The sequence below is a fragment of the Plecotus auritus genome (genome assembly GCF_963455305.1).
Source record: "Plecotus auritus genome assembly, chromosome: 12".
Classification (NCBI taxonomy): domain Eukaryota; kingdom Metazoa; phylum Chordata; class Mammalia; order Chiroptera; family Vespertilionidae; genus Plecotus; species Plecotus auritus.
In genome coordinates this window covers 19,938,699-20,226,413 of record NC_137778.1, presented here as the reverse complement: position 1 = coordinate 20,226,413, position 287,715 = coordinate 19,938,699, and the positions used below count along the sequence as shown (strand labels likewise).

At 45.8% G+C, this 287,715-nt stretch overlaps 8 protein-coding genes and 1 pseudogene across 19 annotated transcripts; 3 read left to right on the top strand and 6 right to left on the bottom strand.

The window, feature by feature from the left end:
- Positions 1-68,224: 68,224 nt before the first annotated feature.
- GLUL (glutamate-ammonia ligase) lies at positions 68,225-78,071 on the bottom strand. Of its 3 annotated transcripts, none has more exons than XM_080647951.1 (7): positions 77,810-78,071; positions 74,890-75,068; positions 73,145-73,306; positions 71,427-71,573; positions 70,918-71,045; positions 70,514-70,713; positions 68,225-69,952 (listed from the first exon to the last, which is right to left on the bottom strand). In XM_080647951.1, exons 2-7 carry the CDS (start codon positions 75,053-75,055, stop codon positions 69,634-69,636), a joined length of 1,122 nt encoding a protein of 373 aa, XP_080504077.1. In that variant the 5' UTR covers positions 75,056-75,068; positions 77,810-78,071; the 3' UTR covers positions 68,225-69,633. The 3 variants fall into 3 exon arrangements, with proteins under 3 accessions (XP_080504077.1, XP_080504076.1, XP_080504078.1); XM_080647950.1 differs by having other exon boundaries at positions 76,687-77,933; XM_080647952.1 differs by lacking the exon at positions 77,810-78,071 and adding an exon at positions 75,822-76,026.
- A 7,298-nt stretch (positions 78,072-85,369) lies between these two features.
- Positions 85,370-86,275, bottom strand: LOC308237177 (transmembrane epididymal protein 1-like; the record flags this gene model as incomplete). The annotated part of the gene is made up of 1 exon (XM_080647743.1): positions 85,370-86,275. The coding sequence occupies one exon, from the start codon at positions 86,273-86,275 to the stop codon at positions 85,370-85,372; it is 906 nt and encodes a 301-aa protein (XP_080503869.1).
- A 10,212-nt stretch (positions 86,276-96,487) lies between these two features.
- Positions 96,488-97,393, bottom strand: LOC308237625 (transmembrane epididymal protein 1-like; the record flags this gene model as incomplete). Its single annotated transcript, XM_080648437.1, has 1 exon — positions 96,488-97,393. The coding sequence occupies one exon, from the start codon at positions 97,391-97,393 to the stop codon at positions 96,488-96,490; it is 906 nt and encodes a 301-aa protein (XP_080504563.1).
- A 23,480-nt stretch (positions 97,394-120,873) lies between these two features.
- Positions 120,874-121,647, top strand: LOC308237576 (transmembrane epididymal protein 1-like; the record flags this gene model as incomplete). The annotated part of the gene is made up of 1 exon (XM_080648331.1): positions 120,874-121,647. One exon carries the CDS (start codon positions 120,874-120,876, stop codon positions 121,645-121,647), a length of 774 nt encoding a protein of 257 aa, XP_080504457.1.
- Positions 121,648-127,717: 6,070 nt separating this feature from the next.
- LOC308237255 (transgelin-2-like) lies at positions 127,718-132,200 on the top strand (annotated as a pseudogene). Its single transcript has 2 exons — positions 127,718-128,298; positions 132,179-132,200. The product of its transcript is annotated as a transgelin-2-like (transcript).
- Positions 132,201-135,381: 3,181 nt separating this feature from the next.
- On the top strand, positions 135,382-196,965 carry RGSL1 (regulator of G protein signaling like 1). Its single transcript, XM_080647947.1, has 20 exons — positions 135,382-135,480; positions 136,439-136,600; positions 138,198-139,165; positions 141,413-141,475; positions 141,868-142,090; positions 143,340-143,453; positions 146,619-146,739; positions 150,757-150,950; positions 152,339-152,456; positions 152,883-152,997; positions 154,583-154,723; positions 154,900-155,026; positions 158,547-158,718; positions 163,809-163,947; positions 164,159-164,283; positions 166,946-167,055; positions 168,722-168,814; positions 169,835-169,904; positions 170,782-170,946; positions 196,703-196,965. Exons 1-19 carry the CDS (start codon positions 135,384-135,386, stop codon positions 170,819-170,821), a joined length of 3,192 nt encoding a protein of 1,063 aa, XP_080504073.1. The 5' UTR covers positions 135,382-135,383; the 3' UTR covers positions 170,822-170,946; positions 196,703-196,965.
- On the bottom strand, positions 179,319-191,813 carry RNASEL (ribonuclease L). Its single transcript, XM_080647948.1, has 7 exons — positions 191,747-191,813; positions 187,549-189,178; positions 185,824-185,909; positions 184,425-184,630; positions 183,754-183,913; positions 181,130-181,266; positions 179,319-180,035 (listed from the first exon to the last, which is right to left on the bottom strand). Exons 2-7 carry the CDS (start codon positions 189,020-189,022, stop codon positions 179,855-179,857), a joined length of 2,244 nt encoding a protein of 747 aa, XP_080504074.1. The 5' UTR covers positions 189,023-189,178; positions 191,747-191,813; the 3' UTR covers positions 179,319-179,854.
- RGS16 (regulator of G protein signaling 16) lies at positions 195,393-200,583 on the bottom strand. Its single transcript, XM_080647949.1, has 5 exons — positions 200,415-200,583; positions 199,536-199,646; positions 198,803-198,864; positions 198,351-198,517; positions 195,393-197,007 (listed from the first exon to the last, which is right to left on the bottom strand). Exons 1-5 carry the CDS (start codon positions 200,456-200,458, stop codon positions 196,786-196,788), a joined length of 606 nt encoding a protein of 201 aa, XP_080504075.1. The 5' UTR covers positions 200,459-200,583; the 3' UTR covers positions 195,393-196,785.
- Positions 200,584-234,280: 33,697 nt separating this feature from the next.
- On the bottom strand, positions 234,281-268,449 carry RGS8 (regulator of G protein signaling 8). Of its 9 annotated transcripts, none has more exons than XM_080647660.1 (7): positions 256,817-256,964; positions 256,521-256,594; positions 254,443-254,571; positions 251,944-252,045; positions 251,055-251,119; positions 241,197-241,363; positions 234,281-239,986 (listed from the first exon to the last, which is right to left on the bottom strand). In XM_080647660.1, exons 3-7 carry the CDS (start codon positions 254,466-254,468, stop codon positions 239,804-239,806), a joined length of 543 nt encoding a protein of 180 aa, XP_080503786.1. In that variant the 5' UTR covers positions 254,469-254,571; positions 256,521-256,594; positions 256,817-256,964; the 3' UTR covers positions 234,281-239,803. The 9 variants fall into 9 exon arrangements, with proteins under 9 accessions (XP_080503786.1, XP_080503787.1, XP_080503788.1 ...); XM_080647661.1 differs by lacking the exon at positions 256,817-256,964 and adding an exon at positions 268,271-268,449 and having other exon boundaries at positions 234,851-239,986; XM_080647662.1 differs by lacking the exon at positions 256,817-256,964 and adding an exon at positions 257,711-257,744 and having other exon boundaries at positions 234,851-239,986.
- Positions 268,450-287,715: the final 19,266 nt, after the last annotated feature.

Sequence of the window (287,715 nt, the reverse complement as noted above, 5' to 3'; positions counted from 1 at the left end):
GAGCTGAAAAGCATATAAATAAGGGAGACTTCCACCATATTGGGCCCCAGAATTTGAAAAGCAATAGTTCCTCTGGGCCCGCTAACGCTAGTGAAATGAACCAGACTCCAAATAAATTTGATTAAGGCGTCTTCTGCTTTACAATATAACAATTTAGGTGTAGAGGGAAACTTTCTACTCATATTTGAAGAATGAGGAGACAGTCCTAGATAAAAACACAAACCAGATTCTATGCAGGCTACTGGGAGTAGCAAAGAGAGACCATAGAGGAGAGGGCATACGTAATAGAGTTCAGCAGTAATACCAGAGTTTAAGTAACAAAATAAACTAGAAACTTCCATGTAAGAATGCAAATACAATCTTGAGGATTTCTAGAGACTTGGTGGACAGTGTCTAACAACTGCACCATGAATATAGAAGGTGTGCTTCTGCAGATTTGCTGGACCTACAGGGCACGGCAAGTCTTAAATGCCCAAGAACTCAAGGCTGTAAGTCCAAAGGGGACCATTTAAGGGTTATCTGAAGATAAGAAAAGCCAGTAGTAGCAACATGGCTGGACCGAACCTGATGCTATCCTAACACAGCACAGAAAATATGGATGTAAGAGAAATTGTTTTCCGTTATCTGGAAATCTATTGCATGTCTCGTTTTTTCTAAAAACAGAACTTCTCTAAAATGTTTGCACATAAAATTGAGGAAGCTTTAAAGCAACTGCTTAAATTTAGACTTAAATTTGATCAACAAGTAAGGAGTCATCGGGATCATAGTGATGAGAAAATTTTAGGGAAAAAATATCTACGATATCCAAAACTTCCAACAGCCAAACAAGTAAATGCTGAGTTGTGTACTCTGAACTTCTGGAGGGCAAATTAAAATTCTTAGAGAAAAGACCACTGGTCCCATGATCAGAAGCTGATTCAATAATATTGACTGAGCACATACTATATGCTAGGCACTGCTCTATGGCTAGGGATACAGCATTGAATAAAGCAAAGTTCCTGTCCTTGTGGACTTGCAGTTTAGTCAGGGGAGAGAGGAACAAAAACCAAATATACATAAAAATATATAATATAATGTCAAATAGTGATAAGTGTCATTAAAAAATAGACCAAGCTCTTTGGAGAAATAGCTGATTCTAGAGCGAGGGCAGGAAATATACATAAACTTGAAACATTTTTTGGTGTCAGAAAGTAAGGAAGTGCTTAAAAACAAAAAAACAAAACAAAACAAAAATCCCACACTCAGGGGAGTATGTCTAAGTGACCCAGGAGCAAATCGACAGAGCTCCCAATGGCCAAAACTGGAATAATTTGAGCAATTAAATAAAGTAGTAGTAAATTATTACCCAAGGTGAAAAATAAATATCTGTGTGTCCGTGTGATGTAAATAAATAAATGAAAATACAAGTCTCCCCTGCAAAAGAATTCCCAATAATTTATGTAGCTAATTCGCCCTGAAGGAGGTGGAACCTAACTCCCACCCCTTAAGCATGGGCTGTGCAAAGTGACTTCCTTCCAGGGCACCAGGTAGAAGGCCGCAGTGTGCACTCTCAAGCTGGCCTGCCCAAGGTCTCATCCTGGCTCTTCCACATACTAGCTGCACGCCCTGACCGGGAATAACACTGAACTGGTGATCTTTCGGTGCATGGGACGACTGATGCTCAGCCAAATGAGCCACACCGGCCAGGGCTGAACTCAGATTTTTTAAAGTAAAAAAAAAAAAAGATAAAATGGCAGAGAACTATACCCACACACTGTACCAATGTTAATTTTCTGATTTTGATATTGTATTATAGCTAAGTAAGATGTCCTCTGGGGGGACCTGGAGGAAGGGTATTTGAGACCATTCTGTACTATCTTTGCCACTTCCCAAAAATCTATCATTGTTTCACAATAAAAAGCTTAAGAAAAATGCTTTTGTTTAGGAGAAGAAAATAGCAGGTATTTTAAAGGTTTTAATTGACTGCAATACTGTGATGTGATTGGCAAACTAATCTGGCTAGGATTAATGGGAGACTCATAGACACAAAGAAGAGATTGACAGTTGCCAGAGGCAGAGTGTTGGGGAACTGGGTGAAAAGACGAAGGGGTTAAGAAGTACAAATTGGTAGTTACAAAATAGTCACATGGATGTAAGTACAGCATAGGGGATATGGTCAGTAATATTGTAATAACTGTATGGTGCCAGGTGGGTACTAGAAATACACAGGGGATCATTTTATAAAGTATATTATTGTCTAATCACTATGCTGTATACCTGAAAGTAATACAAAATAATATGGAATGTAAACTGTAATTTAAAAAAAAAATTAATTCCAAAGAAGGACTCCAGAAGTACCACTTTATTTTGTTTACATCAATCTGCATCTGAAATGGCAATTCAACTTCCAGACTGAAACACACTGACAGCTAGACAAAACACCCAGAATTGGACAGCCCTATCATATGAGATATAGTTGAAGTAAAGATATTTAACCATGTAAATTGCAGACTTCCAAGAGACATAGCTGCTGTCTTCTAAAACTTGATAGGCTGTCATTTGGTAATCAAATTCAGGTGTCTTTACATCCCTTTAGCTACAATAAACTTACACTTTTTCACAAAACAAAGTGTTTTTGAAGAACACAAAGAAACCATTTTAGCTGCATTACAATTTCTCATCTTTTAAAACAACTGAAGCGGAATAAACTTAGAATATCAAAATGTTCTTCCAAATGAATCTTAATTGCTATTTCACTTGTTTGAAACTGTGTCACTTAGTTTAAGGAGCCTCCACTTTATTGCCAGCACGTTCAACCATCTCTTCCTGCAACTATCTCAAGAGCTATTAAGGTATAAGACCTGTGACTCATACTTAGGGACCAAATGTCACAGCCTTTCAGATGGGACCAAGAAGTTTTATACTAAAGATCTGCCTTGATTGTCAAGGAAGGGGGTACACCTTTCCTATTTTTCTTTATCTGTGGATGAAACATAGGATGGATTTCATGCTTCAAGGTAATGTTGCTATCAAATTAATTTACATTATACACTGCAGTGAAGGTTAGACAAAAATTTGAAAAGAAAGAAATTATTTGACACTTCGCTATTATAAAAGGCTACGAAAAGTCTGATGATAAAACCCAATGGAAAGAATCTTGCAGACACTCATTTCCATATCCTGATCATGACAGAGGCCTTAATCAAGCAGTCTTCCTATTGTGAGCCTATTCTGTTGGCTGATGAATTTTTTATTTATGACCCAGCAGAGAGCATGAGATGAGTGTGCTGCTTTGGCCAAAAAAGCAAACAAAATGCTGAACATCATGAACCAGAAACAAAACAGTGAACATTCTTCTTCCTTCAAACACAACAAACTCTCGCTCCACCTGAAAGGGACAGTGTGTGGTTCTGGATGCTAGCTGACTGAAAAGACACACCGAGGGACGATACCTCGAGAAAAGAATGAAGCCAGGAAGGGATTTTGCACACTTAGGATGTGCCAGGTTTTATACTAAAGGGGACTGTGTTAAGGGGGCTTTATGTGCATTATTTCAAATGGGTAACACTCACAGCCACCTTATGAAGCAAGGTGATACTACTGTTATTCCCATTTTAAAGTTGGGGAAACTGAGGCTTACAGAGATTAAGAGAGCAGCAAATTCAACTAGAAAGTGACAGAGGTGAAATTTAAACCCACATCTGTTTTGATTCCAAAGACCATACACTTAACTACCATGTTCTATTTAATGATTACTGGACATGAAGCATCAGTACAGTGTCCATTCTCCCCGTCTTCATCTAGAGAATCACAGGTTCAGAAAATTGAGGAGCTTGCCCTAAGCTGGCTTGTAGCATAACTGAGGCTAGAACCAAATTCGCCTGACTCCTAGGCCAGGTCTTCCGGCTGTGCCATGAATAAAGGGTAAAAGCTGAGAGGGGATATCTAAAAATAGATAGAATGGCATAGAACTATACCCACAAATTCTAGAAAATCACAAAGGAAATGGAGAAAGATAACTTAGAATCTTCCAAAACCCAATAGTGTAAACATACTAGAACCTAAAACCATTCTGGAAGCTTGAGAGATGCATTTAGAACAGGGGTGGGCAAACTTTTTGACTCGAGGGCCACAATGGGTTCTTAAACTGGACCAGAGGGCCGGAACAAAAGCATGGATGGAGTGTTTGTGTGAACTAATATAAATTCAAAGTAAAGGAGCGGAGGGGAGAGCAAGAGAACCGGATAGAACAGCCGGATCCAGCCCGCGGGCCGTAGTTTGCCCACGGCTGATTTAGAACAAGAGAAAGGAGTATAATTGTGCACACATGGCAATGAACTCACAGAACTCAATGCCCCTAACAATCAGTAGAGGCTGAGAATGAGGATCCAAACAAGACATTAGATTGTATTTATTTATTTAAAGTAGAGACCCAATGCATGAAGATTCATGCAAGAATGGGCCTTCCTTCCCCTGGCTGCTGGCACTGCCTTTGCTCTGGCCGGAGCCACCTTTCCGCCTTCCCACGCTGCCCAGAAGCCCGGAGCTGCTGGGGCAGTGCGGAATGCCTGCGTCATCACCATGGCGATGATGCAAGCTTTCTGCCCCGCCCCCCGGCCGCTTGGCACCTGTGTATGCAAATTAACCTTCCATTTTTGTTGGGTTAATTTGCATACTCACTCCTGATTGGCTGGTGGGTGTCGCAAAGGTACGGTCAATTTGGATCTTTCTCTTTTATTAGTGTAGATTCTATGTGCTAAATACTGTTTTAGGTGTTTGTTTTGGATTGAATTATGCCTCCCCCTCCAAACACCCCCATTTTACATGTTGAAGCCCTAACCCCCATACTCTCAGAATATGACTGCATTTGGAGATAGGGCCTTTCATTTGATTAAGTTCAAATGAAATCGTTAGGGTGAGCCCTAGTCCAGTGTGACAGTGTCCTTATAAAAAGAGATTAGAACAAAGAAAAAGACACCAGGGGCATGCGTGCACAGAGGAAAGACTATGTGAGGGCAAAGCACGAGGTGGCCATCTACAAGCCAAGGAGAGAGGCCTGCAGAGAAGCCAACTCTGCTGACACCTTGATGTTGGACATCTGCCCTGCAGAACTGGGAAAAATTTATTAAACAACAGAAATTTAAGCCATGCAGTCTGTGGTACTTTGTTATGGCAGCCCTAGAAAACCGAGGCATTGCTTTAATAATACACATTCATCAATTCCTATAGCAACCTTTTGATGTAGGAACTATTATTATCCCCATACTACAAATGAATAACCTGGGGCTTAGAGGGGTTCAATAACCTCATCCGTGTCACTCACTAGTAAGTGCAGAGCTGGGATAATGTCATGAGTGACAGAACTCGAATGGACTACCAAAGGAGCCTGGGACCTACCTCCAACTTTAGCAGGCAGACTTCAAGAAAAACAAACAGCTCACACATCGTGTTGCTTTTGCTTCTGGACCAGGTAGATGAAGGCCACAAGCTGGTGTGAGCATTTGTGTGGGCTTCAAAAACGTTGAGGAAGGCACCTGTGAATAACACACAGGGTAAAATAAAGGTCAGAGCATTGAATTGGGCACCAAAACCCCTGGGCTCAAGTCCAACGCCAGAGCTCTTCTAATCCCCAGGTATTCTTGAGCAAGTTAAATTCTAAATCCGTTTTCTAATCTGTGAAAAGGGAATACTATCTGCCTACGACCTGTTGCTTTAGTTACAATAGCATTTCATAGCATTCACTGTGCTGTGTTAAAGCTGTCTTTAATGCTTAGCACCGTTTCCTTGCGTGTGATTGGCTCTCAAATAATGCACAAGAAATGACCATGGAGGTTCTCAGCATACTGTGCAAATATAAGGCGCTCTGGTTAACACGGGAAATGACCACTCTTGTTGCACTTCTTTTTCAGCCCTGGGTGGAAGGCTGATGAGTCAAGAAGCAAAGCCATGGGCCCAGGTGGCCCCAAGGAAGGTTGCAGAGGAGAGGGCTATGGTCTGCTCCCGATGATAGGGGTTAGGCCCTGACCTGACAGCCTGCATCCTTCACCTTCTCCTCTTCTGTCTGAGTGACAGTTGTTCCCATGTCCCCTTATCTGTAATCTACTGCTTTTGCCCAGGAATCCTTAATATTAGCCAGTCTGTAAAATGAAGAGGGTGGGGCTCTGTAAACTGGAATGGAAGCCTTTGTTTGTGTCCTTCACTAGGGGCATCCCCAAATCCTGTTCCAGAGAGCCATAATGGGTCCCCAGGAGTCTACCTTGCCTTCCTCGTCCCAGGGGAGGAAAGATGTTACACCCAAAATAAACACTCAACAAGCACTTTCTCATTGATTCAGAGGGTGTGGAATGAGCTTCTAGCACTCTAGCCATCTTGCCACAAACAGTAGCAGAGCTCATGCACCCATCTACTTATTTATTTACTCATCAATTATTCATTCATCAAATATTTATTGAGAGCCTTCTATGTGCAAATCACTGTTCCAGTTGACTACAAAACAGACAAAGATCCCTGCCTCATGCAGCTTGCATCATTGTTGGGAGAAGGCAAGGAGCTCAACAGATATGACTTGTTAGGTGGGATGTGTTGCAGAGAAAAATACACTAAGAAAGGAAATTACAAAATGCTCAGATACCGGCCTAAAGATGAAAGAGTAAAGAGAAGCAAAAACCAGAGAGAAAAGCAGTTCAGGAAGAAGCCGGGGAATATGCCTGGCACATCCTAGTAACAGAGGCCAGCAAAGCTGGAGCAGAGTTAACAGTGTGAGAGGTCAGGGTCCAAAGGAGGCCTTATAGAAAGGCCCTAAAATTAGATACCACTTACGTATGGTCATTACACTAGATGAAAGCATGGAGAGTGACTATAGGTAGAAGAGAGACGAGGCCCGATGACAAGTCCAGGAGCACGCCAACCTGAGACCTCAGAGAAGAGAGGTAAAGGAAGGAGTGGGCGGGAAACCAGGAGGATGTGGGTCCTGCTTTCCCCTCACTGCTCTCTCCAACTCTCGTTTTCTTTTTTGCTCCAGCTCACTTTACCTCTCTCGGCATCACTTTTGGGTAAATAAAGGAGTTTTCTATCAAAGTGCATGAGCCAAAATAGATATTGACCAGGTAAACACTATCCTTTTAATTGGGTGATTCTTCTACAAAGGCACACAGATCGCTGCTCAGTGCATTCGTTGCAATATGTGGATCAGCTGGAATATCTAGTTACCCAGCTCTGTGGATTCCCAGCCTGGCCAGCAGTGTGGAAGGCATTTTCATTATTGTTGCTGTTGTTATTGTTCAGGGACACTTCGGCCCTTGCTGCACCCTCCCTCCTTCCTTCTCCCACTCCCCACCCCCCCGATCCAGAGGGCAATGAAAGCTCACATCATTTCACTTTGGTCCAGCTGCCAGGCTGGGGAACAGATGTTGTATTGTTAACACAAAGAAGAAAACAAACAGCCCCCTCCTCTGGGTTCCTCCACCTCCCCATCCACCCCCCCACTTCAGTCCCCTGGTAAGAATGGGCAATGTCGGGGAGGGGAGAGGATGGGGCTCCAGTGAGTAATGCCACCCTCCCTAGCCAAGGCTGAGCCCTGACCGGAGGCGCACAGAGCGTTCTCCCCGCCCTGTTTACAGCAGACACGGGTTCTGTCAGCTGAGAGGCTGGCTCATGGCTGGTGACACGAAGATGCTCACACTGAGTGGAACATTGAGAGAAAGAAGACAATGACCCTCTTGTGCATGTGGCCAGAAATGAATCTACCTGCGTTTGATGGGCAAAAGCCATCACCCAGACACAACCCAGAGACAGGAGGGCAAGACTTCTCAGCTGAGGTCTAGCTCTGCGTGCTTGATTATGCCTCTTTCGGAAACTTTTAAGAGCTGGGGACGGTGGTTAATTTCGTTTCTGGAGATCACCGGTTTAGAGTCCTCTGCCTTTTCTCTCACTTCTCCTGCTGGCCCTTTCCTTGGGTGGGGGCCTGTAGGAGTGGAAGGGGGTGGAACAAGCCAGAGAAGGGTACAGTACAGTGATGGCGAGTGCATGGAGATGAGGCCAAGTGAGGGCAAGCAGGGCCTGGTCAGCCCTTCCCTTGAATTTACTACGTTGTAATGGAAAGATCTTAGGAAGGAGAGAGACATACAGGAAACAAGTACACAGCTCTGTGCGGCTGCTGTAGCCATCCAGGTAGCAGACAGCAAAACCCCTAAGGTGGCATTAGGGTCGGCTCAATTGTTGTCAATGAGGCAACATCAGCAGGGCTCAGGAACCAATTAGGCCTCTCGAGAGGCAGCTAAGGAAGACCAGGGCCACAGTAAGAACTTAGTGGTTCTAATCCCTGAAAAAGGTTACGCCCGCCCACCCTTCCGTATACATCCTTCAAAATAAAGGTACTATCTAGCCATAAAACAAGTATAAGGAATTCCCGAAAGTTTCTGTTATTCTAGGATGGCTACTTCGATATATTTTTAAGCACTGAATGCTTTCAAAATGGTTTTTGGGCTCCCTAACTTTTTTTCTTTTGGTGTTTCCAGCAGGTGCCCTTTTGTGCTTATTGGACAGTCCTACAATGGGAAAGAGCCGTGAAATTCATGTGCGGGCCACTAGGTGATAGCACGCCTCTCACAAAGAACAGGGATGCAGGAAGAGGAGCAGCAGGAGGCGGGTGGAAGGTGATGAGCTCAGCCTTGGACTGTGAGTTTGAAGCATCAATGGAGACAGACACTGCCAGAAGGCAGCTGATGAGATGAGTCTGGAGCGGAGATGGCAGACCTAGGCATCATCAGCACTCATGGGACAAGGGGCAGGGGAGGGGCAGGGGAGAGCATAAGGTCATCCAGGGTGAATCTGTGGAGGGGGAGGGGTGAGGGCCCGGGGTGAAACCTGCAGAGAATTGGCATATGAGGGATTGGTCAGGAAAAGAAACCTGTTGAGGAGGGTCCAGAAAAACAGGAAAATTCAGGCAAGAGCAGAGCCCCAAAGACTAAGGAACAAAGGAGGACATAATAAACAATGTGAAATGCTCTAGACCAGTGGTTGGCAAACTCATTAGTCAACAGAGCCAAATATCAACAGTACAACGATTGAAATTTCTTTTGAGAGCCAAATTTTTTAAACTTAAACTTCTTCTAACGCCAATTCTTCAAAATAGACTTGCCCAGGCCGTGGTATTTTGTGGAAGAGCCACACTCAAGGGGCCAAAGAGCTGCATGTGGCTCGCAAGCCGCAGTTTGCCGACCACGGCTCTAGACTACTTCAAGCCAGGTAAGAGGCTGTGCAGGGCTGGTTAGCACCACTGCATGCAACATCAGAGAGGCCACTGGTGGCCTTACTATTGTGAGTGATTTCTGGGGAGTAGTATATGTGGAAGGGTGAGTGACCAAACAGAGGCAATGTGTTTACACTGCAGGTAGTAGCTCTAGCAAGGAAGGCTGAGGGAGCGTTTCATGTCAAGATGATAGAGAACACATTAATATCTCACTTGCACCTGCCAGGCAAATGCCTAACACCCATCAGACTTGGAAGCAAGGAGGCGGCTTCAATACACAAATGAGTTTGAGGGGAAATTTTTTCTTTGCACCACCTACCGACGACAGAGTCAGCTGAGGTAATAATTTTGTTCGGCTTGAATGTGGTGTTCTAGAAAGTCGGACAAGCATTTATCAGGTACCTACTATGCATACTGGTTAGTGCATGAGCTGCTGGAGTTCAGAAACAACAAGCTGAAGGAGCTCCTCACCTCATGGAAAGAGAAAACTGATGTCAGAGGCTGCCCACCTACAGTGTGACACACCCATTGTTTTTGGCCCTACACAGTGCTTTTGTAAAATTGAACCATCACTTTTTAAAAATCACATAAAAAGCCTGGCTTCTCTCGAAAATTTAGGAGACGTGTGACCCTTACCCTGCATTCCCACCAGAAAGTAATTGACTAGAGCGAAGGTGAGGCTGCCCATTAATGAGAGCGTCCATTCTCCAGTCCACTCCAGTCCCCAGAATTCTCTATTAGCTGACGCACAGGGAAGACTTCATTTGTAATTTATAAATGCCTAGCCTTTGGGAGGCACTCATGTTTGTGACTAAACCCCCAGAACAATCTAAGTCATGAATTACTCCGTGCTAGGGAAATCAGTAGAATTACACTGTTAAGCAAAGGTTCTTAGACTTGGTCTTGACAAGGAGGTAGAATAAGAATAGGTGATGGATGGACAAATGAATGGAAAGATCAAAGAATGAAAAGCATAACCCCTTGAGGGATGTCCGACTGCCCGTTTAAGCCTGATCCTGGTGGGATCGGGCCTAAACAGGCAGTCAGACATCCCTCTCACAATCCAGGACTGCTGGCTCCCAACTGCTCACCTGCCTGCCTGCCTGATTGCCCCTAACTGCTTCTGCCTGCCAGCCTGATCACCCCCTAACCACTCCCCTGCCAGCCTGATTGATGCCTAATTGTTCCCCTAACTGCTCCCTTGCTGGCCCAATTGCCCCAACTGCCCTCCCCTGTCGGCCTGGTCACCCCTAACTGCCCCCCCCTTGCAGGCCTGGTCGCCCCCAACTGCCCTCCCCTGCTGGCCCGGTCACCCCTAACTGTCCTCCCTTCCCTGCCTGGGTGCCCCTAACTGCCCTCCCCTGCTGGCCTGATTGCCCCCAACTGCCCTCCCTATCAGGCCTGGTCCCTCCCAACTACCTTCCCCTGCTGGCCTGATTGCCCACAGCTGCCCTCCCCTGCCAGACATCTTGTGGCGGCCATCTTGTGTCCACATGGGGGCAGCCATCTTGTGTGTTGGAGTGATGGTCAATTTGCATATTACCTCTTTATTATATAGGATATGGACATACATATCACCAGAAAGAGCTGAAAGACTGATGCAATTGCCCCTGGGGAGCAGGATGTGGGAGAGGTGGGGAGGTGGGGAGGTGGGCAGGAGGCTATGGATTGCTGTGTTGACAAGTGTTTTTAGCACACTTGACTTGTTTCACGAGAGCCTATGTCACTTTGACTAAAATTTAAATTAATTTACTATCAGAAATAAATAGTAGCCCTCAAATAATCTAAGAATAACTATGCCTACCAAGGTGAATACTTGGAAAAATAGCAACTCACGTGGATGTATCATTTGTGCATCTGACATTTTTTTAAGTAGTTACCAACCTGGAGTTCTAGCTCACTTCTGCACAGTCACCTGTGCACACAAACACTTGCCCATGTGCTCAGGCAACAGCTGTTTCTGCCAGTACATGTTTCAGGATAAAGGACAATAACCGAGTTAGACAAAAATAGGTGTCTGTGTGAGATAGGGATATTTTTACCCTCATCTTTAAGCCTACTATGTAAACATCTACTATTACAAAGTCTAAATTTTGGACAATGTTGAAACTAACAACTAGTTCTCATGCTCATTTAGAGAGGTCTAGACAAAGCTATAGAAAAACAGAATGAAATTTGCCAAGTTGCTGAGATTTACAGTATATCCTCCCAGCAAAAACTATCAGCTAGTTAGTCTGAATAAAATGTCCTACCCGGGTGCACTGGAATGCTTCATCCTGAAAGGTAAGTGGTAGAAAGGACCTCAAAAATCATCCAATCAAATTATCTCACGAGACCCAGAGAGGCAAGGAGACTTGTCCAAAGCTACCCAACTCACCTCATCAGAACCAGATCTAGAATTCTGAATGGGACTCTATACTGGTGATCTCAGAGTTGAATCTGTAGCCTTCAGGTCAACACAGATATAGATGTTATAGTGAGGTCTGAACACAGGGGTAAGTCTGAAACTTGTGATTCCTTCCACCACTCCAGGCTGCCTCACAAAGCAACAATAAAAGGGGAGCTGTGAAACCCAACAAGTCAGAGTCTTACTCTGCCTGAGCTGCCCACCCTAAGGGTTTAGAGAAGGGGTGGGCAAACTTTTTGACTCGAGGGCCACAATGGGTTCTTAAACTGTACTGGAGGGCCGGAACAAAAGCATGGATGGAGTGTTTGTGTGAACTAATATAAATTCAAAGTAAAGGAGCGGAGGGGAGAGCAAGAGAACCGGATAGAACAGCCGGATCCGGCCCGCGGGCCGTAGTTTGCCCACGGCTGGTTTAGAGTCAGTCCATGCATTCAACAGTGACTTACTGAGGAGTCACTGTGTCCTGAGGGACTTCCAAGTAGAGGTGTCTAGTGGACAGGTGGGTACTGGGGTCTGGGAAGAGAGATTTCAGTCATCGACATATAGGTGGTGTTTGCTGTCATACTGAGGAGTGAGATGGCCCACAGAGAATGAGGACACTGAGAAGATACCCAGGGCAAAGTCCTAAGGAAAGCCAGCCTTAGGACAAGAAAAAAGAGAAGACAAGGGGCTCCTGGAGCCTATGTCTGTCTCTGATAACTATCTTGAACTGAGGTGTGAGAATCCCATTGCTTATTTCCTCTCAAGTGCTACACATGTGTTACAGCATGTGTGGCCAATGCTTGAAGTGACAGGAGGAAGAGTGAGAATTCAAGGGTGAGCAAAGAAATTTGAAGTTCATCCTGGAGAAGCTGGTGGGGCTGTTTCTGGACTTCCTGCAGAAAAGTAGGCTGCTGCCCACTCTGCCCCCACCCTAGCACTGCTGCCACTAGCACAGGTGCTGGCGGAACCTGGGGAGAACAGGTGTTTCCTGGAAGGGTCAGTAGAAGGTCACCCACCCCTCTGCTAAGTGAACTTAGTCCAGATCAGAGCCTGTGCTGCTCAGAGCCATGTGGTATAAAGGTTGGGAAAACATGTACTTTCTCTGTGCTGAGGGCAAAGACCAAGGAGACTGGGATATGACCAGAAAGATTATCAGATGCTAAAAACAAAAGAAAAGAGGCAATGGCAGCTACTTCTTGCCCAGTTAAGTGAATTTCTCAAAGAAATGTCATTTTGGCAGGGAGAGGGAAGAAATTCAAAGTAGGAAAGTGTTGAGCTGGCCTAGAAGGAGTGCTGGCTATAAGCTTTTGATTGGCCCAATATCCAGAAAGTTTTATAAGCAAGGAGCTCCTGGACTCTTCCCCTCCACACAGGCCTAATTACACTAGGCCCTCCTTAGAGGCCCTTCCTGGCTGGGATGAGAAAGAGCTAGAAAACATGCAGTGAAGAAAGAGCCCAGGCTTTGGAGCTAGGCAGATGGTTTAACTCTGACTTTAATAATTATTATTGAGTGACCTTTTGAGAGTATTTAAAGTCAACGAGTCTCAGTTTCTTCATCTATAAAATGGGAATGATACATACCTCAAAGGACTGAACAAGATAGTATTTATAAAAAGGTACCAATAGGTATTTATAAAAAGGTACCAATAGGTAACAAGCAAGTGCTCCCTCACCTTCTACTTCCTCCTGCTCATCTTACCCTTGAGAGCCACCCTAGAGTGAGTAAAATAACACTTTGTCTTGGCTTTCTCCAGCTCCTTGCAAATTAGATACATTGTCCAAAATTACCATGTCCTCATAATTTCCTCTGAACCATCAATAGGTGGGATTCTATCATTATGTCACCAGGCTATTGCACCCTAGACATTGCATGTTCATGGTCTTCTGTTATTCCTAAATCCCCAAGATGGTTCAAGTGCCTCAGTCAAAGACAACCTGTTCCATCCCCTCTTTGCCCTGTCCCCTCATCACCCTCCTCCGACCACCCCCAAATACACACATACACTGTATGATTAAGCAGCTGCTACTGATCAGCATTGATGAGATCTCCTTCTTTCACTTTTGTGACTCATTTCCCTCTTTCACTTTTGTAACTCATCGGACCATGGGTATGGTCTTATCTGATCTCTCTGGTACTTTTTCCCCTGAAGTTCATGCCCTCAAGCACCTCAGGCAACCTGGATAAATTTAGCTCTTCTCAGAAACCTTTGTTGACTTTGTTCCCTGACTGTTAAAGGTTTGGCTGCTCCCCAGAAAGAGTTTTGGGCTGGTTCCCCTCGCTTGGAGGTCTCATCTGGTTCTGGTGACTGCTGTGCCACTTGCATAATTGGTCATTTGAGTCACCACATGCCATGGTATTTACTTTGAGAATCAACCGGTTTGTACTCTTGAAAGCTGAAATCCTTCGTTCTACCTTCTGACCCTTTGGAACTCCTTCCCTATTTTTTCCTTCTGCTAACAGCCTGTGGTTTCCCATAGTGATCGTGGTCACTTCCCCTTAGGACTAAGAAGAAAATACATGACAGTGACTGATAAGGCTTCTTAACGCTCTTCTCCAGGAATAGAGCCTCAGATTCCACTACCAGGATCCAGCACAGTGAAGCACACTTAGAAGATCTCATTTCATATTTGCTCACTTGAATTGTCCTAACTAAATAAACATGAGAGGCTAGAGTCAGACCCCCTTGCTCAGTACCTAAATGAAAGAGAAATGCACACTAAGTTTATTATGTGCTTAGACATGGCTCGTTTTCAAGGATCCCAAATAAGGCTCATGGATCATGCTGAGCCTGTTATCATTTTAATGATTATTTAGTGTTCCTTCATATAGACTACAGATAAATCAACCAATCAGCAAGCATTTACCAACCACCAACTTTGTGCAGCTAGCTATGGACATTTCAGAAGTGATGACAAAGGGAAGATAAGTAACCTAGAAACAAGAGCATTTTAGGTAACGTGGGCAAAACATGAAAAAAAATCCAACAAGGCCTCTGCCCTCCTGAAGTTCACAGACTCTGTGGGCATACAAAACTGACCCAATAACATGAGATAAGAACCAGGGCCAAATTGTGAGGAAGACAAGGGAACATTCTGTACAGGCTATATGGAGGAGGACCTTGTGTTGACCTTGAAGGATGGGAAAGAGTGAATTGATACAGAGGAAAGGGAAGGACTTAGGGGAAAAGGAGAGCGTGAACATAGGACACATAGACCAGAGGAGAGAACTAGCACAGTTGTATATATACATGTGTGACTGGGGGGGCGGCGGGGGGTGGGGGGATCTGTAAACAGCTAATCTTACTCCAATGAAAGAATGCGTAAGTGGAGGAGGGAACAAGCTGAGGACAGTCAGCATCTGCTAGGCCTTGAAGGTGAGGCTCAATCAACCACCCAGCTACAGACATCCCCTGCCCCCCAATAGCACAAGCAGGGTCCTGTTGGGAAGGGGAGACTTTGTCTTTGTTCCTTAACTACTAGAACATAACTACTAGATATGTTCTTATTCCAGTCCCATATTTACCTCCACCCCAATTTAGCTTCCCTTGCTTCATGGAAGATCAGTTTTAAAAGTGTCTGTAATCTACTCCAGGTCTATGAGACTGTTTATGCATATGCCCCGCTGTGAGGGTCTCTAGCAGTGTCTGCAGCACAAACACTTGTGTGAGGACTCTACCTCGTGGTGGTAGTCAGGGCCACCAAAGGCTATAGTTCAAGAGGCAGTGAGATGAATGAACATCTATGCTGTGAGTAGATAAGAAGCCCACACACTCCTGATTGGTCATTGTCCTGGCATGTGAGTGGGACCAATGGCCCCGGGCTCACTGTTACCATCCTGGCTGATCTACAGAGAAGAAAGTCAGGTCTATTTTAAGAATCTGTTTGATTGGTCACATAGAGCAATTGCTACTCAAAACAGGTATTTACCAAGAAAATAAAACTCCCTGAAAAACAAAAGGTTACTATCCCCAGTAACTCTTTAAACCAAAGCAAACATACAGGCAGGCCATGTTTGCTCTGCACAGTTCTTGCTTTTTGCCCTTGGTCACCTGATTCCCAGAGTTCCTGGGTAATTTCTTTCTCAGGATGAAGCTGACAAAGAGCAGCTGGAACTATCAAAGGACAAGGATCTCTAGAGGCAAGGGGGTTAAGGGCACACAGCAGTTCTCTTGTTAGATAATGAGACTGGTTGTTTTTTGTTTTTGTATTTGACTTTCTCCCCTCCCCATAGGGAAGTCAAGGAGCTTCACCAGGCAAAACCCAAAAGATTCTGGAAGGTTTAAGACCCTTTAACAGAAAAGTGTCCTCTCCACTTATATGTGAGGATTTTGTATTCAGGGATGGGACCACATCAAATGGGGTCTATAGAGAAATTGCTCAAACTAGAGGTCCAAACCATTAAGGCAACTACAACAGCTTTAAAAATCAACATCAGAGAGACTTCAAATGTGCTGATTATGGTGCCTGTGCACTGGTGGGACTTACAGTGACAACAGTGTGACTCCAGCTTCTCCATGGATCTCCCCAAGCCTTCTTTACCTCTCACCTTCTAAGACATACTACCACATTGAGCCATATCAAGTTAGGAAACCTTTATGTAACCTGAAATTTACACTCTTGCTTAGGGCACCGTGTGATACATATATCCAAGAGAGAAAATAATACAAGACAATATATAAATACTAAAGAATAAGTGGCATTTTTGAAAAAATGCAGGGTGTGGATGGGGACACATCAGTGTGGCCTAGAGCACAAAGTGGAAGACATTGCCTATAATGGAAATGGAAGTTCCTACCCTGCTTTCCAGTGATTGCCATAATGTGGCTTCAACCGGCCTCTTACAGCCCTACCTCCCAGGAATCTTCCTCTGTAATCAAACCAATCTGAACCCTTACGCTCACTTTGTTTCATGGCTGGTTTGTTTTGGGGGTGAGGGGTTGGGGAGGTTGTTCGTTTGTTTGTTTATACCGCTTAGCACAGTTCTTCCTTTCCTTTCTGCTTGTCCAAACGCTAACCAAGTTCAAGGTCTGGTTCACATTTCTCCTGATCCTTGACACTTTTCCAACCCCTCCCCCAGCCCTCAGTGACCTCCCTTTGCTCTGTGTCCACCAGCATTTCACATGCAGCACTCACTATCTGGATGTTCATGCATTCATCAGTTGAGGGCAGCCTTTCAATGGCTCTGGGCTTGTTATCTCAGACTATGACCTAACCTGCAAATTACCTACTTTCCCTTCAAAGTCCAAGACCCCCATCTCCTTCTCCTTCATCCAGAATGATATATTAGCCTCAACAGTCCTATTTGTCCTTGGGTCCCCTATTTTTATGGAGCCTCCATATGTAGATATGTAATCAATTTGGTTATTTTCTCCTGTTAATCTGTCTCATGTTAATTTGATAAGACTAACCAGAATAATTTAAAAGGGTAGAAGGAAAATTATTTTTCTTCCCTTACTATGACTCCCTTGTTTTCTAAATGCCTGAGCCTGATAGTTAGCCTTTTGGGTAATCATCCCTGCTTCTGTCCCTTCACCTTTACCCTCAGTTTTTCTCTCACTTCTTTCCTACTCCCAGTGGTCTCAGTTCCTGCATACTCCACCTGCTGAACCTCAAAGCTGACAACCTTGGTCCCCAATGCCTTTTTCTAAGAACTCTCCTTTTGAGGTGTTCTCACAGCTGCTGTTGGCTGTACTTCCCACCTACACACTCCACTCTTCTGTCTTGTGCTAGCCCCAAAGAACCCAAAATAATGTCAAGAACTGTGCCTTTAAAAAAAAAAAAAAAAGAACTGTGCCTTTGAGGTACTAGACACATAGACTCTGACCATGGCCTTTGGGGTTGTGCTGGCCACCATCCCTACAGAAAGGGAGTATCAGTTCTAGAATACATACCAGATTAAGGGCAATCCAGCAAACCAGAAAAATCAACTGTGATGTGGGAGAATCCCAGGAACATAGATAAAACTCCCTTGTCTGATCCAACTTTATTTTGGCAGAGTTCATGTTGAGTCATTTTTCTTGCGTGAGCATCAAAACATACACCCACATAGTTCTGAGCCCTGATCCCAGCTGTCAGGTAACTGGTTCATACTCCATTCCCGAGTAAGTTCTCTGATCAAGGGGACTTTAAGTGGGGGAATAAGCAGCTATAAACAACACCCCTGTAGCCACCTTTTACTCCCAGCATTCCACCCCAACCCAAACCCACAAATACCACCTGGAGAGCCCATCCCTCACAGAGAGGGGTGTTTGATTCACCTGCCTTCCTGATAAACTTTCAGACAGAAGTCAGGGGTGGGGCTGGGGGGAGAGGGAGATAGTGTTGAGTAGGGTTGTTAATGTCATCATTTCCAATTCAAAACTAATTCCTGGATAAATACACTGTCTTAGTCTTGGAAGGCAAATATCTATTCATTAAATGTCCATAATTGATTTGGAAGACTTTTTTTAATGGACCAATACCAAAAAAAAAAAAAAAAAAATGCCAGGAGATGAGTGGATAAAAAAGTTGTAGTACATTTATACCATGGAATATTATGCATCAGTAAAAAAGAAGGATCTCCAACCCTTTGAGACAGCATGCAGGGACCTGGAAAGTATTAGGCTAAGCAAAATAAGCCAGTTAGAGAAAGACAAGTATCACAAGATCTCACTCATATGTGGAGTCTAATAAACAAAGTAAAACTGATGAGCAAAATAGATCCAAAAACATAGAAGCATAGAACAGAGTGCAGAATCTCAGAGGGAAGGTGGGAAAGGGTGGGTGGGTAGGAAGAGCTCAATCAAAGAACTTATATGCATATATGCATAATCCATGGACACAGACAATAGGGTGGTGAAGGCCTAGGGCAGGGGATAGGGGTGAGCTAGAAGGGTCGATGGTGGGGGATGGGGGGTTTGGGCATGTATAATACTTCCAACAATAAAGATTTAATTTAAAAAAAAAAACACAAAGATTAGCTTTGCCTGTTTTTGAACTTGATAACAATTGAATCGTGTGGTATATATAAAAAAAGAATGTGAATAGGGGAAAATAAAAGCAGGCTATCAATTGGTAGATACCATGTATTATAGGCAGAAATAGAGACAAAGGTAAGCATTGAACAGGGAGCAAAAACAAATACATCAAAATGCCAACTTTTTTCACCATGAGCAAATGTGACTCTAGTAACGGTAAATAAATGTTTTGTTTTTCAAGCCTTGCCCTAACTCTGTCTCATCAAGAAGCCCGGATGAAAGCCGAGTGACCTGAGTGTAAAGACCTGCAGATCTTCCTACCCTGTGGTCTGGCCCTCCTTTCTGTTGTCCAGCACTGTGTCCGACGAAGGCCATTACCTTTATCTGAGGGCAAGGGTGAGTTGAAAGCCACACAGCAGAGGTAGCTCAGGCCTAGAGGTCTGTAGGAATCAAACTCAAAGGTCGTTTTAGAGGCCACCAATGACTCCACAGCTGCACCCCCAACCCACCCCCAAAACTTGCTCCAAAAAGATTCATTAGCAAAATGGGAAAGGGAGGAGGTCAGGAGTAGGAGAGGAATGAGGCAAAGGAGCCAAAAGGGGGATTTCTAATAAAGAACTGAAAGTACCCTGTTCAGGAGCTGGCAGATTGCCCAGGACCTCTGAGGGTGGGAAGAGAAGGGCTGGGAGAAAACCAGGGAGAAGAGGCAAGGTTCACGTCAGCTCAGGACACCCCCACCTCCTCCCTTTGGCTCCAGCCTAGTCTATTCATTGCCAGATCTTTTAAATTCCCTTTTGTGTTCTGTTATCTCTCTTAACCAACCTCTAGCTCCTACACATCTCCCCACCCCCAACTTGATTCTATCATCCTTGAACAATCTGAACTTGTTTCTCTAGGGCCTATAGCTCCTGCTGCAGGTGGTGACAGTCCCACCCCAGTTCTTACAGAGGGAACTAGATTGAGAGGTCAGGGAGGAAGTAGAGGGTGGCTGGGGGTGGAGGAGGAATGCTTGGAGGAGACTTCACTTGGGGGAGACACTCAGAAGTGTAAAGAGGGCTTCTGAGAATGCCCAGCCCCAAGTTACTCTCAGTCCCATTATACTATTACTGTGGTCTGACTGCTGGGCTGCCCTTAATGTTGAATTCAAAGCAGGAGGAAGTAGAGGGGAGGAAAGAGCAGGCACATAAGTGTATGTGTGTGTGTGGGTGGGGGGGGGGGTGATTCCTACAGGGAGAATTACCCACCTCCACATTCACCTGGCAGGGCCCTGTGGAAGTGGCAATAGGATCTGTCCTTTACATACTAATATATTGCTTGACAGTAGTTTAACATGCCCACCTAAGAAGTATGTGTGCATGTGTTTTGTTGGATTGAATTGTGACCAGTGTCCCCAGGATTAATCAGATAAACCCAGCTAATGAGTTCCCTAAGAGTTTTCACTCTTCCCTAACTTGAAGTTTTACTCCTCTTCTATCTCTAGGAAAAAGGAAGAAAAGAAGGAAGGAAAGAAGGAAGGAAGGAAGGAAGGAAGGAAGGAAGGAAGGAAGGAAGGAAGGAAGGAGGGAGGGAGGGAGGGAGGGAGGGAGGGAGGGAGGGAGGGAGGGAGGGAGGAAGGAAGGAAGGAAGGAAGGAAGGAAGGAAGGAAGGAAGGAAGGAAGGAAGGAAGACACCATTAGGGCTTTCCCAATCCCCATAGTTATCCTCTGCTCCACCCCACTTTGGCCCTCCAAATTCTCCATTTCCTCCCACCATACAAGTAGAAAGGCGTGGTTTTCAGGTGGGCTGGTGAATGAGGAGACTTTCCTGTCAGTTCTTTGGCTCACATGACACAGGGGAGTCACAACTACGACTGACTGAGACCAGGTTCCAGCAACCTTCTGCCTTGTTTACTGACTTATTGCTTGTGTCAAGATGGTTCTGGGAAAATTGCTGTCACCTCTGAGGCCCAAGGCTGCTGAAACTGACACCATCCTGGATTACTCCTCTTTCCCTAATCCCAGCCTCCCATCCTTGGCTCCCTACTAGGAACTGGATGGCTCAGGGGACTTCTGTTGATGTTATCTCCTAATTTGAACAAGGAAATGAAGAGCAGTTGGCAACTGTAGAAGCCATTTATTTTCAGTAAATTTCAAAGGGAAAGTGGAAGCAAATAAACAACCATTCAGTAAAAAAGCATTTAATGCACACTACGAAGTTATGGTGATCCAAATTAGTCCTGACCAATAGAAATATAATGTGAGCCATGTATGTAATCTAAAAGTTCTAGTACCCACATTAAAAAAGTTATTTTAAAAATGTGATATTAATTTTTATGACACATTTTATTTAACCAAATACATCCAAAACATTATCATTTTAACACATAAGCAGTATGAATTTATGAATATCGTATATGTATACTAAGTCTTCAAAATCTGGTGTGTATTTTATACTTAAAGCACATGGCAATTCAGACAAGCTTCATTTCAGGTTCTCAACAGCCATATATGGATCTAGTGGCTACCATACTGGACAGCACAGATCTAGATAGAAATAAATGCCTCGTCATCATACTATCAGGAGAGTTAGAAAATAAATAAGTAAAGAGATGAATAAAGAAGATGATTCTATATTATGATAAATGCTAGAAGTGAAATACAGTGATAAGACAGCAACTGAAGGGTAGGGATGGGAAGTGTTACTACTTTAGATGAGAAAATCATGTGGGGCCTCTCACAGGAGAGAGCATTGGAGTGTGTACCTACAACATGAAAATGGACCAGTTGGGTGAAGAAGTAGGATAGAGACTTCCAGGCAGTCAGAAGAGCAGAGGCCCTGAGGCATCCAAATGCTTGGCTGAGAATGTTCTCCTGTGTGATTGGAGAACAGTGCCCATGGAGGGGAGTGAAATGAGAAGACACTGAAGAAATGAACAGGAACCACAGCACTTGGGACTTGTAGGCCTTTGAAAAGCGCTCCATGTAATTCTAGAAACAAGGGGATCTGGTGAAGGCATCTTATATAATAAAGAGTTAATATGCAAATTAACCCTCACACCTTCACAAGATGGCTGCCTACGACCAGGCTGGCAGGAGGGTTGGTGAGGGACAACCAGACGACTGAACAGCAGCTGCATGGGGCAACCAGACCAGCAGGGGGGTTAGTGAGGGACAACCAAACAACTGAACAGCAGGCTACATGGAGCAACCAGGCCGGTGGGGGGACCATGAGGGGTGACCAAGCTGGCAGGGGAGGCAGTTGAGGGTGACAAGGCCAGCAGGGGGGGCAATTGGGGATGACCAGGCTGGCAGAGAGGGGCAGTTAGGGGTGACCAGGCCAGCGGGGAGTGGGGGGGTGCAGTTGGGGGTGACCAGGCTGGAAGGGGGAGGCAGTTAGGGGTGACCAATCCAGCAGAGGGGGGCAGTTGGGGGCGACCAGGCCAGCAGGGGGGCAGTAAGGGGTGACCAGGCAGGCAGGCAGGTGAGCGATTAGGAGCCAGTGGTCCAGGATTATGAGAGGGATGTCCAACTGCTGGTTTAGGCTGGGATCAGGCCTAAACCAGCAGTTGGACATCCCCCGAGGGATCCCGGATTGGAGAGGGTGCAGGCTGGGCTAAGAGGACCCCCCCCCCCGCACAAATTTCATGCACCAGGCCTCTAGTTTAAGCATAAATGAGATGTAATCTAATTTACAATTATAAAGGATTGCTCTATCTTTTGCATGGAGAAAGAATTAGAAAGCAGGAAGAGAAGATGCACAAAAACTTAGTGGGAGGCGGTAATCGAGTTGAGTAGGTGAGGGATGGCAGAGGCTTGTCTAGGGTGATGATAGTGAAGGTAAACAGATGTGACTTCAGAAGATGCTTTGAAGGTGGCCCTGACAAACTTTATAATAGGGGTACGAAGAAGAGAAAAATCAAGAATGTCACTCACAATTTTGACTTGAGCACATGGCTTCCTTCCCTGTTCTCTCCACCTAGTCCCAAGTTCAATAAAGCATATCCCAAGTACCTCTAGTCTCCCTGAAACTGAAACTTTAACCAGAAAACAGTTTTCCTGGGCATTGGACAGGAATTTGTTTCAAGCCAGCGGATGGGTCCCTCCTCTCTGTTCACCTGTGCTTATGCAACTCCTGAAATCCGTAAGGAATTCACCAGCTCCCAAATCAGGACTCCATTCTGTAGACTGTGTCTATGCTTTGGGGTCAAAGAAATGTTGAAAAGATAACTTTGATCCAATCACTCACAGCACTGAACAGGCCAGCCAGCCTAAACTGGCATGTGCATTTGTCTTACTGATTAAAGAAAGGGTAGACATGTATTCTGGGAGTGTCAAACAACAATGCATTCAAAATTAAAAGTCACAAAAGCAAGTCTATGTGCCCTACACTAAAAAAAAACAACTATAATAACAAAAGATACTGGTCTGATTTAAGACATAAGTAAGATCCTAAGGAATGAATTTTCTAACAGCACTTCCTTATTTACTCTAGGCAAATGTGGAGCCTTATCACACTTGATACAAAGACTAGGTTGTATATGAAAGTTGACATAAGCATTTAAATCAAGTCATGACTTGAAAACTAAGGGAGGGTTTGGTTGTGTGTATAGGGAGGGAGCATCAAGAGAGTGAGGGGTATGACAGTGACCTCAGATAACAGGCAGAACATACAAAAAGAGGGTGAACTGGTGACAGCAAATGCCTGACCCCGACCCTTTCTTCCTGGGCCAAGGGTGATAAAAGGCATGCTACATAGCAACTACACCAGAATAGAATTAATAACATTTCTGCTGTTCAGAAATAAGTATCCCCAACAGATGACATTTCCCAGGAGAATTGAACCTGGAGCCTAACAGGCCTGAGCTTACATCCTAGAATTGGCCGAGTTACAGTAACTGTGAAGGAAGGATCCCCTATACAGTTTGGCTGTCAGTCTCTCATGCGAGACAGCCCCCTCCTGAGGGACCAACACTGCATGGGCTTAAGAGATGTGAGGACACAGTGCCTAATGTAGTTCGGTCTGTGCATGAAACCTTGTTGGCAGTGGGCATAGATACTAGGCCTGCCTCTCCAGAAACAGTAGCAGAGGAAAAAAGCCTGACTTTCTCTCTAGTTGAGGCTCATTTCCTTTTCTGACACTTTCCCATGCCCTTGCTGGGGGACTGAAGAGGGCAAGATTTTCTAAAGGAGACTCCAAACACTAACTCATTTCCATGGCTAGAATACCATGACCTGAAGCGCATCCCTAAAGAGTAAGGGGTTGTCACCTCCCCACCAGATCCAACAGGTGAATGGAAAAGATGGAGGGGAAGATGGAGGTAGGAAGAAAGGTGTGGAAAAGAGAAGCCATCAGCTGAGTTCAAACCAATTGAGACTCCTTTTGAACAACCAACAGAACTTCAGATACTGACCTGGCACCTTAATCACACATCATCATTGACCTTTCATTAGTCACCCTCCATGTGATAGCTGTGTCTTCCCCAAGTCTTTTTTTAATTTATTTAATTTACTTGTGTTTGTGTTGTCACTTCGAAGTGTTACAACCATGCACTCGTGTTTAATTACCAGTCTGGTTTTCTCTAAGTCGGAACTGGCCTTTCAGCTGATGGTGTGACACTTTCTCTAGAATAAGTAAGGACTGAAAATTCTAATCAACTGATCCCACAGCCTCCTGATAACATTGTGTGCACATGCATGTGTAATCTGAGCAAGGCCAGTGGATCTAATCTAGTGCCTGGAGGGCAGGGACCCAGAAATCAGGTGTCCTAGACTCAAATTTCAGCTTTGCCATTGAGTTGTAAGACTTTCAGCAGGTCACCCCTTCTATGGACTGCCCACGCCCATAGGTAAATTTAGAACAACGCCAACTCACAAGTAGTAACAATTCTGTTGTACAATGTCTCATTGTTCTGTGAGTCTGTTAAGGATTAGAGATGGAGGGAGGATGTAAATCGCTTGCATTTTTAAACAATAGATGTGCACATATGAAAAGTCCACTCGGCAAGAACAAAAACCTGATCTGAGATAAAAATTCTGAACAATATCGTCATTATGAGAATCCACAGATTTTAAAAATTCACCAGAGCTTTTTGGTGGTTTGTCTTTATGGGATTTTCAGATCATACAGTCTACACAAGCAGCAGCTGGAATCAGCGGGAAGATTCTACAAGGGGGAAGGTACATTGTTGATCCTGGACAAACAGGCTTGCCTTTTATCTCTAGAGCTCAAACTACCTGCCTGCCTGAGAGGTGGGGAGAAAGGGTTAATCTAATCAGCCTGGCTGTGAAAAACAACCCTATCCAAGTGGGTGGGGGTCAGAGGACTTAGGGACTTAACTACAGACCTTCCAATTACAACTGAGAGTTAAACTAAGTCTGTTTCTAAAAGGGTTTGACTTCCTCAGGAGAGGCAAGTTCAAATATAAAGTCCACAAAGAAATGCAAAGTCTAGTCAGATCAGTAGTTTTTAACCTGTTTTCTCTTCTTTTAGGCTATCATAGGTGTGATTTCATGTGTTGTTATTTATCATTTGCCTCTTCACTTTGGAAGTGAGGGTAGGGATCATGTCTGTTTTGTTTCTATTATATTCTCTGGGCCTAGTAGAAGATTTTAAAAATATTTGCTGTGACTATTTGAATGAATAAGGAATGAATTATTTAGTCATTATTTTAGGTCCTGGATGCTCTTTTAAAAATTAGGTAAAAAGGTCTGTCTCCATTTAAAAATTAAAAAGAAGATATCCAAAGGATATTCATGCTTCACCTGTGACACTTGATATCATCCCTCAAAAGCACATAACATCTCTGCTGTCATTGCAGTCTCCAGAGGAGCAGTTCTGAAGATTGGGACTAGGGTCTTCTGATCCTGGACTAAGGTGTCTGAATTTAGCCCTTGGAAATGCCTGAAGGATTCTTCTTTGGACACATGCCCAGTAAAAGAAGACCCTCTAAACTTGTGACTCAGAAAACTTGAGTTGAAACCCAGCTCTTGCCTCTTCCTAGCTGTGGTGTCATAGACAGATGCCGGCCCTCTCTGGGCCTTTGTGAATCGAGAGGTCTGACCTAGTCCAAATGTTCCATGATACAATGGGTAACTTAACCAGGCCAGCAAAGCAACTGGCAGAACTTTAAATGCAACAGGATGTTGCTGTGTAGTTTATGTGTGTAGTCTGTCTCATAGCGGTGCTCACTTATTGAGAGAAGAGAGTACAATTTATGCTGAAGCAAGAGATATTCTAAGCAAGACATCAGGAAGAACTCTGAGTTATGAAAGGATTAAAAGACACAAATCAGGAATATGGGTGGTAGTGGTATCTCCCTCTGAAGGTGTATCAGATATTCAGCTCTCAGATGATTTATTCACAGTATTACCTCGAAAGGAGTCATCAAGTCAGATTGCCTCCAAAATCCACTCACTATTTTCATTCTAGGAAAAACCCTAGGCTGAACTTTGCCACAAATAAGGTCTTAAGTGCAAAATTCCTGACAATTTATTCTAATGCTTTGGAACAGAATATTGGTCCTCTGGAGGTGCTTTTTTTTTTTTCTGGTCAGCTCTTTAAAAGAAAGAAGCCTGAAAAAGCACCTACCAGGCAGTTCTTCCCATTTGCTACCTCTTGTTTAATCCTAGAGAAGTCTGCAAGGCATGTTTTTTCATATCTATTTGATAGATAAGAAAACTAAGACATATTAGTTTCATGTATATGACACAGTGGTTAGACCAGGGGTGGGCAAACTTTTTGACTCGAGGGCCACAATGGGTTCTTAAACTGGACCGGAGGGCCGGAACAAAAGCATGGATGGAGTGTTTGTGTGAACTAATATAAATTCAAAGTAAACATCATTACATAAAAGGGTACGGTCTTTTTTTTGTTTGTTTCAATAGTTTGATTCATTTCAAACATTTTAACAAGAAGAATGTAAACACTAATTATTATAATTTGAAACTTCAAAAAATGGAGGAATCATAGCACAATAACATACCTTATATTGAAGATGGCAAAGGCAAAATAAAATTGCCTAACAAAGGAAAGGTACAAAAGCCTTTCAAATTAAACTTAAATATAATAAAATAATTTAAAACTAAAAAAAAATAGAAAAGAACAAAATGTGTAAACAGTAAATTAAACATTTTCTTTAGTGCAACTTCCAAATTATGCCCGGGACATAGATGTAGATGGCAATGTAGACTGGGTTGAAAGGTTTTTGGTCTTTAAAACATCAACTTCAGTGGGAACAGTGTTGTTGGTCTCCTTTTTAGCTAATGCTCTGATACTGTGCTCTCCGGGGGCGTGTCTCCCTACATCACCCCGATAACGTGTCTACGCATTCCCAGGGTGATGTCGGGGGACGCGTCCGCGGGCATTACAAGGAGCCTCTGGAAGATTGAGAGGTTGTTCCTTCTACTGAATGGGCGGATATAAATCCGCCCACTCAGAGGAAGGAGCTGCGGCCGTGTTTCCCGACGTTGCCATGTTAACACTGCTGCTGGTGAAGGAGCGGAGGGGAGAGCAAGAGAACCCTCCGCTCTTTCGGCTCCACGGGCCGGATAGAACAGCCGAATGGGCCGGATCCGGCCCGCGGGCCGTAGTTTGCCCACGGCTGGGTTAGACATTTATATAACTTACAAAGTGATCATCCCAATAAATCTAAAATAAACTGTGATTTAAAAATAAAAAATATTTTAATAAATAATCTTATCTAATAAAAGAGTAATATGCAAATTAACCATCACTCTGCTAAACCCACAAGCCATGCCCACAAGCCATGCCCATAAGCCAATCAGGAGCGAATATGCAAATAAACCCAACCAAGATGGCTACGGCCACAGAAAGCAGGAGGGAGGCTTGGGTTTCCCTGGCAATGGAGGAAGCCAAGCTTTCCACCTGTCCTTGCTGGCCTAGGCCTCCACTCACGGCTACAAAGTTTCAATGATAGAAGATACATAAACCCAAACAGAAATGGCAGCAGCCACAGCGCTGGAAAGAGCAGGAGGCTAGGGTTGCCCCTGGCGATGGAGGAAGCCAAGCTTTCCGCACACCCTGGTCAGCCCAGGCCTTACTTAAGGCTTCTTTCCATTATAGAAGATACATAAATCCCAATAGAAATGGCTGCCACCACAGAGCAAGCAGAAGGCTTGGCTCCGCTCCAGGCTACAAAGTTTCAATTGTAAAGATAAATAAACCCCAGATACCAGGGCCTCTGCTTGGGTTGCCAGGGGATGTGGCCAGCCTGCAAACCACCACAGGCCCCTCGCCCAGGCCACCCCACACCCCAAGGGAACCCCCACCCTGATCCAGGACACCCTTCAGGGCAAACCAGCTGGTCCCCACCCATGCACCAGGCCTCTATCCTATCTAATAAAAGAGTAATATGCAGATTGACCATCATTCCAACACACAAGATGGCTTCCCCCACGTGGTCAAAGATCCTGCCCCCATGTGGACACAAGATGGCCGCCACAAGATGGCCAGCAGAGAAGGGCAGTTGGGAGGGACCAGGCCTGCAGGGGAGGGCAGTTAGGGGTGACCAAGCTGGCAGAGGAGGGAAGTTGGGGGCGACCAGGCCTGCAGGGAAAGGCAGTTGGGAGGGACCCAGGCCTGCAGGGGAGAGCAGTTGTGGGGGACTAGGCCTGCAGGGGAGGGCAGTTAGGGGTGACCAGGCCTGCAGAGGAGAGCAGTTGGGGGGGACCCAGGCTTTCAGGGGAGAGCAGTTGGGGGGGGACAAGGCCTACAGGGGAGGGTAGTTAGGGGTGACTAGGCCTGCAGGGGAGGGCAGTTAGGGGTGACCAGGCCTGCAGGGGAGGGCAGTTAGGGGCAAACAGGCTGGCAGGGGAGCAGTTAGGCATCAATCAAGCTGGCAGGGGAGTGGTTAGGGGGTGATCAGGCTGGCAGGCAGAAGTAGTTAGGGGCAATCAGGAAGGCAGGCAGGCGAGCATTTGGGAGCCAGCAGTCCTGGATTGTGAGAGGGATGTCTGACTGCCCGTTTAGGCCCAATCCCACCAGGATCGGGCTTAAACAGGCAGTCAGACATCCCTCGAGGGGTCCCAGATTGGAGAGGGTGCAGGCTGGGCTGAGGGACACCCCCCTCTCCCATGCACGAATTTTGTGCACCAGGCCTCTAGCAATAATAATAAAGACAACTGAGACAGAGAAACAAAGTAACTTGCTGCCACATAACTAGGAAATGTTGTAGAATTTAAATATAGGTCTGTCTGACTTGGAAGTATTTTTCACAACACCTGGCTGGGGAGAAACAAAGTGGTGGTTGGGCAACTGAAGGGTTTCCAGGTGGTGTTGTATGTAAAGCGATTGACTCATTCTGCTCACTGAGGGCTAAGGTGCACTCCATATCTGGAAGATCTCTGCTTAATCTTTTCCCTGAGTTACTATCTCTGAGTATAGTAACTTAGAACAGTAGACTTTTAGACTCCAGCACTCCTTAAAACTTAAACATTTGAAAAAAACAAAGAGCCCTAGCCGGTTTGGCTCAGTGGATAGAGCGTCGGCCTGCAGACTGAAGGGTCCCAGGTCCAATTCCGGTCAAGGGCATGTACCTTGGTTGTGGGCACATCCCCAGTAGGGGGTGTGCAGGAGGCATCTGATCAATGTTTCTCTCTCATCGATGTTTCTAACTCTCTATCCCTTTCCCTTCCTCTCTGTAAAAAAATCAATAAAACATATTAAAAAGAAAAAAGAAAAAACAAAGAGATGATGAATTTGGGAAGAGATGCTCAACCTCATTACATATCAGGGAAATGCAAATTGAAATCATGGTGAGAGAGCACTTCACACCACTACAAAGGCCAAAGTTAAAAAGTCTCACAATACCCCATGTGAAACGAGGATATTGAACAAAGGGAACATGTGTACACCAATGAAAAATAATATTTGTACTTTCATTTTGGAAAACAATAGGCCTTATCTTGCATGCTGAACATGCCTATAATCTCTGACTCAGCAACTGATAACTAGAATACGGTACATATATTCTCTTGCATGTATCAATCATTTAATAAAAATATTTTAAAATAAATTCGAATATACTATAATCTACGGTCTATGTATCACAGACACTGAGGGGAGTCCCCAGATGAGAGGGGCCAGCCATAGAACAGAGCAACACTAAATGGCCTACAGAGGGACTAAACTCACCAACTTGCTCTCATTCGTTATGAATATGGATGCCAGATAAAATGCGATATCCAGTAAATCTGAATTTCAAATAAAGCAAAGAATGGATTTTTAGTGTTAAGATTGTTCCATGAAATATGTGGGGTATACTTTTATTATAAGAATTTAAACTTAAAATTATTTATCTGTCTGAAATTCAAAAATACTTGGTACTCTCTATTTTTATTTGCTAAATATGGCAATCCTAATAATGAACTTATTATTTGTAAGTTAAATGTGTTTTGATCCTTAAATTAAAACCAATTATTTAGCACATAAAAGAGAATAATTTCATATAGTAGGACTTTCTTGCCAATAGGTAATAGTACTGTTAAGAGTTTGACATGTGAAATCAGGCAAACTTGTTCTGAGCCCTAGCTCTGCCACCTGCTAATTGTGGACTGCAGTAAGTTATTCACTCTTTTTATGTGTTGGTCTCTTGATCTGTAAAATGAAGTGCCCACCTCACTTGGGCTGTCGCATTAAATGAGGTAACATGCACTGTAGGTACTCAGCACTGTGCCAGACACAGTATCGTGTGCCACCAATAATATGACTCACTCTTCCCCATACAATTGGTTCCTTTAAAACTAAACACTAGAATAGATTGATAGCATCTGGGCGGCCGGGACACCATCCTGATTTCAGGATATTTAGAAAAAAGTCAGAGGCGGGACTCCCTCCTTCCTAATTCACTCGTTGTCTGAGAGCAAACAAAGCAGTAGAAAGGACTGCATGACCTCCACAGTCCTCCCAACCCTAGCATCTGGTGGCCTTTATGTCCCTTCCAATCTCAGGGTCCTGATGATTGCTAGTGCTTGTGGCTGTAACTGAGAAATGTGCCCAGTTACATGTGCCCTATCCAGTGTGAGTCCGTGCAGTCATGGGAATTCACTTTGAGACTGTAAGCCACATATTCTTGCCCCAACTGTGGAAATACACTTTCCCGTGCTTTTTAACTCTTATTCATAGCTCAGGGTATCACTCTGGATCCAGAGAAAACAACATACCTGATCAGATGAGAACCTGGCCAAGGTTTGAGAGACCCCAACAGCAGCTCTCTGTCACTAGCAGAACTCTGTCTCTGTGTTCCTTTCCCTTTTCTTGCTTTTATCCTCTCCACCCTCTATCTCTATACTCTACATTAAAAATTATTTTTCCTGCTGTAGTCACACGTATAATCAACAGTCAGTTCTTGTCTGTTACATTTTTAATTTTAAGAATGTGGTTAACAAATAATTGATACTTGATAACATTGCCAATCATAAAGCAAGTCCATATAGAATATCCCTCTGTCACAAGGATAAGGAAAGAATTATCTAGAACAGACATTGCCATGCTCTGCATCAGTGGCTCCATCGCATCAAGTGACACTGCACTGTGAACAGGGAAATACCCTTTGAAGGAGGAATGAGCTGACTAGATTGATTCAGCTACAAGCCCTGATTTACATCCTTTGTAGGAGACAACCTTTCACAGCATGGCCCAGGCCCAGAATGTGAACTCGGCCATCATCTCATGAAAGATGCAGTTACCCAGGTGATGTCAGCGTCCTGGTGGGTTTTCCTGAGCCTGAAGTATTGCACACCTTGCTCAGTTTCCCTCTTCAAGGCCTCAGACATTATAATTTTGGCAAACTAATTTTGACTGAGAGCCCAGAAGGCATCAAGTATGTTTTCAATACCTTTAGTTTTAGGACAAGCAGCCTTTCTTTGCAGGCTGGCCATCTCATCCTTATCTCAACCCACCCAGTCAGGCCGCAAATATAACCAAGCCAGAGGATGCCAGCTTAAAGGTTCCAAAAAGTATCATGTCATGCTATGCTTCAGAGAGAGCTCCAGCGGGACTTGTGAAATTACATGAACACTGCTCCCACTTCTAGCCTGGAGTAGAAAGAGGCAGGGCTGTGATTAAGAGTCCTGTGCAAGAGCTTAGCCTTGGGGCCGCCATCTTCAAGTGGGTGGGTCAGAACAATCCCTGAGGTCCCTCCTTATTCAATGACTTGTACTGAGTCATAGAAAAGGAAGCTCTCCCCTTACCCCCAGACATATTCTGATGGCTTTCTATTGTTACCTCTCTCAGATGAGTAATATTTTGTTAGCCTTTCCTTTTTCATTGAGAGAAAGGAAAGAAGGAAGGAAAGAAGGGAGGGAGGGAGGGAGGGAGGGAGGGAGGGAGGGAGGGAGGAGAGAGCAAAGCTTTTGGAAACAATAAAAAAAAGCCATGCTTTTTGAAGTTGGTTGGTTGCTGGTGACGCCTCTGCAAGCAGCGATTATATATACCTGGCATTCCATGCCAGGGCCATGACTCTCTGAAGTCACCTGGTTACCAGATCCAACTTTATTTAAAGTGAAATGTGGGACCCAGACAACTTGCTAGGAGGCATCAGAAGTCTCCAATGGGTCAGAATTCAAGACACCAGTTTCCCTGCTGCTGCTCCTCTTGGCCTCTGCTTCCTTATTTTTTTTTTAAAAAAAACCATCATTGCCCTAACCGGTTTGGCTCAGTGGATAGAGCATCGGCCTGCGGACTGAAAGGTCCCAGGTTCGATTCCGGTCAAGGGCATGTACCTTGGTTGCGGGCACATCCCCAGTAGGAGGTGTACAGGAGGCAGCTGATCGATGTTTGTAACTCTCTATCCCTCTCCCTTCCTCTCTGTAAAAAAATCAATAAAATACATATTTTTTAAAAAAAAAACCATCATTTCTGGAGTTTTGCTAGAATGATATCGTCCATTAGCCCCAAATGGGTGCTTTGTTAAACACAGGAATATTTTAGGGTTCCTCCTCTTCCACCAATAGTCAGAAATGGAAAGCAGGTTTTGCTGAGGGGCTTGGGGAAGGGCTTCCCACTTGTTGCCATCACCACAGTTACACAAATTGTCCCCAAATTACAGTGACTATAGCGGTGTTAATCATTACTGGAAAATGAAGACCAAATCACTTAGCCATGGGATCCAGGCCACCAGGGGTGCAACATTCAAATCCACTGAGTTCAAAAGGATTTCCAGAGGAAAATTCCACTGGACGTTCCCTAGGCCAGCACTTTCCTGGCTGCCTATCACCTACTCCCAGTGCTTCCTCCTCCTTTTCCTCCTCCTTTCCACCCACCCTAACTGCCCCATTAAAGAGCAGCTCCCGAACCCCACCCAGGCTGCAACTAAGGTCATACCTCTGGGCAGCTTCAAAGGCAAGAGAACTGGAAAGGTCTGGATACCTCCTCTCCTGCCTATCTCAGATGGAGGCCCGAGGCTAGTATGTGTGTGAATCAGATTGTTCTTATATGCCCGTATGAAGTTTCCATCCTGGAAAAAAAATTCCTCCCTTTGAAGAGAGAAAGCATGCAAAGGCAGTGCTTTTCTAAATACGTGCCACAGCCTTTTATAAGCAGAAATGCTCTTTACCAAAGACGGAGCTTAATCTTAAACTGATTTCTTGACTACAAGATCTCTCAGATGTGCACTGTGAGTCTCGGCAAAGGGATGTGGCTTCTTTCAGCATCCTCTCATTTCATCTGACTGTGGAACTCCTTTGTTGGGATGCGACTCTACAGAACAAATATTCTTCAGAACACACTTTGGGAAAAACTATCTTTGGATAAAGATAATAATTTTTTTTTCTTTTCCCCACTTTTTAACCTCTGGTTTAGATCTTTGGGGATTGTTGAAGCCAGAATTGATGTAAAACACAGGTCACCTACTGCAGCTCATGAATATGATGGATGTTCGATTTGGGGCCTAAGAACCATTATTTAGCTCTGCTTATTCTGGCAGCTGAGGAAGGAAAGATCTGTTTGTCCACCGTGGCTTCCTCATTGGAAAAGCAGCCTTTTATCTTAGAAGCCCAGGATCTCTGACTAAAAACAAAACAAAACTGACCATTGTCCTAGAGTCCTTACCTTTTCCACAGTATCTTTAAGGTCAATCATCTTCACTTCTGCTCTTTCTCAACTTGATCCTCCTATCAGACTCCTCCTCCCTGTGAGTGGTCAACAATGTCCTTCAATGGGATACAAATCTTGTGCAGTGTCCCTTAAATTATGGTCCCTGGCCTAGCAATACTAACAGCACTTGAGACGTTATTACAAATGCCTCTGCCTAGACATTCAAAATCAGGAATTCTGGTAGTGAAGATTGAACCATCTTGATTTGAAAAGTCTCCCAGCTGAATCCCTTACATAGTGAAGGTTAAGAACTCCTATCTTGAGGAATCCTCTTTTACATGTTCATTCATTCATTCTACAAATATTTGCTGATGGATAAGGCTAAAGTAGGGTCAAAACAGAAAAGGTCCTTAACCAGAGGAACTTAACATTAATGGGGGAGTCAGCAATAATCAAGTAAACAAAATAATTAAAGACTGTTTTAAGTAAGATGAAGGAAATAAGTAGGTGGTGAGCAAAATAAATGAGGGGGTACGACTTGGGTCCACAAAGACATTTCTAAATTGGTGACATCTGAGCCGAGACCTGAAGAATGAAAAGGAGTCATCCTTTTAAGGAGGCAGAAGAAGACTATTCAGACAACATGGACTGTCAAAGCCTTTGAGGAAAGAAAGAGCCTGGGGTATCAGAGGACTAGAAAGAGGGCCCAGAGGTAGAAATCTATTAGGTTACTGGCACGGTGGGCAGCACACAGATTGCAGTTAGACTTTATTCTGATACCAATGGGAGCTCATGAAGCAACACTTGCAGGCTGGTTTCTGTTTAAAATAGACAAAATAACTAAAACATAATATTTAATTTCAGATTGGTTTCTTTTGGAAGAAACTATCTTCCTTAGGTTTTGTGTGGTTTTTTTAAAATTTATTTTAGGGGGAGAGGAGAGGAGAGGAGAGGAGAGGAGAGGAGAGGAGAGGAGAGGAGAGGAGAGGAGAGGAGAGGAGAGGAGAGCAGAGGATGAAGGAGAGGGGGAGGGGGAGGGGAGGGGAAGGGGAGGGGAAGAAAGGAGGGAGAAGGGGAGAGGGGAAGAGGGGGAGAAAAGGAGAGAAAGGGAGAAGGGGAGAGGGAGAGAGGAAGAAAGATGGAGAGGGAGAGAGGGAGAAAGGGAGAGAGGGAAAGAAGGAGAGAGGGAGAGGAGAGAAGCATCCATGTGAGAAAAATATCAACCTGTTGCCTCCCACATGCACCTGGACCTGGACCAGGAATCAAATCCACGACCCTTTGGTACACAGAACTGAGCCACACTGGCCAGGGCCACTCCCTTGGTTCTTATTTGGTGAGCTGGTGGTAAACACACCTGTCTTAATACTTACTAAAGTCAAACATGCAATTTGATCATGAGGAAGATAAATCAGTAGGGGGAAAGACTAATATGATTTGTTTCAAAGCCACATGAGGAAGTTCAAATGACCACTCCCCCACTTCCCACAACCCTTCACCTCTGCCTCTCACACATACACATTTCAGCACAAGGCACCTGGCCTGCCTTGGAATTTCTACTAACTTTTCTTGCAGGTAAAGAGTCCTGGACTCTTCCTTCATTCCTCTGGTTGTCAGTTACAAACCCTTCTCCCTGCCATGTAACTTAGGTGTACATCTATACTGTTCTCTGGGTGTAAGCATATAAGAAGAGTTCCTAGGCCTTGTAGAGACCCAAACCCTAAAGTCTTAGATGCTGTGTGACCAGAACTAGGCTACTTACACTCCCAGAACTTTTAAAAAATGCCCTGCAATGCATGGACTCATTCATTCATTCAACCAATCTTTATGAAATGCCTTTTATCTTCCACAAAACTAATAAGGCATGTCCTACCACAGAGGAGCTACATTACCGTGAGGAGACATGCAGTGACGTGTTGGAACTCACTCGTAAAGACAAAAGTTGTATAAACGCTGGTCGCTGCATTTTCAGGAATTTTGAGAGTTGTTAAACAGCCATTAATTTAAAAATTATATACACTTACAATGAAGTAAATTATATTACAAATAAAAAGAATACTCATTGCTTCCTAATTAATTAACACTTCATTTTATTTACATTTTACTATCTATGTTGTTATGATTACTTATGTGTATGGTACAAAAACTGTACAATGCTATACAATGTGCATCTTTTTCTGACTCCTCATGTTCCAGGGTAGGAGAATTTACATAATGGAAATTGGCAAACACTACAAATCAGTGCTTGACTTATTATTTTATTAACTGTCAGACTTAAGAGAAAGAAAAAAAAATGTTAATAATGCAGATTAAAAACTCAAAGTATGTCATGTATGAAGCTACTACATTGTAGATGACATAAAAATTTGAGGAAATATTCTTCCACTACTCAAAAGCTATTATCCATTGCAGCAAAATTATTGGTAAGCAAATGAAGTTGCAATATGTCTTTGTTTTACTTTTTCTTATTCATTAATGTAAGACTGGCTGTGAATTCAAGATTTTGCTGAAAAGGAAAGTATTCCATGAGAATCGATTTGGCTACATAGAATTCACATAAGGAGATTGCATATTTTATTTTTTAGAAATTATGTGATATACTTCTTTATAACAGTAAAATTGATAATAAACTCACATACATGTAGATAGACAGATCTCTATTCTTTCTTTCCATTGAGAGCCAGTTGGTAACCATTTACCAGCACACAACTGGCTTATACACATTGCCAATATTTGCAATATGGTGTGACAAGTGCTGTGATAGTATGTATGCAAAGGAAAGACATGTCAGAAACTGGGGGGGTAATTTCATGTGAAGTCAAAGAGGAAGTGACTTAAGTGTTATCTTGAGGAAAGAATTAGAACCTCTTAATTAAGTTACAGGAAAATAATTCCAGGAAAAAAATCCACAAAGATTATAAAACAAAGTTTTGTTCAAATTTTACACCCTGCTCTTTTTGTTGTTATTGACCTTTAAACAAATAAGGGGAATCATCCTATCTAATAAAAGCATAATATGCAAATTAACCATCACTCCGCTACACCCACAAGCCACGCCCACAAGCCACACCCACATCCAATCAGGAGTGAGTATGCAAATTAACCCAACCAAGATGGCTGCAGCCGGAGAGAGGAGGAGGGAGGCTTGGGTTTCCCCAGCGATGGAGGAAGCCAAGCTTTCTGCACACCCTGGCCGTTCTAGGCCTGCACTCCAGGCTACAAAGTTTCAATTATAGAAGATAAATAAATCCCAACAAAAATGGCGGCAGCCACAAAGCTGGAGAGAGTAGGAGGCTAGGGTTGCCCCTGGTGATGGAGGAAGCCAAGCTTCTGAAGCCCTGGCCTGCCTTGGCCTCTGCTTAAGGCTACAAAGTTTCAATTGTAGAAGATAAATAAATCCCAGATACCAGGACCTCCCCTTGCGTTGCCGGGGGACGTGGCCAGCCTGCAAACCACCACAGGCCCCTCGCCCAGGCCGCCCCATGCCCCAAGGGAACCCCCTCCCTGATCCGGGACACCCTTCAGGGCAAACCAGCTGGCCCCCACCCGTGCACCAGGCCTCTATCCTATCTAATAAAAGAGTAATATGCGGATTGACCATCACTCCAACACACAAGATGGCTGCCCACATGTGGTCAAAGATGGCTGCCCCCATGTGGACTCAAGGTGGTCAAAGATGGCTGCCCCCATGTGGACTCAAGATGGCCACCACAAGATGGCCAGCAGAGGAGGGCAGTTGGGAGGAACAAGGCCTGCAAGGGAGGGCAGTTGTGGGCGATCAGGCCAGCAGGGGAGGGCAGTTGGGAGGGACCAGGCCTGCAAGGGAGGGCAGTTGGGGGCAAGCAAGCCTGCAGGGGAGGGCAGTTAGGGGTGACCAGGTCTGCAGGGGAGGGCAGTTAGGGGTGACCAGGCCTGCAGGGGAGGGCAGTTAGGGGTGACCAGGCCTGCAGGGGAGGGCAGTTAGGGGTGACCAGGTCTGCAGGGGAGGGCAGTTAGGGGTGACCAGGTCTGCAGGGGAGGGCAGTTAGGGGTGACCAGGCCTGCAGGGGAGGGCAGTTAGGGGCAAACAGGCTGGCAGGGGAGCAGTTAGGCATCAATCAGGCTGGCAGGGGAGTGGTTAGGACAGGGGTGGGCAAACTTTTTGACTTGAGGGCCACAATGGATTCTTAAACTTGACCGGAGGGCCAGAACAAAAGCATGGATGGAGTGTTTGTGTGAACTAATATAAATTCAAAGTAAAGGAGCGGAGGGGAGAGCAAGAGAACCCTCCGCTCTTTCGGCTCCACGGGCCGGATAGAACAGCCGAATGGGCCGGATCTGGCCCGCGGGCCGTAGTTTGCCCACGGCTGGGTTAGGGGGTGATCAGGCTGGCAGGCAGAAGCGGTTAGGGGCAATCAGGAAGGCAGGCAGGCGAGCAGTTGGGAGCCAGCAGTCCTGGATTGTGAGAGGGATGTCCAACTGCCTGTTTAGGCCCGATCCCACCAGGATCAGGCTTAAACGGGCAGTCGGACATCCCTCAAGGGGTCCCAAATTGGAATTTCGTGCACCGGGCCTCTAGTAATGTCTATATTCTTCTATGAGTTGGTTTTGTAATCAATATTATATCATTGAATTTCATCTACGGTGACGCACAACTATAGTTTATTCATTTCCACTGCTATGTAGTTTGCCATTATATCTACTTAATGGTTTATCTATTTTTCTACCATTGAGCTACATTTGGGTTGCTTATTTCAGGTTTTTGCCACATAAAACAATGCCACCATGAGCATTTTCATATATGTCTCTTGTTGTACATATACAAGAATTAACACCCTAGAAGTGAAATTGCTGAGTCACCAAGTATGCAGGCGCATTTGCAACTTTGTTTGAGGATGCCCACTCTTTTTCCAAAGTAGTTGAACCACTAGCAAGCAGTCTACTAGAGATTTTATCATACTATGTCCTTGTCAACACTTACTATTGTCAGACTTTTAAAATTTTTGCCCATCTTGTGGGTAAAAAATGATTTCCCATTATCAATTTAATTTGCTGTTTCTTCTTTTAAAATGAGGTTTGTTATTTAGTAAGTTTTCCTAATAGCCCAGCTGTTCTGGCCCTGGTGATTAAGGTGAAGAAAGGGAAATAAAGCACCCCAGCCTTTCTCATTACAATAGAAACTGCGTGATTCGCTTTATTATGCTGAGTTGATGTTTTTGCCATGTCTCTGGGTATCAAAATACCTCGAAGTCCTAACCTGACTCTGTTTTCTAATCATACACTACTGATCCTATGGGAGTCAGTTTGAATTAAATATTTGGGGAAACAGGGAACTTTTTCAGATAAGGTAGGACTGCTTCAATGGGGTTTCAAGAGAGACAGAGAAGGTGATGGCGTTATTCCATTCAGCATTTTCAGTATGTATCAGACCCAGGGATTAATTAAGAACATGCCCCCTACTTTTCTGGAATTTTCATTCTAGAGGCACAAACTAGTCATTAACAATTTGCCCCAATTCCCCTTCCCCATCTCTAATTGGCTCTTCATTCATTCAATCAGCATTACTGAGCATATGTGCTGGGCCCTGGCACTGTGTGAAGTGTCAGGGCTATCATGGAGGAGTGGTGCCTCCAGGAACCCTGTCCGGAAGCCTGGTTTCAAAACTCCATGAGGAATTACCCCTTTAAGAGAGGAATTAACCAAATGACACTTTGGTAAAACCAATTTTAACAGCCATGTCCCCCAAACTGCAATCAGAAGCACTCTTCAATGCCTGTTAAAAATGCAGATTCCTATTCCCCAAGTCAATGACCTGCTGATTCAGCAGGTCCAAGATTCTGCACTTCCACAAGATCTTAGAGAATTCCCATTCCCTGACGAAGTTTGTCCCCCTAAAGTCACACTGAAGAATGTTAGAGCCAAAGGGGCATAATTGATACAAAACTGCAGATCAGGCCCCGTGCCAGGCAGGTTCTTGGCTCTAAGGAAGCATGCCCCGAGGGAATGTGTTGCAGTGAGCCTCGCTGTGCCCACTGTGCTGAGGTTTGCTCAGTTGGTCAGTTGATGAACTTGGCTACTAGGATTCCCTGAGGGAGATGGCCTGCATGACCAACCCCATGCCTCCAGACATCTGTCCAGAGAGAGAACACACCTGCTGAAACATTCCAGCCCCTAGAGGGCCCCCTCTTGGTGATAAATGACATTAATTTACAAACACAGCATGCTTGGAGCCCCAAAGGGATCTAGCTGGAGAGCAAAATAACAAGCAAAATGGACTGTAGCCAACATGGGCCCAAACATGGCTAGGCTGGGAAAAGTGGCCTCCACAGGCCTAAGACAAGCAGAAGAGGATGTTACTTCCTGCGTTCCTGAGGGAGGATCCCAACGCTTTAGCAGGTGCTCTATAAATGTGAGATGGGTGTTGAAAGAAGGGTAACAAAGAACTGAAGTATTTGGAGATGGGAGGCTGTGGGAGAAGGGCCTCTCTGTATAAATTGGGTCGTTATGTCCTAAAGAATGGAACTCTTAGTCCACTCACCTTTCCGCCACACCCTCCCATCAGAAGCCCCTGTGTTGGCCTCCTGTGTGACTTCAGTTATCCCAACACTGCTTTCCAGACACTAACCAGTTGTGCCAACTCCAGGCTCTGATCAAGGAATGTGCGGTGAAGCAACAGAGAATGAAGGCGCTTTAACTGATATTGAATTTGATATCTGTGTTGCACTAAGTCCTTTTAGAAGCATTTTTACTTTCCTTAGCCCATAATTCTGCCTGGAAAGCTCTTCCCTGGTTGACAGGACTGGCTCTTTGGCAGCTTGTAGGTAGAGGCTTTTAAATAAATATCACCTCCTCCAAGTTATTCTCTATTTCATCATTTTGTTTATCTTCCTCAGAACACTGATCACAATCAATAACTGTCTTATTTTCCTGTTTCTGTGTTGTCTCTTCACTCTGGAATGCAGTTTCCATTAGGGCAGGATCACAACCATTTTGTTTAGCACCATATCCCAACACAGGGAAGAGCAGCACAATTTTTACTAATGAATAACAATTCTAAGGAAAGTGTCACTAGGGTACAGAGAGAAGAAGTGACCTGCCTAACCCTGAACACCTGGTTAGTGGCAAAACCTGTATTAGAATCTGAGGTCTCTGGCTCCTAGTCCAAGAACGAGCAGGATGCCAGCACCTGTCCCTGTCCTGGAAAGGAAAGAACACTCAATGACCTGCCTGCAAGGGAGGGAAATGAGAGAGAGCGTGACACAGACCAAAATCAGGCAAAGTCTATCCTCTCTATAGCCAGTGTTTCCAATTAATTTCTCGCTCCGTGCTTGGAATCTGGGGCAGAGGAGAAAGAGAGAGTGTCTGGGTCTAGGTTGAGCCACACCCAAGGACACATCTTCCTGCCCCAGCATCACTTTCTGCCTGAGCCTTGCTAGAACCCAGAGGTAAGACTCAGGTCAGTGGGACTGTCTTAGTCAGCATGGGCTGCTATAACAAATACCATAGACTTTGTGGCTTAAACAACAGAAATTTATTTTCTCACAGTTTTGGAGGCTTGAAGTCTGTGATCAGAGTGCCAGCCCTGTGGGGATCTATGAGGACCCTCTTCCTGGCTTACCTTCTTGCTGTATGCTAACATGGCAAAGGCAGGGGGGATGGGGGGGGGGTGGGAGGGGGACCTCTGGTATCTTCCTCTTCTTATAAGGACACTAATCCCATCATAGAGACTCTACCTTCATGACTTCATCTAAACCTCCCAAAGTCCTATCTCCTAACACCATCACATTGTGGGGTTAGGGCTTCACCATATTATTTCGGGGGGGGGGGGGGGGGCGCGGGGAGGAACACACAAATATTCAGTTCGTAACAGGGGCCCAAAGTCGCAGCCTCAGGGCAAAGGAGAACCAAATGTGAACCTTCTGTGATCCTCGGTCAAAGGTGAGAAGAGGAGGGAACAGGAAGCGAGCAGAGCGATGTAGAATTCCACCCATGGGTTAGGTCACAGCAGTCCTCGGATGGTTCTCATGGGCTTCCTGGCCTCGGCAGACACCATGGGGAATGAAGACTGCTCAGCTGGACCCCATTAGCAGGCCTTGTTTTCCATTCCAGTTCGCCTCTGACCTGGCACTAACTAGCATGCTCCCCCAGGCTGGGAAAGAGCCGGGCACCACCTCATGCTGAGTCATCCAGCTCAGGGACCAGGAAACTTACATAACGAGACCGATTCTATGTGTTTGTACAGTGGGCTCAAGCTCCAGGGACAGGAAAGAAAGAGGCGACGCTGAGGCCAGGAGACTGGCTGATTTTGGTCATGTGTCTGCTCTCCCTCACTACCCTCCCCTGTAGTCCTAGGAGCCCTGGGTCTACCTGTGCACGGAGGTTGCTGTGGCCCCAGGACACTATGAGAGGGCACACAATGTGGCAGGATTCCTAGGGGTTACCGATCCAGATTAAAGAGAACAACAACATGGAACCTGAGCTTTCACTCAGTGTGACATAATTCCCCTGCAGTCTGTTCTCCAGGGCCTGGGGGATGTTAAGCTTGTCCAAAAAGAACACAGGTGGCAACTGAGGAACTTAATAAAAACGAGAACTCCTGAACTATCTGAGCTATGTCTTCAGGCTATTATTAGCCACAAGAGATTTAGGACTATGTCTGTTGGGTAGAGAAGTAGCCTGTGGGCTAGAAAAATGCGAGTGGGCAGCTGTTTGAACTTCACTGCAAAGCTCCTTTCAGTCTCAACCCCTTACAGAGGAAAAGTAGGAGACTGGCAATGGTAGGAGACATTTCTGAGAAGTAGTGGAAAGGGAATATTTTCCTTTATAAGAGTATTTTTCCATCCCAGCCCTTCAATTGCTTCTGAAATAACAGCCTTCCAGTACCCCCGCCCCCCCCCCCTACACACACATATAGTAAAATGTGTCAAAGGCAAGTTGTCTACAAATGAAACGAATCATCTTTTCCCACCAAAAACTAAGTATCTGTTGCTTTAGTGGGACTTTTTCCCATGTGCCCACAATTTCTTGGCGTTTGGGTACAGATGGAGTGGCATCAGCTATGTGGAGCGTGAGAGAAGGGTTGCCTTCAGAGTGAGAAAGAATTGAGTTGAATCCTAGATCCCCTTGGATTATCTACCTGCCTCTCTGAAGCTCAGTTTCCTCTTCTGTAAGACACAGTGGTAACAGTACTTAGCCTCACAGGTCTCTGTGAAACCTTTTACAGGACATTGAGAGCTTTAATATACTAAATCCCTGGGCAAATATTTGGTAGTATTTTTTATTAGGTTTTTGTTTGTTTGGCTTGGTTTTTAATCCTCACCCAAGGAAATGCTTAGAGAGAGGAAGGGAGAGAGAGATACAGAGAGAGAAACATCCATCGGTTACCTCCTGTATGCTCCCTGGCTGAGGATCAAACCTGCAACCCAGGTATGTGCCCTGACTGGGAATCAAACTGACAGCATTTCAGTGCACAGGACAATGCTCAACCAACTGAGCCACTCCCGGCGGGCTTCTGTTAGTATTTTTTTTTTTTAATATATTTTATTGATTTTTTACAGAGAGGAAGGAAGAGGGATAGAGAGTTAGAAACATCGATGGGAGAGAAACATCGATCAGCTGCCTCCTGCACACCCCCTACTGGGGATGTGCCCGCAACCAAGGTACATGCCCTTGACCGGAATCGAACCCGGGACCTTTCAGTCCACAGGCTGACGCTCTATCCACTGAGCCAAACCGGTTTTGGCTAGTATTTTTTATGGTTAGAAAATTATGAGAGAAAGTAGCAGAAAATGAGAAGGACATATTTTACCATCTAGGGATAATAAAAGGGATAGCAAAAGGACAGTGTTGGTGTTTTAGAAACAATTTTTGTTCTCACTCATACACACACAAAGAATCTGATTTAAAAAAAAAAAAAAAAAAACTATAGCCAAAATCTACAGAAAAAAAACAACACATATTTAGAAAAAAAAAATTGTTATGGACCCTCATCCTAAGATATTTTTCCATTGATTTTTTTTTTTTTTTTTTTGAGAGAGAGAGAGAGTGGAAGGGACGGAGAGAGGCAGAGAAACATCAATGTGAGAGAGACACATCCGATTGATTGCCTTCCACACGCACCCCAACCAGAGCTGGGGATCCAGCCTGCAATTGAGGTACATGCCCTTGACCAGAATTGAACCCTGGACTCTTCAATCCATGGGCCGATACTCTATCCACTGAGCCAAACCGGCTATGGCTGTTGATCAAAATTTTATACAATTTCAGGTTTATGGACACTCTGAGGGCTAATATAAATCTCAAAATAAAAGCCCTATAACATAAAAGGATTAGTGCTCATAAGTCCCACACCTGCCTCTTGGGAACCTACAGGGGGCAAGAAGACACCATCACTAAAAATCTTCAACCACAAAAATGCTGTCTCCTCCAGAGGACAAATACCCTAATACCCTTTTCTCCTGAGTAATTTTTTGTCTCAGAAGTGAAAGATGACTTCTGGGAACTGAACATTGGTTGTTTGCAGGGTGTAGGGCTGGAGCTGGAATGTGAGTGTTCACTCCTCCACTGCTGGACACATCTCCTTGCCCATTGCCTGGAGGGTCTGTCAGGGTGGGTGCTGAGGAGCTCAGCTTTATGCACTACCTGGCTAAGAGAACTGAGGTTGGGGGCTAAAGAGGGAGTGGAAGAAAACACAGGCAATTTTCCCATCACCACATGCTTCTGCTATCCCTCTCTGTGGGTGATGCAGAGATTACAAGGAGCAGTGTATTCTCCTCAAACACCCAATAACTTTGAACCCTGGGTGCAGACTGGCCCTGAGAGACCGTGACCCAGTTTCCCCAGATCATAGATCATGAGGCTGTGAGCCTCTACTGTGAAAAATCCTTCCGAACCAGGACTCAGTGCCCCTTCCTCCATCACTCTGTGCTACTTTCTCTACGCTCAATGGCTCCACAAGGAAATAACAGCTCAGTGTACTAAGGCTGAGAGAAAGAGAAGGGTCTGGGTAAGTGTCTTATGGGAGCAAAGACTTCTGATGCTTGCAGAGCATTCATCAGGAACTTATCATTCAAGCAAGACTCAAGAGAGGCTTTTGTTTGCAAATAATTGAGCTTCCTTCATTGGCAAAGTGGTCCCATTGCTTCTGCTAAGTGCCAAATGTTTCCATCACAATTTACTTCTCTAAGTCGTGGCTTAAAAAGCATTTGTGAAAATGTGTATGTTGATCATGTCTAAACAGTTCCTTAAACCATTACCAACACTATCTGATTCAATTTCATCTATCAAAAAGGCTAGCAGGAAACAGGGGCTTAAGAAGATGGAACAGGACAGGCACAAACTGGGAGTAAACTGGGACATGGAATGCTATCCAGAAGTTATGACCTGGGTGGGGGTCTGGAGAGGCTTGGGGTTTGAACTGATGCCATACAGGTACTGTGGTTTTGAGGATTTGTTTCTGTCCACTTTATTTTGGGGCTGTGAGGATACTTCGTCACCTAGTTTTGAGTTAAATGTCATCCAAGGGTTTTTAGTTTTCATTCTAGTTCCTCTGTCTGTTGTTATGCGGGGATTTAGAAATATTTGAAAAGCATGCTGCTGCTGTTCCAGAGTGACTTGAAATGTATCAGATCATGCCACTTCTCAAAAATCCTGAGTCCTAGCGGGTTTGGCTCAGTGGATAGAGTGTCAGCCTGTGGACTGAAGGGTCCTGGATTCAATTCTGGTCAAGGGCACATACCTTGGTTGCAGGCTCCATCCCAGCCCCCAGGGCCATGTGCAGGAGGCAACCAACTGATGCGTCTCTCTCACATTGATGTTTCTCTCTCTGTATCTCTCCCCCGCCCTTCCACTCTCTCTAGAAATCAATGGAAAAATATCCTTGGGTGAGGATTAACCAAAAATAAAAAAAATAAAAATTTTTAAATCCTGAAATGACTTCCTATTTCACTCCAAGTAAAAGCCAAGTTCTCTACAATGGCTTATGAGGCTATGTAGGATCAGTGCCTTCCCCATACTCACCACTTCTGCCCCTTCTGCCATACTGCTTTGCTCCCTCTGCTCTAGCTACACTGACTTCTTACTGCTCCTGGAACATGCCAGACATCTTCCCACCTTTGCACTTTGCTGTAGCAGTTTCCTCTACCTTGATCACTCTTCCCTCAGCTATAAGCTAAGTTAAACTTGTTAACCTCTTTCTTCAAGTCTTTGAAATCTTCTTCTCAATGATATCTAGCCTGACCATGTTGTCCAATACTGCAACCTCCCACCAGCATCCTGATCCCCTTTACTCTGTCTGAGGTTTCTTTTTTTCCATAGCATTTAACATCTTCTGGCATTCAACATTTTACTTATTCATTGTGCTTATAATTTATTATCTATCTTCCCCTTGCTAGAATATAAAATCCATGAAAGCAAAAATGTTAACTCTGTTTTGTTCTCTTATGTACTGTCCATAGCCTACTGTGTAAGTGAGTACTGAGTACAGCCAGGCAGAGTTTGTCCCTAAGCCTCATGGATTCTCAGAAGACAAGCAACATCACAAACATTCTTTCTAGGACTTCGGAGTTCAGCCTAAGCCAGAAATAGCACCCCAGCCATGTGCCTTCTAGCATTTCAGGACATTTGTTCTTCCTCCCACTAGAAGAGCAGAGGAGGCTAGCTTGCTAAAAACAGAGAGACACTCTAGGTCTTGAGAAGGGACTCAAAGCTGGGGAGGAAGAGGCAAGTGTGTGATAATCTCCCTGCCCCTGGGCACCAGCCAAGGCCCACCAGCATCCTGGGTCTGTTCCAAAAGCCTATAACCTGAGTAAGTTGAGTCCTTGCCCCTTTGTATGAAATCCATGACTATTATTTACCTGGTGTTCTCAGCTTAGTCTCAGGGAACAAACGTCACATTACCTATCTTCTAGCTGTTTCAGCATAATTAGAAGTCAGGACTGACCAAGCAAGCATTGGGCTCAACAGTCTTACCTTCTAAGCAAACTAGTGGGTTTCAGGCAAGCAGGGCCCCCCTCGCTCCTTTCTCAAGACAAGGAAGCTTAAGGTGGCCCATTTTAGCAGGGAAACCCTGCACCAGCCTCTCCTAAACGCAAACTACTCTTGAAAATGTTCTGAGCTTGGATACCTAAAGGATCACTGTTGAATTAGGAGATTGCAAACCTATTGCCAAGGCCAAGAAAATAGGTAAAAGGTCAAAATTGAGGCCTTTTCCAGCTCTAAGTTTATCTCTTTCCTTCAGATCTTTATTATTCTAGTGGTAACTACAAACACAAACCAAGATTAGATCCCATATTGTCTCCACATCGTCACAAGGTAGGACTGGGTCAGGGCCTCTCCCCAGGGCAGTACAAGAAGCATGTTTGATAGCCCTTTCTTCCTTTCTTTTTTTCCTTCCCATTCCCAGCTGGTGGATGGATATTCCTTAACCCATAAAAATGAGTGGGTTTCATTTTCATCAACTAAAAGCAGGCTAAGAATCTTCAAATGACAGGAACCTGAAACTCAGATCATTTCCCAGGATTTCCAGCATTCCCTTGAACTTGGACCAAATATCCAGTGGTCCCCACCACCCCAACCAACCATCAGGGCCCCCAACCCAGCTGAGAAATGGACTACTATGCACCATGGATAATACATATGATATTTATTCCATGTAAACCCCTTGAGAAACACCACTGTGCCCGTTATATACATGAGAAAACTGATTTCAGTGATGTTGAGTGGCTTATCCAAGGTCATGCAGCTTTGAAAAGGCCCCATCCATTTTTACTGCCTTATAAGATTTTCCAGCCAGCCTGTGCAGATGTGGTCTTTGTGCTTGAGGGTGTCAGAAACATTTGCCTCTGGGGTTTCTGAAATGTTTTGGAAAAAGGACTTCCAAAATAGTGAAACCATGCATCTTTGTTTTCCCAGAAGAGTTCTGATATTCTGATATCCCATTTGAACAAATTACATATTTACCTTATCCAAGATAGACCAGGAGCAGAGGAGTGGAACACCCCCCCACACACACACACACACACACGCACACACACAAAACTACAAAAAGAATTGCTCAAGAGATCACTGAGCAGTAAGCGTGAAAAAGGCTTAGGGTTTTGACATTCTCAGGGCCTGCCCCACCCTAACTTCTACTGACTTTGCCTCAGATGCTCCCTTCCAAACTGTTCCTTGCACAATGCCAGAACCATGACCTCCAGGACAGGAGAGAAAGAGAATGAAACATGCCACAAGGTTCTTACTACCCAAGATGATCTTTCCAGTGGACCCCCATGTTACTAAGAACAAACATTCTCCGGGCAGGAGACCCATGTCCTTCCAACTCTAATAGATAATGGATTCCCTCCTGTGGGGAAGGAATCTGAGAGACTACCAACGTTTTAAATGTCCTGCTAGGGAAGAAAATAGGAATGTCTTTAACCAAAGCTTTTACTCCACATTAGAGCTTCCCCAGAAACTGTCCTCTATCATGTAGTGAAATGACACAATGGAAAAAGCAGGTATTTAGAAATCAGAGATCTGAGTTTGTATTCTAGCTTGCCATTTATTAGCTGAGTTACCTTGGGTAAGTTTCTCAAACTCACTGAGCTTCAGCTTTCTGACTCATCTGAAAAATGGGTATAAGAATGCCTACTTTGAGCCATAATTGTAAAATATCAGATGACATTTCGTGTGAAATGTCTGGCACATGACAAGAATTTATTAAGAGTGACAATGAGTCCTGGCTGGTATGGCTCAGTTGGTTGGAGCATCATCATGTATACCGAAAGGTTGCAGGTTTGATCCCGGGTTGGGACAAGTATAGAAGGCAACCAATTTCTCTCCCTCTCTCTCCCTCCCTCCCTCTCCCTCTTTCTCTCTCCTTCTCTCTCTCTCTCTCTCTCTCTCTCTCTCTCTCTCTCTCTCTCTCTCTCTCAAATCAATAAGCATATCCTTGGGTGAGGATTAAAAAAAAGTGATGGTGGTGGTGAAGTCATCTTTACATTCACTGAATGTAACACAGTCATGTTTTTCTCTGGACATAGAAATAATATTCCAAAGGTATAAACTCTAAAAGGAATAAGCAATAAATATTTCTCAAGCAGTCAGAAGGTTTGAGAGGAAAGGGTTCAATTATGTAACCAATTCAAACTAAACTGAGATTTATTTGGCACCCCATATGAGCCAAGTAAGATAAAAAATACTAGGGATTATAGGGATATATATATAAATAGGTTTATGCCTTTAAGATGCTCACCGCCAAATGGAGGGGACAGATTAAAGGGGGACATATATCCTCACTTCACCATGCCAGGCAGAGTTGTAAAAAACACTATTGGGTCAGAGGATGAGAAAAACTAGTTTTGCTTAGCAAGTATATACAGGAACCTCTTGGGGGAATAGGCAAGTGAACCAACCAATCCTTGATAGCTAGGCAGGATTTCTAGGCACCTGACAGCATGTTTAGTTAATATTCCAGACTGGGAAAATTCAGTTCCATTCTTCCTTCTCCAGAAAAGATTACTTATTTCTCAGAAAAGAGGATAAAGGAAACTCCTTCAGATCCTCTTCCACTTGCTCATCAGTGGCTAATCGAATACACATTCTGAGAGCCACAGAGACAAACACACACCCTTGGATGCAGAAATTAATCAATATTTGGATAAAAATTCAAGTCACATAAAAAATGTTTCCACTTCATAGAGTTCATTTTGAGACATTTAATGGAAAACAAGGCATTGTATCACAAAATAAATACACACAATATGACTTATCAGAGGTAAAAAGATAAATAGTACTTGAGATATATCACTGCGAAGAAATATCAACCAAGGTCACTAGCTGGAAAGAGGAATTAGCAAAATTCATTAGTTTTCTGCTTCTATTACCATTCTCAAACCTGCTTAGTTAATTAGAATTTCTTAAACAAACAAGCAATTGGCTTTGGAATGGAAAATGAAACAGAAGCATAATCCTATATAATAAAGGGTAATATGCAAATTGACCCTAACAGCAGAATGACCACTGGACCAGTCACTATGAGGCGCACTGACCACCTCTTGGTCTCTTTCCCTGGCCAGCACGCTCCAATCGCCTGATGGCCACCCGTGGCAGGGGTGGGGCTGGCGAGTGGGCGGGAACAGCTGACCTCTCGGTCCCTTCCCTTAGCTGTCAGGCACCAATCCCTCGATAGCCAACAGGGAACCGGGGGTGGGTGGCAGCGGGGGGTGGGGCCAGCTGCAGGTAGCTAGGGAAGATGGCCCTGATCGTAGGCCAGGCCTAGGGACCGTACCCACAAACGAATTTCATGTGCCAAGCCTCTAGTTCAGTATAATTGTTCTTCTTGTTTGGATATTAGCTAGTAGACCATGAGATGTTTCTATGTTTTCTACTTTCCATCTTATCTCTTTTCCCTCCTTTCACTAAAGACAGAAGCAATAATTCTCAAGGTGGGCAGATTTCCCAGGGGACATTTGGCAATGCCTGGAGACATTGCTGATTATCAGAATGAAAGTGCAAGTGGGGAGGGCATCTAGTGAGTAGAGACCAGGGATGATGCTACACATCCTATAATGCACAGTACAGCCCCTAAAGCAAAAAGGTATCCAGCCCAATATGGATATATATAGCTGATACTAAGTGAGAAACACTGTCAATATAGATGAGACTGAGAAACACTGGATGGAATTCTGGGTAAGTTGAGAAAGATCTTGCAAAGAAAACAGAAAAGACAGGATTCAAGAAATCGACTGCTTTCTTAATCATAAAAATGTGAGAAGAACATTATTAATAAAGGCAGGTACTTAAAGTCAAAGCTCCTATAGCAACGTGAGAAGAGCTGCCCTCTCCATGTTTACTGCTCAGGTCTTGCGGTGATTATATTTTATGAACTCCAAATTGAAACTATGGTCTGATAAAGGATTTCCTTTTTTAATTAGTGAATTTATTTTTATAAAGTTTTTAAATAGTAAAGAAAGTATACCACTTATGTGTATAAGCATGTATGTTTATATCTATACCTATATTTATATCTATCTACCTATCTATCTATATCTATATCTATATCTATATCTATATATCTATCTATATCTATATCTATATCTATATATAGAGAGATATATGGCAATTCCTTTTTATTAACATAACTAGAGCCCCGGTGCACGAAATTCATGCACGGGGGGGGGGGGGGAGGTGTCCCTCAGCCCAGCCTGCACTCTCTCCAATCTGGGACCCCTCGAGGGATGTCCGACTGCCTGTTTAGGTCCAATCCCAGTGGGATCGGGCCTAAACGGGCAGTCGGACTTCTCTCTCACAATCCAGGACTGCTGGCTCCCAACTGCTCGCCTGCTTGCCTTACTGATTGCCCCTAACCGCTTCTGCCTGTCAGCTTGATCACCCCCTAACCACTCCCCTTCCAGCCTGATTGATACCTAACTGCTCCCCTGCCAGCCTGTTTGCCCCTAACTGCCTTCCCCTGCAGGCCTGGTCACCCCTAACTGCCCTCCCCTGCAGGCCTGGTACCCCCCAACTGCTCTCCCCGGCAGGCCTAGGTCCCTCCCAACTGCCCTTCCCTACAGACCCAGTCACCCCCAAGTTATCTCCTCTGCCGGCCGGGTCACACCTAACTGCCCTCCCCAGCAGGCTTGATTGCCCCCAACTGCCCTCCCTTGCAGGCCTGGTTCCTCCCAACTGCCCTCCCCTGCTGGCCATCTTGTGGTGGCCATCTTGTGTCCACATGGGGGCAGGATCTTTGACCACATGGGGGCAGCCATCTTGTGTGTTGGAGTGATGGTCAATCTGCATATTACTCTTTTATTAGGTAGGATTAGGCTATGTAAACAACTTAAATATCCATAAATGGAGGAATGTTATGAGTTATGGTATATATTTTTATATCAGAGTTCCTATATGTCCATTAAAAATAATAAATATTTCTCAACCACACAAAAAATGTGTATGGAAACAAGCTGGCAGGGATTTGCTTTAAAGTACTTTTCCATAATAGAGTCAAAAGTAATCACTGGGAAGCACTCTGTTCTCATATGCAAATATCTTCAAGATATAATGTGAATTAAAAGAAGTGAGGAACAGTTGGGGGGGGGAGGGACATAGTGGAAAACCACAAGAATTTTTACATATGCAAGTACTTGAATAAAGAAATCATTGAGTGATACTCAAGAAATTCATTTAAGTGGTTCCTTGGGGGCATTAATAGAGTTATCAGGAGCTAAAAGGATGAGGGATAAGGGTGAGAGCAAGACTTCTCAGTGTGTACTTTTGAAGTTTTAAGCCATGTGAATGTTTTAGATATTCAAAATCTTAACACAAAATGAAAATTCATCAAATAGAAAACTAATCTGTCCTAAAAAATTTAGAACATATTGTTGCCATACTTACATTCCAACCTTGAAAAGAACTCATACTACATTCACAAAGATTATCTCATTTATCTGCACAAACACCCTGAAAAATTTTTAATGGGCACAGTGGGGGAGGAAGCAGGAATTTTGAGTCTGATGCAGGCTGGGCACATCATGTGAACAGGAATTAGGTTTGCTCTCCCTGGCTCTTAGGGTTAGAAAAGGATCAAAGTGTTAACAGTAGAGAGAGAACCTAATTAGACTCAACAAAAAGAATTTTCTAACTCAGAAAACAGTCTATGGAGGCCTCAGGATATAGCAAATTCCCTGTGTGGAGTGTGCAACTTAACATTTTTCTAGCTTAGACTAGACTAGGCCAAAAGGTAGATCTGAATTAAAGATTAAAAACAAAAAACAAAAATCCCCCACCACCACATTCTTAGATACAGCTACCTCTGAGGGAGAGTAGAGGGTTACTTGGCAATATTTTTAAAGATTTAAAATGCTCACGTTCTAAAACCCAGAAACCGTACTCTATGGTAACTATGCGCACAAAAGAGCTATCTGTATAAGAATAACCCCTGCATCACTGTTTTGCAATAGCCTAAATTGAAAATGATTTATGTGTTGATGCATAGAGGATTATCTAAATAAATATAGTATTATAAATCCATATTAGGAAATACCAGAAAGCAATTTGGAAAAAAAAAATAAAGGACAACTTGGGAAAGCTACATTTAATCAAAGAATAGATTGCCAAGATATGTCATTGAATTGGGGGGAGGGGGGAAGAAAGTTGAAAGATGATCCATACAATATAATACAACTGTAATTTTTTACAAACAAGTGTAATTTAAAAAAAAACACAAACTTCATTATTTTCAATGAGTTCATATATGAAGTGTATAGAAAAAGGCTTGAAGGAAAAACAAAAGTGATGGGAAAAGGGATGATGAAGGAATGAGGTTGTCAAAGGGGTCTTTAGCCTTCTCTGTAATGTTTTAAATTTTTGTAAGGCCAAGTGAATTTATGGATCACTTGCTTAGTTAAAATGGTTGCTTTTATACTTAAAGCAGTGGAGAAGGCAGCATCTTTGCTCAGCGGGCTCACAATCTTTTAAATGATGTATTAGAATATATTTTAGTATGATCTGTATAACAATCAAATAGTAACAGCGAACACTTATTGAGTTCTTATTATGTACCATGGGCCATATGTTCATTAAATCATTTAATCATGACCACAGCCCTAGAAGAAGAAACAATTACTATCACTATTTTATAGGTGTGAAAACAGGCCCTGAGTGACTGGACCAAATACAGAAAGCTAGTGAATTTGGAACAGAGATTTGAACACATGTTTTTGACTCTGGAGTCTAGACTTAACTACTCTGCTGTACTGTCCAAGTAAAGACAGAGCATAGATGATCTACAGTGGTAGAGTTGGGATTTGGAAATGTGAACTTGGTAGGGGGTGCTATGGGAGGAGTCCCAATTATGGCAGACAGGGCTACTTAGCTACAATATATCTATGTCGCCTTTTTTTTCCCACGAAGAGAACCCTGACTTGCCCTAGCTCGGTGGTCGGCAAACTGCGACTCTCCAGCCACATGCAGCTCACGAGCCGCAGTTTGCTGCTCTGTTGACTAATGAGTTTGCCGACCACTGGGCTAGACTAAATGTTACCGTGTAGCTGGAAGCTGTGAGGATTAGGCAATTGTGGCATATTGTGTGCAAAGAGGTAAAGGGTAGTATATGACAGTGGTCGGCAAACTCATTAGTCAACAGAGCGGCAAACGGCGGCTCGCGAGCCGCCGTTTGCCGACCACTGCCCTAGCTGGTTTGGCTCAGTGGATTGGCCTACAGACTGAAGGGTCCTCCGGGGTTCAATACTGGTCAAGGGCACGTACCTTGGTTGCATGAGGGAGGCAACCAATCAGGGTGTCTCTCTCACATCAATGTTTCTCTCTGTTGCTCCCTCTACCTTCCACTCCCTGTAAAAATCAATGGGAAAAATATCCTCGGGTGAGGATAAAAAATAAAAAAATAAAATAAAAAAGGGAGAGAACCCTGACTTGATGTTAGGTGTTAAAGTCCCTCAGTTAAAATTCTCACAGCTTCCTTTGCATATAGAGACAGCCAGGTGACATGGTGCTGGCCAATGAGATGCTAGCAGAGGATGTTTGCAGGAAAGCTTGTTAAAGGAGACACCGAAGCTGGATAAGTGTCACTTTGGCCTTTTGCCCTTCACCATCCATCCCTTTTTCTTGCCTAGAGCACAGATATAATGCTGGGAGATGCCATCTTTAGACCACAAGAAGAGCCACTTACTAAAGATGATGCACGAGTTTTTAAGGTGTTTGGTACACCCTGACACTGCTGTGTAGTCCTGGTGGCTACCTCTGATTTCTTATGTGAGAAAAATAAACCTCTTTGGGGTTAAGCCCACAGTCACGTCCGTCTGTGCTGACAAAGGCAGTTTAACGAGCACAGAGGGGTCTTGAGAGGCTCATCCGTGGGAAAGAATAGAGATGCCTGAAAGGTCTTAGCCTATCCTGGCTTTGAAAATATAAAAGAATTGCTGCTCTACTCCAAGTTCCCCTGGGACCACCAGGCCAAGGGCATGTATCAGCCTACCCCTGGCCATCAGACAGAGCCCTCAAAGACATAGAGAAACGCGGAAGGGAGCCAGGAAATCCACGGGGCTTAAAATCTCCCTTAAGCAAAAACACAGGGCAGGGTTGAGTATCTGTAATTTGATTCCAGTGCTGGGGGCTATAGATCCCATTCCACTTATAGCAGCAGCAAGTGCAAGTGCAGCAGGGGGAGGAATGGGGCTCTGGCATGGCAGCTGTGTTTTGAACCTGCCTGGGCAGCTCCCTAAACATTTGTTTCAAAAACACACAAGAGAAGGGGATATATGGGCGGGGGGGGGGGGGGGGGGCGTGGAAAGAGGAGTTTAGGAGAAGGGGAAAGAATGGTACACACTCTCGAAATGGACTGCTGATGTCTCAACTCTCTGCAGGTAATATTTCCCAAGCCAATCTTGGACTTGTCAGATGGGCCAAATCTCTCCTAACAAGACTCCCCGAGCCTGATCACTCCTTAGGCCTGGGGTTGGCCAAAGGTCAGCTAGACTGGAGTTAGAGGCTGTTTCAAAGTCAAAAGGGGACTGAAGAAGATACAAGAGTGGCAGCCACTGACACTAAAGGGGAGGATGGAGCATTTTGAGAAGGACTTAACTGGGTGGCACTCCTCAGAGAGGCCAGGGAGAACTGGGATGTGGCCAGGTGGCCCGGCAATGTAGGTAGCTGGGGTGGGCCATCCATTCCTAAAGTCTGGCAGTGAAAGGAAGGAACAAATAAGGTGGTAACTTAATATTGTGGAGTTGAGGAAAGGCGGAAGGTAGGTCTGTCTACTCTAGGCAAAAGAAGTAGAAAGTAGCTGTAGGACAGAAGGGGCAAACTTGGTGGGAATTTTTAGATTGTGGCAGGTTGCAGTCACGTCCTTCTGCCAGCCCATTTCCCAGGGTGCCTGCTGTCCCTGTTTTGCTGTTAGGATCTTTCAGAGAATTTGAACTTCAACTAGACAATCTTAAAAATCAAAACATATGTAATGTCCAAAGGCATAAAATTAGAATAGTAGAAACTGAGTGACAAGTGATCCTTTAAATGACACTACACAGAGCCAGCTCTTGACAGAAACTTGAGAGTATTTTCCAATAATTAAGTAGAGGTCAGAAATCTAGAACTTGGAAATGAGAAAGAAATGTGGGTTACCTATTCCAAACCTTGTACTTTATAAATGAGAAAGCTGAAGGTCAGAGATGGGAAGTGAGTTGCCCAAGTCACACAGCCCGTTTGGGGATCATAAAAGCAAATGCAGAGCGCATAGACCAGGAACTTCACATTCGCATGCATTAATTCATTTAATTTTTACATCAACCCTACAAGGTAGATAATCTAACAGGCAAAGCCACTGACTTGGGGCCACAGAGAAACAGTAAAAGGGCAGAGCTTGGATCTGAATCCACATAATCTGGCTCCAGAGAGTCTGTGCTTCTAACCACTACTCTTCATTCCCTTGATCCACTCAGAAGCTTTTTCTCAACTCTCCCAAGCTACCTCCCCTGCCTGCCACCACCCTTCAATGTCAACAGAATGTCCTCACCTCACTCCTGATGGAGGCAGGCAAGAAGGATGGTTCCTTGCTGTGAAAAAAAAAAAAAAAAAATAGCAGAAGAATAAAGGGATGAGATGCCCGCCCTGAAGGATAGGAAGGGGCACAGGTGGTAGCTAAAGAGGGTCGGGGCCTATAGCCTTTGCTGTGTTCCAGGAGGGTCTGGCCTTGTCTTCCTGTCTGGTAGTTTGGAGCAGGAAGTTATAATGAATGTGGGATACATGGAGACTTGGTGAGGTGGGGGTGATAAGCCCCAGGAAATGGTATGAAAAATTTTGTTCATAAGCATTGCTTCACATCCCACTTCCTCCAATGTTAAAGCTGATCTAGAATGAACCAGACTCTTGGTGTTGCCCTCTCCCACACCTCCTGGGATCTCAGGAAAGATAGCCAGGATAGAGGCAAGAGTTGGGGGGCTGCAGTTAGGAGACCAGGGTTCAAATGCTGGCTCTGCCTCTTAACTTGCTGTGTGCACTTAAGCAAAATAATAATTGCCTTCCTCTTCTTATCACCAGGAAGTAGGAGACATAGATGGCATATTATAAACATGATGGAATGCAAAAACACAAAACACAACATCCAAACAAAAACTGAAAGAACAGCAACACAGTATGGGTTGTTTACTCTTGTGATCATGTAGCTCACGGGAGCAGCAGCTGGTTGCTGCTACCCAGCATTATAACACAGGACGGTACTGATTATCATTAGCCCAGGAAAAGATCACAATTCAAAAAAGTACAGGTTCTAATGAACACACATCTCTTCAACATCATAAAGTTGAAAAATAAAAAAATTGTAAGTCAGTGACGTACAGGCACATTACCTCTTGAAGCCTTAGTATCGACATCTGTTAAGGGACAGTAACCTACCTCTCATGTAGGAATCGTGAGAATCAAATGAAAACTAGCTGTGATTGAGTGCACGCAGCTGGAGCTTGGCATGTAGCTGGCAGGCCCTCAGACTGCTGATCACATCTGAATTTGGGGAGACAAGCAGCCCTCCCCTCAGGGAATACCTGAGCAATGGCAAGACTCCGAGATAGAGGGTCTTAGTGGCAGCAGCTGGTTGAAAGAGAGGCCTGAGCTATTTGAGTTGAAGCTATATTTCCATAGCAAGCACACCATTGTTTTTTGGTTTTTACTTTGAAATTTGTTTTTACTTAAAAATTCTATTTTGTCATAACATAAACCTCCTTGTTGAGAAATTAATTTTAAATGTTTTCATTATAAAATGCATTCTCATTATTAAGCATTTATAAATGTTAGGAAAATCAACCATAATTCCACCATTTAATTTTAACATTTAATATCTTTCACCGCTTCCAGTGCATGTTTTTCTTTGTTTTGACTCTTATCAGATGTTGATAAAAACTAATTAGTTTTTGTTTGCTCATGGGAAAAATTGTAAATATAAGTCATATAAATAGATATAAATATATAGAAAGAAAGATACTTTTATTTTAGAGAATTGACTCACGTGATTGTGGAAGCTGGGTGAGCCCAGAATCTGATGGGGTAGGCCAGCAGCTGGAGATTCAGGAAGAACTGCAATTTGAGCCTTGCTCAAGGGAAGTCAATCTGTTTCATTAAGGCCTTCAACAGACTGGATGAAGCCAACCTCCATTATTAAGGGTAAATTGCTTTATTCCAAGTCCACCAATGTAAATGTAATCTCATCCAAAAACATCTTCACAGGAACATCCAGAATAATGTTTGATCAAGTATCTGGGCACCATGGCCCAGCCTAGTTGATACATAAAATTAACACTTTGTAGAAACCTTTTAGAAATGAAAACTATGAGGATCAAAGGAACTCTGTATTATGTAAGTTGTTTCTTACACATTAGCAGCATTTGTGGAAACTATTTCAGGTGTTCATCCTTGAGCAAGTTCACCTTAACTCCAGGAGTTTTCTAGTAGGCTGTAGCCGTGTGTGTGGAGTGGGTTTACCCTCTGGAGTTAGCAAGCACAGTGCTTTTCTTTGGATTATATGATGGGGTTGGGGGCAAGTAGAGTTGATGGCGATTGTGGTGAGGGGTTAAATCACATGACTTCCTTTGGTGGGGTCACTTGGCTTGAAGGAAACAGAAGGGACAATGACATTCTGACTGTGTCTCCTAAGGAGATAATGAAATGTTCTCATGTGTTTCTCTAGACCACGGCCTCTGGAAAGCACGCCAGCCCAATCCTGATGCTCTGACAAAGTTCCATCACCCCAGGAGGGGGCTTGAGGTAGCCAAGGCAATGAAAGAAATTAAAACTCCGGCATCTGTGGAGAAAAACTTCAGGCCAAAGAGAGGACGGAAGTTGGAGCCATGAGCTCTGCTATTTCTATCTCCTCTGGACTTACAGCCAGGCTGGCAGGCATCTCTATCAAGAAAAATTTGCAGAGCATAAGAGCCAGTAGGTCACATGGATCTGACGAAGGCACAGCCCCACCCCTGCCCCACCTCCCAACACATGTCATCAGCAACCTTAGTCACCCCCCATCCCCTAAGATAGAGGTGGCCTTAGCAGGAAAGGTCAGTTGATTTAAATAGCTGTGGCATGCACAGCAACTTTCCTGGCCTGAGAAAGAAAACCCAAGCCATGAAGGATGACGTGCAGATATTGCTACCTGTGGTCGGGCGACAGAAAGGGAGACAAACAAGCATTTGTTAGACATCTTCTGTGCTCCCTGCTCATGTGCTTTGGCACGACCACATAGTGGCCTTACTTAGTCCTGAGGGCTGTACATCATTATAATCATGTTATAGGTGATGAAAAATCTCAGCAAGGTTAAGTGACTTGCCCAAAGGTAATGGGATTAGACATTTCTCCTGCACTGACTCAGTGCTGTCATAGATGTAGTGCCATGGTGCTAAAAAGTGTAGATGTCTGTTTTTTAGAAATATCATAAATGCATGATTAAAAAAAACAACCACTAAACTGTAGAGAAAACGTCACAAACAATGTCTCCTAGTCTTGTCTTGAGCAAGTCACGACCAGTACTTATAAACCTTTCCAAGAACAGTCTATGAATACAACCAGATAAGAATGTGTCTCTGAGTGTGTGTTCTTACACACACACACACACACACACACACACAGTAAAATACAATATGCTCTTTTGCACCTTGCTTTTTTAACTTAACAACTCCAATTTCTCTATCAGTACACATAGATCTCCTTCATTATTGTTAGGAGCTGCATAATTCATATGAATAAGCCATATTTATTTAACCCATTGGTTCCAATAGTTTGCTAATATAAACAATGAGGCAATAATCTTTCCTGTACATGTTTTTATGCACATATGCAAGCATATCCATTCCTAGAAGAAGACTTGCTGGGTCAAAGGGATATGTGCTTGACCATGATTTGCAAATTGCCGTCCCAAAAGGATTCCCAATTTTCACTTCCTCAAACATTATCTGAGAGACTGCCAGTGATTTCAACCTGCCAGAAAGGTTCGGAACATCTTTCTATGCTATAAATGACTGAACCAGTGCCCAGATTCAGGACTTCTGTTTTTAAGTCTAGTGTTTATTTTCCCTTTTATGCCAGTTACCTTCCATATAGACATAGTCTAAAGGAGGTGGGACAAAGTCAAATTTTAAATGAAATTTGAAAGGATAATGTCACCATCTTTATAGGTTAGCTCCTAGGAGTAAATAAAGCAATACAAACTTATGAACAAATCACTAAACAACCTGAGTGCCAAAGGCCAGCCCCATTTCTGAGTCTCATTAAGTCCAATGCTTGCATGGAGCTACTTTAAAATGTTACCGTGTCTCCACCGGATCTCCTGAATGCCCTCCCTGGGCCTCACTGGGCTTGTCTGGCTGGCAATATTTCCCTGTGTAGATTCAGGAAGCTTTGCCTGCCTTCCCTAAAGTCTGTTCTCCAAGAGTGAGGGGCTTTGCATCCACTCAACTGATATGCAAGATTAAAGTGCTTAGAGCACTTCCTTGATTCATGCCATAAAAATGGGAGGGGAGACCTAGCTGGTTTGCCTCAGTGGATAGAGTGTCGGCCTGCAGACTGAAGGGTCCCAGGTTCGATTCTAGTCAAGGGCACATGCCTGGGTTGCAGGCACGATCCCCAGTAGGGGACGTGCAGGAGGCAGCCGATCAATGATTCTCTCTCATCACTGATGTTTCTCTCTCTCCCTCTCCCTTCCTCTCTGAAATCAATAAAAAATATATACATACATTTTAAGTTTTAGAAGAGATGGAACACAATCTGATTTAGGTTTTTAAAGGACTACTTTCCTTGCTCCTGGGAATACATTATTTAGAGCTTAGAGTGGAAGGAGAAAGACCATTTGCAAGGCTAAAGCAGAAGTGAGAGATGATAGTGACTTGAAGTAGGAATGTGATGGTGGCGCCAGGAACACAGAACTCTTTGGTTGGTTTGGAATATTAGAGGACCATCTCTTCCATGGTTGTAATGTTTGAGGAGAAAGTGTGTGTGTGTGGGGGGGGGGGGCGGGGGTCAAAGGTAGTTCTAGCTTAGTCTAATGGCTCCCCACCAATGAAAAGCAAATAACATACAAGTAAGTCCTTTGCCTTTTGAAAAGCAAAACTTAGAATGTGCAAGGAATACATTAGCAGCTGAGAGGCTTGCTCTTCAGGGCCAGTTCTAGAAAGCATTTTTCTGAGGGACATCATACTTTGCTTCCACATTCCTTTCGTTATTTGCACCTCTTTCCCCCTGCCTTGTATCTTGAAGATGCCCTGGGTTGCCTTCTAGCTCCTACGACTCAGAAGTGGGAAGCCCGGGGAAGCTGAGAACCATAATGGAAAACTCAAGCTGTTTGTTTTCCTGCTTAATCCATCTGGTTATTTTAGCCCCTATGGCAGCTCCTTCAGAATGTGATCCACCCATGCCCTTCCATTTAAGTCTTTTCAGGTCAGAAAGGGAAGCTATCTGGATATGACATACTCCCTTCAAGATCTTCCTCTCTTTTCTCCCCGGCCCACCCCGGAAGAAAGTCCCTTCCCAATCAGTTCTAGTTAAAAATACCAACGGGAAGATTCCACTTTGTAAAGAGAGAAAACCAAGGCGCCAAGAAGCTGCACTGAGTGAGGTAGAAAGAAATCACTTCCCTGAACAGGGAAGGAAAAAAGAGGCTTTTCTGGGGTAAAAAATAGCTTGCCTGAGGTAAAAAAAAGAAAAACAAAACAAAAAAAACCCAGCTTCCCTGAGCGAGGAACAAAGAAACGGCTTTTCTGAGGTAAAGACGGCTTCCCGGAGGTAGAAATCTGAGGTGGGAGGCAAAAGTGCAGGCAGCAAGAACCCGGGTTCTAGAATAAAGCTGAGGCCACGCCACAAAAAAATAAAAATAAAAAGAAAAGAAAAGAAAAGAAAAGAATGGGCTCTGTTACTCCTGTAACTAGTACAGAAAAGGGAGACCCTGCCAGGTGAAACAGTTCGTGAACCAGGCTTACCCTAAACACCAAAAGCGAACTCCACTGAGACAAACGGGAGGCCGCCTGTTACTGAGGAAGTTCCCTCCCACCCAAGTTTCCAATTGGTCCAATTTTATGCAAATATAGTTTCAAAATTCGTCCAGTTCTGATTGGTCAGAATCATGCCATTTTGGTTGGTTGTTATGGAGTAGTTCTTATTGGTCGGTTTCGATGCAAATGAGGCTATAACTGTGCAGTTCTGATTGGATGGGGCAGGTCTCCGTCCATTGGTCAAAAGACAAAACTAGGGCTTCCCTGCAGTGGTTGACTCAGACTAGCAGGGAAGGGGAGTTGGGGGGTTGGGGGCTTGGGGGGTTGGGGGGAGACTTCAGTCTGAAACTCTTCCCTGTATGCAGAGTACATGAGGAGTCCTTGTCAGCAAATGGGCCCTCGGTTGACCATGAAGAGTTCATCTCAGCAGATAAATTTCTACCTGGGGTTCACATCAAATGATTCTTTCTTCTCTGGATCCATACTTTTTATACCAGGAGGCACTCAGGAAGAGTCAGTGTCCAACCAAGAGCTCATTTCCAGCTGCCAGCGTCAAAAAGTAAAAGTCCTCTGTTGCTAGAGCACGTTGCTAGGGAACAAAGAACCCAGTGTTGCTTTGATATAAGTGTGAGGTGAGTTGTGTCAGGATGTCATTATCCCACATCGCTGTTATGTAAGAATGAGGTAAGTCATGTCATGATGTCATCATTCTACATCTGCTGTCATTGATAAGCAGTCAGCAGCCAATTGGTGGGTCCACTAGGGTCTTATCTATAAGAACACAGGGAGAAGCAACTATGGCAAGGGGACATTAAGGCTATAAATACTGAGAGTTTGTGAGGAATATTTGAGACTTTATGTTTGGGCCAGGTGACCCTTCCCTAACCTAAAAACTCCTCCAAATACCTTTGGGACATTCTTTCACGTCTTGGTGAGACATTTCTTCTGGATGGTGGTGATATGCCTCATTTGAAACCCCTAGAAAGCGATCAGCCTGCCTACCAGCACTGGCGTCTCTGTTCCCTAGCAACGTGCCCTAGCAACAGAGTACTTTTACTTTTGTGCTGGCAGCTGGAAATCAGCTCTTGGTTGGGCAGTGGCTCTCCTGAGTGCCTCCAAGTATATAAAGGTACACATCATATTAAATTTGGACTCTATTTCTTCACCTCCCCTTGCCTTGAACTATAGTGTGATTAATCTGTCATTTGTTTGGAATATGTTCTTTCTTTATTTTGCTTATTAAGAAATATTATCCTGTATGCTAGTGGCTTGTGAAAGTCCTACAGAGAACCTGTGCTAGATAAATTACTGGCAAATACAAACTCAGTTATTGAGCATAACTTTTGCTGCCTCCCCCAAACAAAATAAAAACAAAACACCTGTCTTTGACCTCTGCTCCTGATGTCTATCCAACTTCTTGGACGCGGGCTATAGTGGGCTATCATCTTCTGAAATTCAAAAGAAAAAGAAAAAAAGGCTTCCCACTGGGGCTTCCTCACTCACCAGCTCATGTAGTCAGCACAGAGGCTGGGTGAGTGGAGACAATGTCTTGCTTGTTTGTTTTCCACAAGGAACACTGAGTACTGCACCACACCAGGCTGCTGCAGTCTCCAACAGGGACAGCAATGGGCCCTGGGGTGATGCCTGCAGGCAGCTGGCACTCGGCGAGCTCCTCCACAGACTGTGAACTAAAGGCTGCTCCCTTGCCAGTTAAAAGGAGGGCTAAAGAACTTTTCAGGTTGCATGTCCTGTCACGGGAGACCAAGAACATGTGAGCAGGTAGTAAATGGTCTCCCTCTGTCTCCACTCTCCCCTCTATTTTTTTTTTTCTCTCCCTTCTCCTTCTCTTTTTTTGCTCTCTTTCCTAGTCTCTCTCCATTTCTTTGATTGTTCTTCCCCTCCCACTCTGTTATGACCTCTAAGTTGGCTCAGCATCGCTGTTCAAGATCTTAGTTATATAATATGGCTTATAAAAGCAAAATAACTCTGCTGCCTGCCATGCCAGGCTGGGCAAAACCAGAGTGAAAAGAAAACACCTGGTGCTTGGCACCTCTCAGCTTCTTGGACTCTTTGCAAGGCGGATCAGCAGGAGAGGGCTTACATGTTCCAAGTGCACCAAGTGTATCTAAGTCTCTCTTGAGACCAAGTCACTCGGTTCTGGAGCTTTCCAATCTCTTCAAAGGCAAAGGGGGGAAAAACATGTCAGAGACAAGGGGGGGAGTGGGTGTTGGTAAAGAGAGACTCAATGGTTACATAATGTGAGGACTAGAGCAAGAATCTTCCATTCCTTCCACCCTCTGTCACTACCTCTGAAATTCTTAGCACTCTCCTAAAAACTTTGCAATATCCCCATTCCTTTAGTAGTCCCTGGAAATGTTTATTGGCCTTTCAATAGTTGTGTAGACAAAAGGGCAGGGACATACAACTATGTTCATACTTCTAGAAGTGACTTATTTTAACATTGGCCCCAAGGTGATGTCCCTGGGTCCAGATCCTGATTATTAAGGCAGAAATGTTAATGTGACCCCCTTAGGTTTCCTCCTGGGATTGCTGTGGCAAGAATATAGAAATCTTTGGGAGGCTAATTGCCCATCAATCACACCTGGAAACAGGTAATTGGCCAGGATGGGCATGGCCACTGCAAGCGCTCAAAATCTAAATATGTGAACTTCCCAAAGTTCAGCCCTTCTTCTTTCTCTTGGCTCCAGGGCCCTGGACCCTCCTGAGACTCCTGCTGCAGGGGCCGGTGCTCCCCTGTGCACATGTGGCGCACCACCATGTTGGATTTCACACATGGATTAATGGGCTTGAATCTGGCCTGAATGCTAAACCACACCTGTCCGCAACATGGAACAGAAACCATGGATGCTGGCCTTGTTGCTGACTCTATTGAACACCCAATGCCCCTCTTTCAGCACTGGCTTAGGGGAAATGGGACATTACAACCATGCCAATAAAATCTTCTACCACCTCTCATCCTCCCGTGGGGGCTTCTGAAAATGCTTATTTCAGCAGTGCCCCAAGAACCCCACAAACAATGGAGGATTCCCACATGTGCACCCCTCCAGCAGCAACAGAAGGAGTAGAGACATGAAGAGGAAGAGAAGAATTTCCATTCACTTGACCTCTTCATTCATATGCTTTCACGAAAACACCAACAATAGTGCTTAGCTGGCCCCCGTTTTATTTATTAAATTTGGAGTATCTTGAATGCCTTTTCCACTTATGTCTACAGAGCAGTACAATGGTCACAAGGGAGCAGTTATTCTGAATTTTTATTGAAGTCAGTAGGTCTGCTGACTAGGCCATATGGCGGAGGAGCTGAGCAAGCTGAGGCAAGTTACAATCTCAAGACAATGCCAATAACTCCATCTGAGACCTATGAGAATGAGGACAACTTGCTGAGGTCCCAGCCACTTATAAAAGCAATTAATCAAATGATAACAGGAAGTGCATGGACACTTCCTCTGTAACATGGGCCTAGGATATCATCCACCCCCTTATATCAGAGGGGCTCTGAGAAATGAATTATCGACAAATAGTTGACAGTGCCCAAGAACCTCCTGTATAAAGTGCCCAAGAACCTCCTGTATAAAGTGCCCAAGAACCCCCTCTATAAAGTCCTGGAAAGGGCAGAATTAGAAAGGGTTAGCAGCAGAGCCATGCTTTAACAGTAATCATAACTTCTATGCTCCGCCTTCTTGTTCCCAGGAACAGCTTCTCAACCCAAAGAATTCATTTTTGTGTACAGCTTCTGGAAGAGATATTCCTAAGTTCCTTTCTCCTTTATAAGATACTATATCTTTGGCAAAACACTCATGTAGGATACCTGTATTATGTACCTATTGTGTGTATATACGCATATACCTAAATATAGTATGTTTATATTGTACATATGTGTGTTAGCATTTATCTGAATATTATAAAATCAAAAAATATATTGTTATTGATTTCAGAGAGGAAGGGAGAGAGAAATGATGAGAGAGAATCATTGATCACGCCCCACACTGGGGATTGGAGCCTGCAACCAGGACATGCCCCCTGACTGGGAATCGAACTGTGACCTGGTTCATAGGTTGATGCTCAACCACTGAGCCATGCCAGCTGGGCTCAAATTTGACATTTTTAATATATTTTATTGATTTTTTTTTATAGAGAGGAAGGGAGAGGGATAGAGAGTTAGAAACATCGATGAGAGAGAAACATGGATCAGCTGCCTCCTGCACACCCGCTCCTGGGGATGTGCCCACAACCAAGGTACATGCCCTTGACCGGAATCGAACCTGGGACCCTTCAGTCTGCAGGCCGATGCTCTACCCCACTGAGCCAAACCGGTCAGGGCTCTAATATGACATTTTAAAAAATGAGTGTTGGTGATTGAACTAAAAGCTATAAAATGGCAGGGCCCTGATCAGCTCAAACTGTTTACAGTAGCAATTTACCTGAAGCCTCTGGAATTACATGATGAATTGCCACTTTATATTAGTTATAACTCATAAAGCAACACGAGGCTCGTGTTAACCAAGTCAGCAGAGTCATTAAAAGCTCAGTAAAACAGAACTTTGCTTAGTGCCATGACTGGGCTTAAAACACAGCCAAAACACTAAGATCTGATGAGGGTTTGACACCACCTGATAGAGTTAGTTGCAGGCGTAGAGCTCACAAATCTGATACTGAATAAATTACTAAGCGACTACTGCAGGCAATGTGACAGGTCTGGGGATACAGTCCTGAGAAAGAACAGCAGGATTCCTGCCTTCATGAAGTTGTCAGAAAGTTCTATTGAGTGATGAGCTTTCTTTGGGATAGCAAGTTACTTTGCAGACTTTGCACCTTATTATTATAAGGGCCGAGCAGTAGCAGGAATTATCTAAGAGCAGCCTTTGATGAGATTGGTGAAGCCCCAGAACCAAATGCTTGCTTAGGAACCAAATGTTTGCTTAGAAACTTCCAAGGAACTCCTTGGAATCTTCTTTTAGCTCCCTGTCATTCCTGTTAGCTTGTGCAGCCATCCTTTAGCTCTTCTCCTGACTGGCAGGATGAAATGAAAGAGTTCCTTTTGTGAGAGTTCCTTTTGTGAATATTGGCCTCTGTCTCTTTAAGGCTGAAGGCTTGGCTGTCATTGTTTAATCTCACTGATAAAGTTATCATGTAACCCAGTGTCTGTTAAATGAGCTATAAAAAACACCTTTGAAATACAAGAGAATTGCATTGTGACCTGCAGGTCAAATCTAATTCTAGGCAGGAGGGTAGAGAAGGAAATACCCTCGTTGTTTCCACCTAAATTGTGATCATATTACTCTAGAATTCTTTGTCATGTAATCTTCGTCAGGGAATTGGTTTCAATGAGCAAAAAATCAAAGTGCTCAAGTCATTGCCTCAATCTAGTGCTTGCGCTGTGCAGCGTTATACCCCAAGAACTGCATGGCTGACCCAGCGAAGAGAAGCCGAGAAGACAAAGAGCTTCAGTTGAAATAAGAACCACCACATAATTTATCAGTGAAACCAGGAAAACACTGATAGGGGGCACTCTTAATAATCATGCTGAAACAGTAGGTGCAAACTGGGACTATACCGAGCAAACGCATAGGTAAGATCATCCATTCTACTTTGAAAATCAAATTGTGCCCGGAGCCAACCATCCTAGAAAAATCTAAAAAAAAAATACCAAAGACTAGAGCAAAACAGGCACCTGCCCCCAAAAAACTGTCATTTATTCGCTGTAACAGGCCCCAGTTAACTCCAACTGACTTGAGCACACTACCTTTAAAAACAGTAACATGAACAAAGTGTGGTGATTACTACTGGCCACAATACCGGACACCTTAGTTGTTAAAGTGTTGGATGAATAAGTGGTTTTGCTAGAAATTATGTGTGCAACACTGTGGAGCAGGAGGGAGCTCCTACCCAGCCTGATGTAGAAATGAACTAAGGCAGGAATGAGCCAGGTAAAGGGACCAAGAGCAAGGACACAGAGGTGTAACATGAGCTTTTGGGGAATCATAGGCAGCTCGCTGGTCTAAAGCAAGGGAAGGCCCATCAGGGTGTATATGGGCTGGCTGGCCCTGAGCACACCCAGCCTCAGAAGGCTTTAACCAGGGTAGCAACGCGGTCAATATTTGCCATTTAGATGAATCACTGGCAGCTGGGCAGAGGATGAAATCGAGACCAGTTAATAACACAAATACTTCAGGCTGCTATAAAATTAAGGCAGAGGAGTGGTTCAAAACAATGTTACAGCATGGTAGGTCAGAGCCCAGCTCTGAGGCCAGGGGGTTGGGGTGGAGGGTTGCACCCAATTTAAGTCTCTAGATCTGAGATAGGCCTTAATCCAGAGATGCTAAATACCCAAAGAACAAGGAAGAGTTGCTCAGCAATATGACTCGATTTTTAATTCCAAGAACAGGTAAACTTGAACTTATTTGGCTTCTTAAATACTTATGTCCCCCTTTCCCCCTTTTTGGTAGGGGAGGGAATGAAATGGCACAAAGGGATTTAAAAGAAGCAAGTCAGAAGATATAAATGTTAGGTTGATTTAGAGCTGCTCTGGGCAGTTAACAGTTTGTTTACAGCGAGGAGTTATCTAACCCTGAACATACTGTACATGGTAATGAGAAGTCATGGCAAAAAAACACAGCCAGCTTGCTGCCCCAGCCAACACAAAAACAGCCAGGAACAGTAGGGATGAAGGTGGGGTTTGTTTTTTATTATAAAAGAAAAAATAACTCCTCAGAATCTTAACGAACGAAAAGGAATATTTCACACTCAGAACAGACACCAGGATACAAAATTACAAGTGTTTAACCCCAGTCCCGTCCCCCTCCCCTCTAGGAGGGGACAGGAAGGAGGCAGTGGAAGCAAACAAGCAATTCTGTAAGAGACTCCAAATCCCTACAAATATGATTAAAATCTAAACTGGTTTTGCTTTAAAAAAAATTTTTTTTTAATATATCAAAAGGCCTGCTTTAGTGACATGCTAGTCCCCCAGAAAATAACCCAATACCCCCTTGTCAGTAACATACATGCTCAAGTTGACCAGCCAACTCATATTTCTAAACCCCTGTGCATACGTGTGTCTTTACAAACCAAAGCCACGGGGCTCGGGTGTCTGTTGCTATTTGCTCCTGTTAGCCAACCCGTGTCCAAAAGGGCAGGCAGGGCACAGAGAAACCCTTAAATGGTAGTGAGGGTTTAACGGCCCCTAACAGCCAACTTCTCAAGCACTGCCACCCTCAACCCCCCTCAAAAGGAGAGCCTTATTTCTAACAAGACTTCTCGCCTCAAATTTGGCTCCCGGTGACCAGAATGGTTTTTCTCCTTTAGAAAAAGCACACATCTCTGCACACCCATATATATAATTTTTTTGTTTTTGCATTTAAATATAAAAATACTACTCTGATTTGTGTTACAAACGGAGGACCAAGCAATGAGAACATTTTCTTTGAAGGTAGGGCTACCCATCTCATCTCTTTATTCTGAGCTTGCCTTCCAGTGAGGGTCCTCAGCCCCAGGCCAGGGAAGCAGGTCACTGCGAAGGGAGGGGTCACAGCTGGCAGGTAGGAGGGCTTCCTGCCTGCTGCCCCCCACCTTTCCTAATTCTCACTTTCATTAGAAAGCTGCTTATAACCTTTTATGGAACTTCCCAACCAAAGGGAGTATCTAACCTAATCACAGAGCAAGCCCAGCACTCCTACCCCCTTCAGCTACCTCAAAGAAGAAAAAGGTCCTTCCCCCTCCCTTCACAAATACTATGCTCACTGTCCAGATAGCTACGCCTGTTGGACAAACACCTGATTAAGTGAAGCAGTGGTTATGTTTCCCCGCCCCCCCTCCCCACTAACACACTAGAAAGCTTCAGTGATAGGGGAAAAAAAGGGTGTGTGTGTGTGTGTGTGTCTGTGTGTAAGAGACTAAGAACTTGACCCCTCTAACCTGGCCAAAGAAAGCAAGAGATATTAACTGGGCACGAGGAATAAAAAAAGACCTTGATATTCTGCCCTTTGAGTTACATTTGTTATGACAATTGAGGGGTGAGAGTGGGAGCGGGATGAAGAAGTAATTAGAAGGAGCTGGATGGCTGCAAGTCTAGTCCACTTAGTTTTTGTACTGGAAGGGCTCATCGCCAGTTTCGTTGAGAAGACACGTGCGGATGAGGGCTTCTGTCACTGCGAAGGGGTCACAGTTGGCCGAGGGGCGCCGGTCTTCAAAGTACCCCTTCTTCTCCTGGCCCACAGCCCGGGGAATGCGGATGCTGGCGCTACGGTTGGCCACGCCGGCGGAGAAGTCGTTGATGTTGGAGGTTTCGTTGAATCCAGTGAGGCGCCGGGCATTGTCCCGGCCCCCCTTGGGATCATACGCTCGGATGTGATACTGGTGCCGCCTGCTCAGCCTCTCGATGGACTCCTCAATGTACCTAGAGGAAACAGAAAAGATGAGGGTCCGTCCACCTGTCCCCAGGAAATCTGTCCTTCAGGGGCAGGAGCAGGTATGGACTCAAGAATGGAGTGACTTATCTATCAAAGACTTTTCCCAGTTTCCAATTCACCTCAACATCGCTCTAGCAGCGAACATACCCGGCTTGTTCCTGGCCTGTCCCAGTGCTCAGAATAGCGTCAGACATCCAAATACATGACACTTGTTGAATGAAAAGATCCCAGACTTTCTCTCACCCATAAGCATTAAGTTCATTCACATGCTTGTAACTGTTACTAATTTAGTTCATATTAAAGGTTTTCAAATGCCATTTATCTATGTCAACTTTCCCTATTGCCACCCTTGAATTCTATTCCTGGAGTAATTTTGACACTTTTCAAATAGGAACAGAACCACAGAATTAGAAGACAGTTTTTGAAGCCACGTGGCAAAAGCTAAGGTCCGAACTAAGAAGTCGGGCTTACTCATCCCCAATACATCACGCCCCTGGCAAGTCTTCTTGCAAAGAAATAAGATGGCCACAGCAGGAGAAGGCACTCACTTCAGACCGTTCTCCTCTCGCATGGCCTTGGTGCTGAAGTTGGTGTGGCAGCCTGCACCATTCCAGTTTCCAGGAATGGGCTTGGGATCAAAGGTTGCTATCACTCCAAAGTCTTCACACACTCGGTGCAAGATGAAACGGGCCACCCAGAGGTGATCTCCCATGTCGATTCCTTCGCAGGGTCCTATTTGGAATTCCCACTAGAAAACAAGAAGGTTGGCCTTGAATATAAAGCCAACTGCTCACCCCCACTCAGCAGCTCTGAAACCCGCTCTCTTCTCATCACCTCTAGTCCATCTACCTTTTAGGTTTCAGGTTAAGGAGGGGAGCATCAGCAGCCCTCGCTTACCAAAAAGCCCCTACCTGCCTAGTGATGGGGAAAGCGGCAGACTAGAGCCATTTACCTGGGCGGGCATGACCTCGGCATTTGTCCCTGCGATCTTGATGCCAGCGTACAAGCAGGCCCGGTAGTGAGCCTCCACAATATCCCTGCCGTAGGCTCTGTCTGCCCCCACGCCGCAGTAGTATGGACCTGTGGAGGCACCAAGACAAAATGTCAAGAGAGGAAATCCAGAACACCCCTTTCCACCTAAGATGCATAGCCCAAGGTCAGCAATCAGAAAGCTCTAACACTGGCTCTCCGGAATCACTGTCCCTGCCTTCACCTGGCAGTGGGGCAGCAGAACAGGGGGCTCCTCAGTGGAGCCAAAGGTTTCCCCCCAGTATCAATGGTTAAACATCTATGTTTGGGTCTGGGTAATGTGAGGGCAAAGTATTATTCCAGCCAGTCTCAGGGACACTCCCATAGCTTTCTGATCCATAAGGAGTCACTGCCATCTCTGGGGAAAGGGACTTTCCTCACCAATTAAGCAGCCGGGGAGGAACAAGTTCACCTCTCGCCCAGGAGACTTACCTTGGGGTCCAGGGAAGCCATTGGAAGGCCAACCAAAAGGGTGCCCATCTGTGCCCATGAGAGTATATTCCTGCTCCATTCCAAACCAGGGATGCTGATTGCTCACCATGTCCATTATCCGTTTGCAGGTATATCTTAAATTGGTCTCTAGAGAAAAAAAGAGTCAACAATCCTTTAGAGACATCTGGGCAAATATACTAAATCTCGGTGCTGATGGGGAAAAAAGAAGTTCTTCCGAATCCACGCAGCCAAAGTGTTGAGTAAAAGCTACACTGAACCTGTTTACCTTTCTGGGTCCCATTGGTGTAACAGAGGAAAATGGGAGATGCTGTAATTAAACACTTGTAGGGAGGTTCCCCAAAAATTGGTTCTAATCAAGTCACATGACAGTGGCTCCAGGAAAGCACAAGTGTTCACCTTATCAGCATGCTGGCCACCTCCTTAGGACCCCATGCCAGGCACTTACCGTCTATTCACAAGACAGCCGCTTCTATAGTCAGACCTATTCCTAGTTTCTTAGGCATTTAGAGCCAAATCTACAATTCTTATTGAATCACTTGTGTATTGGGAGCCTTGCATTCATTTCAGCTGAGAAGATTTAGTGCTGAGTTATATAGAATTGGATAGTGCAAAAGAAAAACTTACAATGAGATGAGCTCAACGGGAAACAATTTCTAAACTAGACGGGAACTTTAAAATAAGTAAATACAGACGTACTGACTGCTTAACTACGCCCCAGGACCCACTTTAAGAGGTCTATATAAATCCACAACCGAGTCTTCATAACCACCCTGAGAAGGGTATTATACATCTCCACCTTTACTAGTGAGAAAAGGAGGCTCAGAGCTGTTAGGTGGCCTGCCCAGGTTCCAAGGCAGGCAGCAGAGCCAGGAAACCCATGACTGTCTTGGCATCAGAGCTCACGCCCTTTACCACAATGATACAGACTCTCAGAACAAAGGCATTACGGTCTAGAGTCACTCAGTGACATGCCAAAAAGTCTCAATGCCTAAGTGTGGCAAGAGACTATACAGAAGTGAGATTTCAGCTGAGTTTAAAAGGATTAATGGCTGAGAACTGGGAACAACAGGCTTGCCAGAGGAAACCCAAAGGTGCAGGTACAGCAAACCTCAAGGCAAAGCAAATGTACGTTATCAATGAGCCAAGAGGCTCATATTTTAGTCAGTGGACAGACAAGGAAGAAAACAAGTGGTCTGGAATGAGACAGCAACCAACAGTTGATGTCAAACTGTTCTCAATGATTTGCACATATTAACTCATTTAATCCTTCAAATGACTTTAGGAGATGGATTTTATTACTCACTTTTAAAATCAGGGAAATGAAGGATAGGGGATAAATAACTTGCCCAAGTTCATAGCTAAGAAGTGGCAGATCCCAAATTCAAACCCAACATTCTAACTTCAGAAACGTGTTCTTAAAATCTACAGGCAGGCAGGCTGGACTGTGTCACGGGGGACTCCACCAGCAAAGATTTAGAAGAATTCAATTTTATGCAACCAACAGGAGACCATGGGAGGATGGCCCACTTTACCACTTTGAATGAGGAAGTTCAAGGTGGAGAGATGCTCGTCCAACCCCCTAGACTCCTGAAACATTCCGAGACAGTCTAGTCTTCCATTACTAATTTGGCAATATCCTCCCCCTTTATTCCATTCATGAATTGGGGTGGGGGGTATCCATATCTATCTATACACACCTGCAGGTTTGTGGTTGTACTTTAAGACTTCACAGAACACCAGCTTGTTGGGGTCCTTGCGGAAAGGGTCCCGAAACATGGCAACAGGAACAAGATACATGTCACTGTTGGAGCCTTCAGACTGCATAGTACTAGAGCCATCAAAATTCCACTCGGGCAACTCTGGGGTGAAAAGAGAGGAAAATTAAGTTAAAAATGCACAGCTTTCTAGGCAGCACACAGCCCTTCACTTACCCATCTACACTCTCATTTCTAGAAAGTCAGTGATGCACATCTGCCACTATTAATATGCACTGTGACGTGTGCACGTAGCCCTACAGTTCTGAGTTCTAGTAAGACCCTTACATCACTTCCTTAAAGAAATAACAGTCACAAGAACAACCTAAGAATGATGTTTCTTCCCTACATAAGACCACCGGACACCAAGGAGACAAATTAAAATATTCTGACATCAGCAGTCAGTCGTCACTTAAAATACTGAAATAGGAGAAACAAGGATTATCAATTCCCCCACTAGACCATCTGTGTTTCTTCTTTTTCTGATTCATCACCCCCACCCTGACTGTGTCTATGGTCTGTCCTTATTTTATAGATGACTTACTCAAGGATGCTCCCACATCACTTAATCCACTTTTCCCACTATGCTTAAAGGCCCAGTTTCTTCCTCTCTCCAGCTGACTGAGTACTCCGAAGGCACAAACCAAACTCTGACCTGTAATCTCAATGTCTTTCTAATACCTGCCACATAGCAGATAAACAATGTATGTTTTATATTATGGTCATTCATTCACTCAAATGTCAAGTTATCAGAAGAGGCAGCTATCCTAAAAGTAGGTAAGAGGTGACAATTGTTCTCTGATCCCTTTTTCTGGAAGGAGGAGGGCTATGGCTTCCTCTAGACCAGTTGTCGGCAAACTGCGGCTCGCTTGTGAGCTGCGGTTTGCCACTCTGTTGACTAATGAGTTTGCTGACCACTGCTCTAGACCAAAAAAATAAAGGCTACAACTCATATAATGACTGCTAGTGGAACAAGTAATCAGATTATTTAAACATTTCCAAAAGTGGCTCAGTGATTGAGTGCTGGTCTATGAACCAGGAGGTCATGGTTCGATTCCCGGTTGGCACACATGCCTGGGTTATGGGCTTGGTCCCCAGTGTGGGATGTGCAGGAGGCAGCCAATCAATGATTCTTTCTCATCATTGATCTCTCTCTCTCTCTCTCTCCCCCCCTCTCTCTTCCGCTCTGAAATCTGTAAAAATATATTTAAAAAAATTCCAAAAGTGCCATCCGTTAAAAACACATGAATGGCTAAATGGCTAGTCCTTTTAAGAAAGCACTTTAGGGTGTTGACTTTGCATCTAGAACCCCAATGATAGGCGTTCAAAACAGTATTCCAAGAGTTTGTAAAGTAGGTGTCTCAGTCAGATTAGAGCAGTGGTTAACAAACTGGGTTCCTGGGGGTACCTTAAGCCAACTAAAGGCTACCCAAGTCAGTAAAGTATCCAGCCCCCTTATACCCCCAACCAGCCTTTATTTTTTTTGTCTTTTGTGTACTGACTTAGACACAAGATTTCATTTAAATAAAGGAGTCCATTGTTGCCATGCTTTGAGGCAGTGTAAGAGCTCCATGTTGAGTGACTGAAAAGCCCTGCCTTAGAAAAGCTTTCCAAACAGAACAATAAAGAGCCCAATCTAGTGGCTTAATCTCAGGCTGCCCACCCAGCATACTGCCCACTCTGCTCACCTTCTATACTCTTGGGCTCACTGTCCAGGGTCCGGGTCTTGCATCGCAGTCCTTCTCCAGTACCGTCAATCCAGATATACATAGCTTGGACTTTATCACCCTGAGGCAGGGACATGTACATCTGCTTGATGCCTTTGTTCAAGTGGGAACTCGCCGAGGTGGACATGTTGGAAGTTGCTCTGGTGAGAAAAAATAAAATAAATGAAGAACACCAATTCCAAAATGATCCTCTATAGGAATCACTCTATAAGGACAATGAAATCAAGAAGTCGCAGAGGGAGTGGTGAACCCCCGCCTTCCCTTTGGAAGTTACTCAAGGGTCTATTCATTACTCTGCTTTTGGGGGATTAGAGATTTAAGTATTAGACAAAAATCTCCTTATAAGCTTCCTCAAGCTAGAATATTAAGGGCTAAGCTTTATTTTTCTCAGTGTGGCCATGGCAGGGAAATGGTTTTATTTATTTATTTATTTATTTATTTATTTATTTATTTATTTTTATACTAAGACACTGGGAAGGAGGGGAGGGAACCCAAAACAAAAGACACAAAAGTTCAGAAACATGAATTTACAGAACAGATATGATTTTCTAATACAAATAAAATCCAGCCTCAGAAAGGCTTGGCTGCTATGGTCTCTGGGTGAGTCTTCCCCCTTTGCCTGGCATCCTAGTGGGCATGTCAATCAATAAAAAACCCAGTTTTGAAGAATCCTCCAAACTCTGGTGGGGAGGTGGGGGGGGTGGGGGAGGGACCTCACATTTAGATAGTAGGTAGGATAAAACAAGGGGGCTAGCTAGGCTTAAAAGGCTGGTGGCTTCCTAAAAGAGCTGCAGTCACTATAGTCACCAAGATTAAAAAATAGCTGATCCAAGTTGGATCCTAAGATGCAGCAGGCTGCCATAATTTCCATCAGTCAAAGCCAAAATTCTCACTTCAGAAGGTAAGTTTGAGAATGACATGCTGAGATTCCACTAGAGAGCTTTTCAAGGAATGAGGGGATTCCCACACTTCTAAAAGAAGAAGATGTGGAATTTCAAAAGCTGACACATGCTAGAAACTGCAAGCCAACACCACAAAATCTCGGAAAAGAAGGCACTCTGAAGCCACAAAACCTAAGAGGAATCGGTTCTACCACTCCCTCCCCCTCCCCCCTCGGTGGCCCAGGGTGGCTCAAAAGGGAACATATTGTTCTCCTCCTATGACTTGGGCAACTCTGAAGTACAATGACAAAGTTTCTATGGGCAACCGTCCATGTTTACCCAGCTGAAAACATCGGCTTCTTCCAATATCTTCGCCCTTCCCCTGGGGAAGAGGAACTCGCCTGTCAGGTCGCCCTTGGCCTACCACGTCCAGAAGACTTGGTGGGTCAAATCCCACCCTCACCCCCCACACCTGCCTCTTAAGTCCAGAAGGAACAATGCCCTGATCCTTTCAGCTCCCAATAAAAGCTACAACCCACTACCTCCTCCGTAAGGAATCTCGCTCGTTACTGCGGAATAAACCTCCTTTTAATATATTAAAAAAAAAAAAAAAAAAAAAAAGCTGCAACCCAGTCTCCAGCTTTCCTCCCAGACATCAAGCACACTTCCTCCCACAAGCCTGGGTGGGGGATCTTGGATCTTCTGCTCTTTTCCGTGACACAAGTTGGTCGCCAACAGCCTAGTTGTTTACTGTATCAACTGGTGCCACCGCGTGCCTAGTTGATCCGGTGAGGAGAAAAATAGGGTCCTGCCGTTTTTTGAGCTGTTTCTGCAGCTGCCGCTGGCTGGAGGTCCTCCTCCCGGTCTCCTCACTCACCCCAGCCACAGAAGGTCAAGCGGATCGCTGAGATTGCAGTCTTTGGCCCTTCTCTTTTTGGAGTGGCGTTCGTGCCTGTCCTCCTTGTCCGGATCTGGCTGGAACATGCTCCGGAATTTTAGGGGCGAGGGAGTCGAACGTGGCGAGGAAATCGGACACGGCGAAGGAATGGAGCACGGAGAGGCAGCGGGAGAGAGCGAGGGAGTCACGGAGCGATCGGCATCGTACCAGGACGCGCCGGAATACGCATGCTGGTGGCTCGTGGTCTTCACCTTAACTCGCGATTTCTCTCCGGGGTTCATGGAGTAGGCGACAAAGCCAAAGCAGTTCGAGGGCTGCTCTGAGGAAATGGACTCCTGGTCATCTGCATCTTGCTTCGCTGTCCTCACCGAGGATCTGCGGCTCGGGGAGGATACCCCTGGGCCACCCCCGTGGTAGTTGGAATAATCCACTTTGAGAGCAGCCCTTTCCTACTGAAATGTCCCGAAAGTTGGTGCCCCGCCGCCCCTCAGGCCCCCGGCCCAATCTCAGGGTCTGGCCGTGGGGGCCATACCCCTACGAGGGCCAAGGCTGGGGGACCGCGGGAGCGTCAGCCCGAGGGACAGCGCGGCGAGGCCGCTTCTACCCGGCCAGGCCAGGCCTCTCCACTGGCCAGGCCCGCCGTTGCGCCGCAGCCCGGGGTCCCCATTGTTCAGTCACAGTGGCAGGTCCCCGGGACGGGACCGCAGCCGGAGCTGACCGCACTAACACCGCCACTCGCCTCAACGGAGGCCACCAGAAGAGCATCAAGACCACGACGATCGCCGAGGCCCGCCGCCACGGAGGAAGAGGGCGCGCTCCCGCAGGGGCCACCAGGCGACTCCATCCACCACGCACACTGCACCGCCGAGCGACCTCCAGGGGCGGCGCTTTGGGCCGCCCGCAGCCACAGGGAGATCAAAACAAGTCCCCGCCCTCCTCCAAGCCTGGCGACCCGCGCGCCCCACCGTCGCCAAGCCAGGCCCACCGAAGCCAGAGCGGCGCAAGGCCGCGGGGCGGACTAAGGCCGGGAAGTGGGAAGGGGCCATGCTCCACGGCAGGGCGGGGCGCGTCACCGAGTCCCCGGGACCCGCGCGCCGCTTACCTGGGGGGCGAGCAGGCGGCAGGGGGGCAGGGCGGGCAGGCCGTGAGAGCGAGGTGCAGAGAGGAGAAGAGAGGAAACTGGGAGTGCTGCTCACACACTCGGCTCTTCTCCCATCCTCGGCTCTGCGGGGCCGTCTGCCGCCCGCACCCTTTATCGGCGGCCCGGGCCGTCCCCAGCACCCTGATTGGCTCCCAGCGGCCGGCAGCCGGGGCGGGTCGGCTGATGCGCACCCGGGCACCGCGGCCATTGGGCAACAGGCGGCGCCGCCGAGGAGGGGGCGAGCGCGCCGGGAAAGAAAGAAAGGGAAAGGGCCTTGGGGGTGGAGCGCGGAAGAGGGGAGGGGGCGCCAGTACTTGGGAGGAAGGGAGGGGTGGGGCAGAAAGGAGGGCGGGCTGCGTCACGAGGGGCGAGTTCCTGCGGGAAGAACCCTGCCTGCCCTAGCCTTCCGCTCGCCACCGCGGGGCGTACCTGCAGCGCCCACCCGGCTCTGGAAGCGCGCAGCAAGCCGCCCGCAGCCTCCGTCCCTGCAGCCGTCAGGTTGGATTAAGTTGCAAGAGTCCTGTCTTTCAGGAGGTCCTACTGCAGACCCCATACGAAATTCTGACCCAGCGCAACATAAATTTGTCTTTTGTTGTTAGAACCTCCCCCTCAGCCCCATTCTCCGTGCTTGTGTCAAGTTGAGAGGGGCGCAGGGCGCAGGGGCCGGAAGCCCTGGGCCTGCGGAAAGCTCGGCGCAGAGAGGGGGCCTCCCGGGGTAGGCCTGGGTGGGTTTGGGTGAATGACCAGATGTGTCCAAGCTCACATTTATAGTCAACGTGCTGTGTTTATAGTACCATCCATAGAGAGGGACCTGAGGGCAGTAGAAACAAAGCTAGGGACCTGTCTGATTCCCCTCCTGTTACCCCGAAAGCAAGTCAGCCTCTCTGGGCCCAAGTTTTCTTGTCTGCAAATAAAGGTTTTCAAGAGAGGACCTTTAGAGTTGCCCACCAGGATTGAAATTCTCTGTGTGCAAACTTCCCCAAGGGCGGCTGAGAGGAAAGGGAGGTCTTTGTATAGCCCAAGGGTAGGTAGAAAATTTAGGATTCCATAAATAAATCCTCCCTGGATTTGCTTTTCAGGTAATTTATTGCGCCTTCTTTTTTATCTGGAAAAAGAATCAGTATCCTTCCTCCTCTCAGCCTTGCAGCAATGGTTGAGAAAATGCATAGACAAACACAATCGCGAAATGCATGCTTGTCAACAGATGTAATTGTGTATGTGTGTGTACATAATACATACATATATATGTATATACACATATATATTCCGATATATATGCATATATATGCACCAGTTTTATTACTTAATCATTCTCTATTTTTATTCTCTGAAATCCATCTGAAGGTATCCGAACTTTATTGCATCTTTCACAGGAGCCCCAGTGTTTGAAACTGACATTTTCGTTTGAAGACCAAGAAGGCATGTTTTCAGTACCTTTAGAAGAGGAAGGGAAGAAGTTTGTTCTTTTGGTTATTTTTTGTACCACAAATATGGAAGAGAAATGTTGCCTGTGACCACAAACACATAAGGTGGCTTCTTGGTCAACAACCCTCCCCTTTAAGAGTGTGTTTTAACACTGTAGTGCTTTAAAATTATAGATGCAACATCCATCTCAAAAAGGCTTTTGGTATGTTTCAGACAGGTGACATTCTGGACTGGGTAAAGTGCCTGGCAAGTGTAAGGGATTCCATGTTAAGTTTCAGTGCTGCCTGTTGGAATCTTACGATGTGGTTGTTGAAAGCTGGGGCTTCAAGTCAGACAAACCTAGGTTCAAGTCTGGGCTTTTCCTCTTAGCAGCTTTGTGTTGGCTTACTTAGTTCGTCACATGAAGGCTCAGTTTCCTTGCCTACAAAATATTGTAGGGATTAATTGTAACAGCATTTGCAAGTAAATTAGCATAGTATCTGCAACATAGTGTTTATGATTATTATAGGGTAAAATGTAATCTAAAGAGACTGGATTATTTCTTCCCTTATAAACAACCCATATGTACAACTTTCTAACTCTCTTATGCTCCACTGTTAATTTTCTGAGAGTGGGGCTTAGGCCTGGTAACAGTGAGCTGTCTTCATTCCATTTCTTTCTGTTAAGTCTTGAGTTTAAGTTGGTTGAGGAGGGGGAGTGGAGGAAGTGAAAAGTTCCTTTTAAACAAGATGTTCTACTCTACTCACCACCTCCATCCAGCCCTTGAGGTGGGAATGGCAAACATAATAGAAAATGGAACAGTAGCAAGTGCAGTTTTTTTTTTAGCTTATGATATCATATTTTGTCCTGTGAATGTTTGCTAGGTATCTGAACATCCTGAGTAGCTCATTCATCTTGTAACTCCCAATAGTATCCAGGGTGAGTGTTCAATAAGTGGTGTTTGTTGACCACACAGATATGACAGCGGCACCAAGAGAACATGTGGTTTGAGCTGCTTTTCCAAGAATGGAAATGGATTTGCTTTGAGCCATTCATGTGACCAGGGACATACTTTGTCAGGGCTAGCCACATAGTACATGACTGCTGGGTCTTTCAGGAGGGAGCAAGAGGCCTTGTCCTCCTCCGTCCACCCCACACTCACTTAAACCAACCGAAATGGGGCTCCCAGGAGTCCAAGGACTGATCTGGGAATCTTAAAAGGGTATGAGGGAAGAAAAAGTCCTGTTACTAACTGGTTCACCCCCAGAAACCCAGACTGTACTTTTGGAGAAGTTAAAAGTAGAACAGCCTGTTTCATCCAGTTTGGCTTTGCTGTGTCTGCTGCCCTTTGTTCTCCTTCCCCTTCTTCCCCAAATGGCCACCCACCCCATTCCCCACCCCCTTGGTAAAAAGGGCATTAGAATGCTTGAGCCTGTGAACTCTCCTACCTCTTGGTACACTCAGTATCAAAGCTGAGGGGGTGGGGGGAGACGGGTCATATTACATGTGCTTCAAATAAAGGTTTTTGTCTCTTAGGTAGAGTCTGTATGTCCAAGGGGTGGGTGGAGTGGGAGAGCAATTTTTCATTATTTTTTTATTTTTTGCTAATCCTTACCCGAGGATATTTTTCCATTGATATTTAGAGAGTGTAAGGGAGGAGGAAAGACAGAAAGAAACATCGATGTGAGAGAGACTCATCGATTAGTTGCCTTGGGGATCACCCGGGGCCTCAGAGGTACATACCCTTGTCTGGAATCGAACTCGAGACCCTTCAGTCCTTGGGTCGAGGGTCTATCCACTGAGCCAAACCAGCTAGGGCTAGGTAAAGATTTTGTTCCATATCAAAGGGTGGCCGGGGACTAAAAGCATTTCTTCAACGTTGCTCTGTTGCCTGAAATAAAGGCCTTGTCTAGGGTGGGTTTACCTGTGAGTCCACCTTTCAATTTCTCTCTCTTTTGAAGGACTCATTCTCACCCTGCAGGTTGGAAGCCCTTAATCTGGCGGTTTGAGGTGCCTTCCCAGGGCCTGCATGGCTGCCTTGCACTCCTGAGGGGCAAGATTTGGGGTAGGGCTCAAACAGACCCAAACCGTCAGCCATAACATGTAGTTTGAGAAATGGAGGTTTCTCCATACCTGAATGATTTCAATAGGCATTCGACAAAACCCTTTAATCAGGCTAAAGGCACACAGCTGAGACCCCGGCTTCAGAAACTCCCTGGAAACCCAACCCCAAATTGTCAACTATTTTTGTTTTTAAATAAATCAATACCAATTCTTTTCAAAAGAATAGACCATTGTATAATCTTAAAACAAAATTCAAAAAGAAGGAAAGGAACAGTCTTGGAAGTTAAACCACATTTAACTTTACTCTTAAACCACATTTAGGGAAGAAGTTGCAGGTGGCCAAGCTTTCAAATTTCATTACACAAAGGAGGAAAGACCAGGTTTTAACCTTAATTCAGTACCTAACACTGAACACAGAGAAATTGTTCTTTATATCCTTTCTGATTGTTTGATATTCTTTTTTGTTTCGGTAATTTTTTAACTCGGGATATTTTTCCCCCATTGATTTTTACTGGTAGAGAGAGTGGAAGGGAGGGTGAGAGTGATAGAGACACATCAATTGGTTGCCTCCCACACGTGCCCCAACAGGACAAGGTTGGATGGAGGCCACAACTAAGGTAATGCACTTGGACCAGACTCAAACCCTTAACATTTCAGTCCTTGGGCTGACATTCTAACCACTGAGCAACACCAGCTAGGTCGATTGTTTGATATTCTTAAGCTCAGGTTAGAAAATGAGAAGTTCAAACCTCAGCTGTGTTTCTTTAGCCTGGCTTTTGTTGAAGGTTCCTCAAAGTCATTCGAATACAGTGAAGACTTGATTTCTCCATGTTATGGCTGAAGGTTTGAGTCTCTTAGAGCCCTACCCCAAATCTTGTTTCCAGTAGGAAACTGCTTGGAGAGTTGGGAAGAATTAAGTTCCTCTTTGCTAACAACATGGGAAAATAAGTAGTGTTGAGAAAATTAAAGCCGTGCAGTTCTGGAATTAGATGTTCATATTATTCTGTCTTAAAGGTGAGGAAACTGAGGCCTCAATCAGTCAGTAGCTTGCTGACGTCATCTTAGGGCAGTATGTCACAGCCTGTGTGCTTCCAGTGTGTAACTCCCTTGAGAGCCTTACTCTCTTTCACTTGCTGTAGTATCAGGCTGTGGACAATGCATTCCTGGACTACCACCTCTAAAACACTGAAATCTCTACCCAAGTGCAGGGACTAATCTAAGTGCTACACTGTGGGTTTAAGTGCCTTCCATGTAGTGGGCATTCAATATATTCTTTGTGAACAACTAGATTACCAGAAACAAAAATGTTTTAAGGTTCCATTTAAAGGGATCTTTGGAGATCATTATTTCATATTCAATAACTGGCCCCCAGTTTCACTGTTTTGTGAATCTGGGATATTCACCCATAAAATGGGTTCCTTATTCTCAATGTATGGATGGATCTATCTTTGTTCTGTAGAATGATGGGAGCATTGATGAAGTTTATGAAAAAGGTGAGGAGAGTTAGCATTGCGGTCAAAACATTACTAGGATCAGAGTGTGCCTTTGTTTAGTTGGTACTTTTCCCAAAGATATCCTCAACTGGGTCCCAGGTCCTTCTCCCTCGTCCCCATCCCTTTAGTTGATTTGAATCCCTGTGTATTTCACATGCACATCCCAAAATTTCATGGGAAACAAATAGCCCTGGGATATGTTTTCTGGATGCTTGGGCAATACTAGACTGGTTCTGTATTTTTCCTGATCTCCTTTACCTCCCTGCTCCGCCGCCCCTGCTTTTTAAACCTTTTCTTGAGTGACTTGTTTACCAAGTTGGAGAGCTAGAGGCTTAACTGGGGTGGTGTGAACGTAGTGCCCTCTGGTGGAATTTTGTGAGAATGACAAGTCTCCCTGCAAGTTAAAGGGTGGGAAGTTGTTTTCTTGACTGGCTTTCAAGGGGAGGGGCCTCTCTGTTGCATCTCAAATACAGTAAATTAGTTACAGGTAAATTTATTACCTACACTGGATATTGAAGAGGTATTATCTTGTGGGTATCCGTTGTTTATGATTATAAAATTAAGCCAGATGACTAGAAATGAGCAGCAAACAGCACGTGTGGTATTTCGCCTTCTCCCATCAATGTGTACCAGAAGTGAAGAGAGAGAAGGTCCCCTCTAAAAAAGGTCATTGAGAAAAGTCTAGGAACCAACAGTTAAGGGGGAATGGCAAGCATCAGGAAACTTGGTCACAAACAAGTCTTATCCTCAGCCCTCACATAGATCTGAGCCCAAAAATTTAAGACCCAGCTAGAAGTTGAGTCAGACAGATATTCTCATTCTCTCTCTCTCCCTCTCCCCATCTCCCTCTCCCCTCCTCTCTCTCTCTCTCTCTCTCTCTCTCTCTCTCTCTCTCTCTCTCTCTCTCTCTCTCACACACACACACACACACACACACACACAAGAGAACCCCAGGGGGCAAGGCTCGAGAGGGGGTGGGCATGGACAGAAAGTGTGACAAGAGACACATCTTTTAGGGGAGTCTAGAGTACTTGCACTGCTGCTTGCTCTTCTCTCTCTCTCTCTCTCTCTCTCTCTCTCTCTCTCTCTCTCAACAATTTCATTTTGAGGATCACTCCCTTCACCATTGCCATTAGCAAAATCATGGCGACCCAGAGGACATAGTCACTGGCTTGAGTCAGACACACCTGCACTTGAATTCCTGTCTTGCTAGCTGTAACACTTGGGCAAGTCAACCTGTTGAGTCTCAGCATTGTATGGAGGTTCCTTGTAAAAATGCTTGTGAGAATTGTAAAATAATTAGCACATTAAACAATTCAGAAACAGAATAGTGGATTTTATTATCCCAAGAATGAGGAAGAGAGTGGGCAAATGACTAAGGAGATGACTTAGCTTTAGGCTTCCAGAGTTTCACAGACCTTCCGACCTGTCTGGCAACACTTATAGAAGAAACATGTAGGCAGAGATTTTGAAAGCAAACAAGTCTTTATTAAGCATCACCTATGCTACATAGTTGGCTCATACATAGGAAAGTATGTAACTTGATATAGCTTACACTTTAGATGGTGAGGAAAGGGCTCCCCAAGGGGAAGGATTTCAGAAACAGAGCAAGCAAAGTGTATCAGCTCTATGAGCCAGTGAACAAGGTGGGTCTAGTGAATGTGTCTAAGAGTCCCAGAACAAAGGAGTCATAGTGGAGAAGGCCTCCTTGGGGGTGCTCCATGGTGGGAGGTTGAAGGTGGGTCTTATGCTGGGTACCAGATAACATGATAAAAATGTGATTGCGGGACGGCTTTCTGTGAAATAGAAGGGAGTGAAATTTTGCCATTGCTCATGGATAGGATCTAGTAAATTACATGTGCTAAGGTGGTAATGGTGAACTAGGTAAGCTTTGTCTGGAATAGGACTAATAAAATATGAAGTTGGGAAAATAACTGAACATTTGGATTCTATAAAAATTTCAGTTTTACAGATTTGAAATGTTACTATATTAAAGCATTAATAGTCTCACATTACTAATTGGAAATTAACCCAGTCCTTAAAGAACTTCCTTTGGGAGGAGGCAAAAGTTCTGTTGATGCTAGCTCCACGTGATAGAGCCATTTTGGTGAGCAAACAAAAATACCCACTATTCTTTATCAGGATGAGACACGAATGATTCCAGTGTTGAATTGTAAGAAATCATTATTCCTTCAGGTAAAAGGCAATCACTTCTACCCAGAGAAGTAGCTGGTAGATAGAATGACTGCTGGACTCCCCTCTCTTCCCTTCAAAGGCTTCCCTTCTATTGCATTTTAATCCTATGGCTTTTCTTGCACATTTATCTATTCACTTGATCCTCTTTCCCCCCACCTCACCAATCTATTCAGCATCCCTTTCTCAGCCCCCTCCCATTTCCTCAGCAATTAAAAGGTCAGGAGATGTACCAGCAGACGGAGACCAATTGTCCTCCATGGCCATTACCTTCATTGGAGACCAAAGAGAATACAATGCACATGTCGGAGAGAACCTACAAGGAGGAAGAAGGGATGGACAATGTGCAGGTATCCTGGGCCCTATCTCAGGGTGAGCTCTGTGGAAGGAGAAGAGCCTGGTCATCTTTCTCCGACTGCTCCACTTCTGGCAGCAATTGGTAGATGGGTCCTTCAGTGTTTGTATAATATGGAGCTTCTTTGGATCCCATCAGCTTCGATCTGGGTCTGTAACAATGATGCCAAAAGGAAGAGATGCCATATATTCCCAACAGACACAAAGCATTGATCATCACATGCCAGCAGAAGAAGGTGGTGACAAACATGATGTCACTGATGTCATCATCCTGCCATGGATAGCCGGTGACTGGTCTGTACAGAATAAAGCCTGCCTGCATCAGCCAGGAGCCCATCATCAGAAACAGAAAGGTCTCAATCATTGAGAGGTGAAATGTGTTGGGAGCCCACAGCTCAACAGTGAACACCAGCATCAGCAGGAACACCACCAAGATGAGTAGAGAATGAACCTGCAGTTCCACCCCTGTTGAGTCTTGAACATGTGACACCAACAGCATCAGGAGCACGTAGAAGATCAGGACCAGGGCACCTTTTTCTAGGAGCTCACACCTCTGAGGCAGCAGGTTCTTGCTCGTGATGTCTACACAGCCATTGAGGGTGAGGAGGATGAACATGGTGAGGTGTTGCCACTCTTTGGGGAACAAAAATCTTGGTGGCAGTTCCCTGTTCATCAGTACCAACCCTCCTTTAACGCAACTGTTCTCATAAGCTATCAAGATGGAGCCAGTCACTATTTTCAACAAACCTCGGTAGGATATTTCCCATAGCCTGGCCCACCTTCCCTTATTTCTTGGAGGACATGAAGGATTCAGGAGAGAGTCATTGACTATCACAGCTTTGGAGACCACTATTGCCTGATACAGTCCATATGAAAATAGAAACAGCCCCGGGTACACGTGACCGATAAAGGTTCCCATTGAATTACAGATCTTCTTAACGAAAGAGAGAAGAACAAAAATTGGGCACGTCCACACCTTCTGGGGCCACTCCAAGGTCTAGACTTTGGAAAGAATTGCCTTCCACCAACTTTTATCATCTCACCCCACCCACTGCCGCCCCACAGAGAGGAAATGTTTCTTGAATCAAGCCTACACCTTTGGTGGTGTAAAGCATCATTGTTCCATTCCATTCTGGTACATTGGGAACTGGCTTCTGCCAAAGAAGAAAGTTGATGAATGTGTTTTTAGGGGCTCCCCTCTATGGCCTTTGGGGTGGTCCAGGTCACACTTGTCCCTTTCTCTCCTGGATTCCTTCTCCTTGTGCTGCCCAGCACTTAGAGCAGAAGGAGAGAGGACCATGGGATGGGGTAGGGGTTGCCATGATATCCAGAGGAAGCCGGGGCACTCACAAACCCTTGAATATCATTCAGTACCCCTCAGACATAACTTGGGTCCAATTGTAAGGTTTTCTTTCTGGATACATATATTTATAAACGTGAATATATAACCATTTAATACATACGTACCGTCTACCTGGCTTTTCTATTCTTTTATAGACACATCCTTGAAAATGACCAAGAAAGCTCCCTTTACCTCCTCCCCTTACCTCTTCACATCTTTGTCCCACCCCTACCCCCACTTCAACATCTCTACTGGATCTAAAAAGCTACCTTTTGATATGACTTTAGAGATAGTGGTGGTTTTGTAGTGTCTAAACCTAAGCTTGAGTCATGTTTCCCAGAATTCCCCTTTCTACATGGTTTCAGGTTGAGGTGGCTACAAGAGAAATTTACCTGAGAATCTGAAGGTGGGAGTGAGGCAGCATCTAAGCACACTTTGAAGGTGTAGGTGCCAGGTACCACTGTAGCTCATGCATTTGGTTACTGATCTGCTGGCTCACCTCCTTGGCATGGCCAACAGCCAGGTCTATAGCTCCCTTAGCTTCTCTTAGTGTGAAAGGCACCAGTTTCTTCTGCAGGTCACCTGCCACTCAAGTACGAGGTGGTGAGAGGCAGACATAGGCTCCATTTTGTCCTCATGGGTTTTGGTTTGTCCCTGCTCTTCCCTAGCTTCATGTCATATGCTTCCTCCTGGCTGCTGCCACACTAACCTGAAATGACCTCAGGCCCATCATACAGCAGAGAGGCAACAGTTCCAAAGACTTCTTCACCACAAATGTATAAGGTCTAATAACTATAAGACATCAATATTTCATATCATTCTGCTCCCATGATGCATCCCTACCGATATAAGCGATTTAGGGTATAATCCTTAAAATGCAGATACTGTTGAGAAGAATGACTCCAATGAGCTGATGTAGGCCCTTTTATTTTAATATGAATTAGCCCATCAGCTTCATTTATCCATAACTAGTGTCTGATGTACCTTGGAAGACAGTGCCCTCGGTATTGGGTAACTGCCAAATGAGTATAAGGCAGAGGATGGTGAGAATAAAGTACAGGGAATGTGAGGCATGCACTGGGCCCACATATGGTTCTGGGTGTATTACAGGAAGTACAGGGATTAGAATTTCTCTGGGAGTACTGAGGGGGAAGGAAGTTTATCACTCAACACGAGCTGTGCTAGCATCACAGTCTCCTGCAAAATCATCTGCCCTCACAGTACAAGCAATGCTGTGAGCAGAGTTGGCCCCTGCATGCTGACAGCGCCCCTGGTGGAGAGGAGGAGAATTCACACCCAGGTCACACAGCACTGTCTCTCAGCAAATACCTACTCTTCTTCAAGTCCACTTAATTCCAGAAAAATTAAATTTCTCTCTGCCCTCGAGGATGGCAATAATTTAGATTGATTCTTGCTATTCAGATATTTGGTGGGGCTGGGTATTTGAGTGTGAAGGCAAATAGGAAAAACAAAGCTTAATTCTGCTTTCTGAAGGAATTTGCTTTATTTCAAATTTTAATTTTAGATGTTTTTATTCATTGTATAGTCATTGTGGGGGGGGGAAAAACAGATAAAACATCTAAGCAAAAAGAAGAACATTAAAAAATCATCTGTAACCCCACAGTCTGAAGGTGACCATTGTCACCACTGAGGTATAGAAACACAGTTTATGAAAGCAGCCTGAGAAAGTGGGAAAATGCATTGACTGGAAGTGAGAAATCTGAGTTCTAAATCCAGTTCTCCCTTGACTTACTGAATTTCATACCCCTTATCTGAAAAAAAATTGAGTGTTGAACTGTCTATTAAAATGAAAATAAAAGGGCATGAATACTGTTATACAGACATGAACTTATTTATCTCCTGACTGTTTTTCTGATTTGGTAAATTTTCAAAATACTTGGAGCACACTGTAAAGCTCAGTGCTTGATTCAAAGTGACAGGTTTTATGAGTCAGGAAGGAGAGAACCTCAGGGATTCTCTTTGGTTCTTAGATTTGCTCTGGGAGAAGCATAGGGTCCATTGCTCCTCCGGGGATCAGCAGTGCTGGGCTAGAGATCATGTGGCCTGTAGGTCCAAGAGGGGCTGCATTTGGTCACTCTTAATTGCCTCCAGTACTTTGAGGCTGTGGGTCCAAGTGAGGCGGGCGCAGCAGAGCTTACTCCAGCTCTCACACTCATCTCCCCAGTTATTCCTGGAAGCCGTGAGCTCGTTGCCAGGGGCCAGAGGAGGAGAGAGAACAGCAGCACTGACCCAGTAGGGATGACCCAGCAGTTGCAATTGGCATTGATGAGGACAGGTAGCCCATCCTGGATGCTCAGGCCCCCACCTTGGCCACACACCAATGCTGCATGTCCTTGGAAACATGAACACTCTGATCGCCCGGCTTTGAAGATAAGAATCTCCCAGCCCAAACCAGACACTGCCCACAGGTAGCCGAGAAGAAAGCCAAAGGGAGTGAATGATTAGCAGAGCTGGCAGACAGTCCTGAGTCTGTGGGCATTGAGTGCCTGGGAAGCTGTTTCCTAAGGAAAACTCAGCTTGACCATGGAGCCCATGGAGGTCCTTCATGGCCTGTATGCTCCATGGTGAGGCTCCCCTCAGACCTGCCTCCCCCACCCCATTCTCGAGGGTCCCCAGGCACAGCCACTGCCACTTGTCTGGCTTGATATGCTAGAATGAGCAGGAAGGTCCTCAGGAATTTAGTAAACGTGAATTTACTAAAATCTGTGAATTCTGAGTGCAGCAGGGCATATAAAAAGTGTATCATAGTTCTTATCCTCAAAGAGCTTACAATTTAGTTGAAGGCACACAGTTCATACGCACGCACACACACACACACACACACACACACACACACACACACCAGAGACATGAGAAAACTAGACTGCCTCTCCTATAGAAATCAAGTGTCACATATGTAATTCAAAAATTTCTAACAGCAACATTACAAAAGCATATAAAGGTAGAATTAATTTTAATGAGATATTTAACCCAACATGTCTAAAATGTTATTTCAACATGTTGTTATAAGAACTATAAATGAAGTATTTTATGTACCTTATTTCCTACTAAGCCTTTAAACTCTGGCATATATTTTATACTTACAGCACATCTCAATTCAGACCAACCAAATTATAAGTGCTCCATAGCTGTGTATGGTTAGGGCTGCCATATCGGATCGTGCCGATTTAGGAGAGAATGACATGTTGAGTGAGTTTCAGTTTTAGTGAAAAGAACAGTTCAGGGAGGACGTAGAAGTTTGGTCAGAAATGGCATCTAGGGAAGCCACAGTATAAGCTTTTCAATGGCCGGGGGATTTTAGTATGGTGCTGTTGCACCTTTTAATTTACTTCCTTTCTGTTTAGGAAGGCCTTTGTCGTCGTGATGATTGCAACTCACCTTGCTGCAAGACAGAAATACATCAGAGGAAGAGAGAAAGGCAGAGGCTGGGGGCTCCAGCAGAACCGTGAAAATTGGCACAAGGTCAGAGACAGCACGTGTGTTCATGCTGGCATTTGACTTTATGAGGGTGGCAGAAGTACCCTTCTGTTGTGATAAGCCAATAGGAGTTAAGGGTTTACCAGGTTTTAAATCAGGTAATTAATATATGTTGTCTACCAAGCCTCCAAGAGGCTCACTGAAAGCTCAGCAAATTAAATTCCTTAATTTTGATGTGACAAGCATCCAAAAGGTTCTGTTTATTATTCCCACCCAACTTCCTCCTCTATCTTCAGTATCTCAAAATCTAGAATTCTCATGTACTCTGTCCAAGCCACTGTTGTGGGGCCCAAGAAACTAAATTCCACCTTATGATTATAGACACAGAGCATAAGAACTCGATGGGCCTGAAGCTCCTCATTCTCATTAGGATCTCAGCTTCATTTTGGATACAATCCTCCAGTGACATCAATGATGAGAGAGAATCATTGATTACCTGCCTCCTGCATGCCTTCTCCCCCGCTGCTGGGGATTGAGCTGGCTACCTGGGAATGTACCCTGACCAAGAATCAAACTGTTACCTCCTGGTTCAAAGGTCAACCACTGAGCCACACCAGTCGGGCAGAGCCACACATCTTAATGAGCTGTGGTGTTTTTCATCCCTAACCTGTGCTGGATAAACCTTCACCCAAAACTAATACGACCTGTATGAGTTTTCTATTGCTGCATAACAAATTAACTTCAACATAGGAGCTTAAGCAACACAAATGTATTATCTCACGGTTTCCATGGTCAGGAATCCAGTATGGGTTGGCTGAGTCCTCTGCTCAGATCTCACCAAGGTGTTGGCCAGGGCTGGGATTCCCATCTGAGGCTCAGGATCGTATTGCAGGCTCACTTGGATGTTGGCAAAATTCAGCTCCTTGCAGTTCTAGGACTCAAGCTTCCATTTCGTGCTGCCTGTGAGTCAAGGACTGCCCTCAGCAACTAGAGTTTGCTCGCATTTCCTTGCCATGTTGCCCCCAATAGGAAGTTCATGACATGGCTCTTTGCTTTCCTTCAGGCCAATAAGGTTGCATCTTCCCTGATGGCTCACCTTCTTGTAAAGACCTCACCTGACTAGGTCAGACCCACCCAGGACAATCTCCCTTTTCACTAATTTAAATTCAACTTATTATAATACGAGGAAAGAGCTTAGATTCAGAAATCATCTTGTTTTTCAACTAGTTTACTATATATTTGTATTTCTGAGGTTCAGTGTCTTCAGCAAAGTGGGCATAAATTATTATTAAATTAAAATAAGCTGCCTCAAAAGATTATTACAAGGGTTAATAATAACATGTAAAGAACCTGGCACACAGTAAGTGCTCAATAAGTCATATTTATTTAATAAAGATGTATTAAAGTAACAACAACAACAAAAAATAAATTCAACTGATTATAAACGAACCATGGGAATGATATTCCATTACATTCACTGGTCCCATTCACACTCAAGAGGAAGGGATTATACAGAGTGTGTACACTAGGGGCAGGAGTCTTGGGGACCATGGAGCCCATGGAGGTCCTTCATGGCCTGGCTGCTCCATGGTGAGGCTCCCCTCAGACCTGCTGACCACACCATCTAATCTTCCTTTTCATTCATTACTATAAGTTGTAATATAATTGTGTATGTCTGTTTGCATCTTTCTCATTGTTGTATTGCTAATCCCTACACAGTACCTGGAAAAAAGTAGCTGTTTGCGATTTTTTTAATGAATTAATCCTTTGGTCACCTTCATTGAATTTGGAAGATCCCCTTAATGTATCATCTACCTGTTTACAAATTAGTCTCCTTCACTTTAGGGAAATTCAGTTTAAAAATGTTTCTCTTACCATTGTTCCAAATATCTGGGGTGAATTCTGTTTAAAGCTCTAGTCCCCTGTGCAATTACTCTATTAGTGTCTATTGGGACTCAGAGAGGGTCCCGATAGGAAATAGATGGCAACCCAAATTGGAATAGTTCAAGGAGGACTTAAAAGGGTACTTCTTACATAGATGTGAGCTGGATGTAAGGTGACCGCAAGGGATAGTTGAGTAACAGATGGAGTTGTGACTGCCTTTAGGCCGCAAGGGACATGGGACAGAAGTTCCTGGTATGGGCAGGCACAGTATGGTGGCTTGCGTGGTGGCCTCTAAAAAGATATTGCCAAGTCTTAACCCTGGAACCTATGATAGTGACCTTATTTGGCACAAGCGTCTTTGCAGATATAATTAAGTTAAGGATTTTGAGATGAGGTCATTTTGGCTTTAAGGTAGGTTCTAAATCCAGTGACATGTGACTTTATAAGAGAAAGGCAGAGGTGATTTTTGACACAGAGAAGAAGACAATGTGAAGGTGGAGGCAGAGATTGGAGTGATGCATTTACAAGACAAGGAATGCCAGCAGTTATCAGAAGCTGGGAGAGGATCATGGGACAGATTCTACCTCAGAGCTTCTAGAAGGGACCAATGCTGCCCACACCTTGATTTGGGGCTTATGGCTTCCATAACTGTGAGAGAGTAAGTTGGTTATTTTAAGCCCCACAATATGTGGTGACTTATTGTGGCAGCCTAGGAAACTAATACTGATGGTGTCATGGTGTTGGGGTACTGCCAGCCTGAGGTGACCCCAGAGACAGGAGCCAAGAGAATAAAAATGCTAAATTCACTCTTCTCCATCCTCCTGCTGGGCTCCTCATTGGCTTAGCATTGCCTGAAGCCAGAGAATAAGAGAGCTCAATGATGTGCTACAGACCAGGGTAGTCTCCTGGGCGAGAGAGCAGAGGGAGGTGAAACTAAAAACATGCAGCATGTCTCTTTTGAGGCTGCAAGGAGGGTGACCATAAGTCCCGATTTGTCTGGAGCCGTTAGGTTTTTACCTCTCATCCAGGTGCAGGAATTAATTTTGCCTCTTTTCCTTTTCACGTGTCCAGGTTTGAATGCTACATTATATGGTCAGTTGGGTATAGGTTAAATCCAACTGCATCATTATTCAAATGGAGATAGAGTTTGCTATAGGGTATGTGAAGTGAAACAAGTCACCACACTCTTCACTATACCCTCTCTCCTGGTTGCCATGTGGTCCTAACTGTTCTTGACAGGTGTAAGGAGAAAAAAATTAAGACTTTATGAAGTTAACAAGAACACACCTACCTCCAAAACCTGGATCCTATATGCCCCATATTTTCTTGCTTCATCTTGGAGATCTTTTCATGGCAGGACATACAGATCTCCCCTGTTCCTTTAAAGTTCTGCATAGTACTCCATAATTTATTTAACCATTCCCCTATTGGCAAACATTTATTATTTAAAGTTCTTTATGGGAACAACTAGAGGCCCAGTGCACGAAAATCATGCGCAGGTAGGGTCCCTAGGCTTAGCCAGCGATCAGGGCCGATCGGGGCCTTCCTTCCCTGGCTGCTCACTACCGGCTGCCAGCAGGGGCCTTCCTTCATTCTGCACCACTCCTTGGTGGTCAGCGCACGTCATAGTGAGCAATCGAACTCCCGGTCTCCTGGTCAAACTCCTGAGGGGACACTTTGCATATAAGCTTTTTATATATATAGATGCTTCAGGGACCATCTTTATACATGCTCTTTGTGTAGATGTATGAGTATTTCTACAATATATACTGTATTAGAGTTCTCAGCTACAGACAACAAGACTCCATTCTGGCTAGTTTAGGAGAAAGAAATGTATTAAAATAAATGGGTTAGTTCGCAGAATCATTAGGGACTAGAGAAAGAGATTCCACTTTAAATTTAAAGGACCAATGCCCAGAACTTCACTGTCAAAATGGGCTTAGATTGCTGCTTCTGGCACTGACCCCAGAACTATGAGGCAAACCAACCTGATGATGAAAAACAGAGGTTGACACCATTGCCAGTATTCTTGCTACAGAATAGAAAACCCAGAGCTCTTTGCACTGCTCACTGTCTGGGTTGAAATCCTAAGTGGATGTGTCTGATCGGTAACATGCCTGTACCCCAGCTAACTCCAAAGGAGGCCAGAGATTAAAAACAAAAATCTACCAGGAAGGCAAGCCTGGTAATATGGAAACTCATCAAAATGTTGGGAGGCTGCTTCAAAGATGTAGTTAGGCTCATGTGACAGATGTCCACTGCAGGTAGCAAGAAGTGGAATTGTTTGCTGGAAGGATATACGCATCTAAATGATGGCACACTCTGCTACACTGACTTCCAGAAATTATAGACCAATTTTACATTGCCACATACAGTGTATGATAATTCTCTTTCCCTCCATATTCTCTAGCTATGGATAATATCATTTATTTAATACTTATGACATTTTTTGACAATCTGACAGTGAAAAATAGATCCTACCTTACTTAATTTTGCTTTTTCTAAAAAACAAAAACCCCAGATTTTTTCATTTATTAGTCATTTGTTCTTTTTCTGAGCCATAGACACTTATATTTTCTGCCCATTTTTATATTAGATTGCATTTTGTTTGTCAGTGTTAGAATATCTCTATACATAAATTCTGGATACTGATTTTTTTTAATCTGTTACATGTGTTAAAAATATTCTTCCCGGTGTCCCTTTTATTTTCTTTAATATATTTTTACTGATTTTAGAGAAGACGGGAGAGGGAGAGAGAGATAGAAACATCAATGATGAGAGAGAACCACTGATCAGCTGCCTCCTGCATGTCCCCCACTGGAGTCTGAGCCCGCAACCCAGGCATGTGCCCTTGACCGAAATGGAACCCGGGACCCTTCAGTCTGCAGGCCGATGCAGTATCTACTGAGCCATACTGACTAGGGCTGTCCATTTTCTTGTTTTCTTCTTCTTGTGTCTTTTAATCATGGGAAAGCTCAATAAAATGGGTAATCTTTTTAGAATTTTTTTTCTTGTTCAAGAAAGTTTCATATCTATTATAAAATATCGTCCTGTATTTCCTTTAAAATAATTTGATAGTCTTATTGCTGATGTTTAACTTTTCAATTCATCTATAATTCTTTCCTTGTGTGTTGTCTGCGGTAGAAACTAAGGGTTTTTCTCCCAAAATGAAGAGTCAGTTATTCTTCACATTAATTGAGGAGCCCTTTCTTAACATGTATTTAATCCTCACACTATATTTCTGTGTCCGGAGTGTCTATTACATTACACTATGTTGATTGGCAGTCCAATGGTACTTGCTTGCTCCTATACCACAGCTTTAATTATAGAATATTTATAATGTATTATGAAAGTTGGTAAAGCAATTTAATTCTCATGTGTAGAGGACAACTTTATATTCCTCTGGAACATGCTGAACAAATGAGATGATTAGGATACGATAGATCTCTGCTCTTAAGGAGACTGCCTTGAGTGGGTAAGGCAAAACTTCCCTGTGAGAGACAATGTGAGAAACAGGACAAAGAATGTATCATCAGCATGGAAAAAATAAAAAGGCAGATTTAGATGAGGTGCTGAAGAGTTCCAGATCAAAAGAGTATGCGAGAATTTTCTGGAGAAATAATTCTTGGTGGCAGTAGTGTTAAGGTTTAATGCCAGGTATAAAGTAACACTGTATGGTTAATATGTGACTGGTGATGGCTTTTTTCAAATTGCACGGAGTGTCCTTTGGCAAAGGCACAAGTGTAGGATAGAGCAAATTAGGATCTAGTAAATTCCTGGTAGGGCTGGTGGTAGTTAAACAAGTAGCTACGTCTTGCTTTGGCTGGATTAGAAATCAAGAATAAGAAATGTGCTAGCATTTAATGGAAATTTGGTTTATGGGAATTTGAAAAACTGTGATATGAAAGTACTGATTCTTAACTTTATGTGGAAAATTTGAAACAATGCTGATCTATCCAAATTTTAAAAATGTATGTATAATATTCTCATTACTGTAACCAGGTGAGAGAAGTGAATTATACCATATATGTTTCACTTCAGTTGGCAAACAGAAGCACCTACGATTGCAATTTTGATTCATGAGAAAGTAGTCTTTATTCCTCAAGTAAAAACCTGGAGAAACAGCCGGTGCCGGCATGACTGCTGGACTCCACGCTCTTCCATTCAGAGGCCGATCTTGGATTGCATTCTTGAACTCTCATGGCCTTTCTCCCACATTTATCTCTTCCCATGGTCTTCTTCCCCCACCACATCAATCCCATCAGCATCCCTTTCTCAGCCCCCTCTCTCCTCATCTCCTTGGTGACTTGAGGTTCAAGGATAGGAGAAGTACCAGCAGATGGAGAACAAATGCTCTCCATGGCCATTACCTTCATTGGAGACCAAAGAGGATACAATGCACATATCGGAGAGAACCTACAAGGAGGAAGAAGGGATGGACAATGTGCAGGTATCCTGGGCCCTATCTCAGGGTGAGCTCTGTGGGAGGAGAAGAGCCTGGTCATCTTTCTCCGACTGCTCCACTTCTGGCAGCAATTGGTAGATGGGTCCTTCAGTGTTTGTATAATATGGAGCTTCTTTGGATCCCATCAGCTTCGATCTGGGTCTGTAATAATGATGCCAAAAGGAAAATGCACCATAGATTCCCAACAGACACAAAGCATTGATCATCACATGCCAGCAGAAGAAGGTGGTGACAAACATGATGTCACTGATGTCATCATCCTGCCATGGATAGCCGGTGACTGGTCTGTACAGAATAAAGCCTGCCTGCATCAGCCAGGAGCCCATCATCAAAAACAGAAAGGTCTCAATCATTGAGAGGTGAAATGTGTTGGGAGCCCACAGCTCAGCAGTCAACACCAGCATCAGCAGGAACACCACCAAGATGAGTAGAGAATGAACCTGCAGTTCCACCCCTGTTGAGTCTTGAACATGTGACACCAACAGTATCAAGAGCACATAGAAGATCAGGACCAGGGCACCTTTTTCTAGGAGCACACACCTCTGAGGCAGCAAGTTCTTGCTCATGACGTCTACACAGCCATTGAGGGTGAGGAGGATGAACATGGTGAGGTGCTGCCACTCTTTGGGGTACACAAATCTTGGTGGCAGTTCCCTGTTCATCAGCACCATCCCATCATCAAGACAGAAGATCACGTAAATTGTAAAGATAGAGCCAGTCACTATTTTCAACAAACCTTGGTAGGATATTTCCCATAGCCTGGCCCATATTCTCTTATTTCTTGGAGGACATGAAGGATACAGAAGAGAGTCATTGACTATGGTGGTCTTAAAGGCCACTGCTGCCTGATACAGTCCATAAGAGAAAAGATACAGCCCTGGGTATACATGACCATTGAACTTTCCCATGAAATTACAGCTCTTTCTGATTCAGGAGTGAAGAGCAGAACTCAGAACCTTGCTGCCCTCCTCTCTTTTGAGGACCCCCTCAAGCGTTGGGCTGTATATAAAGAGCTAACTTCTACCTACTGTCATTACCTCTCTCTGCCCACTCTTCCCAGACAGAATGGAAAGTTCTGGACAGAAGCCTACACTTTTGGTGAGGTGGGTCTCATTGTTCCATTCCATTCTAGTACACTGGGAACTAACTGACTTCTGCCAAAGAAGGGAGATGACTATTTCCTGGTATGCACCTGTGAGAATATGTGTTCTCATGAGCTCTTAGTTTGGGCCTTTGAGATGTTTCTGATCACAGTTGTCCCTCTCTCCCATGGCCTGATTATTCAGATGAAGTCTGGGTTACTCACAAATATTTACACATCTGTTAAGACTGTATCTAAGGCAAGAGGTTTTCATTTAGAGGGAATGGTAGAGAACAAGGTGCATGCTCTGAGCACATAAATGGTTCTGGATCTATTGCAGGAGGTACATGGAATAGGAGTTTCTCTGGGCCTGATCATTGTGTTGAGGGGAGAGGAAATTCATTACTCAACATGAACCATGGTGACATCACACAGTCTTCATAATCATCTGTCCTCATGGTGAAAAGCAGAACCAAGGGGTAGAGAGGCAACACCCATATGCTGATAGTGCCCCCAGTGGGGAGGAGGAGATTTACACCTAGGTTATAGCACTGCCTGAGCCCTCAGTCTTATCTAGTTATCTCTCTTTTCTATACCCACTTATGTCAGAAAAACCAGTCTATTCATATCCTTGAGGATGAGGGCATTTCTTATCAGTGGGACAATGGGGATTTGAGTGTGAAAATGCTGTAAGAGAGATACAGCTTAAGATAGCTTTACAGAGGGACTTGCCTTCCTTATTCCATTTTAACTTCAACTTCCTTTTCCTTACACAAGTGTGGTATAGATTGACTACACATTCACTATATTCATTTCCTTTTCTTCTTTTGTATGCGATAAACTACATTTCCCACTGTGCCTACAGTTAGATGCAGCCTTGCACCTGAGTTCTAGCCAATGGAGTATGAATGGAAGTGATATACATATACAGTATTACTTTCTGGCCTCCCGCATAAAAGTGTCCCTCGTGTACTCTTTCCTTTCCTCTTGTTTTATACAGAACATTACAGCTTATTTGAAAGTCACACTTGAGGATAGAGGAGCTCCAAGGTGGAAGGAACAGGTTTCCTGAATTGCTTCTTCTAGGAGGCCTATGCACTCTTTAGGAACACTCATTTTGGACTATACATGGTCAAGAACATTTTTGGTTAAGCAATGGAAATTTTTACACTTGTTTATTATAGCATCCAATTTACTCAAGCTATTGCAAAATTAATACATAGCTTTTTGCAGAAAATTTTGGAAAAATCCATAAGCAAAAAAATTAGAGAAAAACAAGCACTTGCCATTCCAAACCCAATGATAATTGCTGTTAACATTCTGTTGTAGAACCTCAGCTTTAGGAAGGCATGGTTTGAAATGGAAAAATGATGACAGGCAATTGAGAGACCAGGATTCCAGTCTAAATCTCCCCCTAATTAGCAGAGCTTTGATTTATCTATTAGAGAAAAGAAAGAGCTTTGGCATCTATGTTCTCTAAAGACGGGGGAGTGGAGAAGAAGAAAGAGGAGAAGAACGAGAAAGGGGGAGAGTAGGAGGAAAAGAGGAAAATTTGTGGGTTATTGCATAAAAAAGAGTGACTTTGGTACCCCCAATTTTCCCTTTTTAGCTAGTGGTCAAAACACCCAGAAAACTTCAAAGAGCTGAATGCTTAGGGAGAGGAGGTACAAAGGGAAGTGTGAGTATGGCCCTATGATGGAATGGGCCATGGAGGAGAAAGCTCTGGGACTCTCTTTGGTTCTTGTCTTTGTTCTGGGAAATTGCTGAGCTGCTCTGAGGGGAGTTGGCCTCTGTGCAGCAAAGTCCATTGCTCCACGAAGAGCCCAGGCATGTTTCTGAGTAGCCAGGTTCTACCTAGAATGGACTGAAAGTGTCAGAAGTGGCTGTAGCCCTCGCCGGTTTGGCTCAGAGGATAGAGCATTGGCCTGCAGACTGAAGGGTCCTAGGTTTGATTCCAGTCAAGGGCACATGCCCGGGTTGCAGGCTCGATCCTCAGTAGGGGGTGTGTAGGAGGCAGCCGATCAATGATTCTCTCTCATCACTGATGTTTCTATCTCTCTCTCCCTCTCCCTTCCTCTCTGATATATGTACACTGAGTGGCCAGATTATTATGATCTCTGAACGCATAATCTGGCCACTCAGTGTGTGTGTGTGTGTGTGTGTGTGTGTGTGTGTGTGTGTGTGTGTGTATTAGAGGCCCGGTGCATGAATTTGTGCATGAGTGGGGGGTCCGGCCAGCAGCCTGGCCAGGGGGAGGGGACATGGGCGGTTGGCCGGCTTGCCTGCTAGTCGAACTCCTGGTGGAGGGCACAATTTTGCATATTAGCCTTTTTATTATATAGGCTATACACTGAGTGGCCAGATTATTATGTGTTCAGAGATCATAATAATCTGGCCACTCAGTGTATATGTATGTAATGTATTCATTAAAAAAAAAGAAGTGGCTGTTTTCAATCACTAGTTATGTTACTTCCAGATGTCATAGCTGTGGGTCTAAGGGACATAGTGGACATTGAGGGAAGTGCATTCACTTCCTGACCACCACATTTGTCTCCACCTTTTGACTATTCCTGGCATCTGTGAGCCAGTGGCCAGAGGAGGAGAGAGAACAGCAGTGCTGATCCAGCAGTGATGCGAAGTTGAAAATGGCACAGTTGAGGACAAGTAGCCCCACTTAAGATCCCATCCAGGATGCTCAGGCCCCCACCTTGGCCACACACCAACACTACATGTTGTTCATTGAAACATGAACATCCTGACCTCAACTTTGAAGGTAGGAATCACCCACCCCAAACCAGACACTGCCCACAAGTAGCCAAGAAGAAAGCCAAAGGGGGTGAATGATTAGCAGAGCTGGCAGACAGTCCTGAGTCTGTGGGCACCGAGTGCCTGGGAAGCTGTTTTCTAAGGAAAACTCAGCTTGACCATGGAGCCCATGGAGGTCCTTCATGGCCTGGCTGCTCCACAGTGAGGCTCCTGCAGACCCCCCCCCCCACTTGCCTCCCCACATTCTTTTTTTTTTTTTTTTTAAATATATTTTATTGATTTTTTACAGAGAGGAAGGGAGAGAGATAGAGTTAGAAACATTGATGGGAGAGAAACATCAATCAGCTGCCTCTTGCACACCTCCTACTGGGGATGTGCCCGCAACCAAGGTACATGCCCTTGACCGGAATCGAACCCGGGACCCTTCAGTCCGCAGGCCGACGCTCTATGCACTGAGCCAAACCGGTTAGGGCACCTCCCCACATTCTTGAGGGTCCCCAGGCACAGCCACTGCCCATTGTCTGGCACCAAATGTTAGAATGAGCAATAAGGTCTTCAGGAATTTAGTCAACAGGAATTTACTAAATACTGTGAGATAATCTTGTATGTGAGATAATCTTGTCCTTACAAGATTATCTCACATAATCTTTGCTTACAATATAGTTAAAAGGATAGTATATACATGCAGACACACACACATGAAATATAGAAATGTATGGTAATTGGAGAATTATTTCAAATTAGAGTATGTCATGCTGAGCGACATGTAGATTGTATTTTAGAAGCTTTCAATGACAGGAGTTGTTCATGGGGGAGATTCAGTGTTAGTGAGAAACATCCCTAGATATGTCCTAGACTGCCAGTAACTCAGGGAAGGTTTTTCAAAAGCTTTTATACCAACTGTAAAGGAATCTTTCATTTCTTGTTGTTGCAGGGCAGACAGACATGGCTATGAATCCAGTGCTGTGTTGTATGGATGGTAGAGAGACAGGACCAATTAAATGCTTGCTCCCTCCTCCCCCCGCCCCCCAGTCTCTAATGCTAAGACAGGGGCACTTGTGGGAGAAGGAGTGGGACCCTGAGATTTGGGATGGGGAAACAGGTGAGGCTGAGAACTCTGAACTCCCCAGTTCCATTGGTCCTCCCTTTCTGACAGAAGAAACCCCGCTCCTCAGCTGAGAGAAAAAGTCTTCCTCTGTAGAAATACCTTTCAATAACTGCACCTGGGAGAGTTCTGTCACCAGAGGACACCAGTCTTTGTAGGACTCACTCCCACCACCCCTATTACCTCCACGTCCATAGCAAGAGTAGATCCCAGTAATAGCCTAGACAAGGATGTGCAAGACCTGAGGTGGGAGAGGAAGTCCATACACCAAAAGAATTATAAGACCTCACCAGTCAGTCTTGGTAAGAGTGTGGGGAGCATGGATGTGAATGAATTAGAAAGTGTTTGACCATTAGCGTGAAATGGAAAAGTTGATTGAGCCCCATTTATCAATATGACTTTATCTTCCTGAGATTCTAGGGTCAGTATGTGGCTTGAGCATCTTGGAATGGGGTAAATAGTCTACTAAGTTGGCCCATTGAAACCTAGGTGGACTCAAGGCGGTCTGCAGTCAATGAAGTTGACCTATTGGAATTTTCAGGACAAACTCTGGATTAGCATTGCCAAATAGAACTTTCTTCAAAGATGGGAATTTTCTATAATCTGCCCTCTCCTATATGGTAACTTCTAGCCATCTGTGGCTACTGAACATTTGAAATGTGGCCAGTGCAAGAAGGGAACTGGATTCTTAATTGTAACGAATTTAAATTTAATTAGCCATGTGGACAGTGGCCATGGTAGTGTAAGGAGTCTGAGGCTCAGGGAAGGGCAAGGAGTTGTCCTTTTTAATCTGCATCCACTCCAGCTGCCTCCCTCAGGTTTCGATAATAGAGTGTACCATTATCATGCATTATCATTCATTATCATTCACTTTTGAATAATTTTTCCATTTCTATTTTTATTATCTTTCTATCCCGCAAAATTATCTGGAAGAACATCTGTTAATTTCCAAGTAAATTGTATCCTGTTTTCTTTTGTTATCCTTTTTTATGTTGATATTTTTCTGCTTTTTAAAAACATTATTTTTCTTCATAAATGTTCCATGAGAAGCATTCAAATATTCTATGTTCCTATTAATGTTTACATGATAAGATGATTTCTGAGATGAGTGTGTTATGGTCTTTGACCAAGACTATGATTTCTTCATTTCTCTTTATTTCCATCAGTTTTTATTCTGTGCATGTAGATGCCACTGTTTTAATACATTAAATTTTATGATTGTTTTATCTTCTTGGCGAATTGAATATAATAGAAAGGAGAAAATATATTTGTCCCTGTTAATTATTAGTGATTCTTACCTTCAGTTTTCTTTTGCCTGATATTAGCACTATAATATCTGCTTTCTTTTATTGATTTTCTGATATACTTTTGTGTCTGTGTTTTCAACCTTTCTGTGTTCAGTTGTTTAAGCATATGCCTTATAATCAGCATATAGTTTGACTTTGTATTTTAACCTGTTCTGAAAATCTGTGTGATTTTGACAGGGGAAATTTATGCTACTTGCATTTATTGTAACCATTGACATATTTAGACTTATTTTTCACATTTTATTTTATGCTTCCCTGTTCCCTTTTTGGTCCTGAATCCAGTTCCTTCTTTAAAAATATTTCTGCAGGAATGAGTAAGTTACATTTACTAGAAATTAAAATTTTCACTGAAACAAAGAAATGTCTATTAGAATAGAACAGTGGTTGGCAAACTCATTAGTCAACAGAGCCAGATATCAACAGTACAACGATTGAAATTTCTTTTGAGAGCCAAATTTTATAAACTTAAACTTCTTCTAACACCACTTCTTCAAAATAGACTCGCCCAGGCCGTGGTATTTTGTGGAAGAGCCACACTCAAGGGGCCAAAGAGCCGCATGTGGCTCGCGAGCCACAGTTTGCCAACCACTGGGATAGAAGGTTATGGGAACTTGAGATGGGTGACCCACTGGTTTCTGTGTTCTCCAACTTTCCTCACCCCTCCCGCTCTAGCTTTGTAGAACTTTACAAACAATCCTGCTAAACCTTGGAACCTGGACATCCATGTAGACGTGTCACACAGGCCAAACTGTCCTTGGGTTCTCATAGCTCCAACAGTTTATGTGACAACCTCTATTCTTTCGCTCCTCAAGTAAATGAATTTTTACATATGAAACTTAATAAAAACCACTGCTGCCTCGTTCAGAGCAGCACCAGCCAATGCAGCAGTTAGTGGTCAGTGTATCTTTTTCCTGCTAAGAAAGACTAGAACATTTTGAGGTACCCTAAGAAACAACAGTGAGGTGGTTAGTAGTACAAACTCTAGGAACACTCAGCCATGGGTGGAATCTCAGCTTCATCACCTCTGCTTTCAATAGTTGTAAGATCTCAGTCCAGTAACTTAATTTCTCCAAGCCCCATTTCCCTCATAAGTTATATGGGGCCAATAATAGTATCACCTCAGAGGGTTACTGTGAGGATTAGAAGAGAGAACCCCAGTAAAAACAGCATAATCCTCAGTATACAGGGAGAACTCAGGAAATGGTAGCCGATATTGTTAACAGTTATCTTAGTCCACACCCAGGACTCTAGACAGGACTGTTTTCACATAAATTGTTGCTTCCGGGAGAGCCGTGCAACTCCTTGAAGACACATGATATCTCTAAGGGGCATAATCTACTTCTGTTGATAGTCTTAGCAGCCCCAAAGCTGACAGCAGATGTCATTTGTGAACAGAGGTCAGGGGCTTCAAGGGGTGCTCCAGGTACTGGCCTTGTACTGGCAACCTCTGCCCTGTTTTCATGTTTCATCTGCAGTTGCTGCATTAAGAAGACATGGCCCTAATGAAATACTCAGTCCTGAATCTTTTCATGTTTCAAATTAACTTTAATGAGCAAACAGGGAAAGATCAAGAGACCTGCGACTGGGACTTAGGAGGAACTTTGAAGCAGAAGCCAGGATGGGATAGATGCCCTCTGGAGACAGGCCAGCATTTGCTTTTGATTGCAGCGAACTCTCAGATCTTGTTCATCTGAGCAGCAAACAAGGGGGCTCTGGTACCAGATACCTGAGATTTCATCTTTTGTAACACCTCTGTGTTCCTCACTCAACAAACGTGTTGAGTACCTACTGTGAGCAAGAAACTTGCTCTCCTGCTTCCCTTATATGCATTGAATAATACCATGAGTGCCCTCAAGGATTTTATATTCTGCTAGAGAAATAAGATGGACACAAATAGGCACATTAGAAGGGGGACTGAATGTTACAACAAGGGTACAAAGTTCCAGGAACAGTTGTTTCTACCTTGGAGGGAACCGAGGCTACTGTATGCCAGAAGTTAGATGGGAGCTGCCCTTTTAGGAATAGTAGAATCTGGACAGCTAGAGGTGAGCAGTGATCTTTCAGGTGGAGCACAGTATGAGCAAAGGCAGGGAAGTCTGGGGAATGTTCTGGAAATAGTGAGTTGTACCTCCCTGCCTAGAGTGTTTTCATGGGAAAATCTCTTAATTTGAGTTCAGTTTCCTCATGAGGCTAGTTCTGTCTACTCAGAATAATTGTGAAGAATGAATGACTTATAATAGGTAAGTGTGTAGATTGTTGTATGTGCTGCAATAATGGTAGTTTGGGTCTCTCATGCCTGTTTCTGTTTCTTCACCTTACTCTAGTCCCTAAATGGAGAGAAGTAGAGCTTTAGGATCTTGAGGGGGGGGAAAAGGGGGGGGGAGTTGCTGCATGCCAATACTGATGTTTAAATAAGGAAGTTTAGAATTGCCACAGGCAGGCTTCAGCAGAGACAGTTCTCTCCTGCCATAAAAGGGACCTAATCCTCGATAGAACTGGTCCCGGGATAACTGTCACATTGTTCCTGTCCTTGTCACAAACTCCTGGATGCCATGGTCATCTTTCCCAAGTGTCCTGTCCCATCAACATCACCAAGATCTCTTCTTTCGAAGACTTTTCTTTCATTGCTTCCCCAGTTTTCTGGTTGAAGAAGAAGCTTGTCCAGAAAGCTTAAGATCTCAGGAACTTAAGAATTCATCAGATGGTTTTTTCCTTAGCAGAGTTGGTCTTCTGGACTTGTCTCAAGAGTGTTGGGTCTCATTTTGGAGCCATATATTGTCATTTTTCATTTTTGGTATTTAATTCAGCAAATGTTTTCTGTTACAGGATCTTAACTGTAATTCATCCTTTGGTCTCTGAGTATCAACAGTGGCTTCAAAGGCTAGTAGTAAAACAGTTCGTGGCAAAACCCCAGTGTCATTCCAAGGTGGTGGTTGGGGTGGGGAGCGTGTGTCTGGAGCCTCTGTTTAAGACTTCCAAAGGGGAGGCCTGGAGTTGTGCTGCCAGCCTTGGTTCATCACCCAGCTCTAGCTCATGGAAGAAGCTGAGGTTGACAAGAGATTGGAAACTGGGGATTTCTTTGAAGAGAATTGTCAGTGCCCTGTGTGCTCTCGGTTCTCCATCCCCACTGGCTTGAGGGAGGCATGAGGTGCACTCCCCTCACCTAGAGCCAAGTGACATGGCTTCAGGGTGCTATGTGGAAAGCAGGATGTGTGTTCTCTGGAGGGATGGAGAGGCTGTGTCTGGCTCTCACCTGGGAATCTAGTGGCCAGAGGCTATCATGGGGCTGCACCTGCCTGGTGCAGAGCGGGGAGAGGTGACCCCATGGTGGGGAGGTGTGGGCTCATGACAGAGGACAATGGTGGTTGTCTCCAGGGTCTTCATAGGAACCCTGTGGAAGCCAGCAGGACAGAGCTTCTTCCAAGGTTCTTCCCCCAGAAGAACCCCTGGAGGGGTGAAGGAATCTAAGGGTTGAGAGGAGGGGTCAAAGGTGGCCCTCTGGGGGAGGGGCGTTGCTGACATGGAGGTCACCTCAGTTTGCTCAAAAGACCGTGAGAGGATAGGAATTGAGACATGAATATAAACAACTTTGTTTTGAGATTTCTAGTAAAGGGAAGCAGAGCAATAGGGTAGTATGCAAAGCACTTAGAACAGTGCCAAGCACATAGAAAGGGCTCAATTAATGTTGGCCGAAGAAGGACTTAATGAGCCATGGGTTGTGCTCAGTAAATGTTGGCCTACTGAATACATGCGAACAAGAACTGTAGGCATAGGCACTGGTCAGGAAAGACTTCTAGAAGTCTTCTTTTGAGTCCTAAATGATGGCGTTAGAGGAGGAGCATGGGGGGGAGAGGATGTTTCAGGCATGAGCCAAGGCACCAAGATGGGGAGAAGTTGCAGGAGGGGCAGCATGCCTGCCACGCCCCAGAGCTTTTGGGGGAGCAAACCAGGCTTGAATAGAGACAGCTGGCAATAAGACTGACAGAAGACCTTGAGTGCTAGACTGTGGCATTTATTTTGGGTCTGATAATTCAGTAGGGAGCCAGAGATATTGAGCCATCAGGGACATAATGGGAATATAGCATTCATTGTATTTTTCAGACTATGTGCTGTGTTTATATTCCAAGCGTTGAAATTGAGCCAGTTATAACTCGTGCTCCAGACAATCTAATGAGAAGCACATGTTTTTATACTAACTCCAACCTTCAGTTTCTTCCCTGAGTTAGGACAATCCTGGGAATAAAATGCTGAGGATAAAGATTGATAGGAAATTGGAACTCATGTTAGGGACTTAAGGAGGGGTGGGGAAAAGGGGGTTCTCCTGAGTGAGGTCATTGGATGCTGGCTTGAAATCAGACTGTTTCTGCAGAAATCCAGGCACCGCTCTCTCAGCTGGCTATTAGGAGCAGGCTTTCATGTCTCAGGCCTGTAAGCCTTAACTACGCCTCTCTCATTTCCACAAATCAGGGTGGCAAAATAGTCACCCGGCTGGATATTTTAGAGTTAGGGTGATTCATCTGGTCACATATAGTATTGAGATTCTGACCAGTCTGGTTGCCCAGGGAGATGAGTGGTGAGTGTGGATCTGAGAGGGCAAGCACCAGGCTTTGGCCCAGTGGGACCTGGGTTTGAATTCCCATCTTTCACCTCCTGGCTATGTGACCTTTGACAAGTCCCTGAACCTTGATTACTTACCTAGCAAATGGTGGTGATAGCTCCAGAGTTTGTTGCATAAGAAGAATGTCTATTATTGCCATTCATTCTGTAAATGCCATCCAGTTCTGGCTAGTCAATAAATGCTGGGTAATTGGAGAACGATGGGAGAGAAGCAGCAGTATATTCTGGCAGGAACGTGACAGTTCAGCTAGCGAAGCCCCCTTAGCCCCAGATTATAGTCCACTCTGTGGCAATCCTGTTTTGGTTATATGTTCCAGTTTATGAGGAAAACTCTTAACAGGAGATTGCAGCCATTTCTGAATTCTTTTTATTATTAGATTATGACTCAATATCCTTTTTGATCCCGGGGCTATTTACACAGAGCAATTGGGCAAGTACGTAGCTGGAGGGAACGAGTAGGCAATGAAAATGTTAACCAGTGACTTTGAGCTCTCAGAACGATAGCTTTCTATTAGGTTATTAACTGCTGGCTGGAATGATGGAGATACCAGCTATGTTTCCATGGGTGTCAGGGCCTTGCTTGCCCCGTTCCACCGTGGAAAAGATTCTGGGCCAGCTATACTTAGGCAGCCACAGAAATTCAACATGGCCCGTGAGGGAGGTGGGTCTGACCAGGAATGAAAGGTACCGTGATTCCCCGAAAATAAGACATCCTCCGAAAATAAGACCTACTTACAGGTTTCCTTCTGAGTGAAATATAAGGCATCCCCCGAAAATAAGGCCCCCAGGCTCTGTCTCAGAATGAAAATTAATTTACCGTAAACTGGTCGCTAGGGCCGCCCCGACTGGCGTCTAGCAACCAGTGACCTTACGCGGAGTCCTGATGTCACTGCTGTGTGGAGGCGGAGCGGAGGTCGGAGTGAGTGGTGAGCACGGGGCGGGAGAGAGGAGGAGACTTTCACAGATGCGTGTAGAAGAACAGGAGGATTAGAGCGGATGGGACGCGGCGAAGGTAGTGAGTGCTGGTCTGTCTCTGGTGACACTACCTGATGCTCGCGGCCGCCTTCATGATGACTGAAGGTTCTCAGTCAGTGGCAGACCCTGCTCCAGCCCAGATCCAGGCCCCAGCAAGCCCAGTGACAGTCCCCAGGCAGGCCCCAGGGGGTAAATGTCTGATAAAGGGGTAGGGGGGATGTCTGGTGAAGGTGTTCAGTGGCACAGGGGTGGGGGGAGGGGGATCACTTAAAATGACACAGGAGGATCAGAGGGGGCAATCAAAATGACACAGGAGGATCAAAAGGGGTTACTAAAATGGTAATCCCCCCTCTGATTGTCCTGTGCCATTTTGATTCCCCCCTCTGATCCCCCCTGTGTCATTTTGAGTGATCCCCTTCCCCCCACCTTGATACCCCAATTCCTTTTTTTTTTACCCCTAGAAATGAGCGCAAAAAGAAAAAGCTACTTCGTGGAGTACAAGAAAGGAATCGTGGAAGACTCTTGGGGCCAAAATCTTACTGCTTTCTGCAAAGAGAAGATGTTGAGTATCCGATTGGTCCAAAAATGGCGAGCAGAGTATGGTAACCTCATTGAACAAGTGGACAAGGGAAATGCTAAAAAGCGCAAGTGTGGATCAGGTTGGCAACCATTATTTTCCGAGCTGGAAGACCTGATCTGTGAATGGGTTGTTGACAGGAGAGCAAAGGCTTTGGTTGTGAATAGGGCTCAGATTCAAGAATTTGCCCTTGCAATGGCACCACAGTTTGACATAGCCCCCGAAGACTTCAAAGCATCACAACACTGGCTGGATAATTTCCTTCAGCGAAGTGAACTGTCTTTAAGAAGATCTACAACATTGTTTAGGTTGGAAGATACTCAAGTTATTAAGCGAGCACTTGCATTCAAGTCCTTTATTGATGATGCTGACTTCTCTAAATACAATCTTTCCAACATGATTGCTATGGATGAAACTGCAGTGTTTATAGGCCAATCATCTCAAACAACAATTGAACAGCAGGGTATGTCCTTAGCGTACATTCCCTCCACTGCTTACGAAAGTGCACGTGTTTCCTGTATTTTGGCAATTCGTCTGGATGGCACTAAAATCCCACCTTTAATCATTTCTAAGGGCAAGAAGGAAAAGATTGAACGTGTTTTGGGCGTTTTTATTCTTGAAACTGAAAAAGCCTGGGCCACACAAGCAGTTATAAGGAAGTGGGTCGATTTAATGCTGCCGCTTGTTATGCAAGGGAGCCAAAGAGGTCTGCTAGTCTGGGATGCAGCCAGCACTCACCGCGCTAAAGACATGAAGACATTTCTTCACAAAAGAAAAATAGATCAGATAATGATTCCCGCAGGAATGACGGCCTATCTCCAGACTCTTGATATTGCAATAAACAAGCCATTCAAAGACAATTTGCGCATGGAAATTAATGACTACATTGAAAATAGAATGGAGAGAAATCAGCGTGGAAACTTTGTGAAACCTAAACTGCAAGAAGTTGTGACTTGGGTGAAGAATTCATGGGAGAAAATCACTGACAGTTGCATTGCAAATGCACTGCGAGCAGACTACCTTGACAAGAAGTACTCATTTAAAGACAGTGCTATTGCTAAACATGAGAGATTTGGTCCACTGATTCTGAAAGAAATGGAGTCACAAGAAATTCACCAGGAAATTCAGGAATTGGATTGTTATGATGATGTTCCAGAAGATGATGACGTGATTGTCATTGAATAAATGAGTAAATTCTTGATACTGTAGGATTCACAGTTTGTCTGGTTTGTGTTGACAACTACCGTACTACCATACCATATACAGGTAATAAATTTACTTTATTTTCATTTAACAATAAATGTGTACCGTATTCTTCTTCATGGAAAAATAAGACATCCCCTGAAAATAAGACCTAGCGTGTCTTTGGGAGCAAAAATTAATATAAGACACTGTCTTATTTTTGGGGAAACACGGTACTGTCCTCACTACATTGCCAGGGTGGCAAATAGGCCTTTGGTTCCAGAAATTTGGATCTTCCTTATCTCTCAGGAGAGTGGACAGCTCTTTTTTTGTCCTGAAAATGCAGACCCTGCCTGGTGGTACACAAACTATTGCAGCCGAAGGGATCAGGATGGACCCTTTCTTTAGGAAGTGAAAGAGCCAGGGGCCTTGGATGAAATCCCAGGGGTTGAGACAAGCATGAGACTTAGGGTTGTCTGGAAGTAGATGCAATCACTCCCCTGAGCAGGACTGAAGAGGGGACAGCAGGGGTCTGATAGGATTGAATGGAGAGACAAGGCCCCAGGGCCATGCAAGGAGCACATGTCACGGAGTGACGATGAGGGTGGTGGCTTAGAGCGGCCTCCTCCTGCAGCCCCTGTGAGCAGGGACTAGGCCGGGGCAGCCTGTTTACCCCCTGGGCTGCAGCACCAGCGATGGAGCGTCACCCCCCTTGGAGCTAGAGGAGAGGGACATCGTTGCTGTATCAACAGCAAGCACCTCTCGCATGCCTGTCATTTTCTGAGTGGCTTGAGTAGAAATTTATTGTTTCCAAGGTTTTGAGGTGAGGAGTCTGAGATCAAGGGGTCAGTAGAGTTGGTTCCTTCTGCGGCTGTAAGGGGGTCTGTTCCATTGCCTCTCCCCGAGCTTCTGGCGGTTGGCTGTTAGTCCTTGGCATGCCTTGGCTTCCAGAAGCATCACCGAATCGTTGCATCTTCATGTGGTATTCTCCGTGTCTGCCCTGATTTCTGCTTTTTAGGAGAATGTGAATCATATTGGATTAGAAATCTACCCTACTCCAGTATGCCTTATCTTAACATAGATAATTACAACTATAATGCCCCTATTTCAAATAAGGTCACATTCTGAGGTGCTGGAGGTTAGGACTTAACATATAAATGGACGGCACAGTTCAACCCATACCAAGGACGATCCACACAAGCAGGGTCAGCTGACACACATGGTTAAAGAAAAGCACCCCAAGAATGTACCATAGAGGAATCTAAACAAGGCTCATTACCTCACTCAGACTCAGTTTCCCCAGCTGTCACAGGGAAGGAGCCTCCTTCACCTAACATGGCTGTTTTGAGGGTCAGAGGAGATAATGTAGAGAAAGCTCAGGAAACGAAAAAACATGAGTTTTCATTTTTATTACATTATTTCATTAATTAAAAACAGCAACTCCCATCTATTGAGGGCTGTGCTACACTCTATCACATTCCATTCTCACCGTAACCCTACGTGGTGAATATCCTCATTTGAGGGGTAGGGAGACAAAAGACTTAGATAGGTTCAGTCATTTGACCGAAGGGCTCGTAAGTGGCAAAGCTAGAACTGAAACTTTGGGCTGTCAGGGTCCAAAGTCTGAACTCTTACCTATTCTGAATCTCTCTGCTATTAGAGCTGAGTTCTGGGCAGTAGTGAGGCTGAGGAAAAGGCAAGAGGATATGCTTTATACTAAGGAGGACACACCAATCTGTTGAGCCCTGTAGATGGAGATTTAATGTAAAAGCAAGTAAGCATGGTGTTAGAGGATGGGGGGCGGAGAAGAGAAATAAAAATATGAATAAAACCTAGTCCATGCCCTGGAGCAGGCGGGAAAGCAAATAACAGATATGGAGGGAAAGAAATCTCTGACCCGGAGTGAGCTTGGGGAGGGGACTCAGGAAGGGAGCAGAGGCGACAGGGGGCAGGTGACTTTGACCTGACTTGGAATGTGCCCAGGGTATGGACTCTGTTTTGAATCCCAACTCCCATAAGTTGTGTGGCCTTGAACAAGTTACTTACAACCTGGAAAACTCGGTTTTTTAAGCTGTAAAAATGGAAATTTATGCTCGCCTTCTGAACAACCACCTGCCTCTTCTTTCTCCCTAAAGGACCCCGTTTTTTGTTTTGCTAGTTACCCCCTCCCCCCCCGCCCCCCTTGTGTATTAGAGGAGGTTGGCCTGGGCACCGGCCGTGTTTGCAGGGACCTGAAGCAGGCTGACCCCACTGGTGGTTGGTTCCCTTGCTGTTGATGGGGCTGCACTACCTCTGGAGTTCTTAAGTTAGAGAATAAATTTCCTAATGCTTAAGCCAGTGGAATCAGAGTTTTCTATTTGCAGCCAAAAACATCCAAAATGACTTATTACCTGATAGATTTGTGTGGAATAAATGAAACATTCCTATAAAGCATTTGGCACTGTGAAATGTTAACAATTATCATTAATATAGGATGCTTTATTATGGAATTATATAGGGCTTTCTTCTTTACTAATATGTATCATGTTTCTCCGAATACATATGAGAACATTTTTGGCCAGAACGCAAGCTTCTGCTTCATTGGCGCCCAACTCAGTTGCCAAGAAAAATGCATAGTAGGTATTTACTATCTATTTCATTATATGTATGTATGTGTGTATATATATATATATATATATATATATATATATATATATATATATATATTTATATATATATTTCCCCCTAAGTGTAACTCTGATGGACAGTCTAACCCAGCTGCCCTTGTGAGTTGGTTGGAGACTGTGACCCAAGAAAAATGTCTCATTTTGCCACTGAAAGTGAGTTCCAAGAGAATGTACTCGAAGTCGTTTGAAAAGGGAAAAATGGCAGACCTTTCTAGAACTGGAAGGCGCCGGAACCCCAGGCTTTCGGGGCTGGAAGGACCTGGGAACCATCTGGTCCATCGTCTTCATTTCCCAGCTGAGCCCAGAGACTGCCTCATGGTCAGGCAGACGGAGGCCAGGCCAGGACTGGAGCACAGCCTCCGGACTCCTGCTTCAGTCCCTTTCCTTTTTGTCATTACTTTCTCCACAGTCATCTTCCCTTACAGTCTCTCCCCAGAGGTTGGGCTGCCGGGAATCCATGGGAATTTGTAGGATTCCATGAGAATTTGTGGGAATCCACTTCCTACCAAGGTCGTTCTGCAGAGTCGCTGCCAGGGACCAGGTGGCCTGGCATGAGATCTGAGACTCGGCATCCTTTGTTGACTGCAAACACTATCCCTGAAGGGTCACGAAGGGCCGGGTGTGGGGAAGAGGCCTCTCCCTGTCCAAGCACTGACCAGTGTCTAGTGTGCAGGGCTGGTGAAAGGGTACCATCCAGGTCAGTGCAAAGGAGAGCACACAGAGCACCGACAGGCTGAGTGGCGCTGTCCATCCCAGGTTGCTCTTGAAAGACTTTCCCAGTCGGCTCTAGGCTGGCTCTGCACATGGCCTACCCTCGCCCTCACCCACCCACCCACCCACCACATTCACAGCTTTGTTCACATCATTGTCCATACCTGGATGCTCCTACCTATTCTCATCTGCTCCCATCCCCAAGTTGTTGGCCAGTGCAATTTAAATTTCAGTGCAAATATGTACTCCTCCATCAGAATTAACCACACATTCCTCTATGTTCCCGCCATATTTGGTCTATTCCATCATCATAAAATTTAATCCAAGATGATTTTAATAGGGTCTTTGCTGTTAGATCTGTGTTTCCCAAACTTTAAATGCATACTAATCACTTAGAGATCTTAGTAAAACAGAGATTTAGATTCGGTTGGTCTAGCCTGGGACCTGGGAGTCTGTATTTCTAACAAGCTTCCCGGTGATGCGGACACTGCTGGCCTATGGGCCACACTGAATAGCAAGATATTAATATAGGAGAGGGGCATACGTACTATATAAATGAACTGAAGTGAAACAGAGCTAAGTAGGGGCCTGCTATGTGCTGCCCAGGGCTGACCAGAGATGCAAGCAGACCACAGGGAGCTTCTGGAACAAAGAAAATTCCTGTAAAGATTGATTAGTAGTCCAGCTGGAGTGGCTCAGTGATTGAGCATCAACCTATGAACCAGGAGGTCACGGTTCAATTCCCAGTCAGGGCACATGCCCAGGTTGTAGGCTCAATCCCCAGTGTGGGGCATGCAGGAGGCAGCCTATCAGTGATTCTCTCTCATCATTGATGTTTCTATCTCTCTCTCCCTTCCTCTCTGAAATCAATTATATATATATAGTAGCTATATATATATATATATATATATATATATATATATATAGCTACTCACCCATACTTATTATTTACCCATACTATAAAGGGAAACAGACCTCAAAGGTTAAAGTAAATCCCAATGTTTTGTTCCATTCTCTATTTCCCCATACCAGCAGTCTTCCATAGAAACGACAAGCAGATATAGAAGCTCAGCCTGTAGAGACAGTTAGGGTGTCTCTTCCTTCTCTTGTAAGGAGAGTCGGCCACTCTGCTGGTGGAGTGGCTTTTCTTGCTTATCCTCTCTGCTCGAGAAACTTGCTTCCACTTTAACCTCTTGTCTGTCTGGCTCACATCTTGAATTCTCTCCTGCTTGAAGCCAAGAACCCTCTTGGCTCGGGGCCGGATTCTCCCCTAGGGACTCACCCCTCCAGCATCGGTACTGCTTTTGAGTTGCCTGAGAACAGGTGCCATGTCTTATTCATCTTTTTAACACCACCTTATAGCATAACTGGAGGCCCGGTGCATGAGATTCATGCACTCGGGGGTCCCTCAGCCTGGCCTGTGCCCTCTCACAGTCCGGAAGCCCTCGTGGGATGTCCGACTGATGGCTTAGGTCCACTCCCTTGGGGAGCGCGCCTAAGCGGGCAGTCAGACATCCTTAGGGCTGCCGCAGAGGCAGGAGAGGCTCCTGCCACTGCCGCTGCGCTCACCACGGCTTCTGGCTGAGCGGTGCTCCCCCTGTGCGAGCACACTGACCACCAGGGGGCAGCTCCTGCATTGAGCATCTGCACTCTTGTGGCCAGTGAGTGTCATAGCAACCAGTCATTCCACCGTTCAGTCGATTTGCATATTAGCCTTTTATTATATAGGATGTCTGGCTCATTATAGGTGGTTACCACACATTTGTTGAAGTGGCTAAGTTACTGGTGTTGCCTTTAAATGTGAATATGTGATCTGGGCAGTATTAGAAAACTGTTGTAGCTGGGATGGCAGAAAGTGAGGTGGTGCAGAACTTGGGGGTCACGGGAAGGCAGGATAAATCCTGAGTTGAACCAAGACCTCAGCATTACAGATCCAGAAGCTCAATTTTATCTGTCTCTTTAGGTTCTGAAGGACTGATTGGCACTAATACATAAACCAGAAGGCCCATTTATTCACTAATGTTAGAGGCCATGTCTTTCCAGTGACTGAGTTGCTCATGCCTGCTAATGAGATACCCCCACCAACCATCCACACTCCCCCACCAGCGCCCCACCCCGCCCTTTTTGCTGGGATCAAAGTAGCTAGGGATAATTTAGCTCAGAACAGTGACTCTGAACACAGATGACTAAATGAATGTGTGGGGAAAATAAAGCAGATAAAAGAAAAGCTTGAGAAATTGTCCCTGTTCCAAAAAGATTTCACTTCTATAATAGAGTACTCATTTTCTCCCACATAATCTTTCTCCTTGGATGGCACTGTGTTTCCAGACTCCATGTTTTTTTCTTTAAATATATTTTTTTATTGATTTCAGAGAGAAAGAAAGAGGAAGAGAGAGATAGAAACATCAATGATGAGAGAGAACCATTGATCGGCTGCCTCCTGCACACCTCCTATGGGGATCGGGTCCAAAACCCAGGCATGTGCCCTTGACCGGAATCAAACCTGGGACCCTTCCGTCCACAGGCTGAGGCTCTATCCACTGAGCCAAACCGGCGAGGGCTTCATACTCCATGTTGACCAGCCACTCCTCCTTCAGCCAACACATCCTTCCACCAGAAAGCCCAGCTTCAACATAACTGATTCCCTCACAGCTCTTTCTAGCAGTGCCTAGTCTTGAGGACACATGCAAGTGGGCATTTTCATGGCAGGCAGCATGTGTGTGGCACCTAGAATCTCTTAGGGTGGGGATGCTTCTGCAGAAAGTATTCCATTTATTTGACGCCGACTCTCCTTGTCCCCCAATTCTGGGGACCCCTCATTTGGCTTCTTCTCTTGACAGTACCACTGAGGCATTGGGCAGAGTGGGACAGATTGAGATCTAGTCAGTGAGCCGGCCAGAAAGCTGGGCTCTCCTGCAGCCTGGGAGCTGGCTGGGAAGGGGGGCTCACAGCCTTGGTCCACTTACATGTTTGCCTTATGCTGACTGAGCTGGGGTTTTCTTGTACCTCTCGTGGACAGCCAGCCTGTGACTCTCTCAGCATCACAACTAAGCCACCAGCCATGTGACATCCTGTGAGTCACTTCTCTCCGGACTTTAGTTTCAAATAGGCCCTATGGTCTCATCCAGCCCTAAGATGACCAACTTAACGTAATTTATATTTATAATCTGCTTTAAAATACAACATTTTATGGAATCCCACAATTCCCTATTTATCTATGAGGAGAATGAATCTTGGAGAAGATAAGCACCTCATCTTGAATCATCCGCCTGGCAAACTAGGCAAACTAGGTCTCAGACACAGATCAAACGTCTCATTTTCTTAATCACTGATTGATAATGTCTCCTGGGACCTGAACAAGGAGAATTTTTTTTTTAACTTATCCGGTTCCTATGCTTTCTCTTTTCCTTGCCTCTCCCATTTTAGGAGCTGGGCTGCTTTTTACCCTCTTGGCCTTCTTTCTGCTGAGTTCCCCATGTTCTCTTTCAGTCTTCATCTCTCTTTCTCCCCTCCACCTTTCCTTCCTTCTCCCTTCCCTGTTCATCCCTCTCTTAGCCTCCTTCTCCCTCCCTGCCCCCTTTCTCCGCACGCATGCCAACCTCTCTTGGTAAATATTGCTGGGTTCTGCTTTTGTAAAGATGTCTCCCCACGCTCCTGGGTGAATCTGTGGGTCGGTAAGGGCAGGAGGATGGTGTCCAGGTGCAGCCTAAGGACCAGGGTGGTGCCGTGGCTTCAAGCATCAGGTAAGGATAGCTGGCCTACATTGGAATCACCAGTGGTGGGAGACACGTATGATTCCAAATGCAGAGACTTTATTCATTAGGGTCAGGGTGAAAACTTAGTACTCTGTATTTTACAAAAGCTCTCCACAGGTGATTATGATGAGTGGCAAGGTTCATACTTGTGCCCACAAGGCCCTGCCCCTAGCGGTGAGCCAGTGAGTGGCCAAGTGTCCACAGGAGTACCAAGAGGGTCGCCTAAGGTAGAGGTGTTTCTTGTAGGTCATGGAACATCAGCTAGTGAATTTGGCATCTGCTCCCTCCACATCCTAGGTAGATGCCCCATCAGTGATACCTCTGGATCAATAAGGGGAGCTCTTGCTTCTGCCACATTTGTGCAAGCAGAGTCTTCTGATCTGCATTCCTTCTATTTTTGGGTATCAAACCTGCTGTCCCAAACCAGAGATGTGTCCATTCCTTTCACCCTTTTAGATGACACTTCCTTCTCTTATACAGTTGTCACCCCTGTTATTGGCTGTAAAGGAGAAGAGAAGAGCAATTTTCACTCAGTTGTCTCTAATTGAATATGGGTTTCCTAATTAAATTAAATCCCTAATTAAATTAGGATCCTAATTAAATATCAGGACTGCCCCACATGAGATCTCTGGGGGACACACATGCAGAACTTGGTAGAATCTTTGAGGCCATCTAGTCTACCTGTACCTATGAATCCCCTCTGCCTATTGCTGAAAGGTAAATAATGTTTGCAGATAAGCTCTGTGCTGCATCATCACCAAGATCTTTGCTGGGATCACACTCTGCCTTTGGTTTACACCAAGTGCCATCAGTGGGGGCAATATTGCCCCCAAAAGGGTAAAAATATTGTGATTTTAGATATTACAATGGTTCCAGGAGGCCATAGGAAATAAAATATACCATATAGCTATGATATTAAATTTTCATGGGGACATTTGTAATAGTGTCAACAATAAAAATAAAGTTAAAAAATGTTTTCATGGGGGGAAGGTGATAAGGGAACACATGTTGAAAAAGTTTGTTAGAGTGGACAAAAACTAGAAAAGGGTTGAGAAACACTGATTTATGCAAAGGGGTCTGTGTCTGTGGCTGTGGCTGAGAAGTTAAAATTATGCCAAGTCATTCATTCTGCATCTCCTGTGTCCAAGGATGAAGAAGTAAAAAATAAAATTCTCCTCTAACTGCATAGCTCTGGTCATTTGTTCCACTCATATAGCTTTAGCTCTGAGCATTAGTGGCCTTGCATCATTTGTATGTATCTGTTCCATCTTCATAACTAATTAGAAAACCTTTTAGGGTAGAGACCATGTGCTCATTTGATAGTTCATTAATTTATCCATTCATCTCTCAAACATTCATTGAACACCTCTAGGCATGGGGCTAGATTCTAAAGAGACAAAGAATGCAGGATATGGTCTCCAACTTGAAAGACTTCCCAGTAAGTAAAGAATGGTGGAACGGTGTGTCAAGTATAACAGTAGAGATATGTATAAGTTGCATAGAGAGGATCTTTCCCATTTGGGAGGAGTCAGTGCTTGAGCAGAGCCTCGAAGGGAAAAGGAGTTTCCAGGTAAAGAAAGAATGTGGAATAGGAAGAACATTCCAGACCAAACTGAAAGCTTCCAATATTCCTGGAGATGGTACAGGTGGGAAGGGACTAGGAATGAGGTCAGGCTAAAGCAAAAGGCACCTTCAAGCTTATTGTAATGACATGGATTTTACCCATTAAGCAGTGTGGTGCCACTGGGGAATTTAAGTTAGCCAGTGGCATAATTAACTCTTTTGACTGCAATGTGGATATGAACAGGTGAGGACTGGAGCCAGGTTAAGAGATGTTGCAACAGTGCAGAAGTTGGTGATGCCTGGACGAGGATAGTGGGTGGGTTTTGGGAATCCAGAGAACTTGTTGAGGATGTGGGGGTAAGTGAAAATGGGTACCAACGCTTTGAAGGGAGATTCATCACTATTAAAACCCAAAAAAGGGAATAGTCTGTGATTCAGAAATGTCAATTATGGTTACCTACCCTAAAGAAGAATATTTGTTCAGTGTTGTTTGTTTAAAAGAATCAGACCAACATGTTCATTGATAAAGTACTAGATAAAGAATATGACATTAAAAGGAATGAGCAGCACCTCCCTATAGCAAAAATAGTTCTATCTCCAACACATTCTATGGCTGAGTTGAAAAAAAGCCAGTTGTAGAATGATACGTGCAAGGGTTGATGTCCTAACGAAAACTCAGTTTGGTATATGAAGAGCCCCTTTGCAAACAGCTGCTTTTCCACTTTCTCACCCTACAGTAGACTTCTTAGGCATGGTCTCAGGGACCCACACAGCACTTTTACTGTCTTCTTATTTCCTTAAAAAAAAACTACTTAATATCCAATCAATATAAAATAACATTTATAGAATGCATGTAGGGATACAATCAACACTCCTGTGCTCACCACCAACTGTAAGAACAGGAAAACATTGTCATTATTTTCAATGTCTTGTGTGCCCTCTTAAATCGATCCTATCCTTCCCCTCTTGGAGGTAACCATTTGCCTGAACTTTGTTGATAGTTTCACATATGTGTTCACATCATTCAGTTTTGTTTGTTTTGAGCTTTGGCATTCTTCTTTCACTTAGAGTTATATTTTTGAGGTTCCATGTTTGTATTAGTCAGAGTTCTGCAGAGAAATAGAACCAAAAGATCTAAGTAAAGGAGACCTATTATGAGGAGGTGGCTTGTGTGATTATGGAGACAGACAAGTCCCACCATCTGCTATCTCTAGCTGGAGACCTGCTGGTGTTATTGCAGTCTGAGTCTAAAGACCTGAGAACCAGGGGTGCTGGTGGTACAAATCCCAGTGCAAGGGCAGGAGAAGACCTCTGTCCCAGCTCAGTAGACAGGCCGGAAGCAAAAGGGGCAAATTCCTTCTTCCTCTGCCTTTTGTTCTATGTGGGCCCTCAATAGATTGGATGAAACTCATCCATATTGATGCGGGTAAACTATTTTAATAAATCCACTGATTCAAAAGCAAATCCCATACGTACACCCCGAAACAATGTTTATTTAATCTGGGCTTCTCATGAGTGAACATTTTCCTGGCAATTCTCAAGTAATCAGGCACTAAGTGTGTTTACTTGTGGCTCTTAAAGACTATTTATACCCAGGGAAATAAGGTTGTACTTAGTGTTTGTATGAGGTTATATGTGAGGACTCGTAAGGGATGTACTCTACGTTGTGTGTTCTCCGTGCTTCCTCTGAGTTCTTCCTTACGTTCTGTGAATTTGGAGGGAAGTAAGGAAGGTAGCATTGGCATCAAGGACAAGTGGGAGGAGAAGCAAGGGGGACCCATAGCATAGTCTCTGAGAAGGGCAGATGCCCAGGCTTTGTGCTGGAGAACATGCTTATATCACTATTTGGCAATGGTTGGTTAGTTATCAATGAACCAGAGCAGAAGACCGGACGGAAACCATGACACCCACCCCGCCATAACTTTGGGTTTCCTCCAGAACCATTTCCCTTCTGAATGTGGATGCAGTGAGCTGGATAGAGGATATAAGTCGACTTCAGGAAGCTCTCTCCACACCCTAGAGCCTGAGGAGGTCATTGCCGACCCTCTCGCCTCTGCATTTGGTCAGACCTGTCTTCAGTTCCATGGGAGGCTTTGAGGGTCATCTGTACCCAGGGCTGTCTCTCTTCCTCTATGGACTTTATCACGCACGACTCGTGTTCAGGGCCTTGATATGCAACATCCCCGTTCAGTATCCCCCACGCTGTCCCTGGAGCAAAGGAAGATGGGCCAGGCTGCAACAAATATACTATGTTGGCTTGGTGAAGATACTGAGCGCCTGCATTTTAGTAGCCCAAGAGCTGCATAGCATCCCTGGACAGCTTGTATTCATCAGCAAGATATATCATCAGAGGAACTTTTTGTACCGCAAGCAGTGGCAGCATCTCACTCTGTATATGACCTTCTTCCTGAGTGGATGTGTAGATGTGGTGAGCCAGAACCTGCTGCCCCAGAGGTGTGCTGCTCTGGAGCAAAGTGCCCAGGTCCTGGGCATGTCTCTACTTCTGCCCCTGATGGTGTCTCACATACAGGACTCAGAAGGCGTGGAGCTGCAGTCTCACATCCTGCTCATCCAGGCCATCTTCCTGCTGACGCTTGTGGTCATTGCAGAATTCTGGGCTCCCAACGTGCTGCAGCTCTGGGTGATGAAGGCCTTTTTGTATATGATTCTAGGTTCTTGGCTGATGCAGATAGGCTTTATGCTGTACAAACCCATCTCGGGCCATAAGTGGATGGACGATGACAAAAACGACATTATATTTGTCACCACCTTCTTCTGCTGGCATGTGGCTTTCATTGCCATTTTGATGATCTGGATCTACGGCTTCTCCTTTTGGTGGTATTGTTACATTTGTTGATGTCTGAACCTGGGCGGGCCCGGAATGGTTCCTGCCACCTGCACACTCTGGAGCACCTGGTTGAGAAATTGAGGGAAGTGGAGCTGTCAGAGAGGAGGACCAGGTGCCCTTCCTTCAGAGGTCCCACCTGATGCAGGAGACTCTTCTAGGACAGGCAAGCCCCGCTGCGCCCTTCTGGCTTCTCTCAGTCTCATTTGCTGAGCCGTTGTGCAGAGGAAAGGTGATAGGCGTGCGACTATGACCTTCACTCAGCTCCCCGAGTTCCCCTACCTCTCCACTCTCTTCAGCTCTAGCCAAGGCAGTCTGCTCACCCTGTTCCTCTCTGCACTCTCCACTCCCCTCCAGGAGAATGGAAAAATAATATACTAAAACTTGCCTTTGGGTCTCGATAAATACCCTTCACCCACCACATAGAATAACAACTAGTCATGTTTAGTACATCATAATTTACATACTGTATTACATCATAATAGTTTACCTCTCATAATAACCACCTCCACACCCGTCCTCTTTGTGGATCTCTTCAATACTCATACTGAGTCGGAACTGCCATTTTGAATATATAGAACTATTCGAACTGTTACTGAATTCTTTGTTTTGATTACTTTATAATTTGTCAAAAGGAAAGTCAGGTCCTTTTGTTCAGCTTTTTGAGGAATAATTAATATACCAAAAAAATCGCACATACTTATATATATATTTTGGTGAGTTTGGACCTATGTGATACTGCGGGGCAATGTCCTCCTCAGAGTCTAGTGGAACAGAGTGACACCCACATGCAGTGAGGCTCAAAAGGGCTCATCTGCTTCCAGAATTTCTGTCTCTCTCTCCCTGAATGTGTTCAGTTAGATCTTCATCTGTGTTTACCAATCCATTGCTCTGTACATATCTCAGTCAATTTCCAAGTTGTAGACTCACGTGGACCCACTCCTTTCTGGTTTTCATGTATAATACAATTCAGTGGCTTATTTCACACCCTTTTCGTTTTAATCCTACAGCTACCCTATGAGATCGGTTTATAGATGATAATCTAAAATTCCAAGGAAGTAGCTTAAGGTGGCTAGTCATTTTGCTATGCCATAGCTGGGTGTCAAGGAGGGTTGGAATTCTGAAGAGTAGAGGTAAATTATTGGGGACTTGCAAAACAGTGTCTCTGTGTCACCATTCTGCTTCTCTCGCTGCTGTTCCCAGGAGATGGAGCATCTGTCAGGTATTCCTAAGGTTCCCAGCCATCTGCGGAGTCTCCCCTGTGAAGAAAAACCACCATTGTTCTGAGGTTGCAGCTTTAAAATGGCAGCATCAGTCCCCATTTGGACTTCTGATAGCACCCTGGGATTTTCCAGCAACGAAGGCTCCCAGTTGTCTCTTAATGGAGGATTCCCTGGCTAGCCCTCCTGGCCCCGCCCCAGCAGGGTAGTCCAGATTTCTCCAGGCTTCTGGGCCTGTGGAGCTCTGGCCCTTCGTTCAGCTTCTGTGCTTCTCCTTGGTCCTGGTGACCAGCGGAGCTCAGCAGTTTCCTCTGTAGGTTCTGCTGTGTTCCTGGTTGGCCCCTCTGGTCCCATCTCCTTGGGTTTCTCCCCAGAACCTTGGGCATCTTTCCAAGCCTTGCCCAGCCTTGCAGCTCCTCCTTCCTGTAACCTAGTTGAACCTCCTCTAGTGACCTGAAATTGGGGTGGTAGGAAATATGCTATATCCTTTCCTAGTGATATGGCAAAACTCTGTTTCCTACTTCACTCAGGCCTCCTCTTTTTGATATTAAGAGCATATTTTGGATTTTTTTTAACCTAAAATGATACTTTTTTGCTGTTATAATCAGACCTCATCTTGAGGCAATAGCTTTCACTAATTAAGGGATATTATATACAAGAAGATAAAAGCAAAGCCCACATATTAATATTTTGAGATATTTTCACTCTACAAAGGTAAACATTGAAGAGATACCAAAGTTACAAGTTGACAGAGCTATCACATTTCCGAGGATTTTTGAGGTCCTATTAGATATGGATGAGCTCATTCTTGTAGTAATTGAATGCCTAGAAATATTATGGCTCACAACATGTATCTTTCAAATAAAATAATAAATATTAATAGGGGCCTACAGAGCCAACAAGGATTATTAATGGGGCCTGAGATAATGGTGGAATGGGCAGACTTCCTGTTTAAATGATAAGGACATTTCTTTATTCCTACATCACAATATGTATGCGCACTCTGACAGTAATCCTAAATTTTGAAATGTAAAACCAACTGAAGATACATTTTGGGAAGAACAAAACCAAAAAAACACATACGGTTTTGGAGAGAAAGGTGTCATCATCATCACTATCCACCAGAGGGCACTATCTTTACATGTGCCCATTAAGGCATTTGCTCTCCATTTAGTATTGAACTATCCATTTAATAGAAATGAAAGAGAAAAGAAAAATACAGAAGCAAGAGTTAACTAAGAATCCATTAATATAATGAAGGTTTCTGTGTTTCCTGTTAAACTTAGATGTGTGGATATGATAAGCATAATATTTAATCAGTAGCTACAGATTATATTTTTAGATCTATAAACAGATACATATATTGATATCTACACATATATAGATATATAGATATGTATGTATTTCAAAAACACAGCAGCGTAAATATCCCTTTAGCTAAAATGGCTGTTTTTTAGCAACCTTATAAAAATCATCAAAATGCTCTTTTTAGTTTATCTATAATAATAAAAGTGTAATATGCAAATCGACCAAACAGTCGAACAGCCGAACTGCGGAACGACTGTCCTGCCGATCTTCCGGACAAAGCCGAGGTTGAGAAAGCCTACTCTTGCACGAATTTTGTGCATTGGGCCTCTAGTCAGATAAAAGCATGCAATAAGTAGTTGGTGAGTGAGTAAACAAAGAATCTGGTACAGTAGCGTAGATGAAATGTCAGTTTAATTCTGATCTTGGTTTTGAAGGATACGTGGGAATTTGTTAGAGTAGTTCAGGCAGGCATTCTAAGGTCTTGTAAGTTCCTGTACTCAGACACCTAACTTGGCATTGCAGTTCCAGTGATGGGACTTCATGGCCCAATGGTTCCAGAGAAAAATATTGAGTTCCTGCCCCCTAGGAAGGGTGACTAAGGAAGAGCCACACAAAATTGTTTTATGGACAGTTTGAGAACGTGCTTTTCAGGGCTGAGAATTGATTGAGGACAAAGTATAAACCCCTAGTCTGATTTCTTTTTCATGGAAGGTACTTAGCTAATGTTGATTGTCTCCCTTTTGAAAGCCAATGGAAAATGAGATAACCCACAGCCAACCAGAGGAAACTATCTGGAAAGGAGGGGAAGAGGTGGAAAACAAAACTTGGATCTTAGGTTGAATTTTCCAGCTTATATGAGAGACAAGTCATTACATATTCATTGATTACATGTTAAATTTCTAGAAGGATGTTATATCCAAAAGGGACATTAGAAATAAATGGGCAGATCCCTGTTTTCCCAAAACTAAAGTCAAGTTAAAGAGGCAGAACTTAAACTTAGGACTTAAACTGTCATTGGATAACAGTGACAAAGAACCGCACACAAAATAGTATGGACTAAAGGCCTTAGTATGGGAAGAGTCTGATACATTCAAGGGGATCCAGGAGATTGGGTCACATAAAGACTGGTAGAATCTGGAACCCTTTAGAACAGGTGTCACTGTGCATTCTCAAAGAGCTGGGTTCTGTTGATGGGGCTAATTCTGCCCCTAATCAATCTCAGTGGCAGGAAGAGCATGGCAACATGAGCAATGCTGGTGAGTCTCTGATGGGGAGGGCTCCAAGGCTTTGAGTCCCCAAATAAGGCAAATCACTCACCTTCCCACTCATTAATAGATCTGAGTCATTCAGGGACACCACGAGTGGCTCTTAGTTATTCATGCCCTCTGGTTTCCTTTGTTCTGCTCTTGTTTTCCCCATTCCATCTTCCCCACCTTATGCCACCATATATTTGAGGACAGGACCCCATTCATAAGACAGCTAAGTAAAATGCAGATCAGGCCATCATGTGTCATACCTCCTCCAGGTAGAAGGCTAGCATGAGGTTTAGGATTAGCCAATGATTTCTTTTGTTCTCAAGTTGATATTATTATTGTGTGGAGTGAGTGTTGAAAGCCTTCCCAAATTATTAGGAAGTTTGAAGGTAGAAAAGGTGAGAATGGAAAAACAAGAATGAAGAAATTATAGGATGAGTAAGGGGAAGATGTGGAGAGCTTTGTTCCTATACCCCAATAAGACTGTCCTATCATAATCAAGCCCCTTGTCACCAGCCATGTGTATAGTTATGGAACAACCAACTGGGAAATTTCTGCCAAACCCCACTTTCCTGTACTCAAATCTATATATATAAAAGCCTAAGCGACTGTCGGACCGTTTGACCGTTTGCCTGGTAGCTATGACGCACAATGACCACCAGGGGGCAGATGCTCTAAACAGTAGAGGAGGGAGCCTGATTCTACATGGAATCAGCCATGGGTTAGGTTGCTGCTGGGGCACTGTCAGCCCTGAATCTGCTTCACCTGCACCCGGACCCAGAGAGGAGGGCTCCCCACAGAGAAGGCCGAGGGACCACACCAGTGCATGAATCCATGCACTGGGCCTCTAGTGTCTTAATAATCTTATTAAACAAATCCATGGCAGGCCTTGTGAATGACAAGCAAAAGTCCTAAAGATTGAAGATCTATAGAACTTAGACATTGTGCAAACCCTTTTAGTGCCTACGAAAAAAAAGATGGAAAGGCAAGGTCCCTACTCTCATAGAGTTCAGTCTATTAAGGAAGATAGATACACGGATGAAAACAATGACTTGTTCATTGTAATGACGGGAGATGTACACGATGGTGTGTGTAGAGCCATTGCAGTAGCTTCTATATGCTTGGTTCACCACAAAGATTATATGTAGACCAGTCCCTGATGGGGAACTAGTTATTTCTGAAGCAGACTGGGATTGAGATGACATTTCACGCAATGGGAATGCAAGAACGAAGACATGGAGGTTGGAAGTGAGAATACAGAGCAATGCGTAAGAAAGAACAATGTCTTGTCTGGTCAACAGGAGGCACCATGAGTGTTGAAAGCCTTTGATACCTTCTTTCCATATAGATATTGTTTACTTCCTCTTTTATAACATCTGTAGGAAAGGAAATTTAACTAAACATGCGAATACACACAAGAAGTGGCAAGAGGAATTATACAGAAAAGTAGATCATTGAGAGGAAGTCCAAGGGGTTTAATTTTAAGGGGTGGTGGAGATGAGGCTGGGAGGGAACCCAAAAGCCAGATCTGGTGAAGCTCAGATACTGTATTAAGGAGTTTGACTTGAGGACATTGAAGAGCCTTTGAAAGGTTTTAACAATAATAATATAAAAAGATTATTGTGGCAGTGTGTGAAGAGTGTTTGGAAAGGAAAGAGCCTGGAGCTAGGGAGGTGATTTTAAGAAACAGATGCAGTAGTCTAGGTGAGAGATGACAGGGGCCTGAAATAAGGGAGTGACTTACTTTATGGATGGAGAAGAGAGGACAGGTTCCAGGGATATGTAGGAGAAACCACAAGGCATGGTCCTCCATTGCATGTGGGAGTATTAGAGAGAGAGAGGAAAAACAGAGCAAGAGAGGAATCAAAGGTGATTTTCAGGTTTCTGGTTTACGGTAGATCATTGGATGAGTTGTGGTTCCAGTAACAGAGATTGGGAAGACAGGAAAAGGAGCAGGTTGAAACAAAACAAAACAAAACAAAAAGGTCAGATCAGCATTGAAAATATTGAGATGAAGGTGCTGGTGGATGTTCATGTAGAGATGTCACATAGCTCTTTGGGCATTTAGAACTAGAGATAGGGAAAGAAGTCTGGACCAAAAACACAGATTTTGGAATCATCCACATGGCACAGGATAAAGAACTCAGGGAATGCTTATAAAAGGAAGAGCAAAGGGCTGAGAAGGGAGACAGAAAAACATGGATATAAATTTACAATACAAACACTTGCCCCACAACCCCACCTGGAGTGTGGGCTCACCAGCCTGCCCAACGCCACCCACCGCCACCACCACCAATCAGAATGGCCAACAGGGGACCTGCCTGTGGCTTGAGCCAGGTGCGGCAGAAGATTGCAAAACAGTACAATGCAGACCTGGAGCAGATCCTGATCCAGTGGATCACTGCCCAGTGTGGCAAGGATGTGGGCCGGCCCCAGCCCAGGCATGAGAACATCAGAATAGACTCAGGGATGGCACACGGTGCTGTGTGAGCGCATTAACGAGCTGCATGCACTCTGAGGGGCTGGCCCAGTGACGAAGATCCAGGCCTTCTCCATGGCCTTCAAGTGGATGGAGCAGATGTCGCAGTTCCTGTCAGCAGCCAAGCGCTATGGCATCTGTAGCACCGACATCTTCCAGAACGTGGACCTCTGGGAAGGAAAGAAATGGCCTGTGTGCAGAGGACACTGATGAAACTGGGTGGACTGGCAGTAACCTGGGGTGATGGGTTTTTCTCTGGGGATCCCAACTGGTTTTTTAAGAAGTCCAAGGAGAGCTCTCAGAACTTATCGGACAACTAGCTGCAAGAGGGCCAGAACGTGATTGGGTTATAGATGGGCACCAACCACAGGGCATCTCAGGCAGGCATGACTGGCTATGGGATGTCATACCATTTCCTCTGGTCCATCCTCAGCCCTGCTCCTGCCCTCCCTTGGGTGGCATATTTTTATTTATTTATTTATTTATTTATTTATTTATTTATTTATTTATTTATAGCAGTGACATTCCCTAGGAACCCCTGGAGCTCTCAAGCTCCCCTCTACCAGGGTGGGGGCCTGGCCTGGCGTGTCTCCTCTGGGGGTGCCCAGTGGCAGTCTCTCCCCCTGTGCTTACTAATACATTCCCTTCTCCAAACTCACAAAACCTGGACCAACTGGCCTCTTCTTTTTCCCTGACCAAAATTTAGGGCCTTTTCCTCCTCCTTTAGACCTCTTCTCCCCGGATCTCTGTGCCTTCAATCCATTCCTTGGCCAGGGGTCAGCAACAATGCCTTTGGGTCTTCCTTCCACCAATACGCCTTGCTCACAGCTGTGGCTGTGGGACTTCATTTATAGGGTGGGTTCTGTGGCAGCTGCCACCCCTGCACAGCTGGACTGGGCTCTCCACACACTGAGGAAGCCTGCCCTGGCAGAGGCCCTCCTGGCTCCTCGTTTTCCGTTCCCCTCGCTGTGGCTAAGGGATGGTATGAGGGGAGAGAGGAGGAAGGGCTTCCCAGTACGGACTGGGGCTTGAAGTATCTGCATTTGCTGATTTAAATAAATAATCTCTGTGTTGTTGGTTTTTTTAATTACAACACTAGGTGGCAAAAAGAATAGATCTGTGGAACAGAGGGCAAGAACTGGCATACTCTGTAACAATAGTGTTTGATTGTCTGAGCTTTTATTTCCATTTTTATTATATGAAAACAATAATCATCAAATGTCACCAGGAAAAGTTATGGAAGGCTCGTTTAGTTTTCTTATATTATCACTAGAGGCCCGATGCACGAAATTTGTGCAGGGGGTTTGGCCCTTGCAGCCCCAGCTGCCTCAACCCTCGCAACCCCAGCTTCGTTTGGAAGGTTGTTCGGAAGGTCGTTCTGCTCTTTGGTCTAATTAGCATAATAGCTCTTTATTATATAGGATAACTACACTCTAGTGGTGGTGAGTGGTACTTATATTCACACTAGATGTTTAGACTGAGGAATAGGACTAATTATAGTCTATAGGTTGCTCATTTTATAAGTCTTCCATTATAAACTTTAGGTATGATTGGCAAATATAGGAACATTGATAGAACTATTAGCTTATTATTCACTAGTTGACCATTGTGTTCTAAGAGCAGAGATAGTGAATTAGAGTTAACTTAAGGGGTCACCTAGTCCACCTGTGGTCTCCATACTTGGCTTTGTAACATTCAGCATTTATCTCCTCAGATGAACTTGGACAGTGCAGTGATCAAGCCCGAGGAGAATGAAAATATTTTGCATGACCAGATCAATATTTAGAAAAGCTCTTGTTGGGTTTAATGTTGGGCCCAACCCAGTAAGTTATACTTTGACTGGAATAAATGTAGATTCTTGCCCTTGGTTTCTGAAAAGTGACTGAATAAATAAGGGATGGGGGAGTTAATAGTGAAATGAGAGAGCACCCAAAGCTAACCCCACTTCCGGCCACACTAATAAAACATGCAACATGGACAACAGTTGTCTGCGTTCTTCCCTGGGGTGAGTGCAGACTGTCTGAGTTGTGCTAGACACTCCAACCAACAAAAGAAGAACCAGATGGCAAGGAGGTGGTTGAAGAATTGCTTAATGACTAGCAAGAGGGGTTGGAGATAAGCAGAAGGTTGTGATGTCTTCATAAATTTGAGGACATTGTTCCGCTTAAGAGGACTTAAATGAATTCTGTGAAGCTTTGGAGGGTAGAATTTCTGTACATAGAAAGAAGATAAAGGAAGGCAGTTCATAGTAGGAAGAATCTTCCTAACCAGTTCCTCTTTTCACAAGTGGAATGGCAGCCCTGGGAGGCAGTGAGCTCCCCACAGCTGGGGGTGTTCAAGCAGAGTGATACTGAAGAGGAGAGTCCTGGAGATGGCAGGAAATTGAGTTAGATGACGCTGAGATTTGGCGATGTGAAATGTCCCATTCAGTTGCTTCATTTCCTCATCCTGAATACAATTCTGGTTCATGAGTGTGTTTGTTTTTTCTCCCCATATAGAGATAATCTGTTCTACAAATCTCATAATTCTGCTGGAGGATGAAATCTTTGCTGATTTTTTCAACACATTTCTTTCTCTCCCGGTAAGTTTTCTCACTCGGACTTAAATCCACATGTTTCATCAACAGACAAGTAGTGAATCTCACTGAGCCACATGCCTTTAAAAAAAAAAACAAAAAAAAACTTATCAAATAAAAACTTTTCAATTGGAGCAAGTAAATGTGAATTAGAATTTCCTCTAAAATATCCAGGAGCTTCCCATCATTGATAAAATCCAGTCCTAAGTCCCCACCTCCTTAATTGCCTTTACCTGCCCATCACACCCTCTGCTGGTACCCAGTAGTCTACCCAAAGGAGCACCTCTGGCATTCTTCCTCCTCTGCACCTCTACTGAGCTGTGTTCTTAGTTTCTGTAGTTCCACCTACCAAAGTCTTAACCATTTTTCAAATATCTGCTTACATCCTGTTCCCCTTAAGGAATTCCCAGGCCCTTCCAATGGGACTTATTTTCCTGCCTCTGTGCCCCTTAGCACTTTGCAACTAATAAAATGTCTTAGTTCCACTTCTGAAACCTTTCATGCCACTGGCAGAGGTAACAGTATGTGTGAGGATCACCCCAAAGACCTGCTCTTAGATGTCTCTTCCTCTTTCCTCTTTTTACCATGTTGCTGGCACCATCATCCATCCAGGCAGCCAAGCCTGTTACCCCAAAACTCCTCCCTTCTTGTTACCACCTCTCCCCAACGTTCAAATAGTGACAAGGTCAGGCATTTTGCTTTGTAAAAAATCTCTCTTATCTGCCCCGTCCTTTTTGCCTTTAGATCCTATCACCTCCCATCTGGTTGCCTAGTTCATAGGCACTGCTCCATGACAAAAGAGAACAGTAGGCTAGAATTATCTACCAATTTTGCACACTTAATGCCCCCATAAGTAATCTGTACCCCTAATCTTCCCATCCTCGGTCCTTTCTACTTTCTCCAGCTCAAGAGTTCAGGCAAATCCAAAGCTGTTTCTCTTTATGAAAGAGTTTAGGCCTTTGGCTTTAGCCAGTTAATACACAAAATACACAAAAGTTAACACCTCTTAATGTCTTGGGCTTTGGCCTTTGCACCCAGGCAAGATAACTCCCAGGCCGAGGCAAGGCGGAGCCAAAAGATAAACAAATCTTGTCATTTAGTCTGCTTTGGGTGTTTGGGGGCAAGGCAAGTTGATTCAGTGGAGTACATATGAGGATGAATGTCCCCTGAAATAGGAAAGCAATGGGACTAGTTATAGTATACTAGAAGCCCGATGCACAAAGATTCGTGCAAAAATAGGCCTTCCTTCTCCTGACTGCTGGCACCGCCTTTGCTCAGGCCTGGAGCCGCCTTTCCGCCTTCCCATGCTGCCCAGAGGCCCAGAGCTGCTGGGGCGAGTGCGGAATGCCTGCGTCGTCACCATGGCGATGACGCGAGTGTCCCGCCCCCAGCCGCTTGGCACCTGAGTATGCAAATTAACCTGCCATCTTTATTGGGTTAATTTGCATACTCCTGATTGGCTGGTGGGCGTCGCGAAGGTACGGTCAATTTGCATCTTTCTCTTTTATTAGTGTAGATAGGTTGTTCATTTTATAAGTCTTCCATTATAAACTTTAGGTATGATGGGCAAATGTAGGAACATTGATAGAACAATTAGCTTATTGTTCACTAGGTGAGCATTGTGCTCTAAGATGAGGCCAGTTGGTCCAGGTTTTGTGAGTTTGGAGAAGGGAATGTATTGTGCTCACCTCTTCCCCTGTGGCTGCAGATGCCCCATGACATGTTCGTGAGGAGAAGGTCTACCCCTTCGGCTGTTTCCTAGTTTTCTTTTGCAGGTCTTCGGTCAGACACCATTTTATACAGTTGAAAATGCACAGTGGAGCTTGTGGCCAGAAATACCTCATGACTTGGTGAGTAAGGGCCTTACTTCAGTGGCGGCGGTCTTGGGGTGGGGGGGTTGAAGGAGCTGAATTGGAAGTGTGATTGGGAGAGGGAGAGGGAGAAAGGAAAGCAGGTGAGTAGAGCAAACAGTATCAAGCCAGTTAGACATTTCTCCTTTGTGCATTCTTATCACTTGGCCAAGAGGTGCTGGTGAGTTCTTTCTGTTATATTCCAGTCGATAGTTAGCAAATGGGACTTCATCTCTCATGCTCACTGTGACTGTTGGGTGGTAGATGCTTGAAGCACTGTGTTTAAAAGAACTATGAGGCCACACCTAAGGCAGGAAGAGTCTGGGAATGGATTGGCAATGCCTGACGTGGGTGTGGGGTAGGCAGTCACAGTCCATGGCCTACCTAGTAATTTGCATTATAAGGTATAGCTCAAGGTAAGATGCCACTCTGCAATTCCTAATGCCTACTCCACCACTCTCCTCCAGAGAGTTGTCTCACTTTTCCCTCTTTATATCCTTTTTCCTTGTCGTCATCCATTGTCTTTCTCTTTTCCTTCTCCCCCTTCCTGTTACTAGTATCCTTTTCCACCGTATAGATGTTAGACACACCAATGGCTTCCACATACCCTATCGGCGGCAGGTAGTCTCAGAAAGGTCATACTAATCCCTGATCACAGCAAGGTTTTGTTTTCCCTGGGATCTGGAGAGCTGGGAAAGACACCCCACTCTGATGGTTACATTTAGTATTCTTAGAACTCCGAAACTTAAACATTTTAGTTTTTTCCTCCTTCCTCTGGTGACTCCGTGTCTCAGGGATCCATCCTGTACTCTAAATGATGTTATGTGTGACTCTTTGTGTGTTTTTGTACATGTTGTGCAGTTGATATGGGTTGGGAGCCTGCAAAATATTATAAATGTGCTTACCAAGAAGCACATTGAATAGAGTTGTGACTCAACACCAAAGACCAAAGACTCTTCTGCTCCTCTCCTATCAAGCAAGACTTAGATCCTATTTCAAAATATATCTTTTTATTGATTTCAGAGAGGAAGGGAGAGGGAGAGGGAAAGAGATAGAAACATCAATAGTGAGAGAGAATCATTGATCAGCTGCCTCCTGCATGATCCCCACTGGGGATTGAGCCTGAAACCTGGGCATGTGCACTCACCAGGAATCGAACCATGACCTCCTGGTTCATAGGTCAACGTTCAACTACTGAGCCACATCAGCTGGGTGACTTAGATCTTTTTTAAAAACAACTTCACCCACGAAGATTTTCCCCCCTACCAATCCATTCACTCCTTAGGGTGCCTCAGTTCAAGTCTCCAGTTTCTTTAGGTTCTATTTTTAATCTCTGGGCCAGATTCAGCAAGTGTTAGGTTATTTATTGCCCTTTTCTAAGCTGCATTTCTTAGCAGTTCAGTTCCATTTCTCTTTTCTGTTCCTATTTTGCTTGGACTCTAGATTCCAAAGTACAAAGGATTATTGACCTGGTTGGGAAAATACCGGTTACCTTTCTTCTGTAAAACCAACTTGTGTTTCCATTACATTCTTTGTCAAGAGCTCATCAGTTTCATTAATTCCCCAGAAGGAGGTAAGCATGAAGGTGTAAGTATGGAGAAATATGGGAAGCCAGGCTGCCTGTTAGTCCTACAGTAACATACAAATAGTGGCTACCTTTGTAGCCTTAGACCTGCAGGTGGCTCAGTCTGTGTTGTGACCACAGGTAAAATCTTGAGCTGGAAAATTGTTACTTAGATCAATAAGCAGGAGTCAAATGGGCTGGCTATTGTCTCACTACATTCATAAATGAGAGAATTAATGGTGGCCACAGAACATGACAAAATTGCCTAAACTATATGCAAAATCAAACATATCTTACCACCTTCATTGCCACCACCTGGTCTAAGCCACCATCGTTTCTCACCTGGCCACTGAAATAATCTTAGACTGCTTGGTTCTGCTCTTGCTCTCCTGCTCAAAGCAGTCAGGGTGAGCCTTTCAGCATTTAATTCAGATCATGTCATTCCTCTGCTCACCACCCACCACCCCTGCACCAATGGCTTCTTTCTTAATGTGAAATCCAACACCCCTACGATGGCCTTCAAGGTCCTAGAAACCTAGCCTCATTTCCCTTCTGACCTCATCTCCTCCTACGCCCCTCCTCAATCCCTCCATTTCCACCACATTGGCCCTCTTGCAGTTCCTTAAACATATTAGACATATTTCTATTGCAAGGCTTTGCACTGTCTGTTTACTCTTCCTGGAATGCTCTTCCTCCATATCCACCCTGGCTCCCACTCTCATCTCCTCGAATCTCTGTGAAGTTCTCACCTACTCCATGAAGACTATAATGTCCACTCATCCAACCTGTGCCTTAGCACTCCCAGCCCCTCTCTACTTTTTCATTTTTTCCTGTAGTGCTTCAACTTTTCCAGATAATGTACTTGTTCTACTGATTGTTCATTGTCTGTCTCATTCACTAGATTTTAAGCTCCTTGAGGGCAGGGGTTTTTGTTGTTTGCTAATGTATCCCAAACACCTAGAATGGTACTTGGCACTTAGTAGACATGTAATAAATATTTGTTGAAAGAATGAATGAATAAAGTCTCCATCTAGGATTGAATTGGTAACTTTACTTTCAGCTCAACTAACCAAAGGAAATCAAATATGCTCCACCCAGGGAAGGTTAAGATTCAGGAGATCCCATTGAGTAAAATGTTGTAACAAATCACTGCTATGCTCTCTCTCTCCTGCGATATACGTATTGGGGAAATTGGATTGGTAGAATTACTCTCATGAGGGGACTGTAGAAGGCAAAGGGCCTTGGTTGGTGGGTGTTTTTGATTTTGGATTGTATGTGTGCTTGTGGGTCTCTCATATGTCACTTGATGCATGCCAGTAGAGGGTCTGGTGCCTAGTTTCAAAAGCACCACATAATCAGGGCCCAACTCATCTAACTATCCACCATTTCTCCTCACTCATACTGAGCAAATGGGGGTCTGACCGTGCATGAGGCTGAGAGAGGAGCTGGGGACAGAGCTCACTCGCTCTCACCATGGACTTTTCCTGGCAGCCAAGATGATGAGATGGAAAAAGGCAGACCAGTGGCTACTCCAGAAATGCATTGGCGGGGTCAGAGGGATGTGGCGCTTCTGTACCTACCTCAAAGGCAGTGCAGGTGGGTTCTTGGAGTTCTTCCTGGGGCCTTTGCAAGTTCTCAACAGTTTCTAGGATGCCCCAGAGCACTTACTGACAGTTATGTGTGTCTATGGTGAATATGAAAAATGATTTATAATGCAATTTGAGTAAAGTCTTTTAAAACTGGGATCCATTGTGTAAGTTAGGGCAAAGGCAATCAGAGTCCCTTTCACTCACTCATTTGTTCATTCATTCAACAATGGAGATTGAGCACCACTCTATGGCAGCCACTGTGCTGGTAGGTGGGGATACAAAGGTGAATGAGAGCTATATATCCCCACTTCATAAAGCTGCCATGATGGTGGGGAGACAGACAAGGAACAAGTAAATAAATAAATCCTTGTGGCAAAAGTGTTAAGGTGCATTGATTTCTGCTAATTGGGTCCAGTAATTGGTGGATGCTGGGAGGCCAACAGCTTGTACAGTTCAGTAATGTTAAGTTTTACCCAGGGACAAGCCCTGGGAACATGGAGGGAAGAACTATCATTCAGTTTGTCACAAGGATTTCAGCCCTGACAGTTATGAAACAGGGAACATAGTGTTTGGTACATTTTGGCCCCAGTGTCCTTCTGCTAGCTACTCTGGGTTCATGATCTAAGAAATTTACTTTTCCCTCTGTCTTTATTTTTTGGACCAAACTCAAATATCTCATGATCCATCTTCAGAGCCATGCTGTTTTTCTTAAAGTGAGAGTTTTTCTAACAATAAAAAAGTCACAAAAGATCCCTATCCATTAATTCCCTTCCTCCATGACTCCCATCTGCCCCCATATTAGAACATTTCTGGAGATGGTACCTTAACCCAGAGGAGTGGCTAATGGTGATGTTTGAGGCAGTAGAGCAGGTGGGTGGTAGGGGTATCAGCTGCCACACCCCGATGCAACCACTGAAGGGGCAAGATTGGGGTGCAACTCTGTGCCTCCCCTGTCTGGTCTATAGGTGAAGAGCTGGTGGATTTCTGGATCCTTGCTGAGAAGATCCTGGGCATAGATGAGATGGACTTGGAATTGAGAGACCACTACCTATCTCTCCTCCTTGTGCTGAAGGCCACCCATCTTCAGGAGGGCTCACGGGTAGTGACCCTCTGCAACATGAACATCAGTAAGAACTATAAAGTTTATCTGAAGTAAAATCCCTGGGAGATGTAACCAGAAAAATCAATCCAGTGTCTGATAGCCCTCAGTCTCTTGCTTTGCACACTGCCACCCTTTCCATGTTCTATGCATCAGGGATGCCAGTAGGAAACCCAACCCCTAACAGGGGAGGGATGAGAGAAACCAGTTGTCCTTAGTCTGGTACTGGCCTCTTCTGAGCTATTACTTGCCAATGATGTTTTGCTGGATGGAGTGAAGAGGAATTGGAACAAGGTAATTGCATAGCTCCTCCATCTTCTGAGCTTGCAGGGCTTGTCTTTTTTTCTTTTTCTCTCCCTTTTTTTCAATTGGGATTCTTTAGAATAAACTGCAGCCTATGGGCCAAGTGAAATACATGTGGCCTATGAACTAAGAATGTTTTCATATTTTTATTTTAAATATTTTATTGATTTCAGAGAGGAAGGGAGAGGAAGAGAGAGATAGAAACATCAATGATGAGAGAGAATCATTGATTGGTTGCCTCCTGCACGCCCCCTACTGGAGATCGAGCTTACAACCCCAGCATGTGCCCTTGACTGGAATCAAACCCAGGACCCGTTAGTCTGCAGGCTGACGCTCTATCCACTGAGCCAAACCAGCTAGGGCTGTTTTCATATTTTTAAAGGGTTAAAGAAGACAAGTGTGCAACGAAGACTGTAGGTGGCCCACAAAACCTAAACTATTTATTAGCTGGCCCTTCACAGACAAAGCTACCCGCCTCTTCTCTAGAACATCCAGATATTTATTCATTCATTTATTTACTTACTAGAGGCCCGTTGCACAAAGATTCATGCAAGAATAGGCCTTCCTTCCCCTGGCTTTGCTCCTGGTCGCCCAGGAGCCTGCAAGTCCTCGCTCCCGGCTGGAGCGCTGCTCCTGTAGCTCCCTCTGCCCCCCACGCTACCCCTCATAGCAGGCGTCCAGCCCGGCTGCTCCCCTGCATATGCAAATTAACCCTCCATCTTTGTTGGGTTAATTTGCATACTCACTCCTGATTGGCTTGTGGGCATCACAGAGGTATGGTCAATTTGCATATTTTTCTTTTATTGGTGTAGATTTATTTAGTGAGGAGGCATTGCTAACCCAAACACAAATGTGTTCCAAATTTGCTATTTGGGATTAGTCACACTACTCTTAATTCAGAGATATAATTGAGAATTGATGGCATTAAAATCAGGGCTAATAAAGACTCCTTCAAATTATTGTCCAAAGTCCTTCCTCCTTGTTAGATCTGATCCTGAGACATCCCATTCAGAGGTACATGTTCTTACACAAGTTTTCATGTGATGTTTGCTTTTCTTTACAATAACATTCAATAGTCTAAAAAATAACTTGAAGAATCCCATAGAATGACTTATTTATCTGGGGAAAAAGGAAGGTAATCAGAGAAAGGGATCACTGTGCTGAGCAAATCATAAATACGCATCCATCATATATTTGACCTCTTCACATCCCTGGGTTGCTTGAGGAACAATGAAATTCTAATCAAAAAACATTTGGAAAAACTTCAAAAGCTTTTCGGCGCCACATCGTTTTCATCTTTCATCTCTCTGTCTTCTTTCCAGAGTCTCTCTTGAACCTCTCCATCTGGCATCCCAACCAGTCAACCACCAGGCGGGAGATCTTGAGCAACATGCAGAAAGTGGCTCTGTTCAAACTCCAGAGCTATTGGCTTCCCAACTTTCACACCCATGCCAAGACCATCATAGCTAAGGAGGAGTCATGCCAGCATCTGATGCAAGAATATGAGACTCGCCAGTGCAGTATTTGCTATACCCATGTAGGAGGGATCCCTCTGAACATGAGCATCAAGAAGTCCTGCTACCCCCAGAAGCGGTACTCGAGCAGAAAGATCAAGCGGAAGATGTGGCAGTTGATAGATCATGCCTCGTGGTCTCTGGAATTGGATACCAAGCCAGGCGCCAATTCCATGTCCTCCCAGGAGATCTGTCCTCAGGAGAAAGCGGTTATACAAATGCCTTCCCTGGAAAAGGCCTCTTCAAATGAGAGAATAACCAGTTCCCTGGAAAAGGACAGTCTCAGTCCCAGAAAGTCCAACATGAAGAAGAAAGCCAAGAGCCATCTCCACATGGAGGGCCTCTTTGAGACAAAGATCTCTACCCACCTGAGGACTGCCACCCCCATCATCCGTCACTCACCCCGTTTGACAATCAAGAAGGCCATCAAGCAAAGACTCTCCTTGGGGTACACCCACTGGGCCTTGTGTGCTGATGCCTTTGCAGGGAGTCCCTTCCGAGACCACCTGAAGAAGCTGAATTTGAAAACTGAGATCCAACTCCTGGACCTCTGGCAGGACCTGCACCATTTCCTCAGTGTCCTGATGAATAACAGGAAGACGGGAAATGCCATCTTTTGGCACATACTGGGCAACCGAATCTGTGAGCTCTACCTGAATGAACAGATTGGTCCATGCTTACCACTCAAATCCCAAACCATTGAAGGTCTGAAAGAGCTGCTGCCTTCTGGGAATATGAACCCCTGGATACCCAAAGCCCAGGAGGAGATCTGCCAGGTAGGTCACACCTTACCGAAATGGGTTAAGATCTGGAAGATTGGGTCAAAACTGACCTAAAACCCTATCTGCTCATCTATACTAAGTTAATGATATAATTACCCATATAACCCTTCACCTATTGAAGAGTTGGTTAATCTTTTAGGAGCAGGCTGTAAAAATTCCCAGAAACAGCCAAAACTCCAAAGTAGAATGGAGGTGGAGGAGTGGTCAATATCCACACTTCATTCTTTCTTCAATTCCCCCTTATGTGGAGTCTCCCAAAACCACCAACCTCTGAGTGTCCCACTCAGGGAAGTTTTAATAACTCTGCTTTGAATGTCGTGTATTGGAATGTAGGGTCTTTCTTTCTTAGAATAACCAACAAGAAAATGGCCAGTTGAGAAGGGTTTATTCTTATCCCAAAACATGAGATAAAAGCAGGAGACTATCCTAAAGACTCACAGGAAGTAAGGCCCATTGCTTGACTGTTGTATCATCAAGATCTTGGGAGAGCCCTAACCAGTTTGGCTCAGTGGATAGAGGGTCGGGCTGCAGACTGAAAGGTCCCAGGTTCGATTCCGGTCAAGGGCATGTACCTTGGTTGCGGGCATGTCCCCAGTAGGAGGTGTGCAGGAGGCAGCTGACCAATGTTTCTCTCTCATTGATGTTTCTAACTCTCTATCCCTCTCCCTTCCTCTCTGTAAAAAATCAATAAAATATATATTTTTTAAAAGATCTTGGGAGAAAACAAATGGCAGAGTCAGTTGGGAAACAGATGAGCATCCAATAAAAGGGACTAATTACAAGGTAGTGGGCACTAGAGTAGGGAAACTACAGAGGATAGTGCAGTACCCCAGGGCCAGTAATGGTGGGTCACCTTTATCACTCTTAGGCCTGAAGAGTTGAGGAGAGGGAATAGTTAGTTACCAGAACCAGGAGAGAAGAGCTATATGGAATGGAATGCTCGGCAGAAGCTGTAATTGTCAGTAGAGGGATATAGCCAGTCCACAGTGATCTGACTGGGAGGGACCAAGGGAATAGATATCCCAAGCTCACTCGGCTCCTGCTTTCCCATCTCCTGTCAGGACTCCTGACCGGATAAACCCAACCAGAGGTCATGGGAGCTTGTTGATGTGGTCCATGCAGCTTCATTTCCCAAGGCATAAGCCAGGTAAAGAAGGATAGAGAGTAGATCTGGAAGGGCAAGTAGATATAAATAGCAAATTTTTTAGTGCATTATAATTTATTTACCTTATAAAACACATTATCTCCTTGAGGCTTCCTAGTACCTCTAAGAGGCAGACAGGGTAGTATTGTTGTCATTTGTACAATGAGGAAAATGAGACTTAGAGAGGGTAAGTGGATTGGCTCAAGGCACACAGCAGACTAGTAGAGGAACCAGGGGCCAGAACCCAGGAGTTCTTGGCTCTAAGTCCAGCACAATTTCCCATACAGCATAATTATCCAGGGTTGCACATCTGGGTTGTATAGGACCAGATCAGTCCAGTGGATCCACAGCTACAGCTCTCCTTCGCAGTTCTTCAGTCCTGGAAGTCTAGAGGCCCCCTCCCTCTTGTGAAATGTGTTCCCTCCTCTCCATTCCCAGGGAACTTTGTTCACACCTCTATGGTGGCATGTGCCATCATGCTAGAAGGTGAGCTCCTCGAGAACCAGGCTTGTAGCATATTGATCTGTATGTTTTCAGAAATGGGCACAGTGTCTGGCACGTGGGAGGCACTCAGAAAGTATTCATCAGATAAATGAATGAACGTGAGGGTATAGATATATAAACCTAGCTAAGCACTAACGCATAGCTTTCTGTTGTTACTATTGGGCTTTGTGTATTTATTTTAAGGTAATGAACTAATTTTCACAAGTGGGTAAGGTCTTCAAGGAGGAGATATTAAGAGTATACACACCAAAAGAAGATGGTTGGTTTTCAGGACCATTTTGAGAATCAGATGAGATAGTACTTTGGAAAGGAACAAAGATTTAAGAGGTGTCCAATAATTGTCCTTCAGCAAACTATTTGTTGTACCTCTTCTTAAGTAAGTATCTGTTACTATTCTCTGAGATTCAGAGAGAGGTTGCTTGAGTTGCAAATTTAGAAAGCCAAAGGAATGTCCTGGTTGGTCATGGCTAATGTTTGCTGTTCCATTGTATCTCCAAACTAGAGACTCTGGAATCGGCAGCCTACGCTTCTCCCATGTAAGCATTAGCAGGCTGAGCACACCTCCTAACGCTTATGTCGTGTTTGAATTGCAGATGCTCAGCTCCTGGTATGATGAATTCCTGAATGAAGAGGACTACTTGTTTCTCACTTATTCAGTAGGAGGGGCTTTGAGTTGGGGACGAATCATAAGGTTGAGGGAAGAAAAGAGAGTAACTGGTCTTTTAGAAGCCTTATTTGTTAAAGTAAATGAAAGTCTGATTTTTTTTTCCCTAGAGGCTACTGGGGGGTTGACATGGTCCCTGATGCTTAAACATAAAGCTCTCAAGGCAAAAGACTCAAGTGCATAAGGTGACTTTAAAAGAGTCACATTCACATCAAATTTCTCCGTTAATAGAAAATGGGTTTGCAATGGATCTGAACAAATTGAAAACCACCAGCCTAAGTCTACCTGACAGGGAGACACAGGAGGACTGGGCTGTTACAAAAATCTTGCTTCTGGTCTAGTTCCTGTAGCAAATATTGTCTGTCCCCCTCCCCCTTCTCTTAGACTCAGAACAAGGTCACCAACACGAGGTGGCATAAGAAAGACTCTATAAGCAAAAAAGAGAACATTCTTCTTTATAAGAGATTTGAGGAATCCCTGGCATTAAGCCAGAGTTTGGCTAACATGGAGGAAATGGACGCAGTGCAGTGGAGGAAACTAGCTACTGAGGACCTGAGACAAGACGGGTCTCTCCGGGTGGAACTGAAGTCTCCAGTGTTTCTGACAGGTATGGGCAGTCACCATAATTTTTTTGACCCCTGACATACAGGCAACTGGGAAATATAGATAGTTAACATTTAGTGATTATTTACTGTGTGTCAGCACTGTGCAATACAGGAAGCAGCCGATGGATGTTTCACTGTCACATCAGTGTTTCTCTCCTTTCCTCTCCCTCTCTGAAAATCAATTTTAAAAAAATTCATTTTTAAAGTAACACTCAACTCTTGAAATCTTTGCATTGCACGGTGCACTCCATGTACAAAACAAGGTACCCTGGATGCTTGCCCTCGGAGCTGTGCTTGAGCATGAGTTATTTAAATCTATTGTAAACAGGATCTCTCTCTCTGTTTTACCCAGCGTTTCACCTTCTCTCTAAATCCCAAACATGCCAGAACCTCTCCCAGAAATATAGAGAGAAGTGGGAGAAAGGGTAGCTGGTAAATTTCACCACACCAGACAGGGCAACAGGCATTTCTTTAGTGGCCAGGAGTGTCAGGGGTAGCCAGGAAGAGTGGGAACCATGCTCCATGGAGACGCACCCCCCCTCCTTTAGCACACATGATTGTTTCATCCACCGCTGCATTTTTGGAACATGGGTCCAACCTGATAAGGGCCTCCTGTGCACTTGTCCATCTTAGAGCTCTGTCTGCTCAGGAGGCTGGCTGATGGCTGTACTCAGGCTGCGCCAGAAACCCACAGGGCACCAGAACTAGAATACTCTCAGCTTTCATACAGAGAAAATGAGTCCCAGAGAGGTGAGAAGGTTTCCCGAGGCGGCTCCGCAAGGGAGGACTAGAAACCTAGATCCTCTGCAGAAATAATCCACTTCTCTTGCAACTTACAGCCAGATACCCCTGGCTGAGAGGCGATATTGACAACCGTGGCAATTGTCATAAGGACAACTGACATTTGTGAGTCCACACACTAGGATTCCTTCTGGACTCCACCAGTATCACTCAGAAAGCACTAGACTGCCCTGGGGAGTTCCAGGACAACTGTGTGTGACTGGGCGGAAGGTCTCCATGGGCTAGGTGTCTCCAAGAAGGACAGAATCCTCCCACGCTGGAGGGGTGGCGGTCTTTCCTTGCTTCTAATCTGGCTCAGAGAACTTGTATTCCTTGCGTAGAAACATTCCATTAGAACATTATTGTCGCACTTAAATAATGTTTAAAAGGCAATACTTTCAACAGAAGTATATAAATCTTTGACCCCAGAGTGGTCAACTAGACTCTCCCCTGTTTTTCTCTACTTGATAGACATAGAGAAAATGTCCTTTGAGGAACTCTGCTATAAGTATCCAAAGGTGGCCATAGAGAAGATGAGTGAGGACTACAAAATATATTGTGAAAAAGCACCTACTAGTAAGATGGGTAAGTGTTTATTTAAACCCACAGATAGATTTGAGACAGCCCAGTATGAAAGACTCTCCCAACACAATGGGCTGAAAGCCAAAAGGGGAACCGGGCTTTGTTTGAAATGAAGGATGGTCAGATTTGTCTCCCAGCTCCTACCCCCTCCTACAAAGTCATAGAAGGGCATCATGAAAAAGAGATGTGATGCCGAAACCGGTTTGGCTCAGTGGATAGAGCGTCGGCCTGCGGACTGAAGGGTCCCGGGTTCGATTCCGGTCAAGGGCATGTACCTTGGTTGCGGGCACATCCCCAGTGGGAGGTGTGCAGGAGGCAGCTGATCGATGTTTCTCTCTCATCGATGTTACTAACTCTCTATCCCTCTCCCTTCCTCTCTGTAAAATATCAATAAAATATATTAAAAAAAAAAAAAAGAGAGAGATGTGATTCTAAGTGAATGAGGGTGTCCCTCAAGAGGGTCTGACCTTGGGTCAGGCAGGGGCCTTTGTTGGAGGCAACTCCCAGAATGAGTTTCAAGACTTCCTGCATTTCTGACTTGACGTCCTTTGCCAGTTTTAGGAAAATTCCAGTTATTATCTCTTCAAATATCTGTCCTGCTTCATTCTATTTCCTTCAGATAATCTTACTACACATATTTAAAATATATATATATTTTTTATTGATTTCAGAGAGAGAGGAAGGGAGAGGGAAAGAGAGATAGAAACATCAATGATGAGAGAGAATCATTGATCGGCTGCCTCCTGCATGCCCCCTACTGGGGATCGAGCCTGCAACCAGGACAGGTGACCTGACTGGGAATTGAACCTGTGACCTCCTGGTTCCTGGGTCAACATTCAACCACTGAGCCACACTGGCCAGGCCACATATTTTTGACATTTCAGCCACATTCCCCATGTCTCATATGCTTTATTCTGTATTTTTCACATTTTTTCCCCTCTCTGTGTTTCAGTATAGATATTTTCTTTGGGTCTTACTCCTAGTTCAACAATCCTCACTCAGCTATTTATAATTTATCATCCTACCCATTTCTTAACTCTCAATTTTCTACATTTGTCATTAAACCTTTTCTTTTTAGAATTGATTTTTTTCCTTTTTGCGATAGTCCGTGTTGATATTTTTTCTCTTTGAATTACATTAAATGAATAGTAGTAATTTTAAAGCCCATATTTGGATTTCCTGCCATGTTTTTTTCAAGTGTCGTGTGTTTTTTTCTCCTTGGTTTTTGGTCATCTTTTTAAATGCCTTATTTCTGCTTTATTTGTGAACGAGCTGTTGGTACAAATTCGTAGGGATGATTTCAGGCTCTGGGTGACCTTACTGTCCTCCGGAGAGGGCTCCCTTTACTTCCGACATACACTGAACAAGCACATCCAGATAACCTTCACCCACCGAGGGTGAGAGTTGATTCAGAGCTAGCTTCCATACCTTTTGATGGATGAGCTAGCTCTGGTTTTCCTTCCTTTTGGGGGTCCCAACAGAAAGCCTGGGGTGTTTTTCAGGGCCTCTTCTTTGTTGTTTTGTAGTTTTGCTGTCATCTGCCTTGAGAGTCCGCCAAAAAGTTCTGTTTTTCTCAGTAACAATGGTCATACTTGCCAAATGCCTTGAAAGTAAAAGCTGTGGCCAAAGGGTTTCTAAACGGCCCATTTTTTAAGGGCGCATGGCTTTGTCTTCGGTCCTGTTCTGGCCTTTAACATGGCACATGCATCCAGGGCAGATGCACTGTTAGTGTCAGCTTGCCCTCTGGTTTCTAACCTTCTCTTTGCTTCTAATCCCTATGTTTCTGTTCTGTTTTGTATTAATGTCTTACAGGCTTACTTACAAGTTTGAACGTGTGTTATTCTTTTATCCACCATTTCTAGTTGTTTCTTATTGGGAGGTTTCTTGGGGTTCTTTTGTTTTTGTTTTTTTGATATCTGGTCTTCCATTGTCTGGATTGTACTTTTTCACCGATTCAATTGCGTATTAGACTCAGTATATATTTCTATTGTTTTCGATCCTTTGGCATAATATCTGTCACTGAAAGTATTATCAAACCAGACAGAAAATTCCTATGTGTGTGTGGCGGGGGGAGGGGGATGGCCGGGGGGGAGGGGGCGGGACATTCTAGTTAATAAATAGTTTAAAGGATTTAGTATAACCAGACCATGTTCTGATTTCTGGAGAGGCAAGATAAATAATATACCACCCCTGCCCTTGAAAAAGTCTGTGTTATTTTCTACGATATTAACAACCTCAAAAGGCTCTTTGATTTCTAAAATGCTTGGAGTCTATTATTCTTTAATAGTAATGTTTTAACATATTTTGAAATAATGGTTTCTAAGTGGCAATAGGGCACCAGACACTCACTCCAAATTGTGTACTATGGTGCGACAGAATACCACTTGAGAAGTTCGCTGTGGCAACAGTGTCCTCAGGAAAGGGAATGGTTTCTATTAAAGCCAGAAGGTGGGGGGAACTCTTTTTTTTTTTTTACATATACTTTATTGATTTTTTACAGAGAGGAGGGAGAGGGATAGAGAGTTAGAAACATCGATGAGAGAGAAACATCAATCAGCTGCCTCCTGCACACCTACTACTGGGGATGTGCCCACAACTAAGGTACATGCCCTTGACCGGAATCGAACCTGGGGCCCTTCAGTCCGCAGGCCAACGCTCCATCCACTGAGCCAAACTGGTTAGGGCAAGTGGGGAACTCTTCATGAAGAGACCAAGCAAGAATCTGTGAGTTTGCTGATGACAAAGCAGGGGTTCCAGAGGACAAGTGGAAGGGTTTCGGAGGAGACAGCAGAGGTGTCCAGGGAGACTGTCACGTGGAGTATGGTCCTAGAATAAAAATGACTGATTGGGGGAGGGATGCCCTTTGGTGTTGAAATGATAGGAAGTATGATGGAGTAGGTCTCAGCAGTTTTCTAAGGAATGTGGGCTCTAGGCCTCATAGCCAGAAGACGTAAATAACACAGCCTGGACTGATATTAGGGTCAGGGCTTAAAGTCATCCCGAAGGCTCTTATGCACTAATGGCCCATACATTCCCAGCCTAATGGCCTGAGATGGCAGCAGTTGTGGGGACCGTGGTTTTTCCACATGCACTCTTGCTACTTTGTCCTTTCATCTCTGCAATGTTCTTTATAACATGGCGTTGCCCAATGTTGTGACTTCTCACTAGATTACCAGTATAAAGTCTATCGTCAGAAATTTACCAAAGAACCAAAGATACATTCACCCCCAACTAAGGAAGCACCCTTAAAAAAGATTGCTGTTGTAAGGAAGCCTTCATTCAGACCCAGGTAAGACACCAATATCTCCAGACACAGCCCTGGAGTTCAGCATGAGCCTATTTTTCTGTGTTAATTTCCACACTCTTTTCTATATATCACATATACATGCACAGGCATACTAAGTATTTTAAATCATTGTATGTGTTCTAAACCTGGCACCATGCAATATGTATTATACAATAAGTTTTTCAACATAGCAAACTATTATGGACATCCTTTCATGCCAGTATGTAATACAGGTCTACTTTCTTCCATAGAATGGATGTAGCATGATGTATTTAACTATATGTTTTTTGTGGACATTTACACCATCTTCAGTTTTTTTATGGCTATCAGCAGTACCGTAATATTCATCTTTGTACATGTGTCCTTGCATATTTGTGTTTTCTGGACTGTGTGTGACTGTAGATGCCTCCTAACTGGGTCCTTTCTTCATGTCTCTCCCCCTTACAATCAACTCAAGAGTCAGCCTCTGGTAAGGTCCCACTGCGAGGCAAAGACTCTGTGGCCCTTGTTTTCTGGAGTGCCCACTCACCTTTATCCCGCTTTTCTTAGTACAGATGCCACCGCTACATAAAAGTTATCCAAATGTATGACTCCCTCTCCTCTGAAACACCAAACCCCTAAAATATAACCCTAAGCACTTGCCATGTACTGTTTTGTACCAGTCTTTATTTTTTAGGTATGTTTACTACCTTCTTGACTAACATTTTCTTGTAAGCCAGGCCATTCAGTCATTTGTTTATTATTTATTTGTTTGTTTATTTATTTATTTATTTACTTATTTTTGTTTGTTTGTTTTAAATATATTTTTGTTGATTTCAGAGAGGAAAGGAGAGTGAGAGATAGATAGAAACATCATTGATGAGAGAGAATCATTGACTGGCTGCCTCCTGCACGCCCCACACTAAGCCCGCAACCCGAGCATGTGCCCTAACCAGGAATCGAATGGTGACCTCCTGGTTCATAGGTCAATGCTCAACCACTGAGCCATGCCAGCTGGCCAGTCATTCTTTTTTCTTTTTTTAATTCACTACCTAGCTGTTAATGACTAGTTACATGGAGAGTTCTCTTACAGAGGATAGAGATAGATTAGCACTTACAAATTCGGTAGTCAACATCACTAGCAGAATATTTGCAGAGAAAAGTTCCCAGAAGTATGTTTTCAGTTACCGTTAGCCTTCATGGGGGGTGAAAAACCCTCTGTCTCTTCTAAATACTCTAGAGAGATTTTCCTCCCTTTCAGGGAACTGAAATTAATCCCTACGTTTAATCTTCTATTCCGTTTGATATTCTAATTTTACTACTTACTACTTTTCACTATATCTACAGAGATTCGTATTTTCCAAATTAGTTGAAAATGAATATCACAGAAGTCTTTTCTAGATCATATATTCATAAAATCATTAAATTCTAGAGGGACTCTGCAGGGTTATATAGTCCAGTTTCATGACTCCATTAGGACCACAGCAGAATGGTCCAGGTATACCACAGTTGCAACTCTCTTAAACCTTGTCCTTTGTCCAAATTCAATGTACTAACCAGTTTTTGATCATATACGGTGTCCCAGACATTCTGTGGATACTAATGATACAAATAAAGACATAGTCCTTGCCCTTAATCCAATACATAACTAAATAAACTACAAATGCTGACCTTTAAATGTTATGATAAAATATTGACTAATTGCTATAAGAGCATAATTGTAGGAGGAAATTTTGAGTGAGTGTTAGGAAAACTTAGAATATCAAAAGAGGCCCTGATCTGCATGGAACAATTTAATTGCAAAGAAAGGGAGTATTTTGTGGGTAGGGCTAAATCTTCCAAACTGAAGAAATAACACAAAGAAATAAACTCAGAAGTATGAAAGTGGTATTTAAAGACTTGAAAATAGTCCAGTGGTGTTAAAGCACAGAATACTTGGGGAGAATTTAGACATAAAATATAAAATTAGCAACCTAGATTGAGATTAAAATAACTGAAAGAAGGTTTTGAATGAATTATTAAGGAATTTGTGTTGATCAAATGGCAATAAGGATTCATGGGAGTTTGTTGGAACAGGAGTAGCAAAAAAACCTATTATATGGATTCTTTAAATATTACTCTGGTAGACATAATAACAGTATGATGAGTCAGAGACTCAGACTAAGAGCAGAAATAATATTTGGAAGGTTGTGGCAGTTGTTTGGGCAAGTGATATTAAAGACCTGAAGCTAAAAGTGGAATCCTATATAATAAAAGCTTAATATGCAAATCGACCGAATGGCAGGCAGTGGTGGGGGGAGAGCAGCAGCAAGCAGGTGGAGCTAGGCCAGCCAAGGTGTGTGCCAGCGGGCAGAGGGAGGGGATGGCGATGGGGTGTGGGGGGCAGTGGCAACCAGTGGCAGGGCAATAGGAGCCATGCCATCCCCTGATTGCCCGCCCCGTCGCCTCCTGCAGAGGGAGGCCACCAGCAGCAGCAGTGGCGGGGCTGTTCAGGGTGGGCCCAGCCACTCAGCATCCCCAGATCAGCCCATCAGAGGGAAGCCAGACTGTGGCTTAGCCCACACCCCACAGGGAACAGGCCCGAAGCTGTCAGTTGGACATCCCCTGAGGGCTCCCATACTGCGAGAGAGCACAGGCTGGGCTGAGGGACCCTCCCAACCCCAGCACGAATTTTCGTGCACTGGGCCTCTAGTAGATATATAAGGGAAGATACAGGTAAAACAAACAAACAAACCAAAAAAAAACAAAAAAAAAAACACTGAAGGTGAGGAATTGGACTTCTGTAATGGTAGAGTAAGAACCTCAAAAATAGTCTCTCCAATGATAAAACTGGACAAACCTGTCAAAAGCTTTAGATCTCTATAAATTATATCATCTAAATTTTCAGTTAAAAAATTATGATACATACCCCCAACTCCACCCAAAAAAAACCAAAACACAACACTGGCTTGTACACAGAGGGGAAAAAGCAGTCATTAGAAACTATCTTTGAAGTGATTCACATATTGCACTTTAAGGACTTCTAAGCAATATGGTCAATGAATTAAAGGAAACCATGTTTAAAAAATTAAAGGAAAGTATGATGATACTGATTCATCAAATGAAAATATCTAACAAGATAAATATTACAAAATAGAACCAAACAAAACATTGGAGTTGAAAAGTACAATAATTGAAATGAAAAATTCACTAGAAAGTATCAATAGCAGATTTGAGTTGGCAGAAGAATTCGTGAACTTAAAATTGGCTCAGCAGACATTATCCAGTGTGAAAGCATCAAAAAATAAGAGACCTGTGAGACACCATCAAGAACACCAACATACAAATAATGGAAATATCTGGAGAGAGATAAAGGGGCAGGAAAAATATTTGAATATACAATGGTTGAATACTTAATCAGAACATACTAGATGCTGAATGAATCCCAAGTAGGATAAACTTAAAAATATTCACACCTAGGCACATCATAATCAAACTGTTGAATGACAAAAAGACCATAAACATAGTTTTACCATATCGATGAAAATTGAGATCACAGAGGAGGTAGGGATTGGGTGGGGCGGGGGAGGGGGGCAGGGGCGGGCGAGGGAGGAATCATAAGGCAAAATTCAAGAGGATTGAGAATGAAACATTAGGGGCACCTTTATTTAAGGAACAGTGAAAAAGAAATCAGCAAAGGCAATTAGGAAATATTGATCAATAATTGCTGATCACTCTTTCTCCACCTCACTGAAATGACTGCCAGTTAGGGGTTGTTTTGAATCCACAATGCAGAAAGAAGGTGGTTCTAGAAAAAAAATTAGCCCCTTTAAAATACCTCTCTTCCTCTTCCATTGATGTTGGCAAATGATTGAACCATGCTTAGGATGGACACACAAAAATTTATTTCCAAGGAAATAGAGTAACCAATTCATTCACCCTGATCTTCACACATAATTAAAGGCCCCACAACCTGGGAGAAGTCCTTCCCCATTCCTTAAGTGGAACAGAATCCGGGGTCACCATCCATTCTCTCAACCAATGATACTTTCTTGTTTCCAGAAACCTGGCAGAAGTCTTCCTAAATGCACAGCACTTGGAGTACTTCACAGAGTTCCTCAAAGAACAGAAGGCTGAGAGCCCATTGCAATTCCTGATGGCCATACAGAAGATCAGTACTGAGACTGATGAACAGGTCTCCAAGTCTCTTGTTGAAAATATAATGGAGACTTATTTCTCTGGCATAGTCCCTGCTGGTATGCAGCTTCCTCCTGATACGGTTTGCTTCTCCCTTTAGTATCACAGAAGAGTGTGGAAAAGAGTGATCTTGAGTCTCCTAAGAGAGCATAACAGAATAGCGGCCACACGGGGCAGTATTGAGACAAAGGTTAAGAGGGATAGTGAAAGCAGAGAACACCAATCAATTAGAAATATTGGTAGTAAAAGAAGCCAAGTGCAAAACACTTGCATTTATATGTGAAATACATACTCTCAGTTCATTTGACCCTGAAAATAGGATTTTATTCAATCCCTATAAGGTAGGGATAAATAGCTCTATTTAACTAATGGGGAAGGTGAAACAGAGGAGCTAACTAACTTATCCAGTCGGTGGAACTTGAATTCAAACTCAAGTTGTTTGACCTTCAAATCAACTACACTGGAGTTAGATACAAAAGCGAGAATAAACTGCAAAGCAAGAGTGTCCACCATTCATAGGTTATAATGGTAATTGTGCCAGGAAGCAGAACTATCTCTTTGAAAATCCTCATAAATTTTGTCTTGTTTCCTTGCCTAAGGTGGGAGGGTAAATCTGACCCATGTCAATTCATTTGGCCAGAAGCAGAAGTTGCATGTAAAGTATTGACCTATAAGACTGAAGGCAAACTAAAGGGAGTGAGCTTGGTTCCATCTTGGAGGTAAACAAGCAAAGTAATAAAGATGAAGCCTACTATTTTGACAGAGGTGGTGTGTGTGTGTGTGTGTGTCTGAGTCTGAGTGTGTGCTTTGCTTGTGGTAAACCAAGAAAGACATAGATTTTATACAAGTTAAAAAAGGTAAAATTGGCAAATCTTGAAAGAAATGTTTATTAAGTGTTAGGATATCAAGTTCTGTACATTGTTTTGAATGAGCTAGAAGTGGGAAAAAAAAAGGAAGCAGATCTTGCCCTTGGTAAGTTTTCAAGTCTTATTAATGACCACCATAGTCTTTGAACAAAAATTGTATTGCCCTTACAATAGTTACTTGTAATCTTGGATTTCTCATTTGCCTCAGCAATTAACTTTAACCCTTTATCTTTCTGCTCTCTTCCTAAACCAAAAACTTCAAACTAACTGCAGAAATGAGTCTTTTAAACATTTATTCCCTTTGCACACTTATCTGAGATTTGAGTGGAACTCAACTAGAATAGGAACAGTATTTGCTCTACAAATACACTTGCACATAACATCCCAAAGATGTGTTTGAGATTTTCAAACAATCTGTGGAGAGATCAGTCTAAATAGATGGAGAATAAGGGACTGTAAGACTCTGAGATGAAAAAAACACCAGCTACTTCAGAAATGATAAACAAGAGATGATGGCTTCTCTCCCCCTCCCCTGCAACTCCCCTCCCCTCCTCCTTCCCCCTCTCCATGTCATTTTCTAGAAGACATTTTGCAGTGTGATGCCCCTATCATCAAAGAAGTCTCTCAGAAGGGTCGTCTCAGCACAAACTCATTGTTACTACTCCAGAACTGTGTCATGAACTCTCTGGAAGAAAAGTGGTGAGTATTGCTTGGTGGAGGCAGTGCGCCTTTCTGGAGCTGCTCGTTGGCTGCTGCAAGCCACATGATTGAAGTCTCATAATATACTCACAGAGTTCATCATCAGAGCCTCCCTACAAAAGAAAAGCCAAACTTATCTTGAACCCTCTTACCTACCTGCATGGATGTGCGGGCACATGCACACACACACTCTCACACACCCACTTCTGTTCATTTGTCTGAACAGGAACAATATAGCATTGATTGGGAAGGGCAGGCTGACATTAGCAAAGGATGGAAATATTAAGAAGACTGTTTTTGAGTATCTTGATGTTCCCCAATTTCTACTTTGACTTCCTCCAAAAGCAGAGATAGGTTTGCCGTGGCTGCTCCTGTTGGTGTGCCAGGCTTTGGCCTTCTTTGACATTCCTCACCTCCTCCTGGCAGGTTTAAAGAGTACCAAGAGCTGTTCCCAGATTTTCCTCAGGAAGTGCAAACTCAAGTACGAACGGTGTATAGGAAGCCCTCGAAGAATTCATCAATGCAAATACAGGAACCCCAGGTGAGTGAGGAAGCCAGTGAAGACAAGACACTGGGGATGAGAAAGCCACTGCCTAGGCATCGTCGCCCATACAAAAGAGTTTCGCTGTTAGCTTATTCAGTCACCAAAACAACTACGCTTTGGGGTAGGTTCTGAAACCCCATTCGATGAAGGAGGAATCTGAGTCTCGGAGACATTGTTACAGTGGGAATTTAAGGAAGCCCCTCTCTACTGTGTTTGTGAGAGGCGGCAGGTACTGATGGAGATGAAAATGCCAAGGTTTTGGGGTTTTTTTGGGGTTTGGGTTTTTTGTTGTTTTTTTTTTTTGCTGAAAGCTACTTTCAAGGACATGAATTGGCCATGAAGCCAAAGGGGTTTGATAATCCTTTCTCTTTCACATTTACATGTCCAGTCACTATAGCATAATGGAACAAATTAGGCCCCCCTTACCTGAGGGAGCCCCTTCTGGTATGAGAAAGGGAAGGCCTGAGCATGTGTCCTGAAGACAAACACCTCCCAGAGCGAGAGAATGCAAAGGGCCCAGAGCAGACCATACCTGCTTCCTTCTTCCAAACTCCTCAGTCATCTAGCTCATTCTTTCTCCCGCTGGAGGAGAGAAAAAGGGAAGGAAGAGAAGACAGGTGTGTTATTCAGCAAAGTCTTCATATGGTTTGAGAAAAAAAATAAAAATAATCCTAAATAATCTCTTAAATAACCTTTGTTCAATGTGTTATAGAGTTAGTTTATATCAGAAAAACTTGACCCCAGCTCTGACTCCAAAGATCATGCCCAGATATTTCGGAAAATCATTCCTATGCCCATTGACCCAATACCCCAGGTATGGAAATGGGCTTCCCTGGCCTTTCTTCTTTTTATTTCCTCCATCCATGAATCGACTCCATGTCAGGGTACCAGGAATGATCACGTAGGACATTGGGAAGAATACCGCACTCAGAACCCAGATGCTTTGCTTTACTTTCAGGTCTTCCTCTTGCTCTTAGATAAGAAAAGATAAACGGAAAACCAACATGTGCATAAGCCTACTTGGTGCTAAGTACTGTATTAGGGTTTTCACATATCATCCCTAACCTTCACCACAACCATTTGTTTCTGTCTTACACGTGGAGACATGGACTCATGGTTTAAGTAAGTTGGCCCGAACTGTATACAATTAAGGTGAGCTAGGTTCCACACTCAAAAGTTTCTGATTCTAAATCCAGTGGTTTTTGAACTTTACCTCTGGCGCTCTGAAGCCATGTTTCTACTGAGGTTCCCTGCCTGTAGAATGAGACAACAAAACTAGGATCAACCAGATGCTTTCTGGCCCTCAACCTCCATTTCTCAAGGGGTAAATGAACTGGAGAAGGTTCACCAGGTATCGATGAAGAAATGAAGAAATTTATCAAATGAATTTGTGTGAGAGAGTGTACGTGCATGTGGTGTATGAGTGTGTGCATCTAATTATTAGTTTTTTCTTTTTTAAATGCTTAGAAATGGTTTTATTCGTTTCCTTATTTTTTTTTCAACATTTCAAAATCTGCCTGAGCCATTATTCCCGCCTTGTGAGTCAGACTTATCTCTGTCCTCTGTTTCTTCCTGTTTTTAGCTCTCACAACTCCTTTCTCAATCACGGCAACTCAAACCTTCACCGTTGAAAGACTATGATAGCAAGAGCATTGCCAATGGCCCCCGACATGCCTGGTTGAAGCCGGAATCTTCCACTCTGCAGCTGCTTAATCTGGAGAAGGTTATACAAGTTCTTTGACTTGAGTTTCCTGGGCTTTAAACTAGAGCTTAAAATTGTTCCTTTTTAAAGGAGGTGTTGTGAGGATTGCATGTAAAGAATGTCAAGTTCCGGCGCGTAGTTGACTCTCAGTGGACAGCAGCTGTACTGACTATGTCATACCCTCTCTCTTTCCCCAGAAAAGAATCTGGCCGAAATTGGTCAGCTTTATCAGGAGCTTTTGCAAGTACCGCAGATACATGAACAATGTCAGCTTGCGCCAGGAATTTGAAAAATATCTCCACCTGGAAGTTAACAACAAGGAAAGTAAGTCCCGTCTCTGTTTGTTCCCCTTCCCTGTTGATTTCAGTAGCAGGGCTGGCTCAGATAAGTAGCTGCAGGGGTATGGCTCTGTGTCATTCATGTCTGCGTTAGCCTGGGGTCCAGCAAAAAGTCCAAGTCCTGGCTGCAAAGCCAAGCCCAGGCCAGCCTAGAGAGGTTGGGAATCCAGTGCCATCTGCTCAGGGACCCAGAAAGGGTGGAGAATGACTAGTCTAAAGCAGCTCGAGATCTCACATTTTACCAAACTGTTTGCTTATGTTGTTTGTTGGTAGCAAGAGATGTATTAAATTGTTTCGTTCATTCATTCAACGCCCTTTTTGAGAATGTGGCAGGCACTTTGCTGGGGATACAGTAGTGAGCATGCAGCATAGGATCTGCCCTCAAGGTACCTCCAATTTTGAGGACAAGGCAGCAAATGAGAGCCACAGATGTTGGAACCAGATTTCTGGGGTTTGAATCTGGCACTTTCTCATGGGAGGACCTTGTGAAAGTGGCTTTGTGCCTCAGTTTCCTCATCTGTGGAATGGAAATAATTGTGCCTGTCTCAGAGAATTGTTGTGAGGTTTAAGCGAGTTAATATATATATAAAGCATCTTAGAACTATTTCGGGCAATGGTAAGCACTATGAAAGGGTTAGCCAGTATTTTTGCTATTATTATATCACTAGAGGCCCGGTGTACAAAATTTGTGCATGGGGGGAGACGGGGAGTCCCTCAGCTCAGCCTGTACCCTCTCGCAATCTGGGACTCTGCGGGGGATGTCCGACTGCCAGTTTAGGCTGGATCCCTGGACCACTGGCTCCTAACCACTCGCTTCCCTGCCTGCCTGATTGCCCCTAACCATTCTGCCTGCCTAATTGCCACTAACTGCTCACCTGCCTATCTCTGCCTCGGCCCCCACCACTGTGGCTTCATCTGGAATGACATCCAGAAGGTTGTTCAGCTGTCCGGTCTAATTAGTATATTATACTTTTGTTATTATACATTGTGGTGAGTGATCCTATTGTTGATTGCAGGGAGACCCTAATTAGTCCAGGGGGAGGATCAGGAGAGAAACATACCAAAAACGACATAAAGTTGAGTTTTCAGAGATGAACAAGTTAGGCAGGCAACATAGGAGGGAGTGATTTCTAGGTCTGCATATAATCCTAAAACAGGAAAGAGGATGGTGCAGATCAGTAACTTTAGGCCATTTGGACTGGAGATTAATGAGATGGGGAAAGTAAGATGAGACTGGAGGGCTTGAGAGTGACAAATCTTGTCTCTCTTATGATGACTTTTGCATTGTTCCAACTGTCACTTCAACAAACAATGCTGCAAAACTTGCATATTTTGCAGCTATCAGTTTCTATGAAATACATTTTTTAAAATGGAAATAATGGATAAATGGTTAAAAATAGTTCAGTTGTGGCCTTCGAAAACCACTGCACTAATTAAACTCTCACCAAGAGCTCTTACACGTTTTTTAAAAACTGGCAATCTGGTAGATGAAAAACAACGTACAATTCTTATGTACATTTTTTTAGTATTTGAGCACCTTTATTTATTGGTTATTTATATTCTTTTTGAACTGTTTATATGTCCTTTGTCTACTTTTCTATTGGAATTTTAGTATTATTGTTGTATTTCCTAACTTGCAAAAAGTTTTTGTATGTATGTCTTATGAACTGCTTCACAACCAAACATTTAGGATTTAAGAATAGTCCTAGTCCTGGCTGGTGTGGCTCAATTGGATGAGCATCGACCCATACACCAAAAGGTCACCAGTTCAATTCCCTGTCAGGGACATGCCTGGGTTTTGGGCTTGATCCCTAATAGGGGGCATGCAGGAGGCAGCAGATCCATGTTTCTCTCTCACATCAATGTTTCTCTCCCCTCCCCCTTCTCCTTCCTCTCTCTCTAAAATATCAATAAAAAAATATTTTTTAAAAATTAGTTCTAGCTCTTTTGTTTCTTCTTTTAAGTAAAATCAACTCAACCTCTTATGCCCAGGATGTAGGAAGTCCAATTTCACGTTCTTTTGACTTCCTACATCCCCGGCATTGTATGGGAGCCCAAGAACAAGACACTGCTGCAACTCCACAGGAGATCTGCCTGACCAGTGGTCTGCTTTCCTTCACTATAGTCTTTTCCAGGATTATGTCCTCCAATTAATTGACCCATTTATAATTATGAAAGGACCTTCTTTATCCTGGGTAATATTCTATTCTCTGAAATGTACTTTGCCTGGTATTAAAATAGCCAGTATCACGTTGCTTTTATTAGTGTTAGCCTATGTGACTTTTTCCACTCCTTTCCTTATAACCTATTTAAAGCTTTATATTTAAAGTGTTTTTCCAGCATGTAATTGGCTCTTACTTTAAAAAAAAATAATAATCCACCCTTATGACCTTAGCCCAGTTGAGAGCCAATTGTTTTGCATTCAGGTATTTTGTGAGCTAGTTGACAAACCATTGATAGATTGAAATCAACCATGGTGGGAGCATTTGCTATAGAAATGGGCAAATAATGCAAATCATGCCCCCCCCACCCCCTACCAGAGAAGACTTGTCAGACCGCCCCTGAGTCCAGATTTCTTGGGTGGATTTGGTACCCTCTTTCCTAAAATCCCTGATGATTATATCAATTTCCACTGTTATTCAAACTTTTTTTCCCTTCAAATTCAAGTCTCAGAGATAAAGAGAGACTGTAAGATAGTCGGGAGAGACCTTATGCTTTGTAACCCTGGGACCTAGCACAGTGTCTGGGACACAACAGGTGCTAGGTATTTACTGAATATTGTAATCACCCTCCCATCAGAAAGAATCCTACTAGACAGTTTCTTACTGGTAAACCCAGCCAGGCAATGGACTAGGGCCTACTTGTCAGATCCAGCCCAAAACTATTCTCTTCTAAGCCCTGAATCCTTATGAGTGGGTTTCTTTGAATATATCCTAGTCAAGAAACTTCCTAAAATAACTGCCTTGGTTTTCTGAGACACAACCGAAACCTTCTAGAATCTTCTACGCTCTCCTTTATCCATTCCTGTCATATTTCTACTCTAGCTTCTTACCCTCTCCTTCTTAATTAACTTCTTTACTCTTCATGTTTTGGCTTTTTCTTTGTGCTGCTTTCCCAGTTTACTTCTAAACTACTTCCCTGATAAACCTTGAATAAGCAGCATCAGAACCACACACTCTACTTTGAAGGTCACCTCTGCATATTCAGTTTCTGCAGACATGTTAGGGATTGGCATAATTACAGTGAGCTCCTATCTCTATTAGACCAGCACCAGGAAGACACCTTTCAATACTCAGTTGATTTCTTTTTGGTATGTATGTTGTCATGCCACCTGAGCAGATGGCTTTTCCAGCAGTCCTCCAAGTCGAATGGGAGGGAGTCACTATTTCAATAGGCCCAAAGGTGTGTCCATAGTCTTTCACTTTAATTATACCCAGATTGAAGGCTTCAGGCTTACGAGGGACTTGCTGAAGCTAGATGTTAATTCCTTCATCTTTCTTTTTCAGATTTCCCTGCATCACCAAATGTATCAGGACGCCCATCCCCACATCACTCAAATGTCCGGAGTGCAGAGGAGAACGGAGATGTAATACTTATGAAGCGCCGTATATTTGGCCACAGGGTTATCACTGTCAACTTTGCCACCAATGATTTATACTTCTTTTCTGAAATGGAGAGGTAAGTTTCCCATCTCGCCTTCCCCTTGTGGCTTTTCATGCTTAGTGCCTCCTGGCAAAGACTGGAGTGGCCTGTACATAGCACAGTGATTTCTGTGAAAATCTCACTGAATGCTGTCACTGTATCAATTTCCACCATTTTTTCCTTTGGATCCTAAAAGCTCTTCAATATTCTGGAGTTCCCAATATTGAAATGCACTTCCAGGATGTGGAACCCTTTTGTTCTATTATCTATTAATATGATAGAAATCCTCTTATGTATTGGACCGATAGTTATTTTTTTTAATTTATTGATTTGAGAGTGAGAGAAACATTGATTTATTGTTCAACTTAGTTATGCTTTCATTGGTTGACTCTTGTATGTGCCTTGACCAGAGATCGAACCTACAACCTTGGAGTATTGAGACAACGCTCTAACCAACTGAGTTACCCGGCCAGGGCTGGACCAATAGTTCTTTAGTTAAAGCAAGGAATTATAATAATTAAGGTTGTGTGTGTGTGTGTGTGTGTGTGTGTGTGTGTGTGTGTGACATGAAACAGACATTTTTAAGTTAAAACATAAAAATGTGCATTCGAGAGAAACCAAGATGGCGGCATAGGTAAGCACCTAAACTGCTGCCTCGCACAACAATTTCAAAACTACAACTAAAAGACACAACGGACACCATCCAGAACCACAGGAAAGCTGGCTGAGTGAAAATTCTACAACTAGAAGGAAAGAGAAAAGCTCACAGAGAATTGGAGGTACGGCAAAGGGTCTTTGTGCGCGCAGAGGAAGGGCGGCTGAGAGCCTGGCTGACTTTCTCTGGCGGAAGGGGGAAGGAAGCCCCCGACCGCACTGAACCCCAGTTCTGACTGCACTGAACCCCAGTTCTGGGCGAGCTCCTGGGGACCCATGCTCTTACGGGGGCAGTCTGGACTCTCGGGCAGAGACTCGGGAGTTGGGGAAGGCAGAAGTCTGAAGGCGTGCGCGTGCCATTGCGCACAAAGGCTGCGGAGGTTGCCACAGGCTTTGCCTAGCAAAAGGGAGTCGGAGGCTCCTGACTGCACTGGGCCCCAGTTCTGACTGCACTGAACCCCGGTTCCAGGCGAGCCCCTGGGGACCCACGCTCTTGTGGGGGGAGTCTGGACTCTCGGGCGGAGACTCGGGAGCCAGGGAAGGCGGAGGTCTGAAGGCGCGCGCGTGCGTGCAAGGGCAAGGCTGACTGGAAGCCAAGACTGAGACTCCACCCCATCCAAGCTGAGCACAGAGGCTATTGCAATTTGGCAAGTCTAATCCTATAAGGCTGTCTCCAGCACCGAACTTCTCCCAGCATAGACACAGCTGATCCTTACAGCCAACTGGCCTGGAGGTCAATTCCTCCCAGTGATACCAACAACAATCAAGACTTAATTACAACAAGGCTGTACACACAGTCCACAAAGGGGTGCACCAAGAGTGTCCACCTCAGGTTAACTGGGGAGACCGACCCACTGGGCCATATAGGAAACCTAGCACACAAATCTACCCTACCAACTCAGGGAAGCAGTGAAAATGCGACGTCAAAGAAACAGATCACAAACGAAAGAAATGGAGGAAAATAAACGACTGGATATAGAATTCAAAACCACGGTTATAAGGCTTTTCAAGAATATCCTAGAAAAGGCCGATAAATATAACGAGACCCTCAAAGATATGAAAAAGGACCAACTAGAAATTAAACATACACTGACTGAAATAAAAAATATTATACAGATACCCAAAAACAGACTAGAGGAACACAAAAATCAAGTCAAAGAATTGAAATACAAAGAAGCAAAAAACACTCAACCGAAAAAGCAAAAAGCAAAAAAAAAAAATTCCAAAAAGTTGAAGATAGTGTAAGAAGACTCTGGGACAACTTCAAGCGTACCAACATCAGAATTATGGGGGTGCCAGAAGAAGAGAGAGAGCAAGATACTGAAAACCTATTGGAAGAAATAATGACCGAAAACTTCCCCCACCTGGTGAAAGAAATAGACTTACAAGTCCAGGAAGCACACAGAACCCCAAACAAAAGGAATCCAAAGAGGACCACACCAAGACACATCATAATTAAAATGCCAAGAGCAAAAGACAAAGAGAGAATATTAAAAGCAGCAAGAGAAAAACAGTTAGTTACCTACAAGGGAGCACCCATATGACTGTCAGCTGATTTCTCAACAGAAACTATGCAGGTCAGATGGGAGTGGCAAGAAATTTTCAATGTGATGAATAGCAAGAACCTACAACCAAGATTACTCTACCCAGCAAAGCTATCATTCAGAATTGAAGGGCAGATAAAGAGCTTCACAGATAAGAAAAAGCTGAAGGAGTTCATCACCACCAAACCAGTATTATATGAAATGCTGAAAGGTATTCTTAAAGAAGAGGAAGAAGAAAAAAGTAAAGAGAAAAATTATGAACAACAAATACATATCTATCAACAAGTGAACCTAAAAATCAAGTGAATTGAAAACCTGAGGAACAGAATAATCTGGTGAATATAATAGAATCAGGGGCATAGAAAGGGAGTGGACTGATAATTCTCAGGGGGAAAGGGGTATGGGGGTTCATGAAGAGACTGGACAAAAATCATACACCTATGGATGAGGACAGTGGGGGGAGGTAAGGGCAGAAGGTGGGGTGGGAACTGGGTGGAGGGGAGCTATGGGGGGGAAAAGGAGAAACAATTGTAATAATCTGAATAAAGATTTATTTTAAAAAAATGTGCATTCGTTCAGCTGTCAAACTTTTGATGTAAAGCCAAAGCCATTCCACTAATTGGGGGTTCACATATTTTTCTTGTATATACTATTCCTATAATGCTACCTACTAATTCTAAAAATTTTCCTCTTGTTAAAGTGGAGCAAGAACTTAAAAGTTACTGCAAAGCAACTTAAGCCTTCCGGATTTTTATCCTTATCTTTTAAATGTTTGTAATCGCCTCGCTACACCTAACTCCATAGCAATTTTTTAAAAAGCAACTCGACCTTTAGCAACTCGATCTTTATTGGAACATTCCAAAGCATTCCAATCTGTTTTCACAGAAACAACAAATACCTTTATTTCTCACGTTTGTATTTTGTTAATTTTCATAAATTATGAATTATAGTAACAAGTACAACAGGCAAAAATATTTGGGAAGAAGCATGAAGAACTTTCAGTAAATGCCTGTCTTAGCTAGTGGGGACAGTGTGAGCTTGTACAAGGAAGGTACCAGCAGCGTATGGAGTCAACTTGCCGCTGTGTTTTTCTGAAGTGCAGAGCGCTGGTAACACCGCACGTCAATTAGGGTTAAGAACTTTTCCACTGCACTTCATTGAGGGACCTAGCTCAGTTCCACAAACACTTATGGATTGCTTGATTGTTCTTGGCTCTGGATTTGGCATTGGAGATACAAAAAGTACCAATAAGACATGCTCTCCATCCTCCACGGTCCCACAGAGTTAGGGATGGCAGGAAAGACCCAAAGTTAGGAGGTGTGATGCTAGGTGCTCTGGTCGAGTCAGGAGAGACTTAGACAACTGAGTCCTCAGATGTGGTTTCATGGCAGACAAGTCACCTAAGCTGAAATTTGAAGAATGCGGAGGGGTTAGTGAGATTTAAAAAAAAAACAACCTGTGTAAGGGAGAGGTGAGTGGGGAACAGGAAGGAATACCAGTCAGGGTGAACAGCCTCCCACTGCCTCTCCAATTCCTGCTCTGCTTTCTCACTTGTTGGCTACACAGCAACCAGAGAGCCTATGAACAATGTCCACCAGATTAGAGCACTCTCCTGCCCAAAATGATCCAGCGGCTTCCCATTTCCACCGGAATCAAGTCCAAACCTCCTTTCACGGCCTAAATGACTCTATGCAAGCAGGATATACCCGCTTGCATCTCAGAGCTCATCTCCTGCCGCTCACCAACCACTTGCTCCAGGCTCCAGCTCAGAGGCTCCGCCCCCACCTCGGCCCATCCCGGCCCACTGAGCTGGCTTCACATGACTGTCTTTTTCTCATTGTTCGGCCTCAGTGCCTGCTCCCTTCCCAGTTACATCATGCCCTTTTTCTGTCTTCATAACCTCTACTGGATATTTAATTAATCACCTGCTTACCTGTGCATCTTCTTCTCTCATTGACTGTGAGCTCCTGGAAAGCCTGGCCTTGTTTACTTTGTTCCCTGCTGAGTCCCTGCTCCTGGAACTGTGTCTGGCACAGCATAAACCCTGAATTAAAATGTTCGTTGACTGAATACATGAATGGATATGGGAAAACCTGATGTTCTACTATTAGGAAGACTTAAAATTGTTACAATTTTAAATGGCCTGGGACAGTGGTCAGCAAACTCATTAGTCAACAGAGCGGCAAACCGCGGCTCGCGAGCCGCATGTGGCTCGTGAGCCGCAGTTTGCCGACCACTGGCCTGGGAGAAGTCAGCTGTGTACCTACATCAAGATAAGGTGTAACTGACAAATATTTGATGGCCACTGAAAGCATATGTTGCTAGGAGACAGAAAGTAGAGTGGTGGCTGCCAGGGGCTGGGGGAGGTGGGGAATGGGACAGTGTTTAATGGGCATGGAGTTTTAGTTTGGGAAGATGAAAAAGTTCTGGAGATGATGGTGGTGAGGGTCATACAATCACGTGGACGTACTTCATGCCACTGCAAAACAGTTCAACTGGTTATGTTATGTTGTGTGTATCTTACAATAGTTAAAAAAAAAAAAAAAAAGAATAGAAGGAATATGTTGCTTCAGAGCCTGGTGGTAATTGTGAGAGGGTCAGCACAGGAGGGGAAAGAAAGAGCAAGACAGCGCTTAGCCCTCGAAGCAATCAGAGGGCCCAGCCTGACGGGTACGGGAGGGAGGATGGGATTAATAAAGGAGTTAGTGATGAAGAAATACACTTGAAGAAGCACTTAGCATATCATCTGACAGGTGGAAGGCACGCAGTTAGTGTTTGCCCATAGATGAATTACGACTGGATGAATGAAATCACAACCTGGCCAGGATTTGGCCTGTCTTTTTTAGACCAAACATAGGTCAGGGCTGGCTGCCCTAAGTCGCCACTGCTTTCCTCTTTGCTGATTTCCTGCTTACTGCCTCTCTTTAGATTTAACGATTTGGTGAGTTCAGCTCAAGTGCTTCAAGTCAATTGGGCCTATAACGAGAATGATGTGATCCTAATGAAGTCCAAGATTAACATCATCCTAAAGCTCTACCTGCAGTCCGAGGTCCCTCCGAAGCTGAGGGTAAGGGGGACTTCCACTCCTCTCTGGCCTCATCCCAAGGAGCATTTTTCCCACAAAAACCCTGAAAGCTGTGTCTGGAGTCCTGGGTCAGCCGGATGTCCTTGACCTAGCAGCCCCAGGAAAAGCTGCTGCCTTCTGGGGAGGGGGGAATCTTAAAGGTTGTGGGGCCCAAGAGAGGTTTTCTGCCAGTGACCTCCCACTTTGCGGGTAGGTGAACATCACTGAGCCCCAGAAGGATGCCATCATTGCTGCCATTGCTGAGGGCCGCCTGGATCGGAACATCTTCCACGGGGCTATCATGTCTCTCTTCCCCATCATTATGTACTTCTGGAAAAGGTAACTCCCTCCCCTCCCCAGGTCAGGGAAACACTTGAGTTTCTAGAGAGTCTTCTGTCTTCCCGTAGCTCTCTGCTCCAGTTTCCAGACTCATGGAAACCGAGGTGGTGTGTTCTCCTACTCACTACACTTCATCCCTCACACTCTCACACTGAGCATGTCAGAGGATGGGAGGCCAAGTAAGACTGGGGACCGGAATGCCCAGCTCCCAACACTCCCTGCGTTGAATGGGGAATAGAAAGGAATACCAGGCCCTTAGGTTGTGTTAGGCGTGGGTTCCTCACCTAAGGGTGACATGGACCACAGCTACTTGGGAGCAGTCTGTCAAGGCTGACACACTGTCCCCATGCTCAGGGAGCCTACTGGGGGCAGTGAGCCAGGAGAGTTTGGCTCTGCCATGCCCACATCCCATAATCACCAGTAGGGGCTCAGTTGCTGGAGATATTTACATTTTCAAGAGAAGCTAGAAATTCAGGTTCTTAGGTCATAGCTCCCCAGGTTAAAGTAGGAAATGTGGCAACCAGCTCAAACCTAAAACCTGGGGAGGAACCTGTGAAGGCCAGAAACGAAACTGAAAGAAAGACAAAATCTGCAGAACAAATGCGAAGTGGGGGGGTGGGGGGGGGGGCCTGGTTCCTAACCTGTCCCTTAGAGACTCACCTAAGTTCTCTCAGCTGGTTACTCACGCCTGTGGTCCACTGCGGCCCCAGCTCGCACCTCCCCCATGGTGAATGGCAGCGCCCCAGCTGGTAGTGGCCACATGACAACTGGCTGAAGTGGCCCCAGACCAGGCTGGTTGGGATGTTTAGATGATTATTGTGATTCCAGCTCTGAGGGGTTTCCCTCTCCCACGCCCCCCAACACACACACACGTTACTTTCTTAAAATAGAAGTGTTAAGGTTGCTTACCAACCACCAACCTTCCATTTTAAATCCCTAAGATAAATTATGGAATACAAGATTGAAATAAATTTTTTTTAAAAAATCTAAGTTCAAGATAACCAGTTGAGCCTTTTGAGCACCAATTGTTATCTAGCACTTACATCTAGACTTGATTCTCCGCATGCTTAACCAGGACTAAATAAAAATGGGTCCCAAAGCTTTCTGGGGGATCAGCAATCCCTGGGAGATACTTGCCACTCCGTCTGGAGTCAGGCTCAGTGCTCCCTCATCCCTGTTCATTGCTTTCCTATATATTTACGAAGATTTTTATATCATACATCTGTGTTCACATCTATTATCTCAGGTGAACCTCTCAACAGCCCCATGAGGTGGGTGGTGCAAAGTCTTACTATCCCTATTTTATAGATGAGGGAACTGAGGTTCAGAGTGGTTTAGGGCCTTGGTAAGTGGTACCACTTGGTAAGTGGGTTAAAAACTAGGTCTCTTGGTCTCGCAAGCACCATAAAGAATGCATCCTTGCCCTAGCTGGTTTGGCTCAGTGAATAGAGAGTGGGCCTGCAGACTGAAAGGTCCCTGGTTCGATTCCAGTCAAGGGCACATGCCTGGGTTGCGGGCTCAATCCCTAGTAGGGGGTGTGCAGGAGGCAGCCAATCAATGATTCTCTCTTATCATTGATGTTTCTCTCTCTCTATCTCCTTCTCCCTTACTCTCTGTAATCAATGAAAATATATTTGGAAAAAAAAAAAAGAATGAAATCTTAAAAAAAAACAAAAAAATGCATCCTTGGCCCAGCCACTGTGGCTCAGTTGGTTGAGCGTTGACCTATGAACCAGGAGATCACAGTTCAATTCCAGTCAGGGCACATGCCCAGATTGCAGGCTCAAACCCCAGTGTGGGGCGTGCAGGAAGCAGCCAATCAACCATTCTCTCTCATCATTGACGTTTCTATCTCTCTCTCCCTTTCCCTTCCTCTGAGAAATCAATAAAAAAATGATTTTTAAGAGAATGCATCTTTGGCATGTTGGGAGGTCCATGACTAGAGGGAGACCCAGTTTAGCAACTGGAATGGGAGAAACCCACTGTGATTGGGTGGAATGTGCCTTGGGGAGGAGGAAGGAGGACAGCAGTCAAGACCCCCAGAGCCAAGGCAGGATAGAACATAAAGCCAAGACACCGCCAAGCGGTCCACTCTCAGGACAGGCTTGGAGAGCAAGGGCTCAGGGCCAGGGAGGGAGAGATGGAGAGCGTGGTGAGGGCTTCCAGGGAGCAGCCATTCTCAGGTTGTAGTGAGGGTGTGAGTCTGAGCTCCTGAGAGGAGCCAGCTTAACTCCAGGGCAGGACTGTTGGGAATGAGGTAAGGGGGCCAAGGTCCTCGTAAGGGACAGGCTGCAAACCAGGGATGTTCACCGGGACCTGAGGGAGGCCAGTCAGATGCTCTGGCTGCACCAGGTGGAGTTAGATGGGATCTGAGAGTCTGATGTTCAGGGGAGCACACCAGGGTGGGGTACATCAGGGTGGGGAACAGCAGGTCCTTTATAGACTCCATTCACTGGAGGTTCCAGAAGGAAGTCCCAGCATCCTGCCTGTCCTGGCCCCTCACTGAGCCAGGTAGCACACTGAGGCAGGTGCTGTCCTCTTGTCCGCGCCCCCCCCCCCTCCCCGCTCTGTGAAGACTGGCTCTGGCCAGTTCCCCATGTGCTCAGTGTCACAGTCCCCTGGGAGGTTTTCTCCCTGTGACCAGAAGCCATTCTTCTCACAGGTTTTGTTCCTGGAAGGCAACCCGCTCTTACTTCCAGAAGAAGGAGAAGATGACCAAGGACATAAAACCTCCTTCTAAATCGGTGGCCAAGTACTCTATTTGGAGTGGAGGTAAGCCCCACCAGGACCCACAGCCCGATTCGCTAGCAAACGAGACTCATGAAGAGGGCTGGGAGGACCAATGGTGAGTGAGACCTCACAGAGGGTGTTTGCTGGTGGGATGGGCGTTTCATTACTGGGCCCACAGAGAAGCATTCAAGATTATGTTACCTGTGCCAATCAGTGCTGCCAAAAAGGTCCCCCACCCACCCCATGGGCTGCTCCCCGGCATTACCTTCTAGGGGTGCCTCTGGGCACATGGGTCACAGTTTCCATGGTGGAGACATGGAGCTCCATAAACGGTTATAGTGTTAAGTGAGAAAATGAAAACGTGGATGTAGAGTATGATTTTATTGTGGTAAATATATATATGTGCATGTAGATTTTTATGCATATGTATGATTTTTATGAAAACATGGGGAACAACTTAGAAATAGAGTGTTAATAAGAGTATCTCTGGGTGATGTGATGTTGAGAGATTTATATATTAATATATTGTTAATCATATTAATATAGTATTTATATTATTCAGTATGTTATGTTATATATTTATAGATAAATATGTTTGAAGATACACACATACGTGTTTTCTTTACACAGAACAGTTAAGCTCAGTCCCTTTCCCAATTCGTGCGCTGAGATCAGTACTTGAGCAAAGGGGAATTTTAGAGAGAGGGAGGAGGGCGCACAGGGCAGTGCCTGGCGAGGGCAAGGGCAGGGCAGGGTGGAAAGTTCTGGGAACCACAGTTCTGTGCACCGGGGGAGAGTACCAGCAGCAGAACAAAATGTGGGGATAGGACAGGAGTTTTGAAAACAGCAGCTAGCCATCCCAGGATGGAGCTGGACACGGCTGTTGAAGCTCCTACCTGCTGATGGTCATGTTCCTTTCCCCAGATGCTCACTCCTGCCCCTCCTCCAGAACCCCACACACAAACGTGCCACCCCTTTTTTTGGGCCCTGGAGACCTAAGTCCATCTCTGGGGAACAACTCTGGCCACAGAGCCCTGGCCTTGCCCCGCGGACCCCTGGAGAGGGCCCTCACCTCAGTAGGAAACAAATCACCTACCTCCCTGGCTGCAGCCACCCTGTGGCCCAGGAGCACGGCGTCTTCTCCTGGTCTCTGCCTTGTGGAATGCCACGCCAGCAGACAGCAATCAGCTATCTTTTCAGGATGTGGGCGACAATGTTCCTGCAGGTGCAAGGGCTTATTTAGGATGAGGGTGGGTGTAGGGAGAGAGGAGGTGACAGCAAGAGGAAGAGGAGAGGAAGGTGGGCAAGCAGGGTGGGCAAATGATGCTCACTCCGAGGAGCAAGAAAATGCCCTCATTGGGCATTGCCTGTGCTGAGCTCCAGGGAGGTAAATCCCTACATCTTTTCTGGTGTCAGAAGTTGGAAGAGGTCGGCAGGACGCCCTGAATTAAGGGGTCAGGCCACTTGGGTTCTAGGCCTGGAAAGTCATCCTGTATGAGCTGAGGCATTTTGAGAACCTTGCTTCCCGAACTCTTGTGGCCTTAGACCCCTGATCTAAGATACAGACATTTGGATTTAGAAAATGTTCTATTGTTAGCATCCTGTAATCCAAAGAGTGTTAAACAGGAGCTTTCTTGCTTGCTTGGAATGATTTCTTTTGTTGGGTATTGCTGTAAAGGCTTTTAATGCCCCCCTCTTCCCTCCCCAGGAGACCATGGCATCTTAAGATTCTCCTTGCTCAGAGGTATCGAGTGGTTGCGGCCCCAGCAGCGAGATGCAATAACAAATTCAGTCCAGAATTGTGAGTTGGAGTTGGAATCCCATGGATAGCAAAACTCTACTACTCAGTGAGAGGGTGACCCTAAGACCAGCTTGGCCCATGTCCTTATTGACCAGGAGGAGACTGAGATCCCCAAAATATAAAATGACTTGCTCAGGATCACACAGCTTGTGAGTGGCAGGGATGGAGTGAGAAGCGGGTCTCCTGACTGTCTTTCCAGGGCCCGGGCCCAGCTCTCATTAGAATAATCATATCTTTTATAGCCCTTTAGAGGCAGTAGCTGAAGCTTCTCGATATTTCTTCTGGCTCCTCTGCCCATTTGCAGGCGTGGTGTGTCATCTTCATTAAGAAACAATGATGACATCCCACTTGTTACTTTCCCCTCCCTCTGAGACCACCTGCTGCTTCAGTGGAACTTCAGCCCATGCCTCCTGCTTCCTGGAGGCTCCTGCTATTGATCTGCTTATCCCTGTAATGGGCACTCTGGTCCTAGCCTCCCATCCTGGGTCCATGTCGTATCCTTTCCCTTCCCCATCTCCAGCCACTAGGAGTCAATCCCACTCCCAATCACAAAAACTGCCCTGGTTCCCACGTGGTCTTTCCCAACAAACCTTTCCTTTCTGCCCATTGGCAGCCTCTCTGTCCAGGTTGGAGATTCTGCTTCTCTGAAATGTCCCCTCACTGCTTAGTGAGGAGTTGATTATGGAACACTGCCCATGAGCCATAGAGCCCAAACTGCCCTAAAGTTTGGTGTTTCTAGTGCTTATCTGGCCTCATTTCCTTATTTTCCTTCCCCGGGTCAGTGAGGTTGAGATCATGATCTGTGTACCCAGATGAAATGTCTCCTAGGACCAAAAAAAAAAAAAAAAAAATACTGTAGCATCGAACCCAGGTCCCCTGACTGTCCCTGGAGTGTTGCTGCTTCATCACTTTCCCAACTCCTTCTCTGGTACTGGGATGCCTCCCTGGCTGGCTGGCTGGCCTCCAGGGAGTGTCTGTGCCCTGAGTTCTGATGCAGTTTTTCTCTGCATTTGTCCTTAGCTTCATCGACGAGCAACCTGACCCAGTTAGGACATACCATCTCTGCCATTCAGCTGATTGCTGTCCCAGGGTAGGCACCAGCTGGAAATCCTCTTCTTCGATGCTGAGCTTCTCTGTCCAAGTGCACCATGGGAGACGGGGGAGAAACTTCCCAGAGACCTGGCTCCACCTCCTGACACTCCCTGGCATATAGAACCAGGAAGTTGAGCTTGCTGCTTCCAGAGAGGCCTGTGGGTGTCCTCACCCACCTCCATTAGGACAGGCCCTTTAGGAAGTTGAAGCCTTGACCCACTCCCAGTAGAACACCATTGCTGGAGGAAGAGCGACCCAGGTGGTCCTTTATTGTCAGCTTCCCTAATATTCCAGTGCTCCAGGGTAAGGTCCTAAGATGGGAAAGAAAGAGGAGCTGTTCTGCTTGGCAGGAGATTGGCGATAAGAGCAGAAAGGATTTGAGCCTGTCAAAATCTGATTCATCCTCACTTCTGTAAGAGCATCAACGTGGGACTGATGCTAAGTTAAGGCTCTGGGAGAATCCCCAGGGAGTCATAGAAACCAGTGCCAAAGAGCTGCTTGAAAGTCAAGGTTACAGACAGCAGGCTCTATGAATGGCGGACCTTGCCTCCTCACCAGCCATTCCACCTTCTCAGACCTGCTTCAAGGCCAATGGGGCTTGGAGCTCCCCAGGTATCATTGGCCAGTGCTGGTGCCTGGAAGACAAGCCAGGTACTTGGGAGTCCTTTGCTCAGAAAGGCATTGCCTGTCTTCAGAGGTTACAAGCCCTTGGGGAGGGTGGTGAGAATAAGAATGGGAGGGGCCCTGTCCTGAAGGCAAAGGGTTTTGGTTTAGGCTGTTGCCATTCCTAAAGGGAATGACAGCAACAAACTAGCAGAGAGTACTAACACCTTATTGCCATTGCGATAACCAGCCATTCTTCTCTCTTTCTTCAGACCAAAACCATCTGGCATCAAAAAAGAAAAGAAAATCTAGTCAGGCCCCCCAACAGAGGTGCATCATCTCTCAGAAGCTTCCTGACACTGACAACCTTTTCTGGTCAGAAATGAAACGCCCTGGCACCCTCTGCCCTGGAAAGATCCGTGGGGTGACGTCAGTGGGTAAGATGTGGGCAGAGAGCGTGAGCAGAAGCACCTCTGCCTCCTCTGATCCTGCGGGGCCTGGCAGAGATGGTCTTTCCCCCATGGGTGCGTGACAGAACACCCTACTCTTGGGATCAGGAGACCTGGGTTTTAGTCTCGCTCTGCAGCCACATGGCCTGGAGAATCCCTGACTCCAAGTTGTTTAAGAATCCTGAGACAAATGTGTGGAGATGGCATGAAGCACCCCAGGAAGCAAGGTGCTGTTTTATTAGACAGATGGGGTCTTTGAATGCTAGGATCTCCCATTTGGACAATGACTCCCGTCCACTGTCTCAGCAAATCCTCAGAACCCTGTGGGTAACCATGTCAGAAACCATTAATTTTTAAGCAGCTGAAGAAACCGGCACACACGGGAGGTACGTGCCTTTCTCCCGAGATCACTAGGCAGTAAATGCAGAGTCTGGACTAGAGCACCCACTGCTGCTTCTCATCCGTGGTCACCATGTATGCAGCTTCCCATGCACAACAGGGATCATTCTTCCCTGGAGGTCTGTTCGTTTGCCAATCCTATATAATAAAAGGCTAATATGTAAATAGACCGAACAGCAGAACAACCAAACAACCGGTTGCTATGATGTGCGCTGACCACCAGGAGGCGTGCGCTGACCACCAGGGGGGGTGTGCGCAGAACATGGCGGGTATTAGCAGCAGGCGCCAGAGAGGGGAACATGGTCAGCGTCGGCCGCGGTGGGATGGTGGAGCAGGTGAGCAGGGGCACCAGACCAAGGCAGGGCACTGGTCTCTGTCATCAGGGTGAGCCTCTGGTGGTTACTGAAAATTCTTTGCTCCCACGCACCGCAATCCCGCCCGCTGCTCACACCTGCTGCCGGCCCCACTTGCCCCTGAGGGCTTCTCAAACGCCCCCTGCTCCTGAGGAGCGATCAGGGCAGCAGCTGCCGCTTGCACCTGCTGCTGACGCCAGCCCCAATCACTCCGCGCCATCAGCGGGTGCGAGCAGGGCCGGTCCCTTCAGCATGTGGGAGCAGCAGTGCTGGGAGCGTGGCTGTCAGCAGACAGGGGACCGGGCTGTGGCAGGAAGGGCCAGGCGGGAGCACGGAGGATGGGCCAAGAACCGCCCCTGTGCCTATCGCAGCCTCAGGGCCCACAGTTCCTTCAAGGTGCACGAATTCGGGCCCTGGGCCCCTAGTGAATAGATAAAGACACTCTTTAGATAAATGTTGGCCTAAAGGCCTAACTTGTTATCATAGTTTAGAGTGACTAGGCCCATTTTCTGTCCTTTGAAGAAAATCAGGAGGAAGATGGTGGCATGCTGTGAAGGAGCTCACCACCTGAGACACTTGAGGAGAGGTTGGCCTGTTGACTTCCTGGGTTGCAGGACAAGGAAAGACTAGAACGATTATTGGGGAATCCATTCAGGTTTCCAGCCAACCTTTCCTGCCATGCTGATGTCCTTTAGCTCCTAGACTTTTCCCAAGGATGAAAAATGTTGCAATTTGGGACAGGGCTCACAGGGAGAGACTGTAAGAGTGTGTGGGTGAGGCTATGATGGTGGCAGGTCAGGAAGACCATAGGCGGACAGGACTGGAGGCCTCATGTCACTTAGCAGGATCACCCTGAATAGGAAGACGTTCTGCTCTTTGAGTCTGGCTGATTGCTTCCTTTGATTTCTTACACCATCTCACCTCAGCGATCCCAGGTCTAGCATGTTCTAACACCAGATTTAGACTAGCGTCACAGAACCAGTCACCTATAAAATGCGGACGGGTAATACAAATGAGAAAAGCAACCCATGAGAGAGAATGGAGTGGTAGAGACTGGTGAACTGGAGAACATACCTCAAAGGGGACAGTGACAGCTCCAGCCAGCCAGCCAGCCAAGCCACAATTGCCAGAGCTGCTTACTTAGAAAGAAAAAGGAAGGGAGGGAGGGAGAGAGGGAGGGAGGTGAAAGATGAAGGAAAAGGAAAGAAAGGAGGGAGGAGGAAAGGATGAAGGTAGAGAAGGAAAACGGGAAAAGAAGAATGAGAAAATTTAAAATTTTGTAATATTAAGCAGGTTAAATGAAACCTGCAACCTTTGCTTTAAGCTTTTTCTTTCCCCCTTGAAATTATATTTAGGTCCTAGGTCTACCTTAGACAGAAAATATGGGAGGGGAAGAAGAGAACCCCAACAATAGACCCATAGGGGCCACAGGGATCTACTGGTAAAGAATAGGCCATGGACAGAGGGAAGGAAGCTGGCCTACTCTGGGCCCTGCATTCATTTTCTATTGCTACCACAAACAATTGCCCAAATCTTAGTGGCTTAAAACAACACAAATGGACTACCTTATAGTTCTGCAGGTCAGAAGTCTAACCTGGGATGCATGAGGCTAGTGTCAGGGTCATTGGCAAGACTACATTCCTTTCAGGGGGCTCTAGGGGTTGCTTCCTTTCCTTACTCATTCAGGATATTGGCAGAATTCGGCCTTTACAGGTATAGTGTTGAGGTCTGGTTTCCTTACTGGCCTTTCTTTGCCTGTTTGCAAAAGCCTCAACTCCTTAGTGGCATATATAAGACCATTGACAATTTGACCCAGTCTGGGTTTCCAGGTTCATCTTTTATCTCTCCCACTCATGCATTCCATCCTTGGAATGCCCTGCCCTTTCTTCTCCACCTGGTGAGAAGAGACATCACAGCAGTGACACCTCCTAGTTGTCTCCTCTCACCTCTCATCATCTCCTCTTTGTCTCTGCAGCGTATTTACCCCCTTTGGAGACACCTGTTTGTGCACGTGCATCACCTGCTACACTGTAGACTTTGTAGGGCAGAGACCACGTCCTCTTTTTCTTTGTGCCTCCAACACCGACCACAGTGACATGCAGATGAGAGTTGCCCCATGAATACACAGTGAAGGCATGAGTAAACGAACTGCGCTAGGTGCTGGGGATGTAGTGGAGAAAACAGAATCTGCACTGACCTTACCGTCAGTTACGCTGGCTTCACAGTCATTAGTGCCATGTGCCAGACAATCAAATCAGCAATCAATGACAGTTGTGACTAGCCCAAGAAAGAAGAAATACCAAATTGTCCTTATGCAATTTTTCTTGTTCCAGTCATTCTGGATGCTTGAAGAACTTTCTGGTTTTTCAGGAAGCTCATACGACCCATTCAGACCAAAGAGTGACAGAAAGAGGCAGAGGAAAACAAAAGAGAGACTGAGCGAGACCTGCCTTCCACCTTCAGGAGCCTTTTCAATTTCGTGTGTCAGGGAGTGACATGAGATCGCCCCTCTTTCTACAGAAGTATGAAAAGACATCTGTCCCTCATTTTGAGTGCCTCCAACTGATCCAGGTGTCACCCCAGAGGCAGGAGCAGCTCATGTGCAGCACCTCGGGGTGCCCATCCCCACCCCCACACCTCAACCGGGGCTGCAGACCATGAATCAGAATAAAGCATGTCCACATTCACAATCGGGGGGGCCTCCTGTCCTCTTCTTTAAGAGAAGGGCACAAGCAACAATATGCTGCTCCCCAGAGGGATCCACAAGTCATTTTCAATTTAAGAGATTAGCGGAAACATTTACTTCCCATCCTGGATCAAGACCAAGGGCCAGTCGGTCTCATTCAGAGACATTGACACATGGGCCCTCTCCTGACCCACAGAGTCCAGGCCAGGAGGCCCTGCTGCCTTTCCTTCAGAGCCAAGTTTTCCATGAGGCAGATTGGCGTGCAATCCCATCTTTAATCCTTAGTAACTTCATGATCATCAGCAAATGACTTAACCCCCTGAGTCCAAACACCCTTGTGTGTGAAATGGAGATGAGAATATCTACCGCATAAGGTTGTTTGGAGACTAATGAGATAACATAGACCACATGCAAGGCATGGGACCAGGCCCAGAGTTAGGGGCAGGGACATTAGTGGCTGCCCTTCTTTCCACCTCTTCCCTAAACTTCCCAGAGCATGAAGAAAGCGCCAGACCAGTAGGGGTGTAGTTGAACATTTAATTCCTGGGGAAATTCTGAATGCATTTCCTCCAACAAGATACATGATTCATGGGGGTTGAGTGGCCAGGATATCCACAAATCTATTTAATTCCTGATGTGTATGTAGGAGGAGTTAGATATTTAAGATTAATAGAGGATAAAAAGATTTCCTCCTGTGCCATTACATGTACTCCCTGACCCCTAACAGATGCTTTCAAATGTTTGCGACCCCCATTGAGCACTTAGTATGCGACAGAAGAGAGGAATTGCAAGACTTGTTCTTCAGGCGAGCTAATGGAGGTATAGAGGTCAGATCTCTTGCTTCTTGCTTGCATGGTTTCTGAGAAGTTCAATGTAATTCTTGTCTGCACTCCTCTATAGATGAGGCATTTCATCCCTCTGTCCCTCTGGCTTCTTTCAAGATTTTTTCTTTATCTTTGATGTTCCACAGTGTGAGTATGATGTGGCGGTTATTCTTCTCGGTGTTCTCTAAGCTTCCTGGATCTGTGGTTTTGTGTCTAGCATTAATTTGGGGGAAATTCTCAGTCATTATTGGCTTCAAATATTTCTTTTGGTTCCTTTCTTCTCTTTCTGGTTTTCCCAATAATTAATAACCTTCGGAAACAGAGCTCATCAGGCCCAGATGGATTCCCTGTTAATTCTACCCACATACCAGTTTTCAAATATCTCTTTCAGAGGATAGAAGCAGAGGTCCTGTTCTTAACTCATTCTCTGTGGCCAGCATTACCCGAACACCAAACCCAGACAAAGACATGGTAAGAAAAGAAAACCACACTCCTTAAATGTTTTGTTGAATTCACCAGGTAACCCATTTGGGCTTGATGATTTCTGCTTTGTAGAGTTGTTACTTATTGATTGAATTTCTTTAGCAGATATAGGCCTATTTAGATTGTCTGTTTTCTCTTATGTGAATACTGGAAAATTGTGTCTTGCAAGAAATTGGTCCATTTCATCTGGGTTATCAAAGTAATGGCATAGAGCTGTCCATAGTATTCCTTTAGTATCTTTTTAATGTCCATGGGATCTATACTGATGTCCCCTCTTCCATTTCTGGTATAAATAACTTGTGTTCTCTCTCTGTTTTTCTTAATAGCGTGGCTAGAGGCTTACTGATATTATGGATCTTTTCAAAGAACCAGTTTTTGGTTTCATTGATTTTCTCTATTGACTTTCTGTTTTCAATTTCATTGATTTTGGCTCTGATTCTTATTTATATTTTTCTGCTTACTTTGGATTTGTTATTTTTCTAATTTTCCATTTACTATCATTAGTAGCATACATATATATAACTCCCAATAATTATGTTATGAACATGCATCTTTAAAAACCAGAAGTTTAATAGCAATTATTCTAAGTTTTGAGATTACACAGTAGCATTTATTTTCTTCTTCTCTAAAATTAATTTTCCAGCAACGAACTAAAATTAAATATACAGACAAATGCAAATCTCACATATTTCAAGTATCAACTATAATTTTTTATTTATTAAAGGATGAAGTTATATGCTTAAAGCAGCTCCTTGGAAAGTTGTTTATATTACTAAGAGAAAGCAAACTAACAATACAAGCAGAAAGAAATGTTTAAACAATCTTTGAAATCTTAACTTGATAGAGCATTAAACAATCATTTAAAAATTACAATAAATCAATATGACATATTTTTAATATAATCAATAAAAAACAGCATCAGAATGAAATAAAACACTAGGTGTCAATTATCCAAAACTCTCCTGTGCATACAAACAAACTCTGAGATGAAATGTGGAAATTTTAAAGTTTATTATCATAATGGGAGTATGGCTTTTTTTTTATTTCTGTTGTCCCCATAGTATTTATCAAATAATATAAACTAGATTTTTTAATAGGACACTACTACTAATCTTCTTATAATAAGTTTTATTACTCTTTTCAAAAATTGGCTTTTGTCTTAAAGTTCAATTTTATGTTGATTTTGGTTACTTTAGACCCACTTCATTTATTTCAAAGAAAACTCACACCCTACAAGTTTTGTTTTGCTTTTGATTTACTTCTCATCCAATAATATACAAGAATCTTAGCTAAAGTGTGGAAAGACCCTGGCTTTGTCATTGGCTGGGTAGCACTGGGCCAATCACTGAACATGTCTGAATCTGTACTGTATCTGTGAACGGGCATTACACACCTGACTAGGGGGAAGGGGCAGGATGGGTGCTATTCTTACCTGGGGGCTAGTAGAACTTCACCTTGGAGGACCATGATCTAGTTCCTCACTTTATGTCACCAGAGTAGAGTAGCAAATTGAGGACACAGATTCAGGACAGTAGCAAATAAACTGCCCTCTGGGGGCTCATATTTACCATGTGTGCCAGCATAAAAGACAGACCAATTTTTTTGGGGGGTGGGGGCAGTCTTCACAAATTTCCCACTCACTAGTCATCCATGTTGCTCCAAAGGGCATCAGGGAAATGCCAGTCAGCCAAGAAGGCCTGGGCTGTAATTCCAGGGGTGAGAAGGAAGCTACTTTTGGGGTCACTCGTGCCTTCCAGGGCCTCCTAAATGCAAATCAGTTACCATGGGGATGAGGGTGTGCGTGGATCAGGTGACTTCCAGTCCAGAGCAGAAGTGGGCAGAAGTGCAGTACCAAGAAAAAAATATCCCATGGACAGGTGACTTCAGAACCCTGGAGTGCAGCTGTCTTCTTCAAGTGGGCAAGGTGGTGAGGCCACACACCAATGCAGAATTGCTGTCTCTTTTACATATCAGTTCAAGCCTTCTACTAAATACCTTTGTAATTCTAAATGTGAACAGTTCTTTAAAGTTAATAAAAAATATCTAGATAAGAATTAAAAAGGAGGAAGCCAGCTTGGCATAATGATAGAAATGACTGACATATCCATACTCTCTACAAATCAGAAAATCAAAGCTTAATTTTAAAACCTAACACAATCTTGTTACTCCTAAAACCTTAAACAAAAGCCCTAAGTGTGTTTCTTCAAGCACATCTTAGTTTCATCTGGTGACACCCATTTGAGACTGCCTCCTCGTCAGGAAGTTCCCAAGATCCTGTTTCTCCCTGCACCTTCCATTGCAAAGCTCCATTTTTACCCCCATGAGGAGGATAAGTAAAAAGAACGGCAGACTTACTGCCAGAAATCAGTTCAAATCAAGACGGTGACACTTCCCAGCTGTGTATTAGACTGAGTCACCTTGTCTCTGACCTTCATTTCCTCATCTGAAAAAAGAGGATCACACTGGCCTGCCAGGATTGTTTTGAAAACTACGAGATAAAATAGGCAGGTTTAATTTAGAAATTATAAAGCATCATAAAAATATAAGGTAGTGTTGTTACTCATATATGACGATGGTTCATTCATTTCTGAATGAATTTTTATTGAACATTACCTTGTGGCAGACACTTTGCTAGGCAGTAATGATATAAATTAAAATATGTATATTTATATATTTGTGTATATATATGTGTGTGTGTGTATGTATATATATATATATATATATATATATATATATATATATACATACATACACACACACACAGGGTGGGGCAAAAATAGGTTTACAGTTGTATGGCAAAGAATGTAATTAATAGACAACAATACAAGAATAAACTGCTTCACATACAGCTGTAAACCTACTTTCCCCACCCTGTATATATCACTGGCCCTAAAGAGCTTAGATTCCTGAGCAGAAGAAACATGCTCAGGGTGAAGAGAAGCGTGCTCCCATGTGGCTCTGGGTGCTAAAGAGCCAGAAAGAGCACTCAGACTGGGGTGTAGAGCACTCAGCGAGGGTGTTCAGAGGACTTCTGAGGAGGTGACACTGGAATTGGCTCACTCCAGATCCAAAAGCAAAAAACAAATCCAAGTCACTCCTGTGTGAGACGACCCACAGACTCCATGGTCCTGGGGCCTGAGCCAGTTTGAAAATATCCCAGCCCCTTAAGGCCGAGTTTCTCAGCCTCAGTCCCACTGATATTTTAGGCTGGATAATTCTTTGTTGGGGGGGCTCTCCTGTGCACTGTAGAATGTTTGGCAGGATCCCTGACTTCTGTCTACTAAGTGCCAGTAACATTCCCTGTCCCCCAGCTTTGACAACCAAAAACTTCCAGACACTACCAAACGGCCCCAAAGAGGCAAAATTGTCCCCGGGTTAGTGCTACTGCCTTAGGGTCATAAAAACCTTAAGGTCATAGAACCAGTGCAGGTGGTTCTAGAAGGAATGAAATTTTAAAAAATATCAGTGCCTTGACTTATACTGTGCTGAATGAGTGAGTGAGTGAATGAATGAATGAATGAATGAGCGAGCCACCTGGAGCCCCTTTGATATATTTCTTTTAGGTCTTACAGAATGATCCCTGGGCTAGTAATTCTAAGATGCTTAAGTGAGAGGTAACAACACCACATCCATTTATTCAGTGCTCTGTACAAGTTGTATGATCTGGGACAAGTAGTTCAAACGCTTTGAGTCTCAAGTTCATCAGTTCTCAAATGGGGATATTAACCCATGCTGCAAGATCATTAGGATAATTACATGAGGTAGTTGATGTAAAGCAGTGGTTGGCAAACTCATTAGTCAACAGAGCAGCAAACTGCGGCTCGCGAGCCGCAGTTTGCCGACCACTGATGTAAAGCATACAGTATTAGAGGTCTAGGTACTCCTTCAGTGCAACAGACAAGAGGAATTTCAGCAGGATGCCCCCTGGCTCCTGCTTCTAATCTTTATCCCCAAAAAAGCACCAGGGTAATCTGAGCACATATTTTTTTATATATATAAACATGTAGGGACTGCCTGACACATTGCCAGGAACTGACATTATCCATCCAACTCATCCCTCACAAGCAACCAGGTTGGTTAAGAGACCCAGAGAGCTGTGATTTGCCCTGGATCACACAGCTAATAAGGACCTCAGAAGGCTCAGTCGGCACTCAGAGCCGGCTAGCCTGCTGACCACCATTGCCCCCATCACACTGGGGTCTGTGTGCATTGTGAATTTTGGGGAAATGCTTTGCATATTCTGTGTTCTGTAGTCTCATATAGACGTAGATGACCAGATCGGGGAATTTCTCCTGAAAATACCGGGCAGGGTCTTGAATTTTCGACTTCATCCTGAAATGAAATGAAAATATTTTGGCAGGCATGTTCCCAATTCTTCCCCCTTTATAGAACATGGCCTGGAGATCATTGTGCTCCCAAGATCTTATAATAATAAAATCATAATATGCTAATTAGACCAGACATCCTTCTGGATGACCTTCCAGATGAAGCCGGGGCTGTGAGAGCCGAGACAGCCACCAAGGTGGGCGGGGGCCAGAGTAGAGGCAGCTGCTGTGGCGGCAGGGGCCCGAGCCCCTTGCACGAATTTCATGCATCAGGCCTTTAGGTGAATAAGGACTCGGGAATCTGACAGAGCAAGAGTCATCTCCTGACTTCTCAACTAATTGTGTGAACTTTGGCAATGTGATATTTGTGAACCTCAGTTTTATCATCCATGAAATAGACATAATACAATTCCACAATTCCTTATCTACATTTTCAAAATCCTAAAGAGCCCTAGAAATGGCAAGTTGTTGGTGGTTGTGTTCTTTAATGAGTTTGCAGCTAACGTTTTTGGTAGCAAACGCTGATTTAACTAACATGGGGCTACTTCCTAGATTTTTACAATGTTACATTCACTTTACCCAGCTGCCCAGTCCACTGTGGTTCCACAAGGGAGTCACTAGCCTGCTGTTCAATGGGACTCAGCAGAAGTTAAGAAAGAAGATGAGCCCTAACCAGTTTGGCTCAGTGGATAGAGTGTCGGCCTGCGGACTGAAGGATCCACGGCTCAATACTGGTCAGGGGCACATGCTTGGGTTGCAGGCTCAATCTCCAGTAGGGGGTGTGCAGGAGGCAGCCAATCCATGGTTCTCTCTCATCATTGATGTTTCTCTCTCTCTCTCCCTCTCCCTTCCTCTCTGAAAATCAATAAAAATATTTTTTTTACAAAAAAAAAAAGAAGAAAGATGGAAGCCTGCTAGTCATGTCCATCATTCATTATAAGGCCCATGTAATGGCCCTTTTCCCAACACAGGGGAGGAGTTACTTTTCTTTCATCAAAATTAATTGTGCTCTTCCCATCAAATAGCAGGTATAAGTTCAGAACTGGATTTTTAGATCTTCTCATTTCAAATATGTCTTACAGGAAAGAAAACAATACTTACTGTTCATTCTTTTCTTCATCAATGTGTTCCCCCAAATTCCGGATGAACCTTAGCAAATCACCCACAGTGTCCTGATATTTTAAATAGGGTTTTTTTATATAAAACGAATTCATTCCTTCCACAATGTCTTTGTCAATCTAAACAACAAAACATTTCACAAAAATGTGGTAGCAATGCAAAATAAATCCTGGCAACATACAAATTTGAATATGTGTCAAAATCACTACTATTAAAAAAGCAGTGGTAATGATAGTTGTGTTGGATATGGGATTCGGTAACTAAATTTGTTTTGGAGTTGTTTTCATAAGAAATATATATATATATATATATATGTCTAATATGCAAATTGTCCCCTCGGGAGTTTGACCAGGTGACCGGGAGTTCGATCACTCGCTATGACGTGCACCAACCACCTTGCTGGCAGCTGGAAGGCCCCAATGGGCCCTGATCACTGGCCAGGCCTAGGGACCCTACCTGTGCACGAATTTCGTGCACTGGGCCTCTAGTTAAATATATTAACACATGGTTTAGAAAATCTTTGGCCACTATGTTAGGAGATGTTCTCATTATACTATACTGTACTTTTATCCTTGTGGCCACCCTTCCAAAATGATCATGGTTGTTTTTGTTTCTTTTTTTCTTTTGAATTGTATTTCCAAAGGGGTTACATATTTCTCTTTGCCTCTAGGTGTCCCAGGGCAACTTCTGTCATAGTAATGCCTCCCTCTTTGTGCTGGCACCCTTGTAGATGGCTTCATATTTAGAAAGAGTTTGGAATAAGGGAACAAGACGCAACAACCATGAGGCCATAGGTCCCTTAGGAAGCGTGAGTGGTACCTGGACCACGGCTAGAGAAGACTTGTTGAGACTGCCCACGTGTACTATGTATGGAGCACACGTGGGAAATGCTAAGCCACATGTATGTGGCAGGATGGGGAAGGAAGGCAGGAATATACACCAGGAAACTTGGCTCTGGACTTGAGCTGCCAAAAACTGATTGTACGACCATGAAAATGGGCAAACCACAAGAATCAACAGGAAAAAAAAAAAATCTAAAATGGAAATTAAAAGATAAGGCCTGAAGCTCATAAAAATTAAATACAAGTCAATGCAATTTAGGGGAAACAACTAATGAATTAGGGAACGAAATAATAGGGTTCTCTTCCCAACTCTGCCAATCTCTGCCTTGCCAGTCCTGGGTATTATGGGAGCCTCAATTTCCCAAGCAACTAAATGGCTGGGTGGGCCTGATGGCATCATAGTGTTGTGCAGTGAGTGGCTTTAGTGTGTAGGTTCCGCCACCAAACTGCCCAGCTTCAAAACCTGCTGTACCCCTTACTGGCTCTCTGCCTTTGGAAAAACTGTCTGTGCCTCAGTTTGCTCACCTGCAAAATGGAGATATTTGCCTCAGAGGTTGTTATAAGGATTAACTATGGTAACTCACAGAAGTTTTCACGACTGTAGCTGCCATGCAGTCAGCACTACATAGTCATTAGCTATAACTATCATCTGCTCTGGTTTCTCATTTCTGTTTCTATGAGTTTTAAGTCTCAGCTGAAGTTTTATAGATATTCATTTGGAAAATAGTCATGGCACACCTACTTCATGCCAGGAATAAAATAACAGACAAGATAACGGATGGTCTCTGCCCTCATGGAACTTAATGGATAGCAGGAAAAATGAACATTAAGCTGACATTTATGACTGTGATGTGAAATCTAGAGTCAAGTGAGGGAAGGAAAGCCTAATGAGACCCAGAAACAAAGAGGTGTGGGAGAAGCAGAGTCCTAGATTGGCCTAAGATAGGGAAGCTGCTGGTCTCAGTCAAAGACCTCAGGATTATGGATTCTCCCATAGTGCTTTGTACCTGTCTCTGGGCGCCCAGCATGTATCATATAGCCATCGTTTCTGAGTCTCCCGGCCCTACATGCCATACTCTGCTTTGTATACTCATGACTTCTTATGGGCCTAGCACATACCTAGTACTTGTTGGATGTGTGCTAATTAATAATAATGAAAGTTCTGATAGTACTCACTAGATCAATATGCTGATTTATTTTGATGTTCCACTGTATTTAGTTCAAGTTAGGTGGACCTTTTCTTGAAGAGGAGGAATTTGAAAGATCATCTCCTCTTCATAGTCTGCTTTCTCGGGCACAATGTAGGTCTGTTACGTGGATCCTCAGAGCTGGGCTGTTCACAGGCAGCAGAGGCCCTGGACTGAAAGGCCTCATGGTGGAGCACTTCCTCTGGATTAAGCCTTATCTAGTCAGCTGCTCTTGTTACCATGGCAATAGGATCATTAGCCAGGACCGTCTTAGAAAATAAGTCTTGAGGGAAAGAGCCACAGAAAAAGCAAAGGCTCATGGCTGGGACAAGACTATCCTAAAGAGGAGCCTAGATGAGAGTCTGTTAGGAAGGCTTGGCCTCGACAAGGGTGGGCGTGGGAGGGCAGAGACCCAAAAGGTAGAGGGGACTAGGATGGGGAGGAAGAAAAGGGAAATCCTTTCTTTCACTTTTTGGTTGGGCCAGGCCAACAGTATATCAAAAAGAAAAACTATGATAAAACATTACACAGCTTCTTATTCCTTAAATAACCCCCAGACTGTAGGAATTGTTCATACCTCAGAGATCCACTTATCAAAACTTCTGGAAGGTTCTAATGGTCCAGGTTGCAGTAGTTGGAGGATACTGAGTTCTTGGTTCTGTTTTATTGGCTTTTTGATTTTTTTTTTCTTTTTGATGTCGGATTCATTTCCCACATTCCTAAGGGTCCTATAGCGGCTGAGGATGACAGAATTATCATGGTCACTCCATCCTTCCCACTCTTTCCAGAAAGACAAAACTGTTAGATTTTTGGTTTTAATAGAAATAATAAAACTATGTCTTTAAAAATTCTGCATGATGGGAGAGACAGGTATCTCTCTGTTTCTCTCTCCCTATTCTTCAGAAAAGAGAAACAGAAACCAGAGAGGTTAAGTCACCACTCCAAGGACACACAGCCAGGAAATGCCCAGGTGGATCTGCTGATTCTCAGCCTGACTCCCACCCACACCACCTCACTGTGATGGTTAACCTGACTAGTCACAGGGTGCCCAGACTAAACAGTATTCTGGCTGTTTGTGAGGGTGTTTCCAGATGAGATTGGCGTTGAAATCAGTGGGCTCAGTAAAGCAGATTGTCCTCTCCAGTGTTATATATATTTCCTATTGGTCTGTTTCTCTAGAGAACCCTGACTAATGCACTCACTGTCTCCATGCAGGGGGCCTGTGACATACACTTAAGTTTTACTTACCTCTCCCAGCTCCAGAAGAAAGGATGACCCAGCAGGTCACTCAGAAGGTTCTCTTTATTTTCCCCAGGACAGAACAGCTGCTGAATGAGGTTCTGAATTTCTTCGTTTGGAGACAATGTAATCACTTCTTCATTGCTTTGAGTCTTCAGCGTCTCAAAAGGGATGTCTCCCTTCCTTACCACATATAGGACCAGCCGTCCAAGGGCCTGCACCAAAACCAGCAATCAAGCCAAAGTTGCTTATGCATGATCACTCTAGTTGGGTAACTTTGGAGCGTATGGTACAGGCTAGGGGCAAATGGAAAATGGGAGGAATCTTAAGGAGTCCACAGACTGGTTAGGAAGAGAAGACACAGGTTTATGCATAGAGAACTTTTCCAGGCAGTATGTAGTCCTCACAGTTCAGGTTTATAAGGAGGAAAAGCTAATCCTGGGCCAGAGTTGCCAAGACAGACTACCTGGAGAAAGAGGGATTTGAGCTGGACCTCAAAGTATGGATAGAAGTTAGATAAACATGAGAAAGGGATAAGGTTTTAAACTGGGCAGGGGGTGGGGTGGGGGGGATGCCAGGAGCTGGGAACTGGGACTTTGGGTTGGGGCTATGTCAGGCAGCAGGTAAAGGAGCCAGGCCAGGTACAGCAGGATATAGTGATGGGCCCAGGGGTTAGGCCACGACAGGGAGGAAAAGCCAAGAAGGAGGCCAGCATCGGAATGCCTGCATCAGGCAAGACACCAATCAGGGAAGGAGCTGAAATCTGGAGCCATTGAACCACCAAGGCCAGACCCAGGGATGAAGAGCCCTGGTCCATTGGGGTGAAAGTTCAACACCCTGGAGACTCTCCAGGAGAGATCTGCCCTGACCCGATTGGAATCAATGGGGAGCTTTGGTCTTCAGAGGCCAGGCTCTGTCTCTACTCAGGAGAACCAGTTATTCCAGGATCTTCACCTTTTTAGCCAAACTTAGTCTCTTTCGAGCTGGGGATCCCACCCCGGTGTTTTTGAGAGCCTTAGAATCTGGCCCTCTTTGGAGTTTGAATGGAGTGGGAAAAGACATCTTATTTACTTTGTCCTTAGGCAGAAAATACCTCCTACGGGAATTCTGGAGCTGTTTTGGAGATACCTCCTAGAAGTGATTTGAGAATGCTCAATTTATTTACTTATGTAACTAGTGGAGAAAGAAAGAGATCTAAAAAGACACAGAAAGAAGCCACAGCAACAACCAATCCACACCAGCCTAGGGAAATGCAAGGGAGTGACAGCAGTGAGCACTGAGGGAATGCCTTGAAAGTTCTTTCCTTCCTGGTTAAAATAGGGATGTTCTCTAATTTGCCATAGAATATAGGATAATGAATGAATAAGGAAGCAGAGAGATGGAAAAGTTAGCCGACCCCAGAAATTACCTCTAGATCGCTCATGACTTGTTCTGGCTCTTCAGCCCACTTGATGCTTTTATCAAAATCTGCCACACGAACAGCATTCTTGGAATCTAAGGAATAGTTTGTAGAGAGTGGTGCATTGAAAATCCTCATTCTCCATGCTGTGAGTAATTCACTTAAATAAATATGTAACCCAGTGGGCAATCCATCATCTCTAAAGAAGGCAGTAATAAAACTTACGTCTGCATTGCTGTTTGTTCCTCAAAACACACATGTGCCCTGTGTCATTTGACCTATGAAGCATCTGCCAATAGCAAGTCTTATATTTTATTTTTTCCAAGCCAGGGGGTGGGGAAGGATGAGGAGACATTTAACCAGCACCCCATTCATGCAATTCCTGGGGGTAAAGAGCAGAGATTTGTAAAGGAGCTGTTGGCAGAGTTAAGGTTGCATCCTATCGCTAAAGAACAACTAGCCACAAGGCTCCAAACCCAAGGCCACCTTATCATACTGCTCCATAACCTAGCCCACTGTGACACTGTCATCAGTTACCATGGATCCACCCTGTGCTTATGCTGAGTCACTGCCTCCTTGCCCTCTTCAGAATCTTTCTTCCTTGAAGGAAACCCCTGAGTCCTCAGAAAGAGGGATGCAGGGATGAGAATGGTCAGGAACAAGATGACAGGAGGGCAAGTCAGTGATTTGTCATCGAAGAGGTGGCTCCTGATTTTTGCTTCATGGACTCTGAGAAGGAAGGCTGGGCAGCCCCATATAAATGATGGCCAGAGCAGCTGTGTGCTTCTAGAGCCCCTTTTATTGTAAACGTAGACATCCTGTGTGGAAATCCATCAAATTATTCAACAAGTGTTTAGTGAAGGGAAAGGGCCCGTGAAAAGGGGAACACAGTCTCGGCCTAGGGAGTGTAGGGTCTTGGGGTGAAGAGACAAATAATTACAGATACACATAAAATTAATTGCAATTTGAAAATGCTAGCCAAAAGGACAGGAAGTTCTGAAGGTGTCTTTTCCTAAAAGAGTTACATGGCTGGGATGGGGAGGAGTCGTCTTTATGAGTAGAGTCTGGGTAGGTGAGCAGAGTGGAGAAGAGAGGAAGAGAGAACTCTAGATAGGAATTCCTGAGACAGAAAGGAACCTGGAGAATTTCACCATGACAAAAAGAAGGCCCAGAGAGGAGGAATTAAGTCAGAAAGTGGCTTGTGATGAGGTTGAAGGGGTAGATGGGGGGCAGATCATAAACCTCAGATTGTTTTCAGTTATAAGAACTGATAAATTCCCTTCATGTGTTTAAGCCACTTGAGTGCTTGCTTGGAATCTGTTTCATTGTATTGCATCTTGTCTTGGCATCCCCAATTTTGACCTGTTTTGCCATTAAGTTTCACAGTAACTGCCACCTTGTCTGAAGGAATGCACCTTCAGGATTCTCTGACTTGAAGACTATTCTGGGAATCCAAATATCTGGAGCTGGCTCCATCCAAGACAAAACCTTCATATTTGTACTTGCCAAAGGCAAGATGAGGTTAGCTGGTATTCCATTAGCAGCCATGACCTCCATGCGGAGGAAGGGTTACAACTGGGAGCAGGAGAGACTGCACTGTAATTACAACTTTGTTGCATTAACCCTCAAACTGAATAATCCACATTTACTCCAGTCCTTTCCCATCTGCAATGAAAATGCTTTCCTTTTGTCAACAAGGACCCCACAATTTCTAAGAGACGACTGGAGACTCACCTATTAAGATGTTTTGTGGCTGTAGATCCTGGTGAGTGTATCCACATGACAGCATACACTCCACGGCCTTAAATATAGATAAGAGGATGTTTCGGCTAAACTCATCTTCCTCGTTTTCCACAGCCTCCCCTCTGCGCTCGGCCAAATGCCTCTCCAGTGTCTGCTCGCAGAGGGAGGTGCACACATACAGACAGCCCCTGTGGACCTCATGCCCGTAGAATGTCACCAAGTTACTGTTCCCGCGGATGCTCTGCAGACAGGAGACTTCCTTTTGTCCACGACTGCTGTCTTCAGAAAATCGCTTCACAGCTACCTCTTGCTCGTCATAGAACCCCAGGTAGATGCCTCCTTCTGAGCTGTCAGCGATTTTATATTCTTCATCCCTAAAGATCTTGAGTCTGCCGATCATAGGGCGGTATATCCTGTGGAGATGTTTCAGGGCCGGCCCCCAGTGTGAGCTCTGAGGCTCCCAGTCTTCAGCGGGAGGGTGATAATCTTTTCTGGCTCCATGATGGAGAAGAAGCTTTACAAGGGAACTGTTGTACTTGTGCCTCGCTAACATAACAAGGTTCCCACAATCCGTGCTGGCTCCTTTGTCACACAGCAACTTGGCAATTTCCTCCAGATTGAGTTCGACAGCCCACAGCAATGCTGTTTTGCCCTCCCTGTCTGTGTCGTCAATCTCTGTATGTTTTTGTTCCAGAAACATCTGTACCAAAATCAAGTGCTTCCTTTCCACTGCAAGAATCAGGGGTGTCTTCCCTTTTTCTCCCCTCACATTGACATCGGCCCCATGGTGCAACAGAAGGCGAGTGATGGCCTCCACATTACTGTTATCAGAGTTCACAAGAGCATGGATCAAAGCATTTCTGCCCATGTTGTCACGAGCTTTGACATCTGCCCCCATCTCTTCGAGAAGGATCCTCAAGACATCTACCCGTCCTTTCTTAGCAGCATCCATGAGAGCTGTGGCCCCTCCTTTCTTAAGCTTCTCTTGGTCCTCCATTGTCTTTCGGCCTAAATTTACTTCTGCTCCGTTCTCATACAGGAATCTTAAGGCTTCGACCTTACCATACACAGCAGCTTCCATGAAAGCTGTGAAGCCATGAAGATCCCGCTCATTGATATCTGCACCTTTTGAAAGGAAAAGTTTGAGCAGCCTCACATTTCCCACAATCCCAGCGACAATGAAGGGAGTAGCCCCATTCCTCTTCCTCAGACAAGGGTTAGCACCATAGCGAAGCAGAAGGTCCACCATGTCCTCATTGTTCATTTGTACTGCATTATGCAGAGGGGACCAGCCCCATTCCTCTTCCTGGAAATTGACATCAGTCCCTCCTTCCAGCAATTGCTTGACCAGCTCCATGTCTTCTTCTTTAACGGCATTTATCAACAAATGATTGTTGTCCCCTGAAGTCCCCCCATTGCCAGAGGGTGTGGGTCTGTCCTGGGTCTCCCTGGTCTCCATGATCATAAATACTTTCTGCCTTTGAGAAAATGAAAACTTATCTCCTTGGGACTTGATCAAAGAAGCATGGAGCTCTAGAAACTCCTGTCAAATAAGGATTATCTGACTACAGATCAGCAGTATGAGGAAGGACAATACCCTGGGAGTCTTCTGACATTACACCTGGAGACAAAAGAGGTATTTTGTAATTTTATAATAGAAAACATTTGAATTAGAAAAAAAATGAATTTTACTAGCAACTTTTTGAAAACACACCTACTTATTTATTATAGAATGTTGTATTACATAATATCATAAATATCTATACTAATAAAAGGGTAATATTCTAATGAGACTGGGAGACCTTCCGGATGTTCTTCCGGACAAAGCCATGGTGGCGGGGCTGAGGCAGAGGTAGTTAGGAGTGATTAGGCCAGGAGGGGAGGGAGTTGGGGGTGATCAGACTGGAGGGGGGGGGGCAGTTGGGGACAAGCATGCCAGCAGGCTGGCGGGGGCAGGGGGGCTGTTGGGGTGAGCAGGCCAGCAGGGGTGCAGTTGGGGGTGATCATGCCAGCTGGGGGGCAGTTGGGGTGATCAGGCTGTTGGGGGGGGCAGTTGGGGGCAAGCGGGCAGGCAGGGGGGCAGTTGGGGGTGATCAGGCTGGCAAGGGGAGGCAGTTGGGGGCAAGAAGGCCAAGCAGGGAGGGGAAGTTGGGAGTGAGCAGGCCATCAGGCAGAATGGTTAGGGGCGATCAGGCAGGCAGGCAGGTGAGCCATTAGGAGCCAGCGGTCCTGGATTGTGAGAGGGATATCCACAGGGATCAGGCCTAAACCAGCAGTCGGACATCCCCTGAGGGATCCCAGATTGGAGCGGGTGCAGGCTGGGCTGAGGGACACCCCCCACCCCGCTCTGTGCATGAATTTTGTGCACCGGGCCACTAATACATATATAAAGTCAAAAAATGAAAACTATTACTTTATAATCCCATTACCCAGAAATAGACAATGGTAATATTTTAGAATATTTCTATAGATTTAAAAAATAGTTGGGATCATGCTGTGTAAAGTAACTTTGTATCCTTCCTTTCATTTAATGCACATTATAAATAATTTTCTATGTTATTACAAAGTCTTTTAAAACATTTTTAATGACTGTGTAATATACCATCACTCAGTTGTTTCATTTCCCTAGTATTAAGCAAATTTTTTTAATATATTTTATTGATATTTTACAGAGAGGAAGGGAGAGGGATAGAGAGCTAGAAACATTGATGAGAGAGAAACATCGATCAGCTGCCTCCTGCACACCACCCACTGAGGATGTACCCGCAACCAAGGTACATGCCCTTGACCGGAATTGAACCCGGGACCCTTCAGTCCGCAGGCCGACGCTCTATCCACTGAGCCAAACCGGTTTCGGCATTAAGCAAATTTTTAAACAAGTTTTTAAACAAGATGTTTTAAATGAGAATTTTCAAACAATTCTAAATAATGTTGCTTCAAATTTATGTTACTTTAGCTTGTTTTCTTATGCTAGATCTTATAATAGAGTTCTTATGATAGATTTCAAAGAATTAAATGACTAATCAAAGGATATGAATCTTTTTAGGATTCTCAACCTATATTAATAAATTTCTTTCAATGTCATTTAAACACACTCTGACTACAAGTAGATAGTCTCCTTAAAAAAAATTTAAGAAGCAGAATTCTTATTTTAAAAAAACACACAAAAAAAACAACAGGTAGCTTTTTGCATTTCTTTATCACAGGAAGGGTGGTCACTCTCGGTGTATTCACTGGCTCCGTGCACGCCTCCTCTGTGCACTGGGTGCTCCTATTCCAAGGAGTTTAGAGTAGTAAAGCGCGGAGACTCAACCTCAGCAAGATCTAAGTTTGAGCCCCTGGCTGTGTAACTTCAGACGATTTTGTCCTAATTGTGAAACCTTATCTTATTGAGTCTCAATTTCCTGTTCCCTCAAAGAGGAACAACAATAAGCATGGTCAACTGTATAAAGTGTATTAACGTAGGGGGTGTGGCGAATATTAGGCATTCAGTAAATGGTGGAGCTAATTATGTCTATTTCAAAAAATGTCAACGAATCCTATTCTCCCCACCCATGTACATAAACATACTACACACATGGGACCTGGGAGTGTCACTTTAGTCCAACTGCCCTCAACCAGAACAGAGCAAGTTAGATCCAATTTAAGCATCAGACTGCACCAAAGTGTTATCTGAATATATCTGCACCTGCTCCAAATTCACACAGCCACCATTTTTCAGCTATCTCACCACTGCCTCAAAGTCTCCACCCTCTGAGGTCTAAATCAATGGTACTGCCTAAGCACAATCACCCAGCAACGAAACCATTGATCCCAATGTGTCTGTTAGAGCTGAGAGGGGCCAGTCTCAGGAAAGAAGCAGAGAAGGAAAGAAACCCTGAGTGCAATAATCAGAGTGGAGGATAGATCATCCCAACAAAAGCAGGGTAAGGCATCGTCCCGCTTTCAGTTTCATTTTCCCCATATGACCGGAGGTGCCTGGTAAACAGAGCCGACTGGAGTAAATAATGTGTGGATTGTGGCAGAACCTTGGCATTCTCAGGATTCAAGGGCCCTGGGGTGCCTCTGCCTCTCCTTTCTCTCCCAAAGTCCCACACCCCTTTCACTTCCAGTCCCCAAAGCCCAGAGAATCCTCCAAAGAAAAGACCTTCTCAATCTTTTCCAGCTCTCCCGCTTCCGCTCATCTTACCTTCTAAACTCCGTGGCCTCCTCTGTTACTTCCTGTCAGCACCTACTCTTCAAATACTGTTGCCAGCAGAAAAAAAATTCCTTCCGGTCAGTCACTGAGCCGGTAAGGGCGGGATGGGGGGCGGAGCCAAGAAAGGTGTGACCAGGGAGCTACGGAGGGTAGATTGGCACACCTCCACCCCCTCTGGAAGGCGGAGCCTGTGCAGGGAGGGCTTTTAGACCCTCTGAGAGTGGTGACTCTTCTCTGACTGCTGGTGACCAATTTGATGCCCAAGGTCATGCTGCTCACCTCTCAGCCTTTCAGGTCACAGCCTCCAGCTTGATCCTTACCACATTATTCCAAATCCCCTATCTTCTTGAGGGAAATGAATGGAAAATAAACATTTATTGAACACTGACTTGGGGGCCTGACACTCATCGCTTCACTGTCCCAGTTACTCCCTAACAGTCCTGCTGATGATGGAACTGTGACTCAAAAAAGCTAATGTAAGCCCGAAATCCCAAGCTCCCTCACCCATCTGGGCACACACAACTCACTGTCCTAAAAGGGCATTTTGCTGGCATTCGGGAGACCTGGTTCTATACCCAGACCTGTGACTACTAGTATTTGTAATTTATTATTTACAGAACTGTAGCTATGTAACTGAGTGGCCAGGTGGGCAGTTAAACAATGTTGGGCCTCAGTTCTCTCATGTAATATGATTTTTAAGGTTCCTTTCTGCTCCAGAAGTTCTGTTCTTGGCCATTTTCCTCGCATTGAGCTGTATACTGTGTACTGAATGCTACAGTGGAAAGTATTCCTACCCTCAAAGAATATTGCTGGGGAGACAAACTCCAGAGAGAGTCATGGATAGCGAGCGGAATGTGGTTGCATGATGCTCGCCAGTGTCATGCCATCCAGACTCTGGGTCTTTATTGCCCCTTCCACCCCAATGACACCCACGCCTCTTTCTCTAGCCTTAGCTTCTTCGTTGAGCTTCAGACTCACACATCTTGAATATGTACCAAACAGAGACCATCACCTCTCCCTCAGTCTGCTCCTGCTCTTTCTCCATCTCCATAAATAGCAGCACCACCTGGCTGCTACTCTTCATCCTCATCCCAATACCAAGTCCCCTACTTCTATCTGCAAAGCAGTGGTTAACCTCAGCCCTTGTCATCTCTTATTGCAAGAAACTGATGCCTCACTTCTTAGCCTCTAATGTAGAGTCCTACCTGCTTCATTGACTCACCATAGTTTTCAGGACAAAGTTCAAAATACTTAACCCATCATCCACTCAATTAAAATTTATTGAGCACGGACTATGTCGCCAGTGACCATTCTAAATGCTTGGGATAGAGTAGTTTAATCACACAAGTTCCTCAAGCAAGTTCTTCATGGAACTTGCATCTTAGTAGGCAGAAATAGATCATCAACCATTGAAAAAATGCAACACATGACATGATTTCAAGTTATGCTACAGTTCCTGACTGTCCCTGCTCCTCATGGGCATCATCACTGCACCTGCCACTATTATCCAGTTCTTCATCACATCACACTTCTTCCCACCTCCAGTCTCTGCTTTTGCTCCCTGAAATACTAATAATAATAGTAACAAGAATGATGATGATGATGATGATAACAAACATTTAGGTAGTTCTTTAGTATGCTCCAGGAACTATTCTGAGCTTTTCAAATAGATTAAAATAGATAGTCAAATCCTTGTGAGGTAGGTACTATTTTTGATCCCATTGTACAATGAGGAAATTGAGGCACAAAGTGATTAAGTAACTTGCCTTGTTCTAGGGATTTGGGCTATCTCACTGAACAACATAGAGAAAGATGCCTACCCTCATTCTTGTTGGAGAAGGCAGACAATGAACAAAATAAGTAAACTGTATACAATTTGCTCTATGGTGAAAATGCTACAGAGAATAGTGAAGCAAAATAAGAAGGGTTGAAATGGGAATTGGAAGTCAAGAAGACTCAAAGGCCATTATCTAGGCCTAACTGCATTCCATGCCTTACTCTTAGGGCCATTGTTTTAGTTACTTACATTTCAATATTTTTTTCTTTATAAAGAAATTTGAATAGCTGGACCAATTTAAAAGGTTCAGAGGCAGTGAATTATGTTGAGATCAGCACTTAATATGTCCTGAACACTTTTTTCTCTTTTCCTAAGAGCTTCAAATTTTTCCCATTTTTCAAATTTTATTGAGAAATAATTGAAATACATCACTGTATATGTTTAAGGTGTACAGCATAATGGTTTGATTTACATATATTATGAAATGATCATCACAATAGGTTTAGCAAATAACCATCATTTCATAGATACATTAAGAAGAGAAGAAACATTTTCTCCTGTGATGAGAACTCTTATGATCTATAAACTTATCAGTTTTCTTATATATCATACAGTAGTGTTAGCTACATCACCATGTTGTACTATGTATTATGTACATGACATTCCTAGTAATTATCTCATAACTAGAAGTTTGTACCTTTTGACTTTGACCACCTTCCTCCAATTCTCTCAACCCCCCCCCACCCCACTCCCGCTTCTGACCATAAATCTGACCTCTTTTTCTACGAGTTTGGTGGGCTTTTAAAATTAGATTCCACATATATGTGAGGTCATGCAGTATTTATCTTTCTCTGATTTATTTCACTTCGCACAATGCCCTCAAGGTCCACCCATATTGTCACAAATTCTACTCTCACTTAGGCCAGCTGCCCTGGGCTGCTTCCACCCTCTAGGAGATTTCATTTTCTCATCTGTATTATGGGTAACCCTACTTAACCTCATAGAGCTGCTGTAAGGACTAAATGAGACCAGGGCCCCCCACAATGTTTGTTCTCATCTTCCTTTCCCAGGCTCTTAAACTCAGAATCCCTCAGGCGTCACCCACAGAATCAATCGCCTCTTAGATCTGGGCTTAGTGTGTGATTCCTGGGGTTTTCTACCCAATGTACCTGAAGTCTGGTCACTTTATTCAGACTAATAGCGGGGGATAAATAAAAGTCAACATTAGGTCCAGATCTGTATATAATAGGGTGAGAAAGGAGAACAGATGTGGATCCTTGCAAACCTTCCCCCAAAGTTCTCAAGCCCCACTCACCCATTATTCCCTCAGCCCACGGAGTGGAGCAGTCTTACATACAGAGTGGCTTCCCCTAGCTCATCTCAGAGACTTCGATGAAATGACTCCAGAATACGACTTGGAATGTATATGAAGTTATAAAATACTCATGCAAGCGGAAAATGGGCAAGAGTGAAAATGGCTACCACCTGATGGTGTCTAGCTACTTGACCAAGGGGAGCAACCCTTGTGCTGGCACAGGCAGAACTGGCCATGGCTGTGCTGTCTCTGTTCCGAGGACAAAGTTCTATGGGCTCTGAAATGACAGCAGGCTGAACCGAGACCAACCAACATGACCTAACAGCCCGACACCAGTTGGGTCCACCATGATGGATGGGGTCCACCCTTAGGCCCTGTCGCCCTCTCTTCCATCCCACCAGTTCCCAGCCAAACGTGGGTCTTTCATCACCTGAGACAGGGAAGCTCACCCCTCTGTCCTGTGGGACTTGCGGAGGCCAGTTCCTCCACAGGACTCTTTCTCCCCACGTCCCCTGACCACACACAGAGCCCATGGAGACAGGATCTCAGGTTGGGGTTTTATTTTTATTTTACAAGAATATAACATGCTGTAACAGGAAACACAGGGATTGAGTACATCATCTGTATCTCGGAAACCAGCTCCAGTTGTCAACAATAAATAAATATTTCAATAATGAGGAATTCCTGACAGGCGCAAAGAGGTTCCCAGCTCGTCCTGAGGTAGAGCCTGGTGGGGGAGGGACACAGGCTGCCAGGTCCTGCTGAGATGCTCGGGGTCGAGGCAAACTACAGTCACAATAATAAATAACAACAGCAATCACACCAATAGGCGGTCACAAAAATACATGCTCTGGCAGTCGTCACAGAACCAACAAGACGTTACAACTTAAATAATTGTCTCCTGGAGGAGCTCACAGTGCAGCGAGAACAGGGCTGATTTCCCGGGCACAGGGGCCACCTGGTCCGTCACCTCCCCAGCCTGGGCTCCTGCGCAGGCCCCGCCTCAGCAGGTTTGTTCAGCGATGCCCTGAGGTGACAGGCAGGTTCTGATTTTCCCAGTCCTGCTCTTCCAAGCAGCCTCTCCCTCTAACTCCACTCCCAGCTTCTGGGATCTGTCCAAGGGTCACCGTGGCCCCTCAACATTGCAAGTAAGTGTACCTCGAGGGCGTATCCCAGCAAGAGGCCCTGCTCACGTGTGGACCCTGTTGCAAACACGAGGTCAGGGGCCACCTACAAGGTCACCGAGAGCACCAAGATTCATTTCCCATGAGCAAGGTGGCTTCTCTTCGGGGCTCTCTGCTGACTTGGAAGTGGACTCAAAGGCCAGTGTTTGAGGTATAAGCATCATGCTGGTCCCCTGGCCTTGAAAAGACCGTGAGGCTGGACACAGGAGGGTTAAGAAGTACAAGCTAAAGGGCCCTTTGGCGGCGAGGCAGGTGCGGCGGGTGGAACGGGAAGGGTTGGCATCCAGGGCTCCCTCCTGTGCCCAGGACAGCCTGGGAATGAGGCACACAGGCTGTGCTCAGTCAGCTGTGCGACAGGCAAAACCGCTGACCTGGCTGTCTTCCCTCCCATTTATGAGTTTCCCTTTACATTTCCCAAACCACCCTGGACTAGTTCCTGCCCCGTTGAGAATGACAAGAGCCAGGGATACCTCTTGCACCACCATTCTTTTCCCCAGAGAGCACCACACAGCCGTGACCTTCAGCCCTTATCCACAAGTCCTGGGAGTGGGGACGACCCTCTCATGCATGAAGTTCAGTCCCACAGTATCTGGAGGAGAGGCTGTTGCTTCCAAAACAAAAAAAAAACCAACACAGCTTTTTCCTTCCCTGTCCTCTTGTTTGCTTTGCAGAACCTGCCTTCCACACAGGGGCAGCTGCCTCAGGGCTGGGTGACTCATCCTCTCTTCCCGCTGGCTCCTCACTGCCACGAGGCTCAGGTGTGTGAGGGCTCTGCTGAGCTGCAGCTGGACGGAGAGGCGTTGGTGGCCGAGGCTTGGGCAGCCAGGTCCTGGTAAGCGGGTGACTTCAGGAAGCGTGGATAGGAGTCCTTCTCCATCAGGGTGCGTGTCTTCCCCTGAGCCACATCGAAGCACGTGGCCGTGGCAGCCTGCAGGTTGGTCCTGGTCAGCTCCCTGGTCTCGTGGTCTATGTTCACCTGGGAAGGAGGGCAAGCACATGGGTGAGTGGGGGGTTGCGGGGCACGGTGGAGGGTCCAGCAGGCAGAGGGAGGAAGGACTGGTAGCTGGGGCAGTGGAAGGAGCCCTGGATTCTGAACCAGGAACCCGGGGTCTCCAGAGTCCATTACTAAGTGGCTTTCAACTCTGGGCCTGTCCCCGCATCTGATCCAGTGTCTGCCCTCCAACCTCTCAGAATCCCCAAGCATGTGTTAAGACTGTCCACAAATGCAACCCCTTTTCACCCCTTCCTCTCTCACAACCACTCCTAGGTTAGTGCCAGAGCCTGCTAGTGGGTCCTCCCCGCCTCCCTCCCTCCTCTTCCCTCCTCTCTCCTCCCGCCTCTCCCTCCCCCCCCCCCACCCAAACCTTTCAAACCCCAAGTCTGTCTGGTGGCAACTCTCATCTTCCCATGTCACTCAGAGGAAAGCCAAAGTGCATGCTGGGCCCACGCGGCTACCTGGACCCACCCCTGGCCACCTGCCACTGTGTGACCTAAATCCTATTCTCTCCCCCACTCTCCCCGCTCCACACAGGCCAAGGTGCTGGTTTGTGATGATGACAACACTCTCTGGCCTTTGCCCTTTCCTTTTCCTGTTAGGTGTTCTGTCCTCCCGTAACTCTCATGCCTCTGTTCATGTGATACCTTACCCGATAGCCCACCTCTCACTTCCCTCTGTAAAATGGAAAGACCTCTCTTCCGTCCCCCTGTGCTCCCTCCCCTACCTGCTTTATGTTTACCAGAGGACTAGAGCACCCCCTGGCAAATGTTTATTTGTTTGATTGGTTGCCTTCAAACCTTCTCCCACTAGGATAGAGGCTCTGTTTGTTCACCGCTCTCTTCCCAATGACTATAGCAGGACCTGGCATGGAATTGATGCTCAATAAATCTTTACAGAATAATGTGGACTAGATAAAAGTGTTCAGAAAATAAAATAGAAAGTATGGCACTAAAAGCAAAGCATTACTCTCATCTCTCCACTAGGTGGCACCATGTTCTTTAGCAAATGCAGGCGCCAGGCGGTGGAGGCCTGAGAGAAGGTTGCAAGTTCACTGACCACAGAGCTGCCTGTCTGAGGAGCGAGGCAGGTTACACAAGGTCCCTAACAATGACCTGGCTCCCCAGTTGTGTGTTTTGGGCTTCTAAAAATGGCTTAGTCTGCAACAGTGGGTATGGACAGATGCCAAGACACCTGCCAGCCCCTTCAACCCTATCAGTGAGTCTGAGGGTAATGGCACCCAAGGGTGGCACGAAGACCCCAATTCTCAGTGGGGAAGGAACAGGCAAGGTCTGGAGGATCTTGGGACATATCTGGGCTCTGACCTCTTTGGGGGCTTCGCTGCAGATGAACTCTTCAAAGATCCTGTGCGCCCGGGAGGCCAGCTTGGTAGCTGACCGGATCTTCTTGAACTCCTCACAGGCCAGCCAGAACTCCAGGTTCTCCTCGCTGAACTCCGTCTTCAGGAAAGCATGGAAGGCAGCCACCCCATCTGGGTTGGAGGGAGAGAGGAAGAGACTGGTCAGACTGAGGGAACAGCAGGGAATAAAAGAAGCAGAGACAGCCATTGCCGTTAACAGCTCTATTTTTAGGATGCAATTTTCTCGAACAAGGACCTGCCTTTGTATTCTGAATAGAGGCTGGCACACTAGGGGATCATTATTATTATTACTACGACTGTTATCTTGCCCACCCTTTCAGCATCTCTCAGGCTGGCCCCCAAGCGCATGAGCACACACGTGCCATCCACAGACAGACACCACAGGGTCCTACTCACTTTTACTGCTCAGCAGCAAGTCAAACGACTCTCTCCATCCCAGCACATCTTCTGAGAAGTTTCTGCTCAAAAAAAAAAAAAGGCCAAGATTTTAATTTAAAGAAAAAGGCCAACCAATTCATGAATAGCACAAACCCTAGCCAGAACTCTGATGGGAGTTGCCTAATTCACATGAAGACTTGCTCAGTGATTACTGGAGCTGACTCCTTCAACCCTTGGTTGGGAGGAGGGGGAACAGAAGTATTTTCTAGAAGGCAAGTCTGTAACCAGGAACCAAAGCCAGGCCCCGTTTGGTCCTCAGTAAATATCTTCTAAGACGGTCTCTTTGCTGTCCAAGATTCTTGCTTTTCCCCTGACTCTCGGGGTGTTGTTTTGTACATTTTCCCAAGGAAATAAGGGCCTCGTCAATAAAGGGTATGTCACCCAGAACCCCAGAGCCTGGCACAGTTGATGTTCAATACGAAAGGGCTGTTAGGTAAGGCGCATACTCGTGGAAGCAGAGCCATTGATTGAAAACTTCAAGTGGTCTTGGACCCTCTCCTGGCCCTGGTTGCATGCGCAATGACATCTCCAGGTGGGAGAGTAAGAAGCCTGGGGAGGGGTCACACCAAGACCCCCCCCCCCCCCGCCCCCAGCATGTCCTAGTTTCTCCTTGGGTTCTCCTTCTCATGACTCCTTTCCTAAATCTGGCTCCGTCTCCTCTAGGGGCCCTGGGCTGCTCAGCAGGACTCACCGCTCTTTGCTGTGTTTGTTGTTCCCCTCGGACTTGCCAGCATTGCCAGCATCGGAGCTGAGGTCTGATTTGTGAAGAAAGATCCCCAGCCGGGTCTTGAACTCTTTGGCTCTGGAAGACAAAGCAGGAGCATATAAGGATTTTCCGTGCTCAGCCAGGGCAGAGAGGGTTATGGGGTCTCAGAAGAGCTCAGGCTGGCGCTCCCTGAATTCCAGCCTCAAGGGTTCCTGGGAACTTGGCTTCTCTCCTTAGTATCATGAACCCCCAAACAATGAAAGGAATGTTGGAGCCGGGCCTCCGAAGATCTTACACTGAGTTTACAGCACTTCAGACACTTAAGTCACACTGCTCTCACCCTCTGGGCTTCTGCTGAATGTTTCTGGAACTGTGTGGAAATTAATTCCTCATCTTTACCTTGTCCTTCCCCTGCCACCTGCTCCAGCAAGGATTGGGGGCAGCTGAGTAGCCGCCTGGGAAATGTGCCCATCCCTCACCTGTGGACTCCAAAACCACCTCCCTGCCTTCCCAGGGCCAGAGGAGGCCACGCCCCTAGGTGTAGGCTACCCAATAAAAACCAAGTGCTTAAGAAACTGAGGGAGCCGGTTCGGCCTGGTGATGCCAACGTGGTCTTTGGCAGGTCACCTGAGAAGGACTGCCATTTGTCAGAGGCTAGAGAACGACAGTAAGCAGCGGTCCGTGTTCCCTCCTCTCTTCTCCTGGCTCGGTGCTTCTCTAAGATTCTAAGGGAAACCGCTGAGCAAGTGGCACCCAGGTGACCTCTTCCTCTCCCATCAATCGTCAGCATCCTATTATCCCGCCCACCCTGGTCCCCAAGCCGGCGCCCCACTTCCTCCGGGCGGCTGGACAAGCCCCTCTTACCTCTCCAGGCAGGTGGTGGGGAAGGCGGACAGGGTCCGGCACATGGCTGCGGGTGCAGGGCAGCACGTCGTGGGGAGCTGGGGGGCGGGCTCCAGTGGGCACGGCAGCGCGAGAGGCAGAGGGTCCGCTGAGGCTGATACTCGCCTGCTGGGGTTGAGTTTTTCAGGCTGCACGCGCGGAGCCCGCGATCTGGCGGCTTTTATTCTTTCGGTGGGGAGGGGGCGGGGCGGACTGCTCGCCGCCGACCAATCCGAGAGCGGGACTGAGCGCTGCCGAGGCAGAGGCGGGGCCGGGAGCCGAACCCCCTGGGCGCCCGCGCAGGACTGCACCCAGCCACCCGCTTGCAACCTTCACACGGGGGTGTGTGTGGGGGACGGGGGCGGGGGGGGGCGTCACACGGGACGGCCTTCCTCCGGGCAGAGAAGTCACAGGACGATGAGACGCGCACACCCAGTTAGTAGGGAAAAAACCGCGCTGGTCTCTGGTAAAAGCTGGAACCGATGCAGAGGTAGAGGATTCTCGTAGTGGGGTGAAGGGTCTGGGAGGCACACATGGTGTGGATCACAGCCTGAGCCTGTTGGGCCCTGAAATGCAACCCCGGGCAAGAGAGCATCGTGATTATACTGGTAACTACCATTTACTGTGCTCCTAGCTGGATGGCCACCGGGCTGAGTAAGCCCTCTATCATCTCATCATCACCTCCTTTTTATAAGTGGAGAAACTGAGTCAGAAAGTTAAAGAGACTTGCCCGAGATCCTAGAGTTGGAAATAGCGGACCTATGGAGGGAGGTGAGGACGGATGGAGCACCTTACTAAGACAGGTTAAATAACCTGCTCCAAGTTACACAGTAATGAATTCACTATGCGTTTCCCACTGCTTCCTCCTCAAAAAAAGAAAGAAAGGAATCTCAGCACCACTGTCACTGATGAGTGATCCTGGCTATAAGAGCTGCTGATTCAGTGTCCTGGTCTCTGAGATAAAGGTGATAAATGCTTCCCCTGCCTCTCTCCTCACCTTCCCATCAAGGCCATGCAACCTCCCCCCTTGCCCTCCAGCTGCCTCTGGGGTCGCCATGAAGAGATTGTTTGCAGGATTGCCAATGTGGCGTTTAGAGCCAGATCCTGGCTGCAAATCAGGGCTCCACCATTTACTGACCGAAGACCCTCCTTGGGCAAGCCTCTTCACTTTTCTGGGCCTCGTTTTCCTCCTCTCTAAGATGAGAACATGATATGTGTATTTCATAAGGTGGGTGTGAGGTGTAAATAAGCTAATTCTTAGTTTTCGTTTCCCAGGAAACAGGAAATTCAGTTCCTCTGAGGCAGAGACTTGCTGGGCAGAGTTCTCAGAACTCAGAGGGAGTGAGGGAGGCTGGGGTGGGCAGAGGGAGGAGGTGAATGCTACTGGTGGAACAGTCCCTTGAAGCTGTCCCCCATTGAAGCAAGGGTTCAGATACCCCCACCTCAGCCTTTCATTGGAAGCCGTTGCCCCAAGAGATGGCCTTATATTAGACAAGGCAACTCTCTCTGTCGAGGGGAACGCCTAAAGAGACTGCACTGGGGATGAGGGCCTCGGTCCCAAAGAGGGGATTTGGGCAGCATGCCACAGCACCCGAAATAACATGTAAAGCTCTAAGACTGAGAAGGCTAACCCCTATTTTTGTAAAACTACTGTTTGAAATTCTCTGCTATTACATGATCCCTTATTCTGTGAGTCAACTCTATTATTTTTAGACAGCCCCTTACTCTGGAAATTAACTTTGCTCTCTAGCTGCTTGAATAATAGGGAAGATAAACTTGGCTGTCTGACCTTGTAGGCTAGTCATCTAACGTAAGGTCCAGAAAAACCCTTATTTGGGAGACAAAGGGGGTGGAAAGATATAAATAGGGAAAGCTTCCTCCATGGTTTTGCTCAGAAATTTGGGAGACATCTCTCTCTGGGCCCGCTGGCGTAATAAACAGCCTAACTCCATTTCTCTGGGCGTTGTTTGGTTTTTCTCCCGTCTTCTATAAGCATCATTTCTTCTGTAACAAGATCAGTGCTCAGCACATGGTCAGCACTCAATAAATGTTAGTGCTCGGTCTTACTTAACACAGGGATTGCTAGACAGTAAGGAAAAGTAAGTACTGAGTTTTGTGTCTTTTGGAAGTGACGTTTTTATTTCATAAAGGGGCATCTAAGAGTTCTATTCCTCAGCAAGGCCTGGAAGTAAAGGGTCAGGAAAAAAGAGAAACAAGAGGAGAAAAGGTTCCCCACCTGAGAGAGCTCAGTGAGAAGGCCCAGAAAAGCTGGTGGGGGAAGGAGAGGGGAAACGCACTGAGGGGTGTGGAGGAGAAGGCCTGGGAGGAGAAGGCTAGAGCAAGAGGTCCAACTCAGAACAGTGTGTGGCTTCACTTGTCCAGGCTGATCCCCTCGTTGACCAGGGCCTGCAGCGTCTGACCTAGTTCATCAAAACAATGCCCTCTGAGGAGCCAGAGTCAGCACTTCCCCAGCCTCCCGGTTGGTTAGCTGGTTGGTTAGTGGAGCTCAGGGGCAGGTACAGCAGCATCTCACACATGGGCAGCACCACCTCAGCTTCCAGCATCCACCCTCACCCTTGTCTCACCAACTTAGGCTCTTATGTAACCTTCTCACACGTCCAGGACTGGATCGGTGTGGGGCAGGAGATGGGCGAGGGTTGGGAGGGGCAGTGATGTGCAACCAGACAATGGAAGGAGGTCTTTCTGAACATCTGTTTCTCAGCATGGTCCTTCATCCACGTGGGACGCTGCCCACCCAGCCCATCTCTGGTCTGGAGAACTCTCAGCTGGGGTGAGAGTTGTTGTTTCACCTGGGGCTGCTAAAGCCCCAGGGCAGCTGCCAGGTGGGTGTGTGGGTGTGTCTGGGACAGCTGTTCTTCAAGGGACAAAAACGAGTGTATGGATGGATGAAACCCCAGTCTGGCCCTCAGCAGCACCATGTAGGAATGAGCCAGGACATGGCCACATGATAACGATAATCGGGTTTATGCAGAGATCCTCCACAAACCTTCTCTTCTTTTCTGTTTCCCTGCCACTGAGCCAGAGGAGCTTTCTATTTTCCATTCTGCAGACAACCAAACGGTTCTGCCCAAGCCACAATCAGTTAATTGTTCTGGAACGGAAAACAGCTGAACCCTGGGCCTGTGAATCTCCAGATTCCTGAGCTAGGTCTGTCTCCCATTCCACAAAGAAAGCAAAGAGACAAAGGGAAGGTTGCACAGGGCGCAGGCCTGCACATCCAATCGGTGAGCACTGAGCTCCCTGCTCAAGATGAAGAGCCCTCCGGTGGCCATGGTTACCTCTTTGGTTTCCTGGCAGAAACTTCTTGAAGTTCATAATTTATCCCAAATTCTCTTCCCAGCAGGTAGGTCAGTTCATAACTGCAATTTCTGTAATGACTCGACAGTTGCTGTAAATCCAGAAGGATGAGCTCACCTATGAATCGCACTGGCTGTGACGGAACCTGACCTCATTGCCCAGCACTGTCAGCGCAGCTGCGTTTTCTCCGATGGAGGGTGTGGGGACACAGCTCTGCAGCTCGGCCTTCTGGGGTCAGGATTAAACATCTCACAGCGACCCAGCCACGTTGCCTTCCATCTCCTTCAGCCCCTTTGACCCCCCTGATCCACCCTGTCCACCAAGACAAAGGTCTAGATGGGACCTTTGTTGAAGACAGTTGGGGGAGATGAAAATATTTCCTGAACTTCTGATTTGGCACAGACCATCCCTACATTGGTCTAGATCTCCTCATTTCAACCATCCACCTACCAATAAGTATTTATTAAGAATTTACTATGTTCCCAAGTCAGTGGGAGAAACAGCAGCCTTTAAGGCTCTTTCCTGCCTTCACTGACCTTATAATTGAGCTGAGGAAACTAACGTTGTGGGGGCGGGTAGAGACTGGGGATGAAAAGAAACCCTTGCCTGGCCTTGCAACAGATGTTCAGGGAAGGGAGGGAGCAGATAGGGTTATGGTGTTAAATAAAGGGATGGGTGGCTTGGGAAGTGAGAGGGTTTGGGAGCCATGGAACATGCTGGACACACAGGGGGGAGCATGCTAGGAAGAGTCGTAGTTTGGGGGTACAGGACAGGTGCAGAAAGATTTAGGAATTTCTAACACACAGGCAGAGGCGCCCAGGCTTGCGAGGTTTAGAAACGTAAAAGTGGCTGGATGTGGAGGGAGAGATCCCCTCTGAAAGAGTGAAATAGTCCCTGGGGGTCCTTTCCCAGCTGGTTGTGACAAACCATGGGTGCCCTCCCCTCCCGGGTGAGGGAAGTTGACGGAGTTCAGCCTGGGTGTAGGAAATGACTGTTTTCCCCTGATTCTCCTTTAGGGCACTGGGTGCAGCTCACTTTGATGATTCCTCTCTGGTTTTTCTCCTCTTTCCTCCCTTCCCCCGCCCCTCCCGGCAGAGTCCTCATAGGGTGGGAGTGTGGGAGACCTGCTTCTCTCTACCCAACCGGCCAATGGACCCCTAGCCTCCAAGGCAGGGCAGTCCCAGCCAGCGGTAGCCATGGGTGCTAGGAACATGTTAGGACGTCTCTGTATGGCATATCAGGCTCCAACCACCTGATCTCGGGTCCTTCCCTTCATACCCTAAAACCCAGCCAAACCCGGCAGTGAGCAGGTCACCGCAGGTCCATGCTTCCTGGAACTACAAACCCCCGAGGCCCCTCCCCTCCCTGTACAACTCATTTTAAAAGACATTTTCCAATAAACTAATTTTATTTATATATTGACATATAACTCACATATAACAAAATGCGAAGATCTCAAGCGTTCAGTTTAATCATTTCTGACAAATGTATACGCCCGTGGAACCAATCCCCGGTCAGCCACATAACATGTTCATCACTCTAAAACCTCCTTTCTCAGGCAACTTCTAGTCTGATCCTAGAACCCCAAGACTGTCCTTGACTTTTCTGCTTATTTTTGAGGCCAAGCTCAAACGTGCTTTCTCATCCCCTCTTCAGCCTCTAGCACCAGGCCCCGGTCAGTGTATATGCTGTAAATGCCGGCTGGCTGGCTGGCTTCTGTGTCAACACAAATCATATTAACTAACCTTTGTTGAACACTTACTATGTGCCAGGCTCTGTTTTGATGTCCCTGGAATTAGTTTTCCATTCTCATGATGACCCCACAGGATGGGCCCCTTCTTGTCCTCCTCCTACATGGGAGTAAGCTGGGGCACAGAGTGGTTAAGTAACTTGCCTGTGGTCACACAGAGCGCTCAGATAGTTCAACTCCAGAGCTTGCGTTCCTAAGCATACACCCTGCCAGCTTGCTGTGTGGGATTTTCTAAAACTCAGAATATGCTGCCCATGAGAAGAATAAAGCATAGCTTGGGGAATATTGACAATTCATCCGTCTGTCCTCTGAAATTCTCCTTGCTGTATTGTCTCTCTACCCCCCACCCCCCCCCCGCCTTCTCTGCTCACCCCATTCCCCTCCTGTCAGTCACATTTTCCACACTCACTTTGCCCTTAGCTGTGTGTCATCACTGGCCCTGGACTTCGGGGCTTCTTGTGTCCCTTGTGGATACAGTTCCGGAACATGGCTGCGGAGAGCCCCGTGGTCTTCAGAATTCCCTCGGTTAGTACATGGGCTTTGGTTTATCTTCGCAGGAAAAGTCCGAGTTCAGCTGCTTGGCCGGCCACCCATTCCCAGTCTCTTCCCCATCCCTCTTTGCCCACAGACCACCTAGACCAGTGGTCGGCAACCCGTGGCTCGCGAGCCACATGCGGCTCTTTGGCCCCTTGAGTGTGGCTCTTCCACAAAATACCACGGCCTGGGCGAGTCTATTTTGAAGAAGTGGCGTTAGAAGAAGTTTAAGTTTAAAAAATTTGGCTCTCAAAAGAAATTTCAACCGTCGTACTGTTGATATTTGGCTCTGTTGACTAGTGAGTTTGCCGACCACTGGCCTAGACCTACCTGGAAGCAGCCCAGGGAGCTGCTAAGGAGGCCCAGCTTCAGCTCCCAGAGCCTTTGGGATGTGCGGGAACCTTTCTCCTCCTCACCCTCCTGGAGCCTGAGTGCTGGTATTCGGAGCCTCTGGTGTTCATGCTTTCTTGGTGTCCCATGCTGGCTCTGTGCTTGGTGTTTTGTGTTCTTCCACACCCACGTGGGCTTGTGTGCCTGAGTTCTCCCTGATGCCGGTGCCCAGGGTCCCCCCAGCGTGCCTGTCCTGGCCTCTCCCCAGCCAGGCCCCTGCTGCCTCAGCTCTCACCTGCAAACACTCTGCTGTCATACCAATGTGTCCCCTAAAGTACCGACAAAATCAGAGACCATAGATGAGCCCCTAATCCTGCCATTCCAAAATGGGAGAATTACCTGGGCATTCTTCCTCCTCCTCACCCTCCCTCCGCTCCCCACCCCCTTCTTCACTCGTCATGACTGTCGTTTTCCTGGGAGCCTCTCTCTCCCGCTCACTAAGACTTAGAAACAAAGCTGATCAAAATCTGAATGTTTCTCATGTAATAGGTTGAGGGAGGCCCCGAGAAGCGGAAAGATGAGAGGGAAACAGGCGAGGCCTGGGGTGTGCGAATGACTGAAAGGCGATGCTGACAATTGCAGTTTCCTGTTCTTCCCAGCAGAGGAGTGAGCATTTCTCAGGCCAGAGCTAAAAAGGCAGGTGGCGCTGCACTGGGGGTGCCTCTCCTCGCAGGAAACAAGCCTGGGGAGCCTACGGAGGCCACCCTGAGTGTGTGGGGGGGATTCTCACCAACTCTGTCCGGCTACCACATCCTCCAACGGGGCCCCCACCACCAGTGTTGCAGAGCAAGGAGCAGGCACGTTGCTCCTCTTGGGGAGACTCTGCGAACAGCCCAGTGGGTGTGGTAAGGGGTACAGGGATCTAGAACAGGTGGAGAGGAAGCATCATTTTACTCTCAAACTGTGTGTGTGTGTGTGTGTGTGCGTGTGTGTGTGTGTGTAAGGAACTGAAAAACCCTCACAGAGGGAAACCTCACAAGCAGCAGTTTATTTTTTAAAAATATATTTTTTATTGATTTCAGAGAGGAAGGGAAGGGGAGAAAGATAGGAACATCAATGATGAGAGAGAATCATTGATTGGCTGCCTCCTGCAGCGTGCGTGCCCCCCCTCCCCGCCCCTCCCCGCTCCGCTGGGGATCAAGCGCAACCCGGGCATGTGCCCCAACCAGGGATCCAACTGTGACCTCCTGGTTCATAGGAGGATGCTCAACCACCGAGCCACGCCATGCGAGCACAAGCAGCTCTTTATGTCCCAGCCCCCCCACCCTTATTTCTTGGGAAACCTCAGCGCATCAGAGTGCCCTGGCTCCAGGCCCTGGAAAGCTGCCTTTGAGATGTGGGCGCTCACTCGGGCAGGCCTAACGTGGCCTCAGGCAGGCCTGGAACCCGGGACCTAGGAGCCTAGTGGCTGAGTGGGGAGTGAAGGATGCATCCACTCCACAGGGTGCCGGTCTTGGGAGAGTCACGGTCAACTTCGCCGCCCAGGAGCCTTGGGACTCTCCTGGCTGAACTTCAACCAGGTGACTTTCTGGAAATGGGTTGAAGACAGGCTGGATGACTCAGTAGAACTTACTATTCACCTCCTGGACACCCCCCCTGCCCCTGCTGCGGCTCGCGGAGCGCCCCATAGGAGCAAACTGGCACAAAGTCAGGGAGGGGTCGGCAGATGTCAGTGGGTCCAGTGCCCGGCTCCAGTTGGACACAGGACACCAAACTCCCAGGGACCCTGTGCCACCTCCACCTCCCTCTCAGAAGGTCTTCAGTAAAGAGAGTCCCTGGTAGAGACATAGAAGCATGAGCAGATTATTGAACCTCAGAGGGGAGGCAGAGAAGGGTGGGTGGGAAGAGATCAAGCAATGAACTTGTATGCATATATGCATAACCCATGGACACAGACAATGGGGTGGTGAGGGCCTGAGGGAGGGGCAGGGATGGGAGCGGGCTGGAAGAGGTTAATGGGGGGGGGGGGGAAGAGGACCTATGTAATATTTCCAACAATAAAGATTTTTAAAAATCGATAAAATATAATATATATTACAAACAAGCTTTAATACTGTAATCCCAACTCTATACAAGGGTAAAATTGAAATTTAAAATTATGTGAATGTGAATACATTTGGGATAGATACAAAATGCTAAACAAAAAAAAAGAAAAGAAAAATAAAGTCCCTGGTGCCCCTGCCGCTCTCTCAGTGATTGCAGAGAGGCCTGTGCTCGGGAGAAGCTGTGGGCCAGATCCGTTTCTGTGTTTGGTGGTGGAAACAGACGTCAGCTGGCTGCAGTCGGCTCGCACGTGGCCCTGCTATAGACCCCGCCTCGGAGGACGGGAAACTGCCTTTTGCAGGGTCCATGGTGATCCTACACCCAGCTGCCTGCAGACGCCACGTGTACAGACGGGGAGCTGGACAGCCGTGGGGTAAGCAGTCCCCCACAGCGCCACTCCCAGAAACCCAAGGTGCCAGGACTGGAACCAGGTCTGTCCAGCAGGTCCAAACCCAGGGCTGCTCAATGCCCCTCCTCTGGCCTCTGAGTGGCTCTCACACTGGACCGCGGCTGCTACAGCGCCTTTCTCCACACTGCCCTCGTTAGGGGTTTCTAGGTGATTCCACAGGCCAGGGGTGAGACCTGAGGGCCACAGGAGCACAAGCCCCAGCATATGACCATCTCTCTCACACACACACACACACACACACACACACACACACACACGTGCAGAGATGGCAGGTCGGAGCTACAGGAGGCCTTTGCAGCTCCTGGAGGTTAGGCACCTGCCCTCCATGCAGCCCTCTCCCCCTCCTTTGAGTCACCATCTGTGAGCCCCCATCAACAGGGAGAGTAGGGGGTGGGGGTGTAGGGGTGGGGAGGGCCGATGCAGGCCTCCGAGGAAAATCGGTTCTGTAGGAAAACGGGAGGCTCGCCAGCACCGACACTAGGTGTGAGCCCCCAGACAAGTTGTGCGGAAACGTGCCTCCCTGCGCTCAGCGCCGGAGCCGAGGGAGAAACGTGGTTTGGTGTGTGAGCAGCTGGAGGCTGGGCTGGAGAGCTGGGTGGGAGGGAGGCGGCAGGGGAGCGTTGGAACAGGTGGGCCTCCCACAGGCTTCCAGACCTTCAGCCCCTGACCCGGCATCTGTCCTAGAAACAGGCCCCTGTGGACAAAGGGGAGAGCCAGCGGGGGGTGGGTGATGTGTTGCAGAGAAAGAAAGGAGCTCTTCCTGCTGGGCCCCACACATCTGAGCAGGAGGAGACACGCGGGGAGCTGTGTGACTGGGCCGGGTGAGCACTCCCTCCCCACCTGCCCGCTGGCTGCGCTGCTCCAAGTGACATCACTGGGAACCTGCTGGTTCCCAATCCCCAGACTCCCCGGTCCCTGGCTGCCCTGAGAGCAATGTTACACTTAGCGGGCGTTTTCTGTGCCGCAGGGAGGGGTATTACAGTCCTCATCCATGGAATCCTCACACTGACCTCTGGAGAAGGTACTCTTCCTGTTGCTGCTTTACACATGGGGAAACTGAGGCCTGGAGAGGTTAATGGAGGAAGGGACAGAGGTAGAGCCATGATCTGATACTGGGCATCTGACGGCAGCATCCGCGCAGTTAGCCACTCGCTCAGAGCTGCAGAAACCTCTTTCCTGCCCTGGGCTCCAAAATGCTCACATCCCCGCTCCAGGAGCACTCCAGAGATGAAGCTCTACCTCCTCTCAGAGTTCCATCTGGGCTTCACTCCCTGGGAGGGGCGCAGAGTACAGGAAAAGGACTGCCAGCTTTCAGCGTGGCCAGCCCGGCCACTCTCAGCAACTTTGGACCTTGGGGCCCGCATTCTTCATGGAGAAATGCCCCTCCACTCTAAGAACGGTACTTTCACTTACCCAGCACCTACCAGCTTCAGCCTGTCCTTTGGAATTTCACACACAGGAGCTCATTTAATGCTCACTCCCAACCTGCCAGGTGGGGCCACCACACTCAGGCTCATCTCCCACCTCCGCGGCTACTCCTCTTATCTTTTGTCTGCCCATTCGGTGTAGGTGCTTCCCAGGGCTGTGGCCTTGACCCGCCTGTCACCCGTCTTCTCGTCCTAAAGCCTCTACCAGAGTAAGTGCTATTGCTTCAGCTACTGTCTGTGTGGTGATGACCTCTAAACCTGTCACTCTGGCCCCTGCTAGTGTTCAAGACCCATCTTCCCACCATTAGGTGTCTTCATACTTAACTTGTCCAAAACGAATTCGGTATCTTGTGCACACCACCACGCTTTACTAGATGAATGGCCTTCATTAATGGCAGCCAAGCATCTATTCAGTTGCTTATAGAAGAAATCTCATTCACCATTCATGACCCCTCACTTCCATCCCTCCTATTTCCAGATAGCCTCCAAGTCCTGTCTACTCCAATCTGCTCTCTGGACTCTTCCCCCTCCATCCTCACAACCATGTCCTCACCCTCTTGGGTCCTAGCCCATCTTCTCCATCACCTGCTTCTTTTCTATCACACTCTGGTGCCAGACCATGGCATCACCCTCTTCAAGCCTTCAGTCTCTCCACCTCCCCCCAGGATCACACTGACACTCCGCACCAGACATTCCATTCCCGCACACCACCCCCCCCGCCCCCCGCCAGTCTCATTCTCACCAGTTACTCCAACCTCCTCTTCGACCCGCTCCCCGACCCCTTCAGCTCTGGTCATGCGCAACAACCTTTGCCCCAAATACTCTACGTTGTTCACTCATCTGCTTTTGCTTGCATTGTCACTGCCATTAGAGGGAATGACATTCCTCTTTTGTCTGATGAACTCCTATTTATCTGACAAAACCCAACTCAAAATTCACCTCTTTGAATGTCTTTATTCTTTGAAGATGCATGCTGAAATGTTTAGGAGTGAATGTCATGAATCCCTCACTTACTTTCAAATGATTTAGCTATATGCCTACATCAATGTGTATATACCTATGCACCTACACTGAGTGGCCAGATTATTATGATCTCTGAACGCATAATAATCTGGCGACTCAGTGTGTGTGTGTGTGTGTGTGTGTGTGTGTGTGTGTGTGTGTGTGTTAGAGGCCCGATGCATGAATTTGTGCATGGGTGGGATGGGTGGGGTTTAGCCAGTCTGGCCAGGGGGAAGGGACATGGGCGGTTGGCCGGCCTGCCTGCTGGTCGAACTCCTGGTCAAGGGGACAATTTGCATATTAGCCTTTAATTATATAGGATATACACTGAGTGGCCAGATTATTATGCGTTCAGAGATCATAATAATCTGGCCACTCAGTGTATATCTACCTATCTATATATTGAGAAAGAGATAATATGGCAAATGCTGACAATGGTTGAATCTAGGTGATGGTTGTAGTCATCTTTTAACTCTTTTATGCTTGAAAATGTTCACAATTAAAAGTTGGGGGGGGCGGGATCACCTCATTTGTGATAGCTTCCTCATTGCCCCTGACAAAGTGAATTACCCCTTCCCAACAACACAGCACCTTTTATTGTAATTTTGTGTTTAGCAACTCTCTCTTCCATACACTGTGAACCTGCGAACGCATGGTGGCTGCACACAGTAGGCCCTCAGTAACTGGTTATCTGCATGAATGGATGTCCTCTCCTGTGAGGCTGAACTTGATGAACAATAAGCCACAGGAACAGGAAGTCATAGGAGCCCCCACACACCCACCACCATGCTTCATTCTCTGTAAGACAGATGCTCATTCCCCATGAGACAGATGCCCATGAGCACAGAAAAGCTACCGCGAAATGGGGGAGAGACAACAAATGGCTGTTTACTGAATGGCAGAACATCATTAAATCAGGAGATCTAGCTTCTGTGGCTGGTTTATGACTAACCAGCTGTGTGACCACAGGCAATTACCAACCTCTCTGGGCCTCAATTTTCTCACTTGCAAACAAGGAGTAATAAGTCTGCCTTGCCCCACAAATGGGGGGGGGGGGGGGAGTATGTGAGTATGCTCTGAGAAGTCTAAGATTTATACAAACAATGCAGTGCTATCCTCATTTTTGTTATGAAAATGAGCAAGATTTTGTCCTCCCCATGACCAGTGAAGAATTCTGAGTCACTCAGTTTGAGGCTGGGGTGAGGGTAGGGGGCGGTGCTTCACCTCCTTGAAGGGTGGGAATTTCCACCCAGCTGCCAGTGATGAGTGATGAGCGCTTGTGGCTTGGGCCTCATTTTCTCCCACCCCCTCTTTCCCTTTCCTTTGACCGAGTGACAACTGCTGGGAAACAGAATGGAGAACCTTAAAATAGAGCAGCAAACGTCTGGACTCCCAGCCCCGGGCTCCGTTGCACCATCACCTGCTTACGCAGCAGGCGCACAGAAACCTCGGCTCACGTGGCCCTCAGGCCTCCGCCCCAGAGGAGCCGGGGCCGTGGAAAAAGCAGCACGCAGATTCCAGAGAAAAGCAGTCATCGAGGAATGTGGAGTTCTGGCTGGCCGCCCTGGCCCGCGCCGCATCCGGGTGAGATGCCAGCCCTGATGTTCCTGTAGCCTCCAGGGCCTGGAGCTCCCTGGAGTAGCAGCTCTTCCTGGAAGCAGTGACCATCCCGCTGACCCCAGGGGCTGGGGACAGACAGTGAGAGGGGAGCGGGGATCCATGACTCCCTGGTTTCAGAGAAGCTTGCCTTCCCAGGCTCTGAGCGCTTAGTTGGGGCTGCTTATGTAACAAAATGTGGGGTGTAAAGTGCTGGGACGTAGAGAGCCACCTGGAAGACGAGGTCCTGGGTCTGGGACCCAGTGGACCCCAAATCAAATTCCAGTCTGGTAGATGGTCAGCCTGACCCTGGCGGAAGAGTCCTCCGGGAGTGTGAAGGCTGAAGTGATGGAACAAAAATCATAAGAACCGGAAAAGCAGCTGTTACTCTGCAGTCTGCACGTTCGGGAGGCAGACAGATAATGAACAAAGATCATCGTGTAAAACAATCTCCAGGAGTGATTAACACAGTAAAGGAAGCAGGGAGTCAAAGGGCAACTACTTTGAGCAAGTTGGTTGGAAAGGTGTCCTAGTCAACTTCCTGTTGCTGAAGGCAGAAAAGGGCTATTTCTGACTTACTAGTAAAGAGCAAAAAAAAAAAAAAAAAAATCAGTGAATGGAATTTTGGGTAGCCCACAACATTTTCAGGAAGTCTCAACACAGACAAAAACAAAGGAAGACTCGGCAGCCAAAAATCCCTCCGCAGAACCACTCTGAGAAGCCAGCAGGTGCCAGGGCTGAGGCCAGCCGCCTCTGCCTACCCCGTGCCAATGCTGGAACTCCCCGGACATGGCGCTGGCTCTGGTGCCCTGGAAGCCGGATGCTGCCGCCACCACTAACCTCAAAGTGGATTCTCCACCACCCCGTTTCTTTGCATCACCAGCTGCTGACTCAAAGTCCCAGATGGGTGCACCTCATTGGCGCCCCGCTGCTTCTGATGACAAGTTCCAGGCTGTGCTGGGCAGACATGGGCAATTGCTGGCACTGGTCCCGGTGCTGATGAATATGCAGACCTGAGTTTCAGGCAGGGCAGGGAGGGGGAGGGGCCCTGACTCTCCATCCACTCTTTATTGAACTGTCCCTCACGCCACTTTGGCTGGTACAGCCTTTCTCTTTCCCCTTGATGAGATTTCTGCCTCTTTTCCAATAAAAATAATAGCGACTAATTCCGAGTGCCTATTAGACACAAATCCTTCACAGACATCATCTCTAAGACTTACTGCCTCCTTGCAAGGCAGTTAATTATTCTCTCCATTTCAAATGCTGACTCGAAGGCTTAGAGAGATTATAGATCGTGTCCAGGCTCTCCAAAGTAGGAAATTGCTGAGCTCAAATTTGAAAGCAGGTCTGTTATGTTCTCAGGCGCACACGCTGGCTCCTAAGAGGGTTGGAATTTAGACAAATTTTCAGCATGGAAGTGGTCCCCGCTCCCACATCCTGGCCATGATATAGAGGGAAGACAGTGAACTCCCATCTGGATTTAGGACCAGATGGCATCCTAAATGGGTAGGACTCCACCTACAACCCTTTACCTGCCAATCACTGGTGATAGCCTAGGACTGAAGCTGTCCCAGCCTCCCGGGTAGCTGAGCTCTGAGGCCATCTGGCAGGGTTCTCTTGTTCCTTCTTGTCGAGACAGACCCCTCCGTCCCCTGAGCTTAGTCCACCAGGCCTCCAGAAAGCCCCTCTGGAGTTGCATACTTCTGGGTTCACACCTCTGAAGACAGGGCTCACTTTCATAAAATGTGTATAGCCCCAAAGCTGCATGGGAGTTGCATTTCTATGAATCAATTCTATAAACACCATCGTTTCAGAAATCATGGTTCACTCCAACCACGCTCAGCGCTCACGGACATCGGGTACTTCACTCTAGCTTAAAGTTGCATCGCCCCCTGCCTTCCCTACTTCACTTGGCAAGCAAAGATCCACAGGCCAATATTTAAATGTACCAGGGAAGCTCACCATTAATGGACTCCCAAGAGGAATCATAAAGTGGAAAAAAAAAATGCTGTTTGATTTGATCATCCCCTAACACATTCATATTTTGAATTGGATTTTTTCTTGTGTTGTTGTTTTTTCCCATCAGATTACATGTCTCTACTTAGGGGTCTCATAATAAATCAGTACTATAAAATGGGTCATTTGGTCACAAAAAATAGACAGACGGAGAGAGGCAGTGAGAATGAATATGGATTTCTGGGCCTTTCTGATTAATCCTGGGCCACCCAGTCAGCCATTCAGGACTCAGTTTCTCTCTTTGAAATACAGAGCGTAGTCTCCTTTGCCTATTTCATGAGGGAGTCATGAGATTTTAATGAGGTTCTCCAGCACTTTAGAATGCAATCTGCATATGTCTGCCAGGAGAAAAGCTTTGGGCCTCTGGGTGTGATGACAAGGGGGCTGCCGCTGCTCGCTCAGGGCCCTCTGCTGGGCCACGTTTCGGTCTTCCTGGAGCGCCGGGGCCTGAGTCACCCTGCGCGAGGAGGGCGGCGTTGCATCACTCACGCTTCCCCAGGAGGCCCGGACAACGGGACAAGCAAAACAGCTGCGAGGCTGACGACGCCACGGCGGCGGCGGGAATATTTCCCCCGGCAGCACGACGCGGCTGTGCTAGGTGTGAATCAAACATGCAAACCTCTGGGGGTTTGTCTTTCGCTTCTCGGAGACACAACTTAGCAGAACGGCTGAAAACATGGTGACACATTGCCTCAGCACCCGGGCTTTGGGGCACGCAGGGGGGGTAGGGCTGCTTCTGGCCAGTGCCCAGGAGTCCAGTCCCTGGGGCCACCCTCCTGTGCGCCTCCAGGCCCTGCCACCGTCTCTCTTCTCCACCCTGCCTCTCCGGAACTAACAGACTCTAAGAAGCAGAGCTGGCCCCAGCTGCCCAGGCACTATTTGGGGCTGTGGTTTCCTGTGCAGAGGCACTGGGACTCTGCCGGGGACCCCTGGGCAGGAATCAGACTGGAAATGAGCCTGGTTTCCCCATCTCTCTCCTGGTTACTTGCGTTAAAAAGCCAGGCCACATGTCCATGCATGTGGACATGGGTGCACACACAGGTGTGAGTCCTAAGCTAAAGGACTGAAATTCTCTCCAGAAAGGCCGGCAGTTTCAGCTGTATTTATGTGATGTCCCCACGGCAGGATTGGTGATCCCTGAGGGGGTACGAGTGGATGAGACAGGGGGGATCCCTCTTCAGCCTCCTCCTGTGGTGGATGCAGGCAAGACTCAGCATGGAAAGCCTGGCAGCAGCCAGGGAGCCGACAGGAGCCCACCCAGAAGGCCTGCTTTCGGGGCCCAGGAATTGATTTGATGTCACCATTAGCTGGCACTTTGGGCATTAAAGCCTATATAAGAACGTACACATACCGGGTATGGATTCCAGTCCACAACCCCTGCAAGTTTCTTTATTTCCTAGAGCCTAACCTAACTTCTCAATTGGAGCACCCATTCTGCAGACTGCTACAGAGGCAAACACAAAACAAGAAGCCAGACCCTCCCAAGGTGCCGCCCCATGACGTGGTGCCAGGGGGTGAGGCTTTATAGAAGGCCACGGCCTTGAGGGGCAGGGGGAGTGGCCCTGGTCTCTGGCCCGCTGTCCACTCAGGTTCCTGCTGGGCCAGCACAGTTCCTCTCTACAAGGTCCTCGGGGCAGCAGCTCTCTGCTGCGTGGTTACTTCTCTTGCTGACCAAGAGCCTTTCGCAGGCCTGTCTGTGGCCCCCTGCCCCCCACAGCCAATCCTTTACAGGTCTTGTTGCCTCCCTGGGGACACCCCTGGGACACCCCCTCTGCTTTGGTAAACCAGAAGCTCTTTATTCCTCCCTGCTCCCAGCCCCCGAGGAACCTCTTTCCAATGGAGAAGCTAAACCACTCCAGAGAGGAGACTTGCCGATGCTGACATTTGGGGGACCCCCTGGAAAAAACCTGTTTCTTTAAAAGCCCTGCTCATGCCCTGGCTGGTTTGGCTCAGTGAAGAGAGCGTTCTGCCTGTGGACTGAAGGGTCCCGGGTTCGATTCCGGTCAGGGGCACATACCTGGGTTGTGGGCTCGATCCCCAGCAGGGGGCGTGCAGGAGGCAGCCGATCGATGATTCTCTCTCATCATTGATGTTTCTATCTCTCTCTCCCTTTCCCTTCCTCTCTGAAATCAATAAAAATATATTTTTAAAAAAATAAATAAAAAATAAAAGCCCTGCTTATACATAGGAAGCTTCCAGTCCTGTTTTGGTGCTTCACTCTTAAGTATGAGTGAACAACCAAGGATCACCAGCCCTTAGAGCAAGGCCGCAAACACAAAAGAAAAAGGTCAAAACAAATAATAAGAACAGAACAAGCTGGGAACAGAGAAAAAGTAAACAACCCAAAACCATCATTAATATTCTCAGAGACGTGGGAGAGAATATTGCATCCATGAAACAAAAGACAAAATTTGGTTTCTAAAGAATCATTTTTTAAAAAAACAAGCTCTTGTAAGTTAAAAATATGAGCACAAAAAACAAAAACACCAGTAGAAGTGTTCAACGACAACGTCGAAGAACTCTCCCCAAAAGTGGGGAAAGGCAAGAAGAGAAAGGGCCCCCAAAGGGAAGCATCGGTCTCAAAATTGACAAGGCCTCCCAAGCGCTCTGGTCTAATTATAAGCCCATGTCATTGCAAATGCAGAAGCTGGAATACAAAGGAGATCCTAAAAGTTTAGAGACCAGGGTGAGGGGGAAAGGGGAAGAGGCCACAAACGATGAACAGGAATCAGAATGACAGCCGTCTTCTCCATGGCAACATTGGAAATGAAAGACGATAGTAACGCCTCCAAGTTCTAAGTGAAAACTACTTCAACCTGGCGTTTTAAACCAACCAAACCAAGCGTGAGCGGGGAGTGAGATTTTCTGATTGATCTTCCACGTGCCCTTTCATAGAAAGCTACTACTGGAGAACAGGCTCTGCTGAGATTAGAACAGAAAAGAGAACGAGGTGGGAGACAGGAATTAGGAGACAAGAAAAACATGGAAGAAATTCTCAGGGAGGCCAGCAGAGGAAAGGGCTACAAGAGCTAGACAGCAGACTGAGAGAGCAATGGATTCCTCGTCAGGGGGTCAGAGGACTCCAGGAGGGACATCTGGGGTCATGGGGCCTGGGCCTAGAGGTAAGGGGAATATCTCCCAGGCTTGCCCATGTGGAAATCTGATTGAGCAGTGCTTTACAGAGCTGTGGGAACATGTGGGAGGACTTAGGTGTTGAAAGAAAACTAAACAAGTGAAAATTAGAGGCAATTATTAACCCCAGGAAAAACAAAAATAAATTATGCAAGAATGCATATGTCATTAAAACACATTCATTGGCTTCATAATAAACAATATTTGTACAATCATGATCACAAAAGCAGTTGTTACCCAAGAAATGAGGGAGGACTAGAAGAGGGGAAATTACATGAGTTTAAATCCTCTTTAGCATAATAGGGAGTCTATAACTAATGTCTGAAATGGAATCGAGAGCAAGCAGCACACTGTGAGTTAGAAATACTAGTAAAGGGCAAATACCAGGTGAATAACTTAACGTTGAGTTGCCAGTGGTTTTCTCCATGGAAAAGGAGGTGGGGGAGGGGGAGGGCATAAGAAATAGCTAATTGGTATTGTGTGCTTTTTCTACATATATAACGACAACTAATTTCCCACCGATCACTTTGTTTAAAATAAAAGTGTGTTAAGCAAATATCAAACACAAACCCCACTGGTCATGTATGTGAAACAGACACAGACAGACAGGTACAGGAAAGAGTTATGGGCGCTCCCTATGCGCAGGTGAGAGAAGACAATGCCCCCTAACACAGGAGGGCCAAGAAACTCCCGACTTCTCCTCCACATTCAGCGCTGCCTGTGTGCAGTCTAGCGGTGACTCACTTGAAAACCCTGAGAAGCAAGGTAGAAACTCACCAAAGCCTCCTGGAGAGGTGGTAGGTGTGCTGGTTAGGAGCCCCAACCTGAGCACCGCTCCCTGGGTTTGAATCCTGGCTCTGCCACCTACTAGCTGTGTCATTTCGTACAAGTTACTTACCATCCTCGGTTGTCTCAATTGTTCCTACCTCTTAGGGTTGTTTCACGGATTCATGAGTTGATGTGTAAAGGGGTCAGAACAATTCTTGGTGCATGTATTCTATTCTTCCGCAGAATCTGCTGCGTGCCGGCACTGGATAAGCTGTGAGGGATACAAAGAACTCAAGCCTGTCCCTGCCCTCCAAGGAGCTTAAGGAGGGGCTTGAAGACTCGCCCATAAACAGGCATCTTACCAACAATAGTGTCCAGGTGCCAGGATGTGGAATTGGGGGGCTGGTTTCCTAGAGGAAGTAGCTGTCAATATGCGCTCAGTGGGAGGGTCTGGAAGGCACCTTCTGGACTGAGGCCCCAGCACGCCCTTCTCTAGGAATGTCTCTTCCCCTCCTGCCTCCAGGCAGACGCAGCAGAAGTTGCTGTGCCCTGATCAAGCGACCTTGACCTGAAGAGTACCTCAAACCAAGCTGGGACACTCAGTCTCCTACTCGGGAATCCCGGGCCCAAGGCTGACAGATGGAGAGGTCTCCCTCTCGACGTCTTTGCCTTAGGACTCACATGTAAAGCTACTGATCATTCTTTTGCCACGGGAATTGGGAAAGAGAAAAAACAGTCTGCAGGAAGAGAAAGGGGTAGGACAGGTGCACAGAGAGAAAGGGAGAGGGGAGGAGAGACGGGGCTACTGGGTCCCCAGGGGCTCTGCTCACTAGTTTCGTTTCCATCCATGGGATGTTCCAGTACTCTGGCCAAACCCCCCTTCTTTTCGTGCTGGTTTGGGTTGAACTTAGGTTGCAAACCAAAATTTCTTTAGAAATAGAGGGGGCCTTCCCCATCACTTGCTCCAGGACAGACAGCAGAAAAAAAGACCTGCTCATATTCCCTGGCCAGTGAGGCATTTGGTAAAGCCTACAGCTGGAAAAACCCAGAGGAGTCCCCGGGGTTGCATTGAGATGTGATCTGGCTCTGGCCCAGGACAGAGCAGCCCTGGCTTCCTGGGATGGACTTGGACTTGGATGGGATGAAAGGACAGACAGAAAAGGCTGAGGTTCTGGGCTATGGGTAGGGTGGGGGAGGGCGGAGAGGCAGGGCATCTGTGGCTGGGGCTCATTCCAGCTTGAAGTGCAGGGACTGAGGTGGGAGGATGTGAGAGGGAAAGGTGGAGAGGATCAATAGCGTAGCAACAGGAAGATGACAAAGGAGTGGCAACAGCCACCAAAGCAAAAGTAAGCTGGAGGAGGAGATGGCCAACCAAGATGCCGGCAGGCCAATAAGTGGTTGCCTTCACCATTCACACTATGACCTTTCCTGCCATTGTATGCTGAGCAGCAAAATTTGGGGATGAGGGAATGAAAGATGAGCTTTCAGAGACCCCGCTATGGAGATGAGTCAAGAAATTGTGGGGTGTTTCCACTGTGTTCCCCCAGATAGGTTTGGCTGAGGAATCACCGATCAGCAGGCTGAAACACCATTTAAAGCCACAGTTAAAATACCCCAGAGGCAAAGATCAGAGATTCCAGCTTGATAGGAAATCTGGGAAGGCTGCATGTAGGAAGTGGACCTTGTAGAATAAAGAGCATACAGATATTTAAAAGCCAAGCTTTGCAATATCAGTAACGAGATAATACTTCTCTTTGTTGCCTCCAGAGTCCTACCACAGCAGATGCTCCAAAAGTTTTGCTTAACTGAATTGGATTCCAGGCAAAAGGAATAGCATAAATGAAGGCAAGAGATGAGACAGGGTGGGGGGTACATATATAGGGGCCAACAAGTAGTGATCCTATTTATTGGTAATAGGAGGCACAAAAATGATCAGCAGAAGATATGCTAGAAAAGAAAGTTGAGGCCAGAGCTGTAACTTAGGAGTGGCTGCTGAGCTCCCTGAGGTCAAGAATTGATCCTATTCTACCTAGTCATGAGCTCAAGGCCTATGCACTGTTAGGTGTACAGAAAGTATTTAAATGAATGAAAGAATATAGAAAGTATGCCATTAACAGAAAGTTCACCATTAAATGTCTCTTAGTCCATTTAATTTAGACTCAGGGCCCAGAAATTATTTTGCCCTCAACTTCTAGAATGAAGCCCATTGATGCAGTAAACGTGTTGGCATGTGGACCGGTGTCTGAATCCCACTTGATTGCTGGGGGAAATACGTATTTCTGATTCCTTGTGTTTTCATGTGAAGGGACGGCCTTAAAGTTATACTTGTGGCCTCTCTCCCCATAAATACTTCACAGAAATGAAATCATACAGAATGTAGTGCTTTGTGTCTGGCTTCTGCAGCTCAGCAGGTTTTTGAAATTCATCCACGTTGTTACGATTGTCAGGAGTGCATTCCATTTCATTTCTGAGTGGTATTCTCCATGGTATAAATTCACCATCATTTGTTTACCCATTGTCCTACTTACTTGAGCTTTTTAAGGTTTATGCCTATTGTGAATACAGCTGTTATGAACATCTCTGCCCATGTCCTCTTATGGACATGTTTTCAGACCCCTGAGTGGAATAGCTGGACCAAGGGTGGATGTATTTTTAGCTTTATATGAAACTGTCAAAATGCTTTCCAAAGCTCTTTGTGCCATTTTGCATCCCCATCAGCACTGTGGAAGAATTCCAGTCATTCCCCATCCTTGCCAACCCTTGCTGGAATCAGGATCTTCATTTTACATCCTAGTGAGGATGCAGTGAACCTCACTGTGGGTTTTGGTGTAATTTTCCCACACGTTCCCTAGTCCCTGCAAGAGCCTCTTAGAGCTCCCCATAGGGGTCTCTTAGCACTCCTTTGGGCTGTCATTTGTACTTCACAAACGGGGCTGTTCATGGTCGGGAGAGAGTCGTTGGATGCTACACTAACCGTAATGTGGGTTTGCGTGTGTACAGAGGGTGGTAACTGCAGCCCACAGAGAGCTCCCTCCCTGGCAGAGAAATATGAATATGTCCCTTGTGAGAGAAAAGAGGCCTCGGAGGCCACAGGCGAAGGATTACATAACCATTGACATCTATGGGTAATCTAGTAGCTGTACCTTCATGGCTTCAGTGGTGGGGGTAAAAATAATTTGGAGTCAGAGAAGGGATATAAGAAAAAGTTTTATACCTAAAATAAGAAAAAGCACTTGGGTACCCATGGAATTGTTGAGGACACAATGCTGTTTCCAATGCCGGCACCACTACATACAAAGCAAGCTGCTGGCAAACTATTTGATTTGTATTTCCCTAATGATAGATGAGGTTGACCAGTTTTTATTATTTGATTCATTGACCATTCATGTACATTCTTTTGTGAAGTGTCTGTGTCTTTTGACCAAATTTTAAATTTGTTTTGTTGTTTGTGTATGTTTTTAAAATATTTTTTATTGATTTAAGAGTGGAAGGAAAAGGGAGAAGAGATAGAAACATCAATGATGAGAGAGGATCATTGATCGGCTGTCTCCTGCACGCCCCCCACTGGGACCGAGCCTGCAACCCAGGCATGTGCCCTGGCCAGGAATTGAACCATGGCCTCCTGGTTCATAGGTCAACGCTCAACCACTGAGCCACATCTGCCAGGCTAAATTGTTGTGTGTTTTTTTAGTTGGGTTGTAGGAGTTCCTTACATATTCTGGATACACGTTTATTGTCAGATATGTCTACTGCACATGTCAGCCTGGCTTTCCTATTTATTTCAACAATGTCATTTTGATGAGCAGAAGTTTTGAATTTTGACATAGTCTAATTTATTTTTTTCCTTAGATGCTTAGTGCTTTCTTGTATCCTAAGAAATCTTGGCCTATCTCTAAAGCATGAAAGTATTCTCCTGTTTTCTTCTAGAAGCCTTATGGGAATTAACTGCTTTTGGAACCGGCCTCTGAGAACCCTCGAAGGGCCTCGAGGAGAAATGGTGAGTCCTAGCCAACATGACCTCTGACCTTCCACCTCCTTTACCTCCTTCCTCTATCTCCACCGCAATCAAAGCAGCCTCCTCTTCATTTTGTGTATTGGGGTTTCAACTACAATTTCTTTTAACAAAAAAAAAAAAGTCCACATTTTTTTTTAGCCACTCCACTGAACTGTAAATGCCTCACACACAGGAACTACACATGGATTCTTCTTTGTATCCAGCTATACACAGTGTCTGAACACTTAATAAAAATTTTTAATTGAAACCAATCTAAACAAATTTGGACAGGGATGAGGGGCTCTGTCCAACTTAGCCAAACCTTACATAAGATGTATTCCTGGCCTTCGAATCTGGGCCAGGCTCTGAGGAAGGGAGAAGGGCTCCCAGTGGCAAGATCAGAGGCCTCTGCCTGCAGTAGGCACCATAGGAAGGAGCAAGAAAAGCACCACCTTACACTTATGTAACCCTTTGCTATTTATAAAACGCTTTCATATGCCTTATCTCCCTCCCAGAAAGTGCCCCTAGATTTAAAAAGGCCTTTCGCTACTCACAAAGACCAGCAAATAGCCCAGAGTTTCAAAGATGTGCGAGGGTGGGGAGTTGGGAGGTGACCACATTTCCAAATAGGACTGAATTCTGCCCCTGTGGAGTGAGGAGAAGGCAACCCAAAGCGTCCTTTTAAGCCCTTCCTCCCCCCAAATTCCAACGGACATTCAAAATCTCACCAAGCTTTATCCCTTTAGGACTTTATCCCAGCTGAATGCCAATGATGCTAGGATGACAGGCCCCCGCTTAGGCACCCTCTGGTTTCCACATAGGTCAGTAATGATAGGAGGTATTTCCAACTGGGAAGCTGGGGGCCTGCAAGGCCTCCCTCCCATCTCATAACGGGGCCCTGGTCATGATCTGCAGACACCACCCCCGCTCCGAGTGAGACAGGCAAGTGTGACCTCAGACACAGGATGCCTGCACTTCCTGTCTGTGGCAGCCACCCCCATCCCGACGCCTGGTGTCTGCCCCAACATTTGCACTATTTATCTCAGGGTAACCCCCAGCTGATCTAAGAAACTGTCTCAGGTCAACTGCACACGTAGAAAACGCACATTTGGAGACTGGTCATAGTGAGACACCATGAAGATAGACTTTTTTTAAGTATACAAAAACGCTTAGCACCATGCCAGCACCTGTGAGGGTTCAGTATATCCCTGTTTTGAAAATAAGTAACAAGAGTTTACCCTCGGCTTCTAGTCTATCCCACAGACCTAGACCTAATTATGTGCTGAGCTGGGGTAAGTCTCTGTTTTTGAGGGTAAAAGAAGGTAACTTTCTCAGGCCAAGCCTAACAATTTTTTTAAAGGCCCATGGGTTATGAAACCACCAGCATCCCCAAATCTTCCAGCTTCCATCACCATTAAGCAGGGCTCTCCCGAATTACTTCCCAGTGCTTTCCTTTTCCTCCCAGGGATGCTCTGGGGGCCTTCCTCTCTGGGTTCCATCTGGCACAAAAGTTACAAAGAGAGGGCGCAGCACCTGGGACCATTCACGTCTTTCGCAGGCATCCTGCTCCCGGGGACATGATGCTCAGGAAGCAAGGATGGGAATCAGGGAACTGCTTCCGACCGTGTGACAAACGCCACCCATCTAGCCCACCAATCTATCAGTGTTGAATCCCAAAAGGACACTTTCTAGTCAAATCTGGATAAAGCCATTGTCAATCTAGCTGGAGTGAGTGTATTAACCCCAGTGGGAAATTTGAAGTCTGGAGAAGATAGGGGGTTCAGATTCAGCAGTGTTTGAATGTCCACTTTGTGTCAGGCAGGCATTGTATTGTGTGTGTGTGTGTGTGTGTGTGTGTGTGTGTAATTTACATTCCAAGATGTATCCTACAGATGAGGAAAGCAGGACTCAGTAAGGCTGAGTAACTTGCCAACCTACAGCCCAGGAATGGGTAGGTCAGGATCATCCTACCTTGGGTTTCACAGCTTTAAATCCAAGCCCAGGGTACTTGCTTTTATATATATATATATATATATATATATATATATATATATATATATATGCACACACATACACACACACATACACACACTAGTGACCCGGTGCACGAAATTCATGCACATTAAAAGGGGATTAATTAGAAGAAATAATTTAATATTGCGATTTGCCCTTTCTCTATAATAGAAGTGTCAGAGATGAAAGAAAATTAGTAAAATGTATATGAAAACCTTCCTCCTGTCAGAGTCTGGGGCACACCATGGGACCCAGAGTCAAGTCCCTGCCTACCCACATGCACCTCAAAATTGCGTGAAACCCAGACCCAGCCAGCCCCCCCGCATTGGGCTAGATCCAGACCCGGCCAGTCCCACCCTTGTCAAGCCCTGCCAGGCAGGGGGCATAGCCTGAGGTCCCCTAGCCCAGACCGGGGCAGGGGCATGCCTTGAGGTCCTCTGTCAAGCCCAGCCAGGTGGGGGACATGACCTGAGATCCCCTGTCAAGCCCCGCTGGGTGGGGGGCACAGCCTCAGGTCCCCCGGCCCAGCACTGGGAGGGGGGTACAACCTTAGGTCCACCATCAAGCCCCTCTGGGCAAGGGCATGGCCTAAGTTCCCCCGACCCAGCACTGGGGGTGTACTTTGAGGTCCCCCGTCAAGCCCCGCTGGGTGGGGGGCACAGCTTGAGGTCTCCTGTCAAGCCCAGCCAGGCAGGGGGGTGCAGCCTCAGGTCCCCTGGCCCAGTGCTGGGGCAGGGGGCATGGCCTAAGGTCCCCTGTGAAGCCCCACTGGGCAGGGGGTGCAGTCTGAGGTCCCCCAGCCTGGTGCCAGGGTCAGGGGGGCATGGCCTGAAGTCCCCTGTCAAGCCCGACCTGGTGGGGAGTGTGGCCTGAGGTCCCCTGGCCTGGCACTGGGGTTGGGGGTGCGGCCTGAGGTCCCCCAGCCTGATGCCAGGGTGGGGGGTGTGGCCTGAGGTCCCCTGTCAAGCCCCATGGGGGCGGGAGAGGGCATAGCCTCAGGTCCCTACTGATTGCTTGTTAAGGCTTGTTATGGGAACTTGGCCTCAGCTGTGGGTGCAGCCATCTTTGTGCCAGAGTGATGGTCAATTAGCATATTCCCTCTTTATTAGATAGGATTTACTGATTTCAGAGAGGAAGGGAGAGGGAGAGAGAGACAGAAATATCAATGATGAGAGAATCATTGATTGACTGCCTCCTGCATTCCCCCTACTGGGGATCGAGCCCACAACCCAGGCATGTGTCCTTGACCATAATCAAACCCAGGACCGTTTGGTCCGCAGGCCATTGCTCTATCCACTGAGCCATACTGGCTAGGGCCCAGGGTACTTTCTATTAGACCGCAGATGCCATTCCAGGTGCAACCACAGGCCACGTCCTCCAGCATCCTCCTAGAATATTCCGGGTCCCAGCAGCCTCTCTCCACTCTGAATAGGACAGTGGGGCCAGATGTCCATTTCAGCTGGAAGCTGCCCAGGCTCGGAGTCCTGTCTTATCCTTTTCATCTACAGATAGAACGCAGGGGAGAAAGGAAAGCAACCGCTTACTGGGGGCACTTCATAGTCTCGGAGTCTTCTCATATTTACTGTCCCCGTCGCTCTGTGACACAGGAGAGATAAGCTTTATTTGCTTTAGGGAGGGAGAGGACAGTGGAGGGAGAGAGAGAGGAAGTGAAAGGAAATCAGCGAAGGATTTAGAATTCAGGCCTAAAGAATCAAAGCGCTAAGAACCCTGATTTATGGGAAACAAGATAAGGTCTGTGGCTGGCTGGGAGAGCAGAGACATTAACCTTATTTCTTGAATACGTGTTGGAAGCCAGATTGTGCATTAGGAGGCTGTGACGAACATTATCTCATTTAATGCAATCTTGCCATCCCTGTGCTCATATTTTTTAATGGATCTCAGTGCACAAAATTGAATTAATCTTTATAATCCTTGCTTCATTTCGTACTATCCTTATTGGCCCATGCTTGAGTCTTATTTATTTTTCAATCATTTATTTATTTATGATAGCCCACTCATTTTCACAGCTGTTTTCTATTCCATTGTGTGACCATGCCACAATTTATCCATTCTTCTTCTGAGGTTCTTTTTTGTGGTGTTCTGTCTACCAGTGCTACTAAGAACACTCTTGCATGCGAGTGCAAATGCTGGGCCCATTTTACAGATGAGAAAACTGAGGCTCAGAGCAGTTAAGGAAACCATTCGAGATCACACAGCTAGTAAAATAACCAGATCCATGATTTCAACCCAGACTACCATGAAGAACAGAAGGTGAGGGTTAGGGGGTAGTGAGGAGTCCTCAGAGTAATGAGGAAATGATATTTTAACATTTTATCTCAAGACAAGAACTTCCATGTGCTGAATGCGCTGAGCCGTTTCTATATCTGTTCTCATGCCCTTTGGCCTGTGCTGGGAAGCTCCAGAGGTTGGGGAAAACTCAGGCCCTGGTTCTACCCAGCCACTTGGCCCTGTAATTCCCAGAACTGACTTCTTTGTTACAGAAGCAGCAAACCTTGCTAGGCTTCAGGAGCAGCCTGTTCCCAGGGGCACCCCTTCCCCCCACCAGCTGAGATGCTCCCAGACTCTACCCCTGCTGGGCCCCACCATCCCCCCCACACCCTGCCAGAGCCTCCCCTTTTGTTCCTGGTCCCACCTGCCCCACTCAGCTCACCCCAGGCACACACACTCCTGGGTGAGGCCACCCACAGAGCCATTTAATCATCCTGAGTGCAAGGCCAGCCACAGGGAGGGAAAACAAGACGTGCAGCTGCGCTGTGATGTCAGGGCCGGGCAGATGGGCATTCAAATAAAAATTAGAATTACCAGGCAAACATGCCCTTGGCAGACCAGCTGTTCACTGGCCTCGGGCTTGCAGGATTCACAGATCTGTGTGTATTTAAAGAATGGCAGGGCTTACAAAACCCCGGGGGGAGGGCAGGATGGGTGCAGATTTTGTTCCTCTGGACCAGTGGTTCTCAACCTTCCTAATGCCGCATCCCTTTAGTACAGTTCCTCATGTTGTGGTGACCCCCAACCATAAAATTGTTTTCGTTGCTGCTTCATAACTGTAATTTTGCTACTGTTATGAATCGTAATGTAAATATCTGTGTTTTCCGATGGTCTTAGGCTCTACAGCAGCGGTTCTCAACCTGTGGCGGTTCTCAACCTGTGGGTCGCAGTTGAGAACCGCTAGCAGGGTCGCCTAAGACCTGCCTTCCCCAGACTTGCTCCCTCTAATGGCATTTCTGACGGTTTTAAGGGTAATTGGGGGAAAGAGTGTGGGTCCCAACTGGAAAAAGTACTATTGTAGCCCTGCAGCTAGCGGGTCAGGGATGTCATCTCACCAGAGAGGACAGCCCAGTGTTACCTGGGATCGTCAGAAAGCACTCAGGTGTTCGTTGTGTATCGATGGCCCGGGGGGCAGGAGCTGCCTGCCAAGAAGTATCAGGCTTAGTTGCTTGCCTTTGAGACCTTATATTCTGGTTAAAAAGAGAGAAAATGAACAACTGGTGAAAGTTAAGTAAATAGAGTCGAGCTCTCATAAAAGAGGTAGGCTAGAGAGGTTCCTTTCTTCAGGAAGGCAAAGGGCAGGCACAGGAGGGGGAAGGCCAGGGTCAAGGGCACACGTGCTAGAGGCTGCAGCCCCATCCTGCCGTTCACCTGGGGAAATGCACGTAGCCCTTGAGAGCGTCTATAAAATGGGATGATGAGGCCGGCTCTCGAGGGCTGGGTGAGACTGAATCGAGCACGTGCTGGTAAAGCACAGGCGTGCAGTGCGTGCTTCATGGGTGCAGCGGTCTCTGCATGAAGAACTGAGTGGCCCCAAGTTCTCTGCTCACGCTCAGCGATTACGGGATGTGTTCCTCTACTTCTCATCTATGTGTCTTTCCTCTCTTTCCTGGGTGGTGTGGCTGTGTACACAGGGCATTTCTCCTCCAGCTTTAGAGAGCGTTTCTCCGTGCTTCTCTCCTCCCACCAGCAGAGACACCCCAAAGGCCGCTGGTTCTGCTCCGGGAGGGGCCTGCGGGGTAGGCTGCTCAGGTCCTAGGGGAAGGGCAAGGGCAATAGGCCGAAGCCCCCGTCTCCGCAGGGGCCTGGCCCGGCCCTCCTCTGCCCAGCCTGCTGCTAGTCTGTCTGGCTCTGAAACAGATGCTGGCTCTGGGACCGGCACCTCCTTTGGGACAGGGAAGTGGGAGCAGGGGCAGGTGCTCCTGAGACAAAAAGACGGGACAGCTGCCAGCTGCCGAGGGGGCCCTGTGTATGGGACATTAGATGGGGTGGGATGGGAACATGATAGGCGTCTAGGCCACCCTACCCCGTTCACAGCTCACCTCCAGAAGTTAATGGCTTGGGCAGGAGGCACTGAAGGCCTTTATTCTCAGGCCAGGCTCCCCCTGCTTCTGCTCAAAAGAAGGCTTAACCCAGGCTGGTGAGCAGGTGGCCGACAGCTGCTCCCTCAGCGGGCAAGATTGTCTCCGTGGCTGCAGAGCAGGCCAGATGCCGCCCTCCTGCGTGAGAATGTTTCCTCCTGGCTGAGACAAGTCCCTCCGCAGAGCTGCCAGGAAAGGGCCATTTGCCAGTGGGAGGGGCGAGGGTCCCACAGAGCCCCTCTCTTCTCCTGCAAGTCCCTTTCTCTTAGCAACCGCCTGACCCTGAGTTGGGAAAGGAAACGGATTTGCCCTCCAGCCCTAATTGCCCCATGCGTTCCCCCCAGGAGTCAACCCCCCCTTATCCCTGTGATGCAGGGAAGTCTGTCTCCAGGGATAATGATTCATAAGGCCCTAGAAGCCCCCTTCCCAGCTCCCAGCCCCTCCCTTCCTTGCCCTGGCCTGGGACATGCCGCCATTCTAGACCCTTGTGGAGTTGCTGATTGAAAACATACTTGCCTTATTGGTTACAATTGATCTGACACAGCATTACTGGAAAACCCTGATTTCTTCTTAAAAATATATGATTGAAATAACTTTCTTGAATATCGGGAAGTCTACACACAGCTATTCTGCAGCAGGAGGAAGGGTGGAGTGGCGGGGGGCGGGGGAATGGGGAGAGCTCTACTTTAATCCAGAGCTACTCACATACCGTGTACCTTGAATGACTACGTCCACATCAGTTCTGTTTCCCCGTGTTTCTCCAAAGGCTACAAAAGTATAATTCAGATCCTGGGATCAATTACAAAAGGGCATGCTGAAGGCAGCTGATGAGTTGATTTGTTTTGGAAAGACTCTGAGATATTTTTTTTTAATTGCCAATTTGAAATCCAGTTAATTTGTTTGCCTTTGAATGCCTCATGGAAAAGCCTGTGTGACGAGTGAGTGATCCCTGTTACACTGAGCTTACAGGGCACCGTGGAGTAGTCCTACCACCCTGGCTGGGGCAGAGTTCCCTCCGTAACAAAAGGCACCTTGTTTTGTTTCTAGCAGACAGAGGTCCTGGTTTCTTGCAAGCACAGCCTGCGTTCACCTGCCCTGTAGACTCTACTGCCAACAGCTCTGTGATTGGTTCTGGCCCCCATGACCCCCAGGAAAGGTTAGAGACAGCCCAGGGATGTCTGCAAACCAGGGCCTGCATCTCTCATACTTACTACACTCTCTTTTGAGCACCTACACAGACTAGTTCCTACCCCCGGTGATGTGCGCAGGCCATCTCTAATCCTGGCAGCCACACTGCCTGCACATGTAGGTTTAATTATTCCCCCTTCTGCTGAGAAGAAAACAGAGGCTAGGAGAGGCTCAGTTCCTTCCCAGGGCCACACCCAGAGTAAGCAACAGTGTCAGGACTCAGTCTCAGGCTGGTGCGTCCAAATTCCTTGTTCTTGACCACCATGTGGCTGGGAGGAGAGCCCTCTGCCCCTGTGGGTGCCTGCAAGGCTGGTCTTAGTGCCTGGGGAGATGGGCTATTTCTCCCGCCTCGGGAAGGGCTGCTTGGAGCCTGCACCAAATGGATGCACGTGCCTGCCCAGAGGCAGGTGTAGGCAATAGAGGCAAACTTGTCCCTGGGTTGAGGGAGAGGGGCGTGACTCGGCCTCCCTGGAAAAACTGGTGGGCTGGGAGGAGGATGGCAGAGCTGTGCTGAGAGAAGGCAGAGGACTGACCGCACTGAAACAAAACAAACCCGAATAACTGTGCCTGAACGAGGCCAGGGAAGAGCTCGGGCAGATAATTGGCTAATCCAATTTCCAGCAGCTTCAGCCACAGTCATTTTTCACCAGGCCTGCAGGAGCCCAGGTTTCTGAGCCAGCAAAGGCAGGGAATTGACTCCCATTTCCACCCCTACCCTCACCTCCACCTCCCCCACATTAGTGTATATACACATGCTGGAACCTTCCCATCTATGAGCAGTTTAGCTCCAGCACCCCTCTCCTCCCCTCCCCGCCACCCAGGCGCTTCCCCACCCCACCCCGCATTGCAGCTGAGGTTAAGAGCAACCAGTCTGGGTATATGATTCTGCCATCTGCAGGTTGTGTGACCTCGGGTGTGTTACTTAAGTTCTGTGCGCTTCAGTTTCCTCATGTGAAAATGGGGATAATAACAATATCTGCCTGCTGAAATGGGTTGAATTGCGCCCCCAACACCACCCCTGAAATTCATATGTGGAAGCCCTAACTCCTAGTACCTCCGAATATGACTTATTTGGAGACTGGCCTTCAGAGAGGTGATGAAGTTAAAGTAAGATGGTCAGGGTGGGCCCAGATCCAACCTGACTGCCCTCCTCAGAGGAAGAGAAGATGGGACGGGGGTGGTCACAGGGGAAAGACATGTGAGGACCAGGTGAAGGTGGCCATTGACCAGCCAAGGAGAGAGGCCTCAGAAGAAACTCACCCTGGCTCTATCTTAAACTTCCAGCCCCCAGAACTGTGAGAAAATAAATTTCGGTTGTGTAAGGCACTCAGCCTGTGGCCTTTTGTTACGGAAGCCCTAGCAAACGAATACACTTCCTCATAGAATTGTTGAGGAATTCAACTAGATGAAGCATGGAAACTGCCCTGCAAAGTCCCTGGCTCCTAAGAGTTCTCTTTTAGTGTTGTCACTTCGGAATATGCAGCCACTTACTCTCCTCACCTCTCATTTGGTGAGTCCTTTGGGATCTGAGATCTACCTGTATCTCCTAGGCCCGTGGTCGGCAAACTGCGGCTCGCAAGCCACATGCGGCTCTTTAGCCCCTTGAGTGTGGCTCTTCCACAAAATACCACGGCCTGGGCGAGTCTATTTTGAAGAAGTGGCGTTAGAAGAAGTTTAAGTTTAAAAAATTTGGCTCTCAAAAGAAATTTCAATCGTTGTACTGTTGATATTTGGCTCTGTTGACTCATGAGTTTGCCGACCATGCCCTAGGCTGTGTGCAGGGTTGTGAAGGGTTAAGCTCCTGTAAGAGGTAAAGGTGGGACCACGTTGTAGCGTTCTTGCCTCTGCCTCCATTCAACCCAAGTGCCTCATCTATAAAAGGTGCTCAAAACACCTCTGTAGACACAGTATTCTTCCGATAAACATTTAGGGAGCAGAGCCGGGCACTAGGCAGGCACAATCTCTGCACCCAGGGAATTTATGGTTTGGAAGGGAAGGAGGAATCGGGGAGCCTGTCACATCATTTGCTTTTGGCTCTGCACAGAGGTGCTGGCTTGAGTCCTGGGGACCCCAGTGTGAAAGAAGATACCAGTTAGCTCACGCTGTTGCCTAACTGTGTCCCGGGGGTCATGCTAAGCATCTTCCATGTTAACTTAATGTTCACAGCAGCCCCAAGCAGTTAGTTCTGTTATTATCTTCGTTTTACAGACGAGAAACATGAGGCACAGGGAGATAACTTCCCTAGGATCACACAACTTGAAAGCTGGGATTCAGACTTGGAGAGTCTAGCGTCAGAGCCCAAATAATGAAGAAGAAGAAGGGTGCTGATGAGACCCTGGTAAGGACAGTTCCCTCAGGCTGGGGACTTGCCCCCTCCCTGGCAGCACATGCAGCCACGGTGGCATGGGTGCTGGGCTCAAACGCCTGTCTTGCTGTGAATGAGGCATGGATGGGGAGGCAGCACCTGCGATGAATGCCCACTCTTTCTCTCCAGCCTTCACGAGGGCTTTGTGCCATACCCACTGGACAGGGAACCAGGACCAGCCCCAAGGAAGATGTGTACCCCCAGGAGGGCGTTATCTCAATGACCTCTCTTTGGCCTCCCTCTGGCCATGGCTTCCACTTTATTGGTGTAGATCAGTGGTTAGCAAACCGTGACTCGCAAGCCACATGAGGCTCACGAGCCGCGGTTTGCCACTCTGTTGACTAATGAGTTTGCCGACCACTGTCAATACTACCCTTTACCTCTTTGCACACAATATGCCACAATTGCCTAATCCTCACAGTTTCCAACTACACGGTAATATTTAGTCTAGTCCAGTGGTCGGCAAACTCATTAGTCAACGGAGCAGCAAACCTCGGCTCGCGAGCTGCGGTTTGCCGACCACTGGTGTAGATAATAGGACCAGAAAGGACTTTGTTTTTTGTCCACGTTTACTATGTTAATGAGATGCCCCCCACCTCCCGCCAAGAGGTTTCTCCACCAATGCCTAAGAGATAGATCTCAGATACCAAAGGGGTTCCAGACCAAGCAGACACTGCAGGGAGGGCATGGAGGACCAGGGAGAGGGCACTCAAAACCAGCCCACAGAGAAGGCCAGGGGCTGGGAAGAATGGGTGAAGGTGTGTTAGTGAGCTGTCAGTGCCCACCCCATCAAAAGGGAAGGGGTGGGGTGCCTGGCAGAGTGTGTGGTGGGTCCCTTGGAGAGCCTGACATGGGCCTGAAAAATCAAAAACGTCAGCAGTGGGCCAGCGTGGGGCTCTGGCTGCAAAGTGAGGGCAGAGCAGCTGCTGCCTTGACCTTCTAGGGGCAAGTAAGGCCCAAATGCTTCTAATGGGCCAATGATGGATCTCTTGAGACAAAGAGACTGGCATGGGGTCATGCAAGGAGCTGTCCAAGAGGGTGCCCTAAAGGGGCAAACAGATAGAAGCTGGGGCACCGCCCAGGAAGGAGCAAGCCACCAGCCAGAACAGGAGAGCTCTCATCCTTGCTGGGAGAGCTGGAGGGTGGACGGAATCCCCTAGAGAAAGGGTCTTCCATGAGACAGGGGCTCCTCCCAGGCCCAGAGAGCCCGAGGCCTGTCCCAGATGGCATGTGCCTTAGGTGTGTCCCCCTTGCTCCCTATCCCCTCCTCCTTCCCTGCTCTTAGTGGTCCCAGAGGGGTCAGAAACCCCGGGAGCAATGGGGTCAGAGGGAGTAGAAAAGCTAAGCTGGAGAGGATCCAATCACAGACCCTCCCCAGTGGGCGGGCCTGGGGGGGGGGGGGGCCTGCAGTAGCCCAGGCTACCATGGTGCCTTGCCCAGGCCACAAAATTAGAATTTAGGAGTGATCATCTGCATTACAAAAGGCTTTTTCATGTAACACAAAGCATTCACCTTAGAAGAAATATCAGCTTTCCTTTCTCTGGTGCATTTTAATTATTTGGATTGTTAAGGTTTTGTCTATCTCTATCATCACTACACCTAAAAATGAGCTTTTGCAAGCAATTACTACCCTTCGGTCCCCTCCAGGGAACCTGATCACCAGAGACATTCAAAGAGTTGGTGACGAATGCACACTTTTCAGGGACACACTGATTGAATAAAGTGAGTACAGTCATAAACAGGACCAACCCCTCTGTTTCAGATTGCCCAGCTGAACAAACACACAAGCCATCCCTCAGCCTTTCTCTCCCTGCATTATCTCGCAGTAGGTGGTACTAATACAAACACCACCTCCTGTTTTTATGGCCTCTTACAGTTTCAAAGCCACTCTCGTAACCCAAAGTCACTTTCCACCCCCACATTCATCCCAAGCCATCCCCATCCCATTTCCACCCACTCCACTGCCACTTCCCTGGTGGCTGGCCCCCTGCCAGCCTGGGCTGGGTGCGGTCCGGGGAATGTTCCCCCGGGGTGTCCACGTGTTATGTGAAGCGGTGCCTCATAAAGAGCCGGCTGGCCAGAAACGTGGGCGGACGGCAAAGGGCAGCGAGTTCAGGTTCTGTTTATTATGTCTCAAAGGCTTGTTTATAGTCAAGGTGAATGACATGATTCGACTTTGCACGGTAATGAAACAACTCAATGAGGACTCCATCAGCCAAGCGCTCTATGTGGCAGGTGAGCTGCTACAAATGCGTGCACGCCGCGTGACTCAGCTAATGCTACCGTGGTTGGGGAACACACCCAGGCCAGCCACCTTTTCTGCACCTGGCAGAGGGGAGGGAGCAGGAAGGGAATAAGAATAAAAAAGGGGGCAGTTTATTGAGAGGTCCGGGACCCCAGTCGGGAAGGCCAGTGTCCCCATCCTGCAGTCTCCCATTTGGTCCACAGCATCGAGTTGGAGTCCAGAGAGGCCCCGGGGACAGGAAGACATGTCTGCTCCCTGCGTTCTTCCTCCAAGTCTCCTGCCTCGTGGCCCAGGATCTTGATGCCAGGGTGACTCTGCCACCTCTCTTGCTTCCAACCCGGAGGGACAGATTTTCAGAGGATTGACACGGGCCGATTCAAGGATAGCCGCGAGTGGAAAAGCATAATTCCTCGGCCTTGCTTGGACGTGGGCACAGACAGGGTCGGGAGAGTGCTGGGCACTCTTGTGGGTGGGAGCCCATCCTGCCTCTGAGAACGTGCCTCACCCCCTCTCCCTTCTGGTTCATGAAGAAGCAGACCCCACTTTCCCTGTTCGTCTTCCCCTCCCCCTGCCCCTTGTCTTCCCCGTTCCTACCTCCCCCAGCTCTCAACGCAAAGGGTTCATGCCTTCGCCTCACAGCCCAGGGTCTGCAGAGCCCAGACACCCGCCCTGCCTGTGGGGGAGCGGTGCCCTGGGCCTGCAGCCTGGGCAGGACACGGCCCACAGCTTCGGCTGATGCAGAGCAGCAAGCACCAGAGGGTAAAATCAACTAGGAAGTTTCTAGGTGCCCATCCTGCCGGACACCAAAGAGGGAATGGCGAGGGCCCAGAGCAGGAACTGGAGCCCCACGTTGGCCTTGGCAAAGGAAGCCTCGGAGAGCTTGATATTCCCAGCCCTCCTTTGAGGGATCTGCAAGTTACTGTGCTCCCGCCATGATGACGACCACACACCTTCACCCACTACCTGAGTTCCAACTACTGTGTCGCGTGGCCTTGGGGACGGAGGCACAGTCTAACATAAAATGGCCAAATACAAGAATGCATGGAAACAAACAGGGGGAACAGCCCAGGAGGCCAGCTTGGAGGAAGCACTGAGAACAAGACGTGGGGATGGAGGGGGTGTGACAAAACCTCTCTTAACCAAGTCCCCCTCAGCCCCCACTTTTGGCATTTCTGCTGCCCAACAATGCATGGAGCTGGAGCAGAAATATGATATTTGTATCTCAAAGGAGCAAGGCAGACTGAAAGGGCACAGAGGCGGCCACCCCAACAGTCACACTCAGGGCTGGCAGGTTCCTGGTCCCTGTGCTTATGTGCATCTGGGTGGGCTCCAGCCCTCTGGCTCATACATGGTATTTCCCACTCAGCTGTGTCCTCCTCACTCCTCAGGCCCATGCTTCCTAACCTCACCTGTACATTGGAATCACCTGTGAAGCTTCAAAAACTAATGCTTTGGGTCCCAGGGCCAGGCTGTTCTGGGCATTTGGGTTTTTAAAACTCCCCCAGGTATTTGCAATGAGCAGCCAAGGATGAGAGCCACCATCTTAGACCATCTCTCTTCTAAGTATGGTTCACTATGCACCTAGGAGCTCATTAAAAATGCAGACTTCTGGGTCCCACCCTAGGTCTATTGGATCAGCATCTCTGGGTGTGGAACCTGGGAATTAGAACTTGTAACAGGCTTTCTGGGGTGGGCAGTTTCCTTGAAGCTCAAGTTTAATAATAAATACTGCTCGAGGGCCCTTCCTCACCCCAGAGGTGCCCAGGGCTGTGAATAGCTGTCACTCTGATCTGTTTGGTTTGCCAAGGGCAACAGGAAATTCCACACCAGCCCCCAAACAGCTTGACATTCAAATGGGGCCAAAAGGCCACTCAAGTTGGAGAATGGTCCTGAAAGTCATTGATTTGCCTAGTCCCCTGCCCCAACTTGCCCTGGGCCTTCAAAGGTCCCAGGCACAGAGCAAGCCTGGAGCCCAGAAGGCAGTTCACAGCACAAGCCGACTGCAGAAGCAAAAGGAAGACTTTAAATGGAAGAAGTGGTCCCTTTTGGGGGCCCACCTAAGAAGGCGAGGCGATGAGGGCTTGTGGAAGAGGAAAGAGGACAGGCAGGACTGGGAGGTGGAAGGTCAGGGATGAGGTATGCTTGGATATTGCTCTAGATGTTGTAAACATTTCTCTTTGTTTTATCTCAGACCAAAATCTGGGTTGGCATCACCAAAGTGCCTGAAAGTAGGCATGAGAGCGCAGAGCTCTGTGCCTTTTGTGGGAAGCAGGACGAACAGGTGTGTGGACAGCTCCACCCCACGGGAAGACCTTCTCTGTGGTTACTAGTCTAATGCTCACAGTCCTCTCTCTCTCTCTCCCTCTCCCTCTCATATTCTCTCTCTCTCTCTCTCTCTCTCTCTCTCTCTCTCTCTCTCTCTCTCTCTCGATGGGAGTACCATAAACATAGCGATCATGTTCCTCCACACATGCCCACATACTAGCGGCAACATTCAGGATCCCCAAGCTTGGTCCTTCATGCCTTCCCATCGTGGGAGGAAGTCACCAGGCGCCATGACACCACCATCTGTAGCCTTCATTCCACCAATGGTTGGCAAGAACTCTAGGGCCCCAATGAGGCCACCACACAACACGCTTGTTCAGACTTTTCTCCTGGGGATAGTGGAAGTGGTAAAAAGGCCCCTCTTCGAACATTTCAGATTTCCATAATGCCGTGCTGTTCCAATTTCTATGCACCTCATTTTCGACAGTAGAGTTGGCAGCAGATGTACATTTCGTATGTAAACAATGTTTAAAATACCCTGTTTGAGAATTTGATCATTACATTAATCCTGGCAGCTTTAGCTACGGATGGTTTGTGGTGGTTGTTTTTTTACCAGTGGGGGCAAGGGAATACTTACTTCCTGATCTAACTGGGAACACCCACTTGAGGCTTCAGAGTTCTTGAACATGAAATTCCACTGGTGTCTCCTGTGTGAGAACTATAGGCATGAGTTCTCTTTCTCCTCAGTGGTTCATAACGGCACACCAATCCTCACTCATGGATACGATGTGCCATGGCAGCGCAGTGCACCCAACACCAGTGGGACTCGGGAGCCTTCCTGACCTTGTCTAGCTGCAGCCAAGGAAGGAAGAGATTTGCACAATTCTGGACAGGAATGGAAACACTGGAAACCCCGCATGTCTAAAAAGGCCCATCACCCCGCAGGAGGAGAATGCTTCAGCCCAGTTCTCAATCACCTGCACTCCAGGGCTTACATCTAATCAATCAGATGCTGTTCCATTTAGTCAAGCTAAACGTTTTGGAGATCTGCCATGCCTCCCAATCCATCCATTTTGAATTATCCCAGTAGTTCCTTTGCCACATTCTCTGTGATTCAGTTCACCCAGAGACCAGCCTCTTCCAGGGCCCTCTTCCAGTTTCTCGTCTCTCTGCTGAGGATTCATCTCCTTGGCACTGCAGTCTTGTGCCAAAGTCAGCTTTTTCCTGGACAGCTAGAGTAGGTTCCATGTGTCTCGTTCTTCCTCTAAGTAAGAGTTTCTTGACATATTTCCAAGAACAGCCCCAGGGTACCATGAAAGCATTTTAGGAAGGTTCTCCACAACCAAATATTCACAGTGATCTTCTTAGCCTCATGTTCAATCCCAAAAGGTCAGAAATCAAAAAGGAAGCTGCTGAATAGCCAAGGTGGCCCTCATGAGAAGGACCGTTCTAAGAAAGCGCGCTCCCAGGAAGCAAGCTGGGAAAAGAGTTATGGCCTATGTTCCCATTCTCCCCCATCATAATTACATGACCTGCATGGAAGGGGGGACAGAGAGAGACAGGGAGAGCATTAGGCACCATGAGAGCTGTCCATGCGATGGGAATTCACCTCCCTTTGCCAAGCTGTCTGTCATTCTAAGAGATCGGTGATGTGTGATGCCACAGGGAAGCGAGGGCAGAGAGTACATTAAGCAGCAGAAAGGTTATATGCTGCCCCACTGCAGAAAGGTCTACTGGTGCTACATTTCCTGGTTGTTCAACTTCTGGAAAACTTCTTGGTAGAAGTTAGGAAGATAGGCAAGCTGTATCTTTCTTAACAGCAGCTCCGTATCAGAAGCGGTGAGGGACATCTCCCAAGACCCTTTCTGGAAGGGTCTTGCCAAGGGTAGGGGAGTCTTGTGAATATCCTAGACTAAGAAGGGCAGTGAGCACAGCTTTGCACACTGGTGCTATGGAAATGAAAGAAACAGCCAACTCCATGGAGCTTGCCCCTTCTCCCAGGGGCCACCTATCAATCATAGTTCTAGAGACCCGGATTCCACAGAGACCTCTCTCCAAAACTGTGAGGTCCCAACACCTGGGACTGGCTGTTACACTGTGATAGCAAATCACAGGTGTGCGCCAGTCTTCTAACTCTTCCTCACAGGGGTATAGGACAAGTTAGAGTGTCAGGAATCCTAACTGAGGAGAGGATGGGAGGTATGGAGACTGCATTTCTATTATTTACAGATTAGCCCAGCCTAGTGAATCTGCCTTCTCAGTGGAGATGACCCAAGGCATTATGGATGGCAAGTTGCTGACCCATAGAAGGGTGAGTGCAGCGAGGTGCTACCACTAACCAAAACACAAACATGGGTAAATAAAATAGAATCCCAGTTCTGGTGATGGAATGACACTTAAAAATGGCCCTTCATCCCCTCCTCACCCCAGCCTCCCAGCCTAACCACCACTGCTTCTAGAACACCCCTGACATTTCACATTAGAATATGGTCTTGGCAGCAAGGGGCAGGGAAAGCCGGTGATCTCCAAGAGTCCCCATCTGAGGTCTAGCTGAGCCTCCTCTGGCTTTGGGACAGCAAATCTAAGTACATTTTGGACCTCAGGAACCTGGGGTAAGAGTCTTTCTCCATGAGGCTGTGTACTTTTCCCTGGGCTTGGTCAAAGCAAGTCGGGGATGGCTCTTGCATGTTCTTCCTCGTGGCCTCTCGAGTCTGGAAGTCTATGTTTACCTGGAGACACAAACAGACAGCATGGTCACGGGCTCTCAAGGGCCAAGGCGCCTGGCAGCTGGTCCTAATTATGTAATAATCAATGGCAGCAGCTGATAGATATAAGGCTAATCAGGCTTTTCAAATTGATTTCATGGAGGTCATCCCTTCTGATTCTAGAGAATCCTATGAGGTCTGAAGGCCAGATATTCTTCATCCCAATTTATAGATAAAAGAGATACTGAAAGGCTGTTCTAAAGTAATATGGAAAGTCAGTAACAAAGCCAAGGCAAAACCCCAATTCACTTAACTCTTAATCCAGAGGCCTTTGCAATGTCAGACAAAGGGTTAGACTAGAGACAAATATTAATGCCGGTTCCCTAAAGTAAGCTTGCCCTCTTGTCCTTTCTTAACTACTATGAAAACAAATGCTCCAGGCAGAGAGACTGTGGTTAGAATGCACATCTTTGTTCCAAGCAGCATTATAAGAAGCCTACAGCATCCTGGCCACTGGCCAAGGGCCTCCTGCAGCCCAGGTCAAAGCACAACTGAAGAGTTCTAGGTATGTAATGCACCGAAACTCATTGACAACAAATGCTTTTCTTCTATAAAACCCTCCCAAGTAAATTTATCTTTTATATGTCAAAATAGCAGTACATTGAATTCATTTTCTTATTATAAGTAATTATGAGAAGTTATGGTAAAATAATATAAATGACTGTAATTAATAAGCATTGACAAATACTCAGTAGGTCCTTTATCCCTAATACCTACAGTAGGCTTGAAAGGAAGGTGATATTAGGTCCTTTTATATTCGGGAAAATGTGACTGAGAGAGGCTAGGTAACTTAACTAAGATCACACAGCTAGTAAGTGGTAGAGCTGAGATTGGAACAAGATTCCAAAGTGGATGCTCGTTCCATTAAGCCATGCTGCTTTCCACTAGGAAAACTCACATGGATTCAGTGGTGTCTCTCCTTGTAGAATCTCTAGAGAAACACAGTTCCTGCAGGCAATGTTTAACTGGCAGACAGCTAAAGCACTCCTACTAGAGCTCCTTTATACAAGCACTTGGCTCTGCTCTTAAAATGATCCCCCCATTCATCAAGAGCCAGTGAGCTCAGTTCAAAAGAAAGTCCCCCTCATGCCTGGCTCAAACCTCCATGAGGAGGGAGGTATGAGCCAGGAGCCATGGATAGAGGCCTGACAAGAGCTTGCCACTGCCAACACACCTCCCTCGGAGCCTGCACATCCACAAACTCCTCAAAAATCCTATGCGCCTTGGAGACCAGTTTTGCAGTTGACCTGGTCTTCTTGTACTCCTCACAGGCCAACCAGAATTCCAGGTTCTCCTCGCTGAACTCCGTCTTCAAGAAGGCGCGAAATGCAGCCACCCCATCTGTGGATGTGGAGGGAGGTGGAAAGGAAGAGAGATAGGAAGAAGCTTAGGCACAAGAACTGCAGAAGAAGGAAAGAAATAAAGGCAGTAATAATGTCAGAGTGGCCTTGACTAACCCCCACTGCTCCTCCATAACCTCTTGAAGACTTTCTGCTCTTAGACATGCAGATAGACTCAGAGGCAACAGTGATATTAAGGAGAAATGCTTAGGAAACCACAGTAATAATGACTATGGGAGGGCCTGGCACTTCCAATCAGCCGTCAGTAGTCACTGCCTGACCCCTAATGCAGAGTCGGCTGCCCCCTGGGTCTACTGGTGAGCCTGTGTTTCTAATGAGGCCAAAGTAATGCATGTAATCCATTCCTTACCCTAATACAAGTCAACTACCCAGAAAAACCCCCAATCTATTATAAAATGAACTAGAGGGAGGTGTAAATTCCTCAGGGCAATTCCTTCACTGCGACCAGAGTCATATCTGAAGGTGAACACACACTGAAATTCAGCTGGTAATGCCCTTCTAGTACATGCATGGGGTTCCCAGCCTCCTTTAAAAAACCTCTGAGGCCATGTATTTTAATGGTTTACAACATAGTTCATTTATTTCAAAAGACCTTGCCTATCAAATTATGTGTTTTAATTAAGATTAATTATAGTTTTTGTTCTACATGACTTAATGAATATACCCTTTCACTTTTATTCAAACACAGCCTCCAATCAGAATAAGAGGTGCAGGGTTACCACACAGATTTGGAGAAGAAAATAGCATCCATTGATAGTCTATGAATTCAGTTAATGTTTTTATTTTAAAATATTTTAATGAATTACTTCAACCCTTAACACACTCTCCTTTAAGTGAATAACAATGATAGCTTTCTGCAAGCTATCCTGCAGCAGCCTGGCCACTGGCAGCCCAAAGACCTGCCCTCGGGGGAAGGGCAGGCAACACCTAGAATAAAGTCACTGCTTTATTAAAAATGGCTCTCGTGCTTTTGCCAGCTTGGCCCAGGGGATAAAGCGTCAGCCTGTGGACTGAAGGGTCCCAGGTTTGATTCCATGCCTGGGTTGTGGGCTTGATCCCTAGTAGGGGGCGTGCAGGAGGCAGCCGATCAATGATTCTCTCTCATCATTGATATTTCTCTCTCTCTCTCTCTCTCTCTCCTTCTCCTTTTCTCTCTGAAATCAATACAAGATTTTTTTTAAAATGGCTCTCACTATAATGGTTTACTTCCTTTCTAAAATTCATTAGGAGGACAATATGTGAGCAGTTCTTAATTCTAGGTGATGGGATGCCCTGCTGGAGGATCTGAGGTCCACCAACACGCGCCAGAAGAGTGCTCCAGATTATTTGATGGATTGGCAGCGCTATGCTGTTGATGTGTTTGAATGTTTGCTTTTAGTTTTCTGAAACATTTTTATTTCTCCTAATTAAAAAGTCACTATTTGTCTTTCAATATAGACTGATGCTAGAACAATGGCCATAAAAGCCAAGACTTTTCATTGCAAGAACCCCCAACTTGAGAGAGAATGGGGTTTTGATGGGATTCCCAAAGCTAAATTTGAAATAATAAATAAATCTAAATTTGGAGGTATGAGCTGAAAGTGTCTAACAAAACTAGAGGTGGCCATGAACTCATCATGCAAGCCAAGACATTTCTGAGAATAAAGGGGGGGAGGGGGTACTTCTGTTAATCACATGGGGAGACTGGGCATAAACCATGACCCCCACAGGCAAAAACCAGGACTTCTAGTCACCTTATCTCTCACATAATACATGTAAACAGCACGCAGAGCCTGACACTCAGATCACAAATGTTCCCTCCATGTTTGTGATCATTATGCCTACACTTCGGTGCTTTAAGGCATCATCACACAGAACACAACATGCCTAATACCAAAAAATAATCCTGGTCAATTAAAGGTGTTGGGTGGTAAACAGTTCACAAAACTAAGAGAGTAACATGAGGATCTGCCTTTTTTTTCCCCACTTCCCTTTGGTTTTCTTTGTAGGGTCCTCTAAGAAGCCCAAGCTCTAAGAACATTACACGTTTTTTGAGATTGGTGTGTAAGGCTCGTGTCCAGAATTCCTGGAACACTGAGCAGAATATTGGCATCCTCCGGAGCAGGCACAGGCTCTCCAAGAACACATCCCGTGGCCGCACACGCTGCCTGCTGCCGGCCTACTCTCTCTGGTTCTCTGATGCGGGATGCTTACATAAGAAGGGAAACTGGGTCACTGTGAATGAGCGGTGCAGCTGGTGCAGCAGGGAGGTTGGCTTGGGTAACAGTTCAAGGTCCAGGAGCCCTGATTGAGCTGGCATCGGGGGGTAGGCTTAAGCCTAGCTCGGTTCCCAGGCCTGGAAAATTACAAGATCACAAGCAATTTTTTTTTTTTTTTGGTTGAGCTCTCTGTTTACCAAAGTGCAATCTCAAAGACCAGAGTCCTCTCGCATCCCTGATCAATTGGAAAAAATAAACTGCTGAGTGGGTTCCAAAGTCAGGCAGAGAATAGGAGAGGATAACACATTTATTTATAAAATCCAAGATACATGTACTAATGGTGAAGTCAAAACCACTTTCATTCCGAACCAAGTTCTCTAATTTGAAATTTGTGATAAGAATAGCATCATACGTGTTTGTTTTTAAACAAATAACTAGGGCTAAACAAGATTTAGGTAAGGGCATTATTTCAAGGGCAAACTATTTCCAGTTACTGCCATTTATTAGCAAGCGATTGGTATGTTAATTGTACTTCAGTCTTGTGAGTAACATAATTTTCTTCAATGATCTCTACTTTGTTAGGGTATATATAGCAAGATGACATATTATAATAGTAATAGGACATGATGGTTGTTAGAACCTTTAGCCAGAAAGGACACGAGAGATTCTAAGACCAAACCTTACGCTGGACACAGGGAGATGGCGAAGCTCTGAGGTCGCCTGGGTCCTTATTCCTACAACGTAGTAGCAGAGTAAGAACAGCCTGGGTCTTGCAACTCCTATTCCAAAGTTCTTTCCTAGTTTATCAACCAGAAGCTGAATCAAGTGACAAAATAACAAGCCAGAGCCTGTATCTCCAACTTCTATAAGAAACAAGCCAGGAGTCTTCTATTCAAGGGGAGACAAATGTCCCTGATACATTGAAAGGTTAGCACCCACAAGTGACTGTTAATGCAAGAGAACTTTTCTAAAACCCCATAAACACCACAGCCTGAAAGATTTCAAAATTGAAGTGTCCAAGAATATTTGCCTTGTTGGTTTGATCTGTAGGAAAACAACAGGGATTCATCAGATTCACCTACTGGGCTTTTAACAACTACATCCCTAGAGGGACCCTCTCACATACATTGAGGGGAAATTGAGGCAGGATGAGGAAGGGATGCCAAAACTTCACGAGGCAAAGAGGGGGGTGGGTATTATGGAATTTGAATAAGCCCACCTGTGATTCTAATACAGCCCCATCCTACCTGTGCTGCTCAACCTGAACCTCAAGCTGCCTGTGGGAACAAGAACCTGACACCATCTCCAGTATATGGGAGGCATGAAATGCACGCTTTCTCAATGAGTTTAATGTGTTATAACAAAAATAATGAAAATAGTTATCCCTTATGGAACCCCTCTGTGTGAAAGTCATGCTTAGCATTTCATGATCATGATCACACTGAATTCTCGCAACAAATCTACAAGCTAAGTCTTATAATTCCCTGTTGAAAGATGAGGACAGTGAGGTTTACAGAGGTGACATAATTTGCCAAAGGTCACACGGCTGGTCAATGACAGAATGGGTGTTGGAGGCCTGTCCAACTGCTTTCATTCTAACCTTTTCAACCAGCTTTGAACAGGTGCCTTATATAAGCCAGCCACTCCTAAAAAGGCTAAATGCAGCCACCTCTCTGGGTGCAAGTCTAAGTTACAGCAATGTGGAGAGGATGGCATATCTCCACATATCTCTAACCCTTCTCCCCAGTTTACCCAGAAAGCACACCTGCCATATTTGTTTAGTTACTGTGAACAGCCTGCACCATACCTGCTACAAATGTGGGATCTGCAATGCACAGATGACATACCATCAAGGATGTGCTGCCTGAGAACTTGGGAAAGCTATGATACAGCGGGCAGTGTGTTTCTTGGAAAGCACAGACCACCTGCCCCACCAAGATGCGCCAGATTCACAGTTGTACCTGCTCATGTTTCAGAGCGGTGCTTCTCAAGCTTTGGTGGGCACAGACATTCCTGGAGGGCTTGGGGGAAAACAGACTGCCACCCCTCCCACCCTGCCAGAGATTCTGATTCAGTGGGGCTGAGACACAACCCAAGAATTTTGGTTTCTCCCCAGCCCCCGCCCCCCACCCCCCACCCCCGCCGCCCCCGGCAGCTGCTGGGACTGCCTTCCTTGGATCACACTTTATTCTAGAACCTTTGATTTGGAGAGGAATGTGGGGAGGGCTGTGCAGCAAATGGAAACCTCATTGCTGAGCTGTAGATTCTAGAGCTAAAGACCATTTGGGTGGATAATTAAGAAATTTCATGAGCTGGTAATATTAGTGTTTGTTTGTTTGTTTGTTTTATGCTTAGTTGCTGTGTGACCCAATCAAGTCATTACATTTTTCTATATTTCAACCGTTATCCCTAAGGAGGCTAATTTTTAAAAACAAAATGCTTCTTTATTGGTCTCCCTTTCTCAGAGACGGATGCCAACTCTGCAAACACAAAAGAGCTTTCAGTCGTGCTATTCCATTAACCATGCCTTCCCTAGACCTGGTGGGGATAGGTCAGCATCGACCCTCCACGCTCCATGCAAACAATAAAACAAACCTAAGGACCAAAGAGATGCCCAGGGTGAGGGCTCTGTCATCCAGGTGTGGGATCAGGTTGAAAGAGGCGAGAGGAAAGGGGAAGGAACCCTGTCTACACCTTCACCTTAAAAGTGAAATGAATCCAACTTTTACGTCCAAGAAACAAAGGAAAAAGGGATGGAGGAAGGAAGAAGAGAGTGAGAGGAAGGAAGGGAGGGAGGGCTGATTTGGAGATAAGGACTGAATGTCCCACTAAAACAGGGGTGGGGAACCCTTTTTCTGCCAAGGGCCATTTGGCTATTTATAACATCATTTGCAGGCCATACAAAATTATCAACTTAAAAATTAGCCTGCTATATTTGGTCAAACATTTAATTAACTCACCCATACTGCCTTGGCAGGGCCAGACCAAATGATTTCTTGAGCCTCATAGGGCCTGTGGGCCAGACATTCCCACCCCTGCACTAAAAGCTGGACAAATTACAAGCATGTGTCTGAACTTTTTGAGAAATGAAAGCAGAAGACACCAGTTTGGGGCCTGCTTTCCAGCAGCCAGTCAGAAAAGATGTCCCACAAGCTGGGAGCCTTCATACTCAGGGTATGAGTTGTAGAAGCAGAAAGGATTCTGGGTGTCTGTGCACGCACACTCGAGCACACACACATACACACACACACACACACACCCTGGGGGTCAGACTACGTGCCCAATTAGACACCCAGTCTAATTGTCACTGGATGAACAGGAAAATGATGCCAAATTAACACACATTATAAATCCTTCCCTATCTAATGAAGCCATCAGCAATTTTAATTTCATTTTTCATTTGTTAGTTAAAAGAGAGAGAGAGAGCACTTAGCAAGTGATTATCTCCCCAACCTCCACGATGCTTCTTCAGCTTCATACTGCACTTGTCAGCAAATGTGATTGGAAATAAAACTGCTCCAAATATTTGCCTCCCAGATTTTTTTTTTTTCATTCTCAGATTTAAGAACTAGTGGACTTGCTTCTTTACCCCCTGCAATTGGAATTCGTTGATTTGAACAGTGGGACCCTGACCGAGAGAGGAGACTTCATAACACCAACGCAGTCACCCCTCTTCTGGTTGCTCGAGACATTTTAGCTTTGAAGCAGGTTCACATAACCCTGCAGGCAGCACTGATTCCAACCACCTGCCTAGGGTGACTAGTTATTGCCGAACCTCGATGGTTACTGCAGACGGCATCCTAGATCCAGGGGGGGCAGGCCTGAATCCAGCCTCTGAGACATCCGACTCCAGATCCTTCACTGTAGAGATGAGAAAACAGGTTTTCCGAGAGGCGGGGATTCTGCCAGGGCTGGCCAGCTGTTGAGTGGCAGGGCTGGGTCAAAATCTGACTACCAGCCAAGTTCTTCCTAACCGTACGGAAGTATGTTCCCTGATTAAATGGAAGCAATGCTCTAAACTAAAAGCAGCCCTTTGCTCCCCAAAGGGAGGACTTCTAATATGAACAAGATGGACTTTAAGAGGGGCACTGAATGTCGGGGTCCTATCTGCAATCTTGAGGGGCCCCCCTCCCACCCCATCTGCAGTCAGCACACTGTATTATTTCTTGTGTTGAGTGAATGCATGCCTGTTTTCTCAGAAAGTGGCATTCTCCACCAGGGAGGGACTGTTCTATTCATCAGCCAACCAGCTGTGTGGCATAGATTTTGTACGCAGTGAACACTCAAATGCACCTTTTGTGAAACAAATGACTGCCCAAAATACCCAGCAAAGCAGGGATGGCAGAGACTCTCTGTAGATTGAGCATGGGAACAACAATAATTATTTGAATTTTTCTGAAATAGAAAACTTAGGAGGGACAGCTGCCTAGATGTGGAGAATTGCCAGAGAGTAGGTTCTAGATTAATACACATTTTTCTGGAGCCCATTCAGCGATTTTCCTTTCTTTACTTTTTTAGGACATTTTGTTATCTTAATTGAAAGCCCTGTACACCTCTGATCAACTGCTGTCCCTCCTAAGGGACCAGCACACACGCAATCCCTTTGGAAAAGCCTAATCAGCCCTAATTGAGTCACAATACTAACCCAAATTAGTCAGACTTTGAGAAAGTTGTCAGGGCTCTTCAAGGCAACCTGGGCTCCGACTCCTCCACCGCCTTCACGGGGAGTAAGTGTTCAAGTTCTAAAACCTTAAAATGCTGCCAGTGACCCCTGCACAGAGACCCCTTTCTTCTTAAAGGCATTCACTCCATTGGCTTTTTATTCCCATACGAAACAGAAAAACAGAACGTCGGACTCCAAGGAGGATCACAGAACGTCCAAGTCCAAAGCCTATTGCCATAGTAGCTTTCCAAAGAAGCAATCTGGCGTTAGCCTCTAGCCCAGGGGTCCTCAAACTTTTTAAACAGGGGGCCAGTTCACTGTCCCTCAGACCGTTGGAGGGCTGGGCTATTGTTTAAAAAAAATCTATGAACAAATTCCTATGCGCACTGCGGGCCCAGGACGAGTCGGCTGCTAAGCAGGACAGGAAGCGGCACCCGGCGGGCCGGATAAATGTCCTCGGCGGGCCGCATGTGGCCCGCGGGCCGTAGTTCTCTAGCCCTTTAGTAGAGTCCCATCTCAGAAGAGTGTCATTGAATCCCTGGAAACCAAAAGCATCCCAACAAAAGCAGAACCAAGTGTCCTCAGGTCTAAGAGTCACTAAATCAAACAAAGTCAAACCTTTCATCTCCAGCTCTTGCCACTGCAGCAACCGCAAAATACCCGAAGCTTCCAGCCACTCAGTTTTCACCCAAACTCTGTCTCTAATGACTCAATTGGCAGCAACCTTGCAACCTTATTCTCACATTTATTTTGCATTTGATAATTAAAAGCATCATGTTTAAAAACACCATATTCTTACAAAACACCTTGGAGTTGAAAACCCAAAATTATCTAAAGGTGTCCTCCTCTGAAGATTCTCCTATCTGGGTGACGGTAGCACGCAGGTATTTCTAGCCCCATTTTAGAATGAGGAAATGGCCTCAGGGACTTGAACTGAGTGAGTCAGCCATGAATCCGAAACAGAAGCGAGACTTCAAGATGACCTTGAGTCAAATCCAACTCGTAAAGGTGTAAATTGATAGTGACACTCATGTAGCCCAATGTGCCTCCAGAAAGTAAGTCAGAATGGCCTCATTAAAAAAAAAAAAAAAAAAAAAAAAAGCGTTACTGTCAAATCTTAAGTATTATCCTACATATGCCATTACTTTAGCAAATTCACCACATAAGCTTCTGTTTGGGGCTGTAGCCATATGTTATATAAGCTGTAGTATGCTGCTTTATTTTCCTTCCTCAATATAATCCCTAGAACACTAAAATGACGATCTCACAAAGTTACTTGCCACAATATGTGTTTCTCGTTAGATTTCACATTTCATTTTAAAATCTATTCAGAAGCATCTATAATAATAAAAGTGTAATATGCTAATCAGACCGGACAGCTGAACGACCTTCCGGATGTCCTTCCAGATGACCTTCCAGATGAAGCCGGGGCTGCGAGGGCCGAGCCCCTTGCACGAATTTTGTGCATCGGGCCTCTAGTTTGTTAATAAGCATTAGGATCATGGACACAGGAGAGAAAACTGCTCACCCACTTGAAAGCAAAATCACTTGTAAAGACATCTTTTGAAGACCGAGGGACTCCATCAGGGCCACTCAACCATCTAGTGGCTGAGCCGGGTCAAAACTGAGAAGATAGGTTTGACTACCAACCAATGCTCTTCACGTCACTATACAAAACCGTGTTCCCCAATTCACTGAAAACAATTCTCTAAACCCATGGTCGGCAAACTGCGGCTCATGAGCCACATGCGGCTCTTTGGCCCCTTGAGTGTGGCTCTTCCACAAAATACTATGGCCTGGGCGAGTCTATTTTGAAGAAGTGGCATTAGAAAAAGTTTAAGTTTAAAAAATTGGCTCTCAAAAGAAATTTCAATCGTTGTACTGTTGATATTTGGCTCTGTTGACTAATGAGTTTGCCGACCACTGCTCTAAACTAAAAGCAGTCCTTCTGCTCCCAGATCCACTGCAACTTCTAATGGTGACAAGACACACCGAAGAGGAGCACCAACTGTCCGTGTGAAACCATTTCTCTTCAAAAGACCCTTCTCTCTCCCACTCCCATGTATGTAAGGCCACTAGGATTTTAAAGCCTAGTGAACTTGGACTTGTTTACAGTGAGAAAAGAGCCAGGACTGAAAAGTGTGGCCAACATCAAGGTTCCCTTCCCACAACTATGTCTGCCTTTGTGAGAAACACAAGGCTTAAAAGGTGAGGAAATGGGGAAAAGGAAGTGTGTGTATTCTAGTTTGACTTGCCCAGTCAGAAACCGTGGGGCATAATGCAGCTGGGGTAGTAAACCCCCCAAAATAAAAAGCAACGAGAAAAAAATCTGCCAACCCCAGTGAACGACAAAATGCACAGGATATGCATTTGACTAGAGCAGTGGTCGGCAAACTCATTAGTCAACAGAGCGGCAAACCACGGCTCGCGAGCCGCGGTTTGCTGACCACTGGACCAGAGTAACCCAAGGCTCTCCAGTGACCGGTGTGGGGGCGGAGGGGAGGTCATTTCATCTTATAAATGAGATCTGGGATGGAACCGAGACTCTCTTGTTCCTGTTAGACCCTCATTCCAACTCCCTAAGCTCACATTTTTCTTGCTAAACCTGCTGAGAACATAAAGGCTTCTTAGGACCTTACTTTCAACCCAGAAAACAGAAAAGAAGGCCTTGTTCCCACTGCATGTAAATTATGTTTTGTGATCCATATGCCCTTCGAGACAGGAGGCTCTGAGGCCTGATGCATGGTAGGCAGCATGTTTTAATAAATGAATGACTTGCCCAGACAGGGCGAAACCTGAATTCTACTCACACTTATGGGAGAGAAGCACGTCAAAGGAATCGGCCCACCTGGTGGCTTCTTCTGTGGAAAGTCTCCTAGAAAAGAAAAACCATCTCTCTTGACTATTTTTGAAATGACCTTCTCACCTTCAGCCACCACTGAGATTTGCCAGCAGAACAGATCAGAACAACACAGAGCAAATGAAGACCATACCTGGATTCCTGAAATTCTGTCCCTGTAATTTGTTACATTCTTAAGAAGTGGCTGCAAAAATCTCGGGATTGGCATTCTAGGAATTTAGTATATCGGCTTTCAGTCAAAGAACAAAGCTAAGCAATTGCGTGATTTAAAAATGTCAAGATCACCATGGAAAGAAACTGGTCTTGAGAGTCAGAAAAGTTAGACTGAGCTCCTGACTCCCTCTCTGTCACCCTAATTTCTTCACCTCTGTAATGGGGACAATGACACCCATCATGGAACCCTAGGAGGGTTAAATGAGGTGACATCTGTGACATCATTTAACTCTGGGCCTGCACAGTAGAGGCACTGAATCCAGATTATCTCAACCTAAGCAGATTTTTCAAATAGATTGGAGTGTTCATTTCCAAATTGAGAGCTCAGATTGACAACTAAGCAGGACCAAGAGCTATCCTCCATGGCAGCTTTAGAGAAGTGGTGGTTAAAATTATTTTCTTAAAAGGGAAAGGAGTGAAAAGGTGTACTAAGTGATACATTAGGGAAGGATAATAACCATTCTGTCATTCACATTCAGGTGTATAAACGGAGCTGCAAAGAGGCAGGAATGTATTGTCCCTTGGTTCATCTGGCCAACAACTCACTAGAGAAGAACGGGTTCTGTGGCCACACGGTGGGAGCCCCACGTTGGGCACCCGGGACACCAAGTGGCCATACTACTCACTTCAGAGCACGGTTGGGCTTGTCAGGAAGAATCGCTGTGAAATCACTACACGAGTCTGACTTGTGAGACAGGCATCCCAGTCGAGTCCTCATTCCTTTGTTCCTGCAACAAGAAGGGCCTGGCCTGTCATGACAAGAGCTGTCAGCTCCATAAAGGGCCCCTGGAGCTGTTGCTGCAGAAGCCAGCGCTACCTCCCCGACCCTACCCTGCCCCTAGGGGCCCCTGAAGATTTCTCCATCAGGAGGAGAAACACCTAGAAGATCAAGGGATATACTCACTCCCTATCTCGACTACAGGAATAGCAATAGGTACCCTGCCCTGAGAGGCCTAGCTTTTTAGAGCTGACATGCAAGTTGATGGTAAGTCAATGAAGGGCGTTAGCTGGGAAGAATTTCTAAATTAGGATTCTCTGCAGGGAAAGGAAATACAGTGATGACAAAATAACAAACCACATCTTGCTCTCCATTAGGAGGGTGAAGCAGTAGCTGCCACAGCTCCTGACTGCAAAGGCCCCAGAGCAGCACCCCCACAGAGTGAAGGGTTGAGCAGGAATGCATGTCACAGGGTCTCAGAGCACAAAGCTTGGGGTGTCCAAACAGGTCAAATGGGACTTGGGTTCCCCCTTTCATCCCACAAACCTGGGGATATACACGAATGGCTACAGACCAGCAAGGACCATGCCTGCCAGTAAGAGGAAGGGAGATTGGAATACTCAGCCATGGAGAACCAGTGACCCCTTTGTCCGTTCTTTTCTCTGCTTAACTAAGCTCGCCTATTTCTATTTGTATTTTGGCATCTCTCAATCAGCATGCTTAAAATTTTAACATGTTTAGAATCTTCATACATTTTATTTTCCTAAGGTCCAGACACTTTATGATAGTTATCTATTGTGCAGGATCCAATGAGAAATTATGTTCATGTCTCTTTCTGATTCCCAACATTAGCCCCTTTTACCTTCAACCAGAGATCAGCCCTGGAAGATGCCTGTTTGTGTAAATAAAGTTTTATTAGAACACAACAATTCCCATCTGTTTACATATTGTGGAACGCTGCTTTAGAGCACAAGGGCAGAGTTGGGTGGTTGCAACACAGACTATATGGCCCAAGAGCTGAAAATATTTACTCTCTGGCCCTTGACAAAATAGGTTTACTGATGTCCGAACTTTAAACCTGGCAACTCCTCACATGGAGGGCAAAGGTAAGTGGCAGGAGTTTGGTATACAGTAATCAGATCAGGACCACACACTCTAACAATGTGCCCTGAAAACGGTCCTAGGAGATGTTATTCTCCATGTTGAAGGAAAGTCCTTCCTGCCTGATTTTTCGTCCTCTTTTTCACAAATCCTGGGCCTGAACAGAAACATTACAGGTCATCCATTTCCATCTCTTCCTTTCACTTCAAGTGGGATTTTACCCATAAGGCAAATATGCACAGAAATCTAACAAACACCTACTGGGATGTTATTACTCTTGGCGAGCAAGGACAACATTCGTTTTTCACTGCCCATCTCTGAGGAAGGGGTCTTTTAAGGCTGGGACATCCAAGTTCCCAGAAATGTCCACTACCCTGCAAAAAAATTGAGCCTGCACACCCTGTGCTCCCACCTCTCATCGCAGCCAGGTGCATTGTGAAGCCATGGATTTCCTGGCATTCAAAACATCTGCTACAGCGTCTCATGTCCACTCACTCCTACAAATCACAGGCTGCTGTGACACCAGGTCGTGTCCCCGAAAAGCAATTAAGAGGATTTCCAAAAAATGTCAGATCCACGCAAGCCATCTAACAAGGGTTAGCAGGGGCCAGAGTAAAGAATGCTACTTGTTACCAAAACAACAATGATTCTCCCAATAGTTTGCAAAAATCTTCCACAAATTATTCTTTGGAACAAAATGGTTTTGATTTTCCATCTTCTCTAGCTGAGACCTCAGTTCTAATCTTTTAGTTCAGTCTGAAATAATAGGAGCAGAAGCAAGAATCAGAGGTTAAAGTTACTTTCAAAAAAATCTTGCCTGGCCAAGTGGCTCAGTTGGTTGAGCATCCTCCTGTGCACCGAAAGGTTGCCGGTTCAGTTCCCAATGAGGGCACATTCCTGGTCGGGGCAGGTATGGAGGGCAACTGATGGATGTTTCTCTTTCACATCAATGTTTCTCTCTCTCCCTTCCTCTCTTTAAGCATATCCTCGGGTAAGGATTAAAAAAAAAAATCTAGGCTAGCCCTCATCTTCTTTCCCTGTCCCGATAACTCATAGAAGTCCCTTGATGGTTCAATACAAGCTCATGCACATTGAATCCTACTGGTCAATGGGAAAGCTTGGTGCTAAGGCAGGTTCTGCTTGCAAGGCCATAACTTTGCAAGAGCACCCAGGTAAGGACAGTGCAGTCTATACAGGAGGCCTGGGGGATGGATACAAGTGACCTACCCCTGGGAGGCTCAAACAGCAGAGCAGGTGGAGAAAGAGCAGAGGGGCAGGGGCAAAAAGACAGGTTGGCATCAGTTACCTGCGTGGCATCAGTAAGGCGGCCATACAGGCACCCGCTTACGGTTAACCCTCTGGCCGGTGTGCAGGGACGTCAGGGCGAGAGATAAGACTGCGGGGCACAGGGATTTACCCTTTCACGTCCTCTCACCTAAAATCAAAGAATCCGCTGTAAGAGGGGGCCGCCCTCTCTTCTCTGACTGTGCTAGAAATAACTTTCTGATGGCTTTATGCCAACTGAATACCTCCCCACTCACACCCCGTTCCCCACAAACTTCTACTTGTCCTGAGACAGGGAGATGAACGAAGGATGGACAAGAAGAAATTGTTGGGTGGGTTCACATGGCTGCCTGTTGGTCAGGAGTTTCTATCTCCCTAACTATTGGCCATCAACAGTAAAGTGGGGCACGTGCCCCAGGGGAGGAAGGCATGGGCCTGGCGAGCCAAAAATTACTGTTTTCTTTGTGTTACTTGAGTGGGATCCTGTGACCAGCCAGCCAAGGGGGAGGGGAGGCATGGGGGCGGGACAGCACTTGCTCCAGAAACATTCCATTGGCTACTGCTCTGATTCTCACCTCCCTCCAAGGTTGGAACCTGTCCCAGAGGTGAGAGTGTGGGAGCCTTGGTTGGGTAACTCCAGGGGAAGTCTGTCAGGCACTGTCACCGCACAGGCTTGCTCCTTTGCAGGGATCCCAGACACAGACTGAAGAAATGAATACCCAAGTCACTCCTCCTCCCTCCTATGGAAGCTGCCTGGCCCACCTCAGTCCCCCGTCCCAGACCTGAAGCAGGAGGACAGCAGGGAAAGGGGACAGAGGTTGAGGGCTGATCGACGGATAATCCCGCTCTCCTGAGGGTCCCATTCTCGGGACTTCAAGCCCTTTGTTCCCATGGAAGAGAACTGGTAGAAAGAAACGTGTGAAGACGGCAGTCTATCCATAAAAGGGATCCCCTGGGGAACCCTGACACCAAACATAGAATCCATTTTAAAAGAAACCTCATTTAGATAGATAAGGTCCTTCTGAAATCCACTTAAATTCTTTTGCTACTACCAGGAACATTTCACAGACCTTTTTAAATACTTTTTTGAATAATACCACAATTAATAAAATAACGAAATTGCTTTGTTAAAATTAAAAAATAAAAATAAAAGTAAATAGTTCGATTTTGTGTAAGGCTCATCCCCAGGATATGACAGGGGCTGTGTTCCCTGACAGCAGGGACCGTTCCTTAATCCTGGTCCTAACGGTGCATACACCTGCTTGCTCAGAAGTCAGGAGATCGAAGCCTTTCCTAGCTGTCAGGATCTCTAGACATCATTGTTCTGGGCATCTAAGCCTCATTTTCTCTGGATTGTGGGATATAGCCACAGAGGAGGGGGAAGCCCAGGCCAGGGGCCTTCACGACCCTGAAGATGAGCAGAACCAGGCACTCCCACCCCCGCCCAACACACACACACACACACACACACACACACACACACACACACACACACACAGCAGGCAAGGTCGTTTGGGGCAAGTATCCCCAGGCCTCCTGTCACTGCCTTGTCACTCTTCCCATTCCCACTGCTAGCCCACACCGGCTTCCTGGAGCTGCTTAGATGCCTCCTCCCTCTCTTCCACATCCAGCAGTGCCCACCAGTGCTCAGACCCTCCACCGCCCCTTCCGTGAGCTCAGCCTTGGAGCCCATTGAATTAGGACCTGCAAGATTCTCTAACCCCAGCTTCCCCATTCACCCCAGCACCTCGGGGCTCTTATCCCATCTGGCCCTTGACTTTTGGGGGACCGAGTTTGCAGTTACCCAGAGCCCAGGAAAACCAACAGTGTGATTACACCCACAGTTCCTGTGCCCTCCGAGGTGGACATCAAGTTACAGGTGACTATAGAATGGGTCAAAATGGAAACAGAGGATGCTCAATGGGGGAGAAAAAAAAAAGGAGGTTAAAAGCAAAGAGCAAAGATTTATAAAGAGGGGAAGAGAGACGAAGCCTCGGTGGAGAGAAAGCAATCAATATGGAGAGGCAGGTTAATTAAATATGGATAATGCAATCAGCCCATGCGGGCACCCAGAGAGGAAAAAGCAAAAGCAATACTCACTGTCTTTGAGCGGTCCTCATGGCCTGCGGGTCTCTGCCAACGGGATGGTCAGAGAGGCTGTGGGCGAAGGAGCGCTGGGGAGAGAGCAGATCTTTCTTTTAGCAGTTTAGCAGTCAAATCCTTGGCGGGTGAAGGGCATGTGTGCATGCACACGCAGGCACACGCGGGCACGCACACACATCTCCACATGCATGCATGCACAATACACCTCCCACCACTTGAGCCGGGCAGCGAGCAGCCCCGCTGAAATCTCTTCTCCCTGTTTGTCACATCCAATAAATACTGAAGCAGCCTACACCCAGCGGGCGGCAGCTCAGCTCCGGGGCACAGTCTGCACGCCCATCCTCATTGGCAGGATGCTGGAGGTGCCCCTGAGCGGAGCTCGCCTGGCACCCCTCCCGCACCTTCCTCCTCAGCTTCGCCAAGCTGCTTCCCTGCTTCTTTGGCTGACGCTCAGGGAGAAGTCCCACAGCCCAGAGCTGCCTCCCTCTGCACCCAGAGGCTGTGCAGGGGGCAGCGAAGCCGTCGGCATTAACTCTTTCCTGCCGCCAATGAAATCAAGTGTCCAGGGGGCCCTCTTCTAATGAGCTCTGCTGCCCGCTGAAGGCTGGTTGCCGCTCAGGGAGCAGGGAGCATAAAGACCTTGCCCCAGACAGCTGCTGACAGCAGGAGCCAAGCAGAACCAAACCTCCTAATGAGCCAGGAGGAGGGGGCTGTCTTGCTGGGTGTGATGTGATGTGATAAATGCAGAGAGCAAGAAAGCTACGGGGCAGGTCACACATCTAAATTCCACCTCCTTTCTCCCAATTTCTATCGTGCTGCAGTACCGAGCCAAACCACCAAGCCCTGAATTAGTTACCCCCTCTGCCACCTCTCAGCTGTCCCCTTACTCTACAGAGGCATTTCTCCTCTCCCACCTCTCCCCCGGCCCCCGACACCCACCACACCACCCCTCACTTCTTAATGAGAAATTTCCACCTCTCCGAACATGTGTATTTCCAACTCTGTGCTCCTGTCTCTCACCTGGTTTTTCCTACAGTGGAAATTCACCCCTCTCCCTCATCCATCACCTAGCAACTTCCCCCTACTTGCATATGTTATGGAGTGAGACTTTTCCCTTTGTTCTGCCCATTCTGCACATTATTCCAATGTTCCTGTCTTCTATGTTTTTTTCTTCCAAGCCGCCTTACCCACGTGGACCGTCACACTGCCTGTCCAGTTCCGAAGGACTCCCTCTTCCCGCCTGCCCTAGTGCAGTAGTCCTCTGAGTGTGGCCCCTGACCAGCAGCGCTCAGCATCACCTGGGTATGTGTTAGAAATGCCGAGTCTCAGGCCCCACACATACAGACTCGGAAACGCTGGGGATGGGGTCCATCCAGCCTTCCGTGTGATTCTGACACATGCTAACATTTGCAAACCATTGCCTTGGGATAAAGCTCAGATTCTCCTCATTCCGCTCGAGGTCTCTGGAGCGGGGTCCCCTGCTCCCACTCGGAACTAGCTCCAAATGCACCCAGCCTTTGCTGCAAGTTGTTTCTGAAACCCGGTCGGTAGCATTGGCTGGAGGCAGCCAAATCTCTGTAGAAAGAGATGGCTTTTTAATAAAGATATTCCATTCCATTTGCCTAACCTTTTACAATGTAGAAAGCATTTGTAAGTATTAACAATCCCATGTCATAGTGAGAGAGAGTGTTATTATCCCGGGGTTACAGATGCGAAAACTGAGGCTAGACAGGCGGCACCCTTTTGCGCAGTGACACACCTAAACGGAGCTCAAGGACCAGGACTTGTTCTCTGTGACCCCTGCGGCAGAGCTTTTTCCACCGCGTCATGCTGGGACCCAGTCTTTCCCAGCAGATCTGTTGGTGCATAACCTGTCTTCTCGCAGTGAAACGATAGAAGGAAATCAAAATTCTGATGCTGCCTCCACAGTGACTCATTGTCTCTGTCTGAAAATGTCCACAGTGCCCCTCTGTGAGGTAAAGGGAACTTGGTGTTATAGAGTGAGATACAAAAGAAACGTTTTCCATCCCTCATAGCCCCTGGCTTGGACCCTGATGCTAGCTGGGATTCAGAATTTAAGTATAAAGAGAATTCCTTCACTTCTGGCCATGCTCCTGGTACCGTACCATAAGAAAGAGGTACACAGAACTGGTGACTAAAAGCCCATTGATCGGCACTTCCCTAATCCCAGATAAGTGTATAGCATAAGGGGGACCCATGCATGGGTTCCACGCACATACCTAATGTTTAATGAGCACTTACGTGTTAGTCACTGTGCCAAACATTTGTACTTGTGTTATCTTATTTAACTCTCACAACAAACTTACAAGGCCAATGGCATCTTTATCATCCCCACATCGCAGATGGAAAAACAGAGACAAGCCACGTATAAGGGGCAGAGCTGGTGTCCAATACCACACTTCGTGCTCCCAGCCTCAGCTCTGCCCCTTGCTTTAACACAAAGGTAGTGACATGAGGGGACTTCTCCTCTCTGAGAAGTCTAAACTGGTGGGATAAAGGCCTCTTTCAGGTCCCAGGCTGCCCAGTCTGGCATCCGGGATTGAAAGGCACCAAGGAGATAGGTCAGGGCTGCAGGTGGGCTCAAGTCTTGAGTAGAGGCTGACCAACCTTAACCAGGCACCAGAATCTTCAATTAGCCTTAGAGCAATAACATAGTCACAGGAAGTCAATAAGCCAAGCCAAAGGTTTAAAGAAAGACACAATAATTAATAAAGTTAATTAATGAAAGTGTAAAAGAGAACAGGAATATGAAGAGCAGAAGTTCAGTAGTGTGTGGACATGCAGCGGCCGTGAGTAAAAAGAGAAAACTAAAATTAGTCCAATCTCTTCCACCCACCCTCCCCCACCAAATATTTTTATTGATTTCAGAGAAGAGAGGGAGAGAGAGAGAGAGAGAGAGAGAGAAACATCAGTGATGAGAGAGAATCATTGATTGGCTGCCTCCTGCACTCCCCACACCAGGGATCGAGCCAGCAACCCACATGTGCCCTGACTGGGAATCGAACCATGACCTCCCGGTTCACAAGTCAACGCTCAACCACCAAGCCACACCAGCCGGACCAAACTCTTTTTTTAAATCAAAACACTCCTAAACACCAAGGAGTAACCACACTTCACCCTAGTTTGAGAAACACAGACCAAGTACGGCCCCCTTTCAGGGGAGGACTCTCTCTTAATCGTCCTTCCTACAGAGCCAGGTGCATAGAGAATTCCAGGACGGGGCGGAGGGGGGCGGGAGATAAGCATTCTGGCACGGTCTCCCCTCCTGAAGGAGAGAAACAGAAAAGGCAAGCAGGTTGGAGTGCTAGTGAGGAAGGCATTCACCTACTTGGACTCTGCATCACGGGCTTGGAGCCCCTGCTCAGGAATCCAGAGCTCCAGATCCTTTCCTGGCTGCTGATCCCCGTGGTTTTCCCCAGGACAGTGGTCGGCAAACCGTGGCTCGTGAGCCACAATCAGCTCTTTGGCCCCTTGAGTGTTCTAACGCCACTTCTTCAAAATAGACTCGCCCAGGCCGAAAACCGACTTCTGCACATGGGCCACGAAGTTTCAATCGCACTGTACGTGCGCACCCGCACGTGGTATTTTGTGGAAGAGCCACACTCAAGGGGCCAAAGAGCCGCATGTGGCTCGCAAGCCGCGGTTTGCAGACCACTGCCCCAGGAAAACGGCCATTACAAGCCCTGCTCTGGCTTCTCAGGCCACCCGGACTCTCTCTGCTCTTCCCAGTCTATACTTGCCCTCCTGGGAAACCACCCCTTGCAGGCGCCAGCCACTGCTTCTCTCCAGGATCAGGGTTTCGATCCTGCCTCTCTTGAGCTCCAGACCAACTTCCCAGAGGTCTGCTAGACAGCCCTCTGCTCTCAGACTCCGCAGGCACCCCTGCCTCTGAAGCAACCACCTTTCCCTCCTAACCCTCCATTCCTGCAGGCTCCTTCTGTGTGTTCATGGCGTCACTCCATCCTAGCCCTACAGGGTAACAAGCACAGGTATTGGCTTCGTTTCCTCCATATCCCTTGGCTGAATTGGTTTTGAAACCTTGTCATTACATCTGTGAACTATTTCTCAATTTCATCCCCTCCCATCCATGGACACTGTCATGTCAGAGGTTATGTGGCACACAGCACAATGCATGGCCTTCCACCCTCCTAAGTAACTGACTTTCCTGCCTGTTTCATCAGCCCCCACAGGCCTTCTGGCACATACATGACCACGAGGGACCCACTGAACAGATACCATAAAGCAGGTCATCCACATAATCTGATGGGCTCCATTGCAGCTCCTTGTCCTGTCTGACAGTCCAATCATATTGCCCCATTTATCCATCCAATGTCATTGTGCATGCTTGCACACACACTCACACGCCCAATTCCTCAGCTGCTCCCTCTGCCCAGACTGTCCCCACCCTGGATCTGCCTTGTAACTCCCAGCTCCTCCTCCAAACCCAGCACCTCCAAGCTAAAAATTCTCCTTTCCAAAGCTTTTCCAGAACTTCCTCCATCAGAAGGAACCTCTCCATCCCGACACCACTGCGCTGCTGTGATTCCCTGACAGCCCACATCACGGCCTGAAGTTCATCCTTGTGACTTATGTTTCCTGATCCTCCCAAATGCCTATATGCCCCGCAAAGACAGATTCCAGGACTGCTCCCCTCGTTATCAATTCCCACTGCCTCGTACAGAGCAAGTATTTAAGAGATGTCAGCTGGATTTGGTTTTGCGTTCATGAAAAATCTGAAAAATTACAAAGAGTTCCTTTTGGCAGAAACACATTAGACTTCCACGGTCTCCAGGTCAAGACTGAAGTTAGCCTAGTGCTAATGACACTGAAGGGCAGCAGCTCGGCATTGGCAGACCATCATTCCCAACAGCCCAGCCAGGGAGGGTGGAATTAGTCAAGAGCAAAAGGAGCTCCTGGCATCATCACACAAAAATGTAATTACATTGAAGATGAAGGGAATTAAAGGCTGCAATGTAATATTTTTAAAAGCCACGATGGTGGAGAAGGAGATTTCTTTCCAAATGCCCTGTGTGTTTATTTAATCAACACACCACCTAGGATAGTGCCACATTAAGAGTTTTTGGTAAAATAGTCATTCGGATACTAGACCTGAATTATGGTCAGCATGCTAAAGCTCTCCGCAAATCTTTGAAGAGCAATTTCCACTTTGTAGCTTCCTAGTAACAGTAGAAACATGAATCAACATATGCCACATTGATCTGGGGTTTCCATGGAGACTGGAAGGACACAGGGAAGGGAAGGACAGAAAGAGGGCACTTGGCCCAAAATTCTACTAAAAAAAAAAAAAAAAAAGCATCTCAATTTCATTCCTCTGAGCATTAGCAGCCTCATTTCCTGTTCATCAGTTCAGGCATCCAGATATTTAATTGGTAATAAGCCTGCTCGACTTCTCACAGGAACATCAGAGGGGACACGGAAAGAAGTCAGCAGCTCAAGGTGTGGGCTCAGGAGGTTTGCAAAGAGAACCCAAGAAGCACAGGATCTGGAATCAGAAGAAAGGGCCCCTGGGCCTAACTCTGCCGTTAACCAGCTCCATAACCCTGACGACCCTGACTAGCTGTGTGATCACTAACTAGCATCACCAAGCACTTTGAATGTCCATTTCCTGCTTTGTAAAACCTAAATGCACACCCCCTGCCCTGTCTATTTTTCAAGGTGGTTACAAGAAAGAAATGAGAAAGGCAGTGGGAAGAAAAATGCTTAGCAAATTCCAGTACACTGTGCACTATTATTATAACTGATGATGCCCTGAGCTTCCCTTTAAATGGAATTTTGCCAGTAAGCAAGAAAATGCAAAAGAAATGTGGTTGATCTAGCGGTGAGTAGCCTGACCTGAGGGGGAAAAAAGAAAAAGACAGTGGGTTAAACATCCCTGAGTTTCCAGAGCTGTAAATGTAGGCAAGTGACTCTCTCTCTCTGAGTGTCATTTTCATCATGAGCAAAATGAATATCGCAGCACCAATGTCTTTGGCTTGTAATAAGGATTAAGTGATATCATTCATGTACTCAAGTGTTAGCACACTGCTTGACTAAGGGCAAATGACTGTGTAGTGGGAGCCACTATTATTAGCTTTATTGACTGTTTCATCATCTGTAAAATGGGACTCAGAATCCCTACTATTTCCCTACTTTACCTAGAGGATTGCTGAAAGGATGTCTGCTCAACTACTTGATATGTTATTTGGGAAAATGTGCCAAATAAATAGAATGTTATTATTTCAAGGTTCGGCTTCATTGCCTGCTCACTGAGGTGATACAAAACTGTGTAAAACATATTTGTAAGGATTTTTAAGCTTCTTGGTGGAGAGGAGGGTTTCATAGTCTCTGTTACCTTTTTCACTTTCTCTTGTTCCTCTCGTGCCCTCATTTGTCTCCTTAGACTCGATGCAAACTTTTCTTCTCTCCAGTCTCTTTTCTTGACTCACTGTCTTTATACTTCTTCTAAGTGTGTCTAGGAGGATTTTTAAATTAAATTTAGGAGGCTTTGGTGTCTAAACTGCAATTGTTCCTTAGGGATCCTAAAATTAAATGGTATGCCAACACTGGGGAAAATGACATAAAATGGGTAGAAATTTTAGGATTACAGGATTGCCTCTCAGACAATGGTCATCACTGATATATATATATCAACCAAATGCAGTTCATGGAGTTTATTTTGGATCCTGATTCAAATTTAAAATCATAAGAATATTATGAGACAATTGGGGAAATTCCAGCACTGATTAGACATCAATATTAGTGTGATATCGATAGTAAGGTTATTTTTTTTCTTAAGCAACCTTATTATTTTGATATACACTCTGAAACATTTACAATAGAAATGATATGGTATTTGGGACTTCATTCCTCTAGGGTGGGAGTGAGGGATGTTGAAGTGGGTGGTAGTACATAGGAGCTCACTGTTCTAGTCTTTTGACTTGTGTATATTTAAAATTGTGCATAAATTATTTTAAAATAGTGTAACCAGTGACAATATTGCTTCAGTAAAATGAGTATACAATGTGTAAAATATTAGTGCAAGGACACTGAAATGTAGAAGAAGGGGGCAACTTGAATGGAAATTGATTTCCATTGTTAAGTTGTTTTCCCCATGAATAACCTATTATTTGACTGCAAGGGAGCAGATGCTAACATCCATAGAGGGCTAGAGAGGGATGACTCTTAGATATCACCTGCAGAAACTGAACTTTAAAGACTTTGCCGAAGGTCACATCTCATAAAGGCAGAGCCAGGACTCACGCCCAGAGCCCCTGGGGCAGAGTCCAGTGACATCCTTTCTTCCCACAGATGAGCTGCCCATCTCCCCACCCAGATTCCAGGGCAACAAGGCAACCTTGGATGAGGAGACAAATGACGACCTATTCTCTTACCTGAGCAACCTCCCTGTTCCTATTGTAACCTCAGCCTTAACAGTGAACTCAGCTTTTACAAATTAGCTTCCCAGTGGCCAGCTGGCTTCTGCAAAGGCAGCTGATGGGCAGGAAGCCAGAGTGTAGAGAAAGCCAGGGCTCATGCACCACACACAATCCTTCACACACCCTCAGCCGGATCTCCTGATTCATCAAGGTTGCTGTTTCAAGGGTGTGGGAGGGATGGAAGCCAAATTGTGAAGGACTGAGGAGGGGATGGAAAGAGAGGAATCAGGGATTCTTTCAGGTAACTTCACTGACAAAAGGAGGGGGCCCAAGTGAACTTTTTAAAAATGAAATTTCTTTTTATTTGTAAGTATCGAATAACATGGCAGAAGAGAAAAATGACAGAGGAAAGAGTTGAAAAAGCGCAGTAAGTGGGAAAGGATGGGTTCAAGGCCACAGGAGGAAGGATTCTCCTTGAGCAGACACATCTGAGAAGGAAGGGAGGATGTATGTAAATGTGGATGGGTTTACAGGGGAGAAGATGGGGAAGCAGGTTGAGGTACTTCAGACATTGCATAAGTAAAAAATATATTTTTCAGCTCCCCATCTCCAACATTTAGCACAGTACCTGGCACCAAGAAGATGATCAATAAATTCAGTTGAATTTAACTGAACCAGCCAGCAGGTAGGTTAGTGAGACCATGTTTGGGGCAGGATGCTGGCCAGAAGAGGCAGTGTGGAGCCATAGAACTAGCACAGGCTCCACGGTCAGGTGACAAATGTTGCAGCTCCAACTTCTGCCCCTTATGGCTGGCTTAAGACCTTGCTTTCTTATCTCTGAAATCAGAATTTCTAAAGTGATGCCAACTTCTTGTATTACTGTAGAAATTCATTGAGATATTTAAGCCCACATGGATTGTAAATTATTCAGCCTTATAAAAACATGAAGTCACATCGATAGTTATCAGAGTCATGGAAGGCAGAGGCCTAACACCAAATGGGGGTGGCAGGACAGGCTGCAGAGGAAGGGGCAGCAGGGTCCGAGATGGAGAAGCAGTGGGACCTAGTTTTCAAAGCCCTGGGGCTGGGATGTAAGAGCAATGCACTAGCACAATCAAAGCGGGGCTCTCTCCTCCTATCTCACGTGCCAGGGCGCTGGTTCTCCATGTCTTACCCTTTGTAGGCAGTAACAAAAGCTTTATCATTTGCCATCAGGGCCTACAGCTGTGGGCAGAAAACAGCTTCAGCACTCTCCCCCTCCTCTGAATATAAAATAAGCTCTTTCTAATCCTCCATTTTTAATGACTTCAGCCAATGGCTTTTATGTCCTCCCTTCCTGCTCCATTCTCGACAGCCACCTCAAGTCATGCAAAAAGGAAACCCCACAGCCATCAGACCCAGGGATGGGCCTGGCTGCAGCAACAGCGGCAGGAAACAGTGGAGTGAAGACCTGGTCTCCAGGAGACAGCTCTCCCACCAAGACGTGCTCCTACCATCACCCAGTCCTCTAGGAAATGAGATGCCTTGCTTTTAGGCTATGCTGGGTGCACATTAATGCCTGCAGTGGGGGCGGGAGGAGGGACCGGGGCTGTGTGGGTGCACTCAGATGCACAAAGACGATGAGCAAATTCTGACACTTTTCCTTGAGAGACAAAGCCCTGATAGGAATCTACCTTAAGCCATTCAGCTTTTCTGAGACCCTCTTCTTTCTAGAACCTTCTGTTGAAAGATTCAAAAGCTTTCTGGAAATTCCACACAGAGCAAACTCTTAAAGGTCCTGATGAGAATGCTTGATGCTTCATGGACAGTAAAAAAAATATATATATATCCTAATCCCCAAAGCAAAGAGGGGGAAGCAAGGAGCATTTCTTATGTTTCTGGAGATAGAGGAGTTTGAACAAAGAGGACATAAGAAAGCAGGAGACAGAGTCTGTGATAGAACAGAACAAAAATTCTAAGCCATGAAGTCTTTATACACAACAAGACTGACATTGGTTTAGCACAGTCACAACCTGCAAAATGCTTTCACATTTCTTTAGCAGAACTTGACCAGGTAGCTTAACCTCTTTGGGCCTCAGTTTGGGGGATTTGGGAGGATTAAACAGTGAGTGACATGTAGGAAAAGTACCCAGCAATGTTGCCCAGCACATCTTGATAACTGGGAGCTATCATTATTACTTTGCATTGACCCTCACATAAACCTTTGGAGGCATGCTGGGCACTCGTGTTGTGCCCATTTTACAGATTACAAGAACAAATTTTCGGTAGTCCTGAGTGAAGGGCCCAGGGTTATTCAATGAATGGCCCTACAGAGACTGGAACCCAGGACCAGCAGGGCTTTTTCCAGGCTACACAACATCTCAGCACATTCAGTTGCTGCTGCTGCTGACTCACCGTGGAGACCCACATTTGGTGGGTTTATTAATGGAAATAGGATGGGTTTTGCTCAGCCAGGCAGCCACACTCTCACCAGCCCCCGAGGAGTACCTGGCATTTGTGAGATGGCATTGTGACTATGGAACCCTATTCTTCAGATCAGAGTTCACTGACCCATGGGGGAAAGATCTTGGCTCCATTAGCAGGTTTAATTCAACCAGACAAAGGCTGTGAGGGGTTTTCAGATTCCTTTATGGGTTAGGCACTGTGTGAAACTGTTGTTGTTGCTTTTCATTTTAATGCCAAAAGGACCCAGGTGCCGGGAGCGCCTTACGCTTGCCTAGCCATGGTGGGCTACAGACCACACTACACATTCCAACCCCCACTCACCCCACCCATCGACCTTCTTCCAGGAAACCTGCTCTGAGGACGGAGCTGACAGCAAAGGGTTAATAAACACTAGTTTGCCAGATGGACTGAGTGCTCATGGAGCTACCATTCCCAAAATAATAACAACAGCCATCAGCCCAATACCATGCTGCCTGTTTAGAGCTCTGAACTCTCCCCAAGCATGCCTCTGACCTCAGAACCGTTATCTCACTCCCCCACTTCACAGCACCTCCTCCATCTTCCAAGAAAACCCTCAAGTTTTCCCCATTCTGTAGAAACAAATAATCCCAAAATAACCCAGGTTTTGGAATAGGGCGGGCTTCCTTTCTCATGTCATTAGATTGAAAGCATCCCAAGATCAGGACCTGCAAGGACCTGGAAGCCAGATGTTCGGCCTGCAGTGAAACGGTGGACTGGTTCTAAGTGGCTCCCACACGGAAATAGAAACGCTGCCCTTTTCCCCAATGCCCCTGGAAGTCCCTACCTAGGCAGCTCTGGGAAGAACCCTTTGAGCTGATGCCAGGGACTCATCACCTATAGGCGGCAATGGTGCCCTCAACACACTGCTGAGAAATTGGTGACCTCCCCCCAAAAATAATTGTAGCTATGTTTGGTGATGGGTATTAAGTAGACTTATTGTGGTGATCATTTTGCAATATATACATATATCACATCATTAGGTTGTACATGTGAAGCTAATATAATGTTATATGTCAATGATACCAATAAAATAAAAAAAAACCTGGTCCCAGCAAGTCTTTACTTAAAATACGTCTAAGAAAATAATGCAAAATGTGAGCACATTTTTAACTGTGATGTTATATCAGCATTTTATGTAATAATAAAAATATGGGAAAATTTTTTTAAAGAATTGGTGACCTGCCAATGGATTTGTTAATTAATTTGATGGTGGGAGTCCCTTCACAATGCAAACATGTAGTTAATCATTGGGTTGCACACTTTAAACATAATACAATTTTACTTGTTGATTATACCTCAATAAAGCTGCAAAAAAAGAAATTGGTGATCTCCAATATTTTAATCTCCCTCCAGCTCATGGTGGTGGGGAGTCCGTCTGCATCGGAATGTGTCACCGGTGTTAGTCACCAGTGACGCTGGAGACCTGCACCGTGACGGGAAACAAAACAGATGCGCAGCCAAACTGCTATGCAGGCGACAGATTTAAAACAACAGCAGAAGACTCGAATGAAACGGAAAGAGACAGTTGCCATAGTCCAGATAGCAAACCACGATACTTTCAGAGCCCCTGAAGGCATGTGAGGGAGGAAACAGTATCCCTTTGGACCAGAAAACAGGGTTTGGGGACCTTGGGAGTTGGGATCAGGGAGGAGGGAGAACAGAAAAGGACATTGGCGCTCAGTCCCTACTAACAGGGAGAATGGGCAAAGTCCTGCACCCCTGCTCCTGGCAAGAGTGGCAGGCTTCCCCGCTCTGAGGAGCGGTTAGAGAATAAACGGGGGTCATGACAGGACAGTGCCTCTTCTGCCCCAGCTGTCTGTGCCTCCCAGCAGGACTCCCAGCTAGCCCACTCAGGCCCTGCTGGAAGGAGCTGCTCCCTCTTACCTGTCTGGCGGTGGGCAGTGCAGCTGGGAAGCTGTGGCTGGCTCGGGCCCCAGCTGGGCATGGCTCAGCGAAGCCCTGAGTGACAGAGTTAGCCACCTCCTGGTAGGGGAGGCCACTTCACCTGGCGCCCTCAGCAGAGCGGCTGCAACCCACCGCTCTGCTGGCTCGTCTCAGGCTTTGCATCTCCAGAGCTGGGAAAGAGTGAGCAGCAGGGAAGGGGGTGGGGAGGCGCAGGGAGGGGAGGGGGCACTGTGACAGATGATGCGCACTGCCAGGCAGAGTTGGGGGAGGACCCCGGACTCCGGCAGGATGGCACTGCCTGTGGCTCTCCCGCTGACAGCTTCCTCACTGGCAGCTGCCTCCAACGGGACGAAGGGACAAGGGGACAGCCACTCTGGAGAACTCAGGGGGAGGCAGAGTGCAGAGGGTGGCAGACGGTGGAGGTAGGGGAGGGAGAAGATGGCCTGGGTTGCACAGTGGGAAGGAGGGGCAGCAGGTAACTGGCATCAGGGAGAGAGGATAACCTGCTTTGGTTCAGACACAGCCCCGGCTGCAAGCATCTGCTGTATGAGGTGGTGTGGGGAAGGGACAAAGCCACATCCTCCTGGCCTGCCTTCGGGGCTTCTCTCTCCTTCCATAACCAACAAGGCCACTCTGGCTTAGGAATTGGAATGGGTAGGTCATTTAGATCAAGCACAGCTCCAACTTTCTCAAACAGGGGAAACATTAGGCATGAAAGACTACAAGGCACACAATGTTGAGTGTTATTTGTCACTCTGCGCTGCAGGCAAGCCTGAGTGACCCCTCTGCCATCTGCTCAACCTGTGATCAGGGGACTTGTGGGAGGAGGAGGGGAGGCCTAGGAGGGGATGGAGAGAGTGTGTCGTGTAATGCTTCTTTCCGTCTGTAAAGTTCCATTTGGGTGGTCAGGAGCTTGGGCCCCTGCCTGGAGCAGCTTCTGAGCGTGAGGAGTAACCACCCTTCAAGTCAGAACCTAGAGTCTCCTTGACCTGCCACCCATATGTAAGGGTTCACTGCGCAGGCCCCAGAGCTGACAGTCACGGGCTCTGTTTACAAGCACAGCCAGAGAAAGAGGCTGACACAGAAACAAATCAACAAACAGTGGAAGCTGGAAAAGACCAAAGGAAGCCACAGCTGGGGAGCACTCAACAAGCGCAGTTAATGAAGGGAAAAGAGATCTCAAATAAGGGCCTTTGGGGGTGAGAGGGGACAGGATGCAGAGGGAGGAGAACCAGACTGAGACAGGTTTCTAGGGAATTGTCCTTCCCGGCGACAAGCTGGTTCTCTTCCTTCCAGGCCTGTCGCTAAGGTCTTGACAAGCGCAGAACCAGATGACCCCTCGGGGGAATGACCGCTACGCTTCAGGTCCTGCTTCTGTAGATGTCAGGATCACATCCCTGCTGTGTAAAATATTACATCAATTCAACAAAATCAGGTGAATTCAGCAAACAGTCCTTGGAGCCCACTGTGTGCTGTGGGAGATAAAGAGGACCAAAACTTCCTTGTCATGTCTCAGGTGACCCAGAAGAGGAGAGATTTAAACAAGTGACTCTGAGGCATGATGGTGAGCGAAGGACTCAAAGAATGCCCTAAAAATGCAGATATTCCGTCCACCTAAGAAATCAGAGACGTCCTTTCAGAGGAGGCCTCAGCTGACCTGCACGTTGAAGGTCACCTGTGGCTTTCAACAAGTGGAATTCAGAGGAGAGGAGAATTCAAGGCTGAGGAACAGCCTCTGCAAAGGCACGGAGTCTAGACGTGCTCTTTCTAGGGAGACTGGAGCAGAAAGTCAAGTGTCACAGGAGAACAGAGTGGAGGAGATCATTTAAGGGGGTACATTGGGACCAGATGGTAAAACCCTTTAAATAAAGGAATGTCGGTCAAATCATCTTCATTACCAGATCTGCATTTTGAGAAGATACTGAGTGGAGAGGTATTAGAGGAAAGTGAAGCCAATCAAGGTTATTGTAAGTCTTAGGTGAGAGAGGATGAGAGCTAAAGCAAGGCAACAAACTTGAGAAGGAAGAACAAAGTACAGAGATTTGGGAAGGTCGAGTCAGCAGGACTTGATTTGAGGGGGGGAGCGGAGGAGTTCAGGATGGGGAAGGATGGGAAGAAGTTGAGAATGACTCTATAATTTCACCTTTGAAAACTGGCTTTAAAGACTAGAGGACTTAGGAAGTAGAGCAGGTGTGGGCTGGTGAAAGAAAAACTATAGTCTGTGCTTGGTTTGGGGTTGGTTGAGCTCTGTTGATATCCCAGGGCAAAAGATGAAGAGCAGATGGAAATACCATATAGCATTAAATTTTTAGCAAAGAGGTGTAAAGCTGAAAGCTCTCTACGTGAAGATCAGAGATGATAGGAATCAGTGAAATACTCAAAGGCAGCAAGAAGAGAGGGGCTGAGGGCAGAACCTTGAGAAGTGACTACATTTAACAGAGGAGTCGAGAAAAGGGATCAGAGCGAGAGAGTAGGAAACCCAGAGGAATGAAATGTCACAGAAGCCAGGGAAGATGAGAAGCTTTTGAGAAGGAAGAGTCAAACACATTGTGGGTGATGACTGAGCTGAAAATGGCAGACTTGGAACTTCAGACTGAAGTTCAGACAATAAATGCAGAAGCAAATGAAAGAATGAGGAGAGACATTACCTAGTCCACACCCAGTACTTAGATATAGAGGTTGGAGGAAAGTAGCAGAACACATATGCACATGCTTAAGATAAACGTTTAGTGGACGGTTTATATACATTCTGTGTCCAGTAGATGTGGAATTCCAAGAATTGTGCACTCAAATCTACGCACTTAAGAGCATCTACACCCATATATTGTGCTAGGTATAAAATCTGTTGAAAGGGTACCATTGCTAGAGATATGCCCATAAACAAAACAATTGGGATTTCTTTAGTTTTCATTCTCCCTACTCTGCCTCTGTCCATCTGTCAAAACTCATCCAATTTAGCCCTAACTGGTTTGGCTCAGTGGATAGAGCGTCTACCTGCAGACTGAAAGGTCCCAGGTTCGATTCCGGTCAAGGGCATGTACCTTGGTTGCGGGCACATCCCCAGGAGGAGGTGTGCAGGAGGCAGCTGATCGATGTTTCTCTCTCATCGATGTTTCTAGCTCTCTGTCTCTTTCCCTTCCTCTCTGTAAAAAAATCAATAAAATGTATTTTAAAAAAACAAAAAAACTCATCCAATTTAAGGAGCCACCAGCTATTTATGAAGGTGCCTCATAGACACCCAATACCTTTCTCAACAATGACCCTCTAAGCTCCTCTTGTTTTTCAACTGCTGTGTTCCAAAACTAATCTGTTTTACTCTAAACCCTTAAGTCTAAATTTATTTCTAGAGTTTAAATCTCTCTTTTTGCTCTGGGGATCTTAAACCTGGCTCAGCTCTCTGACTTTTCCAACCCTTCTGCCTTAGGTAAGAATCACCACTCAATTTTCAGCACATTAGGGGGCAACACCCAAAGCCAGCCCCTTCGTAACAAGAAAAGCTCAGGCCCCTTCCCTGAGTCAGTTCCCTTATCCTTAAGCAATCCTTCTCTTGTCCTGAAAAAAAACAAAAAACAAAAAACCAACAACAACCCTTCAGCTCTTGTTAAAAATAGATATCTGAACCAGGCTGAACTCCAGCTGACAACTGTAATCAAAATTCTGATACCCAGAGAAGGCAGACCACATAAGATGAACCCTTACAAAATGCTATCTTAATAAGGCTCATTCCTTGTTGAAAGGCAGATATAAAATACTATATTTTTAATTCTAAAACACATTTGTTTACCACATTTTAACATTCTGTAGTCAAGATGTCTTACAAGCAGCATGCACCTAGAATGTGGTAAGGTGACTTCCCCTCTTTCAATACCCCTCAAAAAATAAAGCTTTTTTTTAAAAAAAACAATGTTACAATTGATTCATTCTTATAAGTGAGAAAATGTTGTAGTGGGCCACCATTCTTCACAGCCAAAATGCTAATTGAGTGCTTATCAAAATGAGCCCAACAAAAGTATCTTAAGAGAAAAGTAAGGTCATGAGAACTTGTAGAGTTTCCAAAATCTTTAATGTGTTAATGGCTCTAATTCAGGGAATTAGAGGTGATACTGGGAGGAATGGCACAAAAAATTGTTTTCCTCACTTGACATTTACTAGAATGGATGATGGTCATTGAAAGTGAAGGAATTTGAGTTCCCCTGTTTCACCCTTCTGCTGCTAGCCCCTGGACAATAGAATGGAGAAAAATATAAAATCACAGAGAAGGAGAAGCTAAAGTCATGCAAAACCTACAAATGGGTTGATCTGAAAGCCTTTGAATGAGGAGCTGGCATCATCTGGTCATTTGTGTTATTTCATCCATCATAGGCTTTAACAGGGGTCCTCAAACTTTTTAAACAGGGGGCCAGTTCACTGTCCCTCAGACCATTGGAGGGCCGGACTATAGTTTAAAAAAAAAACTATGAACAAATTCCTATGCACACTGCGGGCCCGGGACGAGTCGGCTGCTAAGCAGGACAGGCAGCGGCACCCAGTGGGCCGGATAAATGTCCTCGGCGGGCCGCATGTGGCCCGCGGGCCGTAGTTTGAGGACGCCTGCTTAGGAGGACAGGCTCTGGAACTGCTGGTTTGAACCCCAGCTCCTCCACTTAAAAGCTGTGTGACTTGAGGCAAGTGACTTAACCCTGCTGTGCCTTAATTTTCATAGTTGTAAAGTAAATGAGTTGATACTTGTACGCTTACAGTATTGTCTGCCACATGAAAAATGCTCAATAAAGTTATGTATTATTGATTAATTACTTTCTACTTGACATTTCCTTGAGAGAAAAATAATTCTTCTCTCTGAAAAGCTCAAAAATAATTCCATCAAATCCTGGAAGAAACCTATGTCCCTCCCTGATGCACGATTGTTTTTCCCCTAAGATTAAAGCCACGCAAACCTTTCCCCAAGACTTCCCACTTGTGGGTGAAAAAAAAAAAAAAATCAGCATCATTGTTTAGAAGAGGGTGAATTTGCTTCTGAGCAAACTCCCTTTTTTCCTTGTTCAAAATTTCACCAAACCTGAATAAGAAAAAGGTAGAGTCGTCCCAGCTGGAGTCAGATGCTTATCATTATCTTGTTTAACCCTGAAATAATCCTTACTTCAGAAGCACAGAATTTACTGCAGAAATGAGAACAAGAGGAATTAGAACACGTCTCTGTAATGAATGTGGCGTTTAATATACCCGGAATGTTTGAGTGCTCAGAGACTTAGGGTACGTCTGAAAGAAAGAGCCCATAGAGACACAAAGCACTTATTTCAATGAATAGAATGTTTCTTATGATCCTGAGAAGGTGAAGGCAAAAGACAGGTTATTGTATAAAGATAACTATAATCTGCACATTTTTATTCTTTTTTTTTTTTTTTTTTCATGTTAAAAGCAGCCTCTCTTCTTGCTGTTCTTTCATCACCCTGCCCTCCTCCATTCCCAGGCCAGAGGGCTTTCGCATCATGATGGAGACAGGCCCTCCTTCTTTTTATTCATTCCATCAGGGATTAAACATATGGAAAGGGATGCTATGGCTGCATGAGCGTTTCTCGGCAGGCTCCGAGTATTTAGAAACCAAAGGAGGAGCTTTCACGGTGAGTGGGAGAGCCTGGAGTGGAGGGAGGAGGTGGATCTCTGCAGACCACCACTCCGCCATCATCCCCGAGAGCCAAGATCAGCTTGGAGACAGGGTCAGAGGTACAGGGAAAGCCGGCCTGGGAATTTTCCCAGCTCTCAGTCTCTGGGGATAGGCACTTGCCACAGGGAAAGTGGAAAATATTTTACAAAACAGCGGAGACACGTGCCATATAGCCGCTTCCTCAGCAACTCCATGCAGATCCCCAGGGAGGCCCTTCTCCCCGCGCGGTGGCTCCGCAATGTCAGCTTTGTTGCTGCAGGCGCCTTAGGAATCAGAGGGGATTCACAGAACCCTGGGGATTGCACTGGGGATGCGGGGAAAGTCCCCCCAGTGGCCTGCAACGTGCTGCGGCCTTGGGGCCTTCCTGGCAGGACGGATGGCTCTATTCCAGGAGCCCAAAGGTCTGGGATCTACAGAAAGGGATCCCTCGGGACTGTAATGAACGTGCTCCAGCAATGCCTTCGCGGCTCAGCGGCTTGCTTAATGACACATGAGAAGACTCAGAGGCAAATTTAATAGGGCGCCTGCCTTGGATGAGATCCGGCCGCTCACACGCTAGAAGAGACTGCAGGGGGGGGGCTTATAAGACTACTTCCAGGCTTTGGATCAGGGGCATAAACAACATGAAGCGTCTGCTTAGGTCTCAGCTTCTGAGTCCTGAGTGCATAACAATGTGCCCAGATAGCCAGCCAAGGGGAAAGGCCTCGTCTGCTTCCCCAGGCTCTGCTCCAGCGAGGGGAGGGGGAAGGGCGGTCCCCTCAGCTGTGGGGCTGGTTCTGCCCTGCGATTGGCTGACACATTTTCAAAGCTACTCTCAAAGGCTTTGATGACCCGGCTGTTTCTGGGCAGCAGCTGAAGCTATTTGCCCTGGAAAATGGAAGAAAGCAAGTGTAACCATTCACCCCAACCTGACCCCCCAAAATCCCCCACATACACTCTACAACGGATTGGTCCCTGAGGATTTTAACGAGTGCACCAATCTCTGACCCCTTAATATCCCTCCCCTGTAATGTAACCAGAGCATCATTCTTCTCGGCTTCTCTTTCAAGAGACAGGAAGTGCCAATCCATCCTAATAGTCTAGGATACCCCAGGTTCCCCCTTGGGCCCATGCTGCCTGTAGAAGATGCAGGATGGATCTCCCACCGGCTGATTTCCACCGCCTTCATGAAATAGCAGAGTTGCTGGAAGTCATAGGCATCTCTGAAAGACTGAATACTTTTAATTAGATTTCTCATTTTATTAAGCACCAAAAAAACCTGAAATAGTACTCTGCTTAAAAATTAATGCACTCTCAGATTTGTGTTAACTGATGACATTTTGTATTTGAAAGTGCTTTGAATTTAAAATTTAGTATTTAAAAGGACTCTTTTGCAATCATCTAATTTGATCACCACAACTCTCCAGTGAGCTAAGTGCCTTTGAGGAAACGGAGACACCAGAGGAAAGTAAATTAGTTAAGAATTTATTGCGAGTGATATGGCAGAACTGGGATCCATAGTCAAGTTTTCCCAAGCCCAGTCGAATATTCTTCCCAAGCTTCTCAATTTTATTAAATAAATTATACATATTGTTGCCAAAGCCGGTTTGGCTCAATGGATGGAGCGTCGGCCTGCGGACTGAGGGGTCCCGGGTTCGATTCCGGTCAAGGGCATGTACCTTGGTTTCGGGCACATCCCCAGTGGGGGGCGTGCAGGAGGCAGCTGATCGATGTTTCTCTCTCATCGATGTTTCTAGCTCTCTATCCCTCTCCCTTCCTCTCTGTGAAATATCAATAAAATATATTTTAAAAAAAATAAAAATAAATAAATAAATTATACATATTGTGGATTATTATTGAAAAAAATTGTCATGTAAATTTACCCAAAGTGTTTGTCATGTTTCCTTGCAAACCTGTTAAATGTGTCCAACATGACATTTAGGCCTCTTCTTCCCCTCTGTCTCAAATAAGGCAAATTAGTGAAATTATCGGCAGAGTGAATTGTGGGAGTTTTAGTTGATGAACAACAGACAGCCATTGGATGTCTTTGGGCAGAACTCTGACATCATGACAGCAACCTTTTAGGAAATATCATCTGGCAGCAGGATGTCAGACTCAGGAATAAAGGCAGAACAGAGATGTGTTCATGTCCAATCTTCCTCAGGGACAAATGCAACTTTTGCCCCTCGAGGTGTACCATAAAGGAGGTTCCTGCAGCCTCATCAGAGGTGGCTGCTGCTCCTGGGAGGGGCTAAGGTTGCAGGGTGGTCCTTAAGATTACTCTTGAGATGCATCTGTCAGATCCAGCAGCCTGGAAAACTGAATGCTACTTACAAAGGATCTTGACTTGCAGCTGGGGATGGGACAAAGCCTAGATGGAACTGGGAAGCAGGACCCTCTATCTAAATAGGCAGAGGCGACTTCCCTTCAGGGTCCAGTCAGCCTTTGAGCTGAAGTCTCCAAGCTGTCATCTGTCCTCAGATCTTGCCTCCATCACTGCTGGGTTCTCTTTTAAAAGTACTTGCCTTGCGGAAACAGGTTTGGCTCAGTAGATAGAGCGTTGGCCTGCGGACTGAAAGGTCCCAGGTTCGATTCCCGTCAAGGGCACGTACCTTGGTTGCGGGCACATCCCCAGTGGGAGATGTGCAGGAGGCAGCTGATCGATGTTTCTCTCTCATCGATGTTTCTAGCTCTCTATCCCTCTCCCTTCCTTTCTGTAAAATATCAATAAAATATATTTTTTAAAAAAATAAAAAAATAAATAAAAGTACTTGCCTTGTGTCTCATAGAAGGGACCAAAGAGCTAACCTGGGAGAGGGTTAAAGGTCGAATCCTAAGTAAAATATTTACATTATCTGGGACTTCCTGAAGAAATTCAACCCTTTGACTTGGTTATCTAACCCTTTAATGGTAATAAGGATAGGAATTTCAGGCCAAGTCAAAGGCATGGCTCACCAGGAGATGACCCAATATTTTGAGGGCGATAAAAACTGTTGTCTCTTGATTTACACCAAACAGGCACCCACCTAACATACTTAGACCACAGTTCACTCACTGCTGGTACACGGGCCAGTAAGTCCCCTCCTCAAAGGGGAGTGCAGTGAGTCATTGGAATGTGTAGGCAAATGACAAAAGAGCAGGAATACTTTGTTTCCAGCAAGTTCATTCACACACTCACCCATTTGCCCATTCATTTTGCATTCAGGGGCCGTGCACTCTGCAATGCTGGACAAGATAGAGGGGTTCGAATGGTCTAGGCTGAGTACACAATGTGAAGTCAGAGCCCTGACCTAAACGTTGCAAAGCTTCTTTACCCTCCAGGCTTCCACCTCTACCAGCTCCCTGCTCCTGCCCCCTGAAGGAGGAAGAGCACTTTCTCCTGCAACCCAAATTTCTGCCTGAGATGCTCCTGGGTGCTGGGTAGGAAAAGCTGTAAATCAGAACTGTTCCCTGGGGGCTGGGAAAGAGGAGAATGTGAATAACTGCTCCAGCCTCACAAATCCTACCTACCAGATACACCCCACCCCCAACCTGATGAGCGAGCAAATAGGATTAGAGCTTGGGGGGAAGGGGGTGGCTAAAGGCAAATTTGCATACACTTCAGCTAAGAAAAATACTATGCCTTTTGCTTTTTTTGTCTTCAGCTCATCACAACTCCCAGGTTTTTATAACTTTACTAGAGGCCCGGTGCACGAAATTCATGCACGGGGCGGGTGTCCCTCAGCCCAGCCTGCACCCTTTCCAATCTGGGACCCCTCGAGGGATGTCCAACTGCCTGTCAGACATCCCTTTCACAATCCAGGACTTCTGGCTCCCAACTGCTCGCCTGCTTGCCTTCCTGATTGCCCCTAACTGCTTCTGCCTGCCAGCCTGATCACCCCCTAACCACTCCCCAGCCAGCCTGATTGATGCCTAACTGCTCTCCTGCTGGCCCGATTGCCCCCAACTGCCCTCCCCTGCAGGCCTGGTCCCCCCCAACTGCCCTCCCCTGCAGGCCTGGTCCCCCCCAACTGCCCTCCTCTGTAGGCCTGGTCGCCCCCAACTGCCCTCCCCTTCAGGCCTGGTCACCCCTAACTGCCCTCCCCTGCTGGCCTGATCACCCACAACTGCCCATCTTGTGGCGTCCATCTTGTGTCCACATGGGGGCGGCCATCTTGTGTGTTGGAGTGACAATCGATTTGCATATTACCCTTTTATTAGATAGGATTTCTTCGAGTCCATGCTTCCACCTTTCCCTACCATTCTAACATGGGGAACGGGGTAAAAGAGGTGAAGGTTTTGAGAAGTACAGATTGGTACTTAGAAAATAGTCATAGGGATGTAAAGTACAGCATAGGGGATATAGTCAATCATATTGTAATAACTATCTATGGTGCAAAGTAGATACTGGAAATATGAGGGGGAACACTTTGTAAAGTACCTAATTGTGAAACTAGTATAAAATGATATTGAATGTAAACTATAATTGAAAAAAACTTTAATTAAAAAAATAAAGTGGAAATACAGAACCAATATCAACTATAACCTGATTATCTTTAAAAATTGGGCCAGCACAGGGCCATGGATAATAACCACAGATGAGTCTGAAAAAAATCACTTAAATTTGCCTCTGGCCTACATTTGTTTTTATGTGGGCAGTTTTTCAAAGTAGATTTACCTTCCTAATTATGTTTTGTTTGCAGTTTCTCAGCACCCATTGCCTGGGAAGTCAGGGAGAGGGACGTGGAGTGGGCTGAGTGCTGAGAGAAACTGGTTTGAGATAACAATTTGTAGGAGTTAAATCATTCATTTAACAAATATTTATTGAATGGCTAGAAATGGTAGAGCATGGCACTCAGTTTGGCAGGAGACAGAAAGTAGGAATGAGGTTTGCCATCTTCTTAGGAAGAATATATAAAGTCTTCACCTCTACACAATTGAGATTTCACTATATTTTTTAAAAATATATATTTTTTCTTGATTTCAGAGAGGAAGGGAGAGGGAGAGATAGAAACATCAATGTTCAGAATCATTGATCATCTGCCTCCTGCATGCCCTCCACTGGGGGGTCGAGCCTGCAACCTAGGCATGTGCCCTGACCAGGAATCGAACTGTGACCTCCTGGTTCATATGTCAATGCTCAACCATTGGGCCACACTGGCTGAGCTCACTATAGCTTTTAATGTGAGTCCAAATAGCGTTGTTTTTAATCCAAATATTCACAGGGCTCAGTGGCTTTTGATCTCATAGGACTCAGATAAATAGAGATTTCTTCAGTAACCATACAATTTTAAATATTTCTCTGCTTGTATTAAATACAGGATGCTCAACTCCTATAAAATAGCAGAAGAATCACCTCCCAGGGGACATGAACACTCAGGATAATGGATTGGAGAGGTTCCCTCTTGAGACTGCATGTCTGAATTTACTGACGACTTAATCGCTGAGGAACACATACTGAGAGTCTGACATTGTCCTCGGTTAAAGCATTTCCAGGCGAGCCCTGTCACAGCCTTCCCTTTGGTTTTTAACCCTATGCCTGGACTCTGTGCCCCATGCCCCTCAAAGGGCAGGGGCCATCCCCAATCCAGTCATGCACAGAAGAAACAGATGCCAACTTGGGAAAACAGGGTGAGGGAAAGGGGTCGTCTTGGACCCATATGCCAAGTGGGACAACAGTGTAGCTCCGTGAAACTAACCCTTCAGCCTGATTTCTCCCACAAAAACTGGTTCCTGTCCACCCTCGCTCTGCCACGAAGAACTGGTGATGTGGATTATGGGTGTCATTTGCTGGGTGTGACTCCCATACCCACCCTCACTGCCCCACTCCTGGGAGACCACCTCAAACCCAAGATGGCCTTGGTATATTGCTGGGAGAGAGGTTGGCCTCATGCTAGGCATGAGTGAAGAAGTCCCCGAAACACCTCCAGCCAGGCTTACCAAGGCCAACATGGTCATCATCAGACCATCATCAAAGGCACTGACAGCACACACACGTTTGGGCATGGGCGATCCAGGTGCACGCACGAGTCCTGGCCTCCTGACTATGAAATCAGTGAACTCAGTTTCAGGGGTCAAACAATGTGTTGTTGTTTTTTTACACATAGTAAAGGTGACTATTGTTATGTGAAATGACACATACATTAGGTATACTCTTACTCTGTATCACAGATATAAAAAAATAAAATAAAAAAAGCTATTCTATCCTGAACAAAAACCATTGCTGTGGGTGAGCATGAAGCAGAAAGCCTGAAAAATTATCCATAACACTCACTGAATCAATACTAAGGTAAGAGTAAGTATCTCGTCATATACTAGCAAATAACAACACAAATAAATGAAAACAAGGGATGTGAAGGGTGAAGTTCCTTTTTAAAACAAGGATGTTCGAAGGGAAGGTGTCGGACCCTTCCGATTCTCGCAATGGGTTTCAAGGTCCCCGAAATGTCTCTCGGCCCCTTACTCAGCAAGAGAAAAGTAGCCGTTAACAGCTTCTCCTGTAACTGAAGTGTTTTAGGAGGAAGTGGGGGAGAGAGGAAATGAGATTCAGTGCCCCAGTATCTCTGAGAAACTTTCAGAAATACATCTTGTAAACCAGGGCGATAATTTGGCTCCTCTGTTTAATTGCTGCTAATCATGCCACCCGCTAGAGCTGAACTTCAGAGGAGAGAATTAACTACCTAACTAGAGAGACCAGATGTCCCCAGAATGCCTTCTGCACTCTTAAAATCAATGTGGGAGTATATAGTTTTACATCAAAATCCAAATTCCCCTGAAGAGCTGGCACGTTCAACTGTCAGTCATTAACCTCTCTCTGTGAATTTGTTCTGGATCTTTTTCTAAAACTAGGTATTGTCATGAAGACCCCACATGCCTTGGATAATACTATTGTAAAAGGGGCTTCCAGGAATGAGGCTGAAGGGGCAAAGCAACCTCTCTACTTTGCTTTGCTCAGAGCTGGTCCATGGCCCCTATCCACTGAGAGCACTGAATCAACTGTGGTTCGAGCCATCTTTCTAAGAACACTGTCCATTTGTGCTTGGCTTTGAACTTGTAAGTCTAAATCCAAGTCTGAAGCTGGATAGGGTGTGCCCAGAAGCATGAAGAACTTTATTTTAATACTTGTCAAGCCATCCTTACCCCTTTTCCTGCCCTCCCCTCCCCACCCCTGCCTCATCAGAAAAATCATCCTGATAAACTTTCTAACTTGGGACCAGATAATCTCCATGCTGTGGCCAAGAAAAGTCCAATGGCAGAGACACCTAAGACAACTATCTGGTCATCATCATTAACAATAAATAATATGTATTAAATACCTTCTGTATGCCAGCATGGTGCTAAGCTTTGGACCATCCCAACACCGATGAAATGAATTTATCATTGTCTGATGATAAAACTAAGACTTAGAGAGGTTCATCCTAGGACACATGGCGTGGGAATAGTGCAGCTAGAATTCAGCCAAGGCAGTCTGACTCCAAACTCATAACTAGTAGGTTAAGCAGCAGCAACCCGTGGGCTGAGAGCTAGCCAGTGGAGTACCAGCCATGAAAAGTCTGCTTGCTTCTGTGTGTCTTCCACTCCAGCCTTTTCCTGAACAATGGGACCTGACAAAAGAATCTGTGCCCATTCTACCTCCCAGGTTGTAGTGGAAAGGAAACCCTGGTCTGGGTCCCTAGGGCAGTGGTTCTCAACCTTCCTAATGCCGCGACCCTTTAATACAGTTCCTCATGTTGTGGTGACCCCCAACCATAAAGTTATTTTCGTCGCAACCCACAGGTTGAGAACCGCTGCTGTAGAGCCTAAGACCATCGGAAAACACAGATATTTACATTACGATTCATAACAGTAGCAAAATTACAGTTATGAAGTAGCAACGAAAATAATTTTATGGTTGGGGGTCACCACAACATGAGGAACTGTATTAAAGGGTCGCGGCATTAGGAAGGTTGAGAACCACTGCCCTAGGGTGTCCTTCAAGGGGACTGGTGAAGGAGAGACAGACCCGGCTCACAGTGGCTATCAGCCTGCGCGCTATGGAGTCATTCCTGGGCTCCCCAACCCTGAGATGAAATAATGGCTCAGACAAGGGGACTGAGGCCATCAGTGGTCTGACACCATAATACCCATGACTTTCACAGTATGTGCCTTTCGGCTGCAGAAAGAAGGGCAGGGTAATTTTAGCCCTGTGTGTCTTAGCACGTCTCCATCGCTCCAGCCACAAGGCTGGCTCCAAAAGAGGCTGATTGTGTGTTTCTGCACCAAGGCCCTCAGACAGAACCACAGATTGCAAAGTCTGAGGGGTGAGTTTGGGCCTCAGTGGGAAACAGGGCTCAGGCCTACCAACCAGTTCTCACCCCACATTCCATAGCTGTGTGTGTCAGCAGGAAACCACGTTCTCTCTGACCACAGGCCTGAACATCCAAGGAGACACTGCTACTCCCAGTATCTGCTCACTGATGCACAGCAGCCCTAGGCAGGCAAAAGACTGGGGAAGGAAGAAGTGCCTGCAGAATGCCATCACCTTTGACCTAGAAACAGTGACCTGACTGAAGTGCCTTTTCTCATCTTCCACTCATCTTCTCTTCCTTTCTTTGTTCGGTTTTATTGGCTCTTCTTTTTCCTGATTTTCCTCCTACTTTTGCAGAGGTGCTTCTATGTATGCGTAGGTTGTGTGTGTGTGTGTGTGTGTGTGTGTGTGTGTGTGTGTGTGTGTGTGTGTTTTATCCTTTCCAGAGCTTCGTCCACCTTTCTCTTACTTTCCCCATTTTATGAGCCTTATTTCTTAGTGGGAAAACTTAAGGTCTCATCATTTCCACCCTTACCAATTTCACTCTCCTCAGTCCTCTCTTTGCTCACCAAAGGCTGGACATAAGTACTCATGGAGGGACAGGGGACAGGAGACAGGGGTCAGCCAGCATTGGCCCCACCTTGTGCTAAGCCACTCCTCTGATTAGTTCCCTGCTCCAGGTGAGAGTCAAAAACACTATATCTGGCAAGGATTGGCTTCCAAGAAGAAAGTGTGGCCACTGCATCATGATATATTCCAACCACAAATGCCAGACAGAGACCCCTGACCCCAAACATCAACCCGATGCCTATCATTCTGCCATTACAATGTCATTCTTCCAGTTTCTGAGAGTTCTCTTCAAAATGGCACGGGTCCCAGCTTGTCAGCAAATGACTTACCTTTGCAGAGGTTTGTTCTCCTTAATCTGAGAACCAAAATAGGACACGGTCTGGGTATCTGATTGGAAACAGAACACCTGACTAGGACAAGACCCAGGAGGGAGGAAAGGAGGACTGAGAAGTGGCTGGGGACATACACCAGCGACAAATATCCAAACAGCTACTCGGAGGACAGGGGTCAGCCAGCACTGGCCCCACCTTGAACGGTGGGACTGTCCAGCTAAGTGATTGGCATTACCCTAACCTCTGTCTCCAAGCACTTGGCATCTGCACCGACACCCAGGAATAGGCTGGCTCCAGATGTTGGCTAAGTTCCAGAAATCTCCAGCTGCTGCACAGGACCTAGGAACTCAGCTCCCTGAGCATCAGGCAACCCAAACTTGAGCTTCCCACAGTGTCAATCCCCATTTTCCTCCTTTGCTTTCTGCCACCCTTTGTGTGATGCTTAGAAATCAAAATTCTCTGCAGTTGAAGAGTGGGTATCATGACACCAGTAAAGGTAACAATGAAATTAAAGAGCGTATTCAATGCCAGGCACTTTTATAAATGCTATCTTATTTATTCCCCTAAACAATCCTGTTAGGTGGGCTTTGCTACTCTCATTTATGGTAACAAGTGAGGAAATCTGAGTCTGGGGCATCAAGGGACTTGTCCAAGGTCATGGAGATTGCAAGTGGTACAACTGGAACTCAAATCCAACTGCAAAGCTTCAAACACACTCAAGTGCCTCTTAGAAAGGATGCTGGCTTATCATTACATCCTCATCATGCTGGGAAGGCCGGCCACACACCCATGCAGGACCTGTGAAAATGTGACAGCGTTTCCTGAAGGTTTTACTCGGGAGTTCAGAATGTAAACTCATACGACTTGCATGTAAATCCATGGTCACACTTGACCTTATGACTCAGATTGCAGAGAGCCCAGACCATCTCTTAGTAAACATTTATCAAGTGGTGTCTGGATTCTACCATGAAATCCAGCCACTTTTTAGTCTGTTTTTAGAGTCCTATTGATACATCTTTTCAGTGTGTTCCCATATCACCCACGGCTAGAACATAAAATTGTCCCTGGCTTTGAACACCATATGAACAGCCTTTACACCTTTTTAAAGATGTGGGCATCCTTTAAAATACCCACATTTTACAATAAACAATCCCATTTAGGATGTTCCAACAAAAAAGCAGTTTTTCCCTTCTGTTCTATTGTAGTCATGGAGACCTCAAATGTGGTTAAAATGAACAGACAAAATTAAAACCTGCACAAAAAGTTGTTATCAGAGCAAATAATGATAGTTCATATATTTCAGTGGTACTTGTGTCTGAAGAAATCAATCAATCATTCTATAGACGTTCCCTCATTTGAGCCCTCACTAAGGTAGAATAAGGACACGTGGTCTGGCCTTCTTAGGATCCAGGCAGGACCTGCAGTGAAGACCATGATAAAGGGAGGGCGGGTCTGTAACACCCTGAGGTACAAAGAATTTCACCCATGAATGTGGTTAGCATCAAACTGGTCAAATTAATCATTTGAAGCCAATACTTGAATCAGTCAACTCAGCTGCATTGGTCTATCCAGAGAAGAACTACCAAATGCACCAACAAACCATGAAGAACAGATGAGAATAAACCTCAGGTCACTCCACTGAATGTGCTGCTTGGATAAAAACACATCTCCCTGCCGTGCGACATTGCTCACCTTGATAACTGCAGCTGTCTCTCATATCTCCCACGGTCACCGGGTGGGGGTGGGGGGGGCGGCGTCTCTAAAAACAGATCTGGTCACCCTATTCCCCATTGACCGCAGGATGGACTTGAAACTCTTCCTGAGACCAGGTCCCTCCCGACCTGGCCTCTTGCCCGCTTCACTGTCTCATCTCTCACCCCGGCCCCACTGCCGTGCTGTAGTTGTAAGAAGCTATTCATAACTAGCTGTCATCCCACCTCTCCCACACACATATAACCCACCTCCACCTCATCATTGCCTGTTTGAAAACACCCATTTTCCCCTCTTTTCTTTTATGACTATTTTTTAAATAAATATTTCTATTGATTTCAGAGAGAAACATCGATGAGAGAGAATCATTGATGGGCTGCCTCCTACATGCCCCCTACTGGGGATCAAGCCTGCAACCCAGACATGTGCCCTTGACCGGGATCAAACCCAGGACCCTTCAGTCTGCAGGCTGACACATATCCACTGAGCCAAACCAGCTAGGGCTTTTTATGACTACTTTTTAAAGTAAATTTTTTTTTAATTACAAAATTAGTGCAGAGAAAATATAGTACAAAAAGAAAAATAAACAAGAAAATTAAAAGTATGCATAATCCGCCGAAACCGGTTTGGCTCAGTGGATAGAGCGTCAGCCTGCGGACCGAAAGGTCCCAGGTTTGATTCCGGTCAAGGGCACGTAACTTGGTTGCGGGCACATCCCCAGTAGGAGGTGTGCAAGAGGCAGCTGATCGATGTTTCTCTCTCATCGATGTTTCTAATTCTATCCCTCTCCCTTCCTCTCTGTAAAAAATCAATAAAATATATACAAAAAAAAAGTATGCATAATCCCATTACCCAGAGATAACATCTTGTTGGCATTTTGATATATAGTTGACCCTTGAACAACATAGAGGTTAGGGGCACCGACCACCCATACAGTTGAAAATCCAGGTATAATTTTTGACTCTCCCAAAACTTAACTAATATCGTGACCAATAAACACAAATAGTTGATTAACACATATTCAGTATGTTATATGTATTATTCCTGGTATTCTGGTAAGCTGGAGAAAAGAAAATGTAATTTAGAAAATAATAAGGAAGAAATAATACATTTGTAGTGTTTTTGAAAAAGTCCACATATAAGTGGACCCATGGACGTTCAAACCCATATTGTTCAAGGGTCACCTATTCCTTACAATCTTCTTTATATGCAGGTAAATATTTCCTACCACACCAGTTTGACTTCTGTAATTTGAGTTTAGTGCCACACCCTATAAGAGGATTTTTCTAACCTTTCCTCCCCCTCCCCCCAATGCTCTCTCCCATTCATCCTTCAGGTCTGTTTAAATGTCACATCCTCAGACAGTCCCTTCCTGACCCCCCAAAGTAAATTACATCACCTCAGTTACTCTCTCTGTAGCACAGTACTTTTTTTTTTATCACATTATCTGAATTTATAATTGTATATTTATTTGTGCATTTATACATCCGTGTCTTTCTCCTTAGACTATAAGCTCCATGAGAATAAGGGCCATAGCTGGTCCCTATGATGAATGTGTGTTGAATGACTAAAGGAATGGCAAGAAATTCCCTTTTCCATACCTCCACTAAGACCTTACCAATCTCTGCCATGTCAATTTCTGCTCACCACTAAACTGTACACTCCTGGAAGACAAAGACTGTCTTTAAGTATATGAAGTAATACTGGTATGTGAAGTCCTAATTACAACCCTATATTACCATGTCCAGATTTTCAATTTTTTCAGTAATTGAAAAAAAATTAATTACTTGCTATATAGGCAGGACAGCTAACCAGTGACACTGTTGGATGATCCCATTTCTTATGTAAATCCTTTATTCCTAGTTTTTTGCAATAGTGGTTCCCATATAATACCAAAATATAGCTGAAAAGTGGAAACATTGCTCTGTGTTTCAAATGTTTCATCTTCAAAAACCAAACATCCAGATCATGGGACACGTCTGATCAACAGTCTCTTCATCGGGGTGTCTGCCATTGTGGCTCATTTAGAGTCTAAAGGAAAAGAGAAATGATGCTTCGCCCCTCCACCACTAATAAAACTAAATAAACAGAAGTAATTTGGAGAAAACTAAAATAAGTAATTACTGTGACTGAAGCCCTCATTTTCAGTGCACCATAATATTTCTACATTCCAAAGAGCACTGGTTTACATAAGAGACCACTGTTAGGAAGCAATATATTCATGAGTTTGCTTTTAACTGCAAATAAGAAAGCCCGGCTGAAAATGACTTAAATATCAATAATTTTCACATAGCACATACGAGGAAGTCTGGAGGTTGGCTAATTCAGCAGCTCAGCTGCACCAACAAAGACCCTGGTAGTTTCTACCTTTCTGCTCTGCCTTTCTTAGAAAAATCTTCCTCTAGTTTCAAAGTGGCAGGAATAGCTCCAGGTGTCACATACATAACAAAGAGCATCATGCAAAGGAGGCAGTTATTCCCATGCATCTCTTTAAGTTAACACAGGAAATATTATCCCCCTCCCCATCTCACTTCAGATGAAGATGGGCTCAAATGCCCATGTTTATCCCAGTTATTGGAAAGAGGGATAAGATTATCCTGATTGCTTTAAATCAGCTCCAACCAAACTATGCATAATTGGTTTTTGAGCTATTCATGCAATTTCTGCTTCCTTAGATGTTTCTCTTTTAAATTATCTGATCATTTTTATCAGGCTGAAAACATTTAAATATTTTCTTCATCATTTTAAAACTTTCCCAAAAGATGAAATGAATCTAAAGAGAAAAAAGTCTTTTCTTCATTTTTCTTTCCTTCATCTCTCTTTGGATCTTCCTATTTCTAGTGTCAGAGTGCCAAAAGTTACAAATAGGTCTTTGAGGAATGACTGGATTTAATTCCAACTTATC

Excerpts from the sequence above, each read along its gene's own strand:
- RNASEL (XM_080647948.1), bottom strand. The coding sequence starts at position 189,022 with ATGATCATGGAGACCAGGGAGACCCAGGACAGACCCACACCCTCTGGC. Across the intron at positions 183,914-184,424 it reads TTCTTCTGGAGCTGGGAGAG|CCGCTATAGGACCCTTAGGA; the intron begins GTAAGTAAAACT and ends TGTCATCCTCAG. Across the intron at positions 180,036-181,129 it reads GATGAAGAAAAGAATGAACA|GATGAAGTCGAAAATTCAAG; the intron begins GTAAGTATTGTT and ends ATTTCATTTCAG.
- RGS8 (XM_080647661.1), bottom strand. The coding sequence starts at position 254,468 with ATGGCCGCCTTACTGATGCCACGCAG. Across the intron at positions 241,364-251,054 it reads CGTGCTTCTCTCCCATAAGT|ATGGGGTGGCTGCATTTCGC; the intron begins GTGAGTAGAATT and ends CCACATCCACAG. Across the intron at positions 239,987-241,196 it reads ATGTGCAGGCTCCGAGGGAG|GTAAACATAGACTTCCAGAC; the intron begins GTGTGTTGGCAG and ends TTGTGTCTCCAG.
- RGSL1 (XM_080647947.1), top strand. The coding sequence starts at position 135,384 with ATGAGATGGAAAAAGGCAGACCAGTGGCTACTCCAGAAATGCATTGGC. Across the intron at positions 135,481-136,438 it reads CTACCTCAAAGGCAGTGCAG|GTGAAGAGCTGGTGGATTTC; the intron begins GTGGGTTCTTGG and ends TCTGGTCTATAG. Across the intron at positions 164,284-166,945 it reads ATTATGTACTTCTGGAAAAG|GTTTTGTTCCTGGAAGGCAA; the intron begins GTAACTCCCTCC and ends TTCTTCTCACAG.
- RGS16 (XM_080647949.1), bottom strand. The coding sequence starts at position 200,458 with ATGTGCCGGACCCTGTCCGCCTTCCCCACCACCTGCCTGGAGAG. Across the intron at positions 198,865-199,535 it reads AACAAACACAGCAAAGAGCG|AAACTTCTCAGAAGATGTGC; the intron begins GTGAGTCCTGCT and ends TTTTTTGAGCAG. Across the intron at positions 198,518-198,802 it reads CTTGCTGCTGAGCAGTAAAA|ATGGGGTGGCTGCCTTCCAT; the intron begins GTGAGTAGGACC and ends CCTCCAACCCAG.
- GLUL (XM_080647950.1), bottom strand. The coding sequence starts at position 76,988 with ATGAACCCCGGAGAGAAATCGCGAGTTAAGGTGAAGACCACGAGCCAC. Across the intron at positions 73,307-74,889 it reads TGAGCCCAAGAGTATAGAAG|AGTTGCCCGAGTGGAATTTT; the intron begins GTGAGCAGAGTG and ends TTTTCACCCCAG. Across the intron at positions 69,953-70,513 it reads CGAGAGGAGAACGGTCTGAA|GTACATTGAGGAGTCCATCG; the intron begins GTGAGTGCCTTC and ends TGTTTCCTCTAG.